Source organism: Taudactylus pleione, unplaced genomic scaffold (genome assembly GCF_031769625.1).
Source record: "Taudactylus pleione unplaced genomic scaffold, aTauple2 ptg000184l, whole genome shotgun sequence".
Classification (NCBI taxonomy): domain Eukaryota; kingdom Metazoa; phylum Chordata; class Amphibia; order Anura; family Myobatrachidae; genus Taudactylus; species Taudactylus pleione.
In genome coordinates this window covers 2,409,492-2,651,119 of record NW_028284586.1, presented here as the reverse complement: position 1 = coordinate 2,651,119, position 241,628 = coordinate 2,409,492, and the positions used below count along the sequence as shown (strand labels likewise).

The 241,628-nt window shown below is 43.7% G+C and overlaps 4 protein-coding genes across 10 annotated transcripts; 2 read left to right on the top strand and 2 right to left on the bottom strand.

Moving 5' to 3' along the window:
• Positions 1–28,414: 28,414 nt before the first annotated feature.
• Positions 28,415–124,327, bottom strand: REXO5 (RNA exonuclease 5). Of its 6 annotated transcripts, none has more exons than XM_088476145.1 (21): positions 124,125–124,327; positions 121,681–121,781; positions 120,054–120,172; positions 111,970–112,096; positions 108,469–108,568; positions 108,186–108,302; positions 98,963–99,051; positions 97,037–97,152; positions 95,950–96,088; positions 95,766–95,860; positions 86,660–86,762; positions 84,078–84,202; positions 83,879–83,999; positions 79,827–79,931; positions 78,251–78,388; positions 71,710–71,802; positions 68,667–68,886; positions 66,751–66,917; positions 60,356–60,424; positions 54,144–54,250; positions 50,805–50,977 (listed from the first exon to the last, which is right to left on the bottom strand). In XM_088476145.1, exons 2-21 carry the CDS (start codon positions 121,774–121,776, stop codon positions 50,923–50,925), a joined length of 2,301 nt encoding a protein of 766 aa, XP_088332271.1. In that variant the 5' UTR covers positions 121,777–121,781; positions 124,125–124,327; the 3' UTR covers positions 50,805–50,922. The 6 variants fall into 6 exon arrangements, with proteins under 6 accessions (XP_088332278.1, XP_088332271.1, XP_088332272.1 ...); XM_088476146.1 differs by having other exon boundaries at positions 124,185–124,327; XM_088476147.1 differs by lacking the exon at positions 124,125–124,327 and adding an exon at positions 123,872–123,957.
• Positions 124,275–141,181, top strand: ERI2 (ERI1 exoribonuclease family member 2). The gene is made up of 10 exons (XM_088476153.1): positions 124,275–124,476; positions 127,419–127,483; positions 128,003–128,073; positions 128,153–128,233; positions 131,603–131,730; positions 133,914–134,070; positions 136,912–137,012; positions 137,172–137,253; positions 138,597–138,685; positions 138,869–141,181. The coding sequence occupies exons 2-10, from the start codon at positions 127,461–127,463 to the stop codon at positions 140,201–140,203; spliced, it is 2,067 nt and encodes a 688-aa protein (XP_088332279.1). The 5' UTR covers positions 124,275–124,476; positions 127,419–127,460; the 3' UTR covers positions 140,204–141,181.
• Positions 141,086–205,125, bottom strand: LOC148519693 (acyl-coenzyme A synthetase ACSM3, mitochondrial-like). 2 transcript variants are annotated; one of them, XM_088476155.1, is made up of 14 exons: positions 205,059–205,125; positions 172,110–172,331; positions 166,994–167,204; positions 164,954–165,161; positions 164,732–164,875; positions 159,243–159,399; positions 156,286–156,365; positions 155,152–155,275; positions 151,701–151,781; positions 150,163–150,264; positions 149,520–149,647; positions 144,151–144,250; positions 142,632–142,751; positions 141,086–141,584 (listed from the first exon to the last, which is right to left on the bottom strand). In XM_088476155.1, exons 2-14 carry the CDS (start codon positions 172,311–172,313, stop codon positions 141,498–141,500), a joined length of 1,746 nt encoding a protein of 581 aa, XP_088332281.1. In that variant the 5' UTR covers positions 172,314–172,331; positions 205,059–205,125; the 3' UTR covers positions 141,086–141,497. The 2 variants fall into 2 exon arrangements, with proteins under 2 accessions (XP_088332281.1, XP_088332280.1); XM_088476154.1 differs by lacking the exon at positions 205,059–205,125 and adding an exon at positions 191,509–191,571.
• A 12,649-nt stretch (positions 205,126–217,774) lies between these two features.
• On the top strand, positions 217,775–225,468 carry THUMPD1 (THUMP domain 1 NAT10 acetyltransferase adaptor). The gene is made up of 4 exons (XM_088476144.1): positions 217,775–218,102; positions 219,219–219,402; positions 222,222–222,470; positions 224,545–225,468. The coding sequence occupies exons 1-4, from the start codon at positions 217,902–217,904 to the stop codon at positions 224,793–224,795; spliced, it is 885 nt and encodes a 294-aa protein (XP_088332270.1). The 5' UTR covers positions 217,775–217,901; the 3' UTR covers positions 224,796–225,468.
• The last annotated feature ends 16,160 nt before the right edge of the window (positions 225,469–241,628 follow it).

Here is a 241,628-nt window from a genome sequence, read left to right as displayed (position 1 = left end):
TGTGTTGGTCAGGGCAGTTGCGTACTGTGTGTAGTGGTGTTTACATTGTTGAATTTTAAGATTTGTGAAGCTGTTCAGTGGGGTTGGGTAGAGGAGCATATTTTCTCTCAAAAGCTATATCAGAGCATTAATCATATGTGCATTAACTCATGTTCATAACACAGAAAACCTGCAAAAAAAGAAAAATGTTATGGCTTTTCTATTAAAATCCATGTATTCTTCTTAACTGAATTGCCACAGTGCGGTGGAAGTTTAGAGCAATTGTGATTCACTTTTTATTTATTTATTTTTATTCAGTACTGAATAATTTTGATGTCCCGTGTGTTGGAACTGGACATTAGCATAAACATCTAGGATGCATTTTAACATTCTAGGTGCATTTTAACATTCAATATAGAATGCCTCCGAGATTTAAGTGTCCTCTCCCGACACAGATTTTTAAAAAAAAATGTATTTCGATTTTTTTTTTTTGTGTTGCTGTGTTATTAGTACTGTGTCTGCTTACTCTGCCCCTTTGGTTCCATGCATTTCACATCTTTCATTCAGATTTTGCTCAACAAGTCTCAGGCGGCAGTTGGGTGTCTTTGCAGTAACATCTGTAACAACTATTCCTGTAATCCAAAGGTCATACTTACACATAGAGGGCGTTCCTTAGAATCCACATGGAAATGGTTGATGTGGAAGCTAGTGCATCTGAGGGCTGACAGGGACCCCCTGAAGTGAGAACCAGAGGATAGTGAAAATGCCGGATACCAGAGACGCAGAACAATCTGTAACGTTGCATTAAGTACACACGGCAACATAAAAAAAAATTAAAAACTTGGTCTCAAGTGCTATTGTGGTTCAAATCACTGTACATAATGCAGTGCTACACCGTACTTATTGATCACAGGGAAAACCATAAGTATGTAATGAATACAGAGTATCAACCTATAATGAAAAAAAAAAGGCCATGCACATTGAGTGGTTGAGATTGGCTTATCTGAAAAGAGTGGATCGTTACAAGGTACTAAAGCACTGCTACCTATCGTTGCCCTTGTACCGTGACCTAAAAACTATTTTAGCTATGGCTTAATGTTTTTTTTTAAATTTGAGCAAATGTTGCTTATACTTGTATTGAAACCGTATATGCATAGGACACAGACACAATACTGCATCGTACAGCACGGTCACACTGTTGGGCCTCATGCACACAAACCTTTTTAAATATTATGCCAGACCCTTCCTTTATTATAACGTTCTTGCATGTATTGGCCTTCTGTGTGGCTTTAGCTGTTTTATAATATCTCCTAGAACTGTTTGGCAATCAAAAAGAGCAGTGTGGAAATGCATTATAATAAACCGCCCCCCAGTCATCGTTTCCTCCCCTCCCCCTACACCTGGCAAAGGTACAAAAAGACACATTGCAGAAGAAATGTCCCTATCATTATTGGATTTGTCTTTATGCATCATTTGCTGGAGAGATACATTACAAATACTTGTGTACTCTGATGCCTTAGTTGTGTTTGATCTACCCTGTTGACAAGTTCAAAGAAAAGCAGCACTACCTCCGTTTTTTGGGTTTACCATTGGTTTAGCTTCCTCTACTGACCATTCTCAGGGCTAATGACAATTTGGGAAGGAACTGTTGAACTTTTGCATCAAATTGTTTTGTAAGAAAACCGTGATATGTGGCACTGCTTCCAACTGGATTACTTGTATAAAATAAAGATCACTTAACTTATTATTATTTTTTTTTTTTTAACAGATCTGAAATCCCATCTAGGTTGGGAGTTGAGCTGGGTACACACCATGCGATTGTGTACCCAGCCAACGGGATGACACGATAAAACGATACATCGCACCGTCCCTATACACTGCAGAATGCGGTGTACAATGGCGCAGTGTCATTCCATGCAGCATTTAGCAGCTTGGCGTTGTTCATCTCATCGTCCTATCTGCTGTGCAGAACAGCAGATGGGAAGATGCAATCAACAACCCACAGCCACGCAAGATCAGGGGAACATGTCAGAACGAGATATTGTGCGAGGGATCGCATAGTGTATACCCAGCCTAACAGTACAGATTTAAAATGGTACTATCCTAAATTAGGTTTCTACATTTTTGGGACTGATGCCATTTGCGGAGCGTATCGTGAATGTTTTTGTACTGCTCTGGAGCCAAGCACATGCAAGTACGAGTGATGCAGTGTAACTAAACTGTAAAGGGGCGTTCCCCTATAGGCATAGCTCAGAGAGGGTGCGTCTAGACAATTGCAGGCAATGTAGAGTTGAATGGAAACATAGATGCAGGTGAGTATGCACATTTATTTCCGAGCAAGCAATGCGGGAACGTTTAGTCATACAGTCTGTCTGCATAAGGCCCCTTATATTTAAATGCTACTTTCAATCATGCAGCTATCTATATTTTATAGGTAAAATTTTGCCATAAAAATGTATTCAAGATTTTAGCATACATGTGCTCACACGGTAGAGCTGCAAATAGCAATGTGTAATTTTTTTCCATCGCTGAAAACAGAAAGGGGTTAATAAAGAAAGTGATACATATTTTAAAAAACACCCATGTGTATAGTTAAATAAGAAATAGCAGCAACTTCCAGTTGGGAGTTTGTGAATCAATCGACCTAAAATAGAAAGGAAATGTGGAACAGCGCTTATAGGCAACATTTTGGAGATTTGTACAACACTGGTATGGTGACGTGGGGTCAAGACACGTTCAAAATATAAACAATACACAGCAATTTCAAATATAATATAATGGATATCAATATCATAAAAATGACATATGGTATTGTCCCTCATAGAAAATTCATCACGCTGATATAAATAAACTTCTTTGAATATATATAATAATAGTTGGAGTGAGCACTGTGTATACAGGATTAGAAGAATGGATCTGTCTCTGTGGAACCACAAGTTCCAGAAGGTGTATAGTCAGACCAGCTGAATAGGGATGCTTGCTTTTAATTACCAGCTGCTGCGGCTGTTAGGTAACGTCACAGGTCCGACTGCTGTACAGGTGGCCACCCAGCAATGTTATCTCTTTTGTCGCTCAGCACTGCGGCGTCTTTGTCAAACGGACATTTGGTGACCGTGGCAACGCCGCTTAATCACATTTCTATATAGGCAAATGGAGAGTCCTAGTAAAAAATGCTAAGGGCTATAGAGAAGGTTGAAACCTAGCGTGAAGAGATCCTCTGACTAGTTTCGCCCCCGTATCGAGGAGGCTTTTTATCAAGTAACCTTTCCTCCATCACCCTCTGATTTATGCTGAAATATTTACCACTAATTAGCTGACTGTTTGTAGTGGAGAGTCTACAGCCTGTCTGTCAATGATTTGGATCAATAAGTAAATGGCCCCGTTAGCACATTATATGCTGCAGCAGATTGTTTAATAACCGCCTTTTCTTTGTCAGCTGCGTGTACAGATTTTCGTCCAAGACCACTCCTTGGTATATATGCATAGTACCACCCACTTTGCTACAGCAGCCACCTGCCAGTAAGAGCTGACATGACATGCACATTCTATATTGTCTTATAATAGTCACATGTCTGACTCATCATGTGACATGAGTGCTTCAAATATGGATTTATTACCCTGGTTTACTTCTGCTTTACATCCTATAGAGACAAGCTTGTATACACAGGGAACAGAGAAAATAATAAACCTGACTTCTCTGTGTATGTAAATGTGTGTGTATATGTGTATATATATATATATATATATATATATATATATATATATATTATACACACACATATATATCCATCTATGGCCCACACTCTCACTCAAAATAAGTACAGCTGCTGGGGTGCTATCCTCAGTGTTAGTCCCATGCAGATGGGAACACATGAATAGGACAAAAGAATAGGGTGTACTCTCAAGACCATTTCCAGTTCTATTGGAAATTGTCTTGAGAAAGGTCCCAAGGAGGACTGAAACGTTGATTGATTCTGATGTGATGATGGAATAACACCCCGTGCTTTAACACTTTAAGTGAAAACCCCGGAGAGTACACTCTATTGTTATTTATTTATATATATTATATATATACAGTCAGGTCCATAAATATTGGGACATTGACAGAATTTTCATATTTTGTCCTCTATTCACCACCACAATGGCTTTGAAATGAAACAAACAAGATGTGCTTTAACTGCAGACTTTCAGATTTAATTTGAGGATAATTACATCCAAATCGGGTGAACGGTGTAGGAATTACAACGGTTTCTATATGTGCCTCCCACTTTTTAAGGGGCCAAAAGTAATGGGACAAACTAAACAATCCTAAATCTAACTTTCACTTTTTAATACTTTGTTGCAAATCCTTTGCAGACAATTACAGCCTGAAGTCTGGAACGCATAGACATCACCAGACACTGGGTTTCATCCCTGGTGATGCTCTGCCAGGCCTCTACTGCAAATGTCTTCAGTTCCTGCTTGTTCTTGGGGCATTTTCCCTTCAGTTTTGTCTTCACCAAGTGAAATGCATGCTCAATCGGATTCAGGTCAGGGGATTGACTTAGCCATTGCATAACATTCCACTTTTTAGCCTTACAAAACTCTTTGGTTGCTTTTGCAGTATGCTTCGGGTCATTGTCCATCTGCACTGTGAAGCTCTGTCCAATGAGTTCTGAAGCATTTGACTGAATATGAGCATATAATAATGCCCGAAACACTTCAGAATTAATTCTGCTGCTTTTGTCAGCAGTCACATCATCAATAAATACAAGGGAACCAGTTCCATTGGTAGCCATACATGCCCATGCCATGACACTACCACCACCATGCTTCACTGATGAGGTGGTATGTTTTGGATCATGAGCAGTTCCTTTCCTTCTCTTCCCATCACTCTGGTACAAGTTGATCTTTGTCTCATCTGTCAATAGGATGTTGTTCCAGAACTGTAATGGCTTTTTTAGATGTTGTTTGGCAAACTCTAATCTGGTCTTCCTGTTTTTGTGGCTCACCAATGGTTTGCATCTTGTGGTGAACCCTCTATATTCACTCTTGTGAAGTCTTCTCTTGATTGTTGACTTTGACACATATACATCTACCTCCTGGAAAGTGTTCTTGATTTGGCCAACTGTTGTGAAGGGGTTTTTCTTCACCAGGGAAATAATTCTTCTGTCATCTACCACAGTTGTTTTCCATGGTCTTCCGGGTCTTTTGGTGTTGCTGAGCTCTCCGGTGTGTTCTTTCTTTTTAAGAATGTTCCAAACAGTTGATTTGGCCACACCTAATGTTTTTGCTATCTCTCTGATGGGTTTGTTTTGATTTTTCAGCCTAATGATGGCTTGCTTCACTGATTGTGACAGCTCTTTGGATCTCATATTGAGAGTTGACAGCAACTGATTCCAAATGCAAATTTCACACCTAGAATCAACTCCAGACCTTTTACCTGCTTAATTGATAATGAAATAACGAGGGAATAGTCCACACCTGTCCATGAAATAGCTTTTGAGTTGATAGTCCCATTACTTTTGGCCCCTTAAAAAGTGGGAGGCACATATTGAAACTGTTGTAATTCCTACACCGTTCACCTGATTTGGATGTAATTACCCTCAAATTAAATCTGAAAGTCTGCAGTTAAAGCACATCTTGTTTGTTTCATTTCAAAACCATTGTGGTGGTGAATAGAGGCCAAAATCTGAAAATTCCGTCAATGTCCCAATATTTATGCACCTGACTGTGTGTGTGTGTGTGTGTGTGTGTGTGTGTGTGTGTGTGTGTGTGTATATATATATATATATATATATATATATATATATATATATAATTTATTTTATTTATTACAGGTATGGCATCTGTTATCCGGAATGTGTGATGTTAAGGGTATTTAGGGCCACTAAGATTAAACGCTACTAAAACACCTTTAAAGAGGATTCCTGTATTTTCCATTACTGCCTGATGCATTGCTTTCCTCATAACATTATTTAGGAGTGTCCTTTAATAGTAACCATAGAAATATACACTTGGTGATATAAACAAAAATAACACACAGTAGCAATAATTCACTACCCCATATCTAAGTACCAGTTTTCCAGATAACAAATGACATCTATATAACCTTTTTTTGTCAACACTTTGACTTCCTAGTGCACATGAGCAGGAGATTCCTGCATGATCTTGCTGAGGTCCCTGTGCACCAGCAGTAATAAGATGAATGATTAGGTCATTGCAGTGACAGACCCGGAAGCTGTGGAAGAATATTGTGTTTCTGGTTTATGTTGGGCAGATAATTTTATTCATATAATTTCAGACTAGCACAGGGCAGCTCCCACATCTCCTCTCTGCTTTGTCATATACCATTTATGTAGTATATAACTTGTGAAATCACACTGACCAGAGCTATGCTTAACCGAGGACTTAAGACTGTGCTGCTATATTGATTTATAAAGCTGTCTGAATGGGCTCATAAAATAGTGGTAGTGAATGTTGCATGTCTTTCCGCTGTGATTCTTAAGGGCTTGGGGTGTTTATATAGTTTGCCTATTTTTATACTAGTGGTCATAAGTATATTTCATTTCTGATAGTTACCTAAGTAAACATACTGTAAGCCTCAGCTGTCTTTGAGAATCTCCGCATACATGCTAAGCTCCTGCCAGGCAATTTTGACCAAAATGTGATTTGCATATGGAGTCTTCACTCAGCCATGGCAACTGGTTCCCGTGGGATTCAGCTGTTGACGCTGGCTCTTTCTTGTTTGGTCACATGACATTTCTTTTGTTCAGTTGAATGGCTGACAGCTCTTCAACTTTTTTTTTCATATTTTTTTCCATCCCAATTGGGATAAATTATGACTGAAATTGGACTAGCACCAACAATTGTGCATGCTGTGGTAAATTGGTAATGCATTATGTCTCTGAAGTGGATGCGGTCAATATCCCAGATACGGGGATTCTGGCAGTCAGTATTGCGGTGCCGGAATCCCGACACCTGCCAGAATCCCGGCGCTGGCATCCTGACAGCCGGAATGTAAGTAGATTGGGGGGAGGTTTATGTACTAAGGGGGGAGAGCTAGGTTTAGGTTGCAGGGAGGGGGGGTTAGGTTTAGGCATCAGGGAGGGTTAGGGTAGGGAGAGGGTTAGGCTACCTACTGACAGGTGTTGGTATCCTATGCGCCAGCATCCTCTACCCATCCCCTGTTCCCCTATAAAGGTGGTATTTGTTTCCAATCTGCTTTTTTGGATAATTCGATTTATTTAACCAGTCCTTAAAGATCATTGCAGAAATATAATCCGTTCTCACTGTGCTGCCTGTTGACAGTTGAAACTAAATGAGATCCCACTTACAGTTCAACTTGATGCCAGTCTGTCCCTTCGGTCTCAGTGGTACTTACCTGCTGTGGTTGGTAACTGGGCAATACCTGCAGTTTGAGCTTGAAGTTGATGTTTCATCCAGGAATTGTGTTGCCTGCATTATATATTAGTCTTAGGCAGAGGAGTAATATGCAGGAACCAGCCAGTGACCTCTATGAGCCTGCAGACTGTTAAAGAGTGGTTGGTAACTGGTAAGATGTGTATCCATTGAGGTCAGAAAAAATGATTTAGGCATACTGATACATAGCTCCTGGGATTTGTTTTGGTCCTGGTCCTAGCGATCCCTGTGCCCTTAAGCCTAAATAGCTGGCTACTTAATATGAAGAATAAGGAACAAATATTCTTTCTGTCATTTATTGGTTATTACCTTTGACACTGACCATTATCAAAGATGTCTGTATACAGCTTCATGGCTAAATTCTGGCCCTCGCAGCATGTCTGTTCACTAAATAACTCTGTGGCCAATAAGAATCTGATCGATGTATGGCATACTGTATATCAGCATTTCATATAAGGATTCTATATGAAGACCACAAATAACCACTTTTAGCCTGTGTGCGCCATTATCTTCCATCCGTTCTAACAAGAGCCGGTGCCACCAAACTGAACGCTGAACCTGTTGCTCAGCCTGGACTGTGCCGTGTGCTGCTGGTGTTTCAGTTGCTGTAGGCTCTTCTCTAGAGGAAAGTGAGGCGCTGTTAAAACTTCTCATGACCAATCTGGGTTAGGAATATTTGCCCACAGTTCATTTCCCCCCAAAAAGTTAAGTTTTAATGCATCCTAATTATGTAATTTTTTTGGTAAACTGCCAATAAGCCGTATTGACAAAGGAAATTGGATGGGGCCCAGGTTTTCTGCATTCTTCGAATTAACAGTGCACTGAATTGAATAGCTTCGGGAGCTCCCTCTCAGGGCTATTCAGCATTGCTTTGAATCGAATCTTGGCCATTTTTTCAGGGATAACTGCCTAGCTGCTTCCACACTGTGTCTTTACACCATACAACGAAGGCTCATTCCAATTAGGCGCGAAGGGGGTGAATTGCATTTTACCCCCCATTACCCTCCGATATCACCCCAGACTCGCACATTTTTGTATGCAGCCCAACGGGGCTGCGAACAAGAATCCACAAGTCCAGCATAAAGCCGCACTTACTCTCAACAGGAGGGGACCTGCGACTATTTGGATTGAGCCCTAACATGGAATTACCTTCTGCAGTCTATGGAGTATTTGGGGGAAAACAAGATCCCATTTAGGTTTGTAGTAAAGCTGCTCTTTCTACTGATCTCTAGATAAATTATTTTATGGCCAATTGACATTTGCTTTCTTGTGTAGGTGTATAACTGAAGGCCTGTGTGTAATGTACGTCATAGACAATATAACAAAGTGTAGGTTAAAGGCTGTTTCTAATCTTCATCAGGTGTTATCAGTCATTTAACAACAAAAGTATGTATCCATTTATAATTTTACCATTCCTCTCCGGTGCTAGATACTCATCTCCTTTCCCTGGAAAGTGCCAGGAGTGGTTATTAGTAGCTAGTAGACAGGGTGTGCGGTGGACACTAGCAGGTAAAGGCAGCTCTTTCAATTGCCATGAGAAGCGGCAGCAGTAAGGATTTGGTTGTACAGATGTGGGCATCCTATGACAGCTAGCTGTTATGGCATTATATTCAGTGTGTCTCTGTCCATCTACCCTGGATCTGCATTTTATGCCAACAGACCTGCTAATTTACACATGATTTGGGACTTCATTCAATCAATATTGTCTTGTACCACCACATTCCTTGCCACCTATATTCCTATGCAATGGCCTGTATGATCTGCGCCTCAATAGAGGTGGAAGCAAGGGGAAGGAGGCAGGTCAGAGCACCACATACAAGTGCCATGTTGCTGAGGATTTCCCAGTCACATGTCCTGTTCATTGCACCTGGCCCACAGTGCGTAGTGGGCAGGATAACTCTGGTCCATACATGGAGTGATGAATTGTAAGACTGTATGGAGATCGGTTGCCGGATTATAGATAGACCGTAAAAAGGTCGACAATGTCTAGATAGACACCAGATGTTAGACAGTCAATAGGTCGACTGGGACAAAAGGTCAACACTAAAGGTCAACGTGTAAGTAGGTTGACTTGTACAAATGGTCGATAAGGTTGATGTGAAAATGGTCGACACATTATTTTTTTTGTTAGGGTTAGGCACTTACCAGAGGGTTAGGCACTGTCCCTGATGGTTAGGGTTATGCACGAGGAGGGAGGGTTAGGCACCAAAGGGGAGGGTTAGGGTGAAGATTAGGGCTAAAAAAAAAGTCTACCATTTTTATGTCAACCATTTCCATGTCAACCATTTCCATGTTGACATTTTGACCGTGTTGACCATTTGTATATGTCGACCTTTTAGTGTGTCGACCTTTTGTCCCAGTTAACCTGTTGACTGTCTAACATCTGGTGTCTATCTGTTAATCCACACCAATGGAGAGCAAAGAGGTGACCATTGGGTATAAAGTAGGCAGTATTTCAACATACAATTCTGCTGTACTTGAGGAACAGGTATATTAGATTTACTATAGCATGCATTCACATGACCACCAAAAAAAAAATAAAAAAAATGTCTGTCAATTTTTTTTGTACATCATGCTACATATGCCACTCTATACAAAGGAAAAAATATCAATACGGCGCTGTCACTGAGCAGCTGGTTCAAATGGAGGGTGTCAGCCTTCTACTACAGTGGGGCAAAAAAGTATTTTGACAGGCACCAATTGTGCAAGTTGTTGCACTTTAAAAGATGAGAGAGGTCTGTAATTTCCATTTTAGGTACACTTTAACTGTGAGAGACAGAATCTGAACAAAAATTCCGGAAATCACATTGTACGATTTTTAAACAATTATTTTGTATATTCTTGTGGAAAAAAAATATTAGGACACCTACCAACCAGCAAGAATTCTGGCTTTCACAGACCTGTTACTTCTTCTTTAGGAAGCTCACCTATCCTCCACTTGTTACCTGTATTAATGGCACCTATTTGAACTGGTTAACTGTATAAAAGACACCTGTCCACGCCCTCAAACAGTCAGACTGCAATCTCTCCACCATGGCCAAGACCAGAGAGCTGTCTAAGGACACCAGGGACAAAATTGTAGACCTACACAAGGCTGGGATGAGCGCCTCGACAATAGGCAAGTAGTTTGGTGAGAAACTGCTTGCCTATTGTCAACTGACAATCTCCCTCGACCAAGAGCTCCATGCAAGATCTCACCTCGTAGGGTATCAATGATCTTGAGAATGGTGAGGGATCAACCCAGAACTACACGGGGGGACCTGGTCAATGACCTCAAGAGAGCTGGGGCTACAGTCACAAAGGTTTCCATTAGTAACACACTACGTCGTCATGGATTCAAATCCTGCAGCACCAGAAAGGTCCCCCTGCACATGTCCAGGCCTGTCTAAAGTTTGGCCGTGACCACCTGGACGATCCAGAGGAGGATTCGGAGAATGTCATGTAGTCAGATAAGACCAAAATAGAACTTTTTGGTATAAACTCCACACGCCGTGTTTGGAGGGAGAAGAATGATGAGTGACATCCCAAAAACACCATACCCACTGTGAAGCATGGGGGTGGAAACATCATGATTTGGGGATGCTTTTCTGCAAAGGGGACTGAATGACTGATCCATATTACGGAGAGGATGAGTGGGGCCATGTATCGTGACATTTTGGGCAAAAACCTTCCCTCAGTAAGAGCATTGAAGATGCAACGTGGCTGGGTCTTCCTGCATGACTGACCCCAAACACACCGCCCGGGCAACTAAGGAGTGGCTCCGTAAGAAGCATTTCAAGGTCCTGGATTGGCCTAGCCAGTCTCCAGACCTCCATCCAATAGAAAATCTGTGGAGGGAGTTGAAAGTCCGTGTTGCCCAGCGACAGCCTCAAAACATGACACATCTAGAGAAGATCTGCATTGAAGAGTGGGCCAAAATACCTGCTGCAGTGTGTGCAAACCTGGTCAAAAACTACAGTAAACATTTAATCTCTGTAATTGCCAACTGAGGTTACTTTACAAAGTATTGTTAAACTTTTTGATTGTCCAAATATTTATTTTCCGCAAGAATATACAAATAAATTGTTTAAAAATCATACAATGTGATTTCCGGAATTTTTTGCTTTGCTTCTGACTCTCACAGTTAAAGTGTACCTATGATGGAAACTACAGACCTCTCTCATCTTTTAAAGTGCAACAACTTGCACAATCGGTGGCTGTCCAAAAACTTTTTTGCCCCACTGTATGTACACAAAGAAAAAAGGATGGACAGTGCTATGAGACTATTAACTATAATCACAATGATTAAATAAATACAATAATAAAACCAGTCTCCTGTTACATGGTGTAGAGATGGATGAGAAACACATATGAATGGCTCTGAGCGGCTTGGCTGAATGAATAACTGTTTATTACTGCAATATCGAAAAGAGATATAAAAACATGCAATATGAAATAAAAGCAGGCATAAATGTAGTAGCAGGATAAAAAATATTAATAGCTTGCTACTGAGGAAGCTGTGGGATATTCCGCAAGGAAACACGTTGAGCACCTCTTTGACATCGGCGGAGTCTCCACTGGGATCTCATTTGGATATTGAATGGTTTTGCGGGCCAGCACCACTTACCTCACTCCAGTCTTATGGTACTCTTATACACGCACGCCATTGCTGTGACATCTGCATGTTGATCAGGACGTGAACTGCCTACACAAGTCTGGTAAATAATCATAAGCTGGATAATACTCCGGATTACTCTACTGAGACTAATGACTGAACTTTTACTCCCTGCCGATAGCACATTTGGAACAAAGATGTATTAACAGTTTAAGCTTATTTGAGCTTTTTTTTTGCATTTACTTCTTCTCTACACGGATTCATTATTTAATATTATATTTATTTTTTATCTTGCCTGCTTGTATTTCATATTGCATGTTTTTATATCTCTCTTCAATATTGCAGTAATAACCAGTTAGTATTCATTCAGCCAAGCCGCTCAGAGCCATTCATATGTGTTTCTCATCCATCTCTACACCACGTAACAGGAGACTGGTTTTATTATTGTATTTTATTTATTATTGTGATTATAGATAATAGTCTCCTAGCGCTGTTCATACTTCTTTTTCTTTGTGTACATATGCCACTCTGCATACCTCAGTTTGGAGTAAAGGCATACTAATTTCATTCATTTATTTTTGGGGGGTGTACAAATTTCACACACTATGTAGATGTTTCAAGTTTTAGCAGTTTTTTTTTGTTTGTTTGTTTTTTTTAGCTTGAGCAACACAATTTTTGCAGCTACTGATTCACTTCATGCACCAAGGGCCGGCTCAACCATAAGGCAGCTGGGATCTGGGGGGCACCACAGAGTCTGCCCATCACTATATTAAGGATGTCTCTGAGAGAGACATTCTTGTGGTACTAAATGCAGGTGGCGGCTGTGGAACTAAGATGATGCCTCCTCACTTTCACTTGATAGGCTGGAAAGTGGGTATTGCTGGCAGTGGTGAGAAGTGCTTCAGTAGGCTGCTGTTTTGCCTAGGGTGCCGAGAAACCTTGCACCGGCCCTGCATGCACCACCTTATATTTACATTGATCATTATGTTAAAACCTTACACATTCATGGGTATTATAACCTTAGGTCAGAGGTTCCCAAATGCAACCTCAATGTACCCCAACGATTCAGGCTTTAGAGATATCCATGGTTGAGCAGAGGTGGTTAAATCAAATTAACTGAAATACTAGTAAAGATACCTGTGGTCAAGCATGGAAAGCCTTAAAACCTGGAGTGTTAGGGTGCCTTGAGGATCGAGTTTGGGAACCTCTGCCTTAGGTGGTTTGGCCCTGGATCCTATCGCCTCTAAAATTGGCTCTGCAGAAGCTTACATATCCATGCCTCATTGAAACCTTTATTGTCTGCTCTACAATTGTGTATGAAAGCTGTGACAAGTATAGTGTGATACCTTACATCAGAGGGAAAAAGCTGTGGCTGAATCGGGTAACCCGAGTCACATCACAAAGCTGCATGGAATTGTTTTTGCTTGTTCTTGCTTTTAATTTTTTCTATATTGCTGTCACTAAGGGCCAAACTCAATTAGATGTGAGTTTCATACTGTGAAGTCCCGTATAAAGCATGTGTGCAGTTCAGGAAGAAATGACAAGTTACAGCAATCGCTATGTGACAGAGTGGGAGGCAGGTAAATGGTGTCAAATTATTTGTCAAATAATTTTGTGAGCTTTTACAAATGATGGTAAAATTATAGCAAGCAAGTGTATTTCAGCAAATAAGGGTCTAGAGCAGAGGTTCCCAAGCACTGTCCTCAAGGCACCCCAACAGTTCAGGTTTTAGAGATATCCATAGTTGAGCATGGATAGCCTTAAAACCTGGACTGTTAGGGTGCCTTGAGGACCGAGTTTGGGAACCTCTAGTCTAGGGTGTTATGGGGTAAAGTGTTTATATACAAGTTTGTAACAAAGGGCCTGATTCAGACCCGCTCGCGAGCGCACAGTAGTGGACTTCCTGCTCTATTAGAGCAGGAAGTCCACTCGGGCTTGCGAGAGCTGAGACCCTACCTCAGGGTCTCCTCGCAAGCCCGATGGTCGTGATAATCGCGACCATCACCAGGCCGCTCGCAAAAGCTGATTATATGTACTGTTATGTTGTAGTGCTTTACCATTTTAGTTTGCTAGGTAGTAATCTGCAGGTGTTATGATGATGGGGTATAGTCACTGACTACATGTTCAACAATTCCTTAGCGGTTTTCTCTCATTCAACTGCAATGATTCTTTGTTTCCTTTTTTTCACTCTAAAACCTGCCCATGTGCTATTTATACACTCTGGACCTGATTCAGACCCGGTCGTTAAGTTGCACTCGCTCGCTCTGAGCGACTTTCGCCTGTCTGCGCATGCGTATAATTCGCAGTGCGCGTGAGCAAGCCAGTCTTTGCGATCTGTTTTTGGTTGCTCATAAGCCACTATCAGGTCGCTACTTTGAGTGACAGATTGTGCCGTTTGTGGGTGGTAACGGGAAGGTGCTTGTAAATGGGGGAGTGGTGTTGCGGACACAGGCGCGTCAGGCCGTCAAAACACCGTTTAAAGGGCGTGCATAATTAGTAAAGTAGCGTCATTGTACACGTCACATGCATGTATTTCAGGTCTGCGAGCAGCTCCGATGGCTCTCAATGTTCCAGATTAACCTACATTTCCTGAAGATGACGTGTGTTGCGAGTGGCAAGGGGGCGTCTTTATACACTTGCGAGCGCACTTTGCCGTAGCTCGCTAAGACATAGAGGGTGTCCTTACACGACGCAGTGCGAGCGCTTCATTTAAATATCCGGCCCCTTTTTGCCAGCGAGGGGCCGCAACTTGCAATCAGGTCTGAGTGAGCTCTTTTGTCCTTACCAGTAATCATCACACAATCTTGCCAACATTTTCCCAGCATGCTCTGCCACAGGTTTACCGTAGCTGGTCATCCACTATACATTTATCTGTCCAATCTGGCTGGTTGGAATGAAAACCTGGTAATGTATGGGAGCAAATGACAATCGTCCATTTGCTCACAAACACTGGAAAATAGCCAAAAATCAGTCCGTGCGATCGGGAAGCGTTCGCTCGCTGCGCACAGACAGCTCAGCTGAATAACGGCAGAAAGCCATTTGTGGGTGGTGACGGGTTGGTAGGAGAAAACGGGGGAGTGGTGGTGCGAATGCAGGTGTGCCTAAGCGTTTTAACGCCTTTTCAGAGGCATGAATAATTAAGACGCAGCGTCATAGTACACGTCATTTGGCTGAATTTTACACTGAATTGCTCGCAGTGCTTGCGGTAGGGTATGGTCAGCCACAAGTGCTGTGATCGCTTCCGATGGTACTCTGTTACCGATGGTTGCATACACTTCCTGGACATGACATGGGAAAGTGGGCCTCTTAAGACAGGCTTGTGGGCGTCTGCATACACAGAGCGATCGCACGCTAAGACATAGTGGGCATGCTATTGCCTTGCCGTGCGATCGTGGATTTGCATACTTTGGCAGCGTGTGAACGCATCTAGCGAGCGGGTCTGAAGCGAGCCCTTAGTTTCATGAAGAACATTCCAGATCTTCTAACAGCTGTAGTCATTACCGTGACATATTGTGTATTCATTCCTGACGCATTCTACAGATTCACAGGTGGTCTGGAAACCATGAACTGTTAGGGGTCCTTGAGCACCGGTTTGGCCACCCCTGTCTAATGACAGAGCAGGGCAGCGGTCTATGTAACGGGAAGTGAGGAGCACACAAAACATGTCTGCCTAATGCCCTCTTACTACAAAGCAAATGTAGTTTCAGCTTAGCTAGCTGATGGTGTCAGTGTGGTTACTTTTTATACAGTATGTGTCAAGGTGTATATAGATCTAAATAATGTACAAATATTTTATTTATGCAGAGAACTATATTTAGCAGCAGGTTTGCATTTAGTAAAGTGTATTTCTTCAGGGTCCATAGGGCTCCACAAGGAGACAATGGGGTTTAGGTGGTACTTGGAGGACCGGGCACCAACGGCAAAGCTTTTTTCAATCCCAGAATGCTCCGGCCCTTCCCCCTATACCCGCCTACAGCCTGAAGGCAACTCCATTTTGTTGGTGTCCGGCAGGAGCTGGATCACTGTTAGAAAAGTGGGGCTGCTATAAGCAGCCCAAGCTTTATTTTTATGTAAATTTATTTTAGATAGAACAGGCAGCGTTAGACAATCCTCTGGATGTCTGCACTGCTGTTTCATCACTCATCCACGGTGCCGCCACTCCAGTCCTTGAATAGGTACTCTTGGCAGGGCTCCGGGGGGACCTATCTAGCAGGGATCCTCGGACCCCATACGGCAGACGAGACTCAAGGGGACAGGTAAGGCGGGGACACGTGTCCATGCACAGTCTTACCTCCGGTCTCAGGAGACAGACCGGAGGCGCTGATGTGAACACTGGTTCTTCCGGGACTCCACTAAATGACCAGGGTATAATATACTGGCGCAGGGGACAGAATACTCAGGCCAGGGACCCAGTGATTGATTTCATCATAGGGGAGAAGGCCCTCTCCCTGCAGCTCCTCCCCCAGCCCAGGGTGCCATTCCACTGCGGTCTTGACGCCCATGAGCTGCTCCTCCATCACCCACCACCCCCTCAGAGACTCACGGCAGCCATTTTCTGCGTCGGTCTCCGGGAATGCTAGATCCGGTCTCCCTGTATACCTTTCCCAGGAGCTAGGTTATACAGTGCTATTTCCTACCAGTCACTGCGGTCTGTGTAGTTGTATTTAGTGACCACTGCCGTTATATTGTTTGTGACCTGTGCTAGCACTGCTGTATGTTTATACCTTTCCCATTATAACCTTGGAATACTGAGGTATAGGAGGTTCATAGTACCTCACATCTACCTATATTTGTGAGGGCTATCACATACTGTATATCTGTGTTGCGCACTACACTGTGCCATATTGTACATATATCTGGGTTGCTCACTGCACTGTATCAGATAGTTTCAGCTACCTAAACGTTTGATTTACTTTTACCCTCTTCCAGCTCCTGATTGCACTAAATGGGAAAGTTCCCCCCGCAGTGGATTCCCACGAGACACGTCTAGTTAAGAACGCTAGTTTACCTATCCACACGGCAACCTCCTTAAAGGAGACTACGGATAGAAGCCTGCCTGAAGTCTATATATTCTCTTACAGGAGCTATTACTCGGCCTGGGTGGTAAGCCATTGAGAGTTGGGCAGGGGCCCTAGAAGATACATTTCCCTCTGATACTTCGAGGGAACAGGTGTTCTACATATCTCACATTAGGGATGCAGCCTCCTATTTAGGAGAGGCGGTTTTGGATACTTGTCTCTTAGCTTCCAAGACATCTGCTATTTTCGTGGTATCCCACCGTATTGTTTGGCTTCGCTCATGGAAAGTAGTTTCAGACTCTAAAGAGGCTTTGGAGTCTCTGCCTTATTCTGGGGAGATTCTGTTTGGACCAGAATTGGACAAGATGGTGACTACCTTGGCAGCTTCCAAGATGACATTCTTACCCTCTGCATCTGCTATGAAGCCTAGGATGTCATCATTTCATCCCCAGGGAAAAGCTATAGGTCAGGCCTTTCCACGGCAGTCAGAATCCACTAAGATCTCCATGCCTAGAACCAAACAGACCTGGTCTACAAGACGTCCCTCTACCAAATCTGAGGACAAGCCTTCAGCCTGATGGGGCGGGCCTTTCCATGGGGGCTCCCAGGGTGGGAGGCCAACTTCTTCAGTTTGCCCAGTTCTGACGTCAGACCACCTCAGATGCCTGGGTAAAAGAAGTGGTCTCCCATGGATATGTCCTCTCATTCCGTATGGGCGGCCCCCTCAGCAGTTCTTTTGCATAGGATCTCCATCGGACCCAAGCAAAGCCCTTCTCCTTCAGTCCTTACTGCTCTCAGGGATAATAAATCCGGTCCCCTCATCACAGAGAGGGAAGGGCTATTATTCTACCCTTTTCTTGGTTCAAAAGCCCAACGGGTCTCATCGGCCTATCCTCAACCTCAAGTCTTTCAAGAAGTTTATTAGAGTGCCCAGGTTTCGTATAGAAACCCTGCGCTCTACTGTCATGGCCATGGAGCCTGGGGACTTTATGGTGTACCTGGACATTCAGGATGCTTCCTTAAATGTACCTATAGCGCCTTCTCATCAGCAGTATCTCCAGTTTGCTGTCCTACAGCAACATCACCAATTTCAAGCACTGCCTTTTTCTACAGCTCCTCGGGTCTTTACTAAGATCGTGGCGGTTATGGCAGCCCATCTTCGTCATGAGGGGTTTAGACTGTTCCCATACTTGGGCAATCTCTTGCTCTTTGCAAGCTCCCCAGAAATTATTCACCGCCATCTACAAGTAACCATTGCCTTTCTACAAATGCACAGTTGGCTGATCAACTGGAAAAAGTCTTCCCTGAACCATTCTCAAAGAATGGTACGTCTGGGAGCCTTCCAGGACCCTCAGGCTCAGAGAATCTTCCTAATAGCAGAAAAAAATCTCTGTACTACAGCACCGAGTGCGCAGATGACTCAACAGTTGCCGAGTGTCAATTCCCTCTGCAATGCAGACCTTGGGATCCATGGTATCCACCTTCGAGATGGTGGAGTTTGCTCAGTTTCACTCCAGGCCTCTACAACATCTGATCCCCTCCAGGTGCTCAGATCCCAGACAATGGGCATCTCTCCGGAGGGTCGCCTGGTCTCTCAATCCAGAAGTCTTTCAGCTCCTGGTGGACAAATGGGGCCTACCGGATGTGGACCTCATGGCTTCATGACACAACCACAAGCTTCCAGTGTACAGGGCCAGGACAAAGACCCTGACGCAGTCTTCGTGTATGCATTATCTGTGAAGTGGACTTTCCATTTGGCTTACCTCTTTTTTCCAGTCTCCCTTCTGCCTCAAGTTCTTCGGAAGTTCAAGCAAGAAGGGGGCATGGTCCAGGCGCCATTGGTACTCCGATCTTCAAAGTCTCTCTGTAGATGTTCCTCTCCAACTTCCTCTACAACCAGACCTGTTGTCTCAGGGTTTCTGTCTACATCCGGACCTGGCCCGTCTGTCTTTAACAGCTCTTGAGACAACCTTCCTAAGATCTAAAGGGTTCTCTAGCTCTGTGGTCCACACAATGCTTAGAGTGCGTAAACCAGCCTCTGCCAGGATTTATCACCGGGTGTGGCAAACATATTTCCAGTGGTTTGCTACTAGAAACTATGACCCTCAGGTTTTTAGGGTCTCTAGAATCCTTGCCTATCTTCAAACTTGATTGGATCTCGAACTCTGCCTAGCCTCTCTGAAAGTGCACGTCTCTGCTCTGTCCATATGGTTTCAGCACAGAATTGCTCCTCTGCCGGATGTTCACACCTTCCTGCAAGGTGTACTATGAATACAACCTCCCTTTGTCTCTCCTGTGGCCCTGTGGAGCCCTATGGACCCTAAAGAAGAAAATGAGTTATGATAAAACTTACCCTGGTTAACGCTCTTTCTTTGAAGTCCATAAGGTTTACAGGGCAGCCACCCTGATGCACTTGGCTTGTATGGGTTTCATCTCTTGGTCACTTGTTTCCTTCTCTGAGAGTGTTACTCTTCAGTGTACCAGTCTTCCTTCTTTCCTATCCTGCCTTGGCTTGTTAACAAAACTGAGTTGCCTTCAAGCTGTGGGCGAGGTATTGGGGGGAAGGACCGGAGCATCTTGGGATTGAAAAAAGCTTTGCTGTTGGTATCTGGTCCTTCAAGTACCACCTATGCCCCATTGTCTCCCTGTGGACCCTATGGACTTTGAAGAAAAAGAGTTAACAAGGGTAAGTTTTACCATAACTCTCCTTTTCTCACATACAGTGAAGGAAGCCATTTTGTGGGCTAAACTCACTAGGCACAGTGACTTCACTGTGGCATCTGCTCCAAGTGGCTGGATAGGCAGCCTACTCACAAATATTGGTTTTGATAGGAACACAGCTGTCTCTTCTGTGTGGGGCAAAGAGTGGACTCTACTGATTGGAAGCTGCAATATTATTTGTGGGGACATGGTAGCCTGATGTGCTACATAAACATCCATAGAACGCTTGATCTCTCGGATATGTGAGAAGTCTTGTCTACCAAAAAAGAAACCTAGGACGTGTATTGTACCTTTACATTAATTGCCCTTTTCAGTATAACTGTATGGCTGATGAGGAGCTATAACAGGGGTGCGGAACCTTTTTTTCTGCCGAGGGCCATTTTGTTATATATAACATTATTCGCAGGCCATGACCCCTCAGTGTGGTGTCACACAGGGGCGGGGCCACAGTCGCCGGTGATTACAGCAATGCCCGGAGCATCCTGAGGATGCTCCGTTAGCTGTAATGGCAGCGGTGTGACAGTCTAAAGCATCCTAAGGAGCTCCAGGCGGCATCGCTGCATAGATTTTGGCTGCAGTGTGCCATAGGCACCCTGCTAGCCAAGTGAGGCTAGCAGAAAAAATCTCAGAGGGCCAGACCAAATTATTCTGGGGGCCTTATACGGCCCCCGGGCCTGAGGTTCCCCATCCCTGAGCTATAGGGAACATGCCAAGCTTTAGGCAAATTCATTTATTTAATAGTCAGTGTCCACAAATAACTTTATACAATGAAATCCAGAAGCCTAATTAGCTTGTGTGGGCAGGATATTACTGGTTACACATGTGAAATACACAGCATACCTCACAGACTGATCTGTGTGTTCTGTATGTCATGTATGTCATTCTATGTTCCGCCTAGCTTGTCTGGACTTCCCAACACGATGCAAAGGCAGTGTCTGAATTCTTTATGCATTTTTACAAATTCCCGTCCTTCCTTATTATCACCTTACAGTCAGCAAGGTATTGGGAGGATATAAACACTGCAATTTTGTAGAATCTGTGCCAGATGTATAGTAAATATTCTTTGATTTTTTAATTTGAAATCTTATAATGCTCAAGATTGACTTAAATATAACATGATTTCATATATTTTATGCTACAACATTGTCCCATTCTGTACACACCTCATAGAATTAATGTTACATTTACATAATGTAAGAATTGAATTGAAAAAAAGTAAGTAACCAAGTACAAGTTTCTCTAGCTTCACACAACTTTGCTGCTGGGTTTGAGTAAATGTGAAGCCATACTTGCGGCCTTTGTTGCCCTCTCCTATACGAGGGGGCAGCCAGGTCAGCAGAGAGGGGGTCAGGTGGTGGGCTGTGCAGGGGGTGTGGTGTCACGATCATGGCCCCCTGCTATACAGTGCAAAAAAAAACAGGCATTGTATAGCGGGAGGCGGGGCTATGGTTACGTGATTCAGCATCATTGAACCCCCCACTTGTGCTATTTAAGTGGGTGACTGTGGGGGGGTGCGAGAGACTTGCCCACTTTTCCGGATGGCCGGGTGCACCACCTGACTTTCAGGAGCCATCCTGGGAGAGTAGGCAAGTATGTGTGAAACAATTTCCACAAAGGCTAAGGTGGAGATTTATCAAACCTTCTATAGAAGGCAAGCGAAGGTGTTACCCTTAGCAATCAGATTCTAGCCATAATTTATCTAGTACAGTGGCTCCCAAACATTCTTCAATCACTGCGCCCTAGAGTATCTGCATTTGTTTTATGGCGCCAATGGGCCAAAAGTGTGTTATTGAGAGACTCAGCAAAGTATTAAATTAAGTAAATTCTGCTTATATGTAACTATTAGGGTCAGTTATGTGGTTGTGCTTCTGTTTGTCCACATATTTTATAATTAGCAGCCACCAGCACTGGTGTAGCTTATCACATGGAATGGATCATAAATCATTTGATTTGGTTCTGGACCACTAACCCATGGCACCCCTGCATGTGCCCCATAACACCCAGTTTGGGAACCACTGATCTAGTACACTCTATAAAATGATAGACAAAATCTGATTGGCTGCTATGGGCAACACCTCCACTTGTCCTTTTTAGAAGAATTTCTAAATCTCCCCCTAAAGTTTGTATATATAAAATGTAAATATACTCTATATCACACCTCCCTCATATAGAATGAGACGGGAACATACTGTACAATGTCACACCTCTATATGGCATTGAGAGAGAGGCAGACTTAGACAAACCTACATTCACAGCACTATAAGGGCCTGATTCAGAGCCGGACGCTCTGACCAGAGCGCTCGCTCTGAATCAGGGCCCTCCTCCATGAAAATTGAGCGGCCTCCTGGTCGCTCGTATAGCTGTGGGTGACCACCCACAGCATATGCGAGCGGCCAAAAAGATGGTCGCGATGGTCTTGACCATCGCGACCATCGGACTTGCAACTGAGACCCTGCGGTAGGGTCTCCCTGCCACAAGCCCTGGAGTGATTTTGGCTCTATCAGAGCCAAAATCACTCCCACTGACATCACTAGTGATGTCAGTGGGGCCGGCTTCAGACGGTAGGCGTTCCCATGGGAACGCCTCCATCTGGCAGGCACGCCCACCAAAGGGGGCGTGCTGTTGGAAAGCCCGTCGCTCCCCGGGTCTCGCGCATGCGCATGACTGAGCTCCCTCCGCCGTGCGCATGCGCAGTGGGGAACATCGACCCGCTTGCGAGCGGGTCTGAATGACCCCCTAAGAGTGCATGAACACAACATTACATTACATTCAGGACAGTAGTCTCCGGAACTGCTGAATCATAAAGGGAAAAAATACAATCAAGGGAGGGCAATCTAAAGACTGCCATAGATTATTTCAAAGAAATTGAATTATCAGTAAATTTATAATTCCTAATTTTCTTCAGTCTCCATGGCAGTCATTACAGTGGGATGTATCCAAGCTCATATACAGGGGGGCTATATATATACTGTGTGTATATATACTCAAGACCAATATCTGATGCAAATCTAATTAAGGCCCCTTGAAGTACTTGACTTCCAAAGTGAGGATCCGAAATCTGTAAAGTATGTCTTGTGAATGTGCGTATAGAGGACCAAGTTGCTGCTCTGCAAATGTCCTTACCCGATGCCTGAGCCTTCCCTGACCATGACGTTGACATCGCCCTAGTAGAGTGTGCCTTTACAATTTCTGGAATTCTGCATCCTTCTCTTTTATAGACGAAGATGATTACTTCTCTGATCCATCTGGAAAGAGTCTGCTTAGTTTGCGCACAACCTCTTCTTACTCCAGCAGGAATAACCAACAGATGTTTTGTTTTCCTAACATCTTCTACTCTTTTTAAATATATAGTTATAGCTCTCACTAAGGGGCCTATTCATGAACACTAAAAAAAACGATGGAGGTAATTAGGTTTAGAACTCGCATGGAGTTCTATATAATTACCGGAGGAATCCATCATATCACTGATTACAGCTGCGGTAAGGTAGAGTAGATAGGGAAAATTATATATTTTCTGAAAAGCTGTCATCTCAAAAAATTATAGCTTTTCGGAATAGATACTTTTCCCTATCTACTCTACCTTACCGCAGCTGTAATCAGTGCTGGGCATGCGCCGCTTTTGCAAATGTAACAGCACATGCGCAGCACTGATTACAGCTGCGGTAAGGTAGAGTAGATACTTTTCCCTGACAGCTTTTCAGAAAATAGATACTTTTCCCTATCTACTCTACCTTACCACAGCTGTAATCAGTGCTGCGCATGTGCTGTTACATTTGCAAAAGCGGCGCATGCCCAGCACTGATTACAGCTGTGGTAATTCTGTGTACCCTCCCCACAGCCCCTGCCCTCTCCCATCTAGCTGGTTGCCTGTCACAGGATGCAGCCGTGGACCCCGACCTCCCGGCTGAAGATTTAAATTTTTTTAACTTTACTGTGTTCCGCCAGGAGAACACAGTCAGAGCAGCAGCCGGAGCCAGAGGAGGGACCAGGCAGCGACTGAGGGAGCCAAGGAAGACCTGGTCACGCTGAAACCACTGTACGCCATCTGAGAGTGGCGTATAGTAAAACACCATCTAATTCCGAAAATACCAAATTTTCGGAATTTGATGAATAGCCTAATTTCTACATCCCCATAAGAGTGTGGAAATTAACGCAGACGGACTTAACCAGGATACGCTCTCAAGCAGATTTTCTCCATTTCAAATTCATGCTGTCATCCTACAGTGCTGCCCTTTCACTCTCCAAACAGTCATATTTCAAGAATCTCATTTCCTCCCAGTCCTCAAATCCCCAGCGTCTCTTTTCCACCTTCAACTCCCTCCTCTGCACACCCTCTCCTCATCTCCCCTCCTTGCTTTCTGCCATTGACTTTGCTACCTATTTTACATCTAAAATTGATTCCATACGTCAGGACATCATATTCAACCAGTCCCACAGCTCTCCACTTCCTCTTTTCCTAGATCACCCCTCCCCATCCATTTTACCGACTCTGACATCCTTCTCCCCTGTAACTGGAGAGGGAAGTAAAGGCACTCATCCAATCCCCCCCCTTTCACCTCGACCCCATCCCCTCCCACCTCCTCTGCTACCTCTCTCCTTCTGCCTGCTCCCATCTTTCCCACCTCCTTAATCTCTCCCTCTCTTCTGGCACTGTCTCTACTGCATTCATGCATGCCATTGTCTCCCCCATTCTTAAAAACCCTACCCTTGAACCTAACATTCTCTCCAACTACCAACCAATCTCTCTCCTTCCTTTTGCCTGCAAACTCCTTGACCGTATTTTTTACAACCGCCTCACCACATTTATTTTCTCCCGCTCCCTCCTTGACCCTTTTCAGTCTGGCTTCCGTTCTGTTCACTCCACTGAAACTGCCCTCACGAAAGTCAGCAACGACCTCATTGCTGCCAAATCCAAGGGCCACTACTCCCTGCTCATTCTCCTTGACCTCTCTGCTGCTTTTGACACTGTGGACCACCCCCTACTGCTGCATATCCTTCACTCCCTTGGTCTATGTGACACTGCTCTCTCCTTGCTGTCCTCCTACCTCTCTGACCGTTCCTTCTCTGTTTCCTATCACAACTCTGCCTCACCCCCTCAGCCTCTTACAATAGGTGTTCCCCAAGGTTCTGTTCTTGGACCTCTCCTATTCTCTCTCTATACGTCCGCTCTAGGTAAACTTATCCGCCATTTTGACCTCCATTATCATCTCTATGCTGATGATACCTTTCCTCACCTGACCTCTCCCCACTCTACTGACTCGTATCTCCAACTGTCTCTCTGCTATCTCTTCCTCTCTTCCTGGATGTCCCAGCGATTTCTCAAACTTAATATGTCTAAGACTGAGCTGATCATCTTCCCACCCTCCCACGTAACCTAATTTTAAACTATTTCTTTACCAATAGATGGCATAACTATCTCGTCTAGTCCCAAAGTGCATTGTCTTGGAGTCATCCTGGACTCTTCCCTCTCCTTCAAACCACATATTCAGAATCTCTCAAAGCCCTGTCGTTTCCATTTCAAGAATATTTCCAAGATCAGACCCTTTCTCACCCAGGATGCTACCAAAACCCTCATACATTCACTGGTCATCTCCAGATTGGACTACTGTAACCCCCTCCTATCTGGCCTCCCTAAATCCCTTCTCTCCAGTCTGTGCTCAATGCTGCTGCCCGGCTCATCTTCCTCTCCAAACGCTTTACATCTGCCTCCCCTCTCCTACAAGCCCTCCACTGGCTCCCCTTCCCTTTCAGAACCAAATTAAAGGTTCTCACACTCACTTACAAAGCCCTCACCCATTCCTCTCCCATTTACATCTCTGATCTCATCTCCCTTCACTCTTCCGTCCGCCCTCTTTGTTCACTTAATACACGCCACCTTTCATGCTAATTGATTACTTCCTCCCACTCCCGCCTCCTAGATTTTGCCTGTGCTGCTCCCCACCTTTGGAACTCCCTCCCTCTCCCCATCAGACTCTGCACCTCTCTACAATCAAACAAGCTCTTAAGACCCACTACTTCATTAAAGCCTTCCAGCTCTCATTCTATCTTGCTGCTACATCTTCCTTCCTCCCCACCTACCCCATCTGTGTCACTCCTGTTTGTTTGCCCCCCCCTTAAAGAATGTAAGCTCTTTCAAGCAGGGCCCTCTACCCTCTTGTGCTTCTCCCTATTGTACTTTCATTTATCTCTTACTCCCCACTAGGCAACTAACACTTGGCTGCTTATGTGAGTGTAAAGGTCGCTAATATACTGTAACAATGTTTATTATCCATGTCCTGCTTTGTATTGTAAGTCGCTGGTTACTTATTTGTTTATGTACTTCGTAAGGCACTGCGGAACACTTGTGGCGCCATATAAATAAATGATAATAATATATCAGTGATATCTCCTATGTTAAGTGTGTTAATGAATACTAAAAAAAAATGGTAATTAAGGAAAATGTCCTTAAAACTGTTATTTTAGTGTTGATGAATAGGCCCCTAAGTCCAGCTTATGAAGCCTCCTTTCCTCTTCATTCCTTGGTTGAGGGGAAAAAAATAGGCAAAACAATTTCATGGTTTAAATGAAAAGCGGATACAACTTTTGTAAGAAAATCTGGATTCGTTCTCAACACCACTCTGTCAGGTAATAAGTTTAGAAAAGGTTCTTCTGCCCATAAGGACTGCAGTTCGCTGATGTAACTGCAATTAGAAAAAACACCTTCCAGGCTACATACTTCAAAGCCACCTCTTTTAATGGTTCAAAAGGACCTGCCATCAATGCATTTAGTATTAAATTCAGATCCCAAAGTGCTACAAAAGATCTTATTTGTGGCCGAATTTTCTTTATTGCTTGACAATATCTCTTAATTAAAGCTTCTTCCGACAGCTTCCTTTCCAATAATACACTTAAAGTGGATATCTGCACTTTAATAGTTGCTACTGCCAAGCTCTTCATATAACGTCACATAAGAATTGCAAAATCTGTGGAATATCTACCTTTAAAGGATCAGTCCCTACTCCTGTCCATATCACAAACGTCTTCCATATTTTGTAATCTACTTCTAAAGACACTTATTTTTCTTGCTTGTAGTAGAATTTGAATGACCTGATCAGAAAGTCCTTCTGTTTCAATAGCGACCATTCAATCTCCATACCATTAAACTGAGATCTGCTATTCTTGGATGGAATAAAGGATCCTGGCTCAGAAGGTCCTTTCTGACTGGTATTACCCACAGTTCTTCTATTGACGACATCAGGGCTGTCGTAAACAAGGCTCTTCTTGGCCAATAGGGTAGTACTGCTACTATCTCTACCTGTTCCTCTCTGATCTTCAATACTCGAGGTATCAAGGGAAAAGGTGGGAATATGTAACCCAGGTGAAAACTCCACTTTATCGAAAGTGCGTCTACTGCTTGAGTCCCCATCATCTGGTGTCTGGAAAAAAAAAACAGATGACTTTGTGTTCAGTTTATTTGCCATTAGGTCTATTTCTGGCAACCAAATCTTTTTACTATTTCCTGAAACGTCTCCATATTTAATTCCCATTCTACTGCTAGAATTTTCTTGTGAATGAGAAAATCGGCTGGCACATTTTCTACCCCTGGCACATGGACTGCTGAAGGGGACTGAAGATACCTCTGTGCCCACAACATAATATATTTTACTTCGTACATAAGGCTTCTGCTTTTGGTGCCACCCTGATGATTCAAGTAGACTACTACTGTCATATTATCTGACAAAATCTTCAATTGAGAGCCCCTGATCTGATCCTGGAAAAATGTCATCCCTTTCCAGACTGCTTTCATTTCTCTTAGACTTGATGACAGTAGTTTCTCTTGTGGGGACCATTGTTCTTGTGCGACTTCTGGAATTCTTGATATCACAAATCTGTTCTGTCTGGGAATTTCCTGGAATTCCATTTGATAACCAATATAAATAATCACCAATTCAGTCTCTCGTCGCTAGAACGATAGAATTCCTCCAAGATACCCAAATTGTGGGTCTCAATTGGTGAAGACACTCAAAATAGAAGGGAGAAAAATTTTCATAGCATAATACAGTAATGACTGTTCATGTTATCCTATTAGACATATGTGAATGGCTCGCCTGCCAGATGTGATGGTCTACAATTATTGTAGACAAACAGGCATATATGTGAGCGGACTCTGTTATGATCCAAATAAATCCTCTCTCATATTTCTGCATTCCATACATCCATCCGATATATAGGAAAAAATTTTAGAGACAGAGAGCTCCCATAGTGTAATATTGTATTTATTAACAATTTGACATAACAATAATAATATAAAAAATGGGAAAAAGATGGCCTCTCACCAGATATATATGTCTGCCAGTTGTAATTAGTAGACAAATAAAGCAGAAAAAGGGAAAGTCCTCCCGGCGTCCCAGGTGTATTCCCAAATTCTCTGGTGGAGTTCCACAAGGGATGCAATCGGGAAGCCGGCTGACGTAAGCCCGACAGCCGGCTTCCCGACTGCTTTATCCTGACGAGGGTTAAATGACAGGCGTCTAAATGTAGACGCCTGTCATTTTTCCGATGCCGGGAGACCGGCGCCCGGCATCCTGATCGAAGGGATGCCGGGAGACCGGCGCCCGGCATCCTGATCGAAGGGATGCCAGGCGCCGCGAGCGGACAGCTGCTGGGGGGGAGGGTTAGGTTTAGGCTCCCGGGGGGGAGGGTTAGGCACCTCTGGGGGGACTTAGGTTTAGGCAGCGGGGATGGGGGGGTTAGGTTTAGACACTTAGAGGGGGGTTTAGGGTTAGGCACAGGGGGGGAGGAGGGTTAGGGGGGTTAGGTTAGTAAATACTTGCCTGAGGACGATCGGGATTTCCAGCGCTGTTGGGCTGCCGCTGCCGGAATCTCTGCATTTGTCTGCCTGACGCTGCCGAGATTCGAACTCCCGGCCATGCGGCCAGCGGTATTTCATACCGCTTCCGTTCCACAATTCCCTTCAGGTCAGTCTCTCCAAGCCAATGCTTTTCGATACCTTTTGGTGTGTATCTTTATCAAGGCATATTGGGAAACTGTAGGGAGCTGGTTTAAATACTCCCTATTACATCCAGAAAGAAAATCCTAATACCAGACATAGATCTACTATCCATTAAAAATACCCTCTGTACAAAACATTGTCCAATCCATCTTTTGCCATTCCGCTTTTTTCCAGGTTCCCGGTTTCCCGCTCCACAGATGATATAACTTTCCTTTCATTACTTTAGAGTGAGGCGTCTCTTAACAATCCTAAACTCCTAAACTTCCGGCACAGCCGGAAGTTGGTCATGAAGCGCCCAGTGATGATCACTTCCTTAGTCTGTGATGTTCATGCGTGTCGCCTCCCAACTTCCGGGCAGCTATGATTTTTTTGTCCATTAAATAATATGTAGTCCTCCGGGCTACTCTAGTAGCGGACATTTTGTTGTGGACCATTGTGATCTTCATATTAAAACATATTAAAAATAATAGAATGAAGTATCTAAAATATAATAGAATTAAAGATTAAAACCATGTATTGAATCATAACATATAAAAACACCTCATATAAACCACTTTACTTCGAGGTCTTTAGTAAGACCCGAAGGAATTAAAGTTTTAAAATGATAAATAAATTGCATTTCCTCACGTGCGAGTCTGCGTGTGGTATCTTTGATTCTGGCTCCCGCAGTGATTTTTTTTAAACCATAAAAGTTCTTAATATATCTGATAATATCACACTGATGAGCCTCTTTGAAATGGGCCGATAGTGCTTCCGTTTCTAACCCTTTTTTAATGTTGCGAAGATGTTCGCTAATTCGAACTTTCAAAGGTCTACTCATCCTACCTATATAACATTTTTCACATGCACATTCAATACCATAAATCACATTTTGAGAATGACATGTGATAAAGTCCTTAATATAGTGATCTTTTTTATTTATATGAACAACTGTTTTCTTATTACCAAAATTATTAGGGATGTTTTTACATCCCATACATATCCCACATCTGAAAAAACCTTCTGACAATGCAATATTAGTTTTAGGGGTCGGTGGACAAAAACTTTTGACATATTTAGATTTCGAATAGGGTGTAAGAATGACACCACAACACCAAAGGGTCTATTCGGCAGCTTTTAGGCATAGCGCACTTATCCTGTACACATCGTCATTCATTTTCTATTTGATAACCGTTGGAAACTATCTGCAAAACCCATTTGTCCTGGGTGATATTCTTCCAGATCTCTGCAAATTTTAAAAGTCTTCTCCCTACTGGTAATATTGGAAGGGACTGCATATAATCACTGTCTCCATCCATTAGCTTTCTTGTCATGCCAGCAGAGTATTTCCTATTGTACTTTCTCCCTGGCCTTTAGCTTCGTGCCTCTTTAACCTGTTGTTTAGGTGTTTGAACCTGATATCTTATCTCCTTATCTTGAGGTAATTTAGTAGATTTTCCCCTTGTTATCCTCTGTATCAGTGACTCTAGTTTATTTCAAACAGTAACGACCCCCCATCTGGTAAAGTTGTTATTCTGTTCTTAGAGTGCGCATCAGCTGACCAAGATCGAAGCCACAATGCCCTTCTTGCAACCACCGCTGCAGCGATAGATCTTGCAGTAAAAGTTATCACATCTAAAGATGCTTCACATAAATATGCAACCACATTATCTCCAAATTCTTTAATAAATTCTGCTTTGAAATCTTTTCCTCTAAATCCGTGTGCATAGTTGCACTCCACAATCTCAAAGCTCTGGCAACTGAAGCAACTGCCACACCCGATCATAATGAAACAGCTGAAGAAACATGCATTTTTTTTATCCACTGTGTGGTCTATTTACTAAGCAGTGTTAGGAGAAGTGAAAAGTGATAAGGTGCCAGCCAATCAGCTCCCAATGTAATTTTTCAAACAGTCTGTGAGTTGGCAGTTAGGAGCTGATTGGCTGGCACCTTATCACATTTTTCACTTCTCCTAACACTGCTTAGTAAACAGACCCCTGTATCTCTGAAAGAGACTTCATCCTCTAAAGGTTGTCGCGATTTGGCGATGCGATCGGAAATGCTGATCTGTCGGGTGGAAACACCGACCGCCCACCATCGATGTTCAGCGATCCGTCGCAGGATTGATGAAATTTGACATGTTAAATGTTCCCGATTTGACGATCACGATCATTTTTTGATTGCGATCGTCATATCAGGAAAATCCAACATGTTGGATTTGTGTGATCCTGCGATGCTGGGTTGCAGCATCGCAGCAATCCGTCGCTGATGTATGGGGCCCTTTAGGCAATAATTGTTTTAGACATAACTTCTGCAACAGCAGCATCAACCTTTGGAATCATGCACCACTTAAGAAATTACTCATCCCTTATAGGGTACATACGGTCAATTCTGGCAAGACTTCCCTGCCTTTTACCCAGATTCTGTCATTCCTTTATAACTAGAGATGTGCGCTGCCCCCTTGTTTTGTTTTTGGACCTGGATCTCCCCTGGTTTTGAATCTGGATTGGTTTTGCCAAAACCTCACCTCCGTGTTTTGTTTTTCGGTTTTGGATCTGGATTTTTTCTTTAAAAAATCATAAAAATAGCTAAAATCACATATAATTGGCCTTTTTTGTTCCTACAGTATTATTAACCTCAATAACATTTATTTCCACTTATTTCCAATTTTGCCTCACAGCTAACAATATTGATTTTTTTCATCTAGTTAAGGACCAAAGGGTTGCATCCAGCTAGCTGGCTCAAAACTGAGTGATAAATAGAGTTGATGACTGTGCAACGATGATGGTTGGGGTACCCCTTGAGGATCGAAGAATTGATAGTTGGCACAGTCACTGGCTGAAGTAAGAAGAGTTGATATTGAATTGGTGCAGCCACTGGCTGAAGTAAGAAGAGTTGGTATTGATAAATTGGTGCAGCCCTGGCTGAAGAATTGATAATTGGTGCAGCCCCTGGCTGAAGAAATGATAATTGGTGTAGCCATCGGCTGAAGAATTGATAGTTGATAGTTAATTGTTGATGCCGCCTCTGGCCTGAGTAGCGGTGCAATACAGAGCTATGATTAAGAAGGAACCAGTCCTACAACAGCCTTGAAGCCTGGAACTCTTGGCAAGTTGGGACCATTACAGCTTTGAGGGTTGGTAAGGAGTGACAAGTGGCCTTTGGGCCGTGAAGCAGGATGCGGCCTTTGGGCCATGTAGCAGCCTTAAGGGCTGAGAACCCTTGGCTGAATGTTACTGTTGTGCGACTTTTGCCGTCGGGTTGACACAACAAGCAGCATTTGGTTCAGAATTTTCTTTAAAAAAAAAAAATGAAAGGGGCATGCAGGAGATGCTGTCTGTGGCCATTACAATTTCTGGGCATTCATAAACCATAACATTAAAAATATCAGGCAGCAATACCCCAACCAGCACCTAATGGAAAGGAAAAAAATGCAAGATGGAATTGTCCTTGGGCCCTCCAACCTACCCTTATGTTGTATATATGAAACAGGACATTCACAGTTTTACAAACCAATCACTGCAGCGACAGTGACTGCCACTGTGGCTGAAATTATTGGTTTGTTTGGACCCCCCACAAAACCAGCTGCCAATGCACAGTGGACATTGGTGGCAAAGATCCCATACACAAACTAGCTTTACAATACATTAGATGTCGTCATCGTCATTGTAATCCCCATCAGTGTGTGCATCCTCCTCTTCTTCATACAATATGAATTCGTCCCCGCTGGAATCCACAATTACAAACACTTCTGTATTTTTTAGACGTAAGTGCTGGTAAAGGTCTTCCTCGTGGAATTTGTAATTAATTTTGATGAACATCATCTTTTCCACATTTTGGGGAAGTAACCTCCTACGACAATCACTGACAAGGTTTCCAAATGCGCTGAAAACTCTTTCATAGTACACACTGGAGGGTGGGCAACTTAAGTACAGCAAAGCCAGTTGGTGTAAGGGACTCCAAATTGCCTCTTTTTCCTACCAGTAGTGAACGGACTGTCTAACATGCCTCCCTAAAATAGTCATCCACCATTCTCTGAATGGTGACCGTATCAGACAAAGTCACGGTAGACATGTCACTCATTTTGGGTCTGAAAGAACTGCCTACACAGATGTCATTAGATTTTGCTGACTGATCTGCATCACCACCAGCAGTGGGTCTCTTAGAAAAATTTAGTTTTTTCCTGGCAGCTGTAGAAACTGAAGGAGGAGATTATGCCATGTCACGTTCCACTTGAGCTGACAATTTTTTCACCACCAGATCTTTGCATTTTTTCTGATTTATGTCCGTTGGAAAGAAAGACACAAGGTATGGCTTAAACCTAGGATCAAGTATGGTCGCCAAATTATAGTGATCTGATTTCAAGAGATTGATGACCCTTGGATCCTGTCGAAGCAAATGAAGGGCTTGATCTACAAGTCCCACATTCTTAGCAGAATCACTCCGTTTCAGCTCCTTCAGTTTCTCCAGCTGCTTTTGCAAAAGTCTGATTAGGGGAATGACCTGACTCAAGCTGGCAGTATCTGAACTAACTTCACATGTGGCAAGTTCAAAGGGTTTTAGAACCTTACACAACATGGAAATTATTCTCCACTGCGCTTGACTAAGGTGCATTCCCGATCCTTTCCCTATGTCATAGGCCGTAGTGTAGCCTTGGATGGCCTTCTTCTGCTCCTCCATCCGCTGAAGCATATAGAGGGTAGAATTACACCTAGTTACTACCTCTTGCTTCAGCTGATGGCAGGGCAAATTCAACAGTTATTGCTGGTGCTGCAATCTTCGACACGCAGTTGCTGAATGTCTAAAATGTCCAGAAATCTTTAAGGACACCAAGAGCATCTCCTGCACGCCCCTGACATTTTTTTTTAAATGTTGCACCAACAAATTTGTGAGCAAAACATGGGATGTGTTCGAATTCACCCACATGTAATACTCACACAATATTGCTGGCATTGTCAGAAATCACAAATCCCAGGGAGAGTCCAAGTGGGGTAAGCCATTTTGCAATGATTTCCCTGAGTTTCCCTAAGAGGTTCTCAGCGGTATGCCTCTTACTGAGACTGGTGATGCACAGAGTAGCCTGCCTCTGAATGAGCTAGCATTTGTTAGCTGCTGCTGCTTGCACTGTTGGAGGCAATACTCCTTCCCAGTGGGCTGTCACAGTCATGTAATCTTTAGTTTGCCCTGTTCCACTTGTCCACATATCTGTGGTTAAATGGACAGTGGGCACAACGGCATTTTGGAGTACATTAAAAAGGTTTTTTTTAATTCCTTGTACAGTTTGGGAATTGCTATTCTAAAGAAGTGGAATCTAGAAGGGACATGGTAGCGGGGACACACGACCTCCATTAACTGTAAAACCCACTGGATTAATGTCAGTTACTGGATGCACATCTAATACCAGCTTAGCTGTTATGGCGTCACCCAGTTGCACAGCAGATTACTATTTGCCATCATACTTTTTTGCCAAATCAAAGGATTGTGTGACAGTCAATTGTTTGGTTGAACTACTTGAACTACTAAAAGTAGTCTTCTTCCTGGTCCCCTTCTGGGATGAAGATCCACTCAAAGCAATAGCAGCAGGTGTAACACTCAAGGATCCTTCTGAGGAACAACGGATAGGAGAGGAGTCAGTCCTTATGATATTGGATGCAGGACTACTTCCGATCATGAATGATGATGTAGATGTTGGTGAAGGATATTGCAGGCACTTGGATCCAGATAGAAGGGAGCAGCTTGGTGACACTGGACTGATTGTTGTTTGTTTTTTTTGTCCCCAAAGTTTCAATACCCTTTCCAATTTGATGGATGCACTGCAAGTGACGTAACAGGGAAGAGGTTCCAAGATGGCTAAGGTCCTTACCTCTACTCACTGTCACATGGTAATGGTTACAAATGGCTTGGCAAAGGTTGTCCGGATTTGGGTGGAAATGAATCCACTCATGAGATGTGGATTTTTTGGTCCTTTGCCCAGGCATGCCAACAATGGGATTTTTCCCACCATGGGCAACAACTGTTGCCTGATTGTGATTTACAGTTTTTGCACAAACATCCTCGGCAAGTTCATCAACATCCTCATCATCCTTGTTGTTACTGCCAACTACATAAATATCCCCCTCATCTATCAACTCAAAAGCTATTTCATGGACAGGTGTGGGCTATTCCCTCATTATTTCATTATCAATGTGAGGATACGGGGTTCTCTCAATCACCCAGACACCGAGCAGATGAAACCAACGTGATGGTTTATTTTTCCACAGCACACAGAAATAGATAATATGTCAGGACAAGCAGTAAATCCAGTGAACGGGAAATAAACAGGTAGCAGTCCAGACAGAGGCAGTCCCAGTAGAGTATAATGTCCCAGAACAATTCCACAAAATAGCTAGAGACCCTCAGTCCCCACAGTAGAAACTATCACTGATCACACAGCAGTGAATAGCGTATGTCCACTCAATCGCTTCCAGGACCCCACACGTAGAAACTATCAGAGATCACACAGCAGTGATAGTCCCTGGGTCCAAACAATTGATTCCAGGATCCCATACAGTAGAAGCTAATCACAGAACACACAGCAATGAATAGCGTATAGGTCCTTGCAGAATTTCCAAAGTATAAATCCACAGAACTGGTGATGCGTTCCACTAGCACCTTAGCAGAGCGAGGCAAACAGTGTGCTGCCTGTGGCGTTTTATATATATATATATATATATAGTTTATGGGGCATATTTTTACTTATATGGTAACTGACCACAACCCCTCCTTAATGTAAACCAAAGCCTCGCCCAAAAAGGTTTTGTGTGTATAGCATATACTATAGCATATAGTATATAGCATATGCTATATATATTAAAACAGCCATAAACCGACACTCCAAATGCTTTGATGCCAGTAATTTGCACCTGGTGCCCTCATTACCCTTCCTTGCAGGGAGAGGAGAAAACATATAGAAGAAATAGGTGGCACTCCCGCCATCTTAAGAAATAAAACAATACACTCGCAGAGTAATTTCTATCAAATCATCTATCAGATAGAAATTACTCTGCAAGTGAATGGTTTTATTTCTTAAGGCGCTAGGAGCGCCGCCTGTTTCTGCTATATATTTATTATATACACACATTTATGCACAAGAGTGGGTTAATATATATTGTGATATAGTCGGGGTAGGGGGTCCCTCTCCTGGGGTAGATGGACACCTCCTTACACACAGCAGCCAGGAAACAGCACACCAGTCCAGGGTTTTCGTGCATGCTGGTTGGAACCAGTTTTATTGTGCAATATAAACAACAAAATAAACAAAACATAAAAATAAATCCTAGCCTGTCTGGGCACTAACTAGACAGGTTATTCCCTCTCTACAAGTGGCATCGCCTACTGCCTTACCACAAACACAGCACTTTCAAATATCACAGTCTCTGAACAAACCTCAGTGTTTTTCTCCTCAGGGTATGTGAGACACCGAACCAAAACCTAACACAGCTTATCTGAGCCACTTCCAGGTGCAACTACTAATCAGCCTGCTCTCAGACTGAAAGGCCCAACACCTGGAATGGCCTGTGGATGGAGCCCTCCCTTCTCTTCTCACATCCACACCCCTAGGACCCATTATCCGGCTTTTACCAAAAGCCGACACTTCTGGTCTGTTGGCATAACAGACTTTTCCTGGGGTTTTTAAAACACATGATAGGAATCTGGGACACACATATATGCCATCCCAGACTTCTCCAGTGCTTCTATCACAATATATATACACACACTAGTATGTGCCGGGTACATTTAGTTCAGAACTCCCTTTCTCCCTGTCCCGCCTCCCCACTGTTTCCATTCCCACATACCTTTAGTCATCCCCCTCTCTGCTGCTCTGCCCCACCACTCCTGATCTAATATCTTCTCAGTATAGCTATTAAGGAAGGTCTTGTTTTTTAATATATAGAGATATTTCACATTCATGACATCACTAAGTGACCTATAGCCTCTTTAGTAGATGGGTTTTACATTTAAATAATCACTCTCTTTATTAATTTGTAGATTCTCACATTACACTATTGATGAAAGTGAAGAGGGAAGGGAGATTGAGGTTTTTAAAGGTGGTGCTAGTCACACCTTTTGGCACATGCCACACCCCCTGTGCAGACCACCCCCCCACAAATTCGAACACATCCCCCACTCCTTGGGCAGCAGTTATCTGTGTATAAATTAAAAGCAAAGTGACTCCTTGGGCCTTAGCCCTCTGTGTATACAAGCACCATGAATTTTCGGGCCTTAGCCCTCTGTGTATACAAGCACCATGAATTTGTGGGCCTTAGCCCCCTGTGTACACAAACACTGTGACTCCTTGAGCCTTAGCCCTCTGTGTATGCAAGCACCATGACTCCTTGTGCCTTGGCCCTGTGTATACAAGCACTGTGACTCCTTGAGCCTTAGCCCTCTGTGTATACAAGCACCGTGACTCCTTGGGCCTTAGCCCTCTGTGTATACAAGCACCATGAATTTTTGGGCCTTAGCCCCGTGTACACAAGCACTTTGACTCCTTGAGCCTTAGCCCTCTGTGTACACAAGCACCGTGACTCCTTGAGCCTTAGCCCTCTGTGTATACAAGCACCATGACTCCTTGGGCCTTAGCCCTGTGTATACAAGCACTGTGACTCATTGAGCCTTAGCCCTCTGTGTATACAAGCACCATGAATTTTTGGGCCTTATCCCTGTGTATACAAGCACCATGACTCCTTGGGCCTTAGCCCTGTGTATACAAGCACTGTGACTCATTGAGCCTTAGCCCTCTGTGTATACAAGCACCATGAATTTTTGGGCCTTATCCCTGTGTATACAAGCACTGTGACTCCTTGGGCAGTAGCCCTCTGTGTACAAGCACCGTGACGCTTTGCACCTTAGCCCTCTGTGTAAACAAGCACCATGAATTTTTGGGCCTTATCCCTCTGTGTATACAAGCACCGTGACTCCTTGGGCAGTAGCCCTCTGTATACAAGCACCGTGACTCTTTGCGCCTTAGCCCTCTGTGTATACAAGTACCGTGATTCTTTGGGCCTTAGCCCTCTGTGTAAACAAGCACCGTGACTCCTTGAGCCTTATCCCTCTGTGTATACAAGCACCGTGACTCCTTGGGCAGTAGCCCTCTGTGTATACAAGCACCATGAATTTTTGGGCCTTAGCCCTCTGTGTATACAAGCACCATGACTCCTTGGGCCTTAGCCCTCTGTGTAAACAAGCACCATTAATTTTTGGGCCTTATCCCTCTGTGTATACATGCACCGTGACTCCTTGGGCAGTAGCCCTCTGTGTATACAAGCACTGTGACTCCTTGGGCCTTAGCCCTCTGTGTATACAAGCACCATGAATTTTTGGGCCTTAGCCCCGTGTACACAAGCACTGTGACTCCTTGAGCCTTAGCCCTCTGTGTATACAAGCACTGTGACTCCTTGGGCAGTAGCCCTCTGTGTATACAAGCACCATGAATTTTTGGGCCTTAGCCCTCTGTGTATACAAGCACTGTGACTCTTTGCACCTTAGCCCTCTGTGTATACAAGTACCGTGACTCCTTGAGCCTTAGCCCTCTGTGTATGCAAGCACCGTGATTCTTTGGGCCTTAGCCCTGTGTGTATACAAGCACCATGACTCCTTGGGCCTTAGCCCTCTGTGTATACAAGCACCATGAATTTTTGGGCCTTATCCCTCTGTGTATACAAGCACCGTGACTCCTTGGGCAGTAGCCCTCTGTGTATACAAGCACTGTGACTCCTTGGGCAGTAGCCCTCTGTGTATACAAGCACCATGAATTTTTGGGCCTTAGCCCTCTGTGTATACAAGCACTGTGACTCCTTGGGCAGTAGCCCTCTGTGTATACAAGCACCGTAACTCCTTGGGCCTTAGCCCTCTGTGTATACAAGCACCATGATTCTTTGGGCCTTAGCCCTCTGTGTATACAAGCTCTGTGACTCCTTGAGCCTTAGCCCTCTGTGTATACAAGCACTGTGACTCCTTGAGCCTTAGCCCTCTGTGTATACAAGCACTGTGACTCCGCAGTGAGTAGTGATTAGTAAGTGCATAATACTACTAGTAGTAGTTAGTAGTTTTTGTACAACTTGAGTGTTTTCATCATTATGGATCACGACTATCAACCGAGAGGAAAGCAGAAGCAGCAAGCAAATGTTAGAACTGCAGCTGCTGGAACCAGTCATGATGATGATACTAGTCCTTCACTATCATCTAAAGCTGATGCTCAAGGGTGTAGAGGCTTTACAAAATGAGGGTATTTGAAATAAAAAAAAATGGAGATTTCACAGAGGTAAAGACAAAAAAAACTCTAAAGGTTAGTGCAGTAAAACAGAAAATTGGAAACATACCATTCACCGCATGCAGTGGCAAGGAAAGGCTCAGGGAACTGTCAGTGAGGCATCTTCTGCCTCTCATTACAATGAAAGACCATTTCACTCAGACTACAGAAGTGTAAAAAAACTGAAAACCATAGTAGATCAAACTGTGCGTTCAGAAACACAAATGTCAGAAATCTCTGAGAAGAGTCTAAGGGGTAAATTTACTAAAGTGAGAGTTTTTAGAAGTGAGTTTTAAAAGTGATGTTGCCCATAGCAACCAATTAGATTCTAGCTATTATCTTCTAGAAGGTGCTAGTTAAATGTTAAGTAGAATCTGATTGGTTGCTATGGGCAACATCACATTTAAAACTCACTTCTAAAAAAACTCTCACTTTAGTAAATTTACCCCTAAGTGTGTCCACGAGTGCTGTGTGTGAACCTGAACTTTCAGAGAAGCCACCTTCCACAGTTTCTGCTCCCTCTGTATTTGTGGGGATTAGCAGCATAAGTATTGCTGAGGACATAGAAATTGAGGATGCCAATGTGGAATTGCAAGAGGATGAGGGGGATATTTCTGTAGCTGACGCTGGCACTAATGAGGATATTGAGGATGAGGATGAGGATGTTGTTTGTGTAAGTCAGGCACCAGTGGAAGCAGCTCTTGGCCAGGATAAGAAGAAGGCCATTGTCATGCCTGGGCATAGGACCAACAAATCAAACTCTTATGTCTGGAATAATTTTTATCCAAATCCTGACATTTGTCAAGCAATCTGTAGCCATCGTGGAACCACAGTAAGTAGAGGTAGGGATGTTAAGTATCTAGGAACCTACATGCTATTACGTCATCTGCAGCGAGCTCATGACAAGTATATTATAACATCAGGAACTAGTGCTAAAAAAAATAACAAGCAGTTCAGCATCAGCTATCTCCCTTCTCTCTACTAGATCCCAGCATCTGCAATCTCCACCGCCAACACCTTCATCCTCAATATCCACAGTAATGATCAGAGGTAGTCCGGCATCCAGTTTGCTAGGTGACTCTTCCCCTTTCCAGGACTCCTCACAAGAATCCTTGAGCGCTAGGCCTGCTGTTGCTGGATCTTCATCCCAGAAGTGGACCAAGAAGACTACTGGTATAAATTTGACAAAACAATTGACTGTTTAACAATCTATTGCAAGCGGAACCATGTATGACAGCTCTCACCCAGCCGCACAGTGAATCACCAACGCCATGACAGCTATACTAGTATTAGATCTGCGTCCAGTATCTGCAATTAATGCAGTGGGTTTTACAAAGTTAATTGAGGTCCTGTGTCCCCGGTACCAAATTCCATCTCAGTTTAATTTTACCCGAAAAGCCATTCCTCGGCTGTACCAGGATGTTAAAAAGAACCTAATTATTGCCCTACGAAATGCCATTGTATCAACTGTGCACTTAACAACAGATATGTGGACAAGCGGTAGTGGTCAAACTAAAGATTACATGACTGTGACAGCCCACTGGGTGGGTGAATCGCCTTCAGCAGCAGCAGAAGCAGTATCTAACAAACAACACCAGCTCAATTAGAGGCAGGCCACTCTGTGTATCACCGGATTCAATGAGAGGCATACCGCTGACGTCTTAGAAAAACTAAGAGATGTCATAGAAACATGGCTTACCCCACTTGGACTCTCCTCAGGATTTGTGATTTCTGATAACGCCACAAATATTGTGAAGGCATTACAGCTGAGTGAATTTCAACACATCCCCTGTTTTGCTTACACAATCAACTGAGTGGTGCAAAGTTTTTTAAAAAAATGACAGGGTCGTGCAAGAGATGCTGTCTGTGGTTCAAAAAATTTTGGCACATTTTCAGCTTTCAGCAACAGTATGCAGGAGATTGTAGCACCTGCAAGAACAGTTTAATTTGCCCTGTCATCAACTGAAGCAAGAGGTGGTAACAAGATGGAACTCCACCCTTTATATGCTGTAGTGGATGGAGGAAGCCATCCATAGCTATACAACAAGCCATGACATTGGTAGAGGAGGGGAATGTATCTTAGCCCAACATAGTGGAGAGTACGTTCTGTCTTGTACAAGGTGCTCAAACCATTTGAAGTAGCCACATGAAGTGAGTGCAGACACTGCTAGCTTGAGTAAGGTGATTCCTCTAATTAGGCTTTTAGAAAATCAGCTTGAAAAATTGAAGGAGATTAAACAGTGAATCCACAAAGTATGCCGGACTTTTATATCAAGTCTTTTATTTGCTACACCAGGATCCACAGGTGGCCATGATCTTGAAATCTGATCACTACATTTTAGCAACCATGCTTGATCCTAGGTTTAAGTTGTATGCTGTGTCTTTCTTTCCAACTGACCCAGAGTTTAAAAGATGCAAAGAGCTACTGGTGAGCAAGTTGGCAAGTGTCACAAGCACTACGAAGTCTCCTCCTTCAGTTTCTTCAGCAGCAGCCAGAAAAAAAAATCAGCTTTCCCAAAAGACCCAGTGGTGATGCAGATAAGTCAATCCAACATTTTGACATCTGAGTCGGGTCTAAAAGAATTGCCCAACATTAGTGACACCTCTACCATAACTCCATCTTATACGATCAGCATCCAAAGAATAGTGGAGGATTATTTTCATGACACCATACAAATAGACATGTCACAGAGTCCCTTCGAGTACTGGAAGGAAAAAAAGGCAATTTGGAGGCCCTTGTATGAACTGGCTTTGCATTACTTAAGCTGCCCACCCTCCAGTGTGTACTCAGAGAGAGTTTTCAGCACAGCCAGGAACCTTGTGAGCGAACGGCATAGGAGGCTACTTCCTCTAAATGTGGAAAAGATGATGTTCATCAAAATGAACTGAAAATTCCATGAGGAAGACCTGTCTCGGCAATTACATCACAGTACAGAGTCTTCTGTAATGGTGTATTGTGTGAGGATGATGTACACACTGATGAGGGTGAGGATGGCAATGATGGTGACATTTTGCCACTGTAGAGCTGTTGCCTTAAGCCGATTGGTAGCTTGTTTTGTGGGGGCCCAAACAAACCAAGTACTTTAGCCACAAAAGTGACAGTCCCTGATGCTGAAATGGTTGGTCTGTTAAAGCGTGCATGTCCTTATTAATATCCAACATAAGGGTGGGTGGGCCAAAGGACAATTCCATCTTGCACTACCTTTCATTTACGCCACTGCTGTGTGGTAATGTTTCATAGATGTGCTTTAAACTGTGGTGTCTGTGCCATTGCTCTGTCGCTTAGTAACCAGCCAGCTCACTGCAGCCTTTGGCCAATAATGGTTGAAACAATATTGTAAGCTGTGAGGTGGTCTAAATTGACTGTAAATTATTAGTTATTGAGGTTAATAATACTCAAGGAACAAAAAATATATGTGATTTTAGCTTATTTTGGTAAGTTTTGTAAAATATCCAGATCCAAATCCAGTCACGGCAGGTTTGGCAGATCCAAATCCAAACGACGAATCAGAGCCAAATCCATCAAAAATGGTCCAGCGCACATCCCTAATTTTATATATATATATATATATATATATATATATAGTGTACACAAGGGTTGAAACGTGAGCGACAAAAGTGCTTAGTACACTCTATTTAAATAATTCAATACATCTGTGAAAAACACTTAATTCATATGTAGTGTTTTTAAATCATAAACACAAGCTCATAGAGTGCCAAGTGAATAATTTACAAGCTAACCTACAAGCATTAATAGTTTAAATACAAGTGAATAAATAAGTGTTTAAAAAGTTAATAATTAAATAAAGAACATACCTTAGATAAATATTAAAAATATAGTTTAATTCATAAACATGACAATAATAAAAAACGTACATAAAACATAACAAAGAGTAATATATATGGGGATAAAAAGGAGGAGAAAACTGCAATATGCTTATCTTTTAGGTAAAAAAGTGATTGAAGAGTTCATGGATGTATAGTCAGCCTCCCAATGCGTTTCGTCAAGATATGACTTCACATTCCCCTTGATGAAGTCATAGGTTGACAAAACCCGTTGAGAGGCTGACTATACATCCATGAACTCTTCAATCTCTTTTTTACCTAAAAGATAAGCATATTGCAGTTTTTTCCTCCTTTTTATCCCCATATATATTACTCTTTGTTATGTTATTATGTACGTTTTTTTATTATTGTAGGTGTCATGTTTATGAATTAAACTATATTTTTAATATTTTGCTAAGGTATGTTCTTTAATAAATTATTATTAACTTTTTAAACACTTATTTATTCACTTGTATTTAAACTATTTATTAATGTTTGTAGGTTAGCTTGTAAATTATTCACTTGGCACTTTATGCTTTTATTCTTGCACTTTATGAACTTGTGTTTATGATTTAAAAACACTACATATGAATTATTAAGTGTTTTTCACAGATGTATTGAATTATTTAAATAGAGTGTACTAAGCACTTTTGTCGCTCACGTTTCAACCGTTGTGTACACTATTTTCATTTTCATTTATGGTGGTTAGCCACCATCAAACTTTTTTGTTGTTAAGAGCTGACACCTTTCATAATAGAGGAGTGCAATACACTGAGAGTCATTATAAACCTGGAAGGGTTATAAGGGTGTTCATTTTTTCTGCTGTTGGCGCTGGGGACATCTACAATATCAAAAAAAATAATATATATATATATACACACACACACACAGTACAATAACATTTACACATTGCTAGTTTCTAACCTGCGATGTGACCCAAACAGGATACTCACCCTACCAGCAGCCTCCTCCATTCCTATTTTGTCTCTGCAGCCTCATGCATTCTTATTGTAGGATAGCTGATTGGTGGACATCCCCACCACTGTGACTGGTGGATGAACAGAGCCTTCCACCAATCAGCAGCCTATCAGCACGGCCGGGTGGAATCATAATGTACATGCTGCGGCTGGGAGAGACAGCCTGAAGATGGTAATCAGTTGCTCCAATTATGTATGTAACACAAACGGAATGTCCCGGCAGCATCCTTCCCTCATACTCTGGTCACTTCATCTCCATCATCCTCTTTCCCTCACACACCAGTAACATCCAGTCTTGTATCGCCCTTCTTATGTTACAGTCGTGGGCTGGAGTACTCAGTAAATGTCAGAGAGAATGGGTCAGTGTTGCAGACGCTCATCCTCAAATGCCTCCATGCCTGCAATCAACAATTGTGGGGCCCAGTGCAAATAAAACAGACAGGGCCCTCCCACCTCCTTAAATTCTATGCCCAACGTAGCAGAGGTGTAACATCAATGCAACGATGCCTCCCCCCACAGTACTGAAATGTGCCATAGAACTAAGACGACCTAGTGGTGCTCAGCATCAATAAGAGGCAGATATTGGTTGCTACCTAAAGAAAGCCGTGTCGTTTTCAAGTATAGAAAACAAAAAAAAAAAAAATGACTAGTCTGCACTACTAGAAGCCCAAAATAATTTTCCAAAATAATAATAAATGTAAAAACTACAGATGTGTCCTCATACGGGATGTAGTTATAATGCCGACGTCTGGGAGGTCATCTGATGGAATCCCCGCGTTAAAATCCCGACATAGGACTAAAGATAGGCGTCGAAATCCCGAATGAAGGTAAGCAGGGACAAGGCTAGCGTTAGCCGCCACGGGGGGGGGGGGGGGGAAGAGTTAGGTTTAGGAACCACCAGGGGGACTTAGGGTTAGGCACTCCCCCGGGGGAGAGGTTAGGGGTAGGCACCCCCCTAAGGGTTAGGTTTAGGGTGTGAACAGGGGGGGGTTAGGTTTAGGCACCCCCCCGGCAAGGGTTAGGTTTAGGGTGCGAACAGGGGGGGTTATGTTTAGACACCCCCGGGGGACTTAGGGGTGCTAAACCGTAACACTCCCATGGTGATGCCTAACCCTAAGTGAGGGTTAGTGTTAGGGGGGGAGAGGGGTAGGGATAAGGTACTTACCTTGTCCATCGAGATTCTGACTGTTCGGTCTTCCGGCATCGGCATTTCACCCGGCGGCAATGCAGCCGCTGTGATTACTACATTTGGCCATATGGCTAGATTTTAGGAATGGTGCATGTTGTGGAGTCATCTGTATATGTGAGTCAGACAACTGATATTGTGCCTCTTATTTAATATTCACAAAAACAGCCGCAGACACAAAATGATGGATAGTATTTATATGCTTCAGTTTTGAAAGTTTCTTCTTATGCTCCACCGTATTAGGCACACTGCAGAAAAATAAAAGATTATTCTCAATTACCTACACTAAGTTAGAGGCTAGAAATCATGCACCCATCTATTAAGGACTTACCCCATCTGGGTGCTAGTCGGCTGTTGGGGGGGGGGAGGCTCCTGTTCCATGTCTGCCCTAACAGACAGAAAGAGAGAAAAAAAACCGGAGGGCACAGGCAGCTCCTCTTCCCCAGTGCCATCTTTAAAGCCTTCTGACACCAATAGTGGGCGGGCGCATGTGTGGTTAGTAGCTGCAATACATTCTGGATAGCCAAGTCATCGGCCTCCCCCAACGGCAGCATCCTTCACTCCTGCCCTCCACGAGACTACTGGGGAAGCCTGACGATAAAGCAGCCATTAGATCGGAACAACCGGGTGGCCGACCACCTGTCCCTTATGCCGTACACTCCATCCACACATCTCTGGGGTGCCACCCCACCACAGACTGCAGCTTAACAGTGCATAGCTGGGCCTGAAGTAAGCCTGTGGAACAAAACCATAAACTTCCCTACTCTATCTAGAGACAGGAAAAAAGACACAGGGGAAGAGGAGCTAGCTTATATACACTAAGTGGGAGGTTCCTGTGGAAAAAACTTCCTGTCTGTCTCTAGGGAACTGGAGGACTAACCACTGTAATGGCTGCCATAGAAAAATATTTATTACAAAGTATATTATAAAATGTCACTTAACTTGAGATATCTTTGGAGCTGGAAATGTCAAGATAACGGCATTGTCTGTGGAAAGGTATATTTCCCCTTCAGTTTTAGTACCTGGAAGTGATGTGAAGTGAGGGCAGAAATGCGGTTCCATGCCCATACAGTCCACCAACAAAGGAAACTTGTCCGCTCCCCAGAGGTTATATTCCCCTTCTATGTCCACGTGGATGGTAGGGAATGACGGACAGTAACTGATTACATCAGGGTACAAAAAACGAAGGAGATCTATCCACTTCCCACTGTCAACAGGTCAGTCCCGAGCTACGGCTGATTGGAATTTGCTTTATCCTAAACTCTTATACCATCCTGCTAGTGGGCTCCAGACACAACTTACAAATACGGGTATACAACTGGATCCAATTACACTATTGGATAAATACTGAAAGCCTAAGGGGCCTATGTATCAAAGCTTGATGAGAGATAAAGTTGGGAGAGAAAAAGTATTAACCAATCAGCTCCTGTCATTTTTCAAACACAGCCTATAAAATGTACGTTAGAAGCTGATTGGTTGGTAATTTATATCTCACAATTTTATCTCTCATCAAGCTTTGATACATTGGCCCCTAAAACAATATAACGCACGTGTGGACATACCTCCCAACTATCCCGCATCTGTTCTCATGTATACGGACTGCCTGGGGGCTGCTTAGCATCTCGGAGTGCTGGGCACGCCCCCAAAGTGATGAAAATGGGGGAAAGCCATGAGGCTCCGCCCCTTTTAGTGTATGCCATGCCCCCTTTTTCGGCCGCGTGCCGAAGGCGCGCAACCTGTCCCTCCTTGGGCTCATCAAATGTTGGGAGGTATGCGTGTGGATACTGCCAGCCACCACAGTAGTTTGGCTAACCTTTAGAGAGGACATAGCTTGCAGAGAACAGGACGACTACAGTGAGTGGTCTGGGCCCCTTTATATATAGTTTATACAAATAATGCTTGCAGTATAAGGTACCAAATTGATAACAGCAATACACTGTAGTGAATGCAGCATAGTTCTGGAAATGAAGTATAATGTAATATACTGTAAGTAGAATAATAAAGCACATGAGGGTGATCCTGTGACTATATTTGACTCATTGTCCACCCAAGACAGTCCCATCCACACCCACCTACCGTTTTCCTTGTGGTCAGCAAGCCCAGCCACAGGCCATACTCCCCATACCCACTCAGGAGGAGGTTAGTCAAGCTCCACATTTTTATGCATGCTATTTAGAAGTGTCCAACACAATAAAGTATCTATTTTTTACCTTTACATACACCTGATTCTCATTCATTCATTCAACCGGGAGGGTTAGTGCGCTGAATATATTGTGTTTGTGTTTACCTATTACTGAGGGAGGATAGACACCCCCCTCATTCAGCGGCACATCCCACCTCACAGCTGTATCTCCAGTGCGCAGTGTTTCACTTGTTCTATATTTCTTTCTATATACACCCTGGAATCCGTGGGTTTAGTAAAGTTTTTAGTCTTGATTTTCCCCTGTTCCAAATAAATGGTGAGATCCAAGAAATCTACACTGACCTTACTAGTATTAAAGGTTAAAACGATGTTCCTATTATTGGTGTTCAAATGGGAACAAAACTCCTGAAGAGTATCTAATGGGCCCCTCCAAATAAACAGGATATCATCAATATACCTAAGCCAGGTCACCAGGTTCGCCCCAAATGGGTTATTGGACCAAATCGTCTCCAATTCCCATAATCCCATGAAGATATTAGCATAACTGGGGGCGAACCTGGTGCCCATCGTGGTACCCCTCTTTTGTATGAAGAAATCATCTTTGAAGATAAAGTAGTTATTAAATAATATGAACTCTATCCCTTCAATTAAAAATTCCTGTAAGTCCATTTGTAGGGAGGATCTTCCTAAAAATTCTAGAACTGCATTCAAACCTTGATGGTGATCTATTATAGTATATAAAGCAGTTACATCTGCTGTCACCAAATAAAAATCTTCTTCCCATACAACATCTTCCAACATTTTTAAAACATCCCTAGTGTCAGAAAGATGGGATTTATTAGCTGCCACGAGAGGTTGAAGATAATAATCAATCAATTGGGATAGACAAGCTGTAGGTGAGTCTATCCCAGAAATGATCGGCCTTCCTGGGGTTGGCAGGGGTCCTTATGGACTTTAGGTAAAACATAAATTGTAGGGATAACGGGATTCTCCTTAAATAGAAATCTAGATTCTTGTTCCGTTATGGTTCCCTTCTTATTGTACTTTTCAATTAAACTTTTGATCTGTAATGTAATCCTTTTTGTTGGATCTCCCCTTAATTTTTTATTCGTGTCTTTATCATCCAACTGTTTATGAATCTCAGCTTCATAGTCCTGTAGGTTCATTAGTACGACCCCTCCCCCCTTATCCGCTGGTTTGATAACCCGATTTTTATCTCCATTTAGGGTTTTTCTCTCTTTAAATGATAAATTGTAATCAATTTTGGAAGTGACTAGTTTTTCCAGATCATCTCTAATCAGACAATTGAATGTTTCTAAAAATTCCCCTTTAAATAGGCGGGGTAGAATGTAGACTTTGGCCTAAAATTTGGGGTATCTAATGCAGTTTCATCCTCTATGTTTCCCTTTAGTTTATGGAATTTCTTCAGGGTTAATTTTCTATGGAATTTTTGAATATCTACAAAGATACTGAATTGATCAATTTTTGATGAAGGGGCAAATTTGAGTCCCTTCTCCAACAGGGATCGTTCCTCTTCTAAGAGGATGTGCGTACTCAAATTAAAATTTTTCACTCTTTCGAGTGGTTTTTTCCCCATTTCAGTATTTGACAAATCTTTAGGTTTATTTCCTCTATTTTTGTTGTGTCTCCATTTTATTCCAAATCTCCCTTTTCGTTTTCCACCCAGTTTTCCTCTTTTCATCCGTATTATCGTTGGATGTTGTACATCCTTCTCCTGTCTAAAAAAAGAGGGGATGAATTCTCTTGTTCTAAAACTCTGAATTTATTTTGCAATCTAACTGGGGATCTCCTATAATCCTGACCAGTGGACCTATCCCTTCTCTCATTGGAAATAAAAAAAACATATAATCAATGAGAAAAAACATACCATTAAAGACTTTATTACATGCCATTCAGATAATGTGATATATGGCATAGAATGTTCTTGCCATAAATTTTATATCGGAAGGACCAGCAGACCTCTAAAAATTCGGATTAGGGAAAATATCTGAAATATCCGAAAGGGGCTGGAGACCCATGCCTTATCCTTGCATTTTAAAGAAATTCACCAGTCTGACACTAGACACATTTAAAAATGTTTTGGTTTGAAGAAAATTACCGCTAGTAAGAGAACTAGTGATATAACACAAACATTGGCCAGGAAAGAAATGCACTTTATTTATAATTTTAAGACACTTATACCATATGGCCTTAATAAGGATTTTGAGGTGAAGTGGTTCTTATGATTTTTACACTCCCTTTTATGGTGGTTTTTTTATGGTTTTATCTCTCTCTTTTATCCTTAGCATTTTTATGGTTGATTTAATAAAACATTTTAATTGTATGTTTATTATGATATTGATTTGTATTTTTTTTATATATATCTATTTGCTAGTGTCATTATACAATATACAGCCTACAACAAAATGGCCTCCATTCGTTATGAAAGACCTTTAAACTGGCGAAATGTAACATTCCCGCATGCAAAAAGAGGATGGCACTAGTGTTGGGGAGCTGTCCGGGAGAGCGAATGTTACGGTCATGTTTACTATGGTGTTATGCGAAGGGATGAATTAAAGGTTGGACCTTTCCACCCCGCCAGAAACACGTGTCTATCCACTTCCGGTATGGACGTTTGACACGCATGGAAGAACCACACAAGACGCACGCGTGACTTCCGGCAGAAGTAATACGTGATTATCTAATGACTGGATGTTTGGAAGGACGGACTTCCTCCCTAGTCGTGCGCGCATGCCCGACAGAAGGGAGTAAGAAAGCAGGAAGATGAGGTCGACCACAATCAATGAAATGGTACAAAGGGATTGGGTATTTGTGTTTTTGTGGATGAAGATAGGAAAGATCAGTTGGTCTATGTCTGGAATTAGGGAAGATTTGCAATTGATTAACAGGGGTATAAATAAGCTGTCCCCAGTACACATCCCAACATGCCTTGAGGAAGATATACATCCATATACCAAAACGCGTTGGAAGAAAAGAAGGACGGAGGTGAAGGGGACAATGGGACTCTATCCAAAGGTGGTTCCATTTTTTGTCGCCTGGGGACGCCTGGTGGCTGATAAAACTTGCGTTGTCTACTAATCCATCAGTTAGACAACACCATCTGGTGAGAGTCCACCTTCTCTTCACGTTTATGTTTTTTATGTTGTCTTTTGTAAATAAAACGGTATTACACTATCAATATTACATCTATTTACATATTTCTTGGACGGATGACCAATTGAGTGATTGTGAGAAGGATAAAGAATTGCATTAACGGGACAGGATATGACTTAAGTTACTCCAACGTACATGCTTGAATGTCTACTTGAATGTAGACCATTTTCTATGGTAGGAGATCCTTAATCGGAGTTTGATTTAAAAATGCTAGACAGTATTACACTATTGTTTTTTTTCTGTTTCTTTGTTGAGAGACTTGGTTAAGGAAAAGGCTGAACACTATCAGGAGATAGAAGAGCTCTTTTTCATCTATTGGTTATCTAGCGCCGCAGGATACTTTTGGTGATATTTTTTTCTGTGTTCCTAAATAGGGGAGTGTGAGGTGACACTTCCACACCTATAAGGATCTATTGGCTGCTTTAGCGCACGTGTTTATGTTCACAATTTCTTTTGAAAGGAACAGCTGTAAGAGTGCACTTATTACCTACTCCATGCCGAAATCAAGTCAATAAACATCACAGTGTTTTTATAAATTTAATAAAACCTCTACAAAAAGACAAATTGATCAGTTCTTATTATGTAAAATAATTGTAAAATGGCCGCCACATGAATTAAACATCAATATTGAAATTCATTATGTTAGGTGTCCGTTTTTATTCCTATCAAACCAAAGCCTGGAAGGGATCCATTTTTGCTGTAAGAAAAAATGAAAACATGAATTACCCTCCAGCGCACAGGACGTCAGGCACACCATGTACTGTGGGGAGAGCTAAATGTGGACACATTTAAAGAGACCGTTCTATAGATTAAATTCATGAATTTATATCTGTATAGGTTAAAAATAATCTATAGAGACAATGAATGGTGAGGGCAGATGAAGACCACTGGTCTTACCTATTGTACATCAGACCCTTTTTAATTATGAAAGGATTAAACGATTTATCATCAGTATTTTTAGGGCCATATCCTATTAGCCGCGGTTTTTGCGGGTGCGAAATCTGCTTTGTAGTCATCGCGATTCTGTATTCGTGACCCAGGAGCAGGTGATAATTTGGCTAAAAATGTCGGGACTTGATGCAGAAGCACTGGGATACCCTCCTTAATGACTAAATAGGTGAAAATACATTTTAAATTTGCTTAATTTGGCCAATAATTACATCATTGTTGATGTGAAAAGTAAAAAGTGTTGGAAAATAGGTTTAAAGTAGTGGGAGAGATATATGGGGGTTGGGGGGGGGCTGCCAAGTGTTTTGTTCAGGATTGCAGGTGCAAGTGACAGGTGTATTTTTAAAAAATATACTTACATCCATTTTAATGTACCCCTAATTTAACTACAGCATTTATTTTGGACAAAAATATTGCTTTCTATAATTTTTTTCACTGTTAGAGAAAAATTTATATAACAGCCATTTGACACAATTTAAGAACCCCAAAACATTTGATTAAGGCCACTAACAGACTATAATGTTACCCAATATTAGTTTACCTTTTTGTGGGGTAGAGGTAGGGGCGTATTAAGAGAGGAGGGGGCCCATGTGCATTCCCCGTCCGGGGGACCCCTCCTCTCTCCCCGGTGGCCACCAGCAGACTGAAGGCTGACCGGAGCCTGCCGCAGCATCAGTAGTCTCTAGGCACTAGTCTGTGCCCAGAGTCTACCGGAAAAATGGCGCGGATTACATTTTTCTGACGATTTCCTCACTGCGCAAAACGCTGGAAAAATGGCAGCGGCCATTTCCCGAGGTTTTGTGCAGGGCTGAGACACCCAATGTCGGACCTCGGAGAGGTAAGTATTAGATAATATGGGTGCAGCCTCCACCCATTATAGATATGCCCCTGAGTATAGGCTGACTTCCCCATTTTCCCCTGTACTTAATGCCTGTCATCCCTGCAAGATTTATCGTATGTTAACGCCGTTTGTAATAGGATTGCCTGATAAACGGGAGCGCGTATACGAGGGATAAGTTACATTTTTGGGGGATCAGTGCGATAAGTTTACACTGGCGCAAACTTAGCGTTATCGTGGCTAACAGGATATGGCCCTTATAGTGCATCCATTTTCTGCATTCAGTAGAAGCAGCCATTTTGTGTACAGAATCTATGCTCTGGAGAATGTGTATTTGGTGCATACACTTGAGGCTAAACACATTAAATGAAAGGAGCTTTTCTACACAATGTCTCACTGACACTTTATAAATAATTACTGACAGCCCAATCTTACCTCTCTCCTATAGAGACTGGAGACTTATTTTGCAATAACACTGACACTACATCAGATCGTTATGAGCGTTTCTCACAAAATACAAAAATAATCTTAACATTTATCTAGAGAGGAAAAAAGCCTCAATTTATAGATTAATTTCAGCCTTGTTTGTACTGTGATCATCTAGTTTGAGGTTGATCTGTAGCCACGGTTCTTGGAGTACGTGTGTATACAGTTTTGTAGGGTGCTTGGCAAACATCAGTAGAGCTGGTAGGCCTCGACTAGTAAGCTTGGGGAGTATCACCATTTCTACTCCTTGTTATATCCCTGTATTAGTCTAGATGAGCATAGGTCTATAGGAACTACAGGTAACTGCTATTATAATTTATAAGTGTTTGATGGAAGGAGGTGGTGAGCAGTGAATTAGGGAGTTTATATAAATAGAGTATGGACTGGAGCTCCGACAATCTATCTCCAAAGGCTGACTTTTTTAAAAGGCTAAAATACACTAGTTATAAGCAGGAATGTGCAGGCTCGGATTAGTTCAAACTTTCCCGCCAAGTTCAATTTTTCCCGGCAAAAATCGGGTCTCAGAAAGAGGCAAAACGTCATCTTTCATGGACTTTTGTCCAGGAACGATGATGTTTGTCCATGAAAGATGACGTTTTGCCTCTTTCTGAGACCCGATTTCTGGCGTGAAAAATCTGAACTTGGCGGGAAAATCCGAGCCTGCACATCCCTAGCTATAAGAAGTGTTGTTTTGTATGCTTTTTTTCTAATTCTTTCTGAAAATAGCAATTAAATACATGAATTCGTCACAACCAGACTTATTTTGTTGCATTTGTGCCTTTAGTGGCCGGTTATCTCTTACCAACTCTCCTTATTCACATAAATCAGTGGGACATCATTATAATGAGACAGGCAAGGTTCTCTAAAAGTAAAAGGCATTTGTTCTTAAAATAAAATTTGAAAAATTAACAAAATTTAATATAAAAAAAACAAAAAAATACCACTTTCATCCTTAGTTTAGTACTGACAAAACTTGTGGATTTATTTTATAGTGTAAGGTGGTTTTAACCATAATCAATGCTGTTTCATATGCACCTTTTGGGGCTGCCGATAGGTGAGGGAGCAGGTACAGATTACATGAGCTCAGGCCTCTGTAGGGGCCCGGGAGTGCAGGGAAGGTGTAACCACGCCTCCCTTGCGATGCCGCAATCATGCGGACCTGCCCAAAGTCTTAACGGCCCTGGTCCCTTTAACCAAAAGCTGAGATAATTGTAACTCATTATCACTGCAATCTACATGTAGGAGCGGCTTACCAGATAATCAATTATGCAGGAATAATGCTTGTGAGAGAAGAGTTGGGAGAAGCAGAAGCAGTGGATGGGTTATTGACCAAATCTGCTTCTCCCACACAATGTTACACACTAAGGGGGAGATTTAATAAAGCTTGGAGATAAATAGCACCAACCAATCAGCTCCCAACTGACATTTTTCAAACACAGCCTGTAAAGTGACAGTTAGGAGCTGATTGGTTGGTACTATTTATCTCCAATTTTATCTCTCTCCAAGCTTTATTAAATCTCCCCCTCAGTGCCTTACGTAATAGAATTGTTGCATTCTGTTTCTACAGTATTAGCCTCAACAGCTTCAGTACCTTTTGTTACCCGGGAACAGGATGACACACAGGGTGTTGTCTAGAAGGCTTTCATAAAGTTTATTAATTTTCCTGTCCATATCCTTAATTCTCTCTGTATGGTCTTCCTATAAAAGAAGTAATAGAAAATGAACTGTATAGGACTACTTTTGTAAAGTGAAACAGAATATTCTGGTGCTATAGAGATGCTAATAATAAGTAAATTGCAATTTAAACCACTTTAACACATTACAGTATGATAACCAAAGAACACTGCACACAGAGTAACTATATGAATACCGCCTACCTTTTGTAAAGCCTCCAAAAAGCAGTATAGTGATTTGTTGTCAGTTATACAATCAGGTAGGTCCTCATAACCTCTTTCTCATATCACCTCTGTACCTACTCGCACTCTCTGAGGTACATTTCCCAAGCCGCTGCTTGTCAGCTGTTCTGGCCGCGGGATTTAGAAATGCAAAAATGGAAAATGAAGGAGCGAGGGGGGGCGTGGCCTGGTGGCAGCACGGACAGGACGCGGGAGGAAGGAGCTCCCTCTCACCCAGCACTAATACTGGATTAAACTGCCCTTTGGAGGAGAGATCCACAGACAGATTGCTGCTCTGGTGCCTCCGGACACTTAGTGGCACACAACGGAGCTTCTCCCTTCAGTTTCTAACATCCCCGGTGGTGAGGCCTAGCGCGAGTGCTGAAGCTGCGACCTCGATTTTCGCGGCTCCCCGGAGGTCTCCGACGCTGTGTTTTCCCGCGATAGCACAGCAGACGTCGCGGGTGCTCGCCGGACTTGTCTGAGGCAGTGATCGGCGCCGCGAGTCACGTGACGCGGACCCGCCGGACGGAGCTCAAGTGGTCTGAGCCTGCTGCTTCTGACACCCTCCGGTCCTGCAGCTGGGACGGGGGGACGTTCACCCGCCCGTCCGCCATCTTGCCTTCATCAGGAGACCCAGGGATGAATAGGAAGATACCCTGAGCCCATAATACCTCCTCCCTGACTCAGGTACCGGGTGCCCTTGGTTGGGATAATCCTTGTGACTCTTCCTTCCTGTTGCTGAGCACTGGCTATGGAGTTGACATATTGACTGGGGCTGTTAAACTGATTGAAGACACCTTGCCTAATATAACCCTCATTTATATTATATATTGTGGCTGAGTGTGGCTGTCACTACCCAGTGAATTCATGAGGCACAGTGTCTACATATGAATTAGAGGACTTCCTTTCTCTGGGCTACAATTTCATCCAGGCTTCACCTACTCCTCAAATCCATCTCTATGTAAATGTAGTCTCTCTGATTATAGGAATCCCGCTCTGGATCTGAATGTACAGTTACTCTATATAAAGATGCCATATTATTGAATCTGGTTATTTCACACTGCTTCATGACCTAATCCTAACCCTGCAGACTTTTTGTTATGCCTAAACCTCGCGAGTCGGCTCCCCTGCTGATCTTACTACTTTCATAAATAAAATGCAGACTCCATCTCAAAAGTCTGCAGCTCCATCTGCTCATATCTCAGTACAAGAAGATGAGTCGGACCTTCCAGCCAGCTCTATGAGGGATAACATTGCCTCTATTCTCTCTTAGATGAAATCACTTAAAAATGCGTTCCATTCTGAGATTCAAAAAGCGGTCTCTGGTCTAAAAGCCGAGGTTTCAGAGCTTGGAACCCGCACTGACGAGATGGAACATAAAATGGATGAAGTGATCCAATTCCAACAAGGAGTGGAGCTTTCTTTGTCCGCTATGCAAGATGATATTCATTTGCTTCAAGACCAGCAGGAAGATATTGAGAAAATAGAGCCCGACAGAACAATTTGCGGATTAAGAACATTCCCAAATCCATTGAGCCATCCCAGTTGGAAGATTTTCTTATTCGCTTCTTTCAACACCTGTTGCCTGCCACTCCTGTGGAGCAGTTTGTTAGATAGGGCGCACCGAACACTGCACACAAAACCGGCTCTGTCTGCTCCTCCACGGGATGTGGTGCTGCGCTGCCACTACTTCAAGACGAAAGAGAGGTTGTTGGCCGCGGCCCGGGAACGGGACAATTGTGTCTTTGACTCACATCATCTAATGGTCTTCCAGGATCTCTCTCCTATGACCCTTAAAAGACGCTTTGACCTCCGGGACTATACTCAGGTTCTTCGGGACAATCATATTAAGTATAGTTTGGGTTTTCCTTTCTCTCTGATTGTTTCATCCAACGGGAGACCGCTGTCAGCTAAATCCAAAGAAGATGCTCTCCGTTTACTGACGAAGCTCAATCTATCTCCCCCTGGCGCTGGGTCTGCTATGACTTCTCAAATGAATCAGGCTAACACGCAGTCCTCTGGTTCTCCGTCTCCAAAGGCCCCAAAGCGCGTTTGGTCAACGGTGCCTTCTACAACTTTATCCTCTCGCAATCCACCTTAAATTTGACTCTCCACTACTTTTTTGTTGGAGCTATGCCTATGTTTGCTAACCCTTTTTGGGAAGTTATTACCAAATTGGGCTGGTTTATTTTTCAATGTTTTTATTAGTTAATCTCTATGTGAAGTATTTGCAATTTTGCAGGTTTGGGGGTTTTTACTTCTCTAGATATTTTCTAAAAAATGTACAATAAAAAAAATATATAGCAAATGAAAAAAAAAAAAGAAAAATGCAGTTAAGATATATTTTGTGTATTTTTTTTTGGTCATGTTAGCGGTGTGATCTCAGTTTTTGATTTCTATGATACGTCCCTGTTTTTCTGATAATTTCTGTATATGCGATTTATAATGAGTGGGGTTCCTTTTTCAGTGGTCTTAATCGGTGTGAGGCCAGTGCCTTACCCCTACTGGTCAATAGGACCTTTTCTGAGCTTTGGTGGGTTTTTTTCTCCTACCTTTCCTTTTTTAGGTGCTCAGCATGTTGGACTCTTCCCTTTCGGTGTTTACGAGTCTTAAATTCCTTTCTTATGTACTATTTTAATAAAAAAATTTGTTTTTTTTGGGGGGGGGGTGGCGATTATTGTTCTACTCGAGAGATTATTATTTTCATTATAGATGTCAATTCGTATCGTAACTTACAATGTTAAGGGTTTAAATAGCTCACAAAAGAGGAACAAGTTATTTTTTGATTTAAAGCAAATGTCCGGTGATTTGATTTTTCTCCAGGAAACGCATTTCCGAGGTTCTTCCCCCCAGAACTCCGTTCCTCAAGGTATCCTGTTGTATTTCATGCCTGTGATCATACACAGAAAAAAAGGGGAGTGGCGATTCTAGTTGCGAGTCATTTACAATTGGAACTGGAGATGGTGTTCAGAGATAGGAGGGGTAGGTTCATTATTATAGTGGGTATGTTAAATAACACATTGGTTACATTGGTGAATGTTTATGCCCCGAATATAAATCAATCTTCTTTTTTTGCTGTTCTAGATTAAAAAATCTCACATCATCGTAAGGGGGAGGTTATATTAGCAGGAGATTTTAATACAGTTCTTCATCAAAAATATGATAGATCCCATCCTCTGCCACCTTCATTGACCTATGTTGGAGACCGTAATTCTAAAGCCTTATTATCCCTACTTAAAAACCACTTATTGTTTGACACTTGGCGGGTGCAAGACCCTTTTGCCAAAGACTATACATTTGTTTCCCAAGTGCATAAGATATATACCAGAATCGATATGATATTTATTGGTCAGGCCATGACTCCTCATATTGATCAGGTTAATATACACTCCATTACATGGTCGGACCATGCCCCGGTTTCCTCCACTTTGTCTTGTCTTTCTCCTATTTCTCTGCCTCCTTCCTGGTGCCTAAATGACTCTCTTTTACAAAATAATGACGTTATAACACAGATTTCCCACTTACTCAAGGATTACTTTTCCATAAATCAGACCCCTGATATCAAAGATATGACTTTGTGGGAAGCCCACAAAGCAGTTCTACGTGGCCAATTTATTCAAATGGCTTCTAGAATTAAACAAAATCGTACCCAAGCCATTTTGGATTCAACTACACAGCTACATCAACTAGAATTAAAACATAAATCTTCTCTTATTCAATCTGACTTAGATCAGCTTATTAAAGTTAAGAGGAGAACTTAATGTGTTACTATCCCATAAGACAGAACTCTGTCTCCGTTGTTTAAATCAGAGGTATTATGAAAAGTGGGATAAAGCCGATAAGCTACTGGCTCGAAAATTACGAGCTAAAATCTAATCTAAAAATATTTTGTCAATCAAAACTAGAATGGGTGATCTAACGCACGACCCTGGGAGGATAGTGATGGAATTTGAATCCTTTTATCAAAATTTGTATAACTCTAACCACAATTCTGTTCCTTCTCCCTCTTTAGACAGAGATATTGATTCTTTTCTGGCAAAGTGTCATCTCCCTAGATTAACTAATTCTAAGGTCGCTCAATTAAGCTCAGATATTTAATTAGAAGAGTTGGAAGAGACGTTAAAATCTCAAAAATCTGGTAAAGCCCCTGGTCCAGACGGCTTCTCCCTACTGTACTATAAGAAATTTAAACCTATTCTATTACCCCATTTGTGCAGACTTTTTAATGGGTTTCTTAAGGGTGAGACTCTATCTCCTAGTACTTTGGAGGCTAGAATAGTTGTTATACACAAACCAGGGAAGGACCCTAATGTATGCTCAAGTTATAGGCCTATATCCCTTCTTAATAACGATATTAAGCTGTTCTCCAAAATCTTGGCAACTAGGCTTAGTGAGGTACTACCACAGCTTGTCCACCCTGATCAGGTGGGTTTCGTCCGGGGTCGACAGGCCCGGGATAACACAAGGAGAACAGTTGATCTTATCCATATTATAAATAAAAGAAAGATGCCTTCTCTGCTTCTTTCATTAGATGCTGAGAAGGCATTTGATCAAATCTTATGGCCTTTTATGTTTGCTACTCTTCGGAGTTTTGGTCTGGGAGGGAATCTTCTGAGAGGTATAGGGATTTTATATTCTAACCCGACGGCAAGAGTTCGAGTGAATGGAAGAGACTCTGATCTCTTTGGAATTAGTACTGGCACCAGGCAGGGCTGTCCCCTTTCCCCTTTAATCTTTGCTTTAACTATAGAACCTCTTGCTTCTTTAATACGGTCTTCCCCTGATATTAAAGGGATTCAAGTTGGTGAGAGGGAATATAAATTGTCACTCTTTGCGGACGATATATTACTTACACTTTCTTCCCCTCACACCTCTGTCCCTATCCTTTTTCAAACTCTATCCTCTTATTCTACTATTGCTGGATATCGGATTAACTATTCTAAATCGGAGGCCCTTCCGTTACATATTTCCCCAGATACCCGTAATCTACTAGAACATAATTTTCAATTCGCTTGGTGTTCTAAAAAGATAAAATACCTTGGGATCCATATCACTAATTGCTATAGTTCTTTGTATAAGGAAAATTTCCCATCTCTTTTTGCTAATGTGGAATCAGATGTTAAAACTTGGAGGGGCCAGATAATCTCTTGGTTTGGCAGGATGTCTGCAGTTAAAATGAATGTGCTGCCCAGAATTCTTTATTTTATGCAGACTATACCAGTAAGAATTCCTAGTGAGGTTTTGAGTAGGGTGCAAGGAGCAATATTTAAATTTATTTGGCTAGGTAAGCCACCTAGAGTGAAACTCTCTACTCTTATTAGAAGTCCCATAGATGGTGGACGTGGACTTCCTGATGTGCGAAAGTATTATTACGCTACCCATTTAGGCCAAGCACTCACCTGGTTTACACCTATAATCAATCTACCGTGGGTAAAAATTGAAACTGCTGAATCCTCATTGTGTTCTCTGTCCTCCATCCTCACTCCCTCTGTCCCTAGGGGGAGTGCTCCGGGGCTTGGTCCGACTACTAAACTGACTCGTTCTATATGGCTTTTATTCACTAGGCGATTTAATCTTTCATCCTATCCCTCCCCCTTGACTCCCATTTGGGACAACCCGGATTTTCTTCCTGGATTATATACCAATCGGTCACATTCATGGTTTAAATTACCATCACGTCCTAGATTTCTGTATGATTTTATACAAGGCACTACTTGGTATTCATTGGAGGATTTGGTACAAAAATATCAAATCTCTCGTCCAATTCTCTATGAATACTTTCAAATTAGGTCATTTCTTAACTCTCTCCCTAAAGATTCTATTTGTAGACCATTTACGCCTTTTGAGAGGCTTTGTTATTATACAGCTACGAGACAGGGTATTATTTCCATTTTATATCGCTTACTCTGCTCCTCAGTTTCTGCAAATATACTTTCCGATGAATTGGCGTGGGAGGCTGATCTGGGTCCTCCTCCTAGTGAGAAATCATGGGAAATAATCAGAAGTAATGTAGCAAAATCTTCCATTTCCACTCGGATAAAAGAAAATTCTTATAAAATCTATATGAGATGGTACTTGGTTCCCACTAGACTATGTAGGATTTTTCCATCCTCTTCCCCACTGTGCTGGCGGAATTGCGATTAGCGGGGTGATTTTATACATATCTGGTGGACGTGTCCCAAAATCATTAATTTCTGGAATGAGATAAAATCCTTATTGAACAATGTTCTTCATATCTCAATTCCTTTAAGCCCATGGACTGCCCTATTGGGGCTACCTATATCTGGGCTGAATTCCCACTCAAATAAACTAGTTCTCCAAATATTACATGCTGCAAGGTGTACTTTGGCCAAGTCTTGGAAACAACTATCCGCCCCTGCATTACACTTAGTGTATTCCGAGATTTGGTTTATTGCTAATATGGAGAAAATCACATTTGTTCTTAGGGATCAGTCAGATAAATTTAATAAGATATGGGACCCATGGTTTAATTATTCAACTACTACTATCTCTAGGGTTTGATGCCTTGTCTGTCCAAATATGACATTTTTGAAATGTTACGGTGGTACTAATACAAAGAATGAGTTCTAATATGATTAATATGATATTATTATATGTTGCCCCCCCTTCTATTTTTGTTTTCTTTCTTTTTTGAGTGTTTTTGTTTTGTTTTGGTTTATTTTATTAATTTAAAACATTTATACGAAAATGTAAGGTGAATGTTTATGCAGTCTTAGATGATATGGATATGACTTCAATTGTAATGATGTTTTTATATATTTCACAAGTTGTTGTGAATGTCATTGTATTCTCCTTTTCCTTGAATAAAAATTATGGTTAAAAAAAAAAAAAAGAAAATGAAGGAGTGATTTTCAATGTATTACGGTATATTGCCCTGTTAAATCCCATGACCACAACAGACAAACGTCTGTTTGAAAAGGTATCGCTCACAGCCCTTCATCTACTAAAATGGACCTTGGCCCGTCGGTTTTACTGTAATATTTTGTACAATGAGACATGGTAGCAAAGACAAAGAGTGAAAATTGCACTACAAGTTCTGTGTTCTAAGTATGTGTCACAGATTGTACACAGAATGTCTAATTCAGAGGTGCATGCAAAGTATTACACAGCACATACTGTGACAGTAAGAGAGAGACATATCACATACAGTGGCGGATCTAGACTTTACTTTTAGGGGGGGCAGTTTAAGAATAATACTAACTCCCCCCTGGATCCCCCCACAATAATAATATGGTCCACAAGCAGGCTCCCCCAAGCCCTACATGTGTGCCAGACCCCCCCTGAACCTCCCACAATAATATGCACAAGCAGGCTCCCCCCAGCCCCACATATGCACCAGACCACCCCACATTAACAATATGCTCCACTGTCCACAAGCAGGCTCCCCCCAGCCCCACATGTCCAACTGATACAAGTAAAAGTCAGAACCTTATTCTCAATAAAAGTCCAGAAGGGGTGTAATGTTGAACTTGACCACTGCTGTTTTGTGTTTCCTCAAAAAATCCCAAGGGTGCCGTCTTTTCTCACGCTATATATATATATAGTGTGTGTATATGTATGTATGTACACACACTATATATAGCATGTAGTGTAATAATTAAATATTCCATATATTAAATATATTTGTATACACACTATATACAGTCTGCAGTGTTATATAAAATGGAGAGAGAGAGAGAAAGAGAGAGATCATATACATGCGTGTGTGTATATATATATATATATATATATATATATACCTAGAATCAACTCCAGACCTTTTACCTGCTTAATTGATAATGAAATAACGAGGGAATAGCCCACACCTGTCCATGAAATGGATTTTGAGTTGATAGTCCCATTACTTTTGGTCCCTCAAAAAGTGGGAGGCACATATAGAAACCGTTGTAATTCCTACACCGTTCACCTGATTTGGATGTAATTACCCTCAAATTAAATCTGAAAGTCTGCAGTTACAGCACATCTTGTTTGTTTCAATTCAAAGCCATTGTGGTGGTGAATAGAGGCCAAAATATGAAAATTCTGTCAATGTCCCAATATTTATGCACATATGTGCGTATATATATATATATATATATATATATACATACATATATATATATATATATATATATACACACACACAGTATAGTAAAATATCCTGGAACAAACATTCAAAACATGGCACTCACAGATGGACACTGAGGACATTCCATTCCCCGATGATCATCTGCAGCAGCAACCAGTAGGACACTGCACATCACTGGACTGCTTTCACGTGGAGCAGATCCCAACATAGCCTGCTTAATGGTCGCGGTGGTCCGCGGCCGACGGTACCTATGTGATGTCATATGGCGTGGCATCACATGACGCAGAGGAGCCTCCAAACAGATAGGGCCCGGACAGGGCCGGCAACAGAAATCTTGGGGCCCGGTAAACTGTTATCTCTGGGACCCCCCACCCCTCATCCACACACCCCACATATTATATATATATATATATATATATATATATAAAAAATGCACTGCATTTAGAATAATATCTATAATAGCCCATATATAAATCCAAATAAAAAATAATCTGTAGCTTGATTTACCAAACACTCCATACAGACTTTTACAGGGGCATTCAATTTGGAGCGAAAATTTCGGAATCGCCGATAAATTATCGCCGATGATGTAATTTTCGCCGATTTCAATTATCCCCGTATTCAATTTCAAAGACTTTTCGCAGGTGCAAAAATTTGCGAATTTGAGTGGATCTGTCACAGCAGTGGGGATTTGTATTGAGACGCCCACTGAGATGCCAGGGTCTTTACAGTTGCATATTCATTTTCAGACTTAGACACATCCCCTGCGTTTTGCTTGTCACCCCCATTACGTGGTCGGACTAGCTCATATAGTATGAAACACTCTAATTTTGCTCTCTTATAGCCTCTTCTAGTTATATACATCACTGACATAGTACCCCTTTAGTACGCACAATACCCTCCATAATACCAGTCAGTATACACAATACCCCCATAATAAAACTGAGTATACACAAACACCCATATAATACCACTTAGTGTACACAGCACCCCACATAATCCCACTCAATCTACACAGTGCACTTCACCATAATACCTTTCAGAGCACACAGCACCCCGATTTTACACTCCAGTATACACAGCCCCTCAGTACACACATATTACAGTACACTATATACAGCCCACCCATATCACCCCTCAGTACCCAATATTACAGTCCAATATACACAGCCCCCCTTCCCATATCACCCTCAGTATACACATATTACAGTCCTGTATACACAGCTCCCCCATATCATCCCCCAGTACACATAGCACCCCCATATTACAGTACTGTATACACAGCCCTCCCATATCACCCCCTCCCAGTACACACAGCACCCCCATATTAGTCCTGTATACACAGCCCCCCCATATCACCCCAGTACACACAGCACCCCCATATTACAGTCCTGTATACTCAGCTCCCCCATATCATCCCCCAGTACACACAGCACCCCCATATTACAGTCCTGTATACACAGCCCTCCCATATCACCCCCATATTACAGTCCTGTATACACAGCCCCCCATATCACCCCTCAGTACCCACAGCACCCAATATTACAGTCCAATATACACAGCCCCCCTTCCCATATCACCCCCAGTATACACATTACAGTCCAGTATACACAGCCACCCTCCCCATATCACCCCAGTACACACAGCACCCCCATATTAGTCCTGTATACACAGCCCTCCCATATCACCCCCAGTACACACAGCACCCCCATATTACAGTCCTGTATACACAGCTCCCCCATATCATCCCCCAGTACACACAGCACCCCCATATTACAGTCCTGTATACACAGCCCTCCCATATCATCCCCCAGTACACACAGCACCCCCATATTACAGTCCTGTATACACAGCCCCCCCATATCACCCCCCAGTACACACAGCACCCCCATATTACAGTCCTGTATACACAGCCCCCCCATATCACCCCCCAGTACACACAGCACCCCCATATTACAGTCCTGTATACACAGCCCCCCCATATCACCCCCCAGTACACACAGCACCCCCATATTACAGTCCTGTATACACAGCCCTCCCATATCACCCCCCCAGTACACACAGCACCCCCATATTACAGTCCTGTATACACAGCCCTCCCATATCAACCCCCAGTACACACAGCACCCCCATATTACAGTTCAGTATTCCCAGCCCCCCCCCCCCCCCATATTACCCCCCAGTACACAGAGCAGCCCATGGTACCTGGTTTTCCTGTTTCTTACTGTAAAAACCAGCAGCAGGGAGCCAGGATATTGTGGTGAGGGGAGGCAGCACAAGCTCCAAGCAGGCAGTGTCACTTAGACGAGGAGCAGGAAGAGGAGGGGCCAGCCACTGTGAATGTGAGGTGCCGTTGCTGCAGTCAGTGCCAGTATCATGTGGGGCAGTGGTAGCCGAGGACAGAGTCATAGGGGAAGGGGAGTCATCGTCCGTGGTCGGTCACTGAGTAGGGAAGGGTGTTAACATGACCGGCATGCGGATGAATGGCCAGCGCTATTCACATTTAGGTGCCGCGCCCCCGCTAGATGTCCCTTGGAACATCCCGGATATTAAGCCGCTAGTGGCTGAGAGAGGGAGAAAGGTGTAGGTGTCAGACTTGGCATATGCCAGAGTCCCTGGTGCTGTGCTGCGCGCTGCAACCAGCGCGCCTGCACCTTTAAGTTTCCTGCTGTGTCTGAGTCAGATACAGTTCCTGGCACTAGTGCAGTAACCAGAGGTTGACTAGGATGGCACTAGCCAGGGGCACTGGTCGAGGGGCGCACCACTAGGCTCAGCCTGGTAACACCTAGGAGCCAGTCTGCTACCCAGATGACCCAATTCTAAACCTTTTTATTATTATTCATTATATATGAGTTTAATTTGCTCTTCCTAGATTCTTATCAATCAGAGGTGGAAATGGAGCATCCCATGTTTACTGCCGGGCTGCAGTCTGTGTATCTTAGTAGGCAGGTCCTGTGGCTGTACTCAGACAGCACATCGCAAGGTGATCGGCTCTGTCATTGATGATGGAATGAACATCGGCACTGTAGATTTAGAAGTGAGGAGGTTGCAACTTTGTATATGGGCCTTCGTCACCGCTAGGACTGGATAGTGGACACTAGGAGCTGAGCCACTCCCTTTCCTGACCTGTCACTACAGTGGGGTGAGCTCCCTTACTGACCCTTTTGCACTGGTATTGTTAGTACAGAGAAAGCTCATATACTGTAGACTATACCTTGCATGACATCGTTCAGTGGGAGTATATAAACACACGCCAACTGTCAGTGATGTTTGGAAGTACTTGGGATGACAGTTGGTGTGTGAATTGTCAGGAAATTGCACAGGGGGAGTAAACATTTTTGACAAATATCGAAAAATCCCCGAATCAAATATTCTCCCCGATGTTTATGTTTCAAGGTCCAGGGGTTTGGGCTGGGCAATGGTCAGTCACTGGAACACAAGTTTCCTCTAGAAAATGATGGAACTTGACAATGCTCACCTGGAAATTGTGTTCATGAATAACTACATTAATGTGTATCCAGGAGAGGGATTTGTTAATACATTGGGTGATTAACACATTTAGTTCTGTTGGCTGTGCATCTTTAAAATTGTGGCTAATTTTAATTAATTAAATACATATGTAATCTATAGAGGTCACTGACGTTTAATTATCAGTTCATCATATGGTCAATGCTATTAAATAAAAGTACTGTCTATATAATAATTGAAAATTGCATGTCCCTCCCTGTCACCTGCACTCTAAAGGCCCCTACACACTAGACGATTTTGATAACGATTTGGCCGATTCCAACGCATTGGAACGACAAATAGTTAAAATCGCCCAGTGTGTATGCACTATATCGTGCATTGCGTGCTCCCGTGCAGTCGTCAGCCACATCACCTGATCTTTTGTACGTGCAGTCAAATGAGACGATGCGGCTGACGATCCCATGCAGCGCTATGCAGCTGGGGACAGCATATGAGGTGGTCGGGGCAACGGATCGCCCAGTGTGTATGGACCGCCCCAATATGTCAGCCCATCGGCAAGGGGGTCGTGTCTCGCATCGCTGGGTACACGCTTAGCTTCCACGATGCAGACGGGGCTGATGAGAACCCCACAGTGCCAGCACAGGGGGGCAATGTTGGGGTGACCTGGCACATGCAGAGTCCATATTACTAGTACTTATAATATTTATTGTAAGGAACACACACACAGTAGGTTATTGTCTTACCTCTGGTGGGATCTCCTGCTTGGACAGTTTGTGAGAAGGGGCATAGGTCACACCTGTATGCAGCAAGAGATGTAAGTGGCTGGAGGTAACTGCTTTTGTACTCCTTAACCCACCATGTGCCTGTATGTAATTAGCAGCCGCAGCAGCGCTATCTGGGCTGAGGAATTCTGTAAAAATAGATTTTATTGAAACCAAGAGTCAGCTAAAATAATATCTACTTTATAAAGAAACAAACTAGAATATCATAACAAAATAAGAGTGAAACCTTAAATCAAAATATTTTGCCCTGTCCCACATACTTCACATATATTAATTTCAGGACATCTGTCTGTGAGCTGGACGGCATCTTCCAGCAAGACCCTAAGCACACAAGTCAACCTAAAAAATGGTTGAAGCAGATGACAATTTTGGGAATGTACAGAAAATTCTGACCTTTATCCAAGTGTTCATGCAAGAAAAAAAAACCAATAATGATCAAATATACCAAAAGAGTGTGTTTTGCCTGGGCCATGAAGCACAGCTAATGGACTACTAAAGACTGGGAAAACATCTTATGGGCCCATGAATGTAAATGATAATTCTTTGGTTCATCACATATGGTTTTTGTACACCATCAAAAAGGCAAAAAAATGGTTACTCGGTGCCATGCAATACCCTATGGCAGGGGTTCTCAACCACGGTCCTCAAGGCACACTAACAGTCCAGGTTATAAGGATAGCCATAGTTGAGCACAGGTGACTTGATTAGTACCTTAGTATTTTGATTTAACCATCTGTGCTTAAGCATGGATATCCCTAAAACCAGGACTGTTAGTGTGCCTTAAGGACCGAGGTTGGGAGTCAATGCCCTATGGTCTACGCCTCCTTGGTCAGTGCTCATCAGACAGCAAGGTAATGACCCAAAACATACCTCTAGGCTATGTCAGTACTGCCTTCTAAGAAAAGAACAAGACGGTAGGTTTAAAATCATAGAAAGGCCAGCACAGTCTCCAGACTTAAACCCCATCAAACTGGAGTAGGAGGAACTGAATAGAAAGGTGAAAGCAAAGCAACTTACAAATGCAGCACATTTGTTGGAACTTCTGCAACAGTGTTAACAACTTCCTGAACAATGGGGCTAGCGCTAGGGTGATATTTACGAAGTTGGACAATTTTTTTTAAAACTGGGAATGCACCGGAGACGCAGTGTGATGGTGCTGCGGCTCCTGTCACAGTGCCCTGGACACCGCAGCCTGACTGACAGGCTGGGGCCATTTGGGCACGGGGATGGGTTGTGCTCTTGAAAACGGGGACGTGTTGGTCCCTTTTTTCGAGACGTCTTCCGATGCAGATTTACTGGCCTCGGCCGCTGAGATGAGACAGGCAATCTGAATAGCGTTAGGCTCACTCAGATAGCTGAAGCTGCGACAGATGGTCATGATGGTGATCCGTTGTGCATCTACGGATGCAGCACTCGAAACTGAGATGCCGGCAATGGGCTTCTTTTTACTTCAGATGCCCCCTGAGGCATTAGCATATTTTCGTGCAGCAGCTGTGCCCAAACATGCAGTGTGCCTTTAGCATCCACCTCCGAATCAGCCCCTATTTCCACTGTAGAAAGAATTCCGCAAGTGTGTTCAGCAGCTAGATCTGCAAAAGGTGGCTAAATTACATTTTGTTAATATGATTCTAGGATCTCATTTTATTCTCCAGCTGTTTATTGTTTTATGCTTTAATTTCAGGGTACTGTATATAGAGACATTAAACAGTTTACGTTTCAATAAAATAACATGAAGTGTCCTAATACTTTTGACAAGTAGTGTACACACACCAGACCTGTATCCTGTGCTTTTTCTGCACATATTTAATATTACAAGTGCAACTTGATTCTCATAAGAACTACTGCTTCTGTTATAAAGCCCACTATATTTTACTTACTTATATAGCAATATTTTGTGAGCTGTTGGTTCTGAGGATTTGTCGGTACAAATATTGCTTTGATGTCTTTGAAATGGCTGAACTGTCGCTGAAGAAATTCTTCCGTTAAGGGTCTTGGAAATCCAGAGACATAAATTGTGTCATTATTTTCTGGATCATCTTCCATTTCCTTTAAAAGGCCATTGTAATAAAGCGTCCTACTGGTTAGCAGCCTCTGAACCTACTCAACAGAAAAAGAAAAGAAAAATCCTGAAATTACATGAACTACATACTTTCACAAGAGAATTAATCAACTTGGATACATCATCACTAGTAGTATCTGACGCAGGAGGCTAAGTATGGACCCTGGGTTTATAAAATGCTCTGTTGAAGATATGCTCAGAGTTACAGTATGTTCTGCTCATGTTATTGGTGGTTCAGTTAGGTTTAACAAGTCCTGCTTTTTCTTCACTTTGATGTGGGTTACTCATTATTTTGGTTCGTAAAAATGAGTGAAGATATAGCAAAGGAAAGTCTCATTGGAGCCTATATATAAGTATAAAGTTAGAGAAGTACCCTTTTTAGAAAGGAACTAATTAGAATTACTGAAGACAAGTCCAGATCAGGGTTCTTCTGCGTCCTAGGCTGGAACATGACGTCACACCACAAGTGCCAAACGAGCAGTAAGATGGGTGCCGGGTGTGTCTTAAGAACGTACCCTCCTATGTAGCAGGATTCCTTTCCAGGAACCTCACAGGGTGAAAAAGATTGAGGGCTGCCACTCCAAGGTGTCGAAGAAGGAGCAACTGTACTGCACCTTGGCCTTGGCACCAGTCACACTGAAGACACTAGTTTCTGGTCACCTGTGGCTATGTGTCAGGAAAGGTACAAATTAGGAAAGTGATCTGTCTGTTGACAATTAGTACAGTGCCATCTATAAGGTTGTGCGGCTGCTACTCCAGGGTAAATAGATATAGACACCTAGATGAGTGCCAAAGGTCCATACTGCTGCACCCAGTGGCATAAGTATAGAGGGTGCAAAGGGCCCGGTGGCTTAGTGGGCCCGCCAGCCCAGCAAGCACCCATAGGTGAAACTTGCTTTCCCTGGCCGGTTCACACTGCCTGCCAGCCCAGCAGCTGCAGGACGAGCTTTAGGGAGGACTGGCCGGTTTGACTCTTGCCTGCTTTACACACGGAGCACGACCGCTGGGTGGCGTGGGAGTCTATACTGTTGCTGCTGCTCTAATTAACACAGCGCTGGGATGGGCGGAATGTTCCAACATGCCGGACCTGTTCTGGGAGCTGGCCTGGTTGACATCTGCGTCCTGCTGGACATCCTAGGAGTGCGGCTCAGACTAGCTTTGGGCAGAAGTGGATACCTGTGCTGAAGCAGAAGCTGGGCATAGAGATAAGACACTGACCCAAGTTCTGGTGACAGCAGAAGGGACAACATCACTGACTGGTGGTTGTATACCTTATAGGACTGGAGGGGACATGGAGCATGTGACACAGGAGGCTAGAGAGGACACTGCAGGCATCTGGCTGGAATGACATGGGGGGCTAGAGGGGACACAGGATATTTGGCTGGAGTGACACCAGGGGCTAGAGAGGACACATGGGTCCAATGACTGTAGTGACGCAGGAGGCATGTGACTAAAGTGATGCCGGGGGTCAGAGGGGACATAGGGCACGTGGTTTTAGTGACACAAGAGGCATCTGGCTAAACCAATATTGGGGGCTAGTGGGGACACGAAGCATGTGACTTGAGTGACACAGGGGGCCAGAGGGGAGACAGGAGGCATGTGGCTCGAGTGACATCAGGGGAAAGAGGGGACACAGAGGTCATGTGATGGCGGGGAGCTAGAGGGGACACAGGTGGCATGTGGCTAGAGTGACACTAGGTGCCAGAGAGAACACAGGAGGTATGTGGCTGGAGTGATGCCGGGAACTAGAGGGGACATGAGGCTGCAGTGACATCAGGGGCAAGACAGTATACAGGGGGCATGTTGCTGGAGTGATGGAGGAAGCTAGAGGGGACACAGGTGGCATGTGGCTAGAGTGACACAGGGGGTATGTGGCTGGAGTGATGCCAGGAACTAGAGGGGACATGAAGCTGGAGTGACATCAGGGAGAAGATGGGACACAGGGGGCATGTGGCTGGAGTGATGGCGGGAGCTAGAGGAGACAAAGGTGGCATGTGGCTAGAGTGACACCGGGGGCTAGATGGGGTACAGGGGCATGTGGCTGGAGTGACGCCGGGGGCTATAGGGTACAGAGAGGGAATGTGGCTGGAGTGACACTGGGTGCTAGATGGTAGACAGGTCATGTGGCTGGAGTGACGCCGGGGAATAGGGAGACACAAGGGGATTCTGGCTGGGGTGATGCCGGAGGCTAGAGGGGACATGGGTCATGTGGTTGGAGTGACACAGGGGACTAGAGCTTAAGTATACACTCTGGTTGAGACCAGACTTAGGGAGGCACTTAAAATGGGGCTCACAAAGTTATAGTTACGCCCCTGGCTGCTCCTGAGGTTAATTTGCCTTTCTATATGTTATCTGTGGCCTGGAATACGTACGTACCCAGTGTTTTGCCATAGTAACTGTCATCTGCAAATGCCCTCTTACAACTCAAGTGGAATGTGCAATAATGTAATGGCCTTAAGAAATTTTTAAGCTAAAAAATAAATACTAAGCAAACAAAATATGTAAAAACAAAGCAGATACTCTAATAGACTAGAATCCACTTACTGGGGAATTACATGTAGTCACTGTTGGCATACAGTAGAAAATAAAAATTCCTATATGGTACTCTGGTTGGAATGGTATTGCCATAATGTACATCGCACTATAAACTAATCACATTTATGGGACTAGGAAAACACAAAGGGGAACATTTATGAAAACCAGTAAATGGAAATAAAATGTGGACAATAAAAAGTGGACATCTGTTTTCGTTCCCTATACTGTTGTTTATAAAGAAGTTACATTCTGAGTACCTGATGTTGGTTACAATATTTCATGTCCAGCATTTTTCATAAATATCCCTAGCGTCTCTGACTTCTTACCGTAATACAGCATCCATTAATGTGCATGCCATTTAGAAGATCCACAGCCAGCTGAGCAGCTTCCAGGACACTGTATGTAATGCGGATACAACGCTGTACACGGGGAAACAAATGACAACACATAAAATGTAATGTGTTCAGAATTACATTGTGGGGTCTATTTACTAAGCAGTGTTAGGAGACAGAGTGAAAAGTGATAAGAAAGTGATAAGGTGCCAGCCAATCAGCTCCCAGCTGTCATCTCACAGGCTGTGTTTGAAAAATGACAGTTGGGAGCTGATTGGCTGGCACCTTATCACTTTTCACTCTGTCTCCTAACACTGCTTAGTAAATAGACCCCTTTATCTTTACCCTATACATTTTTAGAAGCTTCTTATGTTTCCTGCACAGTTACCCCTCCCCCCTTGTCCACTACCAATTGGAAAACCCTCTCTGCTTCCTCTGCTCAGGAAGGGACTTCTGAGACTTGGTGAGTCCAGTCTCTGCTATACTGCCTACACCGCCGCGGGGGTGACTTAGCCTTCACTCTCCTCGCCGGGCCTGTTATTAGTAACAACCATGGAAGCCGGCTCATGCTTTGTAGCGGTATGCAGGCAAAGCAGAAGCGGATTTTACACTACGCTAAAGTGCCCCTTAGTACATAGACCCCTATGCTTGGTCCCCTGCTATTCTCCCCATACACTTCCTCCTTAGGTTAGCTCATCAGCTATTTTGGGCTCCAAAGTCATCTCTATGCTGATGATACTCATGTCTCCGGCTATCTTTCTATTTCTATTGTCTTTGTACCCTATAAAGGGAACCATGCCTTAACCACCTACCCTGGAGCTTGGTTAGGTTTGGACATATATTTTTTTGTCCTACCCACACAAGGATGTATTGAATGAAGGGATGGAAGCGAGAGACACTGAGGCCTGTACATATATTACTTTTGTTCCACTCATTTTATTTAGAATTTTGTTTACCATAAACACATCTCATTATGCAGAAGCATCAACTTTCACATCTACAATCTCTAAACAGGTTTATGATTCAAACTGATATAGAATATACCTGTAATGTGTATGACTACAAGTTAAAGAATTTCACAAAGCTATTACAGGCTTTAACAATTTCCTTTTTAACAAATAATTCAAAAATAAAAACATATTACTGATATGAAAGTGTTTTTTGTAAATATTTTGTTTAAGTACATACAAAAATAACAAGTTCTATTTAATTAAAAATGCTCCTATCAACAGTAAGCTATAAGTATGCAGTGCTCTGTTCTTAATAAATCTTAAAAACCTTTAAAAATTTGATTTTGTACATTCAGGAGCTCATTCAGACCCGCTTGCAAGATGCGATCGCTCGCTGGCAAAAAGGGGCTGGATATTTAAATTAAGCGCTCGCACTGCGTCGCGTAAGGACACCCACTATGTTTTAGCGAGCTACGGCAAAGTGCACTCGCAAATGTCTGAAAACGCCCCCTTGCCACTCGCAACACACATCATCTCCGGGAAATGAAGGATTAATCGGGACAATCGTGAGCCATCGGAGCTGCTCGCAGCCCTTGGGGTTGCCTTAGCCTTCCACAAGCACAGCGATCAGCGCTGGCTGTAATACATGCAGGTGTCGTGTACAATGACGCTACTTTGCTAATTATGCATGCCCTTTAAACGGCGTTTTGGCGGCCAGACGCCTGCGTTCGCACATCCACTCCCCAATTCACAAGCACCTTCCCCTGTTACCACCCACAAACGGCACTGTCTGTCACTCAAAGTAGCGACCTGATAGTGGCTTACGAGCTACCAAAATCAGATCGCAACGAATGGCTTGAACACGCGCACTTTGAATTATATGCATGCACAGATGGGCGAAAATCGCTCAGAGCGAGCAATCGCGCCTTAGCGAGCGTGTCTGAATCAGGTCCTCAGTCCTTTGCTATGATTCAATGGGGATCACTAGAATGCTGGGTTATAGCAATTGGTGCGAAGTGCAGACTATGCCCGCATGTCCTCCAGTACAGGCTTAAACTGCCCCAATGTAAGCATGGCGGAGGACTGAAGTAATCCACAGGGCGATGGTCTGTTTAGAGGTTAGCCAGCCCCATTTATGAGAGTCATTAAAAAATAGAAAAAGAAAAAAAGAGATCATCTGCCCGACGCTCCTCTTTAGTTCTGCGGACATAAGTCTTAAGTGCTCTGACAACTTCTAAGGATTGATGAAAGCCCCCATTATCAAAGGATGTTCCTGGCAAATGGCCGGGAGCACAATTTTCTGATTCATGTGCAATGACTGTTTCGCTCTCAGGGCCTGATTCACTATGGATCGCAATATAGCGTACGCACACAGGGCCTGATTCAGAGCCGGACACTCGAACCAGAGCGCTCGCTCTGAATCAGGGCCCTCCTACCTAAACTTGGAGCGGCCTCCTGGCCGCTCGCATAGCTGTGGGTGACCACCCACAGCATATGCGAGCGGCCAAAAAGATGGTCGCGATGGTCAAGACCATCGGGCTTGCGACGAGACCCTGCGGTAGGGTCTCGGTGACCGGAAGCCCTGGAGTGATTTTGGCTCTATCAGAGCCAAAATCACTCCCAGTGGGGCCGGACCCAGACGGTAGGCGTTCCCATGGGAACGCCTCCCTCTAGCAGCCACGCCCCAGGCACGCCGACCAAAGGGGGCGTGCTGTCAATCAACATCGACAGCACGCCCCCTTTGGTGCGAGACCCGGAGCGACGGCTTCCCAGTCGCTAGCCGGGTCTCGCGCATGCGCGCGACGGAGCAGCCTCCGTCGTGCGCATGCGCACTAGGGCACCATCGACCCGCTTGCGAACGCTCAGCGCTCGCGAGCGGGTCTGAATCAGGCCCACAGTTCAACTGCGATAGCATGCTAATACATTGCGATCGCAATGCAAACCCAACACTACATAAGGATGCCCGCTTTACATTGCACACATCCGTAATACTAAGCAGAATTGCAAACCCATCGGTACAATTGAATACTATCGCAGCCTCACGCACTCCTACACATGCCCAAACCTTAGTCAGAAATTGCTAACAACTACGTATGTTATGCGACCTCACACTGCGTATGGCATCGCAGTGGCTAATTTATGCACGCCCCAGCAACGGCGTTCAAACGCATTGGCACGCCTGCATTTTCCAGACCACCCCCCGTCACCATCCCCAAATGGCACTTCCTGTAAATCACTCTGCGTAGCCTCTGTGATCGCAGTCCTGATCGCAATAGCTAGTTCGCGCACGTGCATGCGCAGAAAGCAACAATCGGCCGATTGCGTGCGTTATTGCAGTTGCGTATGGTAGTGAATCGGGCCTTCAAAACAGCTCTACATTTGTGGAACACCAAGAAAGGTGACTGGCAGCAGAGACCTCCCAGTTCTGACACACTGCTCATTTTTATAAATGACTAGGAAAACAGCTTCAATTCCAGTTCCAGTCCAGGAGCTTGGAAGGCAGATGTTGAGGTTTTCTGAACTCAATACTAAAGTCCCAAGGGACTACTGAATTGCTGTTAGTGGGCTGGACATTCTCCAATATGAAGGTAAGTCTTGAGTTCTTAGATCAAAGACAATTGTCTCTAGAAAAACCGACAACACAGAGACTTGTACCTTCAAAGAGCTTAAGTGCAAGCCTACTTAATGGTAGACTTACCTTTATTAACTCTTTTTATTTGAGGTCCACAGGGATACCATAGGGAAACGAGGCTGACCAGCTAACAAACTCTGGCCAGATGGCTGTGCATGACTGTCTCTCAAGAGTACACGCAGGCTGATCTCCCTGTTCCAAACACGGCGACAGCACATTCTACTCGATCTGTGTGAACATTGTGGGTGTTTCAACATGGTGCCTCTGCTAATTGTGCAAGGCGACCACGTGGTCTGTCCACACCTTTCTTAGGTTCTACGCCTTTGACACTTTTGCCTCTCAGGATGCTTCCTTTGGACGGCTGATTCTCCTTTCTGCTCAGGAGCACCCCCACCCTTAGGGGAACTGCTTTAGGACATCCCCATGGTATCCCTATGCGCCCTGAAGAAGAAAATAAGAGTTATGGTAGACTTACCTTTGTTAACTCTTTTTCTTCGAGGTCCATAGGATCCACGGGGCACGCACCCTGACGTACCTGGCTGCATTGGGTAAATTTTCATTCGGTTACGGATTCCCCCCTTCTTTTGTGAGAGTGTTTCTGGTGTACATTGTCCTTCCTTCTAATCTTTCCTTCTCCTGCCTTGGGCTTGTTTACGAAAAACTGAATGCCTGTGGCCCTTGGCGAGTATATGTGGAGGAGAACCTGAGGCATCCTGGGAGCTGAAAGCTTAACTGTTTGGTGCCTGGATCACTCCAACCACATTTCTCCATGGCATCCCTGTGGACTCCCTATGGACCCTGTAGAAAAAGAAGATACCTCCAGGGGAACATCATGACGTTTATCAGCATTGCCCTAGATCTGTGATGCCATCATATCAACGTCCAGCTAACTCCCAACAGTCCACAAACTGCCTGAAAGTCCTTCTAATGGAATGACCTAATGTTATCAGCATCCAGTCCCAAATGGGGATCAGATGACTTTTGCTGAAGTTGTTGCTCTGTAACCACCACGGAACTGACTGGCTAACTCTGGGTGAAACTCTGAGAAAACAGATGAAGAACTGATTTTTTCAATTTGTGGAGCTACATCTGGAACTGGAAATAGAACTGGGTGAAGTGGACTATAGGAACTGACTGGCTAACTCTGGGTGAAACACTGAGAAAACAGATGAAGAACTGATTTGTTCAATTTGTGGAGCTACATCTGGAACTGGAAATAGAACTGGGTGAAGTGGACTATATTGAATGTGAATACCAACTTGTCTGACAGGCTCATGCATAGTTGAACTAGTAGGGTTCGAACTAGGAAACCTAGTACTGTATGGTACCATTGCAAACATCAGTTTTGTGAAAACCATCTGTGCTATCGACAGGCAAAAGGCAAAAGTTTAAAATTGAAAATGCTGAGATTGTTTAACAAACCGGAGACAGCACTGGTGCCCTTCCCAGATTAGAAGATGCAGGTAGGTATTCTTGATGTTCATTTACACCATCCTGTTCACTATAGGTTTGTTCTATGCAGTTTACTACAAATCAAATTTATTCCATATTGAACTTGTCCATCCCCAAGTGCTAAGGACATTTAAACTTAAAAAGGTCAGAAGGAATTATTACTAGAGGAGAAGAGTGATCAAATAGTATCGTCTAGAGATATACACTAGACAAGATATACAGGATTTGGCATTCGTATTTTCAATGGTGTAAACATAGAAAATATGATCTGAAGTTTTTAGGGTCTCTCGAGTGCTTGCTTTCTCCAGGCTGGATTAGACCGGGGTCTCTGCCTGGCCACCCTGAGGGTTCAGGCATCTGCACTCTCAGTTTGGTTTCAGCGAAGGATCGCCCCGCTGCCTGATGTTAGGACATTTTTTTAGGATGTTCTGAGGGTTCAGCCTCACTTTGTCCCTCCGTTAGCTCCATTGGATTTGTCTTTGGTTCTCAAAGCTTTACAGGCTCCCCCATTCGGGGTATATATGGAGGAGCACCCAGTGCATCCTGTGAGCTGAAGCTTGTAACTGTTTGGTGCCTGGATCACTCCAACCACATACCCAAAGGTAATTCCTGTGGTCCCTATGGACCCGGAAGAAGAAAATATTGAGTATGAAATACTCCAATGTTCCAGTGTCCCCCATTGATGAAAGAGAAAGAAAATAAAGATTGCCTTCACTCTGAATAAACCTACCTCCAAATTAAATTCCCTTCAGGAAAAAGAAGGAATAGAAAAGAAGGAGAGGTAGCATAGAATATGCTTGCAAGCACTTTATGCTGGTGTTCACACAAATAATGTCTTCCAGTATTTGAAATAAATCTTTGACGCCAAAAAGGTGGTGCTGTAACAGGAATAGCACCTTCCCCAGGGCCTAAGAAAAATGAAAAGCCACCAAAATAAATCTGTGCTTTGAACTTTCCCCATGCCTAGGGTTGCCAGAAGTGGGAGGCCCCAGACCCCGTTGGTGGAAGCCACTTACCTGCTGCCACGTCTTACGGAGCACAGTCTGGTCTGGAGCCTCAGGCACCACGTGATGGTGGAGGTTTAGGGGAAACTGAGCACATACCTGTGTCAGCAGTAACTGGGTCCCTCATTGAAAGCGGGTTGTTGGCAAAGTAGATACCACTCACTGCATCTCTTTAGTCTGTTCCCATCAACCCCAACAGCCACTGAGGGATGCTTACAAAACAGCCCCCAAAGAAATAGGTCAAATAAATAAAAGTAAAGCTAAGGCTACATAAGAAACCTCCGCAAGAGTGCCTGGATACATTGGGCACAAAGAAATTGAAGTGAGAGGTGGCCTATTGAAGTACAGAGGAGGAGGGGAGGGGGGAGGGGGGAGCTTGAGCTAAAGCAGTTAATTTAAAAGTGCTTAGGTCCTCCCACCACTCATTACATCCCAGTGTTCCCCATTTACTTCCACCCCTACATCAGGCTCCATTGTCTTACAATGACCATGCTCACCTGACAAGCATCGGACACAATACTCAGCGAGTGGATAGGACCGCAGCTCTGGAAATGGATCTTCACTGATTTCAGGCACATGCCAGTTTTGAAGGGTCGAACAAACACAGTGCTGAATTCTTCAAACAGGCCCCTTATCTTTAATGGTGGACAAGTTATGAAAGCAAGTTATGCCACAGATAACAAAGCATGTTCATATATAAGGTTCCCCCTTACTTCATTTCTACATATCACACATGTATACAAATTACAGAATTAGAGTAAACGTTACGTATAACACACAAGTGATGCTAACATAGGTATACACATACTTACATTATGTTAAAAATGGTAACTACTGATGTCATCACTTCAATCAGGGCCGGATTAAGAGGGGGGGGGGGCCACAGCGGCGGTCGTCCCTGGGCCCACACACGGCACACGGAGGGGCCCCCACTTGCACCGGGGTCCGCTGTCTGCACCCGCTGCTAGTGTAGTGTAGACCGCAGTGAGAGCGGTCCACGCTACACAGACACTTTTATACAAACACACAGCCGCCGCTGTGTTATAGCAGCCGATGAGAGTCAGACAGAATCTCATTGGCTGCTGCGTCAACGGAGGGAGCCGACTGGAGCTCACTCATGAGCTCCACCTTCTGGCTTCCCCGCAGTGAGTGATGGGAGAGATGTCATGACGTCTCTCCCATAGTGCAGGAGAAGAGCCAGGACTCAGAGCGGACAGCGGCGGTCGCGTCAGGAGCGGGGATTCAGGTAAGTTGGGGGGGGGGGGGGGGGTTTGTGTGTGTAAGGGGCACTGGCACTACATAGGGGGAGTGGCTACAGGGGTCACTGTATAGGGGGGCCGCTTCATGGGGCACTGGGGGGTCGCTACTAGGGTCAATGCATAGGGGGAACTACTACTGGGGGCAATGCATAGGGGGGACAACTACTGGGGGACTGTATTGGGGGGGACTACTACAGGGGGCAATGCATAGGGGGGCTACTACTGGGGGCACTATATAAGGGGCACTGCATAGGGAGGGACCACTACTGGGTCTGGGAGCACTATATAAGGGGCACTGCATAGGGTGGACCACTACTGGGGGCATTATATAAGGCGCACTGCATAGGGGGACCACTACTGGGGGCACTGCATAAGGGGCATTACTACAGGGGGCACTGCATAGGGGGGACTACTGCAGTGGGCACTGCATAGGGGGGACTATTACTGGGGCACTGCATAAGGGGCACTGCTAAGGGGCACTACTACAGTGGGCATTGCAAGAGGGGCATTACTACTGGGGGCATGAAGGTGAATAGAAAGGAGAAAAAAAATGTTCCTAGGGTGACAAGAAACGGTGGTATATAGGGGCCCCCACAAGTTTGTTGCCCAGGGGCTGCCACAGACCTTAATCCGACCCTGACCTCAATATTCATCAGGAAACTTATACATTATAAAAGATAAGGCACCCACAGCCTACTGTAAATTATTGTGGACAATTGCAAATCAGATAGATAGATAGATAGATAGATAGATAGATAGATAGATAGATAGATACTCTCTTTTTTCTTTAAATATTCTGGAAATGTAAGCTTACATGTTCACTGGTGTCCACACTGCTTTCGCTGAAAATATGTCCAGATTGGAATTGAACTATACTGACTGGAGCCTGGGGAACAACACTGGAAGCTCTCTCCTGGACCTGAAACCATAAATTAGCCATCTATATAATAAGCGAGAAAGTGTGTCTGTCTTTCTGTCTGTTTGTCCTTTATGCAAGAGTTTTGGACCTAGCTCCACCAAACTTGGCATGGTGGTGTAGTTTGACAAGGATTAGATTTTTTGCCTAGGTTTGAACTTTGTCAGGGCCACACACTATCACACAATCTCTAAAAATGGGGACACTCTTAAGCTGGCCACACATCTAAAGATTATCTGTCCAACCAGCCAACTAGTAGATTTGTTGGAATGAAAATCTGGTAAGGAATACAATCAGCAACTTGCTCCCAGACACTGAAAAATGGACCAAAACTGTTGTATAAACAAATAGTTTAAATCAAACATTTAACAAACTTGTCTGACGACCATTTTCATCTGTTTTCTGGCATTTAGGAGTAAATTTCTGATCATCATTTAATCCCATTCCTTATCAGATTTTCATTCCAACCAATCAACAAGTTGGCTCGTTGGATGTAAGTTGTTCTAGTGTGTGGCCAGCTTTACATTACACAGAGTCCAGGGCTGGCTCCGGTGGACATTGGCAGTGTGCCAAAAACCTGTGAGAAAGCTACAAAAGTATCCTTTTAACCTCAGTCTGAGCAAATTTGATGACTCATGCAAGTTCATATTAAATCCAGAGCTTCTGTGTTTGCATGCAAGGGTGTAACTAGAACCTTGTGGGCCACATAGCAAGATCTTAAAAGGGTTCCCCCAGAGGTAAAAAAAAAACACACATACATTTGCCCCCACACACACCCTATTCAGGTTATGCCACACAGAGCCAATTCAGGTTATGCCACACAGTAGTACCCCCTTATACACATTATGCCATGCAGTAGTAGTGCCCCTTATACATTATGCCACACAGTAATGCTCCTTACACTACACAGTAATGCCCCTTACACATTATACCCCAAAGTAATGCCCTTTACAGATTATGCCACATAGTAGTATCGCCCAATATAGCACATTATTCCACACAATAGTAGTGCCCGTTACACATTATGCCACCCCAGCAACTCACCTCCCAGTGTCCCTCCAGCAGCCTCCTGCCTCCCCCTGAGTGCCATCAGCAGCCAGCAGGTGTGGACTTGGGGCCGGGCCGCCAGCTGATTACAGCTGGCGCACCGGCAAACATGGACAGACAGTGCCGGCACTATTTGAATCTGGCGACAGTCTGCCAGCTCCAATTGCCTCGCGACCGGCGGCGCCTTCTCTCCATAACTGCCTGCCAGTGCCCCGGCTGTAATCAACTGGTGGGCCAACACCAAATCAACATCGCTCGCAACTGGGCCCCCTCGACGGCCCTGGCTGAACAGGCCCACCTTGTGTGCATGACTGGGTGCAGGGGGAGCGGTGGGCCACAGATGCAGCACGGGCACAATGGCAACCGCACCCCTTGCAAACAGTGGGGTCTTTTCAGGATCAATGGAATGGGGTTATAGGTGAGGACAATGGAAACAAATAAAGGCAAATGTACTTCAGGGTCCAGTCAAAGTTGGTCCAGTGATGTCCAGTAAAGTTGGATGAATATGATATAAGTGCATATTTATCTACAGATAAATGATTACATAATGATTACATAATCACAAAAGTAAGGACTCACACACACTGGTGAAATGTGAGTTCAAAACATCTAATACTATGATGCCTGTAGGATCATACAGATGTGCATTTACACCAGCTAACATTCACCCCACCAGTAAAACAATAGGTCTAGTAGTATAAATAAAGTGAATGTGCTTGTACATGCATTTTAGGAGGTCATTTAATTCTAAGCGATGGCCGCTAAGTGCATGCCAGTAATATCGCTAATTTTCCCGTGCACCACATGCAAGAAAATGATAAGTGCTGGCTACCCTATTCTACCGTTAAGTGTGCAACTGAACAGCACATTGCAGGGAACTGAACCTTCCCCTAGATCTGTTTAAATTATGCTGTGTCCCTGTGTATGCAGTCTAAAATAACCAACAACTTAATAGAATGTACAGGCAGTGGCAGTTCCTACTATATAGTTATGGAGCAACTATAGGAAAATATATTATTTTATTTACTTCCTTACATTCCAAGCAAATTAGCTACATCTTGGGTGACTGATCAGATTAAACAATTGGGACACCGAAAACGAAAAGGTTACACTGAGCTTTATGCTTCTACTGTACATTTCATTTTTATACTGCACATTTATTTGACAGTACACGAGCATGAAGAGGTAGGGGTTCTATTATATAAGCAATCATTTACCCATTCTACTCATTTTAACTCACAGAGTACAGTAGTTCAGTGGCCACATGAACAAGACTGCCGGTTCAGTAGTCCTGTACAGGACAATGGATCTCTGAGGTGACTTATCTGTAATTATTTAACTTGTAAAATAAGATTTTGTACTTACTGTAAAATCTATTCATTTGGAATAGATCTGCGGGACATTGGCTGTGGGGGGTCTAGAGGGAAGACTGAGGAGTAGGCACTAACACCAGATGTCTATGCAAGATGAACTGCACCAGAGCCTGAAGAGCCACATTACTGGAAAGAAGGAGAAGGCCTGCATCTTTCCGAGATCCAGTAACCAGAACAAAAAGAGGAGGGACTGAGCCGCAGAGTCAATGGCCGTCATCACATAAGGTCACCCGCTGAGCACGCAGCCAATAACAGTCATCCCCTGGAGAGTCGCCTGCAAGCCTCACAGCCAGGGACCAGTCACCAATGTAGTTAACACCCTATATTACATGTAAGAATTCATAAATGCCTGCAGCCAAAGAACCAAACAACTGGCAACTGCAGGAGGGGAGTCCAGAAGGAAGCACTCCAACCACACATAACCAGAGTATAAATGGTTTCATCCAGTACAAGATGAACACCACGTCAAATGGAACCATCGTAAGGGGTCCTTTGGGTAATGTGTCCTCAAACCTGAACTCCAAACTATACTGACTGAAAAAAAAGAGAAAGTCCATAACCCAGAAGTGGGAGGGCAATTGTCTAAGGATGCAGATATGAGTCAAACTGGTCTGCCAGAAGGGAAGTCTGCCTAGAGAAGCATGTTAAGGGGAAAAGGGCTCTGCTCATACATATGTAACAAAGAACAGTTCAATGTACTGATGTTGACGGCTAAGCTACAGCCTTAGTACAGCCTGTGAGAAAGACAAACATTTTCTATGTTGCAGACAGTACAAAGAAAGACCCTGAGGAGAAGAGAAAGACTCAGACCATCATGTTCCAGCTGCAAATGGTGCCCATTCACTGTTCCCCTACATTTTTCTTCAGGAAGGGCCTGCCAATAGTAGAGCCCTGTTGCTGGTAAGCAGTGATCATCGAAGCCTGTCAGGTTTTTTTTAGGACCCTGTAATTGTTGCCATCTCACCCAGCACTACCAGTGGTCGGCAGCAGTGAGCCCCACTATAGCCGCGGCTTCAGGGATAGGTGGCCTTCAGTGGCCCTGGAGCACCCTCTCGGTTTGTCCAGGTGTCCTTCTATAGTTTTGCCCAAGATGAGGTATGAATGGTGACCCAGCGCAACCTAAGGTTCCATATGTCCCTTCCGGAACCTTAAACGGAGTGAGGTAGTAACAGGAGGCAGACCTTTGCTGTGATCTCACTCCGTAGAGTCCCATAAGGGGGCTGAGACATACAGAAATTAAAGAGGACTAGAAATAATAATAAAAGAAAATCGTCCCTAACATTTCTTTGTGTCTACTCCTGAGGCACTAAAAAAAAAACGAAAAAACTAGGAGGTCCGGTGGAGGTGGGAGCACTAAGAGTAGTGCCTACTCCTCAGCCTAACCTCTAAACCCACAATCTTGCAGTGTCCCTCTGATAGGACAAAAGAGGACAGTACGATTGAGGTTCTTGTACACAAAAGGCTGGAATAAAATTATTATAACTGCCATCATTCTCTATTGTATCACGTAATGAGCAACTTAGAACTCACATCCTCATTTGAAGTACAGAAAATATTCTTAAATGGTCTTGCAGGAACCAGATTCTTCACACTTTCCATTTTGGCAACGTAAAGGATCTTCCTGCCTAACTTTTCCAAAGAATCTGCAAGACTGAAAACATTTACAAAATACAGATTAACAAATTTATTCAAATATTAAAAATTTGAGAGAAGACAAAAACAATGTTACCCTGGACATTCTGATTGCTGGGAAGCGGTCAAATCATGCTCTTTACTCTTTAGATCTCCCTCTGCTAAAGGACTTTGCAGAAAATTTGCGTCCATAAACATCTCCTCTAGATTAAGAATTGCAACCTGAAAACAAAAACAGCAACATTAATATTATTTTTGGAACAGATCACAAAAATTTACCAATATTTGAGGCAACATGTGTTTCAAATCCCACCATAGCACGACAGCCTTTAAGTGATGATGGCTGTAATTAAAATAAAGTTACATGTTCTAGATAGGATGCAGTCACCATATCAACATTTATAATGTCAACAATTATAATGTCTACACCACAATGTTCACTAGGAACAGGGTTAGGGTTAGGCTGCGGGAGTGGAGAGTTATGGTTAAGCTGCGGGAGGGGAAGGTTAGGTTTGGGCACTTTGGGGAGAGTAAGGAACTAAGGGCAGGGCTAGGGTTAGACTGCTTGGGGGGAGTTAGGGTTAGGGACTGGGAGAGTTAGGAACTAGGGGCAGTGCTAAGGTTAGGCTGTTGGGGGGGGAATTAGGGTTAGGTACTATGGGGAGGGTTAGGCTGCAGGAGGGGATGGTAAGAGTTAGGCACTAGGGCAGGGTTTAGGTAAGGCTGCTGGGGGTAGGGGCAGGGTTAAGGTTAGGCTGCTGGGGGGGTAGGGTTAAGGTTAGGCTGCGGGAGGGGAGGGTTAGGAACTAGGGGCAGGGTTAAAGTTAGGCTGCTTTGGGGGAGTTAGGGTTAGGCACAACAGGAAGGGTTAGGCTGTGGGAGGGGAGGGATAGGAACTGGGGGCAGGGTTAAGGTTAGGCTGCTGGGGGGGTAGGGTTAGGCACTAGGGGCAGAATTAAGGTTAGGCAGCTGGGGGTTAGGGTTAGGCACTAGGGGCAGGGTTAAGGTTAGGGTGTGGGAGGGGAGGGTTAGGAACTATGGGCAGGGTTAAGATTAGGCTGCTGGGGGGGAGTTAGGGTTAGGCACTACACAATGGTTAGGGTTAGGCAGTAGGGGCAGGGTTAAGGTTAGGCTGCGGGAGGGGAGGGTTAGGAACTAGGGGCAGGGTTAAGATTAGGCTGCTGGAGGGAAAGTTAGGGTTAGGCACGATGTGAAGGGTAAGGGTTAGGCTGCAGGAGGGGATGGTAAGGGTTAGGCACTAAGGGCAGGGGCATCTTTTACCAAATGTTCCTAAAGGTCATGCACTGAGGGACTAATTTATTCTCCTTTAAGATATAACTTTTATTATAACCATTAAAATATAGTAATATTGAAGGCATACCATTTGAACCAACAAAAGAAAGTTTAAAGTTAGGTTTGTGTATAAATAGGAAAGAAGTGATAAAAATACCAGAGGTATATAAATCAAGATAATTATACTGAACAATTTGTGATTTGTGATTACCCTTATATACTGACATGTAATAATCATCCTTATATACTTACATGTAATAATTACACTCTAATTGTACCAAGCTACAAAGCCATTTATAGTAGTTTCTGCATAATCAATGTTCAGAGTATTGACCTAGAAATATGCAGTGCATCTTTATTGTAGGCAGTCAGAACTTAATTACAATTTAAACTTTCTCTTAAATAGTCTATTATTTGTCTATCATTTCATTATATTATTTGAATTATGTTTCTATCTCATTTAAACAAATACTTTCTCTCTTGTATTATACCATAATAAACTATATAGTAAATAATTGGTAAGCATGATTGTAATTATTATTATTTAGATGCACCTCACTCAGTACTTTAGACCAGCCTTTTGCCGGGTCGCTGGCTAGCATTGCAGGGGATAGTGTTCAGATATGTCCTCATGCATCTAGCCTCAATACGCCATGCAGCGCAACTTGCCTGGCCTGAGTCAGCTGCCAGGCCCTATGAGACTGTGCTAGTGCTGGGCATCTCTTTTTACCGAAAATGCATCTAAGTCACAATGTGATGAGACTAGGACACATCGGCAACCTGTGATGACTAATTTGATATGCAACACTGTATATGAACCACAACATAACTTGGAATAAGAAAAGCTGTGGCTGCTACATTGTAGCATTTCATATACAGATTCAGAGACTTTGTTGCACACAAAGTAATCAGCACAGTCTGCTGGTGCATCCTAGTTGCAACACATTCTGACTTAGATGCATTTTTGGCAAAAAAAGACACCCGGCGCTAGCACAGTCTCACGGGACCTGCCGCCCTGATAGGGGCTTTTTAGCGCGACTGCAGCAAAGATGTGTAAGGACACATCTATATAATAATAGGTATACAGTGGTAACACCTGCTTGCTTTTTCATTACTGACAATAGGGGACAAAGCTATTAGGTTCAAACTCAAATGATAATTTTATTATTCATTTTCACTCAATCCATAAGAACTTGAGAAAATGTTCCATTAGGGGCAGCATGTCTTCCTAAGCTAGTGGTGGGTCTGAGCCAAATGCCTTTTTGGCAATATTGCCATATTAAATCAAAATTTATTTTATACATTTTATGTTCAGTTTCCTCTACAATTCAAAAGCAGTAAAATAAAGACAATAGAATAATGGTGCATTTGCACAAAATGACGCACCTTCTTCGGTCCGTTCTCAATAACATACTGAGCCAATTTCAAAGCAGCAGCAGCATCCTCTGATGGATTGTGTCCAACTACATCATCACGCTGTATCTCTTGCCTACAGACACAATGAAGATAAAATTTATATATATATATATATATATATATATATATATATATATACACACACACACATAAAATTCTGCGTTTGACCCTGATATATATATATATATATATATATATACACAAATATACATGGACATATAGGGGTTCATAGGCACCAAAGATCTTACACCTGCAACCCTAATGGCAACTGGGAAGCATTTTGAACTTACAACTCCTTGCACTTAGCAAAATGAGCGAAGTACTAAGAGGACATTCACACAAAATGCACCCTATGCTGACATTGCACATATGGCTGGGAGGAGGCAGATTAGTTGCAGGTGCTCAACGAAATAATGATTATTGGTGGTCGCTTCTGATTGGCTGAGCGTGTCTGTATCCCTCCCATGATACTATTAGTTGTCACGCCTGAGGGTTGGTTTGCGTAGGAACAGGCGTGGGAGGCTGAAGGGGAGATACAGCAGTGGATGATGGGCCCGAAATACTGAGGTGATAATACTGAATGAATGAGCAGAATCGGATTGGGACCAATGATGAAGGCTTGAGAGCTGGATCGGTTTGAGACCGATTTTTAAAATTTGAAGAACTTGATGGATTTGAATCCGATGTTGAAAAATTTATGAACTTGATCGGTTTGAGACCGATGTTGAAGAACTGAAGTAGTTAATTGATATGAGTCCAATATTAATTAATTGATAAACTTGATTGGTTGGAACCGATGTTGATGAATTGAGGAACTTAATTGATAAGAGTCCGATGTTGGAAACATCAGATGAGACCAATGGTTGGAGGTATCGTCTGGAATTGGTGCTGGCTGTAAGAACAAGTCTCAGTGGTAAAAACCAGACTGGCGTGCAAGGTGGTATAGGAGACTTGTTTACCAGATATATAAACTGAATATAACGGACTGGGGGCCTGATTCAGCAAGGAATGCAGTTGCTAATACGCACGCCGATTGTTGCGTACTGCGCATGCATTGCAGTACTCGTGCGCGAACTAGCCACTGCGATCGGGACTGCGATCGCAGTGACTATGCAGACCCACGGCAGAGTGATTGACAGGAAGTGCCGTTTGCGGGTGGTGAAGGGGATGGGGGGTGGTCGTGCAAATGCAGGTGTGCCAGTGCATTTCAACAGCGTTGCAGGGGCATGCATAAATTATCCACTGCACTGCCCTACGCAGCTTGAGGCCTGATAGCGTGCATGGAAGTTAGCAATTTCTGTGTAAGGTCAGGGCTTGTACAAGTGTGCGTGAGGCTGCGATGGTACTTGATTGTAACGATGGTTTCACAGTCCTGCTAAACATTGCGGATGTGTGCTAAGTAAAGTGGGTGTCCTTGTGTAGTGCAGCGGTGGCACTGCGGTCGCAATGGATTAGCATACTATCACAGTTGAACTGCGTGCGTAATCGATATCGCATTCGCAGTTGCATTCCTTGCTGAATCAGGACCTCATTCAGAGCCGCTCATAAGCGGCCGTTCGCTTGTTCCGAGCGATGTTCGCACATCTGCGCATGCGTACGGATTGTAAAAGGCATGCGCGAACCAGTCAGTGCGGTCGAAAATCGTGTGCTCGCTAAATAGCGAATGCCTGCTATTTTGAGTGACAGGAGGACGCGTATGTGGGTGGTAACGGGAAGGTGCTTGAAAACAGGATTTTGGTACTTACCGTTAAATCCATTTCTCCGATTCCACAGGGGACACTGGAGCTTCATGACAGTGTGGTATAGACGGTGGGTTGAGTTGAGCCTGGCACTTTAAAAATCTACAAGTGTGACTGGCTCCTCCCCCTCTATGCCCCATCAACCCCAGTTTTAAAGAACTGAGCCCGAGAGGAGACGGAGAACAGACTGAAGAACAGAGAAGGAGAACAGGAAAAGAAACATCCAACATACTGACACACTGCAAGAACAGAGCAGGCTGCAGTGATAAACAGTCACACAATGAAAACAGACAAAACTGCAACAGAACTGAAGCAGAACAAGCAACTGAGAACAGGCAAGAAGCACTGTGTGGGCGTCCAGTGTCCCCTGTGGAATCGGAGAAATGGATTTAACGGTAAGTACCAAAATCCTGTTTTCTCCTTCATCCACTAGGGGACACTGGAGCTTCATGACAGTGGGGATGTCCCAAAGCTACCCTCCTGGGGGGGAGAGTGCTGAACGCCCTGCAAGACACTACGACCAAAATTTGAAGCAGAAGCCGCAAAAGTGTCAAATCTGTAGAAACGTACAAAAGTATGAACCGAAGACCACGTCGCTGCCCTACAAAGCTGTGAAGCCGAGACACCTCTACGTGCCGCCCAAGAAGTACCCACAGAGCGCGTAGAATGCGCAGAAATGGATACCGGAGGTGGTCGAGCAGAAGCAACATATGCCTGACGAATAGTCAGACGAATCCACCTGGCCAAAGTTTGTTTAGACGCAGGCCAGCCACGCCGATTAGCATCATAAAGGACGAACAGAGCCTCTGATTTACGTAGCCCCTCAGTACGGGACACATAAATGCGAAGTGCCCAAACCACATCCAAGGAGTGAGCATCCCCAGAAGAGTCCGACAACGCTGGCACTACAATCGGCTGATTCAGATGAAAACCCGAGACCACCTTGGGCAAAAAGGAAGGCCGGGTACGAAGTTCCGCCCGATCTTCGTGAAAAATCAAGTAAGGGGAACGGCAGGACAAGGCTCCAAGTTCAGACACACGTCTGGCCGAAGCCAGGACCAATAAAAGGATCATCTTCCAAGTCAAATACTTCAATTCCACCTCCTGCAAAGGCTCAAAGGTGGATGACTGAAGAAAAGATAAAACAAGATTCAGGTCCCAAGGAGCCGTGGGTGGCACAAAGGGGGGCTGAATTCTAAGTACCCCTTGAAAAAAGGTCTGAACCTCCGGAATCGGAGCTAGGCGACGCTGGAAAAAAATAGAAAGAGCAGAAATCTGCACTTTAAGCGATCCCAAGCGTAACCCCGCATCGAGGCCTTTTTGAAGAAAAAGAAGAAGACGTGGTACATGAAAAGAGGAAGTGGAGGATCCACGACCTTCACACCAGGAGATATAAGCCCTCCAAATGCGATGATAATGCACTGATGTTACCGGTTTTCTAGCCCTAAGCATGGTAGGAATGACCGACCTAGGAACTCCATGGCTTCTTAGGATGGCGGTCTCAATAGCCACGCCGTTAAACGAAGCCGCCGTAAATCCGGGTACACACATGGACCCTGTTGTAGAAGGTCCGATCGTAGCGGAAGAGGCCAAGGTTCGTCTGCCAGAAGGAATAAAAGATCGGAGTACCAAACCCGACGAGGCAGATCCGGAGCCACTAGGATGACGGTGGACGACTCTCGTTTGATCCGCTTGAGAATCCGAGGGAGGAGCGGAAACGGTGGGAACAGGTACACAAGGCTGTACGGCCAAGGGATCAGTAAAGCATCCGCTCCCACCGTTGCCGGATCCATGGTCCTGGAGCAGTAAAGGGGTAGTTGATGATTTATCCGAGATGCCATCAGGTCTATCTGTGGTTTCCCCCATCTGCAAACCAGTTGATGAAAGACCTCGGGATGAAGGGACCACTTCCCGGGATGAAGATCCTGACGACTGAGGTAGTCCGCTTCCCAGTTGTCGACCCCCGGAATAAACACTGCGGAAATGACCTCTACGTGTCTTTCTGCCCACAGAAGGATGCGACTGGCTTCTCTCATTGCCATCCGACTGCGGGTTCCCCCTTGGCGATTTATGTATGCCACTGCCGTGGCGTTGTCGGATTGTATCCGAACCGGAAGTCCTCGTAACAGAGGAGCAGCCTGTATCAAAGTTCTGTAGACTGCCCGCAGTTCGAGAACATTGATTGGTAAGAGGGACTCCTGCTGCGACCAAAGCCCCTGGAAGTGATTGTCCAGAACCACCGCTCCCCATCCGCGGAGGCTGGCGTCCGTGGTGACCAAGGTCCAATTCCAAATTCCGAAGCGCCGACCCGCTAACAGATGCTCCGTCCGAAGCCACCAGAGCAAGGATATGCGGGTCCGGGGAGACAGACGCACCAGCCGATGCATCTGTAGGTGGGACCCGGACCACTGAGACAGAAGATCCAGTTGAAATATTCTGGAGTGAAATCTGCCGAATTGGATGGCCTCGAAGGAAGCCACCATTTTCCCCAGGAGACGGATGCAAAGATGCACAGATACTTTCCTGGGTCTGAGCAATAGACGAACCAGCTCCTGTATGGCTATGGCCTTGTCCCTTGGCAAGAATATACGAAGCAGAACAGTGTCTAGAATCATTCCTAGGAACTGAAGTCTCTGGGACGGCATCAACTGAGACTTCTGGAAGTTCACAATCCATCCATGTTGAATGAGAATCTGATGTGTAAGGGACACTTGATGTAAAAGGACTTCTGCCGTCGGAGCCTTGATGAGTAAATCGTCTAGGTACGGAACTATCGTCACCCCCCGAGAGCGCAAGTGAGACACATATGACGGCCATCACTTTGGTGAATACCCTGGGAGCTGACGAGAGACCGAATGGCAGGGCCTGAAACTGGAAATGAGCTTCCCTGATGGCAAATCTAAGGAAAGCCTGGTGAGGAACCCAAATTGGGACATGCAGATAGGCGTCCTTGATATCTATCGACACCAGAAACTCTTCTGCCTCTAGTCCCGCAATGACAGAATGGAGAGATTCCATCTTGAACCTGTGAAATGAAAGATACTGGTTCAAGGATTTCAGATTCAGAATGGGTCTGACTGACCCATCTGGTTTCGGAACCACAAAAAGGTTTGAGTAAAACCCTTGTTGTCTTTGTGCAGTGGGAACCGTCACAAGGACCTCGGCCAGCAAAAGTTTCTCGATCGCTTGACGCAAAATTAGTTGCTTCAAGGGATCGACGGGCAAACCTGTTGTAAAATAACGCCCAGGAGGAGTGAAAGCGAACTCGATCTTGTACCCTTGAGATACCAGATTTCGAACCCAAGTGTCTGGAGAAGTCCGTCTCCAAACCTCCGAGAAACGCTGGAGGCGAGCCCCCACCTTCGGATTTCCGAGATGGGATGGGAGCCCGTCATGCCACAGGCTTGTCTGCTGGCTTGGGATCTGGACGGTGGGCAATATTTGCTTGACGTCCTCTAGCACGGCCTCCTCGCCCCGCTGAAGACGAACCTCGCGATCGTCCCTGAAATCTTGGAGATGCTCGAAAGGAACGAAAGGAAGGTCCCCTAAACGAGCGACGCGGAGGAGGTGCTGATGAAGGTAGAAAAGTACTCTTACCTCCAGTGGCCAGCGAGATCCATTTGTCCAGCTCTGGACCAAATAAAATATCGCCTGTGAAAGGAAGAGCTTCCACTGCTCTTTTTGACTCCGCATCCGCTTGCCAGGCACGAAGCCAAAGTGCCCGGCGAGCAGAGACCGCCGAAGCAGAAATCCTAGCGCCTACCTGGCCGATATCTCTGGAGGCGTCTCCTAAGTATACAGCAGACTCCTGAATATGTTCTGCCAAGGTAATCAGATCTGCCCGCGGAGTGCTGGATCTAAGACCCTCAGTCAATTGTTCCGCCCACTTTTCCACAGCCTTGTTGACCCAAGATCCTACCAAGGCCGGCCGGAGAAGTGCACCTGCGGCCGTATAAATGGATTTCAAAGTGGTTTCTAATCTCCGCTCTGAGGTTTCCTTCAATGTAGTAGCTCCTGGAACAGGCAACGTGGTCTTCTTTGACAACCGAGAAACCAAAGAATCCACAGGTGGCGGGGTCTCCCACCTCTTCCTATTTTCCGCAGGAAATGGGTAAAGAGAGAAAAAACGCTTAGGAATCTGGAATTTACGGTCCGGATTCTGCCAGGCTGCCGTCATCTGTTCGTCCAACTGGAGAGAAACAGGGAATGTGACGGCCATCTTCTGTGACCTGGCAAATAAGGAGTCTTCTAACGATTCTGGAGCTTCCTGGCCAGAAATCTTAACTTCCCTTACCGCTAGAATGAGTGCGTCAATACCTTGCAATGCCTCAGGTTCTTGTGAGTAAGTCTCTACGTCTGATTCGTCCAGCATCTCCCCTTCCTCCTGAGACGAGTGATCCGCTGCCGAATCCTCATCCGACTGGAGAACCGCCGGAAGAGCCCTCTTTTTAGATGAGCGACTTACCGTAGCTTCAGGAGCTTTAGACGCAGAACCCATCACTTGAGCAAGGCTATTCACCGAACGGACTAAATTCTGAGCCCACGCTGGTTCTGCTAGAAAAGAAGGGTGAGATGTGCCAGGTAGATCTCTGGCAGACTCCCGTTCCCTACGGGAAGCGGCTAATTCAGAAGAAAGGTCCGCCATGACCCCGGCCAAACTATTTATGAAGGCGGGAGTGACAGACTGCGTGTTAGCACTGTCTGCTTCACACGTCTCGCACAGGGAAGACCCTTCGGAGCGAGCATGGGTAAATTTCTTCCTGCACTTAGTGCAGGCAAACAGCTTTTGTGATGCAGTTTTTTCTGTCCTGGATGTCATCATGTACTCACAGATAAGCACCACATACAATTCAGGAATGCAGAAGAAGAATAGGGAGAAGCAGAATTACAATAATAATGCTACTCAAGTATGGGAGCAGACAGAGCAATAAGGGAGGAGCAGAATTTCAATAATAATGCTACTCAAATTGCAGGCAGAGCAGTATAGGAGGAGCATAATTTCAAGAATAATGCAACTCAGTAACAGGGGTGAAGGAGGAAGAGGAGGAGGGACCTATAAGCTCCTCCTCCTAATGGCCGCCGCTTTGTATGCGCGCGGCATACACTTATTCAGTGGGGACGTTCTCATGTGTCCCCGCACTGACAGCGGGGGCCGGCACGACCGCCGCCAGTGATAAACGTGCCGGTGCCTTTTACACAAGCACCGGCACGCAGAGGCAGGACTGCTGTGAGCGCGCCTACCTAACAGCCAGCGCCGGTGTTCTATCACAACACCAGCGTGGCACTGACAGCCGCGCGCTGTCTTCAGACCCAGCAGATTATTTTCACCTCTCCTGCTAGTCAGGAGAGGTGTGCTACTCACCGGGCTGCTGCGGCCAGAGCGCTGGGCAGTGAGGGGAGAGCGGGGACCCGGACACAAGCCAGTGTTAGCTGTGGCGGGCCCCGCTGAGTCTGATGACCCCCAACTGCCTAAAGCAGCCTCCCCTCCATAGGGTGACCGGACACAGGCTGCAGTAGCCGTGTGGTCCCCTCTCTGGCGGCTCCCACGATGCAGGCAGACTGTCACAGCTAACAGTCTGCCTGTCCTCTTGCTTGATTCTTTTACAAATCATATAAAAATTAATATAAGGGCTGGAGACAGCCCCTGTGCACCGGCTCTACTCGGGCACATTCTAAAAACTGGGGTTGATGGGGCATAGAGGGGGAGGAGCCAGTCACACTTCTAGATTTTTAAAGTGCTAGGCTCAACTCAACCCACTGTCTATACCCCACTGTCATGAAGCTCCAGTGTCCCCTAGTGGATGAAGGAGAAAATGGGGAGTGGAGATCAGAACGCAGGCGTGCTTAAAGGTCAAAACGGGCGTTTTATGGGTGTGCATAATTAATACAGCAGCGTCATTGACCACTTCACTGGGTTATTTTATAGTCAGAACTGCTCGCAAGATTGCGGTAGGAAAAACCAACCACAAGAATAGCGAGCAGTTCATACGCTGTTCGATGTACTCGATTAATCTATTAAATAGCGGACATGACGTATGGTGCGAGTGGCCAGGGGGCGTATTTTTCAAAAAAACGACCGCATGTTTAATTCACTCATTCAGACATAGAGGCGGCAACAGACCGCAAAGAGCGAACGGTTCATTTAAATAGCCACCCCCTTTATCAGAACGACCGTCCGCAAATAGCATCCGGCTCTGAATCAGGCCCTCAGGCCCTGGGACAGTGCAGATACAAAGTACCTGGGAGCTGAACACTAAAGCTGCATACACACACAACGATTTTGTTACCAACGATTTTATGAACGATTATCTGTCAGATTATGTGTCAGATTTTTTAAAGTGTAATGAATTATTTTTTTTAACTACAAACGATTCTTGCATATTAACTTAATGAAAATTGTTGAGTTGACAAGTCTGACTGAACTACAAACGTGAACGCGCATGAACGATAATCGATCGTTTGGCTCAGAATCATTCAAAAAATCGTTGTGTGTGTATGCAGCTTAAGCTGTAACTTCAGCAAGAAGCGTTGTTGTACTGGCAACAGAGGCCAGTCTGGAAATTGAATTTATAGTGGAGGATCCCCAGGGATTGGATGCTGGTCTGGGAGCAGCACTCTGAGTGGAGGAAGAGCGTCAGGTGACAGAGTCCAACATGGCTGCGCCCATACTGTTGTTTAGGAGGGAACTCTGACATGCAGTCTGTGTGCCATCATGCTGGGAAGACATGCTGTGAGCAAGGGGCTGCGGGAAGCCATCTCTATGCTCAGTAACAGGACACTGAGCAGAAGTAGCACAGACAGACCTCAGCACCAGCCGGGAGCGATGTGTAGCGTGAGCAGACCTCTGTGCTATCCTGGACAGGCACTGGAGAGATAAGAAAGTGGTTTTAATAGTCCGGAGCGTGACATTAGTATTGTAATGTCGCTATTGTGGATCTATTCCCATTATTACATTAATATTTTTCATTGGTCTCCAGCAAGACAGCAAATTCCCCTTTGATCATTTAAAGGGAAATACCTCCTGACATACTATAACTACTGTTGTTCCCTGCTGGAATAAAGCAGGTGCATAGGCTATCCTTGCCGGGCTGAATTTTGCGCTAGATTTATTTGCAAATTTGGTCCAACTCAAGATGAGTCTCCATAATGTTTACAGTTTGAATAGGGCATCAAAATATCACAGGCATGCAACCTATGTATATTTCATATAAAAGCAAAGTGAACAATGAAAATGTGAGCAACACGTATTTGTTTTGTACTTTCTATGAAGAACGTAGCAATTTTGTGCAAAATCTTTAGAATAACATGAAAACGTAGAATATGACAGAAGTATGTACTTTAGAACTGCTTGCGTCAGAAACTTTAATTTAAACTTCCTTCCAAAGGTTCTTGCAAAAAGAACTGCTGTGTCAATTACATTGGGATGTATCATCTGTAAAAGAAGACAGTAATATTTAGTGAATGGATTTAGTATAAACTAGCTGTGTACAGTATATTAGTGCATACCATGCAAATACCTACTTGCAGGACTTGGAGATCATAATGTAAGGAGTGACCCACCAACACAGCATTCGGAGGAAGAAGGCTTCTTAACTTGTATTGGACGGCTTTTAGTTTTGTTTTCACTGGAAGCAGCATCTTTTCTGTAATACCTGAGAAGCTAAATATAAAGACAAAGCAACAAATGTGGATCCTATTTCTCCATCATCTTTGGGGGACACAGGGGTGGTGTGACCAGCAGGAGTACTTGCAAAACTACCGCTTTAACACAGGATCCTCACCATCTGTACCCCCATTGGTTGCCTCTTGGCAGTTTATTGTGAGTGCCCAATAGAGGCAAAGGTAGGCTAGATATTTTTGTATCTGTACTTGTGGCACATCAGTGTCACCAACAGCTGGTGGGGGCACACAAGCAGGCTCAGCAGCTGCAATGTGCGGCTTCTACAATGTCGGCAGCCCACTTCCTACGTGAGATCCTCTCCGCGGGAGACCCAGACTGCCATGATATCGGAGAAAAGGATTTCACGTGAATACAAAAAAAACATTACTCCGTATATAGGAGTTTTTGTGCATTAAATGAGAACTGAAATCAATCAAAATGTTAGATCAATCAATAGAAAGCTCGCTTAACTAACCCCTCCCACACAGCACTCCTCCAATCACTTTCTACGAGACACTGGCTGCGAGCACACTGTTAATGTTTCTCGTTTCCTATTTTTCTTTTACTAGACGACTTTTTTTTTATTTTATTAAAATGTTATTATGGCTGAAGTTCACAGTTAGGGATTATTGGCTATATTAATGTGCACAGTGACTGAGATCACAGGAAGGCATGCTAAGTTGACTTTGTCAGTTACAAACATGTTACAAAGGCCATTTTACAGGTACTTGTTTTAGAAGGGTAGTGAGTTTTTTTTGATCATAGATTATAATCAAAACTACAAACTGAGCATTTAAACTAAAGCACATCTTGATTTTATTTGCAGGTATCCATTAACATGGTGCTCATAGGAAGCAGTGAGGGGGGAGAGACATCACACACCATCTGTAGAAAACTGAGAGATAATCTTGCTGCTTTACAGAGATATCACTTTTTTTGCGCAAATACCTGGTCCTGTAGTTCAGAATGGCATTGTCTGGCTTTACCAGCTCATCCATTATAGCGTTACCACTGGATTCTACTAATGAGACTCTGGTCAGCTCATCCCCTTTATCGGTCAAGCACTATAAACAGCGAAACAGGTTTGGTTTTAGAAAGGCACTGAGCACTAGTTAGTAATAGTAAAGGAGGAGAATGGATCGTGATAGAAGGTGTGAGTTGTTTTCTAGAGATGTGTCCTCTTGTATCTTTGCCGCTCGTGCTGCAAACGTGCACACGCATTGCGCCATGTGACTTGCAGCGTACACGTGCGCCACGATACGCCAGGCCGCAGAGGCGTTTGCACCATGCAAACCTATGGATCGCGGGTGCAAATGCAGCGCGCCTACCTGGTTGCAGGCGCGTGACTTACTTCACGTGTGGCGTGATTTGCTGCACATGCGGTAAACACATAAGAGGACACATCTTGTATCGTATGCTTCAGATTAATGTACAGTTGGACAGAAAGATATACCCCATTTCATATCATTTAAAGAATATTGTATTGATCTAATTGCTGACAAACACAGTTAAATAAGTTTAAATGTAGAACGCTGAATATCTATGTTTGCAAATTCATCAGTTGCAGGGTTATAAATATAATAACATTGGTCTTTTGTCTAGTTCCATAAAAAAAAGGAACAAACTAAAAGTGAGATGAAAGCTTTAATGTATATCCAACACTGATCTACGAGAATTGTTGAAGGAAGTCAGGGGCTGATGCTTAGTTGCCCAAATCGCCAGTGTAAAATGCATTCACTAAAAATGCTGCAATTGCAGGGCCTAGTAACGTTGCAGGTATAGATAGATGCATGCGGGTCTGCTCCAGGTTTACATTAGGCATATGTCACACACAGATACGAATCTCCATCTCATGCAAGAAAAACATTGCTAAAACATTCACAAACAGAATATATACATGCACAGTGAAGAACGCTACTTCGCTATTAGCGTCAGCTGTGCATTCACAATCAGCCAATTACATGAGTTTCCCTAGTGTGGTGGAAACCAAAATTCATCTATCTGCACCTGCCCTCCAGCACTCTCAGTAATAGGATTGGACAAGCGTACGTGTCTCTTACTGTACTCAGCCTATGTTTGTCCACTTATTCGCTTCCTGTCTCATCTCTCCAGGTGTTAGCGTCAGACACATGCAGAGCTGTATTGGTGAATATGTGTGCAGCCGTTTCCTGGGCGTGCGCAGAGCATTTATACGCTACACACACCCACATAGGCCTCACACTGCATCAGCCCTACTGTGCACACTGTATAACATTTATCAAGTACTAAATATATAGGAGTTAAAATTAGCCTTAAATAGTGTATATAGATATGATATCTACAATTTTCATATATTGTTTAGGTGGGTGTAAAACATGAGTACTGTGAAAACCAGTGAAGTTGCGCAATACACAATATACAGTATTAATTCTATTTTTTGGGGGGATATATCTGCTCTGGAGAGTCCAGTTATCAATTGACCGGCTGAAAAAGTATCAATTCCAGGCAGCGGCTTACAGACTAATATTTTTCATTTTATTTCTTTTGTTGATATTGTATTTAGGGGGAGATTTATCAAATCTGGGACAGAGATAAAGTACCAACTAATCAGCCTTTTACAGACTGTGCAAACAAAATAACAGATAGTGGCTGATTGGTTGGTACTTTATCTCCAAGATTTGATGACTCTCCTCCTATGAGTTTAATGTTTGTAAGATATTTACAATTTAACCTAAGAGCCATTCCCATCACTTATCATAAGTCTTCATCATAATATACAATAAATAATGGGAACTATTAGTTCAGATGTCTCCTAGGTCAGGTGACATTCCATGTGACTGCACATAGCAGCATCCATGGATACTTGTACTTGTGTATGATCTTGCAGGCACTTACCATTTCACAATCCAGTCCGAACAGAGGGCTGCTGTCAGTCGGCGCTCCTGCACAGCTAAAACCTATAAATTTATTTGTATCTGCGGAGCCTGCAAAAGGATAAAGAGTATGTTATGCAATGTTGCAGTAATTACCAAATATCACCAACTTCTAATCCTTATCGTCTTATACATGTTGTAGCGGTAACAAAAAAAGCTGTACATCTTAACAAAGTAATATTTGCTAAAATGCATAAATGGTCTCCAAAATGCACATGCTCCGATGACTCCCACTGCTAGGGAGCCAGGATAGAGCTTACTCTAGTAGGAGCCAGGTGAGAGGGAAAACGGACCAGCGGGTACTCAGTAAGTTCGGGGACGGGACGGATCTGGGGGTGCGACAGTGGCTGGGGTCGGGACTGAGCTGGGCAGAGCTGAATAGAGTGGGAGGGGGGTGGGTTGGTGTATCCATCATACACTGAGTGTATATATATATATATATATATATATATATATATATATTAAAAAGTGGGAGGCACATATAGAAACCGTTGTAATTCCTACACCGTTCACCTGATTTGGATGTAATTACCCTCAAATTAAATCTGAAAGTCTGCAGTTAAAGCTCATATAGTTTGTTTCCTTTCAAAGCCATTGTGGTGGTGAATAGAGGCCAAAATATGAAAATTCTCTCAAAGTCCCAATATTTATGCACCTGATTGTATGTATATATATATATATATATATATATATAAAAATAATAAGAGTTATGGTAGACTTTTTCTTCGAGGTTCATAGGGATACTATGGGGTATGTGGCTGGAGTGATCCAGGCACAAAACGATCAAAAGCTCCAGCTCCCAGAATGCCTCGGTCCTCCCCCACATAGACCCCACCCCCAGCCACAGGCACTCAGTTTTGTAAACAAGCCCAAGGCAGGAGAAGGAAAGTGGAGAAGGAAGTACAATGTACACTAGAAACACTCTCACAAAAATGAGGGAATTAGTGACAAAGAAGAACAAATCCCAACTGAAGTCAGGTGCATCAGGGTGGGTGCCCTGCGGACCCTATGAACCTTGAAGAAAAAGAGTTAACAAAGGTAAGTCTACCATAACTCTTATTTTCTTCTTCAGGTTCCATAGCGTCCACAGGGATACCATGGGGATATCCTAAAGCAGTTCCCTTAAGGGTGGGGACGCTCCTGAGCAGAAAGGAAAATCTGCTGCCCAAAGGAGGCATTCTGAGAGGCAAAAGTATCAAAAGCATAACATTTGATGAAGGTGTGGACAGAAGACCAATGGCTGCCTAGCACAGTTGTTCAGCAGAGGCACCATGTCTAAACACCCACAATGGTCCCACAGACTGAGTAGAATGTGCTGTCACCCTGTTTGGAACAGGGGGATCAGCCTGCTTATATACCTGAGCTATAGTCATACGCAGCCACCAAGCCAGGGTCTGCTTGTTAGCTGGCCAGCCTCGCTTGTGAAAACCATATAGTACAAAAAACGCATCTGATTTACTGATGGAATTGGTATGAGCCACGTAGATACAGAGGGCTTTAATCACAAACAGAGAAGCTTACACGGTGCCAAGGTGGTTAGAGGTGGAGGACACCCTGCAAAAAAAATTCTAACATCCGGCAGGGGAGCTATTCTACGCTGAAACCAAATTGACAGCACAGAAACCTGTACTCTCAAAGTGGCCAGGCCGAGACTGAGGTCTAACCCAGCCTGGAGAAAAGCAAGCACTCGGGAGACCCTAAAAACCTTTGGGAATACCATTGACCAAAGGAGTGCCAAACTCTGTAATAGATGCGAGCAAATGAAGGCTTTTGTGCCCTAAGCATAGTCTGAATCACAGAGCTGGAGAAACCTTTGGCTCTTAAGATGGAAGACTCAAGAGCCACGCCGTCAAAGACAGACGAGGTAAGTCCGGATGCAGGCAGGGACCCTGCACTAACAGATTTGGCCATAGAGGAAGTGGAAGCGGAGTGTCTATGGAGAGACTCCTTAGGTCGGTGAACCAATGGTGACTGGGCCAAGCAGGAGCTACTAGTATCACCCTGCCACCCTCTTGCTTGAATTTTCTGAGGATCCTTGGGAGGAGGGTGATTGGAGGAAAGAGGTATGCTAACCTGAAGTCCCACCTCAATGTCAGAGCATCCATGTGGCTGAGGGGTCTCTGGTCCTCGACCCCTACCTAGGGACCTTGTGGTTGTGACGTGAGGCCATCAAGTCTATGTCCAGTAGTCTCCATTTGTCCACCAGGAGTTGAAAGACATCCGGGTGGAGAGCCCAATCTCCAGCGTGTATGTCCTGACGACATAGGAAGTCCGTTTCCCAGTTGACGACTCTAGGGATGAACTGTGCAGAGATTGCTGGAAGATGACGATCTGCTCAGACCAGAATGTTTGTCACTTCCCTCATGCCTGACTTCACGTGCCTTCCTGAATATTGATGTAGGGTACCATGGTCACGTAGTCGGACTGGATCTGGACCAGCCTGACTTGGAGGAGGTCCTGTGCCAGGATGAGAGCTCTGTATACCGCATGAAGCCCCAAAATGTTTATGGGCAGGAGACTTTCCTGGGTTGTCCATCTTCCCTGAAAGGTATGATGACCTGTCACTGCGCCCCATCCTTGAAGACTGGCATCTGTGGTGAGGAGTACCCAATTTGGGATTGATGAGCCTTTTGTAGCCACCGTGAAAGGGAGAGCCGAACTTCTGGCGAGATGAGGATCATTTGAGACCTTATCAGATGATACTGACCGTCCCAACAAGACAGAATCCAACGTTGTAGGGGCCTGGAATGGAACTGGGCATATGCCACCATGTCGAAGGTGGACACCATGGAACCTAGGACCTGTATTGCTGAGTGAACTGATACTCTTCGACTGCGGAGCAATTTGCACACCCGCAATTGTAGAGAAATCTTGTCCACTGGCAAAAAGATCGTTTGTGCCAGGGAATCCAGTAGTGCCCCCAGATGTACCATCCGCTGAGTTTGAGAAAGGGAAGACTTTTTTCAATTGATTATCCAGCTGTGTTCCTGTAGGCAGGCAATGGTCTGCTGGAGATGATGTTGCAAAACCTCCGGAGACTGTGCCAATATCAGGAGGTCGTCAAAGTATGGCAGTATCCTGACTCCTTGACGTCTGAGATGAGCCATCATGATTGCCACTATCTTGGTAAAAACCTGAGGGGCTGTGGACAGACCAAAGGGTAGAGCCTGAAACTGCCAATGTTACTGAAGAACGTCTTTTGTACGTCAGGGGAAGCTATACAATCCCCAGGCTCTCTTACCAGCATAATTAACCGTAGGGTTCCCATATGGAACTTGGGCACGTGGATGAACCTGTTGAGAGATTTCAGATTCAGAATAGGGCGATGAGACCCAAATGAATCAAAAACAGATTGGAATAATAACCCCTTCCTTGTTGAGTCAAAGGAACTGGGATTATCACCCCTGAACTCAGCAGGGCATGAATGGCCTCCTGGAGTGCCAGGCCTTGATATGATCTGATGGAGGAGTTGTACAAAAGAACTTGTGATGAGGACTCCTCAGGAAGGAGAGGGCATATCCTTGAGAGACCACTTCTCAAACTCAGGCATCCTTGTCTGTTGCCAGGCGAAAGAAAACTGAAGAAGTCGGCCTCCCACCCTGAGATCCACCTGGGGGAGGCCCACCCCATCAGGCAGAGGGTTTGTCGTCCGGCCTGGAAGCTGGATGACTGACCGGCCATGATTTCTTGATTTGCGACTTGGTATTCCTGCGGGAACTAGAATGTCTGGAGAAAGACTGTCCCTTAGCCTTTCCCTGGGGGTGAAAAAACAGCAACAAAGGCTGCCTATACTTAGAGGTAGCTGTTGATGGTAAACCGCCAATTTTGAGGCTGCCACTGTAGCCACTATCTTATCCAATTCTGGTCCATACAGTAACTTTCCAACAAAAGGCAGGGATTCGAGAGCCTTCTTGGATCCCGCATCTGCCTTCCAGGACCTTAACCAAAGGGCTCTACAAGCAACAACCGAAGTTGCTGATGCCCTAGAAGCCAGAAGTCCTGTGTCTATAGCCGCTTCTCCCACATAAGATGCTGCTTCTCGTATATGTGAGAGATAAGTCAGTTGTTCTCTGGTAGCATCTGGTAGTGTCTTCCAGTGCCGCCGTCCTATCTTCTGTAGCCTTTAATACCCAGGCTAAGGCCACAGCCGGCCGGGTAACTGCTCCAGATAATGAAAAAAATTATTATAAGACATGTTTCAATCTTTCGATCTGTGGCATCCTTGAGGGAGGATGTGGACGGTATAGGCAATGTAGAGCTCTTGACTAGCATTGCCACATGAGCATCCACAGTAGGAGGGACTTCTCATTTAGCACATTTGCAGATGAGAAAGGGTATAAAGATGCTAATCTCTTTGTAGCATGGAACCGTTTATCCGGAGTACTCCATGCTTCGGACATGAGATCAGTAAGTTGCTCAGACTGAGGAAAGTGATCCTTTACAACCTTCTGACATCTAAACAGCGGAGCTTCAGATTTAGGTGGAATCTCTTCATCCTCTATATTAAGGATGGATCTAACCGCTCTCACCAGAGGGGGGACATCCACAGAGGAATGCTGATCTTCTTCACCCGAGACAGATTCAAAAGAGGAACCATGTGCATCATTGAACTCATCTGATGATGCATCAGAATCCAAAGGCTGGGCAGACTGAAAGGATGACCTCTTTCGCCCATGAACCTAAGCGGTTATCGGTTTACTTGCTTGCACCATCTGATCAGGTGGTTTCCATAGCTTCGCGCAATCTTAGTTTCGCCAGGTACTTTAGCAAGGTGGTACAAGCCAAGATAGATACTAAGCTTAGTTTGGGTAGGATGGTAGGGCAATTTACTAGTTCCCTTCTCCTTTAGACGTCATGTTGAAAGAGAAGAAGGTTACCCATCAGGGGCTTCAGTAAAGATGCCATTGATCCTCGGCTTTGCTGTGTCGTTTATCAGTCTTTTGATGACGCACTGTCTTTAGTCAGGAGTTTTGGACCAGGAACCCTGATAGCGAAGATTGATATTTAATTGAATTTTCGTCTGCTACCTTTACATCTGCAATCCTTCAGGTTTTTGTGTAAAGTACAATATTTTGTGGATCGCTGTTTACCCATGGGATATGCAGGTTCCTGTGTTTTGAAAGATTCAATACCTTTCTTCAATGGTGTGTTCAGACAAGCACAGGTCACACTGGGATCGTACTTACGATTTCCTGTGGTAGGTCCTCGGCATTTTGCGATGTGGCAACATTTTTCAGCATATCCAATTTATGTGCAGTGAAGACTAGTGAGCAAAGTTTAAAAGCTTTTGTTTGGGGGTGTTATAAGCAGAGTCGGTATAGAGCACAGGGCCGCAACTAGGTGGGGGGTGGGGGGCACATGCCTCGGGCTCCGGACTTGGGGGTGCCGAAGAAGGGAACGGGACACATGGGTGGCTGCACTTGTTGATTTGGAGCCGCCCACAGGGCTGCGGATGGCTGCCTGCCAGTGCGACTCCAAATCAACACCTGCTGATGCAGGCACGATAAGAGACTCATGGAGGGGTAGAGGGGAAAGGTAAGAGGCTGTTAGAGGGGGAGGGTAAGAGGCTGCTGAAGGGGGAGGGGCATAATGTGTAAGGGGCATTACTGTAGAATAATGTGTAAATGGCATTACTTAGTGGTGCATAATGTGTAAGGGGCATTACTGTGTGGTATAATGGGTAATGGGCATTACTGTGGCATAATGAGCGCCCTCTTTGTTTTTTTATGTTTTTATTGGGGGGGTGGACGGGGGACAAGTTACTGTCTTGACCCGGGTGACGAAAATCCTAGTTTCGGCCGTGCTAGGGCATCACATGTGACAACACTTGCAAGAGTTTTAGTTTTCCAAGCTCTTTGGGAGAGAGGTCTCTACAAAATCATTATTGACTTCTAAGGTCATAAGGGGTTGGGCTAGGTCAGAAGGGGTTAAGGAAGAGAAGAGGTTTCCCATAGACCTAGGACCGTTGAAGGACTTGATTAGCTGCTTGCCCAGTGTGGCTTCTAGTGATTATGAAACAATGTTGTTTCGGCTTGCATTCTTGATGGCTTTTTTTGGAGCCTTTGTGGTTTGCTAATTAGTAGCCTCATCTAAACAGTCATCATGTTCAGGGCTCATGGCAAAGAATGTGCTCCGGAAACCTCTGGTCCTTTGTAATATTCACGGTTCAAAAACGTACCAGTTGGGTAAGTGAAAACGGGTTACTGTTCCTGCCCAGGTTTTAGGTGACATGTGCCCAGTAACTCTAGTTCATATCTATTATGAGTGTGGGTCCTGAGGACAGCAAGCATTGGCTAGCTCACGCTGATGGCTCTCCGCTTACTAAATTTCAGTTTATAGTAGTATTTAAGAGGCGCTTATTGGTTTTGGGTTTAGATGTGGCACGTTATAGTACACATTCATTTTACACAGGGACCACTACTACTTACACAGCAAAAACAGGATTTCAGTACCAAACATTCATGGAAGTCAGTGGCATATTTAAAAATACATTCGCTGTAAGGCGCAGAGTTTGGACTTTGGTTACTTGCCACTGCTGTGGGGGTGTGAAGAGATTTACCCTCAATTTTTCTCTTCTCCTTACATGGAATGAGAGCAGCAGAGAATCCCAAAGGGATTTTATTGGTTACAGGTTTAACCTTTGTCTGAGTAGCTGGTCCTTCTGCGCTCCCTACTCCCTATGTTCCCATGTATGCGTATGGATATTGTTTAGTTTGAGTGAATTATCATTCATGTGTCGGGTTGCATCACATATGTCCCCTGGAGCGATCCAAGTTATAGTTTGAGGATAACTCGTTTATTTTTTGGGTGGCCCACTCGCCATTGGCTATGAAGGCGACTATTTTATTGAGTGGTCGTCAGGTGAGGTGGACAGGAGTCAGAGGTCTTTTATGGGAAGGCATGGGCCATCTAGTTGAAGAGTCCATTGCTAAATGGGGGTGTTTAATCATTCATGCGGTTGGTAAAGACATGGGTAAATGGACTGGGATCAAGCTGATTGTCGCGGCTGCCGACACTTGAGACTCCTGGGAGGAGGCAGGCCTACTAGGCACAATAAACTGAGGTGGCTTTAGGAATTACCTTTTCATGAAATCTCGGTAGCACGGAATAAAAGTAAAATAGAATTTATTCACAGGAAAAATATAATAGCAACGTCTCACATAAAGTCTCAACAACACAGAGGTTCACATAAGCAATAATGAGTGTAGTGGAAAACCCCGCATATAGTCTTTAACACAGAAGAGCCAATATGGTAGGGAACCCCAAGTCCAGTATGAGGCTAACACCTCAGGATGGTATAGAGGAGCTTCACCAGGGTGGAACCCTGTAATGATGGAGATCCGGAGCAGAGTGAGTCCTGTGGTGCGGTGAAGTCGGAGCAGGGTTGAGCCCTGTGATGTGATGAGGTTGAGGCAGGGTTGAACCCTGTGATGTGATGAGGTTGAGGCAGGGTTGAGCCCTGTGATGCGGTGAGGTTCCGGAACAGGGTTGAGACGTGCGATGCGGTGAGGTTGAGGCAGGGTTGAGCCCTGTGATGCGGTGAGGTTCCGGAACAGAGTTGAGCCCTGCGGTGTAACTAGAATCCGGAGCGGGGTTGAGCCCCGCGATGCAATGAAGGTTGAAGCAGGGTTGAGCCCTGTGAAGCGGTGTGGTTCCGGAACATGGTTGAGCCCTGCGATGCGGTGATGATAACTGTAACGGTGCAGTTGACAACTGTAACGAAGATGGGTTCGATGTCCACAGGAGTAAGAGACAACAGGCAAAGTAAATAGTGCAGCAAAAGGTGAAACCACAGCAGTGGAGCAGAATGCAATACATAGGCAATGGCTATGCTGAGCTCTGTAGTACGGCTGGTAACTGGCATCAGAAGTTTAGCTGGAACATGAGCGGAGATATAGCAAAGTCCACAGCAACCCACAGGCACAGCAGGGGTCTGGTAGGAGTCCAAGAAAGACCTGAAAGTAACGTATCACAGACACTGAGACACAGTTAGTAACAGGCTTTATACTAGATGTCTGTGATCCATAGGAAGTTCAGAACATGTGACCCAAATGGAATCAGGTTTGAAATAATGAGCAATCTATGAATCCCACAACCTGACAACACCTTGGAAACAGATGATCACTTTAACTCTCTATCCCCTGTATGTGAAGAATGCCAGCAAGCAGAATAGCTCCTCCAACGACCACAAAGGAACTTTGGAAAAAGTAACCTATCTTTATGTACTGAAATAGTCGCAGTCCTGACACTGATCCTACATGTGGGAACAAATATGGCCAGGTGGCTTTCTATTTATGGGTTAATGCAGATCATTTGGTTGACTATTGTTCAGTGAAGGGTTTGGAGATGCCCTCATAGTTGGCCGACTGTGGGTAGACTTCAGCTGAAGTTTAATGCTTCCCTCTGTAAGTACTTTAACAGCTTGGGGGATTTAATGGTGCGGCACTAGGGTACCTTACTATGACCCTGGAACATTTAGAGCAGGTATGGGGGTAAGGAGATAGTTTAAATTTTTAGGGTGGATTTGTAAGGTCACTTGGGGGGAGCTGTGATCAGTTGAATGCAGCTTTCATGGGAAAGCATTGCTTCTCGGTGGCCAGTGGGCGTGCAAGTGGTAGCTGTGGGACACCTTCCCTTTTGCAGGGTGAGCTGTCTCTGCCCAAAGGGGCAACCTGGGCCTCTCTATAAGGTTGGGCTCTAGAAGTGCTAGGCTAATGGCTTTCTGTCTTTTTGTTTCGCTTTTGGTCATTGAATTAAATTTACAGTAAAATTAAATGAAAAAAAAATGAAAAATGAGGGTGTATTTATCATCAATATACTGAAATCATTCTATGAGCTTAAGCAGAATAAACAACATTGCAGCACACTAAGTAACTATACAACAATGAGGCTTTGTGCTGCAGGGATATCACTGGCTCCTAGTGAATGGATAGACTACATGCTCGTTTACAAAATAACAATTGCACTTTAAATATCAGCAAATGAATAGAACAGAGATGTCTACATACTAACGGATGATGATTTACTCCATTGTGTGCGTCTGGCCCAACTGATCTCTGTATAAATGTCAAAATTGTCTGCTTGACATTACCAAAAAATATTGGTTTTCCCAGTATGGTAGTAATTTATATAATCATTAATTCCTTATTGAATTGGGTCATGAAAGTTTAGCGTTATAGACTGACCTACTAATGGATAACCATTGTCCCTCATCTCCTCCTCAGTAAGTAGATACCTGGTCAGACCATGCTTTTCATTTCCATATTTCCGTAGTATGGGATTATATGATAGACTGGGACTGGCTGCAAAAGAGGAATTACAGTGCTGGTCAGCAGGACCTACAACAATGTGATTACATCTCAGCATTACTGTAATATCAAATATGTCTTATTAAAAAATGGAAACAAAGAATACATTTTAAATAAACAGACCGACTGGACAATATAAGACAGGTGAATAATACATTACCGCGTATGCTGCTTTTCAAATATTCTGAATCTATTTCTTCTTTATTCAACCCAACAAGAGAAGCAATAAAATCACAGGGAGGAGGTGGCAAGCTGAATCTCTGCGCATGGAGAAAGATGGAGATAAATGGTTATATAAGAAGATTCCTCTACTAAGCACAATTTTATACACAATTATAACGTACTTCATGATCAAGAATCCAATATAATTACATATTTCATCATTATGGAAAACATCAGTAATAATATACAATAGGGGAGCATCATTCCTTATAACACACATTTTTTCCAAATTAGCACTGTAGTGCTGACATCAGAATCCTCTGTTATAGTCTTTACAGTTTATACATAATCATCATAATAATAATAATAATAATAAAACCACTGCACCGTTAAATTAGGTAACCACAGGGTATATACAGTGCATCCGGAAAGTATTCACAGCGCTTCACTCCTTCCACATTTTGTTATGATACAGCCTTATTCCAAAGTGGAATAAATTCATTTTTGTCTTCAAAATTCTACACACAATACCCCATAATGACAATGTGTAAAAAGTTTTTTTGGGAGATTTTTGCAAATTTAATTAAAAAAAACCCCAAAAACTAAGAAATCACATGTACATAAGTATTCACAGCCTTTGCTCAATACTTTGTTGATGCACCTTTGGCAGCAACTACAGCCTCAAGTCTTTTTGAATATGACACCACAAGCTTGGCACACCTATCTTTGGGCAGTTTCGCCCATTCCTCTTTGCAGCACCTCTCAAGCGCCATCATGTTGGATGGGAAGCGTCTGTGCAAAGCCATTTTCAGATCTCTTCAGAGATGTTCAATCAGATTTAAGTCTGGGCCACTCAAGGACATTCACAGAGTTGTCCTAAAGCCACTACTTTGATATCTTGGCTGTGTGCTTAGGGGCTTTGTCCTGCTGAAAGATGAACCGTCGCCCCAGTCTGAGGTCAAGAGCGCTCTGGAGCAGGTTTTCATCTAGGATGTCTCTGTACATTGCTGCATTCATCTTTCCCTCTATCCTAACTAGTCTCCCAGTTCCTGCTGCTGAAAAACATCCCCACAGCATGATGCTGCCACCACCATGCTTCACTGTAGGGATGGTATTGGCCTGGTGATGAGCGGTGCCTGGTTTCCTCCAAACATAACACCTGGCATTCACACCAAAGAGTTCAATCTTTGGCCCTCATTCAGAGCCGTACGCTCTGAGCAGAGCGCACGCTCTGAATGAGGGCCGCCCTCCATAATTATGGAGCATCCTCCTGGACGCTCGTATAGCTGTGGGTCACCACCCACAGCCTATACGAGCGTGCAGTTTGATGGCCGCGATGGTCGTGACCACTGCGACCATCGAAACTGCGAGCCGGAGCCTGCGGTTGAGGTTTTCAACCGCAAGGCCCGGAGTGATTTTGGCTCTATCAGAGCCAAAATCACTCCCACTGACATCACTAGTGATGTCAGTGGGCCGGCTTCTGACGGTAGGCGTTCCCTTGGGAACGCCCCCGTCAGGGAGGCACGCCCACCAATCAACATCGACAGCACGCCCCCTTTGATCAGACACAACGAGCGAAGGACTTTCCTTCGCTCGTCGCGTCTGGCGCATGCGCACGACGGAGCTCCCTCCGTCGTGCGCATGCTCAGTGCAGACCATCGACCCACTTGCGAGCGGACAGCCGCTCGCGAGTGGGTCTGAATCAGGCCCTTTGTCTCATCAGACCAGAGAATTTTGTTTCTCATGGTTTCAGAGTCCTTCAGGTGCATTTTGGCAAACTCAAGGCAGACTGCCATGTGCTTTTTACTAAGGAGTGGCTTCTGTCTGGCCACTCTACCATACAGGCCTGATTGGTGGATTGCTGTAGAGATGGTTATCCTTCTGGCAGGTTCTCCTCTCTCCACAGAGAAATGCTGTAGCTCTGACAGAGTGACCATCGGGTTCTTGGTCACCTCCCTGACTAGGGCCCTTCTCCCCCGATCACTCAGTTTAGACGGACGGCCAACTCTAGGAAGAGTCCTGGTGGTTCCGAACTTCTTCCATTTATAGATGTTGGAGGCCACTGTGCTCATTGGGACCTTCAAAGCAGCAGATATTTTTCTGTACCTTTCCCCAGATTTGTGCCTCGATACAATCCTGTCTCAGAGGTCTACAGACAATTTCTTGGACTTCATGCTTGGTTTGTGCTCTGACATGCACTGTCAAGTGTGGGACCTTATATAGACAGGTGTATGCCTTTCAAAATCTTGTCCAATCAACTGAATTTACCACAGGTGGACTCCAATTAAGCTGTAGGAACAGCTCTAGGATGATCAGTGGAAACAGGATGCACCTGAGCTCAATTTTGAGCTTCATGGCAAAGGCTGTGCATACTTATGTACATGTGATTTCTCAGGTTTTTTTTTTTATTAAATTTGCAAAAATCTAAAAAAAAAAAAAAAAGTTTTACCCGTTGTCATTATGGGGTATTGTGTGTAGAATTTTGAGGACAAAAATTTATTTATTCCATTTTGGAATAAGGCTGTAACATAACAAAATGTGGAAAAAGGGAAGCGCTGTGAATACTTTCCGGATGAACTAGATGCGTAGCAGCAAGCCTGGGCACTTTAGCAACTTTCAAAACTCATCCCCCTCTATTCCTCCGGTGACCACCTGGGAGCCTCATATTAGTCTAACAAAGCCCCAAAAGACAGGCCAGGAGTACAGTCATAATGAGGATAAACTGTTAAGGAACGGAACAACAACAAAGCAGGAGATGTACTGTATGAAGCGGCATTATGGGGTTTAGTGGTAACAGTGCACACCTCTTCTCACCCATGTATTAATGTGAAGAAGGATTTGAAATGACTGGACGCTATGCTCCCCTGTAATTTTCGGCGCTCCTATATGCCTGCCGATGGGCAGGCATATGTATGAACGGCCATTGAGTCACTGACAGTGACTAATCGTTCTGACAGCTGTCGCTGCTGCATGCACAGCACTGTTCCAGGCTGAGGCGGCTTCTGGGCTCCAGGCTATGCATGGGACATCTCGTGATGCTTGCGAGATCTCGCGCATGCTCACAGGAGCTGGCCAGAAGGTGAGACAGCGCAGCAGCACAAGGCTGTGAGGTCTGGCAGGGATCGCAGGAGGGGGGGGGGGGGGGAGTTTTCATTACCCCACTCCAGCAGATGTTAACACATCTCGTGGGCAGTGCTTCCTTCTCTGCCTCGGTAAAGAGGCAAAGCAGGAGGAGCTATAGTGGCACCGTCCGTGCCACTATAATACTGTACATCTCCCCCTAAGAGTGTAAAGGGAGGTGTCCCCCAATAGACTGAGAGGGAGATATATTACCGGGCAGCTACCTGGCGGTAAATGTCTGGACCTGCTTTGGCCATAATTGCTGTGAAGCAGGTCCAGACACTGCCTGCATGTACTATCGCAACACCCGTTAACAGGCTCTTTAAAAGAAACAGAATCCCCCCTAAAACTGTTACTTCTGCCTTAATGTTGTACTTACATGTCTGAACAATCTCCTGAGACAAGAAAAGTGCAAGTAAAACTGATAGAAGTGATGCTGACTGAGGTTCTCTAGTACAATGATCACAACACCGCGAAGACGATTTTGATGGTGTATATTGCACCAGCTACAATAAAAAAAGCGTAGAGAAAATAATTATTCATGATTATACATTTCCTGTTGTTTTACATAAGATGTGTTATGTAAATATTTTGTACTCTTAAACAATTAACACAAACAAATACATATTTACATAAATATACACACACAAATATATATATATATATATATACACACACACACAAATACACACACTAATATATATATATATATATATATATATATATATATAAGAATAGCTGGGTACGGCGACAATAATATTAAATAATGATATGGAAATACTTTTAAATTAACAGCAAACTAAGCCTAAAATATTATGGTAGCAGCTCTAGGTCAGTATTAGAAAATACTGGTATAGGTATTGGTAGATAGTAGATACGAACTGAATTGACTGTATAGCGACTAGTTTGCTAAATGTGAAGGTGTAACCTTAATAAGCTGATTAACTCAGTGTTAAATGTGTAAGGTGGTCTATATAGATTATATGAGTGCACATGCAAATAAATATGTATAAAAAAAAATTAGTTTATTTAGAAACAAACAATAAGACAAGTAAATAGATAAAAGCCTTAAAAAGTATATAGGCTTCTTATAGAATATCCACTGGAAAACCACAGAGTGCCTGTAACCTGCATTATCCAGAATTAACTTTGAATTTACTCAATATATAATATATATTGTTTTTTTTATAAACTCTTTTTATTGAGCAAATCACAAAGAAAACAGTACATTCCAACATTCAAAAATAAGGTACAGCACATAACATACTTTTATAATGGGAACTGTACTATTTCAGAACAATAATATAACATAATAGAAGATTTTCTCATTATAAGAAAATAGGGAATATAGAAGCAAGAGAAATATCTTGCAGCAACGGTGTGGCAATCCGTTTAAAAATAGAAAAAAAACAAAGAGAAAAAAGCAAAAGAAAGACTTTAAGAAAGACAAAGAAGAATAAGAGGAGAAGAGGATGGGTGGACTCCATATAGGATCACTCTCTTTCAATCTAAACATAATAGAGAAAAAAAATATAAAAGGAAAATGTAATTGTTAAATGGAGAGGAAACATTTTGGTATGTCAGCCAAGGGGACCATATTTTATCAAAGGTTTTGGATGTATTACGTAACAAAGCGGTCATGTATTCCATCTTGTATATATTCCAGATATGTGATAATATTGCCTGCATTGGAGAGGGATGAGGGTTTTTCCAATCCGCTGCAATTTGGCAGGTCATAGCAGATACTATATGTCGGAATAACCTATTCTGAAACCGGGACAGAGAAGGCAGATTCAAGGGAAGTAGAAAATGCCGAGGATCAGAGGGAATCGTAATCTCGAAGAGGTGCGAGAGGAGATCGAGAACCTCCTGCCATATACTAGCTAGTTTGGGACAAGTCCACCAGATGTGCAAAAAATTGCCCTCTCCACCGCAACCCCTCCAACATCTATCCGAAGCATCGGGAAACATTACTTGTAGCCGCGATGGTACATAATACCATCGGTATAGCAATTTATAAATATTTTCCTTAATTTTGACGGAAATAGAACTGGTGGCAGCGTTGTCCCAGATCTCCGTCCAATCCTCAGCATCTATAGAGTGTCCCAAATCTCGTTCCCACGCTAACTCATGAGGATCCCGATTGGATCTTACTTCTTCCCCTAGTAAGGAATAAATAGTAGAAATAAGACCTCTAGTGGAGGGTCATCTCCAACATAAAGACTCAAACGAAGTCAAAGATCTGCTAATCAGAATCAAGCTAATTTTGGAGTGGAAATGTCTAATTTGTAGGAACCGGAAAAAATCTTTGGATGGAATTGCCACTCTATCCCGGATTTCAGAAAATTGTGGGAAATTAGTATCTATAGTGATATAATTTACATAATAGATATTGCCCGATGACCAGGCAGTAAAAGATGACTTACATAAACCAGGAGGAAAAGATGGATTATGAAGTTGTGGTATCAAAGGGGACGGGACTGGAGCTAACTTAAAGCATCTATTGGCTAAATCCCAAATTGCTAAAAAACGGGAAATTACAGGGTGAGAAGAAACTGTCCGGGGACGATGAATCTTAGATAGCCAAAAGAGGGAGGATACAGTAGCCAGTCCCAGCTCCTCGGCCTCGATAGCCACCCAGACCTTTCCTGCAGAAGTTACACCATTGAGCACAATGAGAGAGCTGCGCAGCATAAAAATATTTTTTAAAATCAGGAATACCCAAACCCCCACCCCTGGAAGGCCGCTGAAGCAACTTTAGTCTGATCCGCGGGCGTTTCCGGTTCCATAAGAAATATGAGGTTTGGTACTGAAGGAATTTGAACACGTATGGAGGAATGTAGATCGGAAGGGTCTGAAATAGATACAAGAGCCGAGGGAGAACGCTCATCTTAACTGAATGTATTGTACCTATCCAAGAAATAAAATAATTGGACCAGTCATGCAAATCAGATTTAATACAATTTAGAAGGCGGGGGAAATTTGCCTGAAACAGCTGATGATGATGATGAGTTAGGAAAACACCAAGATATTTAATCTTTTTTTTATGCCAGGTACAAGGGAGCATGGCCTCCAGTGTTTGCTTTAGGGTAACAGGGATATAGAAATCAAGAACTTCAGTCTTGGTGACATTAATTTTATAACCCGAGTGTTGGGAATATGAATTTATTTCCTCTAAAAGTGAATTTAGGGATCGAGCTGGGTCAGTGACAGAGACTAAAATATCGTCGGCATATAATGCGATTTTATATTCCGAGGGGCCAGTGGATACTCTCGAGATAGCTCTATTACAACGGATCCTTGCCGCCAGGGGTTCCATAATAAGAGCAAATATTAAGGGAGAGAGGGGACAACCCTGCCGAGTACCGTTAGTGATCCCAAAACTGGAGTAGACACCATTAACCGAAACTCGTGCTGTGGGGGAACGGTAAAGTGCCACAACGCCATCTAAAAATTTGCCTGAAAATCCCATTTTGTCTAAGACAGCGAATACGAAGGGCCAGGAAATGCGGTCGAAGGTCTTCTCCGCGTCTAGAGCTAAAATCAGAGAAGGAAGTTTGCTTTTATGAATAGAATGTATCAGATCAATGGCCAATCTGGTGTTGTCCGATGCCTGACATCCAGGTATAAACCCGACCTGATCCGGATGTATCAAATAAGAAAGCAAAGGAGCTAACCGAGTCGCTAAGATTTTAGCATAAATTTTCAGGTCGACGTTTAATAATGAAATCGGTCTATAGTTAATACAATGAGTAGGATCACGATCAGGTTTAGGGATCACTACAATGTCGGCCCGAGTTGTATCAGGAGCAAAAGAAGCGCTCTCCAAAATATCATTAAATAGAGATGTAAGATGTGGGGCAAGTTCCTTTGTAAACAGTTTATAATATTGGGCTGTAAACCCATCAGGGCCTGGGGCGGCAGAGGAACGCATTGATCTAATAGCAGCTATTGTCTCTTCATCTGAAATACGGTCATTGAGAGTAGGTAATTGGGATTCTGAGAGCCTGGGTAGGGAAGTAGAGGACAAATATGAGCGCAACCCCTCGGGCTCCAGCAGAAGTGGGATAGGAAGAATCTGATAAATTATAAAGGGAACTATAAAAGGTCCGAAATTCCTCAGCCATAACTTCAGGGTCATAGGTAAAAGAACCAGAAGACGGAGAGTGTAATTTGTCTATCGCACCTAATGCTTGTCTGCGACGCAGTTTATTGGCTAATAAAGAATCAATTTTGTCAGATTTATCATAAAAGCGTTGACGAAGTTTTTGCAAGATAAGCGCAGCGTGGCGAGACAGAAGGGCATTAAACTGACCTCGTAGTTTCTCAATTTGGGTTAGCACGGAGGCGCTAGGGGATGTCTTATGTTGAATCAATAGTACTGAAATTTGTGACTCAAGGGAATTAATTTCTTGTGCAGCCGCTTTCCAGAGGATACTAGAGGTAATATCAGGAGAGATATTCTCCTCAAAGTAGCGGGTCATCGCCAATTTTATTTCTAGCAGAGCGGGGGCATGTTGTAAAAGGGAGTCATCAAGACGCCAGTTACGCTTCCCACGAGGAGAGCGATGTACATCTAAAAGAATATAGACACCTGCATGGTCTGTCCATGTAAAGGGGGAAATACCTGCTTCCGTAACCAGAGAGGTAATAGTGGAGGAAATGTGGATCATATCTATCCTGGAATAATGTTGGTGTGGAGCTGAAAGATGAGTATAGTCCTTGCTGTGAGGATGTTTAAGACGCCAGGTACCACAAAGGCCATAATGTTTAAGGGAAGCCAGGAGAGTACGAGAAGCTCTAGGAAGAGACATCCCAGAGGAGTTTGAAGGTGGGTTCGATCTGTCTAACAGGGGGTCAATAATGGTATTGAAATCCCCACACAGAATAATATGGCCCTGCGCAACTCTGCTAATACGCCTGAACAGAGAATCAAAGAATTGGGGCTGGTCTTGATTAGGAGCGTACACTGACACCAGAGTGAAAATCTCAGTACGAGTACCGATCACTATAAGAAATCGACCCTCTGGGTCTGTCACAGTTTTAATGTGGACAAAAGGGATATTACGCCTAATTAAAATGGCTACTCCACGTTTTTTACAATTCGCTGAAGCAAAGAAGGTCTGGGCAAACCACCTACCTCGGAGCTGAGAATGCTGGCCCGTAAGATGTGTCTCTTGTAGAAATGCAACATCGGCTTTCTCCCTCCTACAAGCCCCCAAGAGAACGGTACGTTTCTTAGGAGAGTTAAGACCGTTTACATTAATGGATAGCAATTTAAGAGACATGGAAAAATATATAAAGAAGTGCTACAGACATAACACACAGATATAATAAATCAAAAATTTGGCCCAAATAGAGCCACCCTTGGGGACAGAAAGAAAAAAATGGGGAAGAAAAACAGAAGAGAGCCACAGAGAAAGAAAGGCACACAAAAAAAAGAAAGAAACAGAGAACCCATTTGGGTAACAACCCTGGTAAATTGGGTCCCAAGCAAGGACCGCAATAATATAAATCAACATAACATTAATAAAAAATATTAAAGGGAGCATGGGGGGTAGTGAAAGGACCGTCCAATAGAATCAGGACTGCCTGGACCCTTAAATATAAGATCGGCTGTAACCAAATCAAACAAAAATCCCTGTAATACAGGGATCATAAACCTGTGTCAATATAAATAAACAAAACAGAACAAAAAAACAAAAAAAAGGGGGGGGGGGGGGGAGGAGAATGGGAAAGACAAGGGGAAGAGAGAAACATTATCTAAACATCGTAATATTCATACAAATAATAACTACGTATGTCGCAGAGAACCAAGAGGGGAGGACTGTTCCTCCTAGCAAACTTCAAAAAGAACATTGTAGGGAGTTTAAACCCTATTATAAAGAGAATATACACCAGGGAGTGACCGAACAGTTCAAGTGGGGTCACAGTCCTTAGTATGGTGACGGGACACCCTGGTCCAGTCCGGTGAAGGAGGTTGGGAGCGTTGAGGTTTGTGCAGCAGTCACCGGATCAGAAGTCGGCGTCGGAAGAAGATTAAGCTTGGATAATAAATCTTGACCTTGAGTGAGGGTCTTGACACTATGCACAGTGTTGTTTGCTGAAACCTGAAGCATAAAGGGGTATCCCCAGCGATATCGAATTTGATGCTGCCGTAGAATCTTAGTGACTGGCTGAAGATCCCGCCGTTTCTGAATAGTAGAGGGAGCCAGGTCCTGGAAGATTTGTAACTGCATATCTTGGAAAGGTATCACTGGAGAGTCTCGAGTAGCCAACAAGATCCGTCACTTTGAACGAAAATAGTGCAGATGAACTATAATGTCTCTAGGAGGTTGAGTAGGAGAGGGCTTCGATCGGAGTGCTCTATGGGCTCTATCACATAAACAATCTTCATTTGTAAGAGCTGGAACTAAGTGTTGAAAAAAGTATTTTAGAAATGACGGTAAGGAGGGACCAAGGACTGATTCTGCTATATTACGGATACGTAAGTTGTTGCGACGAGAACGATTCTCTTGGTCCTCTTGTCTTTCTTTGAGTGCTTCCACCTCGTCATGAAGTCTAGAGAGTTCTTTATCAAGATGATTTTGGGAACGGCATAAGTCGTCCGATTTAGATTCCAGCGCGTCCGTTCTGTTGCCAAGAGATGTCAATTCTGATTTAAATTCTGTTAGAGCTTTTGACAGTTCTTGCTTGAATGCAGATTGAACTCCCTCCAACAAACCAGTCATAACCGCTTGAATTTGAGGATCAATGCCAGCTTCGGATGAGCAAGGGGAGGAGGGGGATTCTGGGGGATGAACTCTGAGAACCCTTGGATTTAGATCCGAAGAAATTTGCAGAGGATGGTGGAGGTTTCTTACCTCTCTGCGACATAGTGAAATAATAAAAATAAAAAAAACTAAGGTATAAAAAGTGAGACACAGGGCTCTACAATAATAATCCAGGCAAGCTGGGTGATAATATTAAGCGAACATCTTTAACTCCAGAGATGCACCATCCAGGAGAATCTTAGCCTCAGAAAAAAGGGTGTGAGAGGCTGGCAGAAAATATAATAGCAAATGGAGGTTCACTAATTGTGGCTGCAATTAGTACTTGATGTAATTATCACAAAAGACCACAAGAGGGAGCCAGCGTAGAGTAAATGGCAAATATCCACCAGCACAAAAGTAAAAAATGTCAGGGCAAGAGCAAGCTAAATAGCTGAGATGGATTAAACCTGTTAGGCTAGTGAAAGATAAACTGGGTATGTGCAGATAGTTATACAGGAGCTCCAGACACAGAGAAGGGCCAACAGGTCACGTGACAGTGGAGCAGGTAAAGCAGTGGTATGTGGAGGTGCAATATAATCTCCCCTCAGGGACTCACCACCCTCCCCTTACTCCAGGAAGTCACAAGCAGCAGATATTCCTGTCAGCAAGCGGGGTTTCACTTCTAATATCCCAGCAGAAATAACCAGCAGCAGTGTGTGAGAGGAATTCAAGGATGGCCGCCGGAGGCTTCAGGACGCTGAGGCTTCCTCCCAGAGTTGTCTCCCGGGAGTCTCCAGAAGCAGGAACACCAGCCTTGACACAGCAGTGGGGCAGCCAAGGCTAGAGGGCCGGGGAGGGGTCACGCGATGTGCGGCAGGGAGGACTCCGTCGGGCGCCCACCATAGAGATGACGCCGCCGGAAGTCTGCGGCCACCTGTCTGTGCGCTCCAGTCCCCGGCTCAAGGGGCAGCAGGCCAGCTGCAACCCGCGAAACCGCCTATTGCGCTTCCCGATTCCGCAGCTCTCACCCGCTGGGCCAGTGACAAGCCAAGGGAAAGTGAGTAAGGGTCTGGAGGTCTCTGCTGACCGGGATGGGGCTATAGAGGCTAGATTTCCTCTGTGCTGGACAGGAGCTCCGACGAGATGCAGCTTCCTCCATTAACGGTCAGGCCACGCCCCCCGAATTTACTAAATATATTAACAACTTGTCTTAGGACACCATGAATAGAATTCTTACTCCTCACATCTATCTATCTATCATAAATAAAAAGATAGATAGATAGATAGATAGATAGATAGTTCACATCCCCACTGCAATCGGTCTTATCAGTCTTTCAATGGTGAACGAATGAATGAATAAATGACTGATTTGCACAGATCTGCTGCTAACATTAATTCTAGAACTGACCCCCAGCTGCAATCTGTCTTTGCCTCCCTAGGTCTCAATAGAAAAGTTGTCTCTTACTACTAAACAGACCCACCCATGGGATTTCTATTTACCATCTGTGTGCAGCAAAGGGGAACCATCTATCCCTGCCAGGGGAAGACAGACCCTGAGGATATCTGACTTTATACTGGCACTGTGACCTTTGTACAACAAAAACTAAAAGCAGGGATGTGAAAATATTTTTGGAATATGATCTCCCCTATTAATATTAACCCCCATCCCCACAAAACTAATAATAATAAATAACAAAATAAATCAGTGTACCATGCCTGTTCAGCACTGCCCTCTTTTCCGAGCACAGCATACTTCAGGAGTTGGTGCACTTGTCCGTGTTGAATTTGACATTTCTCACAAAATAACGCAGGAGATAATCTAGGTGCTTTCTGTAAATGAAACACATTCAGCTACACATACAGTAAGAGGCAACAAAACTTAACCATGCTCACTACAAGCAGAAGACCCTGTCCAAACTCTCTCTTCCTTGCAAATCGATTTCTAATGGTATACTTACTGACATGTCAATTGAGATCAAAAATATTCAGAAAAAAATGGCCAAAAATATGTTGTTATCTTCAAATTATAGCAAAATTACAAAAATTTTTTTAATTTACCACAATAATTATAGGGAATAGTAGGGAATAACAAGAAGACACTTGAAAACTAAGAGCCATCATATACATTAAGAATATGCTGCAATGTGGGCAGAAATCACACTTTAAAATAAGCAACAAATATAGGCAGCCCTGGCACTAGGTCCCAGAGCAGATACTCTGATGCCTATGGAAAGCAGATTAGGCTAGTGAGGTGGCAGTTGGCAGTTGGGAGAATGGCAGCCGGTGTGAGTGGCACAGGAAAAGGCGCCAGAAGGATGACAGAGGACCAGGAAATTCATGCCTGGCAGGCAGTGGGAGTCTCAGGGCTGGGAAACGAAATTTAAAACAGGAGTACATACCAGGCAGAGAGAGCGAGCCCTGGGCTCCTCAGATGAAATAAAAAAGCTGTAGGGGAGGGAGTGGGGGCTACTATCAAGATCAAATTATCTGCTGCCATCGGCCATTTCTCCTGATCTGGCCAGAAACAGTAGCTGACAGATAAGGTGCTAGTAGTCATTGTTTAGTTCAGTGGTTCCCAAACTCGGTCCTCAAGGCACCCTAACAGTCCAGGTTTTCAGGATATCCATAATTAACCACAGGTGACAAGAATAACCTCAGTCAGTTTGATTATACCATCTATATACAAGCATGGATATCCTTAAAACCTGAATTGTTAAGCTGGGTACACATTAGACGATATTCCAACATATCGTCAATATAATCTATTATGTACCCACTATGTCACAACAATCGTCTGATTTTTCGGCCATTTTTCCGGTGTTTTGCACATGTACTGTGAGGTAATCACTGGGAAAATGGTCCGCGCCATTTCCCCGGCGATCTGCGCATGCGCAGTAGACTCTGGGCACGCTGTAGTGCTCAGTGTCTACCGATTCTGCTGTGGCCGGCCAGCCGCATCAGTCAGTTGCCAGCCGCCGGGGTGAGAGGAGGGAGCCCGTGATGGGGGATGCACATGGCCCCCTCCTCTCTAAAGATGTCCCTGTTCCAGGCAAGGAGATAATTGCAGGTATAGGTTGGATACATCCCTCTCAGATCTGAATCTCTCTGCACATTTATATCTGCCACACCTGCAGTGCAACACGGTGTAGCCAATGTGCAAAGTTAATTGCTTTTTTCTTTTTTCTTTACTCAGGATCAGACCTGCTGTCCAAACAAGAAGCAGTATACATATATTTACTTCATTTAATAGAACCGTACCATATATTCACTTATGAAGACTACAAATAAAATGTTCATGAGACACACAGAAATCATACTGCATGTAATGTAAATGTCACCTTCAGTTTTTGTTTGTCAAAGCCATTTTCCACTCTGTTCATTTTAATCTCATCTCTTTTCTTCTTGAGTCGTTTCAGCGCCTTGTCCTCACTCATTTAATCTAAAGTGGTGTAACAAGAAATGAGAAGAATGTTACTTTATCCATTTGTATCATTACACTTTATATCTGTGGTGCCAAGTAATTGTTATATATCCAGTGGGTGGGTCAGATGGGCAGATTTGCAGTAGCAAACTGCGCACACAGGGCCTGATTCTGTAAGGATCGTAATTGTACAGCTGCCCTCAGGCCTATACTGTAGTGTGTAGTGCACTCAGACAGCTTTGCAATTGCGATCCTTTGCAGATATGGCAATGCACAGGAAGCATCACGCCCCCTGTGCAATACTTAACCGAGCTGAATTATTCAATGCAGCATCGGTTAATCTGCATACCATCGGTCGGCTGCGGTGACCCACAGGGTCCCGCACCCGGCCGCCGCAGTTTAGAGGAAGAGGCCAGGAAATCTCCATCACCCGACAGAGATCCTGGCCTCTTCCCTCCCCCCCAACGGTGGCGGCAGGCCTCCATTAAGGATAACGAAGGCTGTCGCCTCCCCCTCCCCGTTCCCAAACGGCAGCAGACTGTCAATCACTGACAGTCTGCTGCCAGTTTTCAAGCGGACTCACAGACCCATTCTGCACATGCGCAGAATGGGTCTGACACCTGCGCAGATTCCCAAACATCGGGAATCTGTGTGCACTGCTGAATCAGGTCCACAGTCTGATGCTGTCATCAAGTGACAGGATTTCCCAGCAATCCTGATCAGAGTCATGGCTATTCTCAACAAAAGATAGAAAGGACCAGACGCCAGCGGTGGTGTATATAAATTTAGTTTTAAAAGTGTCAACTGCTGTACATGTACACCTATACGAGAGGCTTTGCCAATCCTCTCACAACAAAAGCAACACAAACAGAATTGTATAAGGTGGCTCTTAGTAGACACAAAACAGTATAGAGATTAAATATCCTGTTTTAATCACAATATAACAATAATAAAATACATATGACTAAAAATTGTGCATGCACATATATAACATCTACACAATGAAAAAGTCTCAGGGAAAACCTAGAGAATAATTAAGACAAGAAATTCCAAGCAAGCAAAACTATTGTATCAAGTTATTTTTGTTATATGTGAGGTCATTTTTGCAAAATGTACCCGTGTCCTGTAGCTAGTGTCGGGCAATAGGTGGCCCAGTAGCAGTAAGCCGTCACATGCAGCCCCTGCTGGCTGCCGCCAATTCTAACTTATTCTCTCCTGGGGTTTTTTTCCCTTCCGAAGTGTAGGAAAGCCAGGAAGAGCTTTCCTACACCCTTTGAAGGCAGGGAGGCAGGGTGAATATCTCATAGAGCAAAGGAGGGCATTCCAGAGGATAGGAGCAACATGGGAGAAATCCTGTAGCCAGGTGTTGGGAGGATGTGATAAGGAACTAGGTGAGGCAATGTCATGATGCAATGTCATATGTACTAGGTCCCATGTCATTAATGTATACCACGTACAGCAGCCACGATGCAATACTGGTGGAAAATAGTCAACATGTATACATCTCAATGGCACGCTATTGACGAGCTCTGCAAAGGTCTTGAAACATTGACTTTGATAAAATCAATGATCTGGTGCAGGATTCCTATGTACTGTCTATGCGCTCTGTGCACACACTTGCCACTGTGATGGAATAATGTACGATAAATGATCTGGTGCAGGATTCCTATGTACTGTCTATGCGCTCTGTGCACACACTTGCCACAGTGATGGAATAATGTACGATAAATGATCTGGTGCAGGATTCCTATGTACTGTCTATGCTCTCTGTGCACACACTTGCCACAGTGATGGAATAATGTACGATAAATGATCTGGTGCAGGATTCCTATGTACTGTCTATGCTCTCTGTGCACACACATGCCACTGTGATGGAATAATGTACGATAAATGATCTGGTGCAGGATTCCTATGTACTGTCTATGCTCTCTGTGCACACACTTGCCACAGTGATGGAATAATGTACGATAAATGACATGGTTTTACGTGTAAGATCTAAGTTTAGGTTTTGCACTTTGCTTCCTACATGTAGCTTAGACATATGAAGCAAAGTGCAAACCTTACACTGAACAGTCTTGTCCCAGAAGTTCTATGTAATGTCTGCTCACCAACAATTTGGGTAGGTTATAGAAGTCACTTTGTTTTGCATATTCTGCAGGGATCTGCACAAGAAGCTCTGAGAACTACCCAGCCATCCCTGTACAATACCATCCAGAAGGGTACTATGCAGGGCAGAGCTGCTGTAACACATAGCAGCCGCCAGTGGGATGTGTCTCCTAGAGATGTTACAGTGACAGCACCACTGGCACATTACTCTGGCTGCTGCATGTGCTACAGATATGCAATGTGTCACTTTCTTACTTGCGAGGCTGTATGTAGGGACCGCTCACGGTAACATCCGGGGTATAAACTATAACGTACCGGATGCTGCTGAAACAAAGCAGCAGCTACACAGTAACCACCTGACCACGCTCACACGTGTTCCCATCACTACGACAGCCAGTTGGGAGCGATTGCACGGCCTGTATGCCCTGTTACAGCAGACTTTACCTATCAACTACCGAACTATCGCAAGATCTCGGCGATTCGGAAGTGACGTCACAGCGGGACATTTGAAATAATAGGAAAAACAGAAAACAGAAAACAAATAAGATGTCGGTGCTGTTGCCGGAGCGGTCTGTGGCTGGGGAGTGATCGCTATTATACCGCCTCTGTAAATTAGTGTCTGTCTGTAAGTGCTGGCTTAGGATGTGTGACTGACACAAGTGTCAGAATGCTGGGAGTCCACAGGTGACAGAGCAGAGTGCAGACACAAAGGGCACATTATGTGCACGGAGGAGAGTAATGTGACTACCAGGCTATATATGTAGTGCTCCCTAAAGGAGAGAAATGGGGGTGTTGCCCATAGCAACCAGTCAGCTTCTAGCTACCATTTATCTTGTACATTCTATAAAATATCTTTAATCTGGTTACTATAGGTAACATCTCAACTTCTCTTTAGAAGTTTTGATACATCTCCCCAGGGGCAGAAGTATGGGAGACAATGGAGGCGCCTGCCGCCGGGCGCCAGCACTGAAGGGGCACCTCCTCCATCACCCACAATATATTCACCCCATTTAGGGCTGTAAATATGGGGGATCGGGGGGCACTAAATGATAACTTGCCTCCGGGTGTCTGGGCTGAACTTACGCCACTGCATCTCCCATGTATTGTGGTCTAGGGATGGTTATGCGGCAGCCCCACCTCCATCCTATGGACTAATGCAGGATCACCTTGTCTGCATTTCATGCAGAGAAAGATGGGAAAACTATAAATCTCCTGTAAGATGGGTATTATTGTGGCTCATGTGCTGTTAGGGGTTAGATAAGATGGAGCAGGTGCATGTTTGGGGCCCTCCTCCTCTGATTGCTCCATAACACTGTATTTACTACCCACACGGTATACACACAAATCACTATACACAAGTCACACCAGTGGAAATCACACCTGATACACTATACACAGGTCACACTGCTCACTAAACACAGGTCACACTGATATCACACACTGGTCACTATACACAGGTCACACTGATCTCGCACACTGCTCACTATACACAGGTCACACTGATCTCGCACACTGCTCACTATACACAGGTCACACTGATCTCGCACACTGCTCACTATACACAGGTCACACTGATCTCGCACACTGCTCACTATACACAGGTCACACTGATCTCGCACACTGCTCACTATACACGTCACACTGATCTCGCACACTGCTCACTATACACAGGTCACACTGATCTCGCACACTGCCCACTATACACAGGTCACACTGATCTCGCACACTGCCCACTATACACAGGTCACACTGATCTCGCACACTGCTCACTATACACAGGTCACACTGATCTCACACACCTGACACATTACTGTGAAATGTGAGAGGTTTGCAGAGGCACAGGTGGAGGGTATATGTGCAGTGGCATAGGGGTTGGGCAAGTGGCCAGAGCCATAGAGACAAGTGTAAAGGGAGAAATAAATAGTAAACCACTAAATCTAATAATTTCACTGCATCTTATTGAATTAAACCAATAGAAACCATACTCCTTAGTAATAATATTAGTAATCTTGGGATTTGCTGGAACTGACAGGTTTGTCACACACAAATGTATAAAACATGAAAGTAACATTTTTCTTCACACCTTGCTGTAACACATGTTTTCCATAAATCATATTTCCAGTCATTTCCTTTCCAAAGTGCTTTTAACTTATAGAGCATATGTAATAAGTGTCAGTTTCCTGGTGAGATACACTACACTCACCTTGCTGCTTTTCCTGCCTGGACTGGTGCTTGTGATGACAGTAGCAGGTCTCACGGATGAGGAGAGTATGAGTTGAGGTGGTGAGTGGAAAACTTTGATGCTATGCTTCCTCTCCAAGGCAAGGACAGTGCACCCATCAAGATCTGGTCAGAACACATACAGGTCATGGCTGGATAATTAATGGCAGCGGGTCCCATGATGGTGGCGGCAGTCACTCTGCATACAGTGTGGAAATGCAGGGGAAGGGAAGAAGGAGGACAGAAGAGGAGGGGGCTGGTTTGAGAGAGAGAAAAAAAAATGCAATTTATTGGCGGCTGGTCTCAGGGGAGGGACCAGCCATCAGAAACTGAAAGTACTGAAAAATTGGATAGCCAAGCACTTCATCAGTTTGCCGGTAGTGTTCATTGGGCCCGCCGGGGATTGTACTCCTGCCTTGGGAGCCTTCCCGGTGACCTAGCATAATTTGAGCTTTTACATATGTCCGTCTAAATATTGACATGTAGGATGAAGTACGGCGTATTCTATATTGTTGGAAATTACATATATATAGTAACTAAGGCATTCTATCATTATATAAGGGCATAAAACAGAAATTGCATTATATACCATTTTTATTATGCATTAGGTACGTCAATAATAGTTTAAAAATACATATATTTATATACAGGTTGAGTCTCCCATATCCAAATATTCCGAAATACAGAATATTTGTAGCATGACTGAGAGTAAAATCTTTGTTTTTTGATGGTTCAATGTACACAAACTATGCTTAATACACATAATTATTAAAAATATGGTATAAAGCCACCTTCAGGCTATGTGTATATGAAACATAAATGAATTTAATTTATGTACACAAACTTTGTTTGAGCCACAAAATTATTGAAAATATTGTATAAAATGACCTGCAGAATCTGTGTATAAGGAGTATATAAAACAAATGCATTCTGTGTTTAGATTTGGGTCCCATTCCCAGGATATCTTATTATGGTATGCAATTATTTCAATGTACGGAATATTCCGATATCCAAAATGCTCCTGGTCCCAAGCGTTTTGGATATGGGAGACTCAACCGATAAGTATAAATAGTTTAGACAGGCATTACTACTTTTATATTCTGTGCTATTTCTATAGGTAATTACAAAAGTTTATAAATATTATTGATATAGTTTATAATGTAGATGAATAACGGTGCATTTTGGCTGGCTGTTGGCAGATGTGTTATTTATGCTGTAAATACTCTTATTACCACACAGACACACACACATTTTGCCGCCTGGCACAACACCCCAAATTCAGTATGTTAACATAATAAATACTAAGCATCGTCTTTCCTCTCCCTTTAGGTATTATGTTTAACAGATACAGTAACTGCATGAACATTAGAAATGACGACAAAGCAGCTGGCAAAGTAAGATGTGACGTTTTTATTTATTTTTTGTTGTTGTTGGCTGGCACAGTGGTTGTAAGCTCTGCTGGTATAGGCATTTGTGTGAATGGTGTACTGCATTCAGTAGAGGGGATTTAGGTTTTTGGAGAGAAGGTTTGTTAGAGTACAGTCCCCAGGACCAGCTAACCGTAATCCCCCCCAAATTCTGGATACTGAATAAATACCACTTTAATGGATGGTTCGTTATGTTGATATTGTACAAATCCATGTGAATATAAAACAGTGGTGATATCACTAGACCAAGTGGGGGGGGGGGGGGGGATCCATCTAATGAAAACTTAGAACACCCATTTAAAAATACTATTGGCGTCAATTAAAGAGGGGATGTCGCAAATTATGAAATACCAGAGAACGGTTTAATTACATAATCTTTTATTGTTCCAATAACTTTAGAAATGCATATTATTGCAGGGCTAGATATAGAATACATATGTGGAATAAAATTATACGTATTTAAGAATTTTACTCTGATCTTCCCAGGCAGCTTGGTCTTATAAGGAGAAGCTCCAAATTGTCTCACAGTGCCAGGGGTGCCGGCAGCCCCAAATCTAGTAAGTGTCACTTCTTGCTGATCTCCTCTGGAAGGAGGCTCACTATTTCTCATTAGACTGACATTTCTGTCTTTTACAGAGCAACATTTTCAATACTTGATTATCATTGATTTTGAGTCTACATGCTGGAAAGATGCTAAACATTATGGTCAAGAAATCAGTAAGTGATAAAACACTGTGCAATAACACTAAGTTATATTACTGACCGTAAGCTGAACCCACAAGATCAGCTCTCATTTCCTGCAACGTCTGCTTCTGTGATCATTCTGATAATGTGATTGGCTACAAGCTGGTCTTTCCCAGTCCACTTCCAATTTGACTCATAATAATGATAATAATAGGGCTCAGTGGCCCAAGTCAAATGCTCCTTAAAATGTACCCATTCATTTTGCTTAGACCGTTATTATTGTTGCTGATGCAGAATTGGTAATTACTCCAAAAGAATAAAAAAAAGTGCATTGAAAAATAGCTTCTACACAGTACACACACACATACAGAGCCTCCACATTGGCAGCTTATGGGCCTACATGATTGCAAGTCATCACCGTCACCAATGGGTGCTTGCTTGTAGCTGCCCTGTAGCAATTACAAAAGATGTTTCTCCTAGCAGGTTCCTATGCTGCTACATGCTGGTCTGCATGGACTGCGTTTACAGGAACATAACCCAACTGGGCTTTACCTATTAGAGAACACTGGAGCTGATTCAGACCCGCTCTCTAGGATTCGTTCGCTCGTAGCTGGGCAATTTTCGCAATCTGCATATGCATCGCAGTGCACGACATCGGGAAGCGTTCGCTCGCTGCGCATAGACAGCCCAGCAGAGTGAGTCACAGGAGAAGCCGTTTGTGGGTGGTGACAGGGGCTGGCCATTAACAACGGGGGAGTGGAGGTGCGAACGCAGGCATGCCGGAGCGTCTCAACGCCATTTCAGAGGTGTACATAATTAACAGGCAGCGTCAATGTACATGTCACACTGGTTGTATTTCACACTGAAGTGATCGCAGTGCTTTTAGGCAGGGTATAGTAAACCTCAAGCACTGCAATCTCATCCGATGGTCCTCGATGTACCGATGGTTTCATACACTTCCTGGAGATGACGGCGCAACTGGGCGTCTTATAACAGGCTGGTGGGCGTCTGCATGCACAAAGCAATCGCACGCCAAGACATAGTGGGCGTACTTATGCCTTGCCGTGTAATCACCTGCCTTGCTGGGCGTATTCCGGATTTGCATACACTGGGTGCGAGCGAATGAATCTAGCATTATATTAAATTGGGTTTTGTGACCAGCACTAACCTTATATGTATGTGTGTCTAAAATGGTGTATTACAAAAATACATGAGAAGTTGTATATATAAAATACGATGGTTAATCTGATATAGTAAGTAAGGAGTCACAATGCTCCTTAAATGGAAAGTATAATGTCCAGGACAAAGTGCTCCTGTCACTTGAATTGGCTCGTATTAGGTGAAGTAAGAAGGCTCCTTTAGGCTGCCTCTTTCCATATGGTGAGTTATGCCTACATTTCCCTATGGCCAGATATCATGTTTCACATAGGTGTAAACGATCAGCCTAAATATGTCGGTTAGGGTTAGGGGGTTAGGTTAGGTCAGTCAATACTTACCTATCAACGATCGGGATTTCCAGCGCTGTCAGGCTTCCGCTGCCGGGAACTCTGCTTTGGTCGGCCAGGCGCTGCCGGGAATCGAACCATGCGGCCGGCAGTATTTCATACCAATTCCGTTTAAAAAGGGGTTGGGTGTGAAAATCCCGGCAGTCGGGATGCCTGCTGTCAAAATGCCAACAGCGGCATCCCAGTGCTGGGAATCCCAGGGGTCGGGTAAGTATGTTAACCCTCCCCCATTCTCTCCCTAACCTTCCCTTCTTGCACCCTAATCCTAACCCTCCCCGTCAGTGCCTACAACTGCCCCCACCCCCAGTGGTGCCTATCCCTAACCACCCCGTGGTGCTGAAAGCTAACCCTCCCTGCTGCGGCTAACAGCTAAGGACACCCCGGGTTACCTTCGATCGGTTTGCCGTCTGTCAGGATTCCGGCGTCGGACTGTGGGCTGGCGTCGGGATTTAGTCGCCTATGTTAAATCCCGGGTTGGGTTTCCGATGCCAGGATTTGAACTGGCGGCATCCCGGCCATCAGTATTTTAAATACATCCCTTTAAAAAAACAGAAGGCAGTTTCAGAAAAATGTATTTGCAGGAAGTCTCCTTCTGGTTTAAAGGACACATTAATAATTATCCTATCAATGCCAAAGAGAGCATGGATCTGTTAGTCATGTTATCCCTCTGTACAAGCTATAAACTCCATACGCAGGAGTTGTGTACATCTCTATTTTATTTCCTGTCTATGCCACATATGATCTACCACATCTCTCACAATATTACTTCAGCCTGATGTCTTTTAATGGGTGTGGTATGTTTTGTCATCATGCTCGTCATGTTGATATGCTCACCCTATCGACATTCATCTTGGTGACATGATTAGAATGTCGAAAAAACGTCCCTGGTGGTCTATCTGACTTATCAGGTCCAGCGATTGTCTTCTGGGTCCGATGGTCAGCCGATGATTACTTCTGGCGTATCCAGCAGTGAGTATACGAAACCCTCCACCTAGTGCCCAGCCCTAACTTCCCTTCCTGTTGTCTAACCCTCGCCCTCCGCTGTCGGTTCGGCATTTCACACATCAACATTGTGACCATGTAAACATCATAACTGTAGACATTTTGACTACATCTCCTTTTATAAGCCTGCATTTACAAATAGGGGCTGACTCCGATGTGGACGCAGAAGCGGCTGCGTCTATTTGTGGTTGCCCATCTACCACTATATGCAAATGCTTCTACAATGTCCTTCCCTGGTGCACATCCCTGCATCCAAATGTGCAAGGGCTAAGATGCCCACGTTCAGCGTCCAAACACACTAATACCGATTAGTGCGTCTTCAAAACTACCACCAGCCCTATGGCAGGTGCAGTTTCCCCCTCCGAGTATAGCCTCCTGTTAGCGCGGGTGAGCGTCGGTGTACGCAGTCACTTTCCCTGACATGGCCGTGACACCCCATAACACTGGGTAAGACGGACCATCTCCATGTGTGCGCTAAGACACCTCCCTGTAACCGCCAACTACATTTTCAGTTTACTTTGTGTGTGCGTCTGAAATTGCAACTGTGACTCTGTATGGACACAATGGGTACACTTGCGTGGTGTGACTTAGACGCATGCGCAGTAACAAACACGTTGCTCTACTACGTCCGACATAGGTAGTGCGCCCACTTCTACATACGCCTCGTAGTGTTTTACCTACATAAAGGCTGCTGCTTTCCCTCTACACCTATAAGTTAGACTGCTGGTCTACTGATGATTATTGTGCTAATACTCACTCATACAGCATATTCCTAATGTAAACCCTAAATAACTTTTTTCTTTCTTGTACTTTAAATTGCAACATCTCCTTGAAAAAACATCAAACTTCTTTTCCAGAGCTGTGTGTAATTCTGTGTACATGTTCTTGTTCCTAGTTGAGTTTCCAGCCGTGTTATTAAACACAGCCAATGGTGCCATTGAGTCAGAATTCCAGACTTACGTACAGCCACAGGAGCACCCGATCCTTTCTGACTTCTGTACAGAACTCACAGGCATAAAGCAGGTTTGTCCATTAACTATTCCTGGAAATTGTTCTACAATGCAAAATACTTAGTACAAGGATTGAAGAAACGGTCAAAGTCCTAAGTATTTAGTCCCAGACTGTAACCCCCACCTTCTGTCTCCAGCCATCATTAGCATGATATAATATGTATATAACATTATTATTATTTTATTATATAACATATATTATTATCATTTATTAATATAGCTCCAGTATGTTTCATTGCACTTTACAATTGGGAACAAAATAGTACTAAAACCAGACTGGTTAATAGACCGACAAAGAGGCAAGTGTGCCCTGCAAGCTAATATGTTTATTATACACTCACTCATTGAAGTGGGCTGGTAAAGGGCAAAATGTCATCTGCACGGTTAGACTAACACAGAACTTAGTAATCAGTTGTCACAAACACTTTAGTCTCTAAGTGCAGATGTCACTGTAGGTGGTCTATATGCATGAGTCTTAGTGCATTTTGGTCCCCATATAAAGGCCTGCCATCTGATCTAGTTCAGTTAGTCATAGAGAGTGGTAAGGAGTAAAATTCACCTAGGGAAAGGTCTATAAGGTCTCTGCTTCTGCATTATTACGCCTTACCTTTCTCCGCATTCATCTCATGACCTATCCATGTTGGGTTATACAGAGACCCTTGTAGTACTCTAGAGTTTAGAGGTCAGGGCTCACTGGGGAGGAGGGAGTCTGTCTGGTCTGTTTATTGTTGTGAACTGCACAGAAGCACTGCTTATTGTTCTGCATACTGGATGTTGTTCTCAGTCTCTGCCGTGTGTGTGTACAGATGTGTCCTCACTTAGCGTCTATATGTCATATGGCGCGAGACACCCGGCACAACTGAGCCACTTTGAGAGATGTAGCGTACTGTCTTTTTCTTTACATTTTGCATCTTTATTGCATCGCAGACGCAGCGAAAAGCCGCTCAGTGTACCAGAGACGCTGGGCTGCGACTTTCACTGCGCAGAAATGAGTTTTACATACGGCGTAGATGAAGCACAACGTAACTTGGGGTGAGAAAAAGCTACGGCGGCTGCATGGTAGCACTTTGTATACAGATTCAGACACAGATGTACAAATGTCGCACATCAATCTGATCAGTGCAGTCTAGCAGAGTAGTTTTGTCGCTTCCAGTTGTTTTATTGTTGCAAATAAGATGCACATTTTAAGCAAAAAAGATGCTGGGCCGAGTGCACTGGACCTGGCGTGAGAGAATGGCTGTTTGATGCAACTGAAGCCACAGCATATGCGGTGACACAATATATGGGACTGTATATAGGTGTGTATCTCCCATTGTGGGGCTGGGTGTGTGAGTGAGTTGTGTAACACTGCCTCTGTATTTTCTAAACATTGATAAAAAGCATCTGAAATTGGGGCTAAAGTGAATTTAAACCTATGAATTTCTTTAAAGCTTAGAGGGCCGCAGACATTGTTACATTTTACATGCTGCAACTTTACATTTCCACGTCGAAAACTGTAAAGTATTAATACAGTGACTTCACATGATTCTTTATTTTACTTTCATCCTGCTTGGGGGACACTGCTATACCTAGGAGTGTAGAGGGTGCCAAACCAGGATCAGGCACAAACTTCACACTTGTTTGTAAAGCTTGCTGCTCCCCCTCTACATCCCATCAGACCAATGGGACCCATACAGAGATCAGAGTTACTTCTGTGCCTCATAGGAGTGGCCACTTTTTCCCACGAGCTGCAGGAGCAGCTGGAATTTTCTTTGGAGTCTACAGAGAGGACATCTCCTGATTGGTGTCACCTTTTTTCCTATTATAGCCGCTTCTGTTGTAGGTCTCTGTATTTGGTTGTTTTTCAAAACAGAGCTGTTCTATATTATTCCTTCATCCCTGAGACTGCTGGGCGCCCTCCTCTTTCACTCTGTTCTACTCACTCTTGTTGTTGAGTGTGGTTCTGGTTCAGTATTTTCTTGTAGTTCTCCTAAGTTTAACTTGATCCCTGATGGGTCTGGTTGCTCGATGAGATGAAGATTGGGGAGAAGCAAACTTTACAGACAAGTTTAGTTTGCATTTTGTGCTTGCTCCTGGTTTGGTGCTCTCTACACCACGAGGTACAGCAGTGTCCCCCAGATGGTGTCAAACAAATGACTACCAAAAATCCTCTTTTAAGCAACCTTTCGTAACAAAGCTATTGTGTTTTTATAATAGCAACAAGTTGATGATGGGGTTCCTTTAAAGATCTCCTTGTCGCAGTTTGCCAATTGGATTCAAAATCTTCAAAAGGAGAAGAGTATAATTTTCCCGAGTGTCCTACCAACCCATTCTTCCTCTGAACAGAAGATGTGCGGATTCGTCACGTGGTCAGGTAGGGAACAGTGGTGAAAAATAATTATTATAATAAGGTTGTTTGTGTTACCCTGCATATTCAATACAGCTTGTTGTGCAGCTGAGAACCTGTGACAAGTTCAGTATAATTGGTAGGTGCTGCAATGTCATCACATATCATTCCTTTTTTAGTTTTGTTCTCAGCATTTTTATTTTTTTTTGGTATTTGTGTTACAGCAGTGACAGATGCAATATGCCCCATACTCCCTTATCAGTGCTGCCATGCCCTATGCTTACCTAGCAGGGCTAACCAGGTCATTTAGGGTGTTTGCTGGTATAATCTTTTTGCTGATAATGCGTGTGAGCTAATCTTCTGTGCGACATGTCCGCATTACTTTTATGACATACTGTATGTACAAAATACATCAACGTCACCAGCAATGGATTGAGTGTAACTGTTTTACCTTTTTATGTTTTGTAAATTTTATCTATATTTTTTTGTTTCTTGTTAAAAATATATATATTAATTAAAAAGCTTAGCATGAAGGTTACCAACCTCTTTGCTTATATAAATATTTATTTATATATGTATATGTGTGTATATGTGTGTGTGTGTGTATATATATATATATATATATATATATATATATATATATATATATATTGTGTGTGTGTGTGTGTGTGTGTATATATATATATATATATATATATATATATATAGGGTGGGAGTGTGGTTGGATAAGTAGGTACAGAGATAAATGTGGTAGTGAGGGAAGGGTGGGAGTGTGGTTGGATAAGTAGGTACAGAGATAAATGTGGTAGTGAGGGAAGGGTGTGAGTGAGGTTGGATAAGTAGGTACAGAGATAAATGTGGTAGTGAGGGAAGGGTGGGAGTGTGGTTGGATAAGTAGGTACAGAGATAAATGTGGTAGTGAGGGAAGGGTGGGAGTGAGGTTGGATAAGTAGGTACAGAGATAAATGTGGTAGTCAGGGAAGGGTGGGAGTGAGGTTGGATAAGTAAGTACAGAGATAAATGTGGTAGTGAGGGAAGGGTGGGAGTGTGGTTGGATAAGTAGGTACAGAGATAAATGTGGTAGTGAGGGAAGGGTGGGAGTGTGGTTGGATAAGTAGGTACAGAGATAAATGTGGTAGTGAGGGAAGGGTGGGAGTGAGGTTGGATAAGTAGGTACAGAGATAAATGTGGTAGTCAGGGAAGGGTGGGAGTGAGGTTGGATAAGTAAGTACAGAGATAAATGTGGTAGTGAGGGAAGGGTGGGAGTGTGGTTGGATAAGTAGGTACAGAGATAAATGTGGTAGTGAGGGAAGGGTGGGTGCAATGTACAGTTCTGTTACTTTCTACTCATTGGAATATTTGTATATGTTACTGTTTTACGTGTGGCGTTTTACATATGGTTCAGTTGCAATAATAAAATAAACCTTTTTTTTTTTTACATCATGGAAGGGTGCAGTCTAATCTAATGGAACAAGATTATTTTAGATACAAATAGAGTTTGCGTCATCAAAAATCAGACTAGCAATGCAATGTATATTTTTAAGTGTATAATCACTACCTCTATGGCCCGAAAAAGGAACCACTTGTCTTGCCAAAATAATATATGCTGATTTATGGTTCCTTTTTATTTTTGATTTAGCGCTGTTTTGCCTCCATTTAATTTCTGATAATAGATGCTTAATCTGTTCTAATTGTGTGGAATTAGCTGTAGAGTCTCTGAAGCACCATTGCAGAATAGACTTTGTTCTTCTGTGAGTGCGTTCTCTAGTGATGCATTATTATTGTCATTAGAGACTAGATACTACTACTATGAGGACTGTATATTCTTTAGACATTTATTCACTGGGTATATATTACTTCTATATTCCTCTGGATCATTGTATACATGTACATTTCCTGACAGCCACTTATCATTACACAAGGTTAGCACTAGGAGGCACTTTGTTACTGTACAGTCTAATTATATTAGGGTTCCTGTTGAATAATAAATTCAGACATTATAGGCCAGGGTACCCTGCAGAGATTACGGTGCCTTGTTTTGATCTATACAGATGGAAGCAAAAAGTAATTGAACTGGCATATTTTATTAGCAACACCATTCGGTAATAGCTAATGATCAGGTACACCTGCATTGGTAGTTGATTGGGACATACAGTCAGTTAGAAAAGAGACCTGTATTAGTAGTATATATATATTCTGTGTGGTCTTTCTGCTACTACACATTTGGGAATGTTCAAGCTATCAGGGCTTAGGGCAGAATTTACGAAGCGGCAGGTACATATTTAAAACTGCACCCGGAGTCCGTGTAAAGCAGGCCGGGCTTTACACTGACTCTGAGTGCAGTTTAAAATATTCACCTGCAATCCGCCGGGAAGCAGCAGCTTGGAGAAGCCGCTGCTTTGTAAATTCTGCCCTTAGTCTGTTCTGTCACATAGCACAGGAAAGGTCCATAACATGTTCTCCTAATTGTTTTCATTCGATTTGGGTAGAGATGTGCTGTAGCTGTTTAATGTAAGAATCTATTGTGTGACACCTGAACTTTACACTATAATTGCTGCCTATGACATGCGAGGTGCACCAGATGACTTTCTTGTATGAACGCTTTATATACTATAGTTATCTGACCAATGATTCAGTTACTGTTTTAAATTCAGTTTCTAATTCTTTTAATTTGCATATCTAGAAGTAAAATGGGAATAAGGGTGTCCGGCATGAACTCCCAGGCCTTAACACCTACGACAATACATGTTTTATTGTTCTAGATTAGTCTCATTAATGTTTCGAATTTATTTTTGCAATTAAATAAATTGGAACGACTGAAAGCTGCACTTTAATTTTTATGTTAGTGAATATTCTTGACTTTTTCAGACTGGGATCTGGGGGTTTGTTTGCTGTATGAATGCAGAAGGAAACAGCTGAGAAAACCGGACATCCTGAACTCCTGGCTTGACCTGCGGCTAACGTACAAGGTGCACGGAGTTGGCGCTGTATTATCACTTAAGAATATCTCGTAGAAGAGCTTTTGTGCTTTGCAATCTAACAAGAATTTGAGGATGTGTTTATGGGGTAAATGCACTGTGAACTTGTGAGATTGCACTCGAGATCTGATTTTTAATGTCTTGCTTCAGCTATTCTACAATCGCAAACCAAAAGGATTAAATGGAGCCCTACAAGATGTTGGAATTGAATTCACAGGAAGGGAACATTCTGGTATGGTGATCTACATAAATAATAGAAGACTTTATTGTAATCTGACTTCAAACTGTTGTTTGTTAAAAAAAATACTGTGCTGACGTATTTCCTTACCACTCCATCATAACCACTAAATACGCATCATATGGTGCATACATACTGTCAGATTTTCCTTCAGATCTGTACAATAACTATTTTAAAAATCGTTCATATCTGAAGGAAAATCTGACATTCTTGTCAGATGAACGATGCGCGTTCCCGCTTGTCCGATAACGATATCTGACATCTGATGTGTTTGCAGTCAGATTTGTACGATTCCTTTTATTTTAATGCAGTCAGAAATCATTCAATCGTTCAAATAGTTGGTAAAATCATTGGTAAAATCGTTCATCTGACCGTATCCGTGTGTATGCACCAATAGACTGTGTTTATTCCAGACAAAAAGCTCCTATAACAAAGCTTACCAACTTGGATATGATTGTTGCGACATAATGGTCTTTGTGTAATCTACCGATTTGCACAGAGCATGTGTTACCTAGGAAGCTGCAAGGCAGTCTCTCTGTCTTCTGCACTGCCTTATGTTTGTGCAAGACAAGAGCTTCGGGAAGCAGGCGGACGGAATCCCGACCGCCGGCTTCCCGACTGTCTAATCCCGGCAAGGGTTAAATGACAGACGTCGAAATCCCACCGCTTGTCATTTTACCTATGCCGGGAGCCCGACATCCCGATCGAAGGTAAGCCGGGCGCGGACAGCCACGGGGAGGGGGAAGGGGGGGAGAGTGTTAGGTTAGGGGCTCCCAGGGGGGACTTGGGGTTAGGCACCCCCAGGAGGGTTAGGTTTAGGCTAGGGGAACGGAGAGGTTAGGCACCCCTCCTGGAGACTTAGGTTTAGGCAGTGGGGAAGGGGGGATTAGGGTTAGGCACTGGGGGAGGGGGGTGTTAGGGCTAGGCACCCCTGAGGGAGGGTTAGGGGGGAGAAGATTAGGGTTACTTACCTTAATCACCGATCGGGATTTTCACCCATATCGGTTTGCCGCTGGTAAATCATTCCGATCCCAGAGTTTCAACCTCCAAAGATATCCACTTGCAAAAGAGGTTGGAGCAGTTAGCTTGCTGAAGTGTATATATTGTAGCTCAGTTATGCCTAATAATCTTTAGCTAAACAATGTGATGATTTTATATTTACTGTTCAATTGTTATTTACTTTAACATTTATTACACAGTATTTATGTGCTTGATGTTACTTTCTTTACAAAATATTTTTCATAAAAGATCGAAAATCCACTTACGGTATAGTGTAAGTTCTATTCTCTCATGGTTTAAATAAAATTGAGGACTAAAATGCGTTTTTTTTCTTTCAGGCCTGGATGATTCTCGGAACACAGCAAGACTTGCCTGGAGAATGATCTGTGATGGATGTGTAATGAAAATAACTAAGTCTTTAGATAAGGTCAGTTGGTTTTTTAGGTCTCCCTTTTTTCTCCAGTCAACAAATTATGATATGTAGATAATTAACCGAACCTCTGGAGGCACAGCACATCAAGCCAGAATTAAAGAATATCTAACTTGTGCCAAAACTTTTTGTTGTGCTGATTGTTTTTGAAAAGCTCTGGATTTTCTTTGTGAAAACTAGGTATTCCCCAAAATGTCATCTGAAAGATCCAAGCCAGTAGTACCAACACTAGGTCTTCAATTCAGACAGGGTGACGTTAATCGAGGTTCAACTATGATTAAAGACGACCATAAAGGTTTATTCAGAGATCCTACTTCTGCATGCTCCGATCTAAGCAGCGGCCTGGAAACTCTGCCGATTCTTCCTACTGACAACCAATATAAGACCGGTGTCCAACAACAAAAAACAGCTGGTGCTGTTGTGCAAATACAACAGCCTCAGACTCTAATAAATGGACTTTCTACCACACTTGGTTCTAAATCTGGATTCTCCAGCCTAAATTCATTTGGCTCCCTACAAAATGGAATACAATTTGGGGCCTTTGCATCTACACCGATGGTCCATTCCCCATACAGCCATGGTCAAGTATTAATTTCTACCACTGTTGTGTCTGTGAATGATGAGTCTGCCCTGGATCTAGCCTCCAGCTCGGACTTGTCTATTTTAGCTGACTGGGAAGAAGCGGCCGTCATAGAGGATTCCCAAGATCAAAGTGTTAGATCTACTGAGCTGGAGGAACCAGTACTGTTGCCAGTGGATTCACCGTCGGCCAGTGTCTTAATGTTAAAAAGTGATCAGGACAATTGGAATGGGTGTCCACCGATGAAATATGTTGGCTATCAGCCTGTAGGCAATCAGTCTACATCCGTTGTTTACAAAAGCCCAGACACCACAATATATCATGTCAACATAAAGAAGCAGATGTGTACTGGTTCAGCCTTTAAATTACCCAGTGCATTGGGGAACAAATCAAATACAAATGCATTAGCTGCTGACCAGATAAGCAAAATGTCTACAGTACTGGATTACTTTCCAAAAAGGAAACTTTCTAGTGTAAGCTTCTACTCCCCACCAAAGAAGCTTCCCTTTACCATACATGACGATCACAATAACCGCACCTTACCTGTGACTACTAGAGGCTCTTGTGTCGCCCCACGTGCGGTTTTAAATTCTACAGTTAACTCGACCAGCACCAATAGAGCTACAAAAATGGGACATATTACAGCCCCAATGTGCAACTGTGGTCGAAGGGCTAAGAAGTGCACAGTCTCTATTGTAGGCCCAAACCAGGGCAGGGTTTTCTACAGCTGCTCTGTACGAAAGAGATATGATGAGAACGGGAAAGGCTGTAAATATTTCAAATGGGAGAATACAGTTCTGAAGGAGAAGACTGGCAACATTTCAGTCCTGCTCTCCACCAGTGCGATGTCCTCTTTGAATACAAGTAACATTACTATGGGGTCTTCTGATTCTCAAAAACCATTTATCAATCTAAGGCCATCGATGAGAACATAGTTCTGTAATAACATTACTCTGCTAATATTTTTTCTTTTATCAGAATCATGTTCTGCAAATGATTTGCCATTTAATATGAATCCTAAGGCTATAGATCTACCATGAAGCAACTGCATTATAGGAGTCTACAAGCCAGTAGCATTTATTTCTGTTTGTAAAATATATATATTTTATTTTCTCTGGATAACTACAAATTAGTCTTTTATAAATGGTTCAAATTGGAGAGACTCTATTCAGTGTAAGGTATAAAGCTGCGTACACACACTAGACTACACTTTCTCAAACTTGGTCCTCAGGACCCCAAACAGTGCATGTTTTCCATGTCTCCTCACAACATCACAAGTTAAATAATTGGCTCCACCTGTGGATCTTTTAAAATGTGTCATTGAGTAATTAATACACCTGTTCACCTGCCAGGTTACCTGGAAACCGTGACCTGTGTGGGGTCCTGAGGACCGAGTTTGAGAACCACTGCACTAGACGATATGTTGTCCAATCCCGCGGATTAGAGCAACATACTGGGTACATCATCTAGTGTGTACCCATGATATGCTTGCTCCCGTGAGTCGTTAGTTACATGCCCTGTCGGCCGTACTGCAGGGCCGATGGGGGATGTCGCTAACTATGCCTGTAGAATGCAGCATGGCGCGTTCCTCCTCCCGTCGGACCCAGCATCTGCAAATGTTTATATGTACTTGCTGCATGCTGGGTCCCATCGGGCTGGGTGCACATCATCTCAGCTTTTGACTGGCACAGATCTCATATTCGGCAACCAGTGACTGTCAAGCTGTTGTTGAACTACGAGTAAAAGCACTAACAGGGCAATCTGTACATTCTATCCACATAAAGGCTGCAATTTTTTTTTTTTTTTTTGTGCAACATTTATTGATAGGATTTGTATTAGACAATACTATGTAGAAAATCTTGTTTTTATACTTGTCCTTTGGAAATATGAAATGTATTTTAGAATCTTATCAACTGTATACAAATAAAAATATATTTTTCTACTTTGTTCCATGGAATGCCTACTGCTGTTTTATGAGCGGACTTAATATTCATGTGAATGCAGTAAATCGGTTTGTTTGGGGCTGTATGGTTGTGAACATCGGTCCTAGTGAGGTCACGGATTCAAATGCATTTGACTGAAAATTTGTTCAGCACACAAAGGGTTTTCATTCGCTTTGTGCAGGTCTTCCAGCAATATCCCACGTGCCAGTTTATGGGAAAAGAAGCGTCCATATAATTGGTTGGGTAACACTGGTGATGTGGCGCTGTAGAACATGGGCACTTGCATCTACACTTTTCCCCATTCTTTATTTCTCAGCTCATTCCTCCGAATTTTCCCACTGACCGTTTTTGGCAGTTGTTGAATAAATTCAATCTGTTAATATTCAGGAAAAAAAGGATAATGTAATTCATCATTTCTTACATCAGATTTTATTATCTTTATTTTAACGATGTGTTTTATTTATATATATATATATATATATATATATATAATATATATATGCACACACGCACGCGTGCGCACACACAATAAATATATATATTTGATAGCAGATAGCTGGTCTTTAGTCACAGTAAAACATTAGGGGCCTGATGCATATAAACGTGAATATTCGACTGTAGGTAGAGTTGTGCACCTCTTGAGATGTGACCACATCTGCTAGTGTGCCTGGTTTACTACTAGCCATCATCAGCGTATAGTTGCCCCTATACTAACTGCAAAACATATGTCTACAAACAGACATAATTTTGCTTTCATTGAGCTCTGCCTACATGAGAACATCCATTACAACCCAGTTCTGCCTCTTCAGCCAGTGTGGATGCAATCCTTATTTATTATAATTTTTAGTAATGTAATTAATTTACAAGGTGCCATGGTACACAGCGTTGTACAGGGTAAATATAGAAAAGCAGTAACAGAGTATAAATAAAATATGTAATGGCAGATCAAAGCAGAAATACATATAAGTATTAAACATCATACCACAAATTGGGGAAGACATAGCAGGGGCAGAAGTAGGCAACTCGCAGGAGCTAGCTGGAGAATACACAGGCTAGTCAATGTAGTGATCCTGTACCTAACAAATGGGTCAGCAAGTGGAGTCTGAGGTGCTGAAGGACAGTAGGATAAGGGAGTGGAGCACTGGTGGGTAAGACCCAGAGGGTGGACTGTCCTGCCCATGAGAGGGGTGCACAGTTGGACACCTACAGGTAGAGAAAGTGGGAGGGAGGCGGGTGGGGGGTGATGCGTACGACTACATCTCCTGTACTTGTGTGCACCAATTTCTGAGCATGTACCTCCAACTGCATCAGCCCCTCTGTTACCAGAGAAAGATGAATACAAAAATGTATACATTTTTAGACACTATATTATCACACAAATAATCAGGCACTGCAGTTATTCGTTATTTAAGATGCTCACCTTTCTTGGGTACTTGTAAGGGGCTGTTACTTTTCTCACATGTTCTTGTAGTTCTAGTGTAAGTTTCTCTAGGTCATGTGCAATGTATGCAGGAGACAGGATGACAAAAGCTTTCACAACCTACACATTAAGCACAATTCTAAGAGTTAAAAAAAAAATATATATTGTGGTTTCTACTATGGGAAACAGTGGATCTCACAATATATAGTACTCTATAAAAGTGCAGTAACACACAGCAGCCTATATCTAAACTGTGAGTACAGACATCTATAAAATGGGTTACAGCACATTTAATGACATTGTACTATGTTATGGACAAAAAGATGTATTGCCCAGAAAATATAACCTAGTGTTTCTCAAACTCATGGAACTCTAACAGTGATTGTTTTAAAGGAATCTTCAGGAATAATTATTTCCACCTATAGATCTATTGTCTAATGCGGAGTACACATGTGTACCCAGCGATGCAACAAACAACCACACGGGTGACTGGCCGATGTATATCGCCTAATAGGTTGGCCCCAGCTGCAAGGGGTCATCAGTCGCATCATCAGATTGGGCTGCATGTAGGGACGACCTGACTATGCGGCTTACGACCAAACGGAAGCGTACATAGTGCGTACACATTAGACTATTTTCACGATATATCTGATCTGGCCAAAAATCATCTAATGTATACCCAGCTTTAGTCAATTAACACATCTGTGCTCCAGCTAGATGATCTGGAAAACCAGCACTGTATGCTGGGTACACACAGCCGACGAACGATATATCACCCCGAACATCGGTCAGTGTGTACACACGATACATCTGTGAACGATATATCATGCAGATATTTTGTGTATACAATCCAATCCACTCAATATGTCACAAGTGGGTGAGCATATTCAAATGGAGTCCACTGGGTCAATATATCTGGCTGGCTATTGGTACGTGTGTTAAGATTGTTTGTACTTAAACCTTGCCAATCATTACATTGCTTGTTCGTATGGTCGATCCATTGGCCCAGTGTGTACCCCACATTAGGACTGGGTAACCTCTTGATAACCACAGCATCCAACAATATTGCATGCAGATAAGCATATAGGGATGTCACGTGCAATGTGAATCCAATATGCTAAAGTCATTCATCGCCCCCCCATACCACTCTTTTCAAACATGTTCATGATGTAGCAAGAAACTGCATCATAAACACATACTCCCATTCATGTGAGTGGATGCAATTTTCTGCTTGGAAGATGGGTAACATGGTGAATTTCTGTAACACTGACCGACGGTCACAAAACCGACCAATACATGTGCAGATGATCATTCTGCTATTTGTCATTAAACAATAATCGTCAGTTTAGGATAAGTAAAGATTGCATTATTTCTGCTTGGGAAATTACTTACAGAGCTTACAAATTTGTCCTTCATGTGGTGAAATGGATGACCTAAATGTAACTAATGGTGGGGAGCTCTGGTTAATTAAACTGTGATACTGTAATGCTGGCTTTTAACTGAGATAGCTGAGTGTTACCTCTCCTCTAATTGGGTCTGGGCTGCTGACCACTGCAGATTCTGCCACTGCCGGATGTTCTATTAGAGCGCTCTCTACTTCAAACGGACCAATACGGTATCTGTGGATGTAAGGAAAAATAATTCACCTCTGTTCTAGGAGCAGAGTTAACATTTAACAGCTTCTATAATGTTTACAGATGAAGCAGCTATTCATCATGTCATGTTCCTACTTGCCTGCTGTGGTCACACTTCTATAATCATTTAGTGAATGCGAGGACAAGCTTAAGAATTACAGTTTAGCGGTCTTTGGATTGAATAGTACGTGGGCTATGATAAATAGTAGATAAACTGCAGGACCATTTATCACCGCTTCGCTAGTCACATTGGTACTTTTAACGCCAATGTGATGGAGCACAGAGTATAAACGTCTAGAGACCTAATCCCCAGGTGATAACTTCTCTTGCTGGAAAGTAGTTTCCAGTATATTTGAAATGGGATTACTAGTGAAAGGGTTCATTACATATGTTTGCACATTCATTGTACAATTCAGAGGAAAGATGTCCCCTAAAAGTATTAATATTAAGTCTAGAGTGGTTCAGCATCTTAACTGTTAGCCTACTGTACCTGCTGTAATATGAAATGGTGGGCCTGGGGAGACAATGGTGCTGAAGGAACAATCCGTGTAAAATAATACTGTTTACTTTCTAATACTAGGTATAGGAAAAGACATCAACCGCACTGACCGATTTACTCTCCACCTATATCTCTGATCATATTTGAAGTGTGAGTGGTGCCATCAACTACACATTGTTACAGATGGGCAACAATAGAAAATTTAGTATTCTGATGCACTGATCTGATTGTTAGAGTAAAACAATCTCTACTGAAGGCTTTATTAACATGGTTTAGCGACTAAATACCAGGATTAGTATAAGGTGACTATCTTGTTGTTATTTTAGTAACACTGTTTCCTGTTTTATCACTTCTTTTTTATTTTTTCAGTATTTCACTACATATTACAGTTGTCATAACTACTAATAATGGCTTTATTTACATTCTAAGTTCTACTGGAACAATCGGTCGAGTGCACTAAAATGCTTCCTTTTCTCGTGTCCATTTGCTTTCTAAAGGAACCCATACATTTGCACTGCAATTCCCTGACACCGATCAGATGCACTGATGGGTATCAATGATCCGTCGGGAATCAGGGAAATTCTGCTTGTTAAATATCCCCGATTTGCCAATCCCGATCATTTTGTGTCGGGGTCGGCAAGTGAGGGAAATCCAACATGTTGGATTTCCCTGAAGTCCTGAACCAGGCGTCTGGGGATCAGGGAATTGCCACAATCCTTTGCTAGTGTATGGGGGCCTTAAGTGTCCTGTTTTGGACGATAAAGTGTATGATGTCCTGCACATGTGTATAATATGTATGTGAACTAATTATTTTGAGCTGCTTATTGTTACTGAAAAGAAAGAGACGTCTGTGTTTAATGGTGACCAAATAAAGGGGTAAAAATCAAAGTGACTTTTCTGTGTTGGGAAAGCTGTAGTATAGTCTGTGTGGTTTAGGCTTTGATTTTTGGCCTATACTTTTTCAATATTGTCATGTCTAATAATAGCAAAAACTTGCAGTATAATTACCATTTCTACATTAATAATCTATATCAACTAAAGTATAACCTGTTACTTATGTTTAGAAATTATGGGGAGACGATCAAACTTTCTAAAGAGGACAAGTGGGAGAAGTGTTATCCATAGCAGCCAATAAGAGTGGTTATCATTTATCTAGTAATATTTTATAAAATGATAGCTAGAAGCTGATTGGTTGCCACCTCCATTTGTCCTCTTTAGATGGTTTGATAAATATCCCCCTAAATATAATTTTTTTCTATTACAGCCTTGTATATAAGTGACCACCACAGACATTTGTAAATATGGCTAGAGAGGTAGGAAGAATGAGCCATAATAGTAGGGCTAACAAGTGTAGGTCTAACAATGTAAATTATTTAAACCGTTTATTTCCATTTAGCAGTTTTGATCATAGCTCATAGGTTTTGGTGCGTGGTACTTGGTAAAATAAGCCTGTTATTACTTTTCATAAACGAGGCCTGACAATATAATTATACTCCGAGGCCCATTAATAATGTTCTGTTTCAGCAACCCGGATAATCTTATTCACACCTCCCCCACAAATGCTATCTCTCTATCTTGTGCCCTCTGGAATGCCAGGTCAGTCTGTAATAAACTGGTCCCCACCCATGACCTTTTAATCTCCAACTCCCTGAATCTCCAGGCCATTACTGAAACCTGAATCTCACCCTCTGACACCACTTCTCCTGCTGCTCTATCCTCTGGGGGCCTTGCCTTCTCCCACACCCCCCGCCCTGGAGGTGGTGTTGGGGTCCTTCTATCCACCAGTTATTCTTACCAGCTAATACCCTCTGAACCATCTCTTACATTCCCCACATTTGAGGTTCATGCTATACGCCTCTTTCAACCAGTAAACCTCAGAATAGCTGTCATTTACCGTCCCCCTGGCTCTCATTCCAAATTCCTTGATAACTTTGCTTCCTGGCTCCCTCACTTTCTCTCCTCAGATCTTCCCTCCATTATCCTAGGTGATTTTAATATCCCTATTGACATTCTCACAGAATCCTCTGCAGCTAAACTCCCTTACCCTCACCTCTTCATTTGGACTCAATGGTGGACCTCCTCACCCTCCCATGTGAGTGGGCACTCACTTGACCTGCTCTTTACTCACCATTGTGATATTTCTGATTACTCCAATTCCCCATTCCCCCTCTCTGACCATCACCTTCTCTCTTTTAACCTATCCCTTTCTCCTTCCCCTTCTTTACCGCCTAAGGCTACCATTACTAAGCGTAATATTGAGGCTATTGACACAGTTGCATTTTCCTCTCTGCTGAACTCTCTTCTCTCCCCTATCCTTTCTCTCTCCTATCCTGAACAAGCTACTTCTCTGTACAATTCCTCCCTTACTTCTGCTCTTGACTCTGTTGCTCCGGCAATAACTACTCGCAGATCCACACCACAACCCTGGCATTCCAAATGCACCAGATACCTGCAAAAGTGTTCAAGAATTGCAGAGCGTCAGTGGAGAAAATCACGCTCTAAGGCTGACTTCCTCCATTTCAAATGTATTCTCTATTCCTACAGTGCTGCCCTGTCTCTCTCCAAACAAACATATTTCAAGAACCTCATCTCCTCCCAGTCCTCAAACCCCCGACGTCTCTTTGCCACTTTCAACTCCCTCCTCTGCTCTTCACCCTCCTCGCCTCTCCTTCTCGCTCTCTGCCCTTGACTTTGCCACCTACTTTACATCTAAAATTGACTCCATACGTGAGGACATCATATCCCATCAGACCCTCAGCACTCCTCCCCCTCCTTTCCCTGACCACCCCTCCCCTTCTGTCTCACCAACTATGACATCCTTCTCCCCTGTTTCTGGACAGGAAGTCATGGCCCTCATCCGGTCCTCCCCTCCTTCCACCTCCCCTCTTGACCCTATCCCTTCCTGTCTCCTCTGTTACCTCTCTCCTTCTGCCTGTTCCCATCTTGCTCACCTTAATCTCTCCCTATCATCTGGCACTGTCCCTTCTGCATTCAAACATGCCCTTGTCTCCCCCATTCTTAAAAAATCTACCCTTGATCCTAACATACCTTCCAACTATCGACCCATCTCTCTTCTCCCTTTTGCTTCCAAACTCCTTGAGCGTATTGTCTACAACCGCCTTACCAACTTTCTTTCCTCCCACTCCCTCCTTGACTCATTTCAATCTGGCTTCTGTTCTCTCCACTCCACTGAAACTGCCCTCACGAAAGTCAGCAATGACCTCCTTGCTGCTAAATCCAAGGGCTACTACTCTCTGCTCATTCTCCTTGACCTCTCTGCTGCATTTGACACTGTAGACCACCCTCTCCTCCTGTAAATCCTTTACTCTCTTGGTTTACGTGGCACTGCCCTCTCCTGGCTTTCCTCCTACCTCTCTGATCATTCCTTCTGTGTCCTCTCATGACTCCTCTTCCCCCCCACTTCCACTAACAGTAGAAGTTCCCCAAGGTTCTGTTCTTGGACCTCTCCTTTTCTCCCTATATACGTCCTCTTTAGGTCAACTCATAAACTCATTTGACCTCCAATATCATCTCTATGCTGATGATACTCAAATTTACCATTCCGCCCCTGAGCTTTCCCCCTCACTCCTTACCCATATCTCCAACTTTCTCTCTGCTGTCTCTTCATGGATGTCCCTGCGCTTTCTTAAACTTAACATGTCTAAGACTGAACTGATCATCTTCCCACCCTCTTCCACTACATCACATCCCACAATTTCATTATCTATTGATGGCACAACTATCTCCTCTAGCCCCAAAGTGCACTTGTTTTGGAGTTATCCTAGACTCCTCCCTCTCCTTTAAACCAAACATTCAGCACCTCTCGCAGTCCTGCCGTTTCCACCTAAAATATATCTCCAGGATTAGACCCTTCCTCACCCAGGATGCCACTAAAACCCTCATCCACTCACTGGTCATCTCCAGATTGGACTACTGTAACCTTCTCCTAGCTGGCCTCCCAGTCTCTCACATCTCCCCACTACAATCGGTTCCCAATGCTGCTGCTCGGCTCATCTTCCTCTCCAGACGTTCTACATCTGCTTCCCCTCTCCTTCAAGCCCTACACTGGCTCCCCTTCCCCTTCAGATGCCAATTCAAGGTTCTTACACTCGCCTACAAAGCCCTCACCAAATCCTCTCCCACATACATTTCCGACCTTCTCTCCCTTCACACTCCCGCCCGTCAACTTCGCTCAACAAATGCATGCCCCCTCTCTTGCCAACTGATTACTTCCTCCCACTCCCGCATCCAAGATTTTGCCCGTGCTGCTCCCTACCTTTGGAAGGTTATCTCCCTATCAGACTCTCCACCTCTCTACAAATCTTCAAACGGGCTCTCAAGACCCACTACTTCATCAAGGCCTTCCAGCACTCATCTTAACCCACTTCATACTCTTTCCTCCCTATCTTCCCCTTCTGTGTCACGCGTGTCTGTCTGCCCCTCCCCTTTAGAATGTAAGCTCTCACGAACAGGGACCTCTTCCCTCATGTGCTTCTCTTTACATTTTCTTCTACTCTTTACTCCCCATAAGGGCAGCTAACACGTGACTGCTTATTGTGAGTGCTTTAATGCTATTGCAGCAATGTACATAAATTGTGTCCTTGTCCTGCACTGTAATGTACTGTAAGTTACTTATTTCATGTTCACTTATCAGTTCTATGTACGGCGCTGCGGAACACTTGTGGCGCCATATAAATAAAGGGTAATAATAATGTTCTGCTATGAAAGGCTTTGTAGGCGGAACATGCTATTTACCCTGCAGATAAGATCACATCATCAGACCTCCCAACAAACCAGAAATAGCCATCTTTATCTTTCATGCCTCTGTCTCCTGTCAGGTAGAAGTCTCCTCTTCGTGTTGAGGCTGTTTTCTCTGGGTCACCCTATTGTCATCGGATAGCATACAAAAGTCTGAATTAGTTGGGCATACGTTACACACCCGACGGCTGCACATTCATTTACAAACAAAACATAAAATATATTGGTCACATTTCTCCAAGATCAGTAATAACTTTACTGGAAAATAATATTTTGTACTGCTTAGTAGAACAAATACTCTGTCTACATCATTGTCCTTTCTTTAAAACGAATCCACCATACAAATTATCTTTACGCCTGTCGCTAGCAATGTTTTAGCTCCATAAGTGATACAACTGAATAGGGAATCCTTTGTGTGTGTGTATAATATATATATATATATATATATATATATATATACACACACACACACACACACCCTCCCCCCGCCCCATCATACATACAGACCAAAAAAAAAAACAGCGGGGTGACAGAACCCATAGGTTTATTTCCATTATTGGTGAGGGGAGGAGAAGCACATGAGGGAAGAGGGCCCTGCTCGTGAGTGCTTACAATCTAAAGCAGAGATAAATGATCTTACCGTGTATTGGGAGAAAAGACAAAATGGTTTTACAGGCGATATCCGGATTGAAATATCGCCTTCTTGATCTGGGGCTAAGATGTTGCCATCGCCATCAGTTATCTAAAATAATACAGCCTCAATGAAACCATGAACAGGGTTAAGGAAAGTCATCTATAATTTTACAATATGCAATAAGTAACTCCTACTACAGAAGTCAGACTGCTGTAAAATGTACATAACAGTCCTTTAAGTCAATTATTTATCCTGGCGGCAGCTGAGTGCCACACTTGTAACAATTCGAATTTGGCGAGTTCCCTATCACAAACCTCCTGTGTGGAGATAAGTAGGCCCTGCGTAGAATGTTCAAAAACATTGCGGTATAGGAGGATTACAGTAGCTATATGCAAGCTTTATCATGAGCTCGATCTGAGAAAGCCAAGGAGCAAGGCTCGTAAGGGAATTATCAGGTATAAATGTAGTGCGGAGACAAGTGTAATCTATACAAATTTCTCTTGCTTTCATAAACTTCATATTAGAGTATCTAACGGATTATCCCAATCCAAGTCTGAAATGACCCGCACAACTGGACTAATTTAGTGTTGGGCTTGTAAAAATGCAAGAGGGTATGCCGCTTATGTGGGATAACGCTCCATAGCCTCCTGGAACATGAGAGGCCCCTTAGTGGGCTTATTAACAAGCAGTCCTATATTACCTCACCATGAGCACACTATACGTTAAATATGAAGCCCTTCCATTTTTGAATTCTGGGTTAGAAATAAAGGGAAGATATAGAGATTTCCCCCATAATTTCTAATATAGTAATTACAAACCTTATCGTTTAAGCGATTCTGATCAGATTGTAGGTCTCTTTGGGAGCATATGTGCAATGATTTAGGAAAAATAATTTGTACTTTGGCCTTTAGCCATATAATATGTTCTTTGGGCCTGATTCAGGTTGGATTGCAAGGCTGCGTTCGCATGCAGCCATCCGATGTTTGCATTCTGCGTATAAGACACAGTACGCATGTGCGAATCGGCCGTTGTGATGGGGAAGCGATCGTAGTGAGCATGCATAGTCTTCACAGAGTGATTGACATGAAGAGACTGTTTGGGGGTGGTGACGGGGGGTGGTCAGAGAAACACAGGCGTGCCTGGGCATTTAAACGCTGTTAAAGGGGCGTGCATAAGTAACCCCCTGCGATTGCATACGCTGGCAGAGGTCTAGATAGCAACAGGAAGTTTAGCAGTTTGTGCGGTAGGGTCAGGTCAACCACAACTGTGCGTATGGGTCCGATGTTTACGCTGACTTGTGGATACATGTCATGGGAAGTGGACGGCTTTATACAGTGATGGGCGTCTTGGTATAGAGCTGCGGTTGCCGTGTGATTGTATTCATTAGCATATTTTTGCAGCGAGTGGGGTGCGTGTGAACGTAGCCTTATGAAGCAACCTGAATCAGGCCCTTTGTACATAGCAAATTTTACTTTTCACTTACAGTATAAGAGCATAACCCAAAGTTAGTGTTAATAGTAAAGTACATTTTCCCTGAAGAATACCTGAACATCATAGGCTGGAGAGGGCTTTCCCATGGATCCCGGCTTACACTTCATCCCTTTAAATGTCCCACAGATTAGAACCTGGACAATAATGAATGTGGTTAGCTGTCTCCAGATGCATTAGTGTTTACTATTGTGCTGGTCTAACCTCACACCATTACACTGTAGTAGGTTCTGCATAATAGTACACAAGTGTTTGAGAGGTAATTGCCTCATTATTTGTGCATGTATTAGTTATAGTAAATTATGCTTAAACACCCTTGGAGCCAATGCAGAGTGAGTCCTATGCATGCCCAGACTGTGGGGCTGATTCAGACCCGGTCGCAAGCGGATCGATGTTTACCCCATGCGCATGCGCCACCTCCGGCATGCGCAAGACCCGGTCAGCGACAGGCGCTCCGTCGCTACGGGTCTCGCACCAAAACGGGGTGGCTGTCGATTGTGATTGACGGCTCGCCCCGTTTTGGAGGCGGGCAGGGGGGTAGCTGGACAAACGGAGGCGTTCCCAAGGGAAAGCGGCCCTACTGACATCACTAGTCAGTGATGATGTCAGGTGACATCACTAGTCACTAGTGATGTCAGGTGGACTTCCTGCTCTATTAGAGCAGGAAGTCCACTGGGGCTTGCGATGGACGAGACCCTACCACAAGGGTCTCGTCGCAAGCCCGATGGTCACGACCATCACCTGGCCGCTCGCAAAAGCTGTTGGTGGTCACCCACAGCTTAGCGAGCGGCCAGGAGGTCGGCACAAAAAAAAAATGCCGCCCTGATTCAGAGCGAGCGCTCTGAAAGAGTCCGGCTCTGAATCAGGGCCAGTGTAATTACAACCAGAACGGTGGTGGGAAGGGGAGTTCTCATGTACAGAGACACCTATCCTCAAGTCGCACCAAATGGCCTCATTTGGCTTGCTACGGACTGAGATTTAAGCTGGGTACACACTTAACGATATTTTCAACGCTTTGCCCGATTCCGACGGATCGGAACGACAAATTGTCAAAATCGTCGACTGTGTACCCAGTATGTCAGGCGTTGCGTGCTCCGGCGAGGTCGTCAGCCTCACAATCAGGTCGGCCCTATATGCAGCTCAGTCTGACAATGCGACTGACCACTCCAAGAGGCTGGATGTGCAGGTCCTGACATGGGCACCGGGTCGTCTAACGGTGTACCGGATGCCCGATATGTTGGCCCGTCCCCGGGGGGGAGGGGTTTGGGGGGGTGTCAGTCACATCGCTGGGTACACACATAGTTTAGTGTGTACCCAGCTTAAGTCCCGCCAGAGACTTTCTTATTTGCATAATTAATGCCACAAAAGTACAATGCAAGGGTACACTGATTACTGGCATTGCATGTACTTCTGTGTGCGACTACACTGCTGGTCTGGGTGAAATACAGGTCCGACATGAGCGACCCACCCCATGTATCGTTATGCTTAATCTGTGACTTTATTCCAATTCCTTTACAACAAAAGTACTAATTTAGGGTGTCCCTGGTTCACTGTAAGGGAATCGGTATGAAATACCACCGGCCGCGGTTCGATTCCCGGCAGCGCCTGGCTGACAAAATCAGAGTTCCCGGCAGCGGAAGCCCGACAGCGCTGGAAATCCCGATCGTCGCTAAGGGAAGTATAAACTGACCCTCCTCTCCCCCTAGCCTAACCCTCCCGGGGGGGGTGCCTAGCCCTAAGTCCCTCCCGGGTGTCCTAAACCTAACCCTCCCCCCGCGGCTGTCCGCTCGCGGCGCCCGGCATCCCTTCGATCGGGATGCCGGGCGCCTGTCTCCTGGCGTCGGGGAAATGACAGGCGTCTAGATATAGACGCCCGGCATTTCACCCTCGCCGGGATATGACAGTCGGGAAGCCGCCTGTCGGTATTAAGACAGCCGGTTTCCCGATTGTATACCACTGTAAGTGACTCTATGCGGCTACGAGGTGAATAAAATGCAAAATTCGGGAAAAATTACGAATCATACCATATGGTGCAAAGTTCCATCTGTAGGTGAACATTAGTAAGGCGTGCCCACGGAAACGCGGCTCATGCAAACCAGCCATTATGCGCATATGCTCCCGCCAGCTGTCGGATTTCTTGCCTCACTATAGGGCAGTTCATGTTTATGATTCATCATAAACCAGGCACATATGCCCCAGAAACATAGCTCAAGATGTATACAGCTCTGCATATGGACATATTTCAGAGGTACAGGCTCCACATCCTGACAAAGAGAATATCGAAACGCGTCGACAACCTACCCACTATCCACTGCTTGTCTTTGGGCTGAGGATTGTCCGGGACTTCCACACCCATATCTATGAGCCTGTTTTCCTCTTACATCTGGTAGGCAGCCTGTACCTCTGGAATTGGCCTAAGGAGTTATTGTTCTGTTTTAAACTGCCTTTATGCTAATGTGTGCATGTTTTTATAAGAATACATTTTTATGGGCAATATTGCACTATGTATATATATTTTCATCCTATATACCAAACCTTTGGAGTTCCTAAGTATTTTTCCCCAAGGGGATGAAATGCGCTCTTAAGCCCATCAGAGGGTAATTATTGTTATTACTGTAGCACTGTATTTCACATAATTTCAAATTAAGATCTATTAAAAACTTTTTCAGCACTATTTAGTGGTTGAACTCAAAATCATATGGTGTAGTTTACAATCACTGGAACTACTACACTTTATATGTTCTTTTACTATTTTGATTTTTATGTGCTGGGTTTTTTTTTTTAATGTCTTAAGCAAGAAAGATCGCCAGTTAAGGATTAACTTCAACCAATTGTTACAGAAGGAAGGTGAAAACTTCTATTTGATTTCTTGAGGCTTGAACTGTCTTGCTGTTTGCGCTTAACGACCCTACCTCTATTTTTATTGTTTCATGGACTTCACTTCAGCCTTTGAAATGGATGCCACCACTGGAGACGACGAGTGCAGCTTAAAGCAAAAATGCATTGCTCTTTACTTGAAGGACTGCACACAAGTTAGGCTATAGAGTTGTACAGTACACACACAAGTTACGTTATAGAGATATACAGTATGCACACAAGTTAGGCTAAAGAGATGTACAGTACACACACAAGTTAGGTTATAGAGAGATACAGTACGCACACAAGTTAGGCTATAGAGATGTACAGTACACACAAGTTAGGCTATATAGATATCTAGAATGCACACAAGTTAGGTTATAGAGATGTACAGTAAGCACACAAGTTAGGCTATAGATAGGTACAGTACGCACACCAGTTAGGATATAGAGATATACAGTACGCACACCAGTTAGATTATAGAGATGTACAGTATACACACAAGTTAGGCTATAGATAGGTACAGTACGCACACCAGTTAGGATATAGAGATATACAGTACGCACACCAGTTAGATTATAGAGATGTACAGTATACACACAAGTTAGGCTATAGAGATGTTAGGCAAAGTCTGTTTTCTTTAGGACTTACTGTTTCAGTTTGACCATAGCCTTCATAAATGTCTAGGCCAGTGCTGATTTTCCACTGCTCCATTACTTGTGGGTTTAAGGGCTCCCCAGCACTCACACAATGTCCGAGGCTCTTGAACTTGTAGCTTTTAAAGTCAAAAACAGAAAGGAAACAAGTATAGTAGTTCAATTAACAATTATAGCAACACCAGTTATCCCCATGTAAAACTACATCAAACTATTTAGCATCATCTGTTAACCATAGTAATGCTAAAAACACAACATAACTGTTTTATAATTCCTTTTTTTTTTATTCAATTCCCCAAATTGGCCAATTGATACCAATTTGTATACAAATATGAATAATGCCTATGGACGGTATGCGTTCGGCATCCCGGCGGTCTGGATGCCCACGCTTACATTACGGCGCCTGAATACCGATGCTGGTCAGATTCCCGGCACCAGCATCCTGACCGCTGGGATGCCGAAGGTAAGTAATGGGGTTGGGGGGAGGGTTAGGTTTAGGGATTAGGCACTAGGGGGAGGTTAGGTTTAGGCACTGGAGGGGGGGGGGGGTTAGGTTCAGGCACCAGGGAGGGTTAGGATAGGGAGAAGGGTAGGGTTAGCATACCGACTAACAAGTGTCGGTATATTAACCCTGTCGGGATCCAGGCGTTGGGATTCTGACCGCCAGGATCCCGACTGTCTGTATTTCATACCGATTCCCCTATGGATTATTCAGGAAATATATTTTTCCTTTTAGTTAAAAAAAAAAGTGTATTGTTTGTATATGTATTTATATGTTCAGGTTCTTATATGGTTCCTGTAGATAATATGTATTGCTCTTCTATTCATTTGTAATATTTATTTTGAATAAATTGTATAATGTAACCACGGGAAGCATGCAGTATGAGCTACAGCAAACCCTAAGTGACCAGGCCTTTTAAGTGTTACATAGCCAGCGGACTAGTGAGTAATATATTTCAAATCATAGCTTATACAACACAGTCCAACCTAGGTTATCTCGGCAGCCTGTTATAAATTTCTTGAATACAATGTAATTAAAATGAACTGAGTAATATTCTTGCAATAATATCATTAGAAGAGATAAATTGGACTTTTAGTTATTTAAATGATAAGTGTGACCTGTGTTTACCTAGTCAGGTTGTGCAGCACCATCATACGATAGGCGGTCGGGGCGGAGCAGAACACTGTAACAGGGTAGTTGGTCAATGTCTGGGTGAAAACATGAAATATTGGTCATAGTCATAGCAGCCCATACCATTTGTTTACCATTCCCTGTGTTATAAGGATTATTATTACACACTCCAAATGTGGACCAGCCCACAGCCCCCATCGGTTTCTTTATTTAGAAATAAATTATTCTGCGCCTTTCAGATGGATTGTCTGGAAGCCACCCTACATAAAGAAGTCAAAATGGCCTCCTTTTTTCAATTGTGGGAGGTTTTATAGATTCTCTGACCCTGGACCTTAAACGTCAAATACATAACTGCTTCCGATATGCACTTGGTATGAGACGCGCATTTTACTAGATGACCCCCAACCTGATTTCTTTATCTTCCCCAAATTAATATATACCAAAATTTTCATATATATAATCGGGAGACTGCTGACAATGTCTGGGTGGGGGGGAAGAGTATATAATGTATATTGATTTTGGTCCATATACACTCCTGTTATGGAAACTATGTGGTTCCTTTATTGGATTGTTATTGTTAGTTACCTGCTATTACTGTAATACGATTACCAATTATATTTTGAGAAGTGATGTACTATGTTTTTTCTCTGATGACTAATGAAATGGAAAACAATGAGTATTATTAGACATATGCTAATATGGGCTATATCATTTGGAACCTCAAAATATACACTAATATGGAGTACATAAGACACCGGGCTTTGCACTTAATGTTAATTCACCACTTTAAATTTGAGGTGAACCTCAATGAGAATTGCAAAAATCGCCGCTTCATAAACAATCCCCTCAGTGTGCAATGTGTCTGCCCTTCTCTCTGTAGCTCAGTCCGTTACTTAGATGTAGAAACAAAAGTCAGTGTAGCAGTGGATTAGTGCCAATTTGCATAGAAATATTGTAGTATGATGCTGATAAAGCACATTATTAGCATTTCATAACTATCCACATTATTATTTTATGCAACCTACCATTACAATTCAGCATGAAATCACGAAGGACTGTTATTATGAAATAAAAGTCCATAATGTTTTATTCTGGGTACACACTGGCTAATATATCAGCCATTCAACTGAACAGCCGATATATCGTAGGCACATCAGTACCTACCCCCGATATGTCTGTGAACGACGTTGTTCACAGATATATCGTGTCGGCTGTGCTGCACAGCCGATGGCCGATATATCTGCAGATATATCGGCACATTGTGCTGTATGTACGGGTGGTCAGCCGCCCGCTCGTACACTTGTTGCAGTGGCCGCCAGTGACTGTCATCACAACTGGGTGAGCACATGTAAATGTCTGGCCAGTTGTGATGTCAGGCAGGACATATCGGGCCGACTATTGGTAAGTGTGTATGCACTTACCAATCGTCAGAACGGCCTCATGGCCGATCCGTCGTCCTAGTGTGTACCCAATTTAAGATATTCAATATAAAAGTTAAATAAATATTTCTGTACGTAGTGATAAAAAAATATAAGTACTTTATGTAAGAGCTGACTTTAGTAGGGTTGTAGCTATCACATTTTCTCTAGTTTAACTATTTTACTTATTAACATAAGATACAGCTGTTTAGTAGATACATTTGTATTATTAACATTTTCTTTCAAGCAAACAAGACCATAAACAGCCCCCATACTACATAAACTGTATGTATTTGTAACTGCTTATGCAACTATTGCTAGATTCACTTTGCCATGAATCCATCAGTACTGGCTATTTTAGAAGGCCCTCCTTTCTCGCTTGCCTACATTGGTAAATTCCTAGTATCAAGACTACATAACATTGTGATGCAACCATTATGTTGACATTCAAAAAGTAACTTGTCGACATCTGCAGAATTCCAACATGTTCACATTGTCGGCATGTGAAATGTCAACATTCTGCAGGGAGCAGAGGGTTAGGCTGTGGGATGGGAGGCTTGGGGTTAGGTACTAGGCAGAGGGTTAAGCTGTGGGAGGGTTAGGCTGCGGGAGAGGAGGGTTAGGAACCAGGGGAAGGGTTCGGTTTAGGCTGGGGGAGGAGATGGTTAGGCACTAGAAGGAGGGTTAGCACTACTCACTGCTGGATAACAGCCGAAAGTCATAAAACACAGCCGGAGCCAGCATAGATCAGCTACCAAGTTAACTGCTGCATTAGGACATACAGTTGTTTTTTTTAACATTCTAATGTCGACAGTTCATCAGTGTCAACATGAATGTTGACACATTACGACCATGTTGACATATTCATGTTGAATAAATATACCCAACCCTATAGCATTACGGAAATTCCCCAAAACAATTGTTTGCACAGAATACCCAAATGTTACCCAATTACTTTGTGAAACAGCTCTAAGCTAAAAACAAAACAGAAAATAAATCATGACAGGTTCATTACTGGATAATATTACTCCTTTAGTAATATCATTTTCCTTATGAAGTATAGTTAGATTTTACAGTGTAAAGATTTTCACAGTATTGAAATCACTGTGCTTCTTTGGGCCAGATTCATTTAGCAGCGGTAATTAACCGTGGGCTAATTACACTACCGGGGCTATTCAATTACAGCTCGCAATCTGCATTTAAAGCAAATTTCTGTTCCAGCCTGAGGGAGGCTCGAACAAAAATCTGCGGTAAGTGCCCTTACTGCGGGTGCCACAAAAGCGTTAACCCATAGCTCCCACCTTTTTCCTCATGCGGTGAATTACCGAGGCCAATTGCATCCAACCCAAAAAGATGTATTTCTATTAAACTGCAGTAACTGGTTCCATAGTCTAATAAGACATTAGCACATGCTGTTGAAAAGTATTCCACTTCATCACAGTCTGCAAGGACAGAATCTAAGAAATATCATTTTCAAACAAGGGTTCTGCCCATTTTTATAAATGCTTTGAAGAAATAATTTTCACGTCGACTTACTTCCAATATGACAACTGGGTCAAACCGAGGCGTACTGTGGACAAACACACACGAGCCCTGAATCCAAGGAGCAAAGACACTGCTCCATGCTGATTTTGCCCAGCCTGTATCTGATGTATTCCAGAACACATCTGACGGAGTCAAATCTAGCCAATACCTGTATTGAAAAATACAAGTGTAAGAATCTCTTAGCCGTAAGGGACCGGTGTGCCGTCATTGGCAGTAAGATATGACGTTGAAGTTTTAGCCAGGGTCAGAGAGCAGAGAAAGAGATGGCAATCCCTAATTTGATCATAACACATACATAGAAAATATACAAACGTTTCAAAGACGCTATAGGTGCCCAAAAATATAGTCACAATGATACCTTCTTGTAATGTCAGGTTAGGGAGAAAACACTCTGTCCTGTCTTTTTCTTTCGTATAGAGTCAATAGACAACAATCCAGATTTTGTTTCTTTTAGTTCATCAAACAGGTGCTGTAACGAGGATTTCTTCCTATTGAAAACTTCCCTTGTAGTGTGCTGGTAGTGCAGTACGTATTTGTAAGGTGAAAATGTATTAATAACAATTTAAAAAAGATAAGATGTGTGAATGAATATGGATAGCACAGAAAATCCCTTTTCACGTGATTAACACAATATACTGTAAGTGCAATTGATGAAAATATTAAATGCCTCATTGATACGTTCCTCAATAGGTGGACCCGCTCCTCAATAGGACCCGTTCCTCAATAGGTGGCTTGATAGCTCCAAGATAAGGAGCAATAGTGTAGGCATAAAACAGGGGAGTTCCGGATAACTCCACTCAGTTTCCTAGATGTCAAAACAGGAAATATGCACCCACTATTCCCAGCTGCCCGTCTGCTCTCACAGCCTTGAGGAAGAGTTGTTACAAACTCGAAACTCGTTGGAAGTATTGATGTCTCACCTGCATCTTTACGATACCATATGATACCCTGAGAGCCGACGGGCAGCTGGGAATAGTGGGTGCATATTTCATGTTTTGACATCTAGGAAACAGTGGAGTTATCCGGAACTCCCCTGTTTTATGCCTAAACTATTGCTCCTTATCTTGTAGCTATCAAGGTATGGGTCCATACATTACACCTATTGAGGAACGTATCAATGAGGAATTTAATATTTTCATCAATTGCACTTATATTGTGTTAATCACTTGAAAAGGGATTTTCTGAGTTGTCCATATTCATTTACACATCTTTTTTAAATTGTTATTAATACATTTTCGCCTTACAAAAATGCACTGCACTATATTTTTGTTTGTTTTTTATATTTTGTGGATTGATTGTCCAGCACAGTACAAGGGAAGTTTTCAATAGGAAGAAACCCATGTTACAGCACCTGTTTGATGAACTAAAAGATAAAAATCAGGATTGTTGTCTATTGACTATATATATGAAAGAAAAAGACAGGACAGAATTTTTTCTTCCCAAACTGACATTACGGAAAGGTATCATTGTGACTATATTTGTGGGCACCTATAGCACCTTTGAGACGTTTGTATATTTTCTATGTATGTGTTCTGAATTTTATGCAGTAGGGGTACTGTTCTTCGCAAGCGTAACAGGCAGCTCTATATAGGAGGACGCCATTACACACACCCACATAATATAGATTTCCCTAATATGATCATAGTCTGCACAGATAGAAAGGTTTCCTCTAAGTACAGTTAAGCACTTTTTGTGGGTGCCTTTATGATCGTAGTAGTTTGATAATGTCAGTTGGAAAATAGTAAATTTAAGGTAAAGAGCTTTGATAAGATTGTCTAATGCGCCTTGGAGTGTGGAGTTGGTTTTGTTCCATAAAGCTCCTGTGACTTTGAAGATTTCAATGTTACACTGAGGTCCAAGGCCCGGTGACACTTCTAAGCCCATAGAATGTTATTTACAGCATTGTCCTTTATAGCACTCTAATTTTAACAATGCAATACATTTTTAATTGTGCCTAGGTGAAAGGATATATATATATAGTAGTAGTTTTATATTATCCATCTATGCAGGTTATGAGAAGACTTAAGGAATAATGAGAACTACCTATTTGTCTGCTCTCTTTCTTATACATTCATAGCGCTCCAACATGGTGATGCCGCCACTGATGTTTGAAAGATCCCTATTATGCCAGACTAGGCAAAAGCTATTGTATGTTAGAGAGTTGCACTATATGAACAAGATGACAGCCGACTATGGTGAAGATGAGAATTAAGAGACAGACAATAAATTTGGCACTCTACCAAATGGGGCCAATATATCTACAATCAGGGAAAAAAAATTAATCAACGATTCTGCATTTTTCCCCCTGATGTCACGATTCTCCAATCCACCAATCTGCGCCCATACATTACAGATAGTTTTTAGTGATTTGCTGATCATTTTCAGCAAATAACATACCCACCAATCGTGAAAGGCTCATCATTTTATTAGTAACTGTTGGCAAATCAGCTGATCGTTACCATACACTAGCAATCTACACTAGTGGAATTAATTCTGGTCACTTTTAGGAAATTTTGAAAATTTTGCGTTTAGTCATTATTTTTATATTATAATCACTTATAATTTATATTCCAATCTAAGTATATGTGAGTATAATTATTATGATTTATTTTTAAGTTGTCATTTGTCAAATTTCCAGTGAAAAATTCAGTAAAACCACAGTTTTACAGGTATGCTGTTATTCCGGAAAAAAAAAAATGCAATTTCAGCAATACACAAAATTAATATTTCATTGGATATCCTCTGTTTTTACGTACAGCTTTGATTAGTCGAGGCATCGAGTGAACCAGACGTCCCAAATCTTCAGGTGAAATTACATGGTACCAGGCCTGGATTATGGCTTCGACCAGCTCTCTCTTGTTACTTGGATTTTTTCGTGATACCATCACTTTAAACCTTGACCAAAGATTTTCTATCGGATTTAAATCCGGACTATTTCCTGGCCAAGGCAAGACAGTGATTTGATGATCACCGAACCACTTCATGGAACTGTTGGCGGTGTGGCATGGCGCTCCATCCTGCTGAAAGATACACTTCCGTGGGTCAATTTCGAACAAATCCTCGATTGTGGGCAACAGTTTCGCCTCCAGCACTGCTTCTTGATACTTTTTGGCAAAGATATTGCCATCAACGACAGCCAAACGTCCCACACAATGGCTGGCCATGCTGCCCCACACCATCAAACTCACTGGGTGCTTCATAGTTGCCGTGTTGCACTCGGGCAAAAGATCTTCCTCAGCCCGACACCGAACAATTTTCACTCCATCACTCCCAAAGATGTTGATTTTGGTCTGGCGGACGATTTCGTCGATCCACTGCTCGCAACCCATATGCAGAGTTTCCTTACACCTGACTTTGTTGTCCCACCACCCAACCTCTTTGTAATTTCTTCGTAGGTATACCCTTCCTCACGAAGCATCATGGCTTTGCCTCTCTTCCCAGGCGACCAGTCAACACTTTTCGAGGTATTCAGAGCCATTTTAGTCGTTATTCACACTTTGACCAGAGCTGTAACTAGCTTTGAGGATTGATTGTAAAGGCTGCCACAGTCTGGATGAATTGAGTGCTGAACAAAGCACATGAGCCTGCATGGATGTTGTGTGGGACCTGCTCCCGGATCCTGTCAGCATGCTGCCTGCTGTGACTGGTGACAGCCTGCATCTTCACCACTGACAGTGGCTGGTAAGTGTATTTCAAAACCTTCGCTCTCTCTCTCTCTCTCTCTTTTCTTTCTCCCACTCTATCGCTCCATTCCCTTCTCTCTGTTTCCTCTCTCTCTCTGAAAAATCATGTTAAAATATTAAGTAGAAACATCATAGATTAAAATAAAAACATTAAAGTATTGATTTGGTATAACAGAATATGAATTTTCTGCTTAAATATCAAATAAAACTTTTTTTTATTAAAAGTGTCCAGAATTAATTCCACTACTGTACAGCCCCGATTGGTCGGTGAAATCCAACATGTTGGACAACCTGATTTACAGAATCTGATCACTTTTTGGTTGGAGTCAGGGATTGGTGAACCCCATAAATTTACATTACAGATATTATTACACAATCATCTACAAAACGGGGAATTGCCTCAATTGATTGCTGATGTATGGGCTTCATGACTTTTACAAATGTAATTTAATATGCAAACAGAGCTTAAAATGTGCTAAACTCTTATTATATGTGGGATAATGCACACATAGAGCCGTATTCAGTTTGAGCGGACCCGCAATACTTTTCCGCCTCCCGGACTTTTCGCCTACATCGCATGTTTTGCAGGCGGAAAAGAATCGCGCGTGTGCCCGCGTATCCCCGTATTCAATTTGAAAGTATGCAAAAACGGGACCCGGCGAAACTTAAACAAGCGAAAAGTCCTATCAGATTTGGGGAAATCAGCCTGATACCCCCCAAAAGATGCTCTGACATGGGGGTTCCCTATGGTACCCCCCGATTTGGCTTGCTGAATGTATTTGTTGTTTTTAAACGGGCTCAATAGCTGCTAAATAGCGTTTTTCTATAAGTGGTGCAGAATAGTATTCAGGAGGTTATTTTGCAGAAAATAACTTATCCCAGCAAATTTGGGGTACTTGAAAATGGGGGTCAGCATATTTTAAAGTTGCTAAAGTTAAGTTTTAAAAATCATGAAAAATCCTCCTGCCACAAGCCCCTGCAATGAAAAAAACACAAGGGGCATACTTAGGGACCCCCCCAAACTCTAGTTCGCTAGTTTTTAACTTTGTCCTCCAACATTTTTTTTTTCACCCCAAAATGACAGTGATTTTTTTTTGGGGTGTTCTTAAGTGCCTTTTTAAAAAAAAAATTTGACACAGTTTACCTTTTGGGGGACTGTCTGAAGTCTGCATGGTGGTTCCCGCAACGTTGCACTCCAAAACCCCAATTCTACACTTTTTTCCGCCTGCTATTCATAGGCGAAACTTTTCCGCCTATTACATTGCATTGACTTTCAGCCTAGGCGGTAAGTCTTTCAAATTGAATACAGCGATACTTTTCCGCCTGGCGAAATGACGTCATTGGTGAAACTTTTTCGCCGATCTCGGCTTTTCGCCTCAAATTGAATACGGGTCTTTGTGGTAAACTATTTGGATGTTAGAAATCATCAAGGTTGTTTGATAACCATATGATGTTACCTTAAAAATATGTAAAAAAAGGTTGACACTAACTTGTCGACATTATGAACGCAATGATATTTTAACAATGTCAACCTTATTGCATGTTGGCGTAATGGTTGTCGACCTGAAGGCCATGTCGACATTCTGACTCTCGTCACTCTGGTGTCAACATTCTGAATGTCAACCTATTGAAAGTTGACATTCTGATTGGATACCGATTGCACCAATCCGAACGGTGGGTTTCTGCAAAGCAAGGCTGCAATGCTGACAGTCATTTGCTAAAATAAATTTGGATTAAAACTATATTTTCAAGCACAGAAATATGTCATTTATATTCTTCCTCTACTTAGTAACTTACCTCCCATTCACAGCCAGCCCGAGCCCATAGCTGCAGTGACTATGCTCTGTCATTTTTGGAGCACCTGTTGTTCCACTAGTGAAATAGATGGTCATTGGATCTGTGCTCTTTGTTCTGATACATGTGTTCTTGTCATTGGCTGCCCTTAAATCAATTCAAATAAAGTATCATTATTACAGTTTCGCTGGTGGCAGTAGAACATGCCTATTACAAGGGACCTACTGAAAGAGCTCTTGGAAGTTCAGCCACCCTTCACTCCGTCTTCCAGAGATGACCATTTTTGTTTTTAGAAATGGAGCTTGTGCGGAAATGGCATCTATCATGGGCACCTGGGCATCACTAGCAATAATACACTTTGCGTTTGATGCTTGTAGCCTCTGCAAAATATCCTTTGCTGTAAGTTGTGTTGTGCCAGGAATTAAAACCAAACCTGTGAGATAAAGAATTCACAATTTAATAATAGTAATATATTTGGCTTTTATAATTTTTCTTATTTGCAGAAATCACATCATTATATGACCTTCAGGAAACATTGCTAAACAGCTTCAGTATGGGACCCACCCCCCCGCAATGACACTACCCCCATACATATTGTAAGAGGCGCATGGTCTTTGATCTCTATATAATTGTTGTCTTTGGATAGGTTAAAATCCATTATCACTTACAAACATGCTTACCCTCCAACATGACCCGTTCCATTAGTTACAGAATGCTCTGCTCCTGGATTTCCCACCTAATTATTGAATGCAGTCACCTGTGTTAAACTAGGTGATTGATGAGACAAGTGTTTCACCACAGGTGGCTGCAATCATCAATTAAGAGGGAAGTCCAGAAGCAGAGCATTTTGTACCTAATGGAACAGGTCATGTTGGAGGGTCTGAACATGTTGTTACTATTAGGCCACAAAAATCTTAGTTGCCAACACAACATGGTGCCTGCCTCCTGTGGTTTAATATTGTTTAATCTGGCAATAGGTGGGTTACAGGCACTGCTATGCAGTTTTAGGGTTGTATGGCCTGCCCGCACTGACCTCAAACCCCCTTTAACCTTCTCTGCAGCTGTTAGCAGTAGGGAGCTTGTTGGTGACGATACAAGTAAGTAGCACATGCAGCAATGAATTATTGTACATGCAGTTCTCTACCACAACCATTGCACGGGATCGTTATGAAATACCGCCGGACACTGGAAAACCGTTGGTTCTAATTTCGATTCCCGACAGGTACCTATTTTTGTATTTACCAACCTAACCCCCCCCACTAACCCCACTTAGGGGTGCCTAACCCTAACACCCCCCCAAGTGCCAACCCCCCCTGTGAGTGCCTAAAACTAACCCCCCTTCCCCGCAGCCTAAACCTATGTCTCCCGGGGGGTGCCTAACCCCCCCTTCCCCTAGCCTAACCCTCCCGGGGGGTGCCTAACCCTAAGTCCCCCCCGGGAGCCCCTAAGCTAACCCCACCCCGGTGCCCGACTTACGTTCGATCGGAATGCCGGGCATCGGGCTCCCGGCGTAGGTAAAATGACAGGCGTCAGGATTTCGACACCTGTCATTATTATTATTATCCTTTATTTATATGGCGCCACAAAGGTTCCGCAGCGCCTTACACAGTACATAAATGAGCACACAAGAAAAACAGTTAATAGTAATACAAAACAATGCAGGACAAGGACAAGGTTATAAACTCAGCTGCAAAACACAAACAGCAGGACATGAGCAACCAGGTGTTAGGTGCCGTTGTGGGGAGTTAGGAGTTAATGATACTATAAGTAGGGGGAGGAGAAGCACATGAGGGACGAGGGCCCTGCTCGTGAGAGCTTACATTCTAAAGGGGAAGGGCAGACAGACAGGGGCGACACAGGTGTCATTAGACCCTTGCCGGGATTAGACAGTCGGGTTGCCGACGGTTGGCATCACGACTGCATACCCCATTGCACCTAGTGCTGTAATGTCACTGTGGGTTGTCTTTTCCCTACTTGAAATCATTTTGAAAAGATACAAAGCTAGACAACTATTACTGAAATTCACAGACACTCCCACAAAAGTTACTTCTGGGGGTCACAAAAAAAAAGGCAAATTGTTTGAGTAAGTGTTACAGTAGCTTTATTGCAGATATTATTTCAAATGCAATTACCAACTGCCTCACAAACAATGAACAACTACACAAACTAAACTGCAGCAAATCCCCCGATGGAATGACTTCAAGCCTTTTAAATGGTCAGAGGTGAACTCTGGTCTGAGGAGTCCAGCTGTTGAAATGTACTCACCTGCTCTTATACAAGCAACATTGAACAGCCACCATTCTGGCAACCGGGGCAGGATCACGATAACTCTGTCCCCTGGTTTCAAGTCACAAGCATCAGAAAGTATGTTAGCCACTTTCCTGGAGTGGAACCCAAGCTCATCAAAGCTCCATTTGATCTCTTTTCCTTGACCATCTATCCACCATAAAGCAGGGTTGGAACTTCTGCTGCCATCCTGGGAAAAGAACATAGTAATTATTAACCTTCATACAGCACCAATATAGTCCACATTTATTTATTTATATATATATATATATATATATATATATATATAGCTATGTATAAGAACTGTGGGCCTGATTCAGAGTCGCCCATAAGCGGCCGCTCGTTCGCTCCGAGCGATGTTCGCACATATGCGTATGGGTCGTAATGCGTATGCGCCAACCAGTCATTGTGTTCGGAAATCGTGCGCTCGTAAAACAGCGAGGGGTTGCTAATTTGAGTGACAGAATGAGGCGTTTGTGTGTGGTAACAGGGGAAGGTGCTTGAAAACGGGGGAGTGGAGATCCGAACGCAGGTGTGCCAAACGGTCAAAACGGGTGTTTAATGGGTGTGCATAATTAACAAAGCAGTGTCATTAACCACGTCACTTCGTTGTCTTTTAGCCTGAACTGCTCGCAGTGATTGCGGGAAGTAAAACCTACCACAAGCACTGCGAGCAGTTCAGATGCCTTTCGATGTACTCGATTAATCTAATAAATAGCGGAGATGACGTATGATGCGAACGGCCAAGGGGCATCTTTACAAAATAGCGAGCGCATGTTTCGGACGCTCGCTCAGACATAGAGGCGTCCACAGACCGCAAAGAGCGAGCGCTCAATTTAAATATCCGGCCCCTTTTTCTGAACAAGCGTCCGCAAATAGCGTCCGGCTCTGAATGAGGTCCTGTATTCAAACACATAAGACCCTTCTCTTCAAAGCTTATAGTGTAATTTGCGTACTACAGACAATTCAGAATTTCATTAACATAGCAGTATATCTTTAGACGGGATGTAGGTACATCACCTACCATCTGCATGCCAGCTGATAAAATTCCAGCACCGAAATCCCGACATGAGTGGAAATGCCCATCGGCATACCGATCGTAAGTATTGCAGGCACCCTTGGCTATTAGTTGCGGGGAGGGGGGGGGTTGGGGATTGGGGTTAGGTTTAGGCATCCTGGGGTTTAGGCTGCAAGAGGGGGGAGGTTAGAGTTAGGCACCACTGGGGGGGATTAGGTTTAGGCACTAACCGAGAGGGTTTGGGTGCGGGGTAGGGAGGGTTAGGGTGCAGAAGAGAAGGGATAGGCTTAGAGGGTGAAGGGGGTTCGGGTTAGTATACTTACATGTCCCCTGTTGGGATTGTCAGCATCGGGATGCCGCTGTCGTCTTTTGACAGCCGGCATCCCGAATGCCGGGCTCCCATACCCAACCCTTTAGACCATGAGAGAGAAAAAGGGCAGCAGGGAGAAACCCACCAGAACCTGAGAAAGTGTAACCTCCATGTTATTACACTGAATTAAGCCAATGGCCCCACTGGTAGAGGCTGCAGGATTTCTTGCTACATTCAGGGCTGGTAATTGTCAATGGATGCCAGTGATTTGCATACCTATGTCACGGCTACCTCTGGCTTCTACACCAGTTGTCCTGGAATCCCTGACAGGATCCTCTTCTAACCTGAGCCACATATTATTGTTTATCAGGTCCATTACTTTCCAGTTTGCTATTATTGTCATACAAATCTGTTATTCAGGAATCACTGCCATACCACTATTGGCCTTTGCTATGGGAGATCGCCCCTGAAACATACTCAAGGTTTATAGTACACCAGGGTCACTTGATACTAAGCAGCTGTAACTGTGCTGTTCCTTGAAGCAGAAGAGAAGCTGCTGCCTAGCAATTAGCAATGGAGCCCGGAGAGCTGACTGGCACCAGCACCCACTGACTAGCAACAGACCTGAGTATTGCGACGCCCGCCAGAATTAATGAACCTCCCGCATGACACACCCAATGACCCCTCTCTTGCAGGGATCAACCTTTATTACTAGCATATCTCCATTAGTGACTTAACCATAGGATATGGTAAAGCTTTTTACTTACTATTGTGTGAAGACAGGACTCAGCTTATGCGATAGGGCAGGAGTGGGCAATAAGCGGCCCTCCAGCTGTTTTAGAACTACACATCCCAGCATGCCTTGCCACAGTTTTGCTATTTGGCCATGCTAAAACTCTTGCAGGGCATGCTGGGATGTGTAGTTCATCAGCAGCTGGAGGGGCGCATATTGCCCACCCCTACGATAGGGTGATTCCGAAGATAACAGTCTCTGCTCAATATTCCTAAAGTCTACAATCCTGCTGTATAAGCTCTAATTAAGAGATGGATTTTCACAAAGTACTTATTGTTTTGAAGCCTGTTGGAGAGTGTGACCATGCGTGGTAGGAGATTGCACAAATAGCTAGCGGTGGGAGTGCAAGGTGGTTACCAGAGATGAGATGAGGAGCTGGTCAGCAGTAGATGTAAGATTTTGAGAGAGATTATTGAGAGATGTGAGCAGTGGCGTAACTAGGGTATTTGGAGCCCAGGGCAAATTTTAAAATGGAGCCCCCCCCCTGTATGCGCGCGCTGAAATGGATGTGGCCACAAGGGACAGGGTCACTTAAAAATGGGGCGTGTCAACAGGACACATATACCCCTTTCTCGTCACTCTTAACATTCCTTTCCATATGCACCTTAACACCTGTAGTGCTCCTTATACAGTGCCCCCAGTAGTGGTCCCTCTTATGCAGGTCCACAGTAGTGCACCTTGTACAGTACCCCCAGTATCCAATGTCCCCAGTAGTGGTCCCCCTTATGAAGGCCCCCAATTGTGCCCCTTATACAGTGCTCCCAGTAGTAATCCCCTTTATGCAGCCCCCAGTAGTGGACCCCACTATCCAGTGCGCCTTGTATAGTGGTGCTCCTTATTTAGTGCCCCCAGTGCAGTGTCTCTTGTGCCTCCAGTAGTAAGCCCCTTATATAGTGCCTCCAGTAGCAGTGCCTCCAGTAGTGGTCCCCCTATGCAGTGCCCTTTATATAGTGCCCCCAGTAGTAGTCCCCCCCTATGCAATGCCCTTTATATAGTGCCCCCAGTAGTAGTCCCCCCCTATGGAGTGCCCTATATATAGTGCCCCCAGTAGTAGTCCTCCCCTATGCAGTGCCCTTTATATAGTGCCCCCAGTGGTAGTCTCCCCAGTAGTGGTCCCGGATGGAGTGCCCCCAGTAGAGGTCCCCCTGATTACTGCCCCGAGTAGTAGTCCCCCCGATTTGACTGCCCCCAGTAGTAGTCCCCCCGATCACTGCCCCCAGTAGTAGTCCCCCCGATTACTGCCCCCAGTAGTAGTCCTCCCGATTACTGTCCCCAGTAGTAGTCCCCCCGATTAGTGCCCCCAGTTGAGGTCCCCCCAGTGGTGCCTCCAGTAGTAGTTCCCCCAATTAGTGCCCCCAGTAGAGGTTCTCCCCCAGTGGTGCCCCCAGTAGAAGTCCCCCCGATTACTGCCCCCTGTAGTAGTCCCCCGATTACTGCCCCCAGTAGTAGTCCCCCGATTACTGCCCTCAGTAGTAGTCCCCCCGATTACTGCCCCCAGTAGAGGTCCCCCCAGTGGTGCCTCCAGTAGTAGTCCCCCCAATTAGTGCCCCCAGTAGAGGTTCCCCCCAGTGGTGCCCCCTGTAGTAGTCCCCCCGATTACTGCCCCCTGTAGTAGTCCCCCCGATTACTGCCTCCAGTAGTAGTCCCCCCGATTACTGCCCCCAGTAGTAGTCCCCCGATTACTGCCCCCAGTAGTAGTCTCCCCGATTAGTGCCCCCAGTAGAGGTGCCCCCCCCCAAATACACAGCAATAAAATAAAACTTACTTGCATCCACATTTGTGCTCCGACTCCCACTTCCATCGCTGCTGTCCGCACGTCAGCCCTCCCGGGCTGGCGCGCTCTGCATTATGGGAGAGACGTCATGATGTCTCCCATTACCCACTGCAAGAGCCTGAAGGCAGAGCTCATGAGTGATCTCCAGCCCGGCTCTTGCAGTGGGCGCTGCAGTAGTCAATGAGAGTCTGTCTGACTCTCATTGGCACCTGTTTAACACACACATCGCCGCCACACTGGCGGCGATGTGTGTGTTAGAATGCACAGCCTGAGCCTGCCTCCCACCCTCCGCCTGGCGCTAATGGGCAAGCACTCAGGGGGAGGGAAGGGGCTCGGCTGTGCAACACAGGACCGGCACTGGGAAGCCTAGCGCCGGTCCTGTGTAAATGTGTAGCGCTGACCGCACTCACTGCGGTCGGCACTACACTGGGTAACAAAGACGGGCCGGCGGCGCCCCCTCCCGCTACCGGTCCCACAGCGCCCAGGGCACGTGCCCCCGCTCGCCCTGCCCTAGTTTGTTTATGAGAGCTCTGAAGGTAAGGGTGAGGAATCTGATAGGATTATGCAGTACATGGGGAGCCAGTGATTTACAAAGTCGAGGGTGGAGCATCAGCCTTGTAGCTGCATTTTTTTATGGATTGAATTGCGGAAAGATGTTGGTGGGGAATGCCATATAGGAGGAGGTTGCAGTAGTCAAGGTGGGGTATACTGTAATTATAGAGTTTTGTGGCCAGATTCTGAGTCAGACCCAATGCCGATATTCGCGCAAATGATCAATGTTTTTCAGCTACTTCTAAGCAGATAAAAAGTCGCACATTGCATACGGCCCACAGAATTGCAGTAGAGATTGAGATGCACAGTATCAGAAATGTAATGGGTGTTCATTGGCAGTAACTGAGAGGTGTCTATTCAGACGCACAGGGGACAACACACTCTTTTCTGGGAACGCAGGCCGTCCCCACTCCGCGAATGCCTCTGCCTGTCAATCAGGCAGAGGCACAAGGGGGCCTGCATGCAATCTCGCAGGACCCGTTCTGCGCATGGCTAGAATGGGTCCTGCACATGTGCAGATTCCCGAGAATCGGGAATCTGTGACTATCCAAAAGTGCATCCTGTACTGACACAGGCCCAAAGTTGGTTACATTAGATAAGTACATAAAATTAAGGTCATAACTTTAAGTAAACATCATAAAAAATTACCTTCTCAGCAGCAGACCACTTGTCTAAGATGTCACTTGCAAAATTGAAATATTCTGGCACTTCAGGTTTGTAATTTTGTTTAATGTTCTCATAATCTGAAAAATTGTGCAGGGTAAAGCACTGTTGGTGCTGGCTGATTAATCTGGAACATACTCTTGAGGTATAATGGGTGGTGAATCCTTTGACTTTAAGAAGAATTTTCATAGTGGACAGATTGTGTGCCTATACAAAAACAAATCGGAAATGTAAAAAAAAGGGTTAAGGAAAAAAAATATAACTTTTTTATCAAAGCTGCAAAAGCAATGTATCATCATACACAAAAGTTATGGTGCGTACACACGGTACGATTCTAATGAATGATAACGATTAACGAAAAATCGTTCATATCGTTCATTTTTATGCAGCGAACGACTAATGATGCGTGTTTCCGAATGGACGATAACGATATCTATGGTCGCCCGTACATGCAGGACAACTTGGACGATTTCAACATGATTTGCATGTTAAGAGCTGACTTCACTGAAATATCTATTATAGATATCTATCAGTGTGTACACCCAAAATCGTTTGCCCCACAGGTGTGTCTCAGCTTCTTGCCTTCTCCAAACTTGCACCCTTTTAAAAGTCGCACTCTACTACATTTCCCCCAATAGCTGCAAAGCACTGAACACATTAACATGAAAATGCATAAAATGGATCATGGAGCAAGATTTATAATGCACCAGCTAATAACTTAAAGCTTCATTTTTACTATATGGGGCTAAATGTAACAGAGCGCGAGACGTTGCTGCAGCGGGAATACATGCAAGTATGCCCGTATTTTTAAAGCAGCAAGCATGTTAAAGGCTAAACCAGCTTGCAATAAACAAAGGAATAATAAAGTGACACATGGCAAATAAACCTAAATAGAAATTTGCTTTATATTCTTATTTATATACACACATACATGAGTAACAGATACAGGAGGAACATATCAGAACTAATCAAATATGAAATAAAGATTTCTTTTTTCTTATGCACATCAGTTTTTTTAGTCAGCCAAATGTAGTCATGTCTTTATTTTTTATAGCAAAATTGTTATTTCTTTTGCCTATATGGTATTTTATAAACAATAATTTATTGGGTTTTTTGCAACAATGTCAAAACAAATATTTAAAAGTAAAACAGCAGTAAGAAATGTGTATACATAAAGACAGGTGGTATGGAAGAATATAAGGGGAGGGGGAGTCAGTGGCGTAACTAGGGTATTTGGAGCCCAGGGCAAATTTGAAAAGGGAGCCCCCCCTCAACATCCCGATATGTGCGCGCGGAAAAAAAATGGGTGTGGTCACTTAAAAATGGGGCGTGTCAACATGACACACCCCTTTATTTTCACGCTGAACACTCCTATCCATATGCACCTTAACCAGTAATACCCCTTATACAGTACCCCCAGTAAGCAGTTGTGGTCCCTCTTATGCAGGCCCATAGTAGTGCCCCTTATACAGTATCCCCAGTAGTGGTCCCCCTTATACAGCCCCCAATTAGTTCCCCTTACTCAGTGCCCCCAGTAGTGGTCCCCCCAAATGCAGTGCCCTATGTAGTGTTCCCCCTTATGCAGTGCCCCCAGTAGCAGTCCCGACAATGCAGTGCACCCAGTAGTGGTATCCCCTTATGCAGTGCCCTTTATATAGTGCCCCCAGTAGTAGTCCCCCCCTATGCAGTGCCCTTTATATAGTGCCCCCAGCAGTAGTCCCCCCCTCCATGCAGTTATCCCAGTAGTGGTCCCCCTTATGCAGGCACCCAGTAGTGATCCCCCCTATCTAGTGCCCCCTGTAGTGGTCCCCGCAGTGCCCCTAGCAGTAAGCCCCTTATATGGTGCCCCCAGCAGTAGTCCTCCCCCCCTCCCATGCAGTGCCCCCAGTAGTGGTCCCCCTGATGCAGGCCCCCAGTAATGCCCCCCCCTATCCAGTGGTCCCTGTAGTGGTCCTTCCTGTTATTGCCCCCAGTTGTGGTCCCCCCAGTGCAGTGCCCCTAGTAGTAGGCCCCTTTTATAATGCCCCCAGTAGTAGTTCTCCCCCCAAGTAGTGGTCCCCATTTGAGGTTCCCCCTCCCGATTAAGTGTCCCCTGTAATAGCCCCCCCCCAGTAGAGGTCCTCCCAATAATGGTGCCCCCAGGAGAGGTCCTCCCAATAATGGTGCCCCCAGTAGTAGCCACCCCCCCATTGTGCCCCCACCCCAGTAGAGGACCCCTCAGTAGTAGCCACCCCCCTCCCCCGTTGTGCCCCCAGTAGTGCTGACAGGTTTTTAAAAAAATATATATATAAAAACATACCTGAATCCACGCTGCTGCTCCGGACCGCGACACCGCTCCTGCCGCCGCCCGCCAGTCCTCCCGGGCTGGTGCGCTCAGCATAATGGGAGAGACGTCATGATGTCATGACGTCTGTCCCATTACCCACTGCAGGAGCCGGACGGAAGTCCGGCTCTTGCAGTGGGTGCTGCAGCAGTCAATGAGAGTCTATCTGACTCTCATTGGCTACTGTTTAACACATGCATCGCCACCAGTGCTGGCAGCGATGCGTGTGTTATGCACAGCCTGAGCCCGCCTCCTGGCGCTATTGGGCAAGCGCTCAGGGGGAGGGAACGGGCTCAGGTGTGCAGCACAGGACCGGCGCCGGAAGCCTAGCGCTGGTCCTGTGTAAATGTGTAGCGCTGACCGCACTCACTGCGGTCGGCGCTACACTGGTGGCTAACTAGGGCGGGCCGGACCGGGGCGCCGCCGGTCCCACGGCGCCCAGGGCATGCACCCTGCTCGCCCTGCCCTAGTTACGCCACTGCGGGGAGTGAAGGATCAAAGGTGCCAATATCAAAGGGGTTAACGAGGAAAGGGAAGAGTGAGACATGAGTCTACAGTGTACATAAAGCAGAACAATATCATATTAATAAACAACGGGAATCTGACATGTATGTCACACAACAACTGAGGAAAATTTAGAAGGATACATACGGTATGTCTGTGTTTACAGTGTCGACATGCATGTTGACAGAGAGCATGATTCATTACCAATTGCGATTGCGCATGCAAACGGCTGATTGCTACGTTCTACGCATACATCGCACTGCACGTGCGCGAAGACTCCACTGTGAACGGGACTGCGATTGCAGTGACTACGCAGACCCATCGCAGAGTGATAGGCAGGAAGCACCATTTGGGGGTAGTGATGGGGAGGGTCGAATTAATGCAGGCATGTCAGTGCGTTTGAACGCCGTTCAAGGGTGTGCATCAATTAGCCATTGCAATGCCATACGCAGCTTGGGCTTTCACTGCGTGCGACGAGGTAAGCAATTCCTGAGTATGGTCAGGCCTTGTGCAAGTGTGCGTGAGGCTGCGATGGTACTCGATGTTACCAATGGTTTTGCAGACTTGCTAGTTATTACAGATGTGTGTAAGGTCAGTTGGGGGTCCTTATGTTAGGCTGCGCATGGCATTGCGATTGCAATCATTAGCATATCTTCGCAGTGAGACTGCGTGCGTAATCGCTATTGCAATAGCGATCCTTACTGAATCAAGCCCAGAGTACATGTTGACATGTACGATGTTGAGTTGTAACATGTCAACATTGTCATAATGTCAACATGTTCACAATAAGCATAAGAATGTGAAACCTCTGAGACAAAAGCACTGGATGTAGTTTTTTATGAGCTTGATTTTAGGTTGGCTTACATGGTACTTGTACTTTTTATGGGGGGGTTTTACGAGCTTGGTTTACTACAAAAGTAATTTTTTTAGATGTATAAAGCAGATCATGTCGTTCTCCTATCAGGGCCACGGCAACTGATAGGCCAAAGTGACGCAATATGGAAATGTAATGCTGCAAGGCGCTGTACGTGGGCATCTCAGTGTTATAAAAATCATCTGACTCAGACCCATGTTCTCCTGGATCAGAGGAGCATTCAGTGATTTAGTGTTAGTTCTGTACTTGGCCAGCACCAGAAGTGCACATCACATGTCTTAGTAAAATCATCTATGGGCATCTGAACAGAGTGAAGAATAAAGTTGTTTGGCTTACACATCATTATGTTATATGCAGCATAAATGGAATTACATATGTATGTGTGTAGATACAGAGGAACTACCCTATATGCCCTAAACACCTTCTCCTGACACTTTTCAGGTTTTTCCACATTTTTTTCCCCAATTTGAAGTAAATAATGTATATACAGTACTTATTGTATACTTCCTTACTATGCCCATTTACACTTGTCATTTATAATGGACAGTACTTATTGTATACTTCCTTACTATGCCCATTTACACTTATCATTTATAATTGACTGTACTTATTGTATACTTCCTTACTATGCCCGTTTACACTTGTCATTTATAAAGTACAGTACTTATTGTATACTTGCTTACTATGCCCATTTACACTTATCATTTATAATTGACTGTACTTATTGTATACTTGTTTACCATGCCCGTTTACACTTGTCATTTATAATGGACTGTACTTATTGTATACTTCCTTACTATGCCCATTTACACTTGTCATTTATAATGGACAGTACTTATTGTATACTTCCTTACTATGCCCATTTACACTTGTCATTTATAATGGACAGTACTTATTGTATACTTCCTTACTATGCCCATTTACACTTGTCATTTATAATGGACAGTACTTATTGTATACTTGCTTACTATGCCCATTTACACTTATCATTTATAATTGACTACTTATTGTATACTTGTTTACCATGCCCGTTTACACTTGTCATTTATAATGGACAGTACTTATTGTATACTTCCTTACTATGCCCATTTACCCTTATCATTTATAATTGACTGTACTTATTGTATACCTTTTTACTATGCCCGTTTACACTTGTAATTTATAATGGACAGTACTTATTGTATACTTGCTTACTATGCCCATTTACACTTATCATTTATAATGGACAGTACTTATTGTATACTTCCTTACTATGCCCATTTACACTTGTCATTTATAATGGACAGTACTTATTGTATACTTCCTTACTATGCCCATTTACACTTGTCATTTATAATGGACAGTACTTATTGTATACTTCCTTACTATGCCCATTTACACTTGTCATTTATAATGGACAGTACTTATTGTATACTTCCTTACTATGCCCATTTACCCTTATCATTTATAATTGACTGTACTTATTGTATACCTTTTTACTATGCCCGTTTACACTTGTAATTTATAATGGACAGTACTTATTGTATACTTGCTTACTATGCCCATTTACACTTATCATTTATAATGGACAGTACTTATTGTATACTTCCTTACTATGCCCATTTACACTTGTCATTTATAATGGACAGTACTTATTGTATACTTGCTTACTATGCCCATTTACACTTATCATTTATAATTGATTGTACTTATTGTATACTTGTTTACCATGCCCGTTTACACTTGTCATTTATAATGGACTGTACTTATTGTATACTTCCTTACTATGCCCATTTACACTTTTCATTTATAATGGATAGTACTTATTGTATACTTGTTTACCATGCCCGTTTACACTTGTCATTTATAATGGACAGTACTTATTGTATACTTGCTTACTATGCCCGTTTACACTTATCATTTATAATTGACTGTACTTATTGTATACTTCCTTACTATGCCCATTTACACTTATCATTTATAATTGACTGTACTTATTGTATACTTGTTTACCATGCCCGTTTACACTTGTCATTTATAATGGACTGTACTTATTGTATACTTCCTTACTATGCCCATTTACACTTGTCATTTATAATGGACAGTACTTATTGTATACTTCCTTACTATGCCCATTTACACTTATCATTTATAATTGACTGTACTTATTGTATACCTTTTTACTATGCCCGTTTACACTTGTCATTTATAATGGACAGTACTTATTGTATACTTGCTTACTATGCCCATTTACACTTATCATTTATAATTGACGGTACTTATTGTATACTTGTTTACCATGCCCGTTTACACTTGTCATTTATAATGGACTGTACTTATTGTATACTTCCTTACTATGCCCATTTACACTTGTCATTTATAATGGACTGTACTTATTGTATACTTCCTTACTATGCCCATTTACACTTGTCATTTATAATGGACAGTACTTATTGTATACTTCCTTACTATGCCCATTTACACTTATCTTTTATAATTGACTGTACTTATTGTATACTTGTTTACCATGCCCGTTTACACTTGTCATTTAAAATGGACAGTACTTATTGTATACTTGCTTACTATGCCCATTTACACTTATCATTTATAATTGACTGTACTTATTGTATACTTCCTTACTATGCCCATTTGCACTTATCATTTATAATTGACTGTACTTATTGTATACTTCCTTACTATGCCCGTTTACACTTGTCATTTATAATGGACAGTACTTATTGTATACTTGCTTACTATGCCCATTTACACTTATCATTTATAATTGACTGTACTTATTGTATACTTGTTTACCATGCCCGTTTACACTTGTCATTTATAATGGACTGTACTTATTGTATACTTGTTTACAATGCCCGTTTACACTTATCATTTATAATTGACTGTACTTATTGTATACTTCCTTACTATGCCCATTTACACTTGTCATTTATAATGGACAGTACTTATTGTATACTTGCTTACTATGCCCATTTACACTTATCATTTATAATTGACTGTACTTATTGTATACTTCCTTACTATGCCCGTTTACACTTGTCATTTATAATGGACAGTACTTATTGTATACTTGCTTACTATGCCCATTTACACTTATCATTTATAATTGACTGTACTTATTGTATACTTGTTTACCATGCCCGTTTACACTTGTCATTTATAATGGACTGTACTTATTGTATACTTCCTTACTATGCCCATTTACACTTGTCATTTATAATGGACAGTACTTATTGTATACTTCCTTACTATGCCCATTTACACTTATCATTTATAATTGACTGTACTTATTGTATACTTGTTTACCATGCCCGTTTACACTTGTCATTTAAAATGGACAGTACTTATTGTATACTTGCTTACTATGCCCGTTTATACTTATCATTTATAATTGACTGTACTTATTGTATACTTCCTTACTATGCCCATTTACACTTGTCATTTATAATGGACAGTACTTATTGTATACTTGCTTACTATGCCCATTTACACTTATCATTTATAATTGATTGTACTTATTGTATACTTGTTTACAATGCCCGTTTACACTTGTCATTTATAATGGACAGTACTTATTGTATACTTGCTTACCATCCCCACTTACACTTGTAAGCTCCTAGGAGCAGGGTCCTCCTCCCCACTGTCTCACAGCCCTCTTCTCTAGCACTTCTATGACAGCCTTCACCTTCCCAGCTGTATTGTGTATGGAGAATTGTGTTGCTAATTGATACTTGTGCTCGGTTTATAAGTTGGTTATTGTATTGTAATGTAATGTTCTGTGTACCCTTTACTGTATGTACGGCACTGCGGATCTCTTGTGGTGCTCTATAAATAAAATGTAATAATAATAATGGACAGTACTTTAATTATTATTATTTACTAATTGCAGAGGTCATTTACATAGCATAAAATGGCAGAAACATAAGTGTGTGCAGACTTTTGCTAAAGTGCAGGGTTAGGGCAATATGAAAGCATTTATGGAGTAGAAGAAACTTGTGCAGGCCATGGGGCGCAGTTGGGTGGAGTGAGGGGTACCCTGCTATGTATGAAACGGGCACACTGATGCACCTACTTTTGTGGGCTGTGCTTAAAAAATCATTTTGTTGAGCAAGATCATTGAAAAGAGAAAGGAGTGTGATACCAGCATTTTTAGGGGCATTTCTTTCTGTGCAGAGGGGCAAATGTCCATTTCCGCCCCAAAACAGGATTTAAATCGTGCACAAGCTCATAGCTGGCTTTGGGCATCATCTTTTATGAAATGGGACACATTTTATACCTTTAATAAAAATCATCACACACGCACAAAGTTCCCCATCTCTATATATATATATATATATATATATATATATATATATATATATTGTGATAGGATCACTGGTAAAGAGGTCTGTGGCAGGTACATTTGTCCCAGATTCCTGTCTTTTGTGTTTTAAACCCCCAGGAGAAAGTCTGCAGTGTAGCAGGCTTGAGTTTCGGCTTTTTGAAAAGCCGGTTTGGGACCTGGGGGTTGTGGGTGAGAGGAGAGGGAGGGCTCCATCCACGGCCACTCCAGGTTTTGGTTCTCGCAGCCTGGTAACGGGCTTGTTAGTTTTCCACCTGAGAGAGGCCAATATAAGTCTAGTGTGTTTAGGGCTGATTGTCTCACCTGGGAGAGCAGGCAGGGAGTTTGCTCAGAGACACTTGAAAAACCTATTTGTGAGTACTGTGCTGTGCTTTGTTGCTGGCGAGGGCATTAGGCCCTGCCAGGTTCTGGTAGTGAGGGAACTACCTGTGAAGTTAGTGCCCCGACAGGGCTAGGATTTATATTTATGTTTTCTTTATATTTCTGTCATTGTACAATAAAGACTGGCGCAGACCAGCTTGTACTTGCATCCAGACTGGTGTGCTGCTTCCCTGCTGCTGTGTGTGTGTGTAAGGAAGGAGTCCTCTACCCAGGAGAGGGACCCCCTAACCTAACTGTGTCACAATATGGTGGAGAATGCGGGCAACCACATACACTGAACTTGCAGCAAGAGGAAAACTTTCCATTTAAAAATTAAAGGGACAGACGCCCAATTTGTGAGAGTGGAAATAACACTGTGTCCTTGGAGTCCCATAGAGGAGGCATCAGCCAATGCTCAGAGAGGCAAGGTTCAGCTTCCAATCTACACCCCAGGACAAAATGGAGGAAATGATTAAGGCCTTGCTCCAAGCTACAGCAGCTCAGCAGGAATCTACCAGAGCTCAGCAGGAGACGAACAAACTTCAGCAGGAATCTACCTGGGCTCAGCAGGAATCCACCAGGGTGCAACTGTTGGCCTTGGAGACAGCCCAGAGGCAACAACAGGTCGCCATCGAGGAAACCCACCAGGCCTTAGTGGAAAACAGCCAGGCCATAAGAGAGGTGGTACAGCACCTGGTCGCCCGGCCCAGAGATGTTAATACTGGTCCTCCCACCACCACTCACTCCGTACGAGCCAGTCACTTCCTCCAAAAGATGACTTTGGGTGATGATGTGGAGGCCTATCTCGCCGCATTTGAAAGAACGGCCGAAAGGGAGAGTTGGCCCAAGGAGCAGTGGGCAAGTCTGGTGGCACCTTTTTTGTCTGGGGAGCCACAAAAAGCATATTTCGACTTATGCCTGGCTAATGCCAAGGACTATAAAAAACTAAAACAGGAGATCCTAACTCGCTTGGGAGTCACCAACTTTGTTCGTGCCCAACGGGTCCACCGCTGGGAGTTCTATAGGGACAAGCCTCCACGTTCACAGATGCATGACCTCGTCCATCTGTCCTCAAAATGGCTACAGCCCGAGACGCTGATGGGACCACAGATCGTGGAAAGGGTCGTGATGGACCGGTACCTGCGATCATTACCTGTGACTCTGCGCAAGTGGGTGAGCCATGCAGACCCTAAGTCCGCGGACCAGTTGGTCAAGCTGGTGGAGAGGTACGTGGCAGCTGAGAAGCTGATGAGTATGCCCCACCGAGCCCCGATGGCGCACCGGCGAACTCCCAGAGACACTGGTAAGACTGTTCCAGGGGAGAAGGGTGCTGGGCGGTGGAATGTACCTAAGACTGAGGGTGTAGAACCTGGAGACAGGCCTGCCAGGCCGGGAAGGTTCTTGCCCCGTAAACGACTAGACATTAATATGACTCAGTGTTTCCGATGTGGTGGCTTCGGCCATATTGCCGCTAATTGTGCACTTACAACTGAACCTATGCAATGTGATACTGCTCATGTCTACCGCAGGGGGTCTTTCTTTGCACAGATAGCCTGTACGGCTGACCGGCAGGCTGAGACTGATAAGCACATGTGTGTACTCACTGTAGATGGCAACCGAGTAGAGGCACTGTTAGACTCTGGTAGCTTGGTGACACTTATAAAAGCTGAGCTGGTGAACCCCTTGAGGCATACAGGGAAAACTGTTGGTGTGACCTGCATACATGGGGATACTCGATATTATGTTACAGCCGAGGTGAACATCGAGACACCATGTGGCTCTGCTATAGTTTCTGTGGGTTTGGTGCATGGTCTGGTGTACGATGCAATATTGGGGAGAGACTTTGCTCACTTCTGGAAGTTGTGGGAAAGCCGTTTTGTTCCAGAGGTGAACAACCCCGATCCATTTGAGAAGGTTGTCGATGTAGTGGAGGAGGGAGTTTCTTCTGAGTCAGAGTTATTCCCTTTTTCTACTATGGTTGGCGAACTAGAGAATGCGGAACGTGACGGTGGCCCGCTAACTGATGTGCCTCCCATTGAGGTGGGAAGTGTTGTTGGGCCAGTTGATCGTCTGCCTGATTTAGAGGTCAGAAGAGAGGTCTTTGCCGTGGAGCAGTTGAATGACCCTACTTTGTTAAAAGCCAGGGAGAATGTAAAAGTAGTTGATGGTAAACCCGTAGACCCTGATAGTCCTTTGTCCTATCCCCACATGGCAATGTGTCAGGATTTGTTATATCAGGTAACTAAGAAGGGGGAAGATGTTGTGGAACAACTAATAGTTCCCAAAGCCTACAGAAGAACAGTGTTGGATCTGGCCCATGGTCATATAACGGCAGGCCATCTAGGGGTAGAGAAAACCACTGAGCGAATAATGCAGAGGTTTTTCTGGCCCGGGCTTCATAAAGAGGTATCTGACTTTTGCGCATCCTGCCCTGAGTGTCAGTATCATGCTCCCAGGCCACATTTTAAGGGTCCACTAGTTCCATTGCCTATCATAGAGGTGCCGTTTGAAAGAATAGCGATGGATTTGGTTGGACCCTTAATGAAGTCTGCCAGGGGACACCAGTATATTCTGGTCATAATGGATTACGCTACCAGGTACCCAGAAGCGATCCCGTTGCGCAATACGTCAACCAAGACCATTGCCAGAGAGCTAGTTCATGTCTTTAGCAGGCTGGGTATACCTAAGGAGATACTAACTGACCAGGGTACACCGTTTATGTCCAAAGTCATGAAAGAGTTATGCCGCCTGTTCAAAATCGAACAGTTAAGAACTTAGGTTTATCACCCCCAAACCGATGGGCTGGTCGAGAGGTTTAACAAGACGTTAAAACACATGCTTAGGAAAGTGGTCGACAAGGATGGTAGGGATTGGGACTACTTATTGCCGTATTTATTGTTGGCCATAAGAGAAGTTCCCCAGTCCTCCACTGGGTTTTCACCCTTCGACTTGTTGTATGGGAGACACCCAAGGGGGTTACTAGACATTGCCAAAGAGACATGGGAGGGGCAGTCTAGTCCTTACAAAACGGTGATTGAGTATGTTTCTCAAATGCAGGAGAGAATTGCTGCGGTAGTGCCGATAGTGAGAGAGCACCTGGAACAGGCTCAACAGGCACAGCAGAGGGTATACAACCGCAATGCTCGGTTATGCAGCTTTGCTCCTGGGGACACAGTGTTAGTATTGGTTCCCACTGTGGAAAATAAACTTTTGGCTAAATGGCAAGGGCCCTTTGAAATCTTAGAAAGAGTGGGGCAGGTCAATTACAAAGTTTACCAGCCGGGGAAAAGAAAGCCGGAACAGATATACCATATAAATCTGTTAAAGTCCTGGAAAGATAGAACGGTACTGTCGGCCATCCGAGACCCTCCAGTAAGTCCAGGGCCCTTAGTTCCCGAAGTGACAGTGGCAAAAACCCTGTCGGCAATTCAACAACAAGAGGTCAAGGAGTTTCTGATTAGAAATAGGGTGCTGTTCTCTGACGTACCTGGGAAAACCTCGGTCATTAAACATGACATCATCACTGACCCAGGGGTTAAAGTTAATCTAAAGCCCTATAGGTTACCAGAAGCACAAAGAGAATCGGTCAAAAGAAATTAAAAATATGCTAGAGTTAGGGGTTATTGTAGAATCACATAGTGAATGGTCAAGTCCCATTGTGTTGATTCCAAAGCCCGACGGGAGTGTGCGTTTCTGCAATGACTTCCGAAAGTTGAACAGTGTTTCAAAATTCGATGCCTACCCGATGCCAAGAGTGGATGAACTGATTGAGAGACTAGGGACTGCAAGGTATTTAACCACTCTTGACCTAACCAAAGGGTATTGGCAAGTACCGTTAACCGAGAGCGCCAAACAAAAGACAGCTTTTTCAGCGCCAGAGGGCTTGTTTCAGTACAAGATGTTGCCCTTCGGGCTACATGGGGCACCTGCTACCTTCCAAAGAATGATGGACAGGATTCTAAGGACCCATAGACGGTATGCGGCTGCTTATCTGGATGACGTGGTCGTTCATAGTCCTGATTGGCAGTCTCACTTACCCAGGGTACAAGCAGTGTTGGACTCCACCTATAAGGCAGGTTTGACAGCCAACCCAAAAAGGTGTTGTCTAGGCATGGAGGAAGTAAAATATCTGGGATACACCATTCGCAGAGGCGTGATAAAGCCTCAGCTCAATAAAGTTGATGCCATACAAAACTGGCCACGGCCTCTGAATAAGAAGCAGGTGAGAGCCTTCTTGGGAATTACGGGGTACTACAGGAGGTTTATACCCAACTTTGCCACCATGGCAGTCCCACTGACTGACCTGAGCAAAGGCAAACAAAAAGTCATGGTAGAATGTCGTCCTGAGGCAGAGAAAGCTTTTCAGGAGTTGAAAGTAGCATTGTGTTCCCAACCAGTCCTGATGACTCCTAATTTTGAAAGGGAATTCATAGTACAAACCAATGCATCAGAAGTAGGTATAGGAGCGGTCCTGTCCCAGAACAAGGAGGGTGAGGAACACCCTATTTTCTATCTTAGCAGAAAGTTGAATGTACATGAGAGAAACTATGCCACAGTGGAGAAGGAGGCGTTGGCCATAAAGTGGGCGTTAGAGGCTCTCAGGTACTACTTGGTCAGAAGAAAGTTCAAATTGATCACTGACCATGCCCCTCTGAAGTGGATGTCTGAAAATAAGGACAGTAATGCGAGAATTACAAGATGGTTCTTGGCGTTACAAACTTTTAAATTTTCAGTGGAACACAGGCCAGGAAGCCAGCTGGCCAATGCTGACGCGTTGTCACGCGTTCATTGTTTGGGGGCTTCAGTTGTTCCACCCCACAGGTCGAAACAAAGGGGGGGGATATGTGATAGGATCACTGGTAAAGTGGTCTGTGGCAGGTACATTTGTCCCAGATTCCTGTCTTTTGTGTTTAAAAACCCCCAGGAGAAAGTCTGCAGTGTAGCAGGCTTGAGTTTCGGCTTTTTGAAAAGCCGGTTTGGGACCTGGGGGTTGTGGGTGAGAGGAGAGGGAGGGCTCCACCCACGGCCACTCCAGGTTTTGGTTCTCGCAGCCTGGTAACGGGCTTGTTAGTTTTCCACCTGAGAGTGGCCAATATAAGCTTAGTGTGTTTAGGGCTGATTGTCTCACCTGGGAGAGCAGGCAGGGAGTTTGCTCAGAGACACTTGAAAAACCTATTTGTGAGTACTGTGCTGTGCTTTGTTGCTGGCGAGGGCATTAGGCTCTGCCAGGTTCTGGTAGTGAGGGAACTACCTGTGAAGTTAGTGCCCCGACAGGGCTAGGATTTATATTTATGTTTTCTTTATATTTCTGTCATTGTACAATAAAGACTGGCGCCGACCAGCTTGTACTTGCATCCAGACTGGTGTGCTGCTTCCCTGCTGCTGTGTGTGTGTGTAAGGAAGGAGTCCTCTACCCAGGAGAGGGACCCCCTAACCTAACTGTGTCACAATATATATATATATATATATATATACACACAGTATATAAAAGGCTAATGCTGCTCCTCACATCTATGGTGGGTATTCAAGTGTGTTGCATGTCGGTGGCAACCAGGTGGCGCCCAACGGAGTAATTCAATTGTTGCTCCATTTGGGCGCGCACAGCTACCGGCGCTGACGCTTCTATTTGCAGCCCCCTAAGCTGGGGGCAGAAATTACCAAAAAGTTCACTGTTTGAGAGCTTAAACAGGACTTTTCGCAGGAGCAACAATGCCCCATCATTTTGACGGGCTGCTAACTAGATAATATATTTTAATATAAACCAGAAATGAAACTAAACTGAGCAATAACATTATGTCACTCATGTAGGGCCTGATTCAGAGCGGCAGGCAATTTGGCCATATTGCGTTGCAATTCAGAGTTGGTTGCATCTATAAGGCCGCACCGTCCCTATGCATCCACTTGTGCAAGTAGCCAATATCACAAGGGCTTGATTCAGAGGTGGACACAGTGACAATGCAGAACGCAAATGGCCAATGCAGAAATGCAAAACATATTTTTAAGCAAGATCTGAGGATTTCAGTGGGCGTTCCTGGGAAGTAACAGGGGAGTGGCTAGCCTGTCACAGGCATGTCACTGATAGTGGCTGCATCCGAAGAGTCAGTAGCGCTCAAACAAGAAGCCATCTTCAGACGGAGACACTGCGCCTGCCATAAGGCTGGTGCAAGTTTCAATGGTGCAGAGAGACGGATTAGCGCTGCTTCAAGTGGAGTACTTGTATGATCAGAATTTGCTGCGGCATTAGCATAAAGATGCAGGTGCAGCTGCCACAACTCAAAATCAGCCCCTATGTGCGAACTTGCACTAATTTTATCCTTGGTTCAAGAGATCAGTCAGAAATCAGCCTAACCTGATTGGTGTAAATATGATTTTAGGAGTTTGGACTCCAATGTGACTCTTCAGATTCTTCTTCCTTTCCGCACACCTAGGTTCTCTTCTGAAGTGTGCAACTTAATGTCTGCTTGGGAGGCCATCCATGTTTTTTAAAACTGAGACCCTTTGGTCAGTGGCACAACTACTGCCGCTGTAGAAGGCACTACCATTAATGGGTCCAGAGAAAAGGAAGGCAACAAATCCGGGTCACCATCCCAAGGTTATCACTCTGCCTAAAGAAGAGAACCAGGGGCCCTCTCTGAGCAATAGTCATCTGATCGACATGCCGCCCAATGTCATGTGGCATGTCCCCCTCCTGTCCAGGCTGACTACTAAATAATTGGAGCGTATGTAAACTATGGGTTCATATATATACACTATATGGACAAAAGTATTCGGACGCCTGACCATTATACCAACAGGGACTGTAATGACATTGTACTCAAATACCTATACTTTAATACCTATACTTTAATATGGAGTTGGTCCCCTTTTGCACCTATAACAGCTTCCACTCTTCTTGGAAGGCTTTCCACAAATTTTTGAACATTTCGATGGGGTTGAGGTCAGGGCTCTGTGCGGGCTAGTCAAGTTCTTCCACACCGAACTCCTCACACCATGTCTTTATAGTCCTTGCTTTGTGCACTCAGGCACAGTCATGTTGGAATAGAGAAGGGCCTTCCCCAAACTGTTGGCACAAAGTTTCAATATTAATGCTTCAGCATATCAAGACATTTTGGACAATGCTATGCTTCAAGCATAGCATTGTCCAAAATGTCTTGATATGCTGAAGCATTAATATTGCCCTTCACTGGAGATAAGGGACCTAGCCCAAACCCTGAGAAACAGCCCCATACCATTATCCCTCCTCCACCAAACTTCACAGTTGGCACAATGCAGTTAGGCAGGTAACGTTCTCCCGGCATCCGCCAAACACAGACTCGCCCATCTGACTGCCAAACAGAGAAGTGTGATTTGTCACTCCACAGAACACGTTTCAACTGCTCCACAGTCCAGTGTCTGTGTGCTTTACACTACTCCATCCGACTCTTAGCATTGGACTTGGTGATGTGAGGCTTGCATGCAGCTGCTCGGCCATGGAAACACATTCCATTAAGCTCCAGCTGCAGTTTTTGTGCTTCCATTAATGCCAGTGGAAGTTTGGAGCTCTTCAGCTATGGGATTAGCAGAGTGTTGGCAACTTTTACGCACCATGCGCCTTAGCAGTCGTTGACCCCACTCTGTGATTTTATGTGGTCTTCTGCTTCGTCTTTGAGTTGCTGTTGTTCCTAAACGCTTCCACTTTCTAATATTATCACTTACAGTTGCCCGTGGAATATCCAGCAGGGATGAAATTTCACGAACCATGTTATTGTAAAGGTGGCATCCTATCACAGTACCAGTACAAGTCACTGAGCTCTTCAGAACAGCCCATTTTGTATAACAAATGTTTGCAAATGGAGACTGCATGGCTAGGTGCTTGATTTTATACACCTGTGCCACCGGTCTGATTGAAACACATCAATTCAATAATTAACAGGTGTGGAGAAATACTGTTGTCGCGTGTGTGTGTGTGTGTGTGTGTGTGTGTGTGTGTGTGTGTGTGTGTGTGTGTGTGTGTGTGTATATATACATAATTTTAATTTTTTTTAAATGCTAGTCATATTGTGGTTTGTACACAGAGGGCCGTATTCAATTTGAGGCGAAAAGCAGTTTCCGCCAATTACGTCATTTTTGCCTGTTTTGATTTTACTCTGTATTCGGAAAGTCAATGCAATGTAATAGGCGGAAATGTTTCGCCTATGAATAGGAGACGGAAAAAAGTGCAGAATTGGGGTTTTGGGGTGCAACGTTGCGGGAACCCCTGTGCAGCCTTCAGACAGTCCCCCAAAGGTAAACCGTGACAATTAAAAAAAAAAAAAACACTTAAGAACAGCCCAAAAAATGACTTTGAATTTGGGCTGGTAAAAACAAAAATGTTTGGGTACAAAGTTAAAAACTAGCAAACTAGACTACAGGGGGGTCCCCAAGTATGCCTCAAGTGTTTTTTTTTATTGCAGGTGCTTGCGGCAGGTGGATTTATCACAATTTTTTCAACTTTAAATTAGCAACTTTTAAATATGCTGGCCCACATTTTCAAGTACCCCAAATTTGCTGGGGTGTTATTTTCAACAAAAAATACTGAATATTATTCTGCACCACTTATTAAAAAATGCTATTTAGCAGCTACTGAGCTCATTTAAAAACACCAAATACCTTCAGCAAGCCAAATCGGAAGGTACCATAGCTAACCCCCATGTCAGAGCATCATTTGGGGGGTGTCAGGCTTATTTCCCCAAATCTGACTGTACTTTCCGCGTGTTCAAGTTTTCGCCGGGTCCCGTTTTCGCGTACTTCCAAATTGAATACGGAGTAAAGCGGGCACGCGCGCGATACTTTTCCGCCTGCAAAACAGGCGAAGTAGGTGGAAAGTCTGGGGAGGTGAAAAAGTATGGCGGGTCCGCTCTAATTGAATACGGCTCAGAGACTTATTTTAGCTTTATTACAGTGGAACCAGGTCTTACAGAAAATAATAAGATTTTGGAACTGGACACTGCCAAACAGAAACAACAGGGAGATTTTTGGGATATTGTTGCTGTAAATTGAGGAAGAAGCGTCTTGCTGCAGGCACAGTGCAGCAAGTAACATTTATCAGAATTTCACAAACTATAGTGAACTACACTGGTGGCCAAAATTGCGGACACTTTTTGAAATTTGAATGTTTTTCAACTTCGAATGCTTATAAAAACTGCTACACTTCACGCAGTGCAATGATTCATATATCCAATGAAAGGAAATGTAATGCTGACTTCAACACAATAAACAGAGGTCAAATATTTGCATTACAAGGGAAGTTATACAGTGAAATCAACACTTATGGTGCATACACACGATCAGATTTTTTCTTCAGATATGGACGATAACGATTTAAAAATCGTTCAGTCGTTCATATCTGAAGGAAAATCGTTCATATCTGACATGCCTGAACGATGGACGATCAACGATGCGCGTTCCCGTTTGTCAGATAACGATATCTGACATCTGATGGGTTTGCAGTCAGACTTGGACGATTCCATTCATTGTAATGCAGTCAAAAATCGTTCAATCGTTCAAATCGTTCAAATGGTTCAAAACTTTGTTCAAATCGTCCAAATCGTTCAAATCGTTTAATCGTTCAGTCGTTCATCTGACAAATCTGACAAGTCTGACAAATCTGACCGTGTGTACGCTCCATTAGGGTGAAATCCCTGTGTACTTATGATGTTACTGTCCTATCAGTATTTCGTTGGGTATCCTTTATTTTTCAAGACAGCTGTCACTCCATATCACTTGTTTCCACTGACCTTCTGTCCATGCAATGTGTTCTTTTGCCCACTGTATTCGTTTCTGCTGCTGCTTTTTATTCAGCAATAGCTTTTTTCGGGCAATCCTACCTTTTAAGCTGCATACACACACAACGATTTTTTTAATGATTATCGTTAAACGATATCGTTTAACGATAATCGTTTGCAAAAATCGTTCACTTTCTGAGTCAAACGATGAACTATTATCCTTCATGCGCGTTCACGTTTGTAGTTTGTCGTTTGTAGTTTGTAGTTCAGTCAGACTTGTCAACTCAACGATTTTCATTAAGGGAATATGCAAAAATCGTTTGTAGTTCATAAAAATCGTTCATTACACATTAAAAAATCTGACAGAAAATCGTTCATAAAAATTGTTAATAAAATCGTTGGTAACAAAATCGTTGTGTGTGTATGCAGCTTTAGGCCAACCTCCGTTAGTCTTCTCCGTTCCGTTCTTGCACTGACAAAAACACCAGTTGCACTCAGTTTACTGCTAATGGCCACAGATGACATCCATCTGTCCCTGATGCAAATTTGTTTTATTCTCCTATCATCAACAGCTGTTGTGCACTTTTTCCGGCCTTTTCCTTCTTTGCTTTGTATAGATTGTGTTTCCTGATAGCGTAAACAAAACTTTCGTACTCCTGATGTTGTCACATTCCTACCAATTTCTCTCGCAATTGCAGCATACGAAAGACCATTTTCACTTAACACCACAATCCTGGATCACGTCGCTGTGCTGCGGTCTTGAAAAATAAAGGATACCCAACAAAATACTGATAGTACAGTAACATCATAAGTACACAGGGATTTTCACCCTAAGTGTTGTTTTCATGGCATAACTTGCCTTGTACTGCAAATATTTGACCTCTGTTTATTGTGTTGAATTCAGCATTACATTTTCTTTCATTTGATATATGAATCATTGCACTGCGTGAAGTGAAACAGTTTTTATAAGCATTCGAAGTTGATAAACATTCAAATTTCAAAATGTGTCCGCAATTTTGGCCACCAGTGTATGTGATATAATCATTCACTAATTAATTTCTATACAAATAACAAAAAAAATGTTGATTGTAAACTCATGTGACCAGCTCCTTCCTAAATAAGGTTTAAACTCCTATTCACAATATATTCAGTGATGACAGATTTCCTAGTGCATGCTTACACAGCAACATAAGAGCTGTCCAATTCCTACATGTAAGTGCAAACACGTTAGCAATACTCACAGGATGGCTGCTGAATGAAAATTTCAGGAGCTATAGACATCAGATAACCACTTCCGCCCTCTGACTTTTCTCTAAGTGCTGCATGAAAATATTCCTGGAATGTCAAAGTGCGGAAGTCAGAGAGGGGAGGTTGAAGCTGAAGAAGCCATGAGCCAAGAGGCGGTGCCATAACTACTAATATTAACTATTGTTCTTATGTAAAGTTAAAGGAACTTAGCATTCATTTGCAGTATGTGTTTGTTCTGCTATAAATAGTATGGTATGGAAGTATCTTTCTCTATCATCCATGGGGGACACTGGAGAACACTGGGGTATAGCTGGTGCTGGAGGAGTCTGAGCCTGAGGAGTCTGAGCACGAAGGGCCTGATTAACTGCGAATCGCTATTGCGATCGCAGCTGCGATTATGCCTGGAGGTCTGCTGCAAAAATATGCTAATGAATGTAATTGCAAAGCCATTGCACAGCCATCATAGAGACGCCCATTACCGCTATCTCACATCCATGATACCTTGCAGTCCTGCGTATACATCGGGAAAATCGAGTAACATCGGCCCCTCACGCACATTTACAGCTGGTCTGACCTGCCGCAGAAACTACTTGTTGCACGCAGTGAGTACACAAGCTGCATATGCCAGCTCAGTGGCTAATTTCTGCACGCCCATGCAACGGCATTCAAACAGACAAGTACGCCTGTGTTTCTCCCACCTCTCCCACGTCACCACCGCCAAACGCTCACAGCGATGGCATTCATTCTACTTGAGTGATCGCAATGCTAATTCACGCACTGCAGTATACACACCATTGATCGATCTGCATGCGCTGTTGCAATTGCGATCCATGCCCTGAGAGTTAAGTTCTGACAGCACACCCTCCTTCTCTCCTGCTCTCTGCCCCAGGCAGCCATTTTTTGCCCAAAGGTGCCACTGTGCCGGGCACATTTTTCTCAGCTGCTCCAGCAGCTGAATTGTCTTTAATTTAAATTTCTTAAAGTTACATGCAGCACTTTATAGTTCATTGTAGCGTCCGATCTGTGCAGAACAACAGATGAGACAATGCAATGAACAACCGTCGCGAACAAGAGATTGAATGTACACACTTTACGATGTGTCCAATATATCGTTCTGATCCGTGTTGGAATAATATATGTATGATATATGGGCAGCACATACGGTGTAATGGCTAGCATTACTACCACACAGCACTGAGGTCGTGGGTTCAATTCCCACCACAGCCCTAGCTGTGAGGAGTTTGTATATTCTCCTTGTGTTTGTGTGGGTTTCCTCTGGGTGCTCTGGTTTCCTCCCACACACCAAAAATATACTGGTAGGTTAATTATCTCCAAACAAAAAATTAACCCTACTGTGTATGTGTGTGCCTGTACATGTAGCAAGGAACATAAATTTACTAGAGCAAGGACTGATGTGAATGGCCAAATATTCTCTGCAAAGCGCTACAGAATATATGTGCTCTATATAAATAACTGGTAATAAATAATAAATATATCTTATATTGTATACCCAAAATTAGCCTAATGGATGGAACCCGCCCTCACTCTCCATCCATAACCCCAGGAACCCTTAACCAACTTTTACCAAAGCCCAAAAGCTCTCAGCAAGCTGTTTAAACAACAACAAACATTTTCTTGTGGTTTAAAAACATGTAGGTCAGAACCCTGGGACAAATATGCCTGCGCTCAAACACTACTCCAGTGTTCTTGTCACATGTATATATATTTATATATATATATATATATATATATATATACACATGAAAAAGATAGACAATGTCTAGATAGACCCCACATAGTAGACAGTCAATAGGTAGACAGGGACAAAAGGTCGACACCCAAAATGTCAACATGGATGAAGATAAACAGGTACAAAAGGTCAACACAAAAACAGTCTACACATTTTTTTTTTAGTTTCCCAACCCTAATCTTCACCTTAACTCTAACCCTCCCCTTGGTGCCTAACCCTAACCATCGGGGGAAGTCCTCACAGTCCCTCCTAGTGCCTAATTGTAATAGTCGGGGTAAGTACCTAACCCTAATCCTCTGCTAATTATAATATAGACAAAAATAATAAAATAAAAAAAAGACAAAAAGTCTATATTATAATTAGTTTGGGTACCTGTAGCAGAAATTATACGCAGACTTTGGGCCTGATTCAGACCCGCCCACGAGCGCATAGCGCTCATAAGCGGGTCGATGGTGGCCCAGTGCGCACTCGCGGCGTGCGCAAGCCCCGGAGCAGGTGAGACCTTCACTCGCTCCGGCGCTCGCAACAAAACGGGGTGGCGACAGCTCGCCCCGTTTTGTAGGCAGGTAGGGGGGGTGGCTGCACAAACGGAGGCTCACCCACAGCTGTGCGAGCAGCCTGGAGGCCAGAATAAAAAAAAAAATAGGAACGCCCTGATTCAGAGCGAGCGCACGTAAATAGCGTGCGCCTATGAATCAGGCCCTTTGTGCAGTTTACTGTTGCACAAGATAAGCTTATTCAGGAGACACGTGATTTGGATTGTGTTTTGAAAACCAGGTGCTCTCAGCGTTGAAGGGCGGGGCCAGGCTACACCTGTCATTGGGCCTCGCCCCCTTTAAATAAATCCCTGCGATTTGCGGGTTTGTGAGGAGGAGGCAGGGCTAAATGACGCGATTGTATCATTAAGCCCCGCCCCCTCCTTATGGCCCCGTGAATTTCATGGAAAATCTCCCCATCCTGCCCACTTCACTAGGAAGTGAGCGGGATGCGAGAGATCTGCCTAATCTTCCGTGGGTGCGAGGGGTTATCTGAAAAACCGTGAGCTTCCTGCGACTCCCGGGAGAGTTGGCAAGTATGAGTTGTGGTACAATACTTCTTTGAACAAACTGGTTATTATATTGTGATTATTGGATTATCAGTTTACTATATTTCACCAGCTTTCTCGTATATGTTATGATTCTTTTACATGTGTCTTTTTACGAATGATTTGCCTCTGAAATATGAACGGTGGTTATTATCATTTTCCAATGCATATTTAACAAATGTTATGTTTTATTTGTTATATTTCAATTGAGTGCCCCCAAAAGCAAAGACAGTTTCTTCCTCTTTCTCTTGAGATGCTTTCCCAAAGGTCTAAATCAGGGATGGAAAACCTCAAGGCCTGCGGAATAATTTGGTCTGGCCCTCAGAACTTGTTTCTGTAAGCCTCAACTGGCTAGCAGGGTACCTAGAATGGCATCCTGCAGCCAGAATCTATGCAGCAGTGCTGCCTAGGACGCTTCAGATGGTCACACCACTGCCCTTACAGCTCCTCAGGATGCATTGCTGTAATCCCCATCAGTTGTGGCCCCTCCCCCATGTGACATCACACAGTGGGGGTGTGGCCTGCACTGGGCCCACAAATGCACTATAAATATATATATATATATATATATATATATAACACACATATACAAAAGTAACAAAGCGGCACTCACAGGCTCCAAACAGAAGAATAATCGCAGTGCTTTACTGTTTCAACGTTCCGGGGTCAACCCCCCGTCATCATGGGGGTTGTTTATATACAGTCAGGTGCATAAATATTGGGATATTGACAGAATTTTCATGTTTTGGCCTCTATTCACCACCACAATGGCTTTGAAATGAAACAAACAAGATGTGTTTTAACTGCAGACTTTCAGATTTAATGTGAGGGTAATTACATCCAAATCAGGTGAACGGTGTAGGAATTACAACGGTTTCTATATGTGCCTCCCACTTTTTAAGGGGCCAAAAGTAATGGGACAAACTAAACAATCCTAAATCTAACTTTCACTTTTTAATACTTTGTTGCAAATCCTTTGCAGGCAATTACAGCCTGAAGTCTGGAACGCATAGACATCACCAGACGCTGGGTTTCATCCCTGGTGATGCTCTGCCAGGATTCTACTGCAAATGTCTTCAGTTCCTGCTTGTTCTTGGGGCATTTTCCCTTCAGTTTTGTCTTCATCAAGTGAAATGCATGCTCAATCGGATTCAGGTCAGGGGATTGACTTGGCCATTGCATAACATTCCACTTTTTAGCCTTAAAAAACTCTTTGGTTGCTTTTCCAGTATGCTTCGGGTCATTGTCCATTTGCATGCACTGTGAAGCGCCGTCCAGTTCTGAAGCAGTTGACTGAATATGAGCATATAATATTGCCCGAAACACTTCAGAATTCATTCTACTGCTTTTGTCAGCAGTCACATCATCAATAAATACAAGGGAACCAGTTCCATTGGCAGCCATACATGCCCACGCCATGACACTACCACCACCATGCTTCACTGATGAGGTGGTATGTTTTGGATCATGAGCAGTTCCTTTCCTTCTCCATACTCTTCTCTTCCCATCACTTTGGTACAAGTTGATCTTTGTCTCATCTGTCCATAGGATGTTGTTCCAGAACTGTAATGGCTTTTTTAGATGTTGTTTGGCAAACTCTAATCTAGTCTTACTGTTTATGTGGCTCACCAATGGTTTACATCTTGTGGTGAACCCTCTATATTCACTCTTGTGAAGTCTTCTCTTGATTGTTGACTTTGACACATATACACCTACCTCCTGGAGAGTGTTCTTGATTTGGCCAACTGTTGTGAAGGGGTTTTTCTTCACCAGGGAAATAATTCTTCTGTCATCCACCACAGTTGTTTTCCGTGGTCTTCCGGGTCTTTTGGTGTTGCTGAGCTCTCCGGTGTGTTCTTTCTTTTTAAGAATGCTCCAAACAGTTGATTTGGCCACACCTAATGTTTTCGCTATCTCTCTGATGGCTTTGTTTTGATTTTTCAGCCTAATGATTGCTTGCTTCACTGATAGTGACAGCCCTTTGGATCTCATATTGAAAGTTGTCAGCAACTGATTCCAAATGCAAATGTCACACCTAGAATCAACTCCAGACCTTTTACCTGCTTAATTGATAATGAAATAACGAGGGAATAGCCCACACCTGTCCATGAAATAGCTTTTAAGTTGATAGTCCCATTACTTTTGGCCCCTTAAAAAGTGGGAGGCACATAAAGAAACCGTTGTAATTCCTACACCGTTCACCTGATTTGGATGTAATTACCCTCAAATTAAATCTGAAAGTCTGCATCTTGTTTGTTTCATTTCAAAGCCATTGTGGTGGTGAATAGAGGCCAAAATATGAAAATTCTGTCAATGTCCCAATATTTATGCACCTGACTGTGTGTATATATATATATATATATATATATATTCCTCTTTCTGGGCTCTAAGATTGATCGCAGTGGAGAATCATCTACTGAAATGAAGCGTCGAATTGCACTTGGCCGCAATGCTATGCTAGGAATGACGAAGATATGGAAGAGCAACTATATCGGCAGCGCAACAAAAGCACGGTTGGTCAATGCAATTGTTTTTCCGATCTTTATGTATGCATGCAAAACCTGGACATTCAAGAAGGCAGATCGCAAGAGAATCGACGCTTTTGAATTGTGGTGCTGGAAGCGAATGCTGCGCATAGCATGGACAGCAATGAATACGAACAAGGCAGTCCTAGAGCGGGTCAAACCAAAAATATCATTAGAAGGCAAGATCACCAAACAACGACTCTTGTATTTTGGACATGTCATGCTGGCTAATTCCCTAGAAACAGCGCTAATGCTTGGATTCGTCAGCGGGTCCAGAAGAAGAGGATGCCAAAGAACTCGTTGGCTGGACACAATAAAGGCTGACATGAACATGCCCAGAAATGACCTGAAGAGAAGTGTGGCGTTCACTGATCCATAAAGTGTCCGAAAGTTGATGTCGACTAAATGGATAATTACATATATATATATATACATACATACATACATACACACACACACACACACACACACACACACACACACACACACACACACACACACACACACACACACACACACACACACACACACACACACACACACACACACACATACACACACAAAGTCCTGGATTGGCACTCAGTACTCCGCTGTGTTGGCCTGGGTGCTCGCACATAACATCAATGTATAGTCCAGGTGTATGACCACACTAGGTGGCAAACACAATGCGTCACATCAGGGCTTAGTTCCAAATGTTTTACTAGTTCAAATACACTTCAATGTTTCGTGGCGCAGTTGGCACTATCGTCAGGAAAATACATACACAAATAAAGAAGCTTACCTTTGTACCACACCAAGCATGCTCTTGGTGTGGTATAAAGGTAAGTTTCTTCTGGAACTAAGCCCTGAAGTGACGCATTGTGTTTGCCACCTAGTGTGGTCATACACCTGGACTATATATATATATATAAAAAATCAGTGGCGTAAATTCATCCCAGACGCCTGGATGCAAGTTATAATTTGGTGCCCCCCCCCTTTAAGTCACAGCTGCTGACACTAATATAGCATTTCGCAAGCAGATCCACCTGTAGTTGCACACAGAATATAGGCATGCCATGGAGGAGTGAGACAGAAAGTTGTGGGTGAGGGGAGCGTCGGACGTGTCACATTAACATAAGAAGCTGCTGAGGAACAGCAACACCAAGGACAAGCTATAGATATACAGAGGCGGCAGCTGATGGTCTGACACAGAGCCCTCCACTAGTCTATAGTGGCTTCTCAGGTGTTGAGTAAAGTGCCACGTATTGGGCGCCATGGCGGTACAGTCCGGGGACATAGTTACAGCCCTAAGGGGGATGAATATATTGTGGGTAATGGAGGTGCCCCTTCAGAGCTGGAGCCCGGCGGCAGGCGCCTCCATTGTCTCCCATAGTTCTGCCCCTGATATAGATATATAAATATATATATATCAAAATGGCCCTCAGCAGAAAAAAATATTCCCCACCCCTATCAGGGGAGCACGTCCACATCTGTTATTATAATCCCCTTATAAGGGTTTACGTATTACAAAACTGTGGAATTATCATCTACATTATTCTGGAATCTTGTGCTCAGTTTTATTCCCATGGTTTCCCCTTCCTGGTATATGTATTTGCATATCTGCAAGGACGGAATTGTGAAGCTGCTTGCGTGCAACTTTGCAATTCCATCCACTACTGCATCACCCCCATTGTGCGGAATCTCACTGTGATAGCAGAGATCTAAGGTAGTATTCTTCTGCTGTGGCTTCTCTGGGTTTTGCATTACATTCACCATGGTGTATCACAGAGCCGGTGTAACCCTCTCAGCAGATCCTGCACTGCAGGGAGGTGCCAGGCTGGAGAGACGCTCTCTGCACAGCTGCTGAGTGTTTCGTTGCTGCTGCCGGCTGCCACTGCGCCTGTCAAACTGTATGACAGGCAGCGGCAGCCTACTGTAGAGAATGGCAGCGGAGTCTGAGCAGCTCTTCATACACACTGCTGTGCTGAGCCTTACCTGCTGTGACAGGCAGGCTCAGTGTCACTCATGAACAGCTCTTTACCACCACCGGGGGCACCGCAGCTAATTCTCCCTGGCTGTGTCTCCCCTTTCCTCCCCTCAGCAGCTGTGCCCGCCAATGAGACAGCTATTAAATGACAGCCAGGCAGTCAGCTGAGTGGCTCCTCCACCGGGGGCAGCACTGCCGTATTTTTTTTTGGGATTCCCCATGGCCGCCCCCCCCTTCCTCCCCTCTGCGTCTGACATGCTGCTGAGCCTGCTGTGCTGTCAAAATGAATGGCAGCCAAGCAACAGGCTGAGGCTGAGCGGCTCTTCACCTGTGGCACTGCAGTTGCCGCTTGTTCCCCTGCCGGGACCTCCCTTGAGTCCCCTCCCCATCTGACCTGGCTATCTGATTGAAGGCAATCTCCAGTGCCGCCCACCCTCTCTCCCCTACCCTCTGCTCCATATCTTCCCCTCCCCTCTCATAACAGGTCAGCTCAGGAGGGGAATGCAATGGCATCCAGCCAAAGATGAACATCAAGAAATTGAAAAGGAGTGGAGAAGACAGAAGAAATAGTTGCAGAAAAAAAGGTGTTTTATTTTAAATGTTTATAATAAATCTATTTAATAAGGTAATATGTATATGTGTATTAATATAATAAATAATATATTTAATATTTTTGTATATATCTCATTCAAAATATTAAATATATTATTTATTATTATTTATTAGGGATGCGGTCATAATCCCGACTGCGGGAATTTCAGCAGTCAGAATGCCTTCGCTGGAATCCCGACACTCATCAGAATACCGGTGCAGGCAACCCAACCGCCAGGATCCCAAAGGTAAGTACTGGAGTTAGGGGGAGGGTTAGGCACTAAGGGGAGGGTTAGGTTTAGGCTGCAGGGAGGGTTATGGGCAGGGCCGGCGCAACGTGCCCAGCTGGCCCTGCACTGCAGGGAAGCAGCGGGCTGGAGAGGTGCCGCCGTTGCCTACTGCATTTGCCGGGTGCCCGCTGAGATTTTGTTACCAGTGGGCTCCCAGCAGGAGGGTGTCATATACCCTAGCACCGGCCCTGGTGTATAGTCTGTGGTGAGTGGGCAAAACAGGAGGGCCTCAAATTTGTCAGTTCACATTCTGAGTCTGCTTCTAGGTAGCTATCTGTGAAGCAGCAGCTGGATACCGTCGGTAAGGCTGATCTTTAGTCATGGTTTCAGTTTTGCAACAAGGGCTCATGTGAAAGTCTCAGCCTGATACGCTCTGATGATGTTCCTCATACGCAGATCTCAGGGTCACTGAAATTTGTTCCTTCAAGGCAGTTCTTCTGGCTCCCTTTCCGAATTGTCAGATGCGGCTGTCCAGTGACACTTGTCTCTAAGACTTCTTTTCTATTGCCCACTGCACTATAGCCACGAAGCTGTTGGACAGATTGGCCGTCACTCTACACTACGCTCCTGGACAAACTGTTCACAGGACTAGTTCCTTCCCTTCTTGGGGAAATCCCATAGTGGCGTTCATCCCTATTAATACTAAAGCATATGTTCTCCAGGACCTAGAATAGTCAAGACTGACAGAATTCTTTCCTTTCACTTGGACTCATGTAATTTTGTTCTGTTCCACAATAATCCTTTAGGCCCTTACTGCACGCACAGGTACATGATGGGCCTCAGCAAGATGCTGTCAACCTTTTCGACCTGGTAGGATTTTTCCAAATTCCACTTCAGGGAGTTCCAGACTGATCTTTCTCCCAGTCTAGTCTTTACATTTGTTTCTGTGGCTATTTCTTCAGCCAGGTAAAGTTTAGAACTTCATATCCTGCCTCATAAGATCCCTTTCCTAGATTCCACATTGACAGGGTTGTCTTGCAGAGTGTCTTGTTTCATACGGGTTCCATATCTATCAAATACTGGTGGCCCCTTCTTTACCTGAGGGGGGCCAGCAGGATCGATGGTTGTTGCATGGTCACCAGGTCGGTGGACTTTTCTGGATGGCTCGGTGGGGTTCCTTGGCAGAGCTACTTTTGAAGGGCAGCATTGTGTTTTTAGAGCACACCTTCAGAGTTTTCTATCGGTTTGGCACCTACACCTCTGAGATGCTAGCTTGTGTACTAGGTCCTTTGCCCAGCACAGGAGCGTTCCCTCCCTCCCTTGGTGGACAGCTTTGGGACACCCTCTGTGTTCTCCATTGTCTCCCATGGTTAATACAGAAAATGGGAATTTGGTTCTTACTGTACCTGATAAATCCTTTCTCTGATTCCATGGGCAATATCTAATTAGCCCCGAACATTGTTCGGGCACTAATGGATCCCCGCTATCCAATTAGCCCCAAAGTCCATGCGACACTGGCAATTATCGGGGTGCAAAGGAAGTTGCTGCATTTTGCTAATTCCCTAACACACGTAAGTTCTGTAACACAAACACACTATTTTTTAACTATTAAAATGAAGTAATAAATGTGTGCATTTGGCACTAGACTTAACTTTTTGCGTGGAATATTTATATATTAGGGTGTGTGTGTGTGTGTGTAAAAACCTGCCTTTCCACTGTCTAATAAAAGAGACTACCTGAGGTTCAGGTGAGAAGTAGTGGAATGGCAGTATTCCAATGTTACTAGATGGCATTTCCATGCACTATTTAACTATGATGCATTTGTGGCCTAATTCAGAGTTTTACGCTATTCCGATGTTCACACAGCTGAGTGATTATCGGTGGTGTGCCAGCCACGTTGTGCATGCGCAGAGACTGAGTTGCGATTACTATTGCAATAAGGTTTCAATCAGAAGTGATTGACAGGAAGGGAGTTAACAGGAAGCAGGGCCGTAGGGTGGCGTGGCCTGTGCTGTCGCACAGAGCACTGGATGCCATGGGGCGGAACCAGCTGCCACCACAATCTGTATTTTCCGGGTGCCTGCTGTGATGGATGCTATCGCAGCGGTGTGCCCAGGCAGCTCCGTCTCACTCCGGAGCTCCGCCAAGCTGGTACGGTCCCAGCTCCTGGAGTCCTGGCTGCACTAGTGTGTGCGGAGAGACGTCATAACGTGCCTCCTGTGCACCTCCCCATGCTGCCTCGCTTCCTTCCTTCTCTCTCCATGGCATGTTGTTGCCTCCTCCTCCTCCATGTGCGGCTGTGCGTGTTAACGGAGTAAGTGACTGGAGACACAGACTTGGAGGTGAGGGGCTTGGGGACATGGAGGTGAAGGTACAGGAACTAGGGACACAGACATGGAGGTGAGGGTGCTGGGGACACAACATTAGGGTGCAGGAACTGTGGACACAGACATGGTGGTAAGGGTGCTGGGTACATGGAGGTGAAGGTGCAGGAGCTGGGGACAGAGACATGAGGTGAGGGTGCTGGGGACACAACATTAGGGTGCAGGAGGTGAGGGTGCTGGGGACACAGATATAAGGGTATGGTCTTCCCTCCCTGGAAGACCATACCATTTAAAAAATGATGGGGGGGGGCGATGATCTATATGGGAAAGATTTCTGGACTGCACAACCTGACTATATACATGATGGGAGGTGCTACCTGATGAGACTAATTGCAGGCACAGAAACAGACAAATCTCAGGTGCACAACTCCAAATTATTAATAATATATATAAATGCAATAAAATTTTGCAATCAATAGAGGTTTTTAGCATAATCATGGCCAAGGTTATGGGCCTACCCACCATATGCAGGTAACCTCTTTCGGGTAGGTCCCTAACATACTAGGGTTCAAATCCAGAGCGCAGGACCCCCCAAAACTGGCCCAGCCAAGCTGCCCCAGGGCACCACCATAGTAAGAAAAGTGCAGTGTAAAGAGATAGTTAGGAGCAGCTGCAGCTGCATATAGAAAATGAAAATAAATAAGTACATGATCTGTCTGGTGGGGGACACCAAAACGTCTAGTTGTGGCTCTGACAGGAAGTGATGGCTAAAACAGGTGTGTTCTGGCCATTTTCGGGGCGTGTTTCTGACAGTGTCTGCGATCCTGTACACAGAGAACATGCCGCTGTATCTCAGGTACAGCTGCAATGTTGCACGACCATAGACTCATCCAAGAAGTCGATGATTGCCTGAGCTGTGTCTGATGCTGCGTTTGTGTACACAGTTGCAGACAGCTATGAAGGCTCCAGTGGGCGTCTCAATACAAGTTTCTACAGCTATTGCATTAGAATATTTTTGCACATCCACAGCTGTGAAAATCGCACCTGCGGCAGCATTAGCATACATCTCTGAATCAGGCCCTTTGTTACCCTGAAAGCATTAAATATCCTTCTAACATGAGAGAATGCAAAACTTTTTTTCCAAAGCACAGAAGACAGGTCTGCATGACCCTGACATGACATCGAAGCTGGATTAGATTTGAGGGGGACGAGCTAAGACTGAAATGTAATATAGAACATAGAATCTGACGGCAGATAAGAACCACTTGGCCCATGCTACCTGCCCTGAGGTGTAGTATGGAGCCATTGCGCCTGGAACAAGAGCATGCTATGCCCTGCTCCTTCCCCCTAAAGTGTGCCTAGGGGAGGGGGCATGGACAGCATATGGGGGTAAGCTGAACTTAAACATGAGAGTTTGTGGCGGGGAGCAGCAAGGGTGTAAGGTTTGCCATTGTGGAATCCCCTACTGAGGGGTTGTGGTCTTGGGTTTGGAATTCGGGGTGAGAGGCCTGGATATCAGAACTCCTCATCCACAGATCTTGTACGTTGGTGAGATCTAGTCAATGGTGCTGAGTTTAACCTGCGGGTGGTGTTCTCCAGTGACCCCTCCAAGTGGAATATGGGTTTAGCCGCACCCTGCAGGCAGGTCACGGTCCTTTGACTAGGTATCCAAGATCCATGTGAATAGAGACAAGATATCAATGGCCCAGGGGAAGTGCCTAACAAAGGCACAGTTACACAAGGGGTTACACCAGAGGATGGTACTTGAGGAGTACTCCAAGAATAGCTTACCTACACACTTTTTTACAACCGGATGGAACTTGAGATGTACTTTGGAAATGGCACTTGAGAAGTAAACTGGAAGTGATGGGCTGATGCACTTTTGCACCATGGGATGGCACTGGAGAAATGCACTGGGAGTAGCTTGCAGACGCACTTTTGCACCACGGGTTGGCACTCGAGGGATACACAGGGAGTGGCGTGCTGACGCACTTTTGCACCACGGGGTGGCACTCGAGGGATACACCGGGAGTGGCGTGCTGACGCACTTTTGCACCACAGGGTGGCACTTGAGGAATACACAGGGAGTGGCGTGCCGACGCCCTTCGCCCTTTAGCACCACGGGATAGCACTCGAGATGTAAACACACTGTCGCTGGAGATGAAGCACTCAGGCAAAGATGTAGATGCACTGCTGCTCCGGAAGACACTGGTAATTTATACACAGGCAGGAATGTTGGTCGCACTGTTTGCTCAAAGGAGACACTGGAACTAATACACAGGCAGAGATGTAATCGCGCTGTCGCTCAAAGGAAACACTGGAAACTAGGCACACACGCAGGGATGTTGGTCGCACTGTTGTTCAAGGAAACACTACTAGTACACTAGGAGTGACAATTGTTGATCAGGCAACTTCAGGAGTCAGTCCTAAATACCCTCAGGCAGCTGGTCATTGGATCATGGGATCAGCTGGGAGACTGCCATTGGAGGAGACTGATCAGGTGATATGAACCAACATGGCTGCGCCCATGCCTGCTAACACAGGAGTCAGGACGCATGCATAAAAGTCTTACCGAACCCCGGGGAGAATCCTCAGCCATAACCCACCCCTGACGTCTGAACGCCTCAGAACCTAAAGACACCAGTCCAGCGGTGAGTAAAGGCCGATCCAAGGCCGGATCCTGACAAAGGGGAAGTGTAACAGATGGGGTGTTAGGGAGCACCAAGTGGGAGGTTGGTGTGTTGGGCAGCAGTAATGTGGTAGGTGGCAGATGGGGTGCCAGGGAACAGGAAAGGGGAGTGTAGCAGATGGGGTGTCAAATCCATTCTAAAAGTACAAGTATGGGACAAGGAAGCCTCAAATTAGACAAAACTGCTAATCAGAAACAATACATAAAAAAATCCAACATATCAATCCACAATGCACTATGCTCAGTGTGCCCTCACACTGTTTCACATAAATTAATATATAACTTAACATGTGGAGTACAGGTTACAGAGACAGCATTGCAGCATGACATTGGCCCTGTAAATCAGTGTCAGAGCTCATGACTGTTCTGAAAAAGGTTACTCACCTGTCCAGAAAGCCAGAGCGAGTGTACCCGCCTGTCAGCACCTGCTCAGCTGGAAACCACTCTGCATTTGTTCTCCTGCACATGACCCTGCCCGATTGACAAGTGGGCTGTCTCTCAAACATGGCACCTACCCGCCCTGCTGACTCTCCGGGCCATACATCCTCCTTAGTACTCATGCTTGGTCTGCCCCTAGGGATAGGAGGTGGGGTGGGGTCCTTAGGCAGTTAGAGTCAGCAGACAGCTATGTTTTGAATGGGACACTCCCACTGGCACTTTATTCATGTCATCAACACTGAACCGGGGAAAGGTTCCCACTCCTCAGTGATTGATTAAATACTGTAGGGAGAAACAAAATTGTATTTCTCCACAGCCAGAGCCACTGCAGGTGTCAGCGCCCGAAGCATGAGCTCCACCCGCTCCTCCCACGCTAACCCCAGCATGCAAAGAAGTAAATATTGGCACCCTGTGCAGTGCATTATGGTTTGTTCCGGATACAAAGTTACTTGCTTTTTTTCATTAGCTCCCAACTCAGAATCAGCCCCCTAACCGTGTTCACTAAAAATCCGGAATTGTAAGAATATGTAAAGTGACAACTATAGCAAGTCGTATGGGGGTCTACACCAGCAGCACATGTGCCAGGTTTACATCCTTTATACATCGCATACACTTATACCCATGTTTTAACCATTTATTTTGCTTGCATGCGTATTCACTATTATGCTTCAATAAGACTTAAAAAACCATCTAAAGGCCTGATTCAGCAGCAGACGCAATGCTGATATTTATGCAGATCGGCCGATTATTTGCCATTGTGCATACGAGTAAGTTGCACTGCACTCACGCCACGATTGCTTTGCGATTACATTCGCACAGAGGGTCCATTCGCAAAGAGATTGCCATGTGGTCAGCGTTTGAGGGAAGTAACGGGGAAGGTGGTAGGGTAAACGCAGGCGTCTGACTGTTTGAACACCATTCCGTGGGCGTGCATAAATTATCTATTGCGATCACTTTCCCAGTATGAGACCTCTCTGTGTGCGAGGAGAGCTGCAGAGTTTGTGGCTGGTCAGACTTGCTATACATACTGCGTGACTGTCTGCTTTGTGTCGATGGTGCCAATGTTTACGCAGGAGTGCAACATTGGGCGGATACGAGAAGGCAGCAGTGGGCTTCTTTATGCCATGCGAAATCGCAGCTGCAATCGCATTAGCGTGCTCAGCTGAATCAGGCCCTAATAACACAACTCAGCATCTCTCGAATGAAAACAAAAAAATGGTAAAACACACACACAGACACACACAAACACACACACAAACATAATACATGCACAAGCAACGGAAAAAGCACCTATCAGTGTCGCATTCATAAGCGGATCACTAATGCTAGCAAGATCATCATTGTGTATCTGCACCTGCACTTGGATACCTGCAAATACTAATGGGTAGATTTACTCAAGTGCGGGTTTTAAGAAATGGAGAAGTTGTCCATAGCAACCTATCAAATGCTAGCTTTTATTTTCTAGAAGGTGCTAGATAAATGTTAAGTAGAATCTGATTGGTTGCTATCGGCAACATCTTCACTTCTTAAAACCTGCATTTTAGTAAACATACCCCTAAAACTAGTAACAAAATGGTTTATTGTAGAGTCTCACAAACTCCGCCATTACAGTCCAGGTTTTAAGGATTTTCGTGCTGGCCTGTAATGGTGGAGTTTGGGAAACTCTGTTTTATATACTGAGTCTTTTTTTGACTTATAACGTCCGCTTCTTATTGTGCCTAGTGACCATTTCGTAGTGCTTGGCTATAGATGTGCTATATTGCCTTAGCATTACATTGTTAGTGGTGTGTCACTCGTTGTTAAGGTTATCACGCTGGCCATCCAGCTACATAGTGCTACACACTGATGAGGCATGCGGAAGTTCATACCAAGTTGCAGATGGAAATTCACGGGAGTATCCTGATGAATTCATGTTAAAATTTTTAATATGCTATAATGTCCCAGGCACAGCAGTACAGGTAATGATAGCCAGGTGGTTTACCGCACAGAGGGACTGATTCAGCAATGCACACTAGTGCGCTGCTGATCGCAGATTCCCGATGTTTGGGAATCTGTGCAGGCACAGGTCCCCTGTTATATCGCACGCAGGCCACGCTATGCTCTAGGAAAAAGTACTATTCTAATATGGAGCGCTGCTACTTGATAGGAAAGATTGAAATCAAATGATTTGTACAATAAATATTTTAATAGATGTGTAAATGCACATAAAAAAAAAATAAAACACTATACACAGTATTATCAATAAATAGAATAAAAACTCGACCTAGAAACGGGGGCCCTGATTCTTTTATCTGTAATACACTGGCAACAACAATTCTTCATATGTATCACATCTTGGGTTGTAACAATTGCAACATAATATCCCACAGTGGTATGGTCCACAGTCAGTCTTGTTAGATAAAGCACTATTATATGTTTATAAACAACCTTAATTAGCATGTAAATCCGTGCAGTTCAGACAACAAAGGTTCCTGGTAAGATGTTTACAGGATTATTACCTCTTGATTAGAGATTGCGGTATGTGTCAAATAATAGTCTGAGACCATCAAGGAGACAACTACTTACTGTCTCTGTGTGGATATGTGCCACTCGTTTAAATGAATTTAAAGCAGGTTTATCCTACCATGTCCCCAGTACTGCTCGTTGTAAAGCTGATCAGGCTCTGATGCCCGGTCGGAGGCTGGGCACTACAATACCCATGGTATAGCTGATTCAAGTATAAGCTGGAATTTACAGGACGCCAGTGTGTAGAGGACGGGATTCCGTTCTATGTCAAAAAGGTGTGTGGCTTGATGCATTTCTCGGGTTCCAGGCCGTTTCCTCAAAAGCTATGCCTCTGACTGATTGATTTGCGGGGCAGTGCGGGGATGGCCTGCGTTCCCAGAAATGGGGGAGTCACCCCTGATTTCTGGAATGGCAAGGCCAGGGTCTGCATTCTTGGACACAGACTTCCTGGTCTCGCAGGCTGCCAGGACCCTTCAACATACACATATGGCCATAAACGCTTGTACCAAGGCCCAATAAGTCTTTTGGGGGCCTGCAGTACCTGAAAATATACCAAACATCAGAACAAAGTACAAAATGACTTATAATAATATTGCGCAGCAAATGTTACAGTACTGGGAGAAAGGGGATATTAGATGGGCATAAACTTAATTCTCAATATGCCCGGCACCCTGTTCTCGCCACAAAGCCAATGGTTTTTCAGTTGAGCAATGTTTTGCAATTGCACATGTGCGAAACGCTGAGGAAAGTCACACCGCACACACGTGAGTTGAAGTTGGAGACGGCATTCACAAAGTATTCGCAATCGCAATGTCCTCAGAAGACTGCTGCAATCCATGGGTGTTCCTGGGTGGAGTCAGGAAGGTTGCCAAAAGTGAATGAAAAAAGAGACCGATCCGTGTTATGGGAGTTTCGAGGGTGTGTCTGTGATCGGGGCTGCGTTCCCAATCGCAGAACCACAGTATCAGAGGTCCTATTTAGAGAGATGTGCCTGTATCTGCGCAGCCCAGGACTTACTCGAGGAGTCCAATGTGCATCCGATGTTGCGTCGATGATGTGTTCTCAACCCCTGGCAGATCTGCTCACAATGCAGACAAGGAAAGTGGGCGTAGCAGCATTTGCTCACTCCGTTGCACGCTAGTTCAAGAGGGGAGTCTGTTGGCAGGCATTCGTATTTCTTCACACACAGGCTGCGTGATAAATTGCAGCTGCGAATGCAATAGCGTAAATCTCTGAATCAGCCCCATAGTTCCTTATACTGCAAAAGAAAGTGCTCAGTGTTTGCAATAACACTGGGAAGGGAGGAAGTGGTGATCCTGTAGGGGACATTTACTGCTGGGGATTCGGGACAAGTGCAGACAATTCAGAGATGTGCGCAATGTCAATATCAGATGCAGTGGAGCCAAAGCCGCACTGCACATGCGCAGCGATTGGTTAACGACGGAGGTCGCAAAGAGGATTTATTCGCAAAGTAAGTGACAGGTAGACAGCGTATGGGGTAAGTTACAGAGGGAGGATGCATGTCGGGATCATTTTCTGGGTGTACCCTAGTAAGCCTCTGTGAATTCGTACCCAGCTGGAGAGGCGCCTTAGGTTAGATGCTCATTCTGAGGGGTGTGATATGTATTACTGCCGGCCGCATGGCCGGCAGTTCAATTCCCGACAGCGGCTGCCCGACAAAGGAGGAAATCGCGATCGTTCTAAAGGTAAGTATTTACTAACCTAATCTAACTCCCCTAACCCTCCTTAGGGGTGCCTATCCCTAACCTCCCCCCCTGTGCCTAAACCTAACCCCCCTTCCCCGCTGCCTAACCCTAATCTCCCCCTGGGGGTGCCTAACCCTAACCCTCCCTCCCCCAAGCCTAACCCTAACCTCCCGGGGGGTGCCTAACCCTAAGTCCCCCCGGGTGCCCTAAACCTCCTCCCCCCGCAGCTATCCGCTGCGGCACCCGGCATCCGCTCGATCGGCATAGATTTTGCTCATAGGTTTGAATCGAGACCCATGTTTCTGATGTTAAAACTTTTGTATGAAAGCGGCGGATGTGAGGCATCGGAGTTGGGCGTCTCTGTGCACAAGATGGCGGCTGAGTCAATAGCATATTTTCACAAATCCTCTATTTACAGTATCACAGCAGCGGGCATTGTGTGCATCTCTGAATCTGACCTTAAGGGGTACATGTACTGAAGTGCAGGTTTTTAGAAGTGGAGTTGTTGCCCATAATAACCAATCAGATTCTAGCTATTATCTTCTGAAGGTGCTATATAAATAAGTAGGATCTGATTGGTTGCTATAGGCAACAACTCTAAAAGCCTGCACTTTAATTAATATAACACTAAGCCTGGGATGAAAGTTCTCAGAAGCAAAGTCTCAAAATCTGGGACTATGGGCCTGATTCAGCAAGGATCGTAATTGCAAAGCTGCACACAGGCATATACTGTAGTGTGTAGTGCACGCAGGCAGTTTTGCAATTGTGATCCTTGCTATTATGCATATGCAGCAGGAGGTGTATGACACCCCTGCTGCATTTGCAATCCCAGCACTGCGACGGAGGTTGCAGGCTGGGATCACCATCGCGACCATTGGTGGTCAATGGTCACGATGGTGGACGGCGCCGGGCCTACGGCCAGCTGAGTAAGCCTCAGTAAACCCAATCCAATTGGCCGGCTTGCGAGCCCAGGACACTGCGTTGATCCTGGGCTGGCTACTCCTGGAAAACGGAGCTGACACGGCTCAGTTTCCGGTAAACGCCGGTCGACCCCCGCATGGCCCCTTAAATGTCTCTGCCTGTCAATCAGGCAGAGGCATTCAAGGGTCTGCGTGCGACTATGCAGGATCCATTCTGTACACTGGCAGAATGGGTCCTGCGCACACGTGCAGATTCCTGATAATGTAAATCAGGCCCTATATCTTGGATTCAGGGACAGTTGTAAACTATGTGGATGTTTTTCCCCCTTCTTACATCCGTGCCTTTAATCCTCTGTCCCCGCTATTGTTGGTCCTACTTTATAAACGTAACAGATAAAGTAGAACTACAGCTGCAAATTTAAATCACTTACAATTTAACAGGATACATTTATTAACCCATTTTTAAGCAGAGTTATGTAATTTCCACAAGATCACCTTTTTGTTTTTGTTAAGAGAGGGCTACCTACCATGGTGATGTATCACAAGGTAGCTGACCGGATTTGTGTATCACACAGCACTCTATAATCCCATTTCCTTTTGTACAATGTAAAGATACTGTACACAAATACAAAACAATGCATAATGTGAGCAGAGGGGCTATACACACACACGCACACACAGGAGACTGCATAATGTGAGCAGAGGGAATACACACAGGAGAATGCACATTGTGAGCAGGTGGGCTATACACACACACACACACAGGAAACTGCATAATGTGAGCAGAGGGAATACACACATGAGACTGCATAATGTGAGCAGAGGGAATACACACAGGAGAATGCACATTGTGAGCAGGGGGGCTATACACACACACACACACACACACAGGAGACTGCATAATGTGAGCAGAGGGAATACACACAGGAGAATGCATAATGTGAGCAGAGGGGCTATACACACACACACACACACACACACACACACACACACACACACACGAGAATGCATAATGTGAGCAGAGGGAATACACACAGGAGAATGCATAATGTGAGCAGGGGGGCTATACACAAACACAGGAGAATGCATAATGTGAGTAGAGGGGCTATACACACACACACACACACACACACAGGAGACTGCATAATGTGAGCAGGGGGCTATACACACAGGAGACTGCATAATGTGAGCAGAGGGAATACACACAGGAGAATGCATAATGTGAGCAGGGGGGCTATACACACACACACACACACACACACACACACACACACACACAGGAGAATGCATAATGTGAGCAGGGGGGCTATAAACAAACACAGGAGAATGCATAATGTGAGTAGAGGGAATACACACAGGAGACTGCATAATGTGAGCAGAGGGAATACACACAGGAGAATGCATAATGTGAGCAGAGGGAATACACACACACACAGGAGAATGCATAATGTGAGCAGGGGGGCTATACACAAACACAGGAGAATGCATAATGTGAGCAGAGGGGCTATACACACAAGAAAATGCACAATGTGAGCAGAGGGGCTATACACAAACACAGGAGACTGCATAATGTGAGCAGAGGGGCTATACACACGGGAGAATGTATGTGAGCAGAGGGGCTATACACACAGACAGGAGAATACATAATGTTAGCAGAGGGGCTATACACAGGAGAATGTATAATGTGAGCAGGGGGGCTATACACAGAGGAGAATGCATAATATGAGCAGGGGGGCTATACACAGGAGAATGTATAATGTGAGCAGGGGGGCTATACACAGAGGAGAATGCATAATATGAGCAGGGGGGCTATACACAAACAGGAGAATACATAATATGAGCAGAGGGGCTAAACACATACACAGGAGAAGGCATAATGTGAGCAGGGGGGCTATACACATACAGGGGAATGCATAATGTGAGCAGGGGGGCTATACACACACAGGGGAATGCATAATGTGAGCAGGGGGCTATACACAGGAGAATGCATAATGTGAGCAGAGGGGCTATACACAAAGGAGAATCCATAATGCGAGCAGGGGGGCTATACACACAAACACACACAGGAGAATGCATAATGTGAGCAGGGGGGCTATACACATACACAGGAGAATGCATAATGTGAGCAGAGGGGCTATACACAAAGGAGAATCCATAATGCGAGCAGGGGGGCTATACACACACACACACACACACACCAGAGAATGCATAATGTGAGCAGGGGGGGGCTATACACACACACACAGGAGAATGCATAATGTGAGCAGGGGGGCTATACACACACACACAGGAGAATGCATAATGTGAGCAGAGGGGCTATACACATACACAGGAGCATGCATAATATGAGCAGAGGGGCTATACACATACACAGGAGAATGCATAATATGAGCAGAGGGGCTATACACATAGACAGGAGAATGCATAATGTGAGCAGAGGGGCTATACACACACAGAGTACATAATGTAAGCAGAGGGGCTACACACACAGGAGAATGCATAATGTGAGCAGGGGGGGGGCTATATACACACACACACACACACACACACACACACACACACAGGAGAATGCATAATGTGAGCAGGGGGGCTATACACACACACACACACACACACACAGGAGAATGCATAATATGAGCAGGGGGGCTATACACAGGAGAATGTATAATGTGAGCAGGGGGGCTATACACAGAGGAGAATGCATAATATGAGCAGGGGGGCTATACACAAACAGGAGAATACATAATATGAGCAGAGGGGCTAAACACATACACAGGAGAAGGCATAATGTGAGCAGGGGGGCTATACACACACAGGGGAATGCATAATGTGAGCAGAGGGGCTATACACAAAGGAGAATCCATAATGCGAGCAGGGGGGCTATACACACAAACACACACAGGAGAATGCATAATGTGAGCAGGGGGGCTATACACATACACAGGAGAATGCATAATGTGAGCAGAGGGGCTATACACAAAGGAGAATCCATAATGCGAGCAGGGGGGCTATACACACAAACACACACAGGAGAATGCATAATGTGAGCAGGGGGGCTATACACATACACAGGAGAATGCATAATGTGAGCAGAGGGGCTATACACAAAGGAGAATCCATAATGCGAGCAGGGGGGCTATACACACAAACACACACAGGAGAATGCATAATGTGAGCAGGGGGGCTATACACATACACAGGAGAATGCATAATGCGAGCAGGGGGGCTATACACACAAACACACACAGGAGAATGCATAATGTGAGCAGGGGGGCTATACACACACAGGGGAATGCATAATGTGAGCAGAGGGGCTATACACAAAGGAGAATCCATAATGCGAGCAGGGGGGCTATACACACAAACACACACAGGAGAATGCATAATGTGAGCAGGGGGGCTATACACATACACAGGAGAATGCATAATGTGAGCAGAGGGGCTATACACAAAGGAGAATCCATAATGCGAGCAGGGGGGCTATACACACAAACACACACAGGAGAATGCATAATGTGAGCAGGGGGGCTATACACATACACAGGAGAATGCATAATGCGAGCAGGGGGGCTATACACACAAACACACACAGGAGAATGCATAATGTGAGCAGGGGGGCTATACACATACACAGGAGAATGCATAATGTGAGCAGAGGGGCTATACACAAAGGAGAATCCATAATGCGAGCAGGGGGGCTATACACACACACACACACACACACACACCAGAGAATGCATAATGTGAGCAGGGGGGGGCTATACACACACACACAGGAGAATGCATAATGTGAGCAGGGGGGCTATACACACACACACAGGAGAATGCATAATGTGAGCAGAGGGGCTATACACATACACAGGAGCATGCATAATATGAGCAGAGGGGCTATACACATACACAGGAGAATGCATAATATGAGCAGAGGGGCTATACACATAGACAGGAGAATGCATAATGTGAGCAGAGGGGCTATACACACACAGAGTACATAATGTAAGCAGAGGGGCTACACACACAGGAGAATGCATAATGTGAGCAGGGGGGGGCTATATACACACACACACACACACAGGAGAATGCATAATGTGAGCAGGGGGGCTATACACACACACACACACACACAGGAGAATGCATAATATGAGCAGGGGGGCTATACACAGGAGAATGTATAATGTGAGCAGGGGGGCTATACACAGAGGAGAATGCATAATATGAGCAGGGGGGCTATACACAAACAGGAGAATACATAATATGAGCAGAGGGGCTAAACACATACACAGGAGAAGGCATAATGTGAGCAGGGGGGCTATACACACACAGGGGAATGCATAATGTGAGCAGAGGGGCTATACACAAAGGAGAATCCATAATGCGAGCAGGGGGGCTATACACACAAACACACACAGGAGAATGCATAATGTGAGCAGGGGGGCTATACACATACACAGGAGAATGCATAATGTGAGCAGAGGGGCTATACACAAAGGAGAATCCATAATGCGAGCAGGGGGGCTATACACACAAACACACACAGGAGAATGCATAATGTGAGCAGGGGGGCTATACACATACACAGGAGAATGCATAATGTGAGCAGAGGGGCTATACACAAAGGAGAATCCATAATGCGAGCAGGGGGGCTATACACACACACACACACAGGAGAATGCATAATGTGAGCAGTGGGGGGCTATACACACACACACACACACACACACACACACAGGAGAATGCATAATGTGAGCAGTGGGGGGCTATACACACACACACACACACACACACACACACACAGGAGAATGCATAATGTGAGCAGGGGGGCTATACACACACACACACAGGAGAATGCATAATGTGAGCAGAGGGGCTATACACATACACAGGAGAATGCATAATATGAGCAGAGGGGCTATACACATACACAGGAGAATGCATAATATGAGCAGAGGGGCTATACACATAGACAGGAGAATGCATAATGTGAGCAGAGGGGCTATACACACACAGAGTACATAATGTAAGCAGAGGGGCTACACACACAGGAGAATGCATAATGTGAGCAGGGGGGCTATATACACACACACACACAGGAGAATGCATAATGTGAGCAGGGGGGCTATACACACACACACACACACACAGGAGAATGCATAATGTGAGCAGAGGGGCTATACACATACACAGGAGAATGCATAATGTGAGCAGAGGGGCTATACACACACAGAGTACATAATGTGAGCAGGGGGGCTATACACACACAGGAGAATGCATAATGTGAGCAGGGGGGGGCTATACACACACACACACACACACACACACACACACACACACACAGGAGAATGCATAATGTGAGCAGGGGGGCTATACACACACAGAGTACATAATGTAAGCAGAGGGGCTACACACACAGAGTACATAATGTAAGCAGAGGGGCTATACACACACAGAGTACATAATGTGAGCAGAGGGGGCTATACACACACAGAGTACATAATGTGAGCAGAGGGGGCTATACACACACAAAGTACATAATGTGAGCAGAGGGGGCTATACACACACAGAGTACATAATGTGAGCAGAGGGGCTACACACACAGGACAGGGTTAGGTCTGTGGACACTGCTGATGCTGAGCAGTTACGAGGCTGAAGTTAGCTGCTTATTCAAGCTCCAGCTTCTTATTCAGAACATGTTATATTAAAACATTTTTATCAAATAGAATCAATAATCTTACATTCAATAAACAAAATATGGTATCCATTACACAAATTTCAATTGTATTTTGCTTGGCCCACACAGGTTTTGGGCATGAAATAGGGTGGTAAAATGGGCACCGGGACCAGATTTTCTATATATGAATAAGTAGCTGTAGTTGTGCAAGGGATAACTAGCCTTGGGCAACAAATTTGACACTTGGAATCTACAGAGAGGGGTCACTTACATATGCCCCGCTTGCAATTGGCCTTGTCCAACAAGGTTTTGGCCATGAAATAGGGCATTAAAGTGGGCACATGCACCAGCTAATACATTTGAATAAGTAGCTGTATTTGTGCAAGGGTTAAAGAGCCTTGGACAACAAATTTGACACTTGGAATCCACAGAGGGAGGTCACTTACATATGACCCACTTGCAATTGGCCTTGTCCAACAAGGTTTTGGCCATGAAATAGGGCATTAAAGTGGGCACATGCACCAGCTAATACATTTGAATAAGTAGCTGTATTTGTGCAAGGGTTAAAGAGCCTTGGACAACAAATTTGACACTTGGAATCCACAGAGGGAGGTCACTTACATATGACCCACTTGCAATTGGCCTTGCCCAACAAGCTTTTGGGCATGAAATAGGGTTATAAAGTGGGCACAAACACCAGATTATCTATATTTGAATAAGTAGCTTTAGTTGTGCAAGGGTTAAAGAGCATTGGGCAACAAATTTGACACTTGGAATCCACACAGGGGGGTCACTTACATATGACCCACTTGCAATTGGCCTTGCCCAACAAGGTTTTATGCATGAAATAGGGCATTAAAGTGGGCACATGAACCAATGAATACATTTGAATAAGTGGTTATAGTTGTGCAAGGGATAACTAGCCTTGGGCAACAAATTTGACACTTGGAATCCACACAGGGGGTCACATACATATGACCCACTTGCAATTGGCCTTGCCCAACCAGCTTTTGGGTATGAAAAAGAAAATCTGACAATCTGGTCCAGATGCCCACTTTACCACCCAATGTCATGCCCAAAACCCATACCTCCCAACATGACCCTCTCCAGGAGGGACACAATGCTCTGGTCCTGGACTTCCCTGGTAAGAGGCGGGGCTGCAGCGCAGTTCAAAATTCAAATAGGGGAGTCACACCAACTGTCATTCACATGCTGCCAAACATCACTGGCTGGGACTCACTGGCAGTTGGTGTGACTCCCCTATTTGAATTTTGAACTGCGCTGCAGCCCCAGCTCTGGAGCCTCCACCAATCATAAATTACCAGGGAAGTCCAGGACCAGAGCATTGTGTCCCTCCTGGAGAGGGTCATGTTGGGAGGTATGCCAAAACCTGTGTGGGCCAAGCAAAATACAATTGAGTTTTGTCTAATGGATACCATATTTTGTTTATTGAATGTAAGATTATTGATTCTAGTTGATAAAAATGTTTTAATATAACATGTTCTGAATAAGAGGCTGGAAAATGAATAAGAAGCTAACTTCAGCCTCGTGAGCAGTTTATGTAATGAATGATTAGACGTAGTCACTAACTAGTGAGGTGAGAGGGGGTTGCTGCTATTTCCAAGTTGGAGAAAGGACCTCTGTGACGTAGACACCACGTGACCGCTGCAGGAGGCTGGACCGCTCCTGCGTTACCATCCACTAGGGCATAGAGGAGGAATATATATTTGTGGCGAGGGGACACTTTTGGTCCCCCGTTAGCATCACCGCCCCTCCCCCTTTCAGACCGAGGCACGTGGGTGTGACGTCACAGTGCCATCAGCTCTGTATAGTCTAGACTTAACCCTAGACCTAACCATCATTACAGTGTCACATACACCACGGGGGCGCTTTCCGATGATGTCAGGGGGAAGGAGCGGCGCGGAGGGAGACACGTGTATGAGAGAGAGAGAGTGCGGGAGCTTTGTGTGTATGTACCGGCTGCTGCAGGATGAGCTCTCAAGTAAAGAAGGGGAAGAAGAGGGGGAAGTCCCAGTACCGGGGCGTCTGCAAGCGGCAGAAGGGCTGCTGGCAGCTGGAGGTGGGGATGCAGGGCGTCCTCATCACCTGCAACATGACCGAGAGGCGCTGTGTAGGGGAGGCATACAGCCTGCTGAATGAGTACGGGGACAGGCTGTACGGGGCGGAGCAGGTAGGATGGCCGCGGCTCACACAGTGCACATTATATATACATATATGCGCATTACATCTCCCAGCACTGACAGTAACCTGCCCCGCAGCCAGACAGGTAATGATCACCTACTATACATGGTCCCTCACACTGCCCAGGGCTGTGGTGGCAGCAGGGATGTGTCAGCCTGTGTATCACATATGGCGAGTGGGAACACACTGAGGGGGAGATTTAACCAATCTTGGAGAGAGTTAAAGTACCAATCAATCAGCTGTGCTAGAATAATCATAGAAGCTGATTTGGTTGGTACTTATATTTATCTCTACTTTATCCAACATTTGATAAATCTCCCTAAGGGATCCTGTTACATTGTGCTCACAATAGAACACTCTAGCAATGATTCTGCTAAACTGTCTTCTCTGATTACGGCCATAATAAAGTTAGAATTATAAAGATAAATGACTGTATTTGCTAGGGGAAATTTTTACTTCGTCTGCTTTTTTTTTTTAAACCAACATTGGTCGCATTTTGCCACTGTGTAGGCTGGTCATATTCTAATGCTGGTGTTAGTACATGTTTTTTGTGTACAAAGATGAATTTGGCTCTTATGTAACATGTTGTGATTGAGTAGCCGCAAACAAGGATGTTTTTACATTAAAACTATTTGCCACTTTAATTCTACTATCTTGCCAGACAAATCTCAAGCTATTACACTTTAGAATGTAAGCTCTTACAAGCAGGGCCCTCTCCCCTCTTGTGCTTTTCCTTACTTTACTTTCATCTACTTCGTACCCCCCACCAGGGCACCTAACACTTGGTTGCTTACGCTCTGTTGCATATCTAGGTGTTATGGTCACTAATGTAGCAATGTATATTGTCCTATATTGTATTGTACTGTAAGTCGCTTGTCAAATTATTCATGTACTTTGTAAGGCGCTACGGAACACTTGTGGTGCCATAGAAATAAAGGATGATAGTAATAATAATAAGGGCGTTTGGGGCTGAATAATCAAATCTTGGAGAGATTGGTTGGTACTTTTCCTCTCTCCACTTTAATCACTCTCTCTAAGCTTTAAGCTATCTGCCCCATTTGTCACTTAAGACGTTAATCAATGCTGTTTTCCCATCCATTTTAAGTTCTGTGAAGAGGATGATAAAGAATCAGGCAGTGAGGAGGAAGAATACTACGATGATGATATTGAAGCTGCATTGAAGAAGGAAGTTGATCAAATTCGCTCATCAACAGAGAAGAAGTTACGCAGGTTTCAATTAGTGGAGAGTGGAGCCAATAATGTGATTTTCATTAGGACTCTGAATGTTGGTAAGATGTGTTACAGAATATGGGGTTTCTGTCTTGTTCAGCAAAGTAATGCAGAACTGACCTGAATTAGAGAGATCACATAAACTGAAGATTATTCCCCTTAAATGACTAGTAAAATATGAGGAAGTACAAGGTGTAGTGTCCGTATCACTTATACCCCTTTTACACCGACCTAAAACCCGGGTTATTGAAGGGTTAACCTGGGCAGCTCCCAGGTGTAAAAGGGGAGAGGGTTGGATCGCCGGGTCGAGTGACCCGGCAATCCAACCCAGGTAAATAGCAGGGTTTAATACGGGCGTAGCCCGTGAAACCCTGCTGTGAGAACAGCGCACTCCGGGTCATGATGACCTGGAGTGCGCTGCTAGCCGGCCGATTGGTCTGGCTTCAGTGGCGCTTGGAGATGACGTCATCTCCAAGCGACCACTTACATGCCGGAAAAGCCGGGTCTATGCAGACCCCCCGACTCCGGTGTGAGCGGCGCCGAGTCGGCAAAATTTCGGGTCTGATCTGGATAGGAACCCTGTTCCAACTGCGGGTCAGACCCGGAATTTTGGTGGAAAAGGGGTATTACAGATATACACAGATACAGTAGTATCATCTAACTCAGAGGTCTTCAACCGCTGTGCCGCAGCACAGTAGTGTGCCGCGGGCGGTTGTGAGGTGTGCCGCAGCGCTAGAGCCGCCGGTCACATTAAAGAGCTGTGGGCCGGGCAGCGCTGCCACTGAGCTCCTCTGGGTGGCTCAGGGGCACGCCCGGGCCGTGACCTGCCTGAACGCGGCAGCGGGACATCACAGGTCACGCATGCCGCGTTGCCTGCCTGGCCTGCCTGCCCGCCCCAACAGAGTCTCAGCCAGTCCTTTCCTCCCGCTCGCGGCAGCCAGTCCTTCTCTCCTTCCCGCCTGCGACCAGGCAGTATTCCCACCTTCGCCAGCGGTTAGCCACCCCTTCACTAACTCCTGCCTGCGGCCAACCAGTACTACCCGCCCGTGACCAGCCACCCCTCTTATCTCCCACCCGCCCGTGGCCAGCCAGTACATCTCTCCCTCCAGCGGCCAGGAAGCCCTTTCCTCCTCGCCGCCCGCGACCAGCCAGCCACTGCTGACAGCTCTGCACCATGGGAACCTGCAGCCGATGACAGACAGGTAAGTCTAAAAAAATTTACATTTATTTTTGCTGTGGTAGCCAGTATGATTTGATTTTGTGGAGAGCAATGTGTTGTTTTTTTTGTTTGTTTCTGTGGGGGTCCTTGTTATTTTTTTTTTCTGTGGTTGCCTATGTTATTTTTTTTCTGTGGGGGGTCTATTATTTTTTTTTCTGTGGGGGCCTATGTTTTTTTTTTCTGTGGGGGCCTATGTTATGTTTTTTTATGTGGGGGCCAATGTATGTGTGTTATATCTTTGGGGCCATTGTATGTGTTTTATTCCTGTGAAGGCCAATGCGTGGTTTTTTTTTTGTGAGAGCCAATGTGTATGTTTTTGCATAGGTCGTGCACGCCGCATCGCCGGATGGTGTGCCTTGGCAATTTTAAAATCTTGCCTAGTGTGCCTCGAGTTGAAAAAGGTTGAAAATCACTGATCTAACTAATAAATTAGGTTTGATGGTCTTTTTGCCAAATCCCAACATTTTGTTTGTGTTTTGTAATCTCAAAAGTTGCACTGCTTGCACAGTGCGAGGTTTTAGCTACTTAGACGCACACACAGTTGAAGAACAACGACAAGTTACATTTATATTGCCATTGCTTCCGACTCAGAATCAGATCTATTGTCAGCTTTTGGGGCCAATTTACAAAGTACATGTTGCTGAAATGAAATTGTAAATGAATTTATATGGGAGATATTACTCAGTGGAAAGAAGTTAAGCGGATAGCCATTATAAATATATCTATTGTTTCACTAAGAAAAAACATTTATACCTTTTAGGATTGCATATGGCTTTAGAGTTGACACTTGCCCCATATTTTGTGATTTGATTATGTTTAGCTGTGCAATCAATTAATCCGAATCCTGATTTGTATATTAACGTTAAACAGGAGCAGCATATATGATAATTCTCATTTATAGTTTAACCTTGTAGAAGCTGTTACTGAATGTCCGGTGCACAAACCTGCAAGGGTCTAAAGAATACGATTCTCACTCTTGCTAAAAATTTGCAGGTGGAATTAAATTCCTAGCATTGCCCGGATGCTCACATATCAGTCAGTTACAGCAGCAGCAGTTTTACTGCGCACCTCAATGTAGATGGCCGCGATTTGCTGTTCTGGAATGGAAATCGCATCCGTAGTAATCATTGAATTCCACCTATTCCACCCATAGGATTTGATGCATCCCTAGTAATCACATCTTTAATTCTGAAGATACAAGATGAAATCTAGCCATGATCTGTAGCTGCCTCACGTCTAAAGGATCACAGACCATAGTAACCACAAAAATTTGGGAATAGTCTTTGCTCTCCTCTCTCTCAATTGTGATTAATGAAAATATGGATCATGAATGCCATGTTTGTTTCTGAAATTGACAATTATACCCCTGTATCTTGAGAATATTATGTTGATAATTATATTTAAATGCAACATAATTATGGGCTAATTTAAATTAGGCAACAGTGTGTGGCTATACAGTGCTGCGTACAAATATCCACGAGCCTGGGGCAAGATTGGGCCACGAGGGAGGAGTGTTCCTCTGCTACTCACCCCCCTTGCTCCTAATTGAATTGACCCCTATGTATCTAAGACTTAGGATTGGAATGGGAATAAGGGGGGGGGGGGGTGTAACATATAAGCAACATTACAACTGATGGTGAAAATGTGTCATGTTTTTAGAGCCTGAGAAACTAGTTCATCACATTTTAAAAGACCTTTACACTACGAAGAAGAGGAAGAGTCGGGTAATCTTCCGTATGCTGCCAGTCACTGGGACCTGCAAAGCTTTTCCGCAGGACCTTAAGAAGTATGCAGAGACTTTCTTTCAGCCATGGTTCAAGGCTCCGAGCAAAGGAACCTTCCAGGTTGTGTACAAGGCGCGTAATAACAGTCATATGAACAGGGATGACGTCATCAAAGACCTGGCAGGTATCGTTATTTTCATGTCTCAAGGGGCTGCTGAACGCACAATGCGAGTTGTTTTACGTGATGAAGCTGATAGCTCAGCGCAATGTCCTCACTACACTCATATTAGACCCGGGTACCAGTACTGGAACCATTAGTCTATAAAATAATGGATTGATTGATTGAACCACAATACCATCAGAACGCTGCACAAACCAAATAAGCTTAAAGTGGATCGGTCATTACATTTTTTTTGTCATTCTATTCCTTTACTACATTGTGCACACTGTTATTAGCATACACAAAACTAGGTTTCCAAGTGACTCAAGTTATCCAGGAAATAGTACTTAGCCCACTGTACTGGTCTTCCAAACAGGCCTTCTCCAGCCTGTATAGTAAAATATAAGGTATAGAGGAGCTGGCGTGGGAGTAAGCACTTTTTGGTTTAATTTTAACTAGACTTCTACATGGAGCTACCAGACTACACTATGCTCGCTTCCTCTATCAGGCTATACCTAATACAGCATCGGGCAAGAGTGAGCTAATTAAATGTTCTTTCTATGGTGAGAGAAATCACAATAACCTGGTAATAGATTCTCCTTAAGGCAAAATGTATTTTATATTCTTTAAAGTAGATTCAGTTCCCAGCCCCTGTACCCAAGTGGTCTGTGCCACTCCACCTTACCCTGTGTTGGGTATGAGGAATCCCTGGTAAAATCAATGTCATTTACCATGGAGTAACATTTTATTCCCTTCTCTGTCAGCGGAGGGACCTCCCATCAGTTAGGTCAGGTAGGTGGAAATGTTTGTTTTAACACCTTTTAAAAATCCAATTATATTTGGACTTGGCCATTTCCCAAACCTCTATATGTACTGGGTTTCATACATGTAAGACAGCTATAGTGCACCCACTGACTTACTTGGAACATTACTGTTTATGACATTCCTGTATGCCCTGTTTGAACTTTACACTGTTTCAAGTTTCAGCTTTTCTCTTACTGTACCCTTTTCACTGGGTAGTGCCCCTAAGTTTGTTAGTGATCTTTAAATGAGGTATGATGCAGGAAGTACACTGTGATCATGTGGATGAATAGTATCTTCAAGTACCGCTTACAAATTAAAGCAGCAAAAGTCAACTTGTATGTATATTTATACATCTCTGAAGAACTGTGTTGACTGACAAAATATTTTAATAGGCACTCGCTTAATTTACTTTACTGTTCATTTGCGAATGTGTGTATGATTGTGTTGTGAGTTACTGGAGAGCATACTGCCTTTAAAGCACATGCAAAATAGTGCAGCCAGATGGATTGCTCCCTATGTAAACTGTGCACAATCGCATCCATGAAAACAACCTGCTATAGGCTCCAAAGCGAAAAGTCTGCTCATGTCTGCTATATTTTGCCTATAGTTTAAGTGCAGGTTTGCTCGAGTCAACACATAGTTGTGGAGCACACCACTGGTATTATAGTGTTCATTCTAGCACCCTGCACCTGTCACAACCTGTGCAATTCCTCTTTCCTGCCTGGGGCATCGCTCTTTGCTCTGGTGCTTCTAGCACACTCAGCTGATGCAACAAACTGTTGAGATACAGACCAGAGTGTGCTATAAGCACCAGAGAAGAGAGCTAAACCTAAACACCTTTTTTATGTGATATACTTCTAATCAGGTTTTCATTCTTGCGTCCTAGCTGTCCCCCCAGTCTTAAACCATTTCCTAAAGCCAAGTTTTTAATTTTGTCAGCGCTAAAATTTGCAATAGCTCCTAGAAAGTGAAGAGTTACATTACAGTAGTTATGTACTATGCCTAGATCTTCTGTGGAATGCCTGGCTTGCAGTGTAAGTGTGAAGTAGACCTATTCTGTGATAGCTACATGAATACTGGTACCCACTGTCTCACTGCGCCATCCTATTATTTCACTGAATGTGATTTTAATATTTTGCCTAAAACAGTTGGTTTTACACTTTTCCCTCTACACTTATGTTCTATTACACTGTTACTTTTTAATTGCCTGAATTAACATGTAAATGTCATTGTTTTCCATGCAGCCTGATTGTGATTTTCTGATATATGTATTTGAATCTCATTTGTACCTTAGGAATAGTTGTCAGCCAGAACTCTGAGAACAAGGTGGATCTGAGTAACCCGGAGTACACCATTGTGGTGGAGATCATCAAAAGTATCTGCTGTCTGAGTGTAGTGAAGGACTACACCTTGTTTAGGAAGTACAACTTGCAGGAGGTGGTGAAGAATGACCAAGAGGAGAAACCACAAGACCCGCCTCCTGATGACAAAAAGGAAGCGCCAGAACAGAGTGGGAGTGACCCAGCGCCTGTAGCTGACGCCTAAGCATACCGGCGCCAGTCAGCAGCGTTAGGATTGCCAGTGGACTGGAGATTTCCTAGTAGCGTAGTGAAATGTAAGAACGTTAGAAAACTGGTTGTAATTCAACATGTTGTTTTTTAGTGGTTTGCAGTTGAGCCTAGAATTCTGGTTCTTTAATACCAATACCTGTTTGAAGACATGTTTATGGGCTACTTTACATAGCAATTTACTATGCATTGCAAGCAAGTATGATGTGTTTTATTTTATTTTTTCAGGTTAATGAGCATAGATGTTTTGTCGCAGTTGGAATAAGCTTGCTGTAAATGGCTCAGCTTTGTTTGATGGTTTCATTTTTGACTCTGTAATAAATTGTTAGTGCACATAAAGTTTATTGACAATTGGATACCTTTTTAATGGCGTTATTGTGAAGCGTGTTTTGAGAAATGCAGACAATAGCTTTAAACAGGCTTGATTATACTATTTGCATATAGTGCCATCTAGTGGTTGTTTTAGGCAGTTTTTTTTGTGCGGTTGCTAACTATTTAATGCTAATGCAATAAATGAATAGCATTGTTTGTGTTAGAAAAGTGTGTATTACCCTTTTAGGGCCCAGGTTTGTGGAATGTTTGTTTTATTTAGTATAATGAAATACTTGTCAAAAATGTTGTAAATAAATATATGCTTTTTATTTTCTTTATTGTTATGTGTGTATTATTTGTTTCAGACTGGTCATATTTTGGAGTTTTTTTTATTAATGCAGTTTGGCTTAAAAAGGGATAAAGTTCAAAGAATACCTAAACCTCTAATATCCAAGTTGCCTTATATAAAAGAGCTATGAATACCAATCATCGATTTTTTTTCACGTTTCCTTAACCATTATAGGAAGTTAGAAAAGGAAAATGTATACTTCCACAATCTCAACTTTATATAAATATCTTTAGTTTTGTAGAGCTTCTAAAACTACAGGTTGAGTCTCCCATATCCAAAATGCTTAGGACCAGGGCTATTTTGGATAACTGAATATTCCGTATTTTGGAATAATTTCATACCATAATGAAATATCTTGGGAATAGCACCCAAATATAAGCACAGTATGCATTTGTGTGTTATATACACCTTATACACATAGCCTGCAGGTCATTTTATACAATATATTCAATAATTTTGTGGTTCAAACAAAGTTTGTGTACAGAAATGAAATTCATTTGTTTCATATACACCTTATATACACAGCCTGAAGGTAATTTTATACAATATTTTTAATTTGTGCCTTAGACAAAGTTTGTGTACATTGAGCCATCAAAAATTAAAGGTTTCATTATCTCATTCATGCCAAAAAAATTCCGTATTTCGGAATATTCTGTATTTCGGAGTATTTGGATATGGGAGACTCAACCTGTACTATATAAATACGTGGTCACGTATTGCCACAAAGTGTGGTAGATGTGTATTCCCCCCACAAGGGAACTTGTTTCAGGGGCAATAGAGCGTTTCAACATACCATGTATGTTGCCAGCAGTGTTGTGCGGTCAGGTGAGGCAGGTTAGCAGAGTCTTTCCTGTCATACTTCAGTATACTCCAGAGTTTTCACTATAAAAAGGATAAAAAAATGAAAGAATTTTAAATTAAAAAGTGTGTGGCAGGTGAGGCACTGCCTCCCCTTCCTACCTTTTCTGCACATCCCTGATGAAAACACACCAAGTTTCCAGCACTATATACTGCTGCACCCTTGTAGAATGCCCACATGAACCCTCAGGTTCATATATGTATGTTTAAATCTGGCTCTTGATACTAGCCAGTGTTTCCCCAGCCATTAATCTCACCGCACATCACTGGTTACCAGGCCTTGGTAATGTTCATACTAGCACCCTGCACCTGTAACACCCCATGCACTTCCTCTTTCCTGCCTGGGGTGTTGCTCTCTGCTCTGGTGCTTCTAGCACAATCAACTGCGAAAATATTTCCAATAAATGTTCAAGGTGGACCCAAATGAAAAAATCTGTTAAATTTCCTTACCTGAGTCAAGTATTCTTCCAGGATTGTCTGATAATCACCATGAAGGAGAGGATATTACCCAACCATTCAAGTACAGCTGCTCAAAAAAAAGAAGAAAACCAGACATCACAGTGCATAATGCATACAAAAATCAAATTAAATTCCAACAAAGTAACACATACAATAATGAACATCAGGTAGAGTTTAACAGCATATCTCATCATAGAGACCATCAGGCATCAGAGGTATAAAGCATTCTTTCATAAAATAGCCACAAAACCAGACCTGCATAATACATTTTGATGTCTGACGGGTCTCTATGGTAAAAGATATGCAGATAAGCGATTTCTGTTTTTAATAATTGTACGTGTTACTTTGATGAATTTAAACTGGATTTTTTATTAATGGTAAAATTAATAACGCAACAATGTTTAGTTTACTTCTTTGAGCTGCTGTGTATGAATGGTTTAGGTTTACAGTATTGAAAACGCGATGTGTTCTATATTTAGTTATTTATTTATAAACCTCACTTGTTATAAGAAATGAAATAATTCACCCCAATACAGATTCTAAAATAAATGATGCTTTTTACTTAAAGACAGCCTAATTATACATGTATTTTGCCAATGCAGAGTTACAACAAAAACATAACACTTAGGTTATTTCAGCAGCAGTAGGAATACTTGTAAAATAAATTTGACACCCAGTGCAGCATACCAACCAATTTCATACATACGTACAGCAACGGCACCAGCACCCTCGTTGTGTGCTCTCTTCTCCATCCTCTAAGTGTTCCCCGACTGCTCCCCCTCCCTCTCTCTCTGGGGAGTTTTAGACTATAACTCGTCCATATCTCTAATACATCCAAAATGGCGAATATTCATTTATTTAATATTCATACATACTAGACCCTAATTGGTTATGTGTCTCTTAACCAGAATATTGACAATATAATGTGTTATCATCTTTTTCTCTGTTCCCATGTAGCTTCTAGCTGCTGCTTCTTGCAGGCCAAGGCTATCTTGATTAACTTTTTATTTATAAAGTCTGAGACTTGTCTGCTGTTCTGCACACACTAAATACTGACATTTTAAACCCATAATTCTTACTGCTAGAACAAAATGGCTTACAATTCTTATTGCTAACCACTAAACAAGATGGCTGCTTTCTTAGTTCTAACTTGTACATGTGTCTGCAGTTAATCACACCTGTATAGAAATAAACACTAATCTGTATATACTTTTTAATACATTATATAATATACCTTTAGATCAAACATTAAACAAAATGACTAGTTCAACAGGGACCCATCTATTTACTTTGGAGAGGGGAGGGTAGGCCTCAATCCTCTCCAGGCCTGAGACCATTCAACAAATGCGACCCAGCTGCACCTCACACAACCTATACTAATACTAAATCTCATCTTAAACATTTCTATACATTCTTAATTGCAATAAAAGTAATAGTGATATACATAAGCATGCATATATTCGTGAATTGCTGAAGAGATGTGTACAGTCCGCATATTCCTGCGTTATCAGCATCTTCAGCTTCAAGGTGATTTTAGGACACTCCTCGGAGACTACTTGACTCCGATAAGAAAGTTTGGTAGGGTCCTTGCCAGGTTTGGGGATAGTAGTAATCCTAGCTTCCAACACCGGAAAATCCAGCTTGTTTGGTAGAGTCATTATACAATGGCGTATGGATTGGCCCTAGTTCAGACTGGAAATGAATATAAAAATTATATGTGAAACCATCTGGACCAGGTGCCTTATCTTTCGGCAGGGACAAGATGGCTCTCTGAACCTCCTCCACATTCCAGTCTGCACATAATGCCAACAAATCGTCAGGTGAAGTTTAGGGAGATTAAGAGCATCCAGGAAGGAGGCAATGGACCGTTCTGTGGGCTGAGGGGTAGACTGGTCATCCTGAAGATTATATAGTGTCTCATAATAAGCAGCAAACTGGTTTGCAATATCTCTGGGGTTTGAAATCGGACTACCGTGAGGATTAGTTAAATATTTAATGTGGTTAATGGCATTCTTGCCCTTAAGTTTACGCGCTAACAGTTTACTGGCCCCATTACCCATGGTATAGAATTTTTGGCTAAGACGGGCTATGGCACACTGAACACTCTGGAGAGAAAGTGCATTGAGTTTCCTACGGGCTTCATCTAATTCAGATTGAATGCGAGCGTCACGAGGGTTGGATTTATTTTGGCCTTCCAGGCGGATAACCTGGGATTCATATGATACCTGAACTTCTGTAGCGATAGATTCCGATAAAGTTTGTAATTAAATTTTTTGGTACGGGGCCACCATGACCATATATTGGTATTTAGAATTTAAAAAAAAAAAAAAAGTATTTCACAAGGAGGCACCTTTCCTTTTAGATTATTCCTTGTCTACAGCGAGGATCACAAGTTGTACTGCCCCTCTTAAAAGAGACGACGTGCATAACATTTACCTCTGATCAAATGTTGATTACAAGCACCACAGTCTTTGCTTTGTTAGGTTACAGATTATCATTTATTGATTAAAGTCTGGCTATAAAGATTTTAATAGTAAAACAATAAAATTAACTCTCTTGATTTAGTTATATCAATTACTTAAAGAAGTCATTTATGGAATACATTGAAAATGTTGTGAATTGATAGAATTTGCATTGGTGTAGTCTGCTCCTGATGGAGTTTAATTTTACTTTAAATATTTCAAAATATTAAGATATTTTAATATACTAAAATTAACCCTTCTAGGAACAAGCTCGCCTATACGCCTGCTGTTGAAGAATTCGGGAACATGCCTCTCTGAATAACAAACTGACAAAAAATAAGAGTTATGCAATTATATATATCTATCTCTTTCAGTGTGGGTATAGGAGTGTGTCCCTATAGAAAGGGGAACAAAACAATTTTTTAGCAAAGCTTTTCATCTTTATTTGTATGTTTTTACATGTGAATTGTGGTGTATACTACACCAAATACATTTTATATTTTTTATATATTACCTGTCTGTGGAATACCTACCTTTTTATGTTCAACTGGGTAAGACATCTACCAGCTGAAACTATAATAGAAATGTTTGCAATATCCATCAGCTTGTGCATTGAAAAGGAGACCATAGAGTCGGTGGAAGATTGAGAATTATACCACCTTTAAAGATACCTTTATGTGAATATCTTGTACTTACCTTGGGCGAGTGTCCAGGAGGGATCTCGTTTATTGTGAATTAATATAGAGCCTGTGAAAACTTACCATTCCATTGTCTCCATTTTCTTCAATGTATTGTGTAAACGCCGAGGAAGATATCGCTTATTGTGGACAGAAGATTTCCAATATATATTTCACCACATATAATTAGATGCTCATAAGTGAAACAGTGCTTCTTTGTTCTTTCCATTTCTTTTAGAAGTATTGCATTTGGGTATAGTGTAAGCTCAAGGAGAGGACGGAGCTGCTGTTGATTACGGTTGTTTTATAAGGGAGACAGGAGATGGAGACGAGAGAGACTACATTAATAAAAACAGTATAAAAGCTCAAAAACCCAGAATGCGATATACGAGAAGGGTGTGTCATCCCAAATTAAGGCTAGATCTGGGGTTGGTGCCTACTGCCTGGTTAATTAAAACACGTGTGGTTAAAAAAAAAATATATATGTCCGCATGTTAAAACAATAATTCATATATTTACACTGTAATAAATAGCTGCAGAGGCAAGTTGATTTATTGAAATACGTGTTGAAGTGGGCAGTTACACTTATGTGACCCCCTTGGAAAGGAAAACCTGGTGCAGCCCACCCTCACTGGACTAAGAGGCAATGGGGGGCACGCGCCCGGGACAGGACATTGTGACTGTTAAAAAGAGGAGACTGCTTCTCAGCCTGCCCAATGGAGTCCATGAGGCAGAGCGGCGCGTGCAGGCAGCTGGATAGTGGACCTGGACTGCGGCTTTAAGAGGGAGATTCGGGGGGGGGGGACACGCTGGGAGTGTGTTGCTTGAGGTGAAGGAGACGGGACTTACCGGATCGCGCTGTGAGAAAAACCTTTGCCGGGATCGGTGTGAGCGGCGAGGATCGTCGCTGACAGCAGGAGGTCCGAGTGCGGAGCAGCCAGAGAAATGCTCGGACACTGCCGGGAGGAAGCAGCGTCAACAGGGGCCACCCCTGAGCCTTCCCGTTTCTTGGTGACGGACAGCTGGGCCAGAGAGTGCCAAGAGCTAAGGCGCGACTTCCATTGAACCGAGCAGGACGGAGGTGGAGCAGTGAGGGAAGAGCAGTGAGTAATAATCCAATCCCTGCTATCTTACACCCATCAGTCAAATTAGCTCCCGGCTAAAAAGGGACTAGCGGCTGGGGAAACATTAATAGACTCAGTGCAGCAGTGCAGATAGTCCTCCAAGACTACATTATACAGGCAAGAGGAATTAATCACAACAGCAGTGCAGCACAAGTGAGGAGTCAACTTGAATAAATAAATCAGCAGACTGCTATACCTCTCCTCTAGTGATAACCACTACAGTGCATAAGTTTATATTACATCTGTTGGAAAGGACAAGAGTGTAAACAGCAGTGAAGCGCTGAACCTCATATCTGTGTCCCCATAGGACTTTCCATTATTCTAATAAAGTGGCCTTGGTATAGAACTCCATAGAGACAATAAACCAGGATAACAGTAGCCAGAAGAGACTGCTACAATTAACTTAAATTGAGCTTATTCAGTTACAAGTCAGCTACTTCTAAGGAGATAGTGTTGCATTAAACAGTCCTCAGGTCAGCTATCAACATTATCTAACAAGAGCAGGCAGAGAGGATTACTTTGGGAATATCCACATATCCTAAAAAAACAAAACTGTAATTGATTAAAGAAAGACATATGCAGGATTTGGCATAAATAGTGGACATTTTGACTAATTTCTGCAAACTTAACCGCCAACCCGGGCAACACTGCAAACACTGTCTAATAGACAGATAATTCCTTGCATGCAGGGGTAGAACTAGAGACTTTGTTTTTGTTTTCTTGGTGCACCAAGTAACTGTCGTTAACCTTTCTTCATGCCGAGTTTTGCCAGTTCAATGTGACAATTATATGCATGTGTACCATTAACCCGTTACTTCCACAGTTGGATCCGGATTCCAGAGTTCCAGCCATAATAAAAAAAAAAAAAGGATCGAAGTGTATCTTTATTCTGTTAAAAGAGTGTCCATTCTTTGTAATGTCATTGTTTTACTGAATGTTGGTGTGAACAATTGCCTTTATCGTATAAAAAAACTGCTAAATAAATACTTCTTGTAAGTGTACCCTATTGCCTGTATCTACTACTTACCATCAGAACGGTTCCAGGACTATCCAGAGCTGGGGAACTGGTAAGAAACTATAACGTGACATCACACTCATAACAGACTTTAGCATTGACTTTCGGGTGGGTCTTACACATGTACATCGGAAAGAGTTGTAAGCAGTTTATGGTATTCGCACTTCCAGAGATTAATATATTAAAACTTAGCTGTTATTAGTGTAAAAGTAAGATTGTTATTCCAAAAATTAAATAAAAATATTTATATGAGACAGCAAAATATACACTGGGAGAAAATTAGGGAAGTAAATGGAAACAATGAATTGATGTCAGGTAGTCTCACCGAGAACAATAATCAGTCATAAGTAACCAGATAAGTCAGGTGGAGAAGGGGGTATAAGTTTGGCAGGATGAAAATGGAATGTTTTCCTTCAGGCTAGTAGGGCAGAGACTTTCTTTGGAACTTGCAATGCAATTATTTTATTTCTGCAGTTGCCAGAGAGAGAGAGGTTGGACTTATCCAAGCTTACAATGTATGTAGAGAAAAGATGGGGAAAAAAAGAGTATTTGTTGAGTAGGATGCATCTCAAGAAGCATCCAGCTCAATAGCATGGGCATTTGCACCAGGGCCCTCATTCAGACCAGCTCGCAAGCGGGCTGATGGTGGGGCACTGCGCACGCACCGCGCGTGCGCAAGCCCCGGAGCGAGTGAGAAATTCACTCGCTCCGAGGCTCGCTACAAACGGGGCGGCTGTCGATGTTGATCGACAGCTCGTCCTGTTTTGTAGGCGGGGAGGGGGGGTGGCTGGACAAACGGAGGCAATCCTGAAGGAACGCCTGCCGTTTGTGGGCGGCCCTACTGCTGTCACTCGTGGTGTCAGTAGTGAGCTTCCTGGAAGCTCACTGGGGCTTGCAGCAGACGAGACCCTACTACAAGGGTCTCGTCGCAAGCTCGATGCTCGCGATAATCGCGACCATCACCTGGCCGCTCGCAAAAGCTGTGGGTGGTCACCCACAGCTTAGCGAGCGGCCAGGAGGCCGGTTCAAAAAAAAAAAGCGTCCGCCCTCATTCAGAGCGAGCGCTCACTTTTTGCGAGCGCCTCTGAATGAGGTCCTAGGTGTATTTAAGATGTTACAGTTTAGTAACTGTTATGTAATGTTATTTGTTTAATAAAAGGCTTCCTTCCCACCAACCCTCTATATACATTCACTATACTGAATATTTTAAAATTATGCTTGTTTCTGCTGTAAATACTATTAGTCTTGATGGTTATTTACCAAGGTGCAAACCTGCACTAAAACCATAGCAACAGAACAGACATTGCTTTCATTGTCTGACAGTAGACAGAAGCCACTTGCTGATTGGTCGCTTTTAGTGAAGATTTGCACTGCTGAGTTTAACAACCCTCAATATCAGTTTTTAGACCAGAAGGGACTTTGTGCTGCCAAACTCAGTTACATTTCTTTGAATATTTGAAAATTTCTGTTACATCAGAAACTAGAAAAGATATATAGAATAAAGACACGCTGTCCGAATAATTAGCTAATAATTAGCCGTTTTAATGACACACATAAATATCAAGATATAACTATTTAACCACTTAACTGACAAATTCTTTTTCCAAAAACCGCTCCAAAATTGTCGGTGTCTTTTATGATTGAATTAGGTCAAGAACATAATTTTAAACTTATCCATCACTATTTTATTTGAAATTTTTTTTTTAAACCCAGTATACCATAAAAATAGCAAATTTTATGTTATACTGTAGTGATGGCCATTGACAGCTGTACCATTGATGGTTCAACCATCGTTAGAAGCCATCAATTGTTTAGCGATTGGGCAAGATCTGTGTAGACCACAATTGTCGATGTTTCCAAAACATCGATTGTTGGCTACCATCGATGGTGCAACATTGATGGCCACCAGCAATGGCAAACCACTTGTTTTCAGTCAGACATCGATGTTTGCAACCCATCGATGGTTGACATCCCTAAACAGAGGCTCTGCGATATCTATCGAACATATATGTATATATATATATAGATAGAACATATATGTATATATAGAACATATATGTATATATAGAACATATATGTATATATATATAGAACATGTATGTATGTATATATAGAACTTATATGTATATATATAGAACATGTATGTATGTATATATATATATATATAGAACATGTATGTATATATATATATATATATATGTTCTATATATATATAGAACATATATGTATATATATATATATAGAACATATTTGCATATATATATATGCATATATATATATATATATGCGCATATATATATATGCATATATATATATATATTTATGCATATATATGTATATATATACGCATATATATATATATTATATATATATATATATTTTATTATGGCCAGGCCCCTTATAAAAGTGGGCATTATGGGGGAGGAGGAGCAACTGAGACTGGAGGGGGTGGCCCGGATACTTAGAACAGCGGCGGCTACCAGAGCCGCTGCTGCTGTCTATACACGGCCAGTGATCACTGTGTGATCACTGCTGTGCCGGAGCCACAGCGGGAGGGTGCCCCGCTGGCGGCCGGCTAGTCAGCAGCGGCGGCGGCTACCATAGCCGCTCTGCTGCTGCTTCTACACAGTGATCATGCTGATCACTGTGTGTTCCCGGAGCCGCAGCGGAAGGGTGTTCCGCTGGCGGCTCCGATACATAGCAGCAGCGGTGGCTACCAGAGCCGCCGCTGCTGCTTCTCACTGAAGGGGGTGGGGCCGGGATATACTGGAGCCTGCAGCCACGCCGGGAGGGGGGTGCCGCCAGATGCCCGATCACTGTGGCCAGCAGTGATCGGGACACAAAGGAGGGGGTGCCGCTGGTGTAGAGGGACCAGAAGGTCCCTCTGATATAGGCGGCAGTGGGAAGATTAACTTCCCATAGCCGCCTAGTGGCCATTTCTGACTGGTCGTATCAGATACGACCATGTCAGGGAAAGCGCAGCCTGGTGTGGTCGTATCTGATACGACCATGCCAGGCAAGTGGTTAAAATAACATTCACCAGGTCCTTAATAGCTTATTTAAAATATCCTAGGGATACTATATATTGCATGCATGTGTTTGAGACAGTTTATCCTTTACCAGTGTCTTAAACATCCTGCAGCCCAGAGCAGTAAGTCTGTTATCCGTGTATAAAGCCCAATACTGATTCATTGGATGCAAATGAGTCAATCAGATTTCAGCAGTGTAGTTCCACAGGTATTAACTTGTAACAGACTATCAGGCTATAACATTGTGCTTTTTGACATGCAACATTGTAACACTGCAGTTGAAAAGTCAATATGCTTGTACTTTTGGCATGTAAAAAGGCAAAGTTTCAGCATATAAAAAATATATACAGTATATATATATATATATATATATATATATATATATATATATATATATAAAAAAAAGTCACTCAGTTTTGGCAAGACAGTTCTCCAGGAATTGCTTTGTAGCAGACCCAAGCAATTCCCAAGATAATGGCCCTCATTCAGACCCACTCGCAAGTGGGCGCACGTACGTTAGGCGTACGTACAAAAATATTTAAATTCAATGGCTCGCTCGTATTTTCGTTCGCATCTAAAATGCCTCCCAAAACTCTGACGACCCCTCCTCTAACTAACGAGCGTACGAAATAGCGAGCGTACATCCCCGAAATGGCTTGAAAGGAACGCACGCACAAGTATAAACAGGAAGTGGCCTTGTCAGATGTCGATTACCTGCTCCTTTATTCTGCCTACCTCCATCAATCGTATCATGCCAATCAATGTATCAATTAGCTTAATTGTTTGTTTTTTTCAACACAATGCAAGAAACTTTACTCTTGTCCGTGTTTGTGTTTACCCGCAGAATACGTACGGATGAAACATTCGCTTTTATTGTTCAAAAAACATGTGAACCACAATTAAACAATTGTACTATTGCTGTGGATCCCCGCATATTTCCCTGGGTTCATTTCTTTATTTAAATTTGCTTACGCATGTCACTGCATCAAGCCTATCATAACTCTCCAGAGATTTCTGGCCCTGTCGAACACATGACTCATACACTAACCAATAAAATTGCTCCTGTTAATTTCCAAAATACATTAGCCAATCAGAAAATTTTTACACACTTTATCAAAAATGATTTTTAAGAAAAACACCATTGCCATCATGAGAGCCTCCGCATTCACCAGGCGCGAGCTGCTGGTGCTTACGGAGGTCATGGATCGCCGGATCACCAGCCAACCCCAACCCATGACCAACCGTCAGAAGCGCTCCGCGTATGCGGAGGCACGGTCCCGCCTGCGGTCCTTCGGCCCACGCCGCAACATCGGGCAGCTGGAGCGCAGGTGGTCCGACCTGCAACGGCGAACGCCCCGCTTGCTGGCATGCTTTCGCATGCAGATCCTGGCAAGTAAGTGTTATGTCTTGTGGTTTTAATGTTTGTGTGTGTGGGGCAAACTGCGTGTGCATGTTTTCCTGTCTGTTCTATTTATTATTTGTACTCATATCTGCGTGTGCATGTTTTCCTGTCTGTTCTATTTATTATTTGTACTCATATCTGCGTGTGCATGTTTTCCTGTCTGTTCTATTTATTATTTGTACTCATATCTGCGTGTGCATGTTTTCCTGTCTGTTCTATTATTTGTACTCATATCTGCTTGTGCATGTTTTCCTGTCTGTTCTATTTATTATTTGTACTCATATCTGCGTGTGCATGTTTTCCTGTCTGTTCTATTTATTATTTGTACTCATATCTGCGTGTGCATGTTTTCCTGTCTGTTCTATTTATTATTTGTACTCATATCTGCGTGTGCATGTTTTCCTGTCTGTTCTATTTATTATTTGTACTCATATCTGCGTGTGCATGTTTTCCTGTCTGTCCTATTTATTATTTGTACTCATATCTGCGTGTGCATGTTTCCCCTCTATTTCTGATTTATTAATTCTACTGCTATTTGGCTTATTTGTTGTTGTTTTTTTTTTTTTTTTAGTTTGGTTGCCCGGATTTGTCCATAAACTAAACGCAATTTCTTTGACATATTTTAGGGGGACAGCCAAGACTCCGCCGTCACCGTCCGTCCAGACGGCGTTCCCGGCCACTATCCCCAACCCCCAGCCAACACTCCACCCCAAATCTTTCCCCTATTCCCCACTCCTCCCCATCCTTCCCAGACCCTCTCCCGGAAATGTCGGGCCTCCTTCCCCTCCGTCCCACTTCCCCCTCTCCTCCACCCACCCCTCTTCCAATTACCCCCTCCCCGGAGTCCATCATAACTCCTCCCCATTCTTTGGGTAATGACGGATCCTCCGAGGAGGATCATGGAGGTTTTCCCGGAGCTCCCGTTTTGTCTCCCGGTATGTTTTTTTTTTTTTTTTTTTTTAAAGCACAAACTGTTTGTATGTAATCATGTGTCGTGCCTTTCTTCGTGTTTTTGTGGCTTGACTTTTGGTGATTGTGAAGGTTTGCCTTTACCTCTTCCTGGTGATTTAAACATACACATATCATACCTGTGGGAATTTGTACCTAGGCCTTGTATTTTTGCCAGCCCCCCCTTTTTTTTTTTTGGTTTGGGTTTAGGAGTGATTTGGTTGTGTTTTTTTTTTTTTATGTGGATTCCCTATTGTTGTATTAACCCACACACTTTTCTCACCCACAGAGGAACAGAGGCGTCGGCAAGAGGTGGCGGATGTTGTGGGGCAGATGCGCCAACATGTCATCGGCATTCTGGTGGCCCTCGACCGGCTGTCTGGCCTCCTTCGGCAGTAGTTTTTTTATTTTTGTTATATTTTCCAATTAAATTTATTAAGACAAATATACGTTGTGGCTCATTTTTAAAAACCCAAACCAAGATAGTTTAGCATGACATAAGTAGACTGTTCCTGCAAGGATTTCCCTTTTTTAAAAGTTAGATTGTGTTTTGTCTTTGTATGTCAAACAGACACAAGAAACACATAACAGTAACAATGTCACTTCCCTTTTTGGGTGTAGTGTCAATTACATATTTCTACATTTTCCAGGTTCCTACTTGGTGCGCAAGCTGCTTAGGCCAATCTTACAAATCCCAAGGTTGGGCCAGGCTTCCTTTTGGTGTGGATTGGGAAGCTGAAAACATATTTCAGTTTAGCTCAACTGGCGTTAGTACTGGTTTACCCCTTAGTCAAATGTAACTTGTGTTAACCTGGTTACACTTGCTGTTAACGTCCCAAAAAAGGAAGACCATTTCACTCTCCAAACATTTATTCACAACATAACAGAGAAAACAAAGTGGTCACTCCCAAAAAAAGAACACAGTGATAAATTCAAATACAACACATACCAAGAAATAATTAAATAAAAACAAAAAATCAAGAACTGGTTGACGAAGGACCATGCCAACATGATTCCACAAACATGGCGTTGCGATATGGGTTCCAGAATATATGCCCAAAAGGACCAGATCCAGGTTTGGTAAGGGTAGCAGGAAGTAGTGAGCGTTGGAGTGCCAAAGATTATGTGAACAAACAGAAGATGGTGAGAAAAAAATAAATAAATTAGATGTTCGCAAACAAACACAAACACATTAGGTATAAACACTGGAGTTTTGTTCAAACTTACCTAAAAAATCTGGCCACCACATCATCGCGTATGGCCCCCCCACATACTGACCTTCGACCAACCTCGGGGGGGCCATCCTCAGGTAAGGCATCCTCTGGCTGCATTGGGACACCACTCCTTATGGCAATGTTGTGAAATATCCCACACAGGACCACAATTTTAGACACCATATCCGGCACATACATGAGCTCGCCACCAGAGCGGTGGAGGCATCTGAATCGGCCTTTTAAAAGGCCGATACAGCGCTCCACCACTTGCCTGGTGGCTGTAAGTGCGGAATTATACGCACTTTGTGGCCCTGGTGTGGGAGCCAAATAAGGAGTGAGCAGCCAGGACATGCAAGGGCATCCACTGTCTCCTGTGAACAAAAATAGACCACATCAGGAACACTGTGTATCAAGCTTAACATTGTTATGTACTAAAGGTCTCCACTTACCCAGAAGCCACGCATCACCAGCTTGTAGGTTGATTAATTTCTGCCATATCCCTGATTGCCGGATGACGAAGGAGTCATGAGCACTTCCGGGTAATTTAGCATTCAGGGACAGGATCTGGAGGGAGGCATCACATACCACCATTACATTCAGGGAGTGATAGTGTTTCCTGTTTCTAAATATTGCCTCCAGCCGTGCTGGAGGCTGAAGTGGTATGTGAGTACCATCCACAACCCCTATGATGTGTGGGAAGCCAGCTATTTGGTAAAAATTGGCCTTGGCCACACTAAGGGCACCCATATCCAAAGGCATTTTAATAAAATGATGGAGGTGCTTGAAAAGTGCCTCCATCACTGCCCTCAGGATCCGGGAAAAGGAGGATTGGGAGATGCCCGCCACTATTCCCACCGTTGTTTGAAACGATCCTGAGGCACAGAAATGTAACACTGCCATAAATTGCGTCAGTGGTGGTATTGCTGTTGGACTGTCAATTTGCCGCTCAAGATCACTTTCTATTAATGAGAGAGTGTCTATGATGATTTTGGGAGGTAGACGGTAGCGTCTTAAAACCTCATCATCGGGCATTCCAAAAAGGGTGACACGTGTTCGAAATATCTGGGGCCTTGCATGCCTACGATGCCTACGCCTGGGACGAGTTTGAGGTTGGTCGTCTTCCGGGAGCAGGGCCAGAACAATTCGCCCCAGATCTACCTGAAATTCAAAGTTTACAATGTAAGGCTTTTGAGCCACCCCAAAAGTAACAAAAAACAACTTAGCTTTCTGATACCATCCATAGCTGCTTACATGCCGGGGTATTGTCATGATACGTATAAACTGTAAAAAAGCCAAAAATGAGACATCAAAAATTTGGAGGGTGAATTTTTGTTTTTCAAATTGTTGCAAGCCAACACAGAAAATAGGCGAAACACACATTTGGCCATCGATGAAAACGACATTGCACACCGTACGTCAAATAGGGTTCAAATGGACCCCAAAAATGGAAAAGGGAAAAGCAAAACTGGTTTACATGATGAATAAGCCGCCAAAAATGCGTTAATTAATTCGCAAATGCAAGTCACTACACCAACAGTCAAAAATGCGGTAATTAATTCGCAAATGCAAGTCACTACACCAACAGTCAAAAATGCGGTAATTAATTCGCAAATGCAAGTCACTACACCAACAGTCAAAAATGCGTTAATTAGTTCGCAAATGCAAGACAAAAAATGGACTTACCCAACTCGAATATATAAGATTTCCAAAAAAAAGGTCTTTGGGTCCGAAAGCCAAAAAAAACTAAAAAAGATGAAATTAGTGTTAAAAAAAATTAGCTAACCAAAAAACAGAAGTAGACACCAATTGGCCACAAATTAGACTGCACAAAACTTACCAAATCAGGAAAGGATGTGGAAAAAAGGAAAAAAATGCGAACGGAAAAACAAAAGAACTGTAGCAAAACCAAACAAAAAACCAACTCTGCCAAATCCTCCAACCGCAAACAACCAAATCCAAACAACTTAACCGCCAACAATCCAACAACCCCACCTCGACTCCACACACACCAAGCCATAAATAGTGTTTATTTTCCCGCACAAATTAAGGATGAATCATAGGGACGCACAATCAATGATGCGGCCGCAAACAAAGGACGCATGTATAAATACGTCACGAAATCACATTGAATTTCTGGTTGATTTCATTCTGGAAGCAGAAACATGGCTTCAGACCAGGGAAACAATGGCCAAAAATCCGGCCTTCATGCATTTTGTCTCCATGATTATTTTAAAACAAATATATTGGTCAAGTTGTGAAGTGGCTAAATCTGCATATTTACCCAAATAGGTGAGGAGGATGACATGGAAGAGACTGCTGGCCCCAGTCAACCCGCCAAAGCTGCCAAAAAAAAGGCAGCCACATTTCACAAGCAAGGAGATGGAGGTTTTGATCCAGAACTGCGTTGACATCCTGCCCCAGGCAGCCAGGAATATGAGCCAAAGCCAGAAGTGGAGAATGTGGGAGGAGGTCGCCGTTGCTGTCAATAGGGTGGGTGATTATGTCCGTCTAGCCCGGGATGTCAAACGGCGGTAAGTAAACACTTTCCCATCCTATAAACAAACCCCATTGTAAAAAACAGGATAATGGTTCCAATTTCATTCCACAGATGGGCAGACTTCAAATATCGTCTCAAGCAAAAACTTGCCGACAGGGCTAGGCATGCAAGGGGGACAGGTGGGGGTCCCACCCCTGTGTCATTGGAGTTGACAGACTTAGAAGAGCTGGCACAGGGGTGTGTGCAGGCTGTGGAGGTGTTTGGCGTGTCCAACATGGATACGGACATGCCAGACTTTGCGGCTCCTCATGTTGGCCAAGGTAAGTCTTGTGATGTCACCAACTCTGAAATGCTATTGTGCCAATATGTAGATTCTAATGTGAGTCTTTTCGCAATTTTCCTAACAGAGACAGAGGCGGATGAGTCTGCTCCAGAGGGGAGCCTTGGCCGCAGAATTTCTGCTG

What these genes read in the sequence shown, in the direction of transcription:
- LOC148519693 (XM_088476155.1), bottom strand. Translation starts at nt 172,313, where the DNA reads ATGAAAATTCTTCTTAAAGTCAAAGGATTCACCACCCATTATACCTCA. An exon ending in TGTTGCTTGTATAAGAGCAG is followed by an intron (nt 165,162 to 166,993) that starts GTGAGTACATTT and finishes TTTATCTCACAG; the next exon opens with GTTTGGTTTTAATTCCTGGC. An exon ending in AACTTCCAAGAGCTCTTTCA is followed by an intron (nt 164,876 to 164,953) that starts GTAGGTCCCTTG and finishes AATTGATTTAAG; the next exon opens with GGCAGCCAATGACAAGAACA.
- REXO5 (XM_088476145.1), bottom strand. Translation starts at nt 121,776, where the DNA reads ATGAGTGAGGACAAGGCGCTGAAACGACTCAAGAAGAAAAGAGATGAG. An exon ending in TCGGACTGGATTGTGAAATG is followed by an intron (nt 97,153 to 98,962) that starts GTAAGTGCCTGC and finishes CGCTGTTTATAG; the next exon opens with TGCTTGACCGATAAAGGGGA. An exon ending in GTGTGGACACCAGTGAACAT is followed by an intron (nt 78,389 to 79,826) that starts GTAAGCTTACAT and finishes CCACCATTAAAG; the next exon opens with ATAAGGGGCCTGTTTGAAGA.
- THUMPD1 (XM_088476144.1), top strand. Translation starts at nt 217,902, where the DNA reads ATGAGCTCTCAAGTAAAGAAGGGGAAGAAGAGGGGGAAGTCCCAGTAC. An exon ending in CATTAGGACTCTGAATGTTG is followed by an intron (nt 219,403 to 222,221) that starts GTAAGATGTGTT and finishes TCATGTTTTTAG; the next exon opens with AGCCTGAGAAACTAGTTCAT. An exon ending in CGTCATCAAAGACCTGGCAG is followed by an intron (nt 222,471 to 224,544) that starts GTATCGTTATTT and finishes TTTGTACCTTAG; the next exon opens with GAATAGTTGTCAGCCAGAAC.
- ERI2 (XM_088476153.1), top strand. Translation starts at nt 127,461, where the DNA reads ATGACGACAAAGCAGCTGGCAAA. An exon ending in ACGACAAAGCAGCTGGCAAA is followed by an intron (nt 127,484 to 128,002) that starts GTAAGATGTGAC and finishes TGATCTTCCCAG; the next exon opens with GCAGCTTGGTCTTATAAGGA. An exon ending in TAACTAAGTCTTTAGATAAG is followed by an intron (nt 138,686 to 138,868) that starts GTCAGTTGGTTT and finishes TGTGAAAACTAG; the next exon opens with GTATTCCCCAAAATGTCATC.